Source organism: Dama dama, chromosome 15 (assembly GCF_033118175.1).
Source record: "Dama dama isolate Ldn47 chromosome 15, ASM3311817v1, whole genome shotgun sequence".
In the NCBI taxonomy this organism is placed as follows: domain Eukaryota; kingdom Metazoa; phylum Chordata; class Mammalia; order Artiodactyla; family Cervidae; genus Dama; species Dama dama.
The window spans coordinates 4,839,402-5,070,198 of record NC_083695.1 but is presented as its reverse complement, the minus strand read 5'-3'; the positions used below and the strand labels follow the sequence as shown (position 1 = coordinate 5,070,198).

The 230,797-nt window shown below is 41.4% G+C and overlaps 4 protein-coding genes across 7 annotated transcripts; 3 read left to right on the top strand and 1 right to left on the bottom strand.

Annotated features, from left to right (window-relative positions):
• The first annotated feature begins 484 nt into the window (after nt 1-484).
• LOC133069931 (zinc finger protein 33B-like) lies at nt 485-62,078 on the top strand. The gene is made up of 5 exons (XM_061161368.1): nt 485-622; nt 1,677-1,809; nt 23,549-23,693; nt 24,353-24,448; nt 55,727-62,078. Exons 2-5 carry the CDS (start codon nt 1,795-1,797, stop codon nt 57,811-57,813), a joined length of 2,343 nt encoding a protein of 780 aa, XP_061017351.1. The 5' UTR covers nt 485-622; nt 1,677-1,794; the 3' UTR covers nt 57,814-62,078.
• On the top strand, nt 31,325-34,224 carry LOC133069930 (26S proteasome non-ATPase regulatory subunit 2-like). Its single transcript, XM_061161367.1, has one exon. It carries the CDS (start codon nt 31,334-31,336, stop codon nt 34,052-34,054), a length of 2,721 nt encoding a protein of 906 aa, XP_061017350.1. The 5' UTR covers nt 31,325-31,333; the 3' UTR covers nt 34,055-34,224.
• Nucleotides 62,079-75,175: 13,097 nt separating the features above from the next.
• ZNF37A (zinc finger protein 37A) lies at nt 75,176-121,200 on the top strand. 3 transcript variants are annotated; one of them, XM_061161372.1, is made up of 5 exons: nt 75,176-76,148; nt 77,490-77,548; nt 101,634-101,718; nt 102,210-102,305; nt 106,952-121,200. In XM_061161372.1, the coding sequence occupies exons 2-5, from the start codon at nt 77,534-77,536 to the stop codon at nt 108,391-108,393; spliced, it is 1,638 nt and encodes a 545-aa protein (XP_061017355.1). In that variant the 5' UTR covers nt 75,176-76,148; nt 77,490-77,533; the 3' UTR covers nt 108,394-121,200. The 3 variants fall into 3 exon arrangements, with proteins under 3 accessions (XP_061017355.1, XP_061017356.1, XP_061017354.1); XM_061161373.1 differs by having other exon boundaries at nt 101,567-101,718; XM_061161371.1 differs by having other exon boundaries at nt 75,180-76,148; nt 101,592-101,718.
• Nucleotides 121,201-168,741: 47,541 nt separating this feature from the next.
• Nucleotides 168,742-222,189, bottom strand: LOC133069935 (ral guanine nucleotide dissociation stimulator-like). Of its 2 annotated transcripts, XM_061161381.1 has the most exons (10): nt 222,175-222,189; nt 221,707-221,800; nt 216,935-220,876; nt 205,151-205,441; nt 195,813-196,553; nt 172,328-172,438; nt 171,501-171,694; nt 170,810-170,869; nt 169,676-169,869; nt 168,742-169,400 (listed from the first exon to the last, which is right to left on the bottom strand). In XM_061161381.1, the coding sequence occupies exons 5-10, from the start codon at nt 195,891-195,893 to the stop codon at nt 169,210-169,212; spliced, it is 831 nt and encodes a 276-aa protein (XP_061017364.1). In that variant the 5' UTR covers nt 195,894-196,553; nt 205,151-205,441; nt 216,935-220,876; nt 221,707-221,800; nt 222,175-222,189; the 3' UTR covers nt 168,742-169,209. The 2 variants fall into 2 exon arrangements, with proteins under 2 accessions (XP_061017364.1, XP_061017365.1); XM_061161382.1 differs by lacking the exons at nt 205,151-205,441; nt 216,935-220,876; nt 221,707-221,800; nt 222,175-222,189 and adding an exon at nt 198,588-198,963.
• Between the last annotated feature and the right edge of the window lie 8,608 nt (nt 222,190-230,797).

Genomic DNA, 230,797 nt, shown 5'->3' with positions numbered 1-230,797 from the left:
CTTCAGTTGTGGCATGTGAACTCAGTTAGTGGCGTGTGGGATCCAGCTCCCTGACCAGGGATTGAACCAGGCTCCCTGTGTTGGAAGTGTGTAATCTTAACCACTGAACCAGCAAGTAAGTCCCCATTTCCCAGTATTAAAAAAAAAAAGTGAAACTGACGTACAGTTTTCCTTTACTTGACTGTATGTAAATCTGCATTCTTGGCTGCACAGAGAACTCGGCTGTAATCCATAACTTTGGAAAAAGTCCCTGACCGGCTCTAGCTGCTTAAATGACCTCAGGTCCAAATCTTCCACTGCCAGGTGTGCTGGACTCTCAGCTAATCCCAACCCGCTGGTCGGCGAGACTAAAGGGAAACCTAGTCCTGGTGGTCAGCGTAGACTGTCTGGCCCTGCGTGTGGGCCATCTGCGCATGCCTAGTTCCACCTTTTCCCTCCATGCATTTCCGCCTCTGCTTCTGTTTTCCTCCAGCCCTGCCTGGGAAGCGGTTCCGGGGCTGCTGAGTCTATGCACTCTTCTGGGGCCAGTGCCCCTCGGAGACGAGTGAGAGGCGAGTGAGCTCAGGATGGCTGGCTGAGGACTGAAGGGGTTCTGTGTAGTTTAGGGAGTAGGAGGGAAAAGGTCAGTACCCGTGGTGGGGAGGAGCTCCGTAGGCCGCTGGGACAGCGAGAAGGGGGCGTCTCCATTAAAAAGAGTGGGTCGAAGTCCCTGACAGACTAGCCCGAGCCCTGAGTTGGCGCCGCTGCGCGAGAGGCCGTTTCCGAGGGCTCAGGAGGAGGGGCTTAATATGCATACAAGAGGCGGGGCAGCGGGCGGCCCGGAGCGGGGCGGGGCTGCGCGGCGAGCGCTTGCTGGGGAGGGGCGAGCGGTGCGGGGCGTGGGGCCTTAGAGGAGCCACCAGTCGGGGCTGATCGGTTAGCTTTGTACACACTCTCCGTTCCTTTGGTTCCCCATTTATCCTTTTTGGATTCCAGACTGCTCTCCAGTCATGTCCATTACTTCTTGTTTGTGTATGTTGTTTCTCTCTTCTGCTTCCCTTAGCATTCAGGAAAGATAGTCAAGAATTATCTGGATTTTTGTCTCTTTGGATAAATTTCTTTCTCTTTGTTTCTGAAGATTCGTGCTTTGTTCAGATCAGTTAGTGGCGAAGACTAAAAGATCTGACTCATAAGCCAGTACTGTTTACACTTTTCCATACAACTAAAAGCAAGTGTTTTATAGAAGAGTCTTCTGTGAAATGGCAACAACGATAAAACATGGGTCTTTCCTTAAAGCACTGCTTTTTATAGCTTTCTGTGGAGTCACTAAGCAAAGGTTTAGTAACGTTAGTTGGGAAGTTAAACAGCCTAGTCCTGAGTTTCTTTTTCTTTCTTCTTTAGTCCTAAGTATTCTTTTTTTAACAGTTTTGGTGTAATTAATATTCCTTCATTGTGTGTATTTTTATTTGTTTTAATCAATATTATAATTTAAAAAATTTTGTGAACACCAAGGGAGATTTAAACTGTTATAAAATATCCGTAGGCAGTAAATACTTAACTCTGAAAAAATTTATATCCAAGAGCTACATGGTAATAGTAGAGTTGTATTAGGTAGGTGGTCATCAACAATATATATCCCTGTCTTTGAAGGTCAAAGGGGCGTTAACATTTTTTTCCTTATCTATTGGTGTGTTTAGCTTTATAGGAAAGGAGAATTCAGGAGCTGCCACACAGGCCGGATCTTTCATGACTCCAGTCCTCTTCTAACCCAGTATATCTTCAGAGTTGTCTACATTTTTCCAAGACCAGCTGAAAATGAGTAAATCCCAGGTGAGTTTGTTCATTCATTCCTTTGTTTAACTGTGGACTTTGTGAGATTTTAAGAATCCATACATTAAGATGGGAAATCAGTAATAGATAAAAAATGAACTTCATGGAAAATATAAAGATAGCAAATCAAGAGCAGAATCAAGTTGGCTTATATATACTGATCATTTATATAACACAGTTTCTAAATTAACCTGCAAATAGGTTTCTGATGTTTCTGATAACCATGGCAGAAAGGGAGACACTGTATTTTGGATACAAAAAGATTCCTTTGAAGACGCAACAGAGTCTTACTGGAAGATACCCTTTTTGCTCTTAACCTAGGGACACGTAGTAAGTAATTTCCAGGGACAGCCCTGAAATGAGTGCCTCAAACCATTCCTTACTGAGCGTAAAAGGGTTGAAGAGATGGTTCAAATAATGAATTTTATGATAGTCGTACTTATTTTTAGAGTATGTTTAGAGGAATAAATGGCCTGCATGCCTGTTACAAAGCTATTTTATCTTAGCCAAGCTGTGTGTAGAAGTCCTGAAACAGATGGTTCAAAGTTAAATTCTCTGGTAAATGTTTCTGAGTTCTTCAGTCAGATTTCATCCCATAGCATTCTGTCTTGGTTCTTCTCCACTTTAGAATCTATTCAGGTAAAAGTCACCAGTGACTTAATTGTAGTTGTCTTCCTTGAACAATGCTGCATTACTGACTGCTCTCTCCTGGAAGGTCTCCTTTGTTCACTTCTGAAACCACTCTTCTGATGGCTTTTTCTTGGGGTACTCCTCATTGTGCCCCAGAGTTTAGTTCTGAATTTAGTTCCAGCTTCTGTTAGACTTCTCATTTTACCCCCACATTGGAAAAATACGGAGATAGTTGAACAATACTATATATTGTTTGGGGTGCTTTTTAAAAATACATAAACTATTTTAATGTATCTGTGATACAGTTTTCTGGTTCACTAATAATTTGAAATCTATTGATATGTAGTTTTATTCCTTTTAATGCCATATTTTTCCATTCTCAATATTCTATTGGTAGGTATTTAGGTACCTACCTAAATTTAGGTAGTTTTGATTTTTTAGTAATATAAACTGTGCTACTATGAACATCCTTGTCACTCTCTGCACAAATACAGGTGTGTCTCAGACTCTAGAGCAGTGCTTCTCAAAGTGAGGTTCTTTGGCTGGAAGCAGCAGTATCACCCGGAAACTTGTGTGAAATTGCAGATGCTCATACCCTATCTCAAACCTGCTGGCGAAGAAATGGAGGGGTAGGCTCAGTAGTCTGTTTTAACAGGGTATTCATATGATGCAGATAGTTGCTAAGTTTAAGAATCACTGTTCTAGGGTTCTGTGATTAATAGGTTTGAGTTATAAGACATGAAAATCAAGATTATTTTCCCTCCCGTCTTTCCAGATATAAAAATTTCTTCCTCCGTAATAGGTGAAAAACTTTAATTTTGTGACTGATGATTGTGGTTGTGCAGCTTTCATAAGTGTATGGCTTTTCAGGTTTTGCACTGAGTTTTGTATGCATTCCCTATGTATGTTAAATGGTAATCTTTTGTTATAACTGTTACTAATTATCTTTTCTCAGTATGCTTTTTGTCTTTTCATTTAATAGTATATTTTCTGAAACTTTTATATTGTAATACAATCCTTTTGTGCTTTCTGTTTTTTATTCTTGTCTTCCTTACCCCAGGGGCCTAATGAAATTTTTTATTTTGTCTAAAAATGCCAAGCATGTTTTTTTTAAAAAAGTATTTAGTACCTTAAGCCATCTGGAATTAAAAAAAAAAAAAAAATATATATATATATATATATATATATATATATATAATGTGATTAAAGGACCTAATTTTATGTTACCCATCTGTAAAAAATAAAGAGCACAATAAAAGGATAACATTTCCTGACCAAGCACTAGCAAAACAGATCTGAATAGGAGTACCTGCCACATGTCTTCATTATGAAAGCTGCTGGCTTAGACTGGGTAGATTTTGTCATGTTCACAAAGTATCTATTGAGAGGCATGCAGGTTTTATTTACATTCCCACCAACAGTGCAAGAGGATTTCCTTTTCTCCACCCCCTCTTCCAGCATTTATTGTTTGTAGGTTTTTTGATGATGGCCATTCTGACTGACCGGTGTGAGGTGATACTTCATTGTAGTTTTGATTTGCATTTTTCTATTAATTAGTGATGTTGAGCATCTTTTCATGTGCCTCTTGGCCATCTGTTTTCTTTAGAGAAATGTCCGTTTAGATGTTCTGCCCATTTTTTGATTGGGTTTGTTTTTTGATATTGGAGAATGCTTAAGGTCTACTCTCAGCAAGTTTGTGCTATACAGTACTGTATAGTTAAGAATAGTCAACATACTGTACATTAGATCCTCCTAAATTATTCTTTTTTATCTTTTTTTATTGGAGTATAATTGCACTACAGTTCATTTACCATGAAATGAACCAGTTTTATATATATATATATATATCCCCTCCCTCTTAAACTTCCTTCCCACCCCACCCCCATCCCACCCATCTAGGTCATCACAGAGCACAGAGCTGAGCTTCCTGTGCTTTATAGCAGATTTACACCAGCTGTCTGTTTTACACATGGTAGTGTACATATATGTCAATCCTAATCTCCCAATTCATCCCACCTTCCCCTTCCTCCCATGTCCACATGTCCGTTCCCTACATCTGCTTCTCTATTTTTGCACTGGAAATAGGTTCATCTGTACCATTTTTCAGTGGCAGCCCACTCCAATACTCTTGCCTGGAAAATCCTGTGGACGGAGGAGCCTGGTAGGCTGCAGTCCATGGGGTTGCTAAGAGTCAGATACGCCTGAGCAACTTCACTTTCACTTTTCACTTTCATGCATTGGAGAAGGAAACGGCAACCCACTCCAGTGTTCTTGCCTGGAGAATCCCAGGGACAGGGGAGCTTGGTGGCTGCCATCTATGGGGTCGCACACGACTGAAGCGACTTAGCAGCAGCAGCAGTACCATTTTTCTAGATTCCATACATATGCGTTAATATATGATGTTTATTTTTCTCTTTCTGACTTACTTCACTCTGCATGATAAACTCTAGGTCTGTCCACATTTCTACAAATGACCCAGTTTCATTCCTTTTTGTGGCTGAGCAAAATTATTCTTATAATAACTGAACATTTATACCTTTTGATTTACATCATTCCATTTCCCCTTTTTCCTAGACCTTGGCAACCCCCATTTCATTCTTCCTGTGAAATTGGCTTTTATTGGTGGTGGTGGTGGTGTTTTTAGATTCCACGTGTAAGTGATACCAATAGTATACCTTTCGTTGTCTGACTTATTTCACTTAGCATAATACTCTCAAGGTCCATTTACATTTTTCCCAATGTCAGGATTTCCTTCTTTTTATAGCCAAATAGTATTCCATTGTATACATCCATTACATTTTTTTTATTCATTCTTCTTGAACATTCATTCATTCTTGAATGTTTCTATCCCTTGGCTATTGTAAGTAATGCTACAATGAACATGAGGGTACAGATATCTCTTTAGGATAGTGGTTTTGTTTCTTTGGGGTTTATATCCAAGAGTGGAATTGCTGGATCATAAAATAGTTCTATTTTAAATTTTTTCAGGAGCCTCCATAGTGTTTCCATAATTTCTACACCAGTTTGCATTCCCACTAACAGTGCACAAGGCTTCCCTTTTCTCTGAATCCTTGACAGCGTTTGTTATCATCCTGTCTTTTTGATAATAGCCATTTTAACAAGTGTGAGATGATACCTCATTGTGATTTTGTTTACATTTGATTAGTGATTTTGAGCACCTTTGGCCATTTGTATGTCTTTGGAAAAATGTTTATTAACGTTCTTTGGCCATTTTTAAATTGGATTATTTGCTTTCTTGCTTTTGAGTTATATGAGTTCTTTATGTATTTTGTATATTATCAGAAACATGTCTTGGGAATATTTTCCTATAGGTTACCTTTTCAATTTTCTTGATTGTTTCCTTGGCTGTGCAGAAGCTCTAACGTTTTTGTTTGTTTTGGCCACACCACGTGGCACTGTGGGATCCTAGTTCCCAGACCAGGGGATTGAACCTGCGTCTCCTACAGTGGTAGCTTAGAGTCTTAATCCCTGGACCACCAGGGAAGTCCCCCAAAGCTCTTACATTTGATGTAGCCCTGTTTGTTTATTTTAGCTTTTTTTGCTTGTGCTTTTGGTATCTTATCCAAGAATCATTGCCAGGAATAATGTCAAGGAGCTCCTTCCCTGTGTTTTCTTCTAGGGTCTTTTGTTTAAGTCTTTGATCTATTTCAAGTTAATTGTTCTGAGTGATGTAAGATCAGGGTCCAGTTTTATCCTTTTGCAGGTAGATATCCAGTTTCCTCAACACCAGTTACTAAAGAGATTATCCTTTTCATGTTGTGTGTTATTGGCACCCCCTCAAAAATCAATTAACTGTGTTGTGTTAAGTGTGGTGTGGGTTTATGTTTAGGCTCTCTTCCACTTGACTGCAACTATTTTTATCACACATGAGTCTCCCTTTCACTGTAATTAGTATTCACTTAATGTAACTGAACTGGTTGTTAATTCATCCATTCAGCAACCATTTATGAATATTTATTATGTGTCCTAGAATAAGATATAGTTTTTATAAGTAGCAATTCTTAGAATTATGTCAGACATTTAGTTTTTATATTATTACAAGTCTTATGATAGAGACTTGTATCCCTATCAAGGTGGGCTTCCCAGTAGGTCAAATGGTAATGAATCTGTCTGCAATGCAGGAGACTTCGGTTCAATCCCTGAGTTGGGAATACCCCCTGGAGAAGGGCATGGCAACCCACTCCAGTATTCTTGCCTGGAGAATTCCATGGACAGAGGGGCCTGGCGAGTTACAGTCCATGAAGTCACAAAGAGTCAGACACAACTGAGTGACTAACACTTTCACTGTGATAGAGATATAAACAAAATCCTGTTTTGTTTTCCTTAGGATTTTTTTTTCTAGTCAAAAATTAAGAGGTGGACCTTTTAAGCTTAAGATTACTGTTTTTTATGTTGGGTGATTTAATCTATTTTCATTTATTGTTGTTTGGTTTTAGGCCCTCTGTCCTACAGTGTATTTACTTGCTGTGCTTTCTTGTTGGTTGTTCATACATGTTTTATTGATTTATTTTATTTTGCTTTGTTTTTTTGACACTGAGTCAGCTTACAATGCAATATTCTATTTTAACATAGGATCCCTAAGTGATACTGTGTTTCTCCACCCTACCTTACTTCTCCACCTTACCAACTTACTTTACTTCTCAATCAGTGTACTATCCCTCTTCAGATATTTAAGCAGTCTCAGCCTTAGTACTTATGATACGTAGCTACATCAACAGATACCAAGATTTTTATCAACATATTCTCTATTAGCAACTTAAGAAAATATCACATTTTCAAACCTTTCCTTTCAGAAGCTATAAATTATCTTGTTGTAAAGCCCTGTAGCTACTGGCTGTCAACTTACTGGCAGATATTTATTGCTGATTTTATAAATTCATTCACTGTCTCATATATTCCACTTTCCCCTTTTTTGAAGTCTGATTTTTTAATTCTGTTTTGTGCTATATCATGATACAATAAAGTGTGTAAGATGCATTCAATATAAGTGTATACAGCCTTTTTTTAAAGACACATGTATAAATCATAGTAACTACCAACTAGGTCAACATGCTTAATATTTCCGCCACCCCTTAAGGTTCCTTCATGACTTTTCCAGTCTTAAAGAACAACTTTCCTTCCCCTTTGTGGTGCTTGTCTATCATTATTTATTAATTTTGCCTGTTATTGAAACTTAGATGTATACAATTTGTGTGTACATTTTTATATGAGGCTTTTTTCATCAAATATATGTTAGATTCATCCATGTTGCTGCATGTACCAGTAGTTTATCTCTTGTATTGCTGCATAGTATTCCACTACATGAAAAGACAATTTACTTATCCATTCTCCTTTTTCTTTTTCCTTTTCTTGCCACTTTTATTCAACATATTATTGGAAGTCTTAGTCACAGCAGTTATATAAGACAAAAAGAAAAGAAATCCAAATGGGAAAGGAAGAAAGAAAACTTACATAATTTGCATATGACATTATACCATATATAAAAAAATCATATGGACTTCCCAGGGCGGAGCTCATGGTAAAGAACCTGCCTGTCAATGCAGGAGACGTAAGAGAGGGAGTTCAAACCCTGGGTCGGGAAGATCCCCTGGAGGAAGAAATGGCAACCCACTCCAGTATTCTTGCCTGGAGAATCCCATGGACAGAGGAGCCTGACAGGCTACAGTCCATGGGATAGCAAAAAGACACACACAACTGAAGCGACTTAGCACACAGCACACAAAAAAATCCTATGGATGCCACCAAAAATAGAATAAGTGAATACAGTAAAGCTGCACAATACAAATTAACACATAAAACCTATAGTGTTTCTACACACAAAAAATGATCTATCAGAAACAAATTAAGAAAACAAGCCCATTTATAATTGCATCAAAAAATAAGATATCTAGGAATAAATGAATGTACCCATTTATCAAAACTTATCACATAATACATTAAGATTTGTGTATTTTGATCTTTTACCTAACATGTAAAATAAATTGTAAAAGAAAGTGAAAAACACTGACTAGATAAATTTCAGTTCAGTCTCTTAGTCACATCCGACTCCTTGAAACCCCATGGACTGCAGTACGCCAGGCTTTTCTGTCCATCACCAATTCCCAGAGCTTGCCCAAACTCATGTCCGTCGAGTCAGTAATGCCATCCAACCATCTCATCCTCTGTCATCCCTTTCTCCTCTTGCCTTTAGTCTTTCCCAGCATCAGGGTCTTTTCCAGTGACTCAGTTCTTTGCATTAGGTGGCCAAAGTATTGGAGCTTCAGCTTCAGCATCAGTCCTTCCAATGAATAGTCAGGACTTTAGGATGGACTGATTGGATCTCCTTGCAGTCCAAGAGACTCTCAAGAGTCTTCTCTAACACCTCAGTTCAAAAGCATCAATTCTTTGGTGCTCAGCCTTCTTTATGGTCCAACTGTCACATCCATACATGACTACTGGAAAAACCATAGCTTTGACTAGACAGACCTTTGTCGGCAAACTAATGTCTCTGCTTTCTTGTCTTTTTTTTTTCTTTTTTAATTGAAGGATAATTGCTTTACAGAATTTTGTGGTTTTCTGTCGTACATCAACAAGAATCAGCCATAGGTATACCCATGTTGCCTCCCTCCTGGTCCTCCCTCCCCATCCCACCCTTCAGCCTGTCACAGAGCCCCTGTTTGACTTCCCTGAGTCACATGGCAGATTCCCATTGGCTGTTTATTTTACATATGGTATTGTAAATTTCTATGTAACTCTCTCCAATATCTCCCCTTCTCCCTCCTCTCCTCCCACCGTGTCCATAGGTCTGTTCTCTATGTGTGTTTCTCCATTGCTGCCCTGAAAATAAATTCATCAGTGCCATCTCTTCAGATTCCATATATATGTGTGATTATACGATATTTATACTTCTTTGAGTTACTTCAGTCTATATAATAGGCTCTAGTTTCGTCCACCTCATTAGAACAGATTCCATTGTATTCCTTTTTTATGGCTGAGTGGTATTCCATTATGTATATGTGCCACAGCTTCTTTATCCATTCATCTGTTGATAGACATCTAGGTTGTTTCCATGTTCTAGCTATTGTAAATAGTGCTGCAGTGACCATTGGGGTACATGTGTCTTTTTCAGTTTTGATTTCCTCAGGGTATATGCCTAGGAGTAGGATTGCTGGGTCATATGATGGTTTTATTCCTAGCTTTTTAAGGAGTCTCCATACTGTCTTCCACAGTGGCTGTATCAGTTTACATTCCCACCAGCAATGCAAGAGTGTTCCCTTTTCTCCACACCCTCTCCAGCATTTATTGTTTGTAGGTTTTTTGATGATGGCCATTCTGACTGACCGGTGTGAGGTAATACTTCATTGCAGTTTTGATTTGCATTTCTCTAATAATGAGTGATGTTGAGCATCTTTTCATGTGCTTGTTAGCCATCTGCATGTCTTCTTTGGAGAAATGTCTCTTCAGGTCTGTTTCCTAATTTTATTGGGTTTGCTTTTCTGGTATTAAGTTGTATGAGCTGCTTGTATATTTTGGAGATTAATCTTCATCAGTTGTTTCATTTGCTATTATTTTCTCCCATTCTGAGGGCTGTCTTTTCACCTTGTTTCTGGTTTCCTTTGCTGTGCAAAAGCTTTTACGTTTAATTAGGTCCTACTTGTTTATTTTTGTTTTTATTTCCATTACTCTAGGAGATGGGTCCTAGAAGATCTTGCTTTGATTTATGTCATCGAGTTTTCTGCCTATGTTCTCCTCTAAGAGTTTAACAGTTTCTGGTCTTAAATTTAGATCTATAATCCATTTTCAGTTTATCTTTGTGTATGGTATTAGGTAGTGATCTAATTTCATTCTTTTGAATGAAGTAGCTGTCCAGTTTTCCCCACACCACTTATTGAAGAAGCTGTCTTTGCCCCATTGTATATTTTTGCCTCCTTTGTCAAAAATAAGGTACCATATGTGGATGGGTTTATCTCTGGGTTCTCTTATCTTGTTCCATTGGTCTCTATTTCTGGTTTTGTGCTAGTACCATACTGTCTTGATGACTGTAGCTTTGTAGTATAGTCTGAAGTCAGGAAGGTTAATTCCTCCAGCTCCATTCTTCTTTCTCAAGACTGCTTTGGCTATTCAGGGTCTTTTGTGTCTCTGTATGAATTGTGAAATTTTTTGTTCTAGTTCTGTGAAAAATGCCATTGGTAATTTGACAGGGATTACATTGAATCTGTATTTGCATTTGGTAGTATAGTCATTTTCACAATATTGATTCTTCCTACCCCAGAACATGGAATATCTCTCCATCTATTTATGTCATCTTTGATTTCTTTCATCAGTGTCTTATAGTTTTCCATATACTTTTGACTCCTTAGGTAGGTTTATTCCTAGATATTTAATTCTTTTTGTTGCAGTGGTGAATGGTATTGGTTTCTTAATTGCCCTTTTTGATTTTTCATTGTTAGTATTAGGAGTGCAGGTGATTTCTGTGTATTGACCTTGTATCCTGTGACTTTGCTGAATTCACTGATTAGCCCTAGTAATTTTCTGATAGTTTCTTTTGGGTTTTCTATGTATAGTATCACGTCATCTGCAAGCAGTGAGAGTTTTTATTCCTCTTTTCTGATCTGGATTCCTTTTATTTCTTTTTCTTCTCTAATTGTTGTAGCTAGGACTTCCAAAACTATGTTGAATAATAGTGGTGAGACTGGACATGCTTGTCTTATTCCTGACCTTAGAGGGAATGCTTTTAGTTTTTCACCATTGAGAATAATGTTTGCTATTGGCTTTTCATATATGGACTTTACTATGTTGAGTTAGGTTCCTTCTATTCCCATTTTTTGAAGCGTTTTTATCATAAATGGATGCTGGATTTTGTCAAAGGCTTTTTCTGCATCTATTGAGATGATCATATGGTTTTTATCTTTCAGTTTGTTGATATGGTATATCATGTTGATTGATTTGCATATATTGAAGAATCCTTGCATCTCTGGGCTAAACTGGACTTGATCATGGCCTGTGAGCTTTTTATTGTGTTGTTGGATTCTGTTTGCTAGAATTTTATTGCATCTATCTTCATCAGTGATATTGCTTGTAATTTTCTTTTTTCGTGTTGTCTTGCCTGGTTTTGGTATGAGGGTGATTGTGGACTTATGGAGTGAGTTTGGAAGTGTTCCTTCCTCTGCAGTTTTTTGGAAGAGTTTCAGAAAAATAGGCATTAGCTTTTCTCTAAATGTTTGATAGAATTCCTCTGTGAAGCCATCGGGTCCTGGGCTTTTGTTTTTTGGGAGATTTTTGATCACTGTTTTGATTTCAGTGCTTGTAATTGGGTTGTTCATAATTTCTATTTCTTCCTGGTTCAGTCTTGGGAGGCTGATCTTTTCTAAGTATCTATTCATTTCCTCTAGGCTGTCAGTTTTACTGGCATATAGTTGCTCATAATATTCTCTTATGATCCTTTGTATTTCTGTGTTGTCTATTGTAACCTCTCCTTTTTCAGTTCTAATTCTATTGATTTGATTTTTCTCCCTTTTATTCTTGATGAGTCTGGCTAAGGGTTTGTCAATTTTGTTTATCTTCTCAAAGAACCAGCTTTTAGTTTTACTAATCTTTGCTGTTGTTTGCTTCATTACTTTTTCATTTATTTCTGTTCTGATTTTTACGATCTCCTTACTTCTGATGACTTTGGGGTTTTTTGGTTCTTCTTTTTCCAGCTGCTTTAGATGTCGAGTTAGGCCGTCTATTCGATGCTTTTCTTGTTTCTTGAGGTATGATTGTATTGCTATAAACTTCTCTTTACAAACTGCTTTTGCTGAATCCCATAGGTTTGGGGTCATCGTGTTTTCATTGTCATTTATTTCTAGGAATCTTTTTATTTCCTTTCTTATTTTTTCAGTAACCTCTTTGTTATTTAGTGATGTATTGTTTAATCTCCATGAGTTTGTGTTTTTTGCTGTTTTTTTCCTGTAGTTGCTATTTAGTCTCATAGCATTGTGGTCACGGAAGATACTTGATACAATTTCAATTTTCTTAAATTTACTGAGGCTTGAACTGTGGCCCAGGATGTGGTCTATTATGGAGAATGTTCCTTGTGCACTTGAGAAGAAAGTGTATTCTGCATTTGGATGGAAAGTTCTGAAGATGCCAATTAGATCCATTTGGTCTAATGTTTCATTTAAGCTTTGTGTTTCCTTATGGTTTCTCTGTTTTCGTGATATGTCCATTGGTGAAAGTGGGGTGTTAAAGTCTCCTACTATCATTGTGTTGCTGTCTATTTCTCCTGTTACGCCTATCAGTGTTTGCCTTATGTATCAAGGTGCTCCTTTGTTGGGTGCATAGACATTTACAATTGTTACGTCTTCTTCTTGGATTGATCCCTTGATCATTATGTAGTGTCCTTCTGACAGGTTGTTGTTCAGCTGGGAAAAATGCTGGGATCCTTGGCCTCCGAAGGAGAGGAAATCAATCCAAGGCCAGTGACAAGGCTTGATTGCTCAGAGTTTTTGTGTAATAAAGTTTCATTAAAGTTACAAAAGAGATAGACAAAGCTTCTGACATAGACATCAGAAGAGGGCAGAAAGAGTGCCCCCTTGCTAGTCTTTAGCAAGCTGTTTCATGTCTGTTAGAAAGCTATCAATCAGATAAGAGAGACACCTCAAGGCCAAGGGAGTTTCACCAGGCCCCTCTCCCACAATATGCTTTTTTGAGATAGGATGGAACGAGCTGTGTTATCGAGAAGCCATAAAACAATTCATGTGAATACCAGTTTGTTGAGCTATTATCAGCCCAAGGTTTGAGAAAAGATAAAAAGTTAGTCTGTTAGTCTTAAGTGGAACCATTTTGAAGAAAGGCAAATTACAAAGCAAATACATAGTTTCATTAATATAAACTTAAGATAAATATTTCCATAAGAAAAACTCATTGGTTAGCTCAAGGTTTGAGAAAAGTTAAGTTCAGGTGGAACCGGGTGTCATCTTGGCAACACAGAATTTTAAGAGAAACCTTTAAATTTTGTATAGAGAAGGAAAAAAATTCTGACACTTGTAGTTTGTTTCCTCCTGTCGCTTAAGGGAGAGATAAAAATGTCTGACACTTGTGGCCTGTTTCCTCCATTTGGAGACCTCTGGCCTTCCTGCCTGTTACCCTCTCACTTCTTTGTCTCTTACAAGATTATTTAAAGTCTATTTTGTCTGAAATAAGGATTGCCACTCCAGCTTTCTTTTGTTTTCCATTCACATGGAATATTTTTTTCCATCCTTTTACTTTCAGTCTGTATGTGTTTCTAGGTCTGAAGTGGGTCTCCTGTAGGCAGCATAGGTATGGGTCTTGTTTTTGTATCCATTCAGTCGGTCTGTATCTTTTGGTTGGTGCATTTAATCTGTCTGCATTTCAGTTAATTATTGACACACATGTTCCTGTTGGCATTTTCTTGATTGTACTGGGTTTATTTTTGTGGGTTGTTCCTCTCTCTTATGTCAGTGTGCCTTAGGTCGTCTCTCTCTCTCTCTCTCTCTCTCTCTCTCTCTCTCTCTCTCTCTCTCTCTCTCTCTCTCTCTCTCTCGTGTCAGTCTGCCTCAGGGCGTCCCTCTCTCTCGTGTCAGTCTGCCTCAGGGCGTCCCTCTCTCTCTCTCTCTCTCTCTCTCTCTCTCTCTCTCTCTCTCTCTCGTGTCAGTCTGCCTCAGGGCGTCCCTCTCTCTCGTGTCAGTCTGCCTCAGGGCGTCCCTCTCTCTTGTGTCAGTCTGCCTCAGGGCGTCCCTCTCTCTCGTGTCAGTCTGCCTCAGGGCGTCCCTCTCTCTCGTGTCAGTCTGCCTCAGGGCGTCCCTCTCTCTCGTGTCAGTCTGCCTCAGGGCGTCCCTCTCTCTCTCTCTCTCTCTCTCTCTCTCTCTCTCTCTCTCTCTCTCTCTCTCGTGTCAGTCTGCCTCAGGGCGTCCCTCTCTCTCGTGTCAGTCTGCCTCAGGGCGTCCCTCTCTCTCTCTCTCTCTCTCTCTCTCTCTCTCTCTCTCGTGTCAGTCTGCCTCAGGGCGTCCCTCTCTCTCTCTCTCTCTCTCTCTCTCTCTCTCTCGTGTCAGTCTGCCTCAGGGCGTCCCTCTCTCTCTTCTCTCTCGTGTCAGTCTGCCTCAGGGCGTCCCCCCCCCCCCCCTCTCTCTCTCGTGTCAGTCTGCCTCAGGTCGTCCCTCTCTCTCGTGTCAGTCTGCCTCAGGTCGGCCCTCTCTCTCGTGTCAGTCTGCCTCAGGTCGTCCCTCTCTCTCGTGTCAGTCTGCCTCAGGGCGTCCCTCTCTCTCGTGTCAGTCTGCCTCAGGTCGTCCCTCTCTCTCGTGTCAGTCTGCCTCAGGGCGTCCCTCTCTCTCTTCTCTCTCGTGTCAGTCTGCCTCAGGTCGGCCCTCTCTCTCTCTCTCTCGTGTCAGTCTGCCTCAGGGCGTCCCTCTCTCTCTTCTCTCTCCTGTCAGTCTGCCTCAGGTCGGCCCTCTCTCTCTCTCGTGTCAGTCTGCCTCAGGTCGGCCCTCTCTCTCTCTCGTGTCAGTCTGCCTCAGGTCGTCCCTCTCTCTCGTGTCAGTCTGCCTCAGGTCGGCCCTCTCTCTCGTGTCAGTCTGCCTCAGGTCGTCCCTCTCTCTCGTGTCAGTCTGCCTCAGGTCGTCCCTCTCTCTTGTGTCAGTCTGCCTCAGGGCGTCCCTCTCTCTCGTGTCAGTCTGCCTCAGGGCGTCCCTCTCTCTCGTGTCAGTCTGCCTCAGGGCGTCCCTCTCTCTCGTGTCAGTCTGCCTCAGGTCGGCCCTCTCTCTCTCTCTCTCGTGTCAGTCTGCCTCAGGGCGTCCCTCTCTCTCTTCTCTCTCCTGTCAGTCTGCCTCAGGTCGGCCCTCTCTCCCTCTCGTGTCAGTCTGCCTCAGGTCGTCCCTCTCTCTCGTGTCAGTCTGCCTCAGGTCGTCCCTCTCTCTCGTGTCAGTCTGCCTCAGGGCGTCCCTCTCTCTCGTGTCAGTCTGCCTCAGGTCGTCCCTCTCTCTCGTGTCAGTCTGCCTCAGGTCGTCCCTCTCTCTCGTGTCAGTCTGCCTCAGGGCGTCCCTCTCTCTCGTGTCAGTCTGCTTTAGGGCGTTCCTTTCTCTTATGTCAGTCTGCCTGTGTGAGTCCCTTTAGCGTTTGTTGAGAGGCTGGTTTGGTGGTGCTGAATTCTCTTAACTTCTGCTTCTCCATAAAGATTTTGATTTCTCCATCAGTTTTGAATGAAGCCTTTGCTGGGTATAGTTAGTAATCTTGGTTGTAGGTTTTCCCTTTCAGTACTTTAAATACACCCTGCCGTTCCCTTCTGGCCTGTAGAGTTTCTGCTGAAAGATCTGCTGTTAATCAGATGGGTTTTCCCTTGTATGTTACTTGTTGCTTTTCCCTTGCTGCTTTTAGTATTCTTTCTTTGTGCTTAATCTCTGTTAGCTTGATTAATATGTGTCTCGATGTGTTTCTCCTTGGGTTTAACCTGTAAGAGACTCTGCACTTCTTGGACTTGATTGACTATTTTCTTTCCCATGTTGGGGACATTTTCAACTATAATTTCTTCAAGAATTTTCTCAGTGCCTTTCTTTTTTCCTTCTTTCTCTGGGACCCCTATAAATCGAATGTTGGTGCATTTAATATTGTCCCAAAGGTCTCTGAGGCTATCCTCAATTCTTTTCATTCCTTTGCCTTTATTCTGCTCTTCAGAAGTTATTTCCACCATTTTATCTTCCAGCTCACTTATCTGTTCCTCTGTCTCAGTTATTCTGCTATTGGTTCCTTTAGAGTACTTTTAATTTCAGTAATTGTGCTATTCATCTCTGTTTGCTTATTCTTTATTTCGTCTAGGTCCTTGGTGATTGTATTAACTGTTGAGTGCTTCTTGCATTTTCTCTGTCTGTTTTCAAGTTGTTGGAGCATCTTTACTATCATTATTCTGAATTCTCTTTCAGGGAGATTACTTATTTACTCCTTGTTTATTTGGTCTTGTGAGTTTCTACCTTGCTCTTTCATTTGTGCTGTATTTCTCTATCTTTTCATCTTTTTTTTTTTTTTTCTTCTAACTTGCTCCACTTGAGGTCTCCTTTTCCCAGGCTTTAGGACTGTATTACTTCTTTCTTTTGATTTTTGCCTTCAGAGGGAAATGTTGGTTGGGTGGTTTGTGTTGATTTCTTGTTAGGGATGACTTGTGCCTGTGTTCTAGTAGGAGGAAATCAAGCAGGTAATTACAGAAATACTGGGACATATACACACACACACTTCCACACATACAGTTATAACCAAAGTGTTCTAAAGAAGAGTACAGGAGACTGACTTGGTGAGCAAGGGAAACCGGAGGTGATATCAACCAGTTGAAAGCAGAGTTATCTAATGCTCAATCTGGAGATCTCAGCATAGCAGAGGGCCACCTGGGGAATATAGCATAGAGGGCTCAACAATGTAACTTACTTGGTGAAAGAAGAGAGAGTGAAGGAAAAAAGGGAGAATAAGAAAAAGAGAGAAAAAAGAGAAGGGAGGGAAAAGAGAAAAGGGGGTGGAGATGATTAAAAAAGAGAGAAAAGATAAATAGAAAAGAATGATGAATAGATGTATGTAGAGAAGATTTATATATATTCAGGAATAGTTACAGTTGGTAAAGAACTATGGGAAAAGCAGTGGAATATATAAAAAATAAAATCCAAAAAACTCATCAAGAAAAAAGAAAAAAAAAGTGAAAGAGGAGAAAAAGAAAAAAAAATCTTAAAATGAATCTTTTTCTTTCTTTTTTTTTGACAAACACAAAGAGGAAAACTCCAAACCACCTAACCAACATTTGTCTTTTGGAGGTAGAAATATGTAGGGGGAATAAACCGTGTGTTTTATAAGAAAAAAAGAAAAAAATCTTTAAATGAATTTTTTTCTTTAACAAGGAAAATAAAGAGGGAAAACTCCACAGCACCGCAAAAGGCTAATGTGAAGGTGGAAATACGATGGGGAATAAACACTATGGTTTAGAAAAAGAAAGAATCTTAAAATGAATTTTTTTATTTTTATAACAAGAAAAAGAAAGGAAAACTCCACAGCACTGGTAAAGGCTAGTGTGATGGTGAAGATAGGTTGGGAGAATAAACAGTGTGATTTATAAGAGAAAAAGAAAGAAATTTAAAAAAGGTTCTCAAGGTCGTAGTTCTTGGTTGTGGAGTCTACCCATGTGGATGGCTTTGGGTGAGTGTCCTGCGATGTTCCCCTAGTTGAAGGAGCTTGTGCTTGTGTTACAATTGATGGAGCTGGATCTCGTCTCTCTGAAGGGCAGTGCAGTATCCAGTAGTAGGTTTTGGAGTGTCTATGGGTTCAGCATGCCTTTGGGCAGTTGTTTTAGCTTTCATGGTGTTAGGTGCGTGTATTTCTGCAGCTGCTTCAAAGTGACCCTCTCAGCATATGCAGTGTCACCAGCCCCCTACTTGTCCCTGGGATCATGGAATAATGCTTCTGTTCTCCTGTCCTGCCCTGTGTTGCTGGTTGAAGCTTGCTAGGTGGGTGCTTGTGTGGATCTTTTCCTGTGCCTTCTGCCTCACGGTGACTTGTGTGGGCTTCCCTCCAGCCCCTGAGCTGACCCTTTGTGTCACAGGGCTTGTGTGCACTTGTTTTGGCTCCCGAGGCCTGCCCTTTGCTTCCTTGTGTGCACTTGTCTCAGCTCCCGTGCGTGCACTCTGCATTGCGGGGTTTATGTGCACGTGTTTCATCTCACCCCCTTGCCCTCTCTGTCACAAGTGTTAGGTGTTCTTTTGGCTGTGCCAAGAGGGTTGTGTGCACTTGTCCAGGTTTGTACTCCTCCTGTCTGTTGGTGCCCTGGTCCCACTCTGCGCCTGCTGTGTTTGTCTGCCATGTCACACTAGGCCACCTGGGCCAGCCCTCTGTGCTGCAAGGGCTGTGCCCTGGCTGGGCTTGTATGCCACACCCCCCTTGGTTCCCCAAGCTTGCCTTCTGTTTGGGGCCACAGTCAATGAACTGCCAACAGGCTGAGAAGAGCAGTTTTCTCTGTTTACTGCCTTCTAAGTCCCTGCTTTGCCTAGTTTTCCGAGACTTTGAAGCTCCCCCTTGGGCCCGCCTATGAGGGATATTTCACTGTGCATGGGGACTCCTGATATTTCAGGGCTCCCTCTCTCCCTTGGGGCATAAGTTCTTGCCCAGTTCTCCATCTTTTCCATTTAAAAACAAACAAAAAGACATATTTCCAGATTTGGACTTCCCAGTACAGGAGAAAGATACAATGTGCATATTCCAGCTAAGCATGATAGAATTCTACCATGGAGATGAGTCAAAGCCTAACTAATAATAAATTATTACTTTGCTTCCTTTTTTATTGTTTAGCTCATGAAATATAGAACTGTGAGCCTGGGACACCAAGTAAAGAAGGATGTCAAAGAAAACAGCACTGAAATTATGGCATATGTATGGTGAAGAAAGAAATATATGAATTAAAAGATAAAAAACAAACAAACAAACAAATATTATTTATTTGGCTGCTTGAGGGATATTTTAATTGCAGCATGTGGGATCTAGTTCCTGGACCAGGGATTGAACCCAGGCCTCCTGCATTGGAAGTGCAGTGTCTTAGCCACTGCGCCACCAGGGTGGTCCCCATCTTTTCCCTTTTTATGTCTCCATCCTCTCTCCTACCTCATTTCAGGGAGCTTAGCCTGTCCCCCTGGAGGCCAGAGTCTTCTGTGGTCACCTAGAGGATGCTTTGTAGAAGTTGTTCCATATCTTGATGAGTTTTTGATGTATTTGTGCAGAGGCTGGTTATCTCCCCATCTTACTCCTCTGCCATCTTCCCCATTCTCCTTTTGATAGGCCTTTTCTTTTTGTATCTAGTAGCTTTTAAGTTATATAGTTTCATATTCTTTTAGGTTTTACTCTAGATACTATAATTTGCATTTATGATATTGTTATTATAATAAATTTGTATGTTGATTTTCCTGCAGGGCTTCTTAACTTAGCTCCTAAAACTAATAATATCTTAAGTGATAAAAGCTATAGGGAAATCTGTTGTTATAATATTGAGTTTTTTTTTCCCCTAGTTCCTGAAATAGCTCCAGAACATTTAAGATGGTGTTTTTTGTTTCAGCCATACCTGAGTTTATGTTAATGAGTGACTTTTTGAAATGTCTGTCAAGAATGAGGTACTGAGTACCAGGAGAACCAACCATCTGGTTCAGTTCAAGTTCAGTTGCTCAGTCATGTCCGACTCTTTGCTACCCCATGAATCGCAGCATGCCAGGCCTCCCTGTCCATCACAAACTCCCGGAGTTTACTCAAACTCATGCCCATCGAGTCGGTGACGCCATCCAGCCATCTCATCCTCTGTCATCCCCTTCTCCTCCTGCCCCCAATCCCTCCCAGCATCAGGGTCTTTTCCAATGAGTCAACTCTCTGCATGAGGTGGCCAAAGTATTGGAGTTTCAGCTTCAGCATCAGTCCTTCCAGTGAACACCCAGGACTGATGTCCTTTGGGATGGACTGGTTGGATCTCCTTGCAGTCCAAGGGGCTCTCAAGAGTCTTCTCCAACACCACAGTTCAAAAGCATCAATTCTTCAGCGCTCAGCTTTCTTCACCGTCCAACTCTCACATCCATACATGACCACTGGAAAAACCATAGCCTTGACCAGACAGACCTTTGCTGGCAAAGTAATGTCTCTGGTGTTTAATATGCTATCTAGGTTGGTCATAGCTTTCCTTCCAAGGAGTAAGCATCTTTTAATTTCATGGCTGCAGTATACCATATGATGAGAGGGTTGGAATTCTCAGCCCCACCTCCCAACCTCTGAGGAGGAGTGAGAGTGGCTGGAGGCTGAATTAGCCACCGTTGACCAGTGATTTGATCAGTCTTGCATATGTAATGTAATCTTGATAAAAATCCGTGAGCTTATGGGATTCAGAGAGCTTCCAGGTTGTTGAACATGTGGAGGTATTATTGGAAAGGTAGTGGTTCAGAGAGCATGGAAGTTTTGTACCCTTTTACCCATCCTTAGGGCTTTGTGTATCTCTTGCATCTGGATATTTCTGAGTTCTATCCTTTATGTTAACCCATTAATCTAGTAAGTAAATTATTTTTCTGTGTTTTGTCAGCCACTCTGTCAGATTATTAAACTGAACAAAGAGGGTGTGGGAGCCTTGATTTTTATCCAGTGGTTAGATACACTGGGTTTGCAGTTGGTGTCTGAAGTAGGAATGGTGTCACATGGAACTGAGCCTGGAATCTGATACTGTAGTTTCAGAATTGAGTTAATCACTTGGGATGGGAAAAGATCCCACTAATTTGGTGACCTGAGTAGAGTAAAAGAGAGGAGTTGAACTTTTCCTTTACAGAATTCTTACTTTCATTTACCTTAAGTTAGTGCTTTACCTCTTCACAGACAGTGCCAGAATGTTTAAGCAGTTTAACTTTAATTATCCTATTGCTAGTGTTTTGGTGTATTTTACTTTCAGTGTTTTTCATAGATTCCAAAAGACATTATTTGTTGCTTTAAATTCCATTTTCAGTTTTATTTATTTCTTCCTGAAGTTTTTTTTTTAATTTTTTATTTTATTTAATTTTAATTTTAATTTTTTTTCCATTTATTTTTATTAGTTGGAGGCTAATTACTTTACAATATTGTAGTGGTTTTTGCCATACATTGACATGTTTTCCCATCAGATATCATTTTCCTTACCTGTAGTATTTCTTGACTTGTGTGTATTACTGACAATTTTTTCAGACTTTATGTGGAAAATATATTCATTTTAGAAGAATATTATTTCTGGATTTAGAATTTTCTGGTGATATTTTTCCTAGCTCTTTTAAAATGACATTCCATTTTTATTTTCTTATTTGCAAGTTGCCCATTCAAATTTTTATCCAGTGTCTTCTCACTTTCAAGGTTTCTATTGAGAGATTTGCTGTCAGGTTTGTTACCAAGATGGCCTGCATTTTTGTCCTCACTAATTAAAAAAAAGTCTTTCTATATTAGAGATAGGACTTCTTTGTAAGATATATGTGTTCCAAATGTCTCTTTCCACTTTGTGTTGTACTTTTATTTTCTTTCTGTCTTTTGGTAAGGGTAGGATCTTAATATTGTAGAGTTATTAATGTAATTTGCATCCTATTTAAGAAGTCTTTGCTTATTCTTAGTGTCATGAAGGTATTTCTTATGGTATTTGCTAAAATTTTTATTGTTTTAATTTTTCAAATTTAGATCTGTATACTGTCTAAAATGGATTTCTGTTTACAGTTAAGATAGCCATAAATGCTCACTATAATTAAACACACTGTTTATTGAAATGGTTGTCCTTCTGTTATCCTTGTCAAAAATCAAGTGACATACATACATTTTGGACTCTTCCATTCTATTGATGCATTTGAAAATTCTTGTGCCTATATCACAATATTTAATTATGATACATTGATAATATATTATACTTGATATATGGTACTCCTTATGGCTTAATTTTTCTTTAAGATTGTTTTGTGTATTTTTACCCTTTGCATTTTCACATATTTTAGAATTAGCTTGTCTGGAATTTTTTTGAAATTGGTATGAATTTTTATATCAGCATGGAGAGAATTTATATTTTTATAATACTGAGCCTGTCTATCCAGGAATTTCTTACATCCTTCTATTTATTTGGATCTTCTTATTTTCCTTCATTTTTTGTAAAGACTTTTATAATTTTCACACCTGATGTTTGTTATACCTTTAAAAATTTTAATATTCTGATATTTGTTATATTGAACTTGTATCTAATTTCTAAACCTTTTGTGCTTTCCTGGTGGCTTAGATGGTAAAGAATCTGCCTGCAATTCAGGAGACACAGGAGACCTGGGTTCAGCACCTGGGTGGGAAGATCCCCTGGAGAAGGGAAAGGCTACCCACTCCAGTATTCTGGCCTGGAGAATTCCATGGACTGTATAGTCCATGGGGTTGCAAAGAGTTGGACACAACTGAGAGACTTGCACTTCACTATTTGCATCCAAGTTTCAAGTTTATGTAAGTGGGTTGTTTTGTCCTTTTGCTTTCCATTCCCTTTTTAAAAACAGAGAATTGGTCTGAAATAAAAACTTAGTCATGTATTTTCAGTATACTGTTGAATGTCTCCTTTGGCAGCTCTTTCTCTCCAACAGTGATGCCTGAAGGAGAGGCATGCACTCTGGTGTTGTGTTAGTTGCTCAGTTGTGTCTGACTCTTCATGATCCTATGGACTGTAGCCTACCAGTCTTCTCTGTCCACAGGATTCTTCAGGCAAGAATGCTGGAGTAGGCTGACATGCCCTTTTCTTCTTCTTTTTTTTTCCACTCTGAATGAAATCAAAAACAATTTAGTTGAATATCTGCTCCTGTGTCATCTGCTGCACATCCTAATTATTGTCTCTGAATGGAAGAATTAGAACCTAAGATATGTATTGTAGTGAAATAGCATACTAGATTTTACCTACATTCGTAAGTCTAAATAAGAATAAAGTTTGTAATACATTTCTTGTTAGTTTGTTTCTGTGGTTTGTAGACAAACTTCTGTAGTGTTCAAAAGTATTCTTTAAGGTGGAAAGTGATCACATACTTTGGAGTCTGCTGGTCTAAAGTCACTCTATAGTGCATTTCTTGAGTACTTCTGTGGCCCTTTTTCTTATCTCAACTCCTATGCTGTTTGCCTTGTTACTCATTTCCTGAGGATGTTAGAGGACCCTAGTCTTTGCTTGTGCAGTGGCCCTATATTCATGAAGAACACAGTGTTACTGTTTGTTCAGTAGCTGTTCTTCCTCAGTGAAGCTCAAAACAGAAGTAGTTTTGCTTCTTATTTACATTAATCTATTGAGTGTGTACTTCAGCCACAGTACTTGTAACATATTACTGCATGTTTTCTTACCAGATTATATACTTATTGAATACAGGATGGTTTTTACTAATCTTAATATTTCCAAGAACTAGAATAGTTCCAGATCCATTGTGGAAACTTGAGAATTAATAATTAATGCAAATTGGTTTACTGAATATTTCTACTGTGGTTTGTTCTCCCAGAGTATAAAGCAAAAGGAACATTCTGCAAACCAGTTTGGTAACCTATAAACAATAATCATGGTAGGGATTTGCTTCCATACATCTTTTCCACGTCATCTTAATTCTGAATATTTCAGATTGAACCAAAATTCCAAGGATCAGTATCCTTTAAGGATGTGACTGTGGGCTTCACCCAGGAGGAGTGGCAGCACCTGGATTCAACTCAAAGGTCCTTGTATAGAGATGTGATGCTAGAGAACTACAGGAACCTTGTTTCAGTGGGTAAGGTTGGTTTATGATGTAATTCTAAATGGTATTTAAAAATTCTTTTAAACTCCAATCCTCAAGTAGTGTTAGATTGAATTATTAGATCCTCTTGGTGGGATTAATGCATTTACAAAAACAGGAGAAGAAAAGGGATCTTTTGGTGTTCTCCACCTTGTGAGGACACAGCAAAGAGGTGTGTTCTGTAAACCAGGAAGTGAGGCCGCACCAGATTCTGACCATACTGGCACCTTGATCTCTGAATTCCCAGCCTCCAGAGTGTGAGAAGTAAATTTCTGTTTTTAAAGCCACCTGGTCTATGGTATTCTGTTACAATAGCCCAAACAGACTAAAGCATAAAGTAATAATACATGCATATGAGTATTAAATCAGACCCTCTTTGTAGGGCTCATCTTGGCCACAGAGTTGTAACAAAAAAATTCTTTTAATTAAGAAGCTTATGGACATCATGAGAAGTTTAATGATGTTTAAGATTGGAATTCAAGATTCAATGTTTACAGGTCACTTTAGGGCACCAGGAAGATACTTGTGTTTGCTTCTCCAGTGAAATGTTCAATGACACCTTCATTGAGCAGCTCTAGAAGCTTCCTCCTGTTTCAGAGGCCCTGAAATCTAGGCCACCCAGTCTACATTGTAAATTATTTCACTTTTGACAGGGTATTGTATTACCAAACCAGAGGTGATCTTCAGACTGGAGCAAGGAGAAGAGCCATGGATATTGGAGGAAGAATTCCCAAGCCAAAACTTCTCAGGTGAGTTAATGTGTGTTGAACAAGTGAACATCAGGCAATTTATTATCTTCCTCTGATTAGAGGTTAACTTTGAAATTTTCTTTTTTAAAAATATCACTTTAGAGGTCCTAATACTTAGAAGTGACTTAAAATACTAATTTTTTTTTTCTTCTCTTTTTTTTTCCCCTTTATTTATTTATTTTTTCAGTGGGTTTTGTCATACATTGACATGAATCAGCCATAGATTTACACGTATTCCCCATCCCGATCCCCCCTCCCACCTCCCTCTCCACCCGATTCCTCTGGGTCTTCCCAGTGCACCAGGCCTGAGCACTTGTCTCATGCATCCCACCTGGGCTGGTGATCTGTTTCACCATAGATAATATACATGCTGTTCTTTTGAAACATCCCACCCTCACCTTCTCCCACAGAGTTCAAAAGTCTGTTCTGTACTTCTGTGTCTCTTTTTCTGTTTTGCATATAGGGTTGTCATTACCATCTTTCTAAATTCCATATATATGTGTTAGTATGCTGCAATGTTCTTTATCTTTCTGGCTTACTTCACTCTGTATAATGGGCTCCAGTTTCATCCATCTCATTAGAACTGGTTCAAATGAATTCTTTTTAACGGCTGAGTAATATTCCACGGTGTATATGTACCACAGCTTCCTTATCCATTCATCTGCTGATGGGCATCTAGGTTGCTTCCATGTCCTGGCTATTATAAACAGTGCTGTGATGAACATTGGGTTGCACGTGTCTCAGATCTGGTTTCCTCAGTGTGTATGCCCAGAAGTGGGATTGCTGGGTCATATGGCAGTTCTATTTCCAGTTTTTTAAGAAATCTCTACACTGTTTTCCATAGCGGCTGTACTAGTTTGCATTCCCACCAACAGTGTAAGAGGGTTCCCTTTTCTCCACACCCTCTCCAGCATTTATTGCTTGTAGACTTTTGGATAGCAGCCATCCTGACAGGCGTGTAATGGTACCTCATTGTGGTTTTGATTTGCATTTCTCTGATAATGAGTGATGTTGAGCATCTTTTCATGTGTTTGTTAGCCATCTGTATGTCTTCTTTGGAGAAATGTCTGTTTAGTTCTTTGGCCCATTTTTTGATTGGGTCATTTATTAAAATACTAATTTTTGAATGAAGTCTCCAGATACCACTGTTATTAAAAATGTTCTTTTTTTGATTCACTTTTTGAATATTTATCATTCTTATATTTGCCGGTAATCCAATTTTTGCCCACCTCATTTTATTGTTGTTTTCCTTAGTTACTCTATAATTCTCAAAGCAGCTTCAGTTGCTCAGCTTACAGCCTCCATTGCTCTGTATTCATGCTGTTATTAGCTATTCTTTCATAATTCATTTTTTTGACTCAAATAATTTTTGAGTAGTTACTGTATTCTTAACAGCTGAGAGTATAGTAATGGAAAAATAATGCATCTTAATGAGTTATAGAAATAGTATTTTTAATGCCCACAGGAACCTGAAAAGATAGCATCACTAATCATCAGGGAAATGCAAATCAAAAGCACAGTGAGATACCATGTCACACCAGTTGGAATGGCTGGCATCAAGAAGATAAGAGATAATAACATGTTGGTGAGAATGTTGAGAAAAGGGAACCCTTGTACACCATTGGTTAAGATGCAAATTGGTTCAACCACTATGGAAAACAGTATGGAGGTCCTGCTAAAAAGTTAGAACTAGAACACATTTTCCCCCAGCATACTGAAAATGTCATCCCACCTCCTGGACTCTGTTGTTTCAGATGGGAAGTCAAGTGTTAATCTTACTGGAGTTTCTTGTATGTTAATAGTTGTGTTTCTCTTGTTGATTTTAAAGTTTTGTCTTTGTTTCTTAAATATTTTTGCTATGATGCATCTCTCTGTTTATCCCACTTGGAGTTCATCTTGTTGAATTTGCAGATTAATGTTTTTCTTTACATTTGCCAAATTTTTGCCATCATTTCATTGAATACTTTTTTTGCTCCTTGGTCTTTTTCCTTTCCTTCTGGTACTTCCATTATGAATGTTAATGCAGTTAGTGGTGTCCTTCACTTATTTGAGGCTTTATTCTTTATATTTTCTTTCTCTGTTCCTTAGATTGCATTTTGTTGGTTGAGCTCTCTTCACTTTTCACTAATTCTTCTTCCTGTAAGCACCAATCTACTATTGAATCCTTCCAGTGAATTTCTGTTGCAGTTATTATAATTTTCAAACCTAGAATTTTTATTTGTCTCTTTATTCTTACTCTCTATGTGATGATCTGCCTTCATACTAATATTTGCTTCCTTAAGCTTGGTAGTTTTTGAACATATTTCTAATAGCTGCTGTAAGGCCTGCTAAGTCCCATATCTGGATCCTCTCACAAACAGTTTCTATTGTTTGCTATTTCCCCAGCATAGGTGGAATTTTCCTGTTTCTTTGTATGTCTTATAATTTAAAAACAAATAGATACTTTAGATAATATTTTGTACCTACCAGTAATGAAATTGAATCAGTATTTTTTTTTAAATCATAAAAAGCAAAAGTCCAGGACCAGATGACTTCACAGGTGAATACTACAAAATGTTTAGAGAGGCGTTAACACTTACCCTTCTCAAAGTGTTGCAAAACATTATAGAGATAGATTTATTTCATTTGGTGCAGAATGCTTTTGACAAAATTCTATATCCATTTACAGTAAAACTCTCAGCAGACTGTGTATGGTGAATCATACATGATAATGCAACAGCTAACATCATTATTCAGTGGTAAAAAGCTAAAAGCATTTCCTCTAAGATCAGGAACAAGACAGGGATGCCGACTCTCCCATCGCTTTTATTCAACATAGTATTGGAAGTCCTAGTCATAGCAGACAAAAAAAAGAAATATAAAGAATATAAATTGGAAAGGAAGAAGCAAAACTATCACTGTTTGCAGATGACATAATACTACACATGGAAAATTCTAAAGGTGCTGCCAAAAAGCTGTTAGAGCTTATCAATGAATTTGGTAAAGTTGCAGGATACAAAATTAATATACAGAAATCTGTTTCATTTCTATACACTAACAACAGGCTATCAAAAAGAGAAATTATGGAAGCAATCTCAGTGGCTGCTGATCACTGCTGCCACCACCCCCTCCCACCCTGTTCTCTTTCTGGTCAGGTCAGGACCAACTGGCACCATGCGTGCCCGGCAGAGACTGAGGGAGAGAGAAAGAGGAGGGGAGGAGGAGAAAGAGGATTCACGGAGTAGGAGCTGGGGAGCCCTCCTGTGCCACAGGTGTTTATAGCTATAAATATTCATCTGAGTACTGCCTTGACTGTGTCCTAAAATTTCCAGATACTTGGTGAAGACAGGAAAGATTATCAAAGAGACCATTGGACTATTGTACTGTATTTGCTGTTTATCCTGAAGCTCAGGTGAGGCAGAGCTCAGCTGATCTCTATTTCCTGATTGTTTACTTCCTGTTGGCCAAGCAAGACTTTTATTTGGAGAATTCTGGTGGACAGAGCCTGACATCATCTGTGAGCCATAACAGGAGCATGCATTTTCAAATGTCAGTTAGATTTGTGGATCAATTAAGTTTTCCTGAAAGAGATCAAGCCCTGAGCCTTTGGAGTGGGAGCTGACTCCCAAGACCCTAGACTACCAGAGAACTAACGCTAGGGAGTATCAAATAGTAAGAACTCACAGAAAGGAAACCACTTGAATATAAGACCCAGCATCACCCAACCACATATGCCTCATTTAAACAACAAACAAAAGAAAAATACAAACCCAACCATCAGCAGACAGGATTACCACCTCACTCAGCCTTGCCCATCAGAGGAAAAACAAACAAACAAAAACTCAGCACAAATCTTACCCTAGCTTACACAAACCACTGGACCAACCTTGTGACCTGTGAAGTCGCTCAGTCGTGTCTGACTCTTTGCAACCCTATGGACTATAGCCTACCAGGCTCCTCAGGCCATGGAATTTTCCAGGCAAGAGTACTGGAGTGCGTTGCCATTTCCTTCTCCAGGGGATCTTTCCAACCCAGGGATCGAACCCGGGTCTCCCACACTACAGGCAGACGCTTTACCATCTGAGCCACCAGGGAAGCCCCAACCTTAGGAGGGCAGAAACCAAAAGGAAGAAAGAATTCAGCCTTGAAGCCTGGGAAAAGAAGACCTCAAACACAATAAGTTAAAAAAAGATAATGAAAAGGCAGAGAAACACGACACAAATGAAGGAACAAACTAGAAACACAGAAGTCCAAATAAATGAAGAAGAAATAGGCAAACTACCTGAAAAAGAATTCAGAATAATGATAGTAAAGATGATCAAAAACCTTGAAAACAAAATGGAGAAATTACAAGAATCAATTAACAAAGACCTAGAAGAATTAAAGAATAAACATGCAGAGACAAACAACACAATTACTGAAATTAAAAGTACCCTAGAAGGAATCAGTAGCAGAATATCTGAAGCAGAAGAATGAATCAGTGAGCTGGAAGATAAAATGGTGGAAATATTTTCTGAAGAGCAAAATAAAGTAAAAAAGAATGAAAAGAGCTGAGGACAGTCTCAGAGACCTCTGGGACCATATCAAACACACCAACATTTGAATTATAGGGGTCCCAGAAGAAGAGAAAAAGAAAGGGTATAAGAAATTTTTTGAAGAGATTATAGTTGAAAATTTCCCTAGCATGGAAAAGGAAATAGTCAATCAAGCCCAAGAGGCACAAAGAATACAGGATAAACCCAAGGAGAAACATGCCAAGACACATACTAATCAAACTAACAAAGACTAAACACAAAGAAAGAATATTAAAAGCACCAAGGGAAAAGCAAGAAGTAACATACAAGGGAAATCCCATACACTTAACAGCTGATCTTTCAGCAGAAACTTCAGGCCAGAAGGGAATGGCAGGATATATTTAAAGTACTAAAAGGGAAAAATCTACAACCAAGATTACTATACCCAGCAAAGACCTGATTCACAATTGATGCAGAAATAAAACGTTTTTCAGACAAGCAAAAGAGAATTCAGTACCACCAAACCAGCTTTACAACAAATGTTAAACAGACTTATATAGTCAAGAAATACAACAGCAGAAAAAAGATCTACAAAATCAACCCCAAACAATTAGAAAATGGCAATAGGAACATATATATCAATAATTACTTTAAATGTAAATAGAAAAAAAATAAATGTAAATGGATTAAATGCTCCAACAAAAGACATGCTCTGGCTGGATGTATAAAAAAACAAGACCCATATATATGCTGTCTACAGGAAACCCACTTTAGACCTCGAGACACATACACACTGAAGGTGAGAGGATGGAAAAAATATATTCCATGGAAATGGGAAGCAAAAGAAAGGTGGAGTAGCAATCCTCATATCAGATAAAATAGACCTTAAAATAAAGAAGATTACAAGAGATAAGGAAGAACACTACATAATGATCAAGGGCTCAATTCAAGAGGAAGACATAACAATTGTAAATATCTATGCACCCAACATAGGAGCACCTCAGTATATTAAAAAAACACTAACAGACACAAAAGGAGAAATTGACAGTAACACAATAATAGTAGGAGACTTTAACACCCCACTCAAACCAAAATATAAAATTAATAAACACAAGTCTTAAATGATTCATTAGATGAGATGGATCTCATTGATATCTTCAGGACATTCCATCCAAATGCAGAAGAATGCACCTTCTTCTCAAGTGCACATGGAACATTCTCTAGGATAGACCACATCTCAAACCTCAGTAAATTTAAGAAAAGTGAAATTGTATCAAGCATCTTCTCTGACCACAATGCTATGAGACTAGATATCAATTATAAGAAAAAAACTGTAAGAAACACAAACACGTGGAGATTGAACAACACATTTCTAAAATAAGTGTACTGAAGAAATCAAAAGGGAAATCAAAAGATTTCTAGAAACAAATGACAATGAAAGCACAACAACTCAAAGCCTATGGGATGCAGCAAAAGCAGTTCTAAGAGGGAAGTTTATAGCAATACAATCCTACCTCAGGAAACAAGAAAAACATCAAATAGACAACCTAACATTAACCTAAAGCAACTGGAAAAAAGAAGAAGAATATAACCCCAAAGTTAGTAGAAGGAAAGAAATAATAAAGATTCAAGCAGAAAGAAATGAAAAAAGCAATAGTAAAGATTAATATAACTAAAAACTGGTTCTTTGAGAAGATAAACAAAACTGACAAACCCTTAGCCAGACTCATAAAGAAAAAAACGAGAGAAGAATCAAATCAACAAAATTTGAAATGAAAAAGGAGAGGTTACAACAGACAATGCATAAATACAAAGGATTATAAGAGATTATTATGAACAATTACATGGCAATAAAATGAATAACCTGGAAGAAATGGACAGATTCTTATGAAAGTTCAATCTTCCAAGACTGAACCAGGAAGACATAGAAATTATGAACAACCCAATTACAAGCCCTGAAATTGAAGCTGTCATAAAAAATCTCCCAAAAAACAAAAAGAGCCGGGACCAGATGGCTTCACAGGAGAATTCTATCAAACATTTAGAGAAGAGCTAATGGCTATGCTTCTAAAACTCTCAAACAATTGCAGAGGAAAGAACACTTCCAAACTCATTCTACGATGCCACCATCATCCTGATTCCAAAACAAGACAAACACAACACAAAAAAGAATACTACAGGCCAATATCACTGATGAACATAGATGTAAAAATCCTCAACAAAATTTTAGCAAACAGAATTCAGCAACACATCAAAAATCTCATACACCATGATCAAGTTGGGTTTATTCCAGGGATGCAAGGATTCTTCAATGTACGGAAATCAATCAATGTGATACATCATATGAACAAACCGAAAGATAAAAACCACAAGATCGGCAGTGGCGGCGGAGATGGAGGAGGGTGGCAAGGCACCCGTGCAGCCCCAGCAGCCCCCGGCGACGTCTCCTGGCGGCGGGGACGAGAAGCCGAGCGGCAAGGAGCGGCGGAATGCCAGGGACAAGGACAAAGAGCAGGAGCTGTCTGAGGAGGACAAACAACTTCAGGATGAACTGGAGATGCTCGTGGAACGACTGGGGGAGAAGGACACTTCCCTGTACCGACCAGCCCTGGAGGAACTGCGGAGGCAGATTCGTTCTTCTACAACTTCCATGACTTCAGTACCCAAACCTCTCAAATTTCTGCGTCCACACTATGGCAAACTGAAGGAGATCTATGAGAACATGGCCCCTGGGGAGAATAAGCGTTTTGCTGCTGACATCATCTCTGTTTTGGCCATGACCATGAGCGGGGAGCGTGAGTGCCTCAAATACCGTCTTGTGGGCTCCCAGGAGGAATTGGCATCATGGGGTCATGAGTATGTCAGCCATCTCGCAGGAGAAGTGGCTAAGGAGTGGCAGGAGCTGGATGATGCAGAGAAGACACAGCGGGAGCCACTGCTGACCCTGGTAAAGGAGATTGTCCCCTACAACATGGCCCACAATGCAGAACATGAGGCCTGCGACCTGCTCATGGAAATTGAACAGGTGGATATGCTGGAGAAAGACATTGATGAGAATGCCTATGCAAAGGTTTGCCTCTGTCTTACCAGTTGTGTGAATTATGTGCCCGAGCCTGAGAACTCTGCCCTACTGCGTTGTGCCCTGGGTGTGTTCCGGAAGTTTAGTTGCTTCCCTGAAGCTCTGAGATTGGCACTGATGCTCAATGACATGGAGCTGGTAGAAGATATTTTCACCTCCTGCAAGGACGTGGTTGTACAGAAACAAATGGCATTCATGCTGGGCCGGCATGGGGTGTTCTTAGAGCTGAGTGAAGATGTGGAAGAGTATGAAGACCTGACAGAGATCATGTCCAATGTGCAGCTCAACAGCAACTTCTTGGCTTTAGCTCGAGAGCTGGACATCATGGAGCCCAAGGTGCCTGATGACATCTATAAAACCCACCTAGAGAACAACAGGTTTGGGGGCAGTGGCTCTCAGGTGGACTCTGCCCGTATGAACCTGGCCTCCTCTTTTGTGAACGGCTTTGTGAATGCTGCCTTTGGTCAAGACAAGCTGCTGACGGATGATGGCAACAAATGGCTTTACAAGAACAAGGACCATGGAATGTTGAGTGCAGCTGCATCTCTTGGCATGATTCTGCTGTGGGATATGGATGGTGGCCTTACCCAGATTGACAAGTACCTGTACTCTTCTGAGGACTATATCAAGTCAGGAGCTCTCCTGGCCTGTGGCATTGTGAACTCTGGTGTCCGGAATGAGTGTGACCCTGCCCTGGCACTGCTCTCAGACTATGTCCTCCACAACAGCAACACCATGAGACTTGGTTCCATCTTTGGGCTTGGCTTGGCCTATGCTGGCTCCAATCGTGAAGATGTTCTCACCCTGCTGCTACCTGTGATGGGAGACTCCAAGTCCAGTATGGAGGTGGCAGGTGTTACAGCTCTGGCCTGTGGAATGATAGCAGTGGGATCCTGCAATGGCGATGTCACTTCCACTATCCTTCAGACCATCAAGGAGAAGTCAGAGACTGAGCTCAAGGACACTTACGCCCGTTGGCTTCCTCTTGGACTGGGCCTCAACCACCTGGGCAAGGGAGAGGCCATCGAGGCCATCCTGGCCGCGCTGGAGGTTGTGTCTGAGCCATTCCGCAGTTTTGCAAACACACTTGTGGATGTGTGTGCCTATGCAGGCTCTGGGAATGTACTGAAGGTGCAGCAGCTACTCCACATATGCAGTGAGCACTTTGACTCCAAGGAAAAAGAGGAAGACAAAGACAAGAAGGAAAAGAAGGACAAGGACAAGAAGGAAGCCCCTGCCGACATGGGAGCACATCAGGGAGTGGCTGTATTGGGGATTGCCCTTATTGCTATGGGGGAGGAGATTGGTGCAGAGATGGCACTACGAACCTTTGGCCACCTGCTGAGATACGGGGAGCCTACGCTCCGAAGGGCTGTGCCTTTAGCACTGGCCTTAATCTCTGTTTCAAATCCACGACTCAACATCCTGGATACCCTAAGCAAATTCTCTCATGATGCTGACCCAGAAGTGTCCTATAACTCCATCTTTGCCATGGGCATGGTGGGTAGTGGTACCAATAATGCCCGTCTGGCTGCGATGCTTCGCCAGTTAGCCCAGTATCATGCCAAGGACCCCAACAACCTCTTCATGGTGTGCTTGGCACAGGGTCTGACACATTTAGGGAAAGGCACACTCACCCTCTGCCCCTACCACAGTGACCGGCAGCTTATGAGTCAAGTGGCCGTGGCTGGGCTGCTCACTGTGCTTGTCTCTTTCCTGGATGTCCGCAACATCATCCTAGGCAAGTCGCACTATGTATTATATGGACTGGTGGCTGCCATGCAGCCCCGAATGCTGGTCACATTTGATGAGGAGCTGCGGCCATTGCCAGTGTCTGTCCGTGTGGGCCAGGCAGTGGATGTGGTGGGCCAGGCTGGCAAGCCTAAGACCATCACAGGGTTCCAGACACACACAACCCCAGTGTTGTTGGCTCACGGGGAGCAGGCAGAATTGGCCACTGAGGAGTTTCTTCCCGTCACCCCTATTCTAGAAGGTTTTGTTATCCTTCAGAAGAACCCCAACTATGACCTTTAAGTGGCTACCAGAGGCTCTGAGCTGCAGCTGATATGTCAGCAGGTCATGCTTCCTGCTGCCAGGGGTGGACACTGCTTCAGACCTTTAGGGGAATTATTACCTCCTATTCTTTTGTTACTGAGTGAGATAACTTTGTTGAATAAAGACCTTTATCCCCGAAAAAAAAAAAAACAAAAACCACATGATCATCTCAATAAACGCACAAAAAGCCTTTGACAAAATTTAGCACCTATTTATGATTAAAACTCTTTAAAAAATGGGCATAGAAGGAACCTACCTCAACATAGTAAAGGCCATATATGTGATAGTGAAAGTGAAACTGAAAGTTGTTCAGTCGTGTCTGACTCTTTGCGACCCCATAGTCCATGGAATTCTCCAGGCCAGAATACTGGAGTGGGTAGCCTTTCCCTTCTCCAGGGGATCTAGATCCCAACCCAGGGATCAAACTCAGGTCTGCCACATTGCAGGTGGATTCTTTACCAGCTGAGCCATAAGGGAAGCCCATGTATATGGTAAGCCTACAGCAAACATTATTCTCAATGGTGAAAAACTGAAAGCATTCCCCCTCAGATCAGGAACAAGACAAGGGTGTCCACTTTCACAACTATTATGCAACATAGTTCTGGAAATCCTAGCTAAAGCAATCAGAGAAGAGAAAGAAATAAAAGGAATCCAGATCAGAAAAGAAGAAGTAAAGCTCTCAGTTTGCAGATGACATGGTACTATACATAGAAAACCCTAAAGATAGTATCAGAAAATTACTAGAGCTAATCAGTGAACTTAGCAAAGTTGCAGGATACAAAATCAATACACAGACATCATTTGCATTTCTACATACTAACAGTGAAAAATCAGAAAGAGCAATTAAGGAATCAGTTCCATTCACCATTGCAACAGAAAGACTTAAACATCTAGGAATAAACTTACCTAAGGAGTTGAAAGAAATGTACACAGAAAATTATAAGACACTAATGAAAGAAATCAAAGATGACATAAATAGATGGAGAGATAGTCCATGTTCCTGGGCAGGAAGAATCAATATTGTGAAAATGACTATACTACCAAATGCAATCTACAGATTTAATGCAAACCCTATCAAATTACCAATGGCATTTTTCACAGAACTAGAACAAAACCTTTCACAATTCATATGGAAACACAAAAGACCTCGAATAGCCAAAGCAGTCTTGAGAAAGAAGAATGGAGCTGGAGGAATCAAGCTTCCTGACTTCAGACTATGCTACAAACCTACACTCATCAAGACAGTATGGTACTGACACAAAAACAGAAATATAGACCAATGGAACAAGATAGAAAGCTCAGGAATAAACCCATGTACCCATCGGTACCTTATTTTTGACAAAGGAGGCAAGAATATACAATGGGGCAAAGACTGCTTCTTTAATAAATGGTGCTGGGAAAACTGGATAGTGGCATGTTAAAAGAATGAAATTAGAACACTTTCTAATACATACACAAAGATAAGCTCAAGATGGATTAAAGACCTAAATGTAAGACCAGAAACTATAAGACTCTTAGAGGAAAACATAGGCAGAACACTCGATGACATAAATCAAAGCAAGATCCTCTATGACCTACCTCCTAGAGTAATGGAAATAAAAACAAAAGTAAATAAGTGGGACCTGATTATACTTAAAAGCTTTTGCACAGCAAAGGAAACTATAAGCAAGATGAAAAGACAGCCCTCAAGAATGGGAGAAAATAATAGCAAATGAAGCAACTGACAAAGAATTAATTTCCAAAATATACAAGCAGCTCATACAACTAACTCAATACCAGAAAAACAAATAACCCAGTCAAAAAGTGGGAAAAAGACCTAAACAGACATTTCTCCAAAGAACAGATATAGATGGCTAACAAACACATGAAAAAACGCTCATCAAAACTACAATCACCTCACACCAGTCAGAATGGCCCTCATCAAAAAGTCTTCAAAGAATGTTGGAGAGGGTGTGGAAAAAAAGGAACTCTTTTGCACTGTTGGTGGGAATGTAAATTGATACAGCCACTATGGAAGACAGTATGGAGATTCCTTAAAAAACTAGGAATAAAACCACTATATGACCCAACAATCACAATCCTAGGCATATACCCTGAGGAAACCAAAATTGAAAGAGACACATGTTCACATTGTTCATTGCAGCATTATTTACAATAGCTAGAACATGGAGGCAACCTAGATGTCCATCGACAGATGAATGGATAAAGAAATTGTGGTATATATACACAATGGAATATTACTCAGCCATAAAAAGGAGCGTATTTGAGTCAGTTCTAATGAGGTGGATGAACCTAGAACCTATTATACAGAGTTAAGTGAGTCAGAAAGAGAAAGATATTGTAACACATATATACAGAATCTAGAAAAATGGTAGTGAATAATTTATTTACAGGGCAACAGTGGAGAAACAGACATAGAAAATAGACTTATGGACATGGGGAGAGGGGAGGAGTGGGTGAGATGTATGGACAGAGTAACATGGAAACCTACATTAAAAAAAAATAAAAGAAAAGCTTGTATGATGATCTCAATAGATAAAAGAAAAACATTTGACAAAATTCAGCTTTCATTCCAGATTAAGGCTCTCAATGAAAATAAGACAAAAGGCCTCTTATTGAAAACCAGCTAATGTTGTGCTTAATATTTTAAAACTGAATAATTTCCTAAACAATATCAGGAACAAGACAGGTAGTCCACTCATACTCAGTAAAATAATGTAATCTGGCTAGTATAATCAGGGAAGAAAAAGAAAAGGAGGCAGTAGTGGAAAAAGAAGTAGAACTATCTATTCACAAAAAGATAATTATATAGAATCATAAAAAAATGGCTAGAATTTTTAAGTGCATGTAGGTTGCAAGATAAAAGTCAGCATACAAAAATCAGTTTTATTTGCAATAGCATGAAAAATATTTTTTTGCTGACCTATCTAGCAAAGATGTGAAAGACCTCACTGAACATTATAGACCATTGCAGAGAGCAATTTAATACCTAAATAACTGGAGAGAAATAGCCTCATGTATTGACATATATTCTTTTATACATGGTCATTATCCAAGTGCTCAATATGATGAACATTTTCCTCAGTTAAAAGGTTTGTAGATTCAGAACAACTCCAATCTAAGTCCCAACAGGCTTTCTTAGAGTAATTGACTAGCTGATTCCTAACTTCATATAGAAGTTCAGAGGAGTCAGAGGAGCTAGAGTAACAGCTTCAAAAAATAGAAGCTAAGTTGTAGGGTAACAACTGCCTGATTTCAAGAGTTACTATAAAGTTATGGTAAACAAGACTGTGGTGTTAGCCTCAAGGACACATAGAGGAGTTGATCAAACTACAGAGCCCAGAAATAAATCTGTTGATATATATTATTGTGTCAGAACTTGTCAAACTATATAGTTTGAATGTATTCAGTTGATTCTTCATGTCTACCTCACTAAAACTCTTGGGATTGATGTGAAAGTTTCTAAATGGTTGCCCTCTGTGTATTTATCTTATCACCTACTTGTTACATACCTCATATTGACAGGCATTGATATGCAACTCTCCACTTTTGAGTAGCATTGTTTTAGAGACACTTCCAAGTCGACACCAGCTGTATAGAGGAATGTCTGTATTGTTCATAATAATAGAAAAACTAGATAGTCAACCAGACTATCCATCAAATAGGGGAATCAGTATGTAAATTACAGTATATTTTCACAGTGGTCTTTTCGATATATGTCTATGTGCAACAGTGTGGGTGAATTTAGGAAACAGTGAAAAAACAAGTCAAAGAAACATATGGATAAATTTCAGAATGTATGGAAATTTTTTAAAGAAAAATTTTTTATTAAACCAGTTTCATTAAACACTCTGCCTTTGGAGAATTTTACAGTTAAAGGAAGAGATTTATATAAGTGGAAAGCATGTGATATTTTCAGAGATGCTGCTCTTCATGAATGGCCAGTATAACATATAATATATTATCAGGTATAATTTCCTTGAGTGTGACCACATTTTTATTCTTCGAAGATAGAATGCTGGCGTATTTGGAGTAATGGGTCATGATATTTGAATTTAGAATAGTTAATGGTTAAGAAGGCTTTATATAGAGAAAAATAAAGCATGGTTGCAAAACTTCAACCATCTGTGAATCTAGATTAAAATTTTAGAGGTGCTCATTCTACTGCTTAGGCAAACTTGCTATTTTTTGCTGCTTATGTGGAAATTTTTCTGTTTATATTTTCTGTCTCTACCAGGATATATTTTAATAAGTTGTATTTTCCCAAGAAATTATTTATTCTTCTCTTCCAAATGTATTTGTAGCAAGTTGTGCAAAAAATAGCCTTTTAAGATAATACACCTTGTTTCAATGATTGCTTCTCCCTTATCATTTCTTATTTTGTGTAGTTGCGATTTCTCCCACTTGTTTGTTGATTAGATTAGTCAGTGATTTGCCTTTTTTGTGAATTTTTTCAAAGAACCAGCCTTTTGACTTAATTTGTTCAATTTTTGTCTTTCTGTTTCTTTAACTTCTGATCATCTTAAAACTGCAAAAATTAAAGAAGACCTGTTTCACATATTCAAATAGACTACTAGAAACCTGGGAAAACGTACCTAGAATAGTCCTAAGACATACCTTAATAAAATTTTGTTGTTGTTCAGTTGCTCAATCATGTTCCACAATTTGCAACCCCATGAACTGCAGCACCCCAGGCTTCCTTGTCCTTCACCCTCTCCTGAAGCTTACTCAAACTCATGTCCATTGAGTCAGTGATGCTGTCTAACCGTCTCATCCTTTGTTGTTCCCTTCTCCTGTCTTCCATCTTTTCCAGCATCACGGTCTTTTCCAATGAGTCGGCTCTTCACATCAGGTGGCCAAAGTATTGGAGCTTCAGCTTTAGCATCAGACCTTCCAATGAATATTCAGAGTTGATTTCCTTTAGAATTGACAGGTTTGATCTCCTTGCAGTCTAAGGGACTCTCAAGAGTCTGCTCCAAAATCACAGTTCAGAAGCATCAATTCTTTGATGTTCAGCCTTCTTTATGATCCCAGCTGTCACATCTGTACATGATTACTGGAAAAACCAGAGCTTTGACTATACAGACCTTTGCAGACAAAGTAATGTCTCTCTGCTTTTTAACACACTGTCTAGGTTTGTAGTAGCTTTTCTTCTAAGGATCAAGCATCTTTTAATTCCATGGCTGCAGTCACCATCTGCAGTCATTTTGGAGCCCAAGAAAAGAAAGTCTGTCACTGTTTCCATTGTTTCCCCATCTATTTGCCTTGAAGTTATGGGACCAAATGCTATGATCTTGGTTTTCTGAATGTTGAGTTTTAAGCCAGCTTTTTCACTCTCCTCTTTTACCTTCATCAAGAAGCTCTTTAGGTTTTGTTCACTTTCTGCCATTAGGGTGGTATATCTGAGCATATCTGAGCTTATTGATACTTCTCCCAGCAGTCTTGTTTCCAGCTTGTGCTTCATCCAACCTGGCAGTTTGCATGATGTACTCTGCCTATAAGTTAAATAAGCAGGATGACAAAATACAGTCTTGATGTACTCCTTTCCCAATTTGGAACCAGTCCATTGTTCCATGTCTGTTTCTAACTGTTGCTTCCTGACCTGCATACAGATTTCTCAAGAAGCAGGTGAGATGGTCTGGTATTCCCATCTCCTTAAGAACTTTTTACAGTTGGTTGTGATCCACACAGTCAAAGGCTTTAGCATAGTCAGTGAAGCAGGAGGAGATGTTTTTCTGGAATTCTCTTGCTTTCTCTGTGAGCCAGCAGATGTTGGCAATTTGTTCTCTGCTTCCTCTGTCTCTTCTAAATCCAGCTTCAATATCTGGAAGTTCTCAGTTCATGTACTGTTGAAACCTAGCTTGGAGAATTTTGAGCATTACTTTGCTCCATGTGAAATGAGTGCAATTATGCAGTAGTTTGGAAATTCTTTGGCACTGCCTTTCTTTGAGTTTGGAATGGAAACTGAATTTTTCCAGTCTTGTGGCCATTCCTGAGTTTTCCAAATTTGCTGGCATATTGAGTGCAGCACTTTCACAGCATCATGTTTTAGGATTTGAAATAGCTCATCTGGATTTCCATCACATCCACTATCTTTGTTCATAGTGATGCTTCCTAAGGCCCACTTGACGTTGCACTCTGGGATATCAGGCTCTAGGTCAGTGATCACACCATCATGGTTATCTTTTTTATATATAGTTCTTTGTATTCTTGCCACCTCTTCTTAATATCTTCTGCTTCTGTTAGGTCCATACTGTTTCTGTCCTTTATTCTACCCATCTTTACATGAAATGGTCCTTTGGTATCTCTAATTTTCTTGAAGAGATCTCTAGTCTTTTCCATGTTGTTGCTTTTATTGTTGTTTACCTCTGTTTCTTTGCATTGATCACTGAGGAAGGTTTTCTTATCTCTCTTTGCTATTCTTTGGAACTCTGCATGCAGATGGGTATATCTTTCCTTTTCTCCTTTGCCTTTTACTTATCTTCTTTTCTCAGTTATTTGTAAGGCCTCCTCAGACAACCAGTTTTCCTTTTTGTACTTCTTTTTCTTGGGGATGGTCTTGATCACTGCCTCCTGTACAGTGTTACTGTTGGGGTCCTTTAATGGACTGGAACCTGGTGGTACGGAGTCGACGATAAGAAACTAAAAGAGAGAAAGAGGCTGATAGCCCCTGGTTTACACAGAGCACCAGTTAAGCCCTTGACACAGGACTTGCATCACTCACGAAGTCACCAGGCGCCCTCTCGAGGGGGTGAAGGCACAAAGTGCCTTCTCGAGAGGGTCTTAGAAGCCCGGGCAGGAAAGTGAGCATTATGGGTCTCCACGCTCCAGAGAGTCAGCCAGAAAAAGAGAGAGAGAGAGAGACAAAAAAAAGACCCGGGGACCTAAGCTCTGATGAAGCAAAGGTGCTTTAACGATTTTTCTATGAGTATATATAGGCTGTGGTACAAGAAACTTCTTTCGGGAATGATAGAGATCAGAAAGCCAAACATACAGTAACTGTTACCAAGGGAACAAAGGGTAATCCTAGTCACAAGTTCAGGAGACAATCCATATCTCATGAAGGGGGAGCAAGACTAAGCAATTTTGTCAAAAAGAGAATGTTTACTAAAAGAGACCCAAGCCTGCCTCACACAATGACCTCAGTCTCTGGGAGCACCATACTGTTCCGCTTGAAGAGGGACAAAGGACTCATGAGAGACAGCATGTAGGCATCCTCCCATCAAACACTCCCTGACAATTCCCCCTTATTTTTTTATAATATTTGTAAGAAGAGTTCTGACCATTAAAGTTTGTTTAGTTTTGACAATCTTTGCATGAAGGCAATGGTAGACAACAAATATAATTGTTAAGACAATCACCAAAATTATGGCTCCAGACCCAATGCTATGAGTAAGGCTTTGAAACCATCCATGTGGATCTAGCCCAGATAATTGATCAACTAATTGTTTAGCTAAAGTTTCCATATTAATGGAAGAGGGCAGATTATTAGAAAAGGTTTCAAATATTTCTTTTTGTAATAATTGTACATTCAGAGAGGCATTATCATGTATGTTTTGTAAATGAAACTTGAATTTTTCCCAGTTGTAGGCACTATTATTGAAATGAACAGGAGTAACACAAAATTGAGTAGAATTCCAATCACATTTTAGCATCACCTGTTTTTGTACATCTGTTAATTGATCTCCAACCCATTTGATGGCTGTTCTCAGTTCCTGTATTTCTTCTTGAATTTCCTCATCTGTCTGAGTCTGAGTGGCCCATATAGTATGGGCATCTTTAGTCCAATTTTGAATAAAATCATGTGTCTGAATAGAGGTTTGTAAAGCAACACCAGTGACAGCAGCAGTGGTGCAAATAGCTATTAATCCCAAAATACTACACATCAGCCATCTAATGAATCGCTTAGATTGCCGGAGCAATTTAGTAAGCAACCGGGAAGCAAGTCCAGCCACGGGACCTTCTTCCCAGAGCTGCTGGAGATTTATTGGTAACCATAGACTATGTCACGATTGAAGAATCAAAAGAGAGTCATATCTCAAGGAAATAGAGGAGTTAAGACAAGTATATAATCTGCAATTTATGCAAGTTACAGAACGTAAAGTCTTATTGAATTGTAACTTTCCTATAGCTACAACAAAAGGAAATGGAACACAGGCTTGTATAAAATATGATTGATTATAGCGAAAGAAATAATTGCTATGTCTACGATTGGTCCTTGTGAAATGTCTGGTCCAAGTCCCAAGTTCCTCAGTGCTTGCAGCAAGCTTCCATATATCCCATTGTTCAGGCCCAGTCTGTTTATCGAGGACGATTCTAGGACGAGGAGGGGGCCATTCCACTGTCATGCCATCCAAGAAGTCCTCTGTCATGGTGATGCCCTATTGTAGTATCGGTCACCTTCCGTGCCACTCGAGTAATGTAATCACATACAGTGCTGTTAATATCATCTGAGTAGTTAGATAATCACATACCGTGGGGTCCCCAATCAACAATTGTATGATTGGCTAGAAACATTAATTTTCCTGATTTGGCCTGACATTTGTCCCAATGAACAGGAATATATTTAAAGTTCTTATTAGTAAACCCTTGGCATGTTGTTCTTTGTTCTTTCCCTAATTCTTTCCCTAAAGTTTCAGTAGTCTAAATATGGTTCACCGACAAAGAAAGGGCAGTAAATAATCCAAGCAGTGTCCAAAAATCCTTTCTTGGAGGCAAGACGAAAGCCCAAGTTTGTCGACTAACATTTATACATGATTCTGCTGGGCCCATACATAAAGGAAGGACTTCATAACCTAAAGAGATATTAATTAGTTTCCCTTCTTCTTCAGGGTGTGAGGGCCCTTTAAAGCTCTAGGGAGAAGGCATATGTGTGGAGTCATTAGTTAATACGATTGGTCCTCTCTCCGTCCAATCTAGGATCTGAAGTAAAGGGGGTTGGTATGTGAGCCCAGTAAGTGTGATTTATTGATTTAGCTTGAGCGGGAGAGGTGCAAGCAAGCAAAGCAAGCAGAACAACGAAAACATTTTCAGGATTCCGAGGCATTCCCTGTTGAGAAACCAGATTTTCAGCTTGATTAGTGAGTGTTTTTATTTGTCCCCAAGAGGGGAGATCAAGGTTGATGTCGCCGAGAGTGGAGTTTCTGGAGATTTTTAAAGCTGTCATGGCCCGTATTGGAATTTCTTCTTCCTGGGTTTTTGTTGTCTCTTCTCTATCTTGAAGGCTGGGGCCCCCAGCTGGCTCGGATCTTCCGAAGAGGAAGCCATGTGAGCTCGTTGGATCCATCTGGGGAAATACAAGCATACCCCTTTCCCTGTAAGATTAATTTCCCAGGTTTCCATTGTTTATTTAACCCATCTTGGTACCAAATGGGCAGAGGAAGAGAAGAATCTTTCAATTCTTTGAAATGTTTTTCTGCTGTAGTCAAGATATCTCCTTGTGGTAAGTTTAAAAAATTTAAAACAAATAAAGCCGTATTAACAATAGTTGTAGGTTTAGAAAATATCTTATGTTGGAATTTAGTAAAGTCTGTTTTAGATGAGGAAGATAGCAATGTTCCTATGTATTTTCCTCTTTTTAATTTCTTTATTTGTAATTTTAGTGTGTGATGTGCTCATTCGACTATGCCTTGCGCTTGTGGATTATAAGGAATGCCGGTAATATGTTTAATAGAAAAGAATTGTAAAAATTGTTTGAAATATCCTGAAGTGTAGGCAGGGTCATTGTCTGTTTTAATAGAGCTAGGAGTTCCCATTATAGCAAAGCAGGCTAATAAGTGAGTTATAACGTGATGTGTAGCTTCACTGTGAAGAGGTGTGGCCCATATAAAAGAAGAATTGGTGTTGATGCAGACATGTAGGAAGGAAGATGGAGAAAGTTTAGGACAATGAGTTACATCCATCTGCCATAGTTCATTAGGTTGCAGTCCCCAAGGATTAGCACCTTGTGCAACGGGCCGAAGATGTAGGGGCTTACAAGTACAGCAATTATTAATAATTTCTTTAGCCTGGTGGTATGGGATTTTCCATAGTTGGTGTAGGGAACCAGCATTTTTGTGCAGCAAAGCATGTTGTTCTTCCAGAGTAGCAAAAGAAACAAGTTTATCAGCCTGTTCATTACCATGAGTCATGGGACCAGCAAGGGAGGAATGTGCCCGAATATGGGTAATATAAATGGGAGAAGTGTGGTTTCTAATAATGGATTGTAATTCTGAAAAAAGTTGTTGAATAATAGGTTGATTGTAATTTATAATAGAGGTTTCTATATTTTTTAATACAAAAACTGAATATAAGGAATCAGAGACTATATTAATGGGGTAAGGATGTAGGCAAATAACTTGAATAAGAGCATGTAATTCGTTTTGTTGAGCAGAATGGAACTTAGTGTAAAAGACTTTATATTCTTTGAGAGATCAGAATGAGGCTTTGGCATTTTTAGTTCCATCTATATAAAAAACTTCAGCTTGTGGTATAGGCTGTGAGCTGACAATGTGGGAAATAATAAATTCAGTATTTTTGAAAAAATTCCATAGCTTGCTAGATGGATAATGGAATGAAATTTCTCCAAAATATTCTAGAAAGGCTATTTGAAAATCGGTGGAAGTTTGTAATGCATTCTCAAATTGAAATTTATTGATAGGTATTACAATTTTATGAGGATCAGAGCCAATCAGAGTTTTAGTTCTATTTCTTCCACTGATAATGATAAGAACAATTACATTAAGGTAAGGTGTAAGTGACTTCACTCCTCTAAAATGTGTATAGATCCATTTTATTGGGTGTTCTTGTTGGGCAAGAAGTCCTGTGGGAGAATGAAGAGAGGGCAGTACAAATAATTCTAGAGGTAAATTTAATCTGATGCGAGTAAGAAACTGTTTTTGTAATTTATTTTGCGCTAAATAGAGTTCTTCTCATGCTTCTCGAGAAAGTGAACAAGGGCTGTCTTAATTAGGATCTCCTTTCAAGTATTAAATAGATTAGTTAGCAATGCCTAATGAGGGTCTAATCCAATTTATATTGCCCAAGAGTTTTTGAAAATCATTTAAAGTTGATAATTTATCAGTACGAATCTGAGTTAATTAGGAATAATACGCTGTCTATTAACAATAAATCCTAAGTAATGGTAAGGTGTAGAGGTTTGAATTTTTTCAGGGGCAATGATTAACCCAGAGTTTTTTAAGCATAGTTGAGCTATATCAAACACGTGTTGAGTTTCTAAAACAGATGGAGCCAAAAATAATATATCATACATATAATGAATAACAAGAAAGTCAGGAAACTGTTTTCTCATGGGCTCAAGGGCTTTAGCCACATAGTATTGACACATGGTGGGAGAATTCATCATTCCTTGAGGCAGCACAGTCCATTGATACCGTTTATGAGGGCTTTTGTGGTTAGAAAAAGAGAGAGAAAGCAAATCTCTCTCAGTCTAAAGGGTGTAAAGGTATATTAAAAAAGCAATCTTGTAAATCGATAATAATAATATGCCAGTTTTGAGGAATAGTAGTAGGTGATGAGATTCCTGGTTGTAATGCACCCATAGGTTTCATAGATGCATTAACTTTTCTAAGGTCTGTTAAGAGGCACCATTTGTTAGGCTTCTTTTTTATAACAAAAATAGGAGAGTTCCACAGAGAGCAAGCTTCCTCAATGTGTTTCAATTCTAATTGTGTGTCTATAAGTTCTTTAGCAGCCTGTAATTTTTCTTTTGTAAGGGACCACTGCTCTGTCCAAATAGGCTCATCATTCTTCCAAGTTATTTTAATAATTGCTTTGTTTGTTAAATGAGCAGTGGCCCCTAGGAAAAATGTGGAATGTATATTTGAGTCTGCCATTGCATAAGTAAGTCCCTTCCTATTAGATTAAAGGGTACATTTATCACATAAGGTCTTAATGTTGCAGGTTGGCCTTCTGGTCCCCCACATGGGTATATTTGAACACTTTGATAAACTTCTTGTACTTTAGTTTGAGAAATTCCTGCAGTTTGGCAAGAGACCTTTTGTACAGGCCAGGATTTGGGCCATAAATGTTTGGAAATAATAGTAATATCAGATCCAGTGTCAAGGAGACCAGAAAATCTTTAACCATTAATTTTGATATCTATATTTGGTCGGGCATACTCAGATACTAATGATGTCCATAAAGATTGTTTTTGATCTGTACTGCCGAATCCATCTGTCTGTACATTATTAGAGGAGTTAATAGAAATGTAAGGTAAAAGAAGTAATTGAGCAACTTTGTCCCCCTTTTTGAATTGCCATAGAATCTGAGATGACATCATAATTTGAATCTCTCCTTTATAATCTGAATTGACTATTCCAGGGTGAACAGTAATTCCTTTCGAAGTCAGACTAGATCGGCCAAGCAAAAGACCGAAAGTTTGTGGGGGCAGGGGTCCAAAAAGTCCGGTAGGCACTCTAGTAGGGACTGCTTGAGGGTAAAGGAAAAAATCATTTAGGGCTGGTATATCGATGGCAGCACTGCCGGATGTTGAGGGTTTGAGGGAAAAGATAGAATTTGCCCCTGGTTTTTGTTGTAGGGGACCTGGGGGGTCCCCTGTTTGGAGTTTCCTGGAATAGGTTTTCCATCAATATCAAATTTAAATTTACAATTTTTCCCCAATGCATTCCTCTACAGCAGCGAGGGCAAATTCTTGGTATTTTATTAGCCTTCTTAGGGCAGTCCTTTTCTAAATGATTTTTATCTCCACATATAAAGCATCCTTCATTTCCCTTTCTAAAGGTAGCAGCCATTGCCTCAACTAGCATTTGCATCTTTTGAGTTTCTGATCCTAGATTGCAACAAGCTTTCAAATAATCAATAATAGTTCCAGTCTCAGGAATTGGAGCGATAGCTCTTTGACATTCCTGATTTGCATTCTCATAAGCAAATAATCTCTCTAGCTGTCTTTTAGCTTCTTCTCTGATTACAGTATGGGAAATAGCAGTTTCTAATCTAGCCAAAAAATCAGCATAACTTTCATTAGGTCCGTGTAATATTTTAGTGTAATTACTTGTAGGCTCTCCTTGAGGAGTAATTCGATCCCAAGGTTCAAGGGCCACTGTTTTTAATTGTTCATACAACAAAGCAGGGCATTGCATTTGAGCTTCTATAGTATCAAATTGTCCGGAGCCAGTTAACATTTCGTAAGTAATTTGATTTTGGGGAGTGCCAGCTCGAGCATTCTTGTTAGCATGATCTCTGGCTATATCATGAAACCACATTGTCCATTGAAGATATTCTCTGGGTTTAAGGAGAGCTTTTATTAAAGTTCGCCAATCATAGGGAATAAAGTTTCCAATAGAAGATGTCACAACATTTAGAAGCTCTCTTGTAAAAGGCGAATGGGGGCCATACATAGTTACAACCTTTTTCGTTTGTTGCATGTGAAAAAGATTAATACCGTCATATTGAGGTATTATGTGCCCTTGAGTGTCAGAATTTCTTAAAACTGGAAGGACAGATAAACCATTGGCATCAGAAACTTGTGACTGCAAGGCCAGTAAATCAGAGAGTCTCTGTTGCTGAGGAAAGTGGATAAGTGCTGATTTTTTGTAAGTATGAGTCTGCGTCAAGGACTTATCATAATTGTTCATAAGAGTGTTGCCAGTTTTGGTATCAGGAAATGCCTCAGGAGAGTCGTTATCAGAATCAAGTTTTAACAAAGGAGAGACCTCTGGATATGTGCCTGCTGGCAGAGGAGGAGGAGGAGGAGTTGGAGCAGCCAGGGCAAGGCTAGTAGGAAAGTTTTGAAATATTTTATGTTGTTCTAATTGAGCCTTTTGTAAAGTTTCATCATCTAATTCATATTCATGCAATAAGTGTTCTATCTGTTGTCGAACATCGTGAGGGCTAAAACACCTTGAAATGGTAGCATTACAGCTTTAATGAGAGGCCATAAGGGCCAAAAATCAATTGGAATATTTTCTCCCTGCCCGGTGGCTCTTTCAACATTTTCTTTGACCCGGTGCCAAATTTCTGAATCAAAACTGCCTTCATCAGGGAACCAGGGACTATGTTCAGCTACTGTTTGAAGGCAAGACTCTATTCATTGGTGTGAAACCAAAAGTCCCTGAACTTTAAACAAATGGTGAAGTAAAGTAGAAAAATGATGGGGCTTTCCAGCCGTTTGACCCATGCCTTAGTACTTACCGACCTCAATAGGTCCCTGAGTCACTCCACCCAATATGCCACATATACCAATGTCCCTGTTTCTTGGCGCCACTTGTTGGGGTCCTTTAATGGACCGGAACCTGGTGGTACGGAGTCGACGATAAGAAACTAAAAGGAAGAGGCTGATATCCCCTGGTTTACGCAGAGGACCAGTTAAGCCCTTGACACGGGACTTGCATCGCTCACGAAGTCACCAGGCGCCCTCTCGAGGGGGTGAAGGCACAAAGTGCCTTCTCGAGAGGGTCTTAGAAGCCCGGGCAGGAAAGCAAGCACGATGGGTCTCCACGCTCCAGAGAGTCAGCCAGAAAAAGAGAGAGAGAGACAAAAAAAGACCCGGGGACCTAAGCTCTGATGAAGCAAAGGTGCTTTAATGATTTTTCTATGAGTATATATAGGCTGTGGTACAAGAAACTTCTTTCGGGAATGATAGAGATCAGAAGCCAAACATACAGTAACTGTTAACAAGGGAAGAAGGGGTAATCCTAGTCACAAGTTCAGGAGACAATCCATATCTCATGAAGGGGGAGCAAGACTAAGCAATTTTGTCAAAAAGAGAATGTTTACTAAAAGAGACCCAAGCTTGCCTCACACAATGACTTCAGTCTCTGGGAGCAGCGTACTGTTCCGCTTGAAGAGGGACAAAGGACTCATGAGAGACAGCACGTAGGCATCCTCCCGTCAAACACTCCCTGACAGTTACAAAGCTCTGTCCATAGTTATTCAGGCACTCTGTCTCTCAGATCTAATCCCTTGAATTTATTTGTCACTTCCACTGTATAATCATAAGGGATTTGATTTAGGTCATACCTGATTGGCCTAGTAGTTTTCCCTATTTTCTTCAATTTAAGTCTGAATTTTGCAATGAGGAGTTAATAAAACTAGTAGACCTTAAAAATGAAGTTTTTAAACTTTTATTATTTATCTGTTTTTACCTTTATTTCTTCCTTCATGCTTTCTACTTTTCTTTTACACCATTATTGTCTTTTTCTAATTTTTTAGAATCAAGAATTCACTTGCTTTCATTCTTTCTCTTTTCACTGACAGAAATATCTAATGCTAAGAAATTTCTTTTTGACTAATATGGGTATCCCATACATCCTCATCAGTAATATTTGCATTAGTTTTTTGTTTTAGACCTTTTTTATCTTTGGTTTATGTTTCTCTTCTCACGCAAGAACAGTTTCTTAGAGTTGTTTTTCATGTTCAAATGAAAGGTCATTCTTCCCCATTAATTTCTGTTTTTACTGCATTATTATCTATGCGTGTTATCTATGTCAGTGTTTGTGACTATTTCATGTACCCTTGTGATGCAAGTGTATTTTGTATCATAAAGCTTTGATATTATAAATTTAGATATGGATTAATAATGTGTTATATTTCTGTCTTTTATACCTTTAACTTTTTGTTTTAATCTGACTTTAAATACTTTTCTTATTAGTGTTTTTCTATTTCTCCTTGCTTCTCTGAGTTCTGCTTCATGAAGGTTATTTGTTCTGTAGATGTTCATAACTGTTATTTGTCCACTCAAATTTACAGATTTTAGCAGTGTAAAGTGTTTCTCTTTCCCTCCTGGTAACCAAGATTGGACCTCTGCCTCCCTCTTATTTTCCTTTGTTTGGAATGATACTGTCCATTCCCTGGTTTTTAGCCTTTTTTTAAAAATCATTTTCCCTAAGTGTGTTTTCTCTCTACAGTATAGCTTTAGGTTTTGTTTGTGACTCATGTTAAAGATCATTTTAATTAGTGAGTTAAATTCCTTCTTAATTATTGACATGACTCATATATTTGGTCTCATTTTTGTCTTGTTACATTTATAAGTGTATCACGTTTACTGAATTTTTTATTTGCTCTCTCTCTGTTCTTTTTGGAGGAAGACAATTAGGAAATTCCAACATTTTTGTTCTAAGTAGTCACTTTTATACTGATACAATGCATTAGTTGCCCATTTCCTTACTTAACCCTTTTATTTGATTTTTCAGCTTTTAGTGACATCCTTTATTATTTAGATGGCTGTTTGTGAGTTTATTCTTACTTCCTGCTTTTTTCTCTCCTGTTTCCTGCAGTTATTAAATTACATTATTTCTGCTTCATTAGAACATATAACATTTATGTATTATTCTTCTGTTCTTGTTTCCATCTTTATTTTGGTCTTAAATGTATTCACTGTTCTGTTTTTCTTCCAGTGTTTCCTGTCAGATCTTGGTTGCTCTAAGTTCCTGCTCTTCTAGAAGGTTTTGCGATTACAGTATTACCTACCTTTGTGAATATCTAAACCTTTTTACATAGCCTTGCTGCTTAAGGGAGTATAAATAAATGATAAAACCCATTGACTCCCACTTTCTTTTCTAAAATATGATGCTCCACTGAGCTTTGCTTTGTTTATTGGTGACGAAGTCTGTGGCCGTTTAAACCTACATGATAGTTTTTGTTGAGACATAAGTCTTTTTGTCCAGAGAATTTTTCTTCCTTTTAGAAGTTTTATTAATATATGTCTTAGAGAGGACTCTTCCAGCTCAGTCTTTGCAAGTTCATGGTGGTCCTTTTGAATATGTGGATTAAGTCTTTTATCTTTGGATGGTTTTCTTAGACTGTGCTCTGTGTATGCTTAGTCACTCAGTTGTGTCCAGCTCTTTGCGACCCCATGGACTGCAGTTGCCAGGCTCCTCTGCCCATGGGGATTCTCCAGGCAAGAATACTGGCATGGGTTGCCATGCCTTCCTCTGGGTTATCTTCCCAACCCAAGGTTTGAACCCAGGTCCTCCCACATTGCAGGCAGATTCTTTACTGACTGAGCCACTAGGGAAGCCTTTTCTTAGATGATCTTTTTTAATTTTAGATTCATCCCATTATCTTCTGTTCTTTCTCTTTAAAGACTATAATCATATGTACAATTTTGTTTTAATTTTATTTATTGTATTTTTTGCTGCTACTTCTTTTCTGGGTGATGAAATTACAAGTTTATTTTTTCCATTTACTTTTCTGTATTTTAAAATTTATTTTTGTATTAAGTATAGTTGATTTACAGTGCTGTATTAATTGCTACTATCCAGCAAAGTGATTCAGTTATATGTGTATAAACATTTTTTATTTATTTTTTTTAACTTTTTAAAATTTATATTTATAAATAAACATATTTATTTATGGAAACATCTTTTCCATTATGGTTTATCACAGAATATTGAATATAGTTCCCTGTGCTGTACAGTAGGAACTTATTTTTACCCATTCTATATATGATAGTTTGCACCTGCTAAACACAAACTCCCACTTCATCCCTGCCCACTCTCCCTCACCCTTGGCAACCACAAGTCTGTTCTCTATGTTGTGAGTCCATTTCTGTTTTGTAGTTACATTCATTTGCGTTATATATTAGATTCCACATATAGGTGATATTACATGGTATTTGTCTTTCTGTGTCTGACTTACTTCACTTAGTGTGATAATCTCTAGGTCCATCCATGTTGCTGCAAATGGCACTATTTCATTCTTTTTTATGGTTGAGTAGTATTCCATCATATATATGCACCACATCTTCTCTATCCATTCATCAGTTGATGAACATTAGGTTGTTTCCATGTCTTAGCACTGCTGTGAGCATAGCAGTGCATGTATGTTTTTGAATTACAGTTTTGTCTGGGTATATGCCCAGCAGTGGGATTGCTGAATCATATGGCAACTCTATTTTTAGCTTTTTGAGAAACCTGCTTAACTGTTTTCTGTAGTGTCTGTACCAGCTTATGTTCCCACCAGCAGTCAGACTACCTTTTTAAATCCAGAGTTTACTCGTTCAGTTTTCTTCTTCTTTTTTGTCCTTAGTCTTTGGTTATTATTTTTGGTGCTGTTATGCCTTTCTTGTTGCCATTTATTAAATTTTCAGTCAAATCTGTTTTCTCTTTGGGCTATTAGTATGCTTGCGCTGCTCTAACAGAACACCATAGACTGGGTGGCTTATGAGCAGAAATTCATTTTCTCACAGTACTGGAGGCTAGTTGTTCAAAATGAAAGTACCAGCAGCATTCGTTTCTGATGAGGTCTCTTTCCTCAGCTTGCAGACATCACCTTTTCACTGTCCTCAGATGGCCTTTTCTCTGCGGCACATGAAGAGCAAGTGAGCTCTGGTGTCCTTTCCTCTTCTAATAAGGATACCATTTCCACTGGATTCGTGCTCTACCCTTATGAACTCATTTAACCTTAACCAGTTCTAAAAAGTTTTGTCTCCAAGTACAGCCACATCGGGGATTAAGACTTCAACATTTGAATTTGGGAGGGGGGAAGTAATTCGGTCTTTTATCAGATTCTTTGCAATTTAACTCCTGAAGTCACTTGGTCTTTTTCACAGTTTTGACTAGCTCTTCCTTAGTTGCCCATTACTCCAGGTCCTTTCATATGGATTTCCTAGTAGTCTGACCTTTATCAGAACTGAGATATCATTCCGTATTTTCCCACTTACAATGGAACTTTTTCTTTCTGGGAGTAATTTTAATTTTGGTTCAGTTCAGTCACTAAGTTTTGTCCGACTCTTTGCAACCCCATGGACTGCAAAATGCCAGGCTTCCCTGTCCATCACCAACTCCCGGAGCTTGCTCCAACTCATGTGATTGAGTCAGTGATGCCATCCAACCATCTCATCCTCTGTTGTCCTCTTCTCCTCCTGCCTTCAATCTTTCCCAGCATCAGGGTCTTTTCCAATGAGTCAGTTCTTCACATCAGGTGGCCAAAGCATTGGAGTTTCAGCTTCAGCATCAGTCCTTCCAATGAATATTCAGGACTTATTTCCTTTAGGACTAACTGGTTTGATATCCTTGCAGTCCAAGGGACTCTCAAGAGTCTTCTCCAACATCACAATTCAAAATCATCAATTCTTTGGCACTCAGGTTTCTTTATGATCCAACTCTCACATCCATACATGACTACTGGAAAAACCATAGCTTTTGACTAGACGGACCTTTATTGGTAGAGTATATCTCTGCTTTTTAATATGCTGTCTAGGTTTGTCATAGCTTTTCTTCCAAAGAGCAAGTGTCTTTTAATTTCATGGCTGCAGTCACCATCTGCAGTGATTTTGGAGCCCAAGAAAAGAAAGTCTGTCACTGTTTCCATTGTTTCCCCATCTATTTGCCATGAAGTGATGGGACCAGATGCCATGATCTTAGTTTTCTGAATGTTGAGTTTTAAGCTAGCTTTTTCACTCTCCTTTCACTTTCCTCAAGAGGTTCTTTAGTTCTTTGCTTTCTGCCGTAAGTGTGGTGTAACATCTGCATATCTGAGATTATTGATATTTCTCCCAGTAATTTTGATTCCAACTTGTGCTTCATCCAGCCTGGCATTTTGCATGATGTATTCTGCATATAAGTTAAATAAGCAGGGTGACAATATACAGCCTTGACGTACTCCTTTCCCAATTTGGAACCAGTCTGTTGTTCCATTTCCAGTTCTAACTGTTGCTTCTTGACCTGCATACAGATTTCTCAGGAGGCAGGTAAGGTGGTCTGGTATTCCCTTCTCTTTTAAGAATTTTCCACAGTTTGTTGTGATCCACAGAGTCAAATGCTTTGGCATAGTCAATAAAGCAGAAGTAGATGTTTTTCTGGAACTCTCTTGCTTTTTTGATGATCCAGCAGATGTTGGCAATGTGATCTCTGGCTCCTCTGCCTTTTCTAAACCCAGCTTGAACATCTGGAAGTTCATGGTTCATGTACTGTTGAAGCCTGGCTTGGAGAACTTGGAGCATTACTTTGCTAGCATGTGAGATGAGTGCAATTGTGCGGTAGTTTGAACATTTCTTTGCCATTGCCTTTCTTTGGGATTGGAATGAAAACTGACCTTTTCCAGTCTTGTGGCCACTCCTGAGTTTTCCAAATTTGCTGGCATGTTGAGTGCAGCACTTTCACAGCATCATGTTTTAGGATTTGAAATAGCTCATCTGGAATTCCATCACCTCCACTATCTTTGTTCATAGTGATGCTTCCTAAGGCCCACTTGACTTTGCACTCCAGGATATGAGCCTCTAGGTGAGTGATCACACCATCATTATCTTTTTTTATATATAGTTCTTTGTATTCTTGCCACCTCTTCTTAATATGTTCTGCTTCTTTTAGGCCCATACCATTTCTGTCCTTTATTGTGCTCATCTTTGCATGAAATGTTTCCTTGGTATCTCTGATTTTCTTGAAGAGATCTCTAGTCTTTCCTATTCTATTGTTTTCCTCTATTTCTTTGCATTGATCACTGAGGAAGGCTTTCTTGTCTCTCTATGCTATTCTTTGGAACTCTGTATTCAAATGCATATATCTTTCTTTTTCTCCTTTGCCTTTTACTTCTCTTCTTTTATCAGCTATTTGTAAGGCCTCTTCAGACAAGCATTTTGCCTTTTTGCGTTTCTTTTTCTTTGGGATGGTCTTTATCACTGCCTCCTGTACAATGTCACGAACCTCTGTCCATAGTTCTTCAGGCACTCTGTCTATCAGATCTAATCCTTTTAATATATTTGTCACTTCTGCTGTATAATCATAGGGATTTGATTTAGGTCATACCTGAAGGGCCGAGTGGTTTTCCCTACTTTTTTCAGTTTAAGTCTGAATTTGGCAATAGTGAATTCATGATCTGATCCACAGGCACCTTCCAGTCTTGCTTTTGCTGACTGTATAGAGCTTCTCCATCTTTGGCTGCAAAGAATATAGTCAGTCTGATTTTGGTATTGACCATCTGGTGATGTCCATGTGTAGTCTTCTCTTGTGTTGTTGGAAGAGGGTGTTTGCTGTTACCCGTGCATTCCCTTGGCAAAATTCTGTTATCCTTTGCCCTGCTTCATTTTGTACTCCAAGGCCAAATTTGCCTGTTATTCCAGGAATCTCTTGATTTCCTACTTTTGCATTCCAGTCCCCTGTAATGAACAGGACATCTTTTTTGGGTGTTAGTTCTAGAATGTCTTGTAGGTCTTCATAGAACTGTTCAACTTCAGCTTCTTCAGCATTACTGATTAGAGCATAGACTTGGATTAATGTGATATTTGTGTTTAATCACCTCTTAAGTTCTCTGTCTCATCTTTTACATGTATTTATAACACATGGTAATATGTGATATGCAAAGAGTCAGTCCTCAGCTGACTTTCCGCATACCTATGAAACTCTGTCTCAGTTTGTTTTGTATTTGAATATTTATTTACTTATTTAATGATAATTTGAAGTTAGTAGTATTCTGTAGTTATGCCCAAGTAATGTGTTGTTGGTAATTGTATTTGCTGTCCTTATATTGATCCATAAGTTTTATGGAGAATTCATGGAGAGATTCGGATTTAAAGAGTTGCTCTTATTCCTCAGATATGTCTGAGAAATGTCTTGAAACCAAATGTATGTTTTCTAAAAACAGTTTACTCTTCCTTTTTCAGCTACCAGCAATGTAGGACACTTGTAGGTAGGTCTCATTCCATAAGAAATGTGTTAATTTTCATATGGTGAGATAAATTTTTCTTGTTTCTAGGAGTCTGCAAAACTGATCGCATGAAAGAAAGGAACCAAGAAAACCAGCCTAAACACATATGGAAAGTTGTATTGATCAATAACAAAAGTCTGACTAAAGAACAAGGTAATGTACTAGGAAAGTCACTTGAGTTGGACACAAATTCTTTTCCTCACAGAAAAATACTCTGTCATTGTGGCTCATGTGGAATGAGCTTCAACTATATTTCAGAATTGGTTATTGGTAAAAAAAACTCTTTAGGAAAAAAGACCAATGAATTTAATGCCTGTGGAAAATTGCTACTCAATATTAAACATGAGAAAACTCATACTAGAGAAAAAAATGAATTTTTTAAAAGTGGAAAAATTGTCAGTCATAATGAGGATTCTGTTCAGCTTGAGAAGATTCAAACTTTAGAGCAAAATTTTGCATATAACATACATCAAGAAACCTTCAATGAAAAGGTAGTATTCAATACATACAAGACAGAGATCACTGAAGAGAATGACTGTGCATATGATGAATATGGGAGAAGATTCTGTGATAGCTCATCCTTCTTGTTCCATCAGATAACTCCCTCAAAGGAAAATCACTATGAATTTGGTGATTGTGGGAAATCCTTATGTGTGAAGTCCTCCCTTTTAAAACATCATGAGGCACATTTGAAACACTGTGAATATGGTGAAAGTGGGAATAATTTCAGGAGGAAGTTCTACCTCTCACAGCTTCAGAAAACTCATAAAGGAGAGAAGCACTTTGAATGTGATGAATGTGGGAAAGCTTTTTGGGAGAAGTCACACCTCACTCGACATCAAAGGATTCACACAGGAGAGAAACACTTTCAGTGTAATGAGTGTGGAAAAACTTTCTGGGAGAAATCAAACCTCACTAAACATCAGAGGTCACACACAGGGGAGAAACCGTATAAATGCAGTGAATGTGGGAAAGCCTTCAGCCACAAGTCAGCCCTCACATTACACCAGAGAACACATACGGGGGAGAAACCCTATCAGTGTAATGCATGTGGGAAAACTTTTTATCAGAAGTCAGACCTCACTAAACATCAGAGAACACACACAGGACTAAAACCCTATGAATGTTATGAATGTGGAAAATCTTTCTGTATGAATTCACACCTTACAGTACATCAGAGAACTCATACAGGTGAGAAACCCTTTGAATGTCCTGAGTGTGGGAAATCTTTCTGTCAGAAGTCACATCTTACACAACATCAGAGAACTCACATAGGAGATAAACCCTATGAATGTAATGCATGTGGGAAAACTTTCTACCACAAGTCAGTACTCACCAGACATCAGATAATTCATACAGGTTTGAAACCTTATGAATGTTACGAATGTGGGAAAACCTTCTGCTTGAAGTCTGACCTCACAGTACATCAGAGAACTCACACAGGGGAGAAACCCTTTGCATGCCCTGAGTGTGGAAAATTTTTCAGCCATAAGTCAACCCTATCTCAACACTATAGAATCCATACAGGGGAGAAACCCTATGAATGTCATGAATGTGGAAAAATCTTCTATAATAAATCATACCTAACTAAACATAATAGAACACATACAGGGGAGAAGCCCTATGAGTGCAACGAATGTGGGAAAACCTTCTGCCAGAAGTCACAGCTCACTCAGCACCAGAGAATTCACATAGGGGAGAAACCCTATGAATGCAGTGAGTGTGGAAAGGCTTTCTGCCATAAATCAGCTCTAATTGTACATCAGAGAACACATATAGAAGAAAAGCCCTATAAATGTAACGAATGTGGAAAATCTTTTTGTGTGAAGTCAGGACTTACTCTGCATCAGAGGAAGCACACAGGAGAAAAGCCCTATGAATGTAATGAATGTGGGAAATCCTTCAGTCACAAATCATCACTCACGGTACATCACAGGGCTCACACAGGAGAGAAGTCTTGTCAATGTAATGAATGTGGGAAAATTTTTTACCGTAAATCAGACCTCGCTAAACATCAGAGATCACACACAGGGGAGAAGCCCTATGAATGTAACACATGTCGGAAAACCTTTTCTCAGAAGTCAAACCTTATTGTACATCAGCGAATGCACATAGGAGAAAAACCTTATGATTGAAGTGAATGTTAGAAATGTTGAGCCACAATTCAGCACCTACTCCATTTCAGAGAATTCACACTGTGGAGAAAGCTCTGTTGACATTCTGAATGTTTAGTAACCTTCATCCACACAACTGGCCTTATTTTACTCCAAAGTAATAACATAGGACCAATTTCTAGACTGCAGCAAGTATAGGGCAATTTGTTAACAGATAATATTCCATTGAATGTCACGTACTGGCATAAAACCTCACAGATTTTGATTTTGTGAAAGTGCTAACAAAAATACTAGGTTATGTCAGAATTTATATAGGGGAGGAATCTGTCCATTTGAGACTTGCGGATTCCAGATTTTCTTTAGAGGTAATGTAACATCAAAAGCTAGAGTTTGTGCTTTGGTACGAAACAGCAGATTTTAATTTATAATGCATATTGTGCAATGTAAACCTTTAAAAACTAAAAAGAATAGTAAAATAGGTTCAAAAGAAGTTGCAGTAGTAGTAGTGCATAGAATTCTGATGTGCCCTTTACAAAGCTTCTTCTAATAATAGTTACATAACTATAACATACTCTAATAACAGTGTTATATAACTGTAACATATTTATAGCCATAACAGGATGGTACCCTACTACTAAGTCAGATACAGACTTTATTCAGATTTCACTAGTGTTTACATGTGATCTTTGTGTTTGTGCATTTCTATGAAATTTTGTGGTTTATATGTTTGAGTAACCTTCAACACAGGTTGTAAAATCAAAAAGGAATCTGGAGTCTGTATTACATGAAGATTACAAAGGAATCAGGATTTCACCACAGGAAGTTAATAAATATTATTAATTATTAATAATAACCATAGCCTTTGTGCTACCCTAATCCTGGCAACGATTTAAATATAAATGTTTTTAAAAGCAGAGATAAATTGAATAATTAGGGCAGAAGCATAAACACCAGTGAAGCATCCCTTAAGTTCACAGGACTTAGGTATGTACATTACATAAACTATATGTTTCTTAACAAAATGGAACTTAACATAATTGGGAATAGAAAATAGATACTCCTAGTTTAGCAGTTGTTACAACATTAGGCACATCTCCCCTTGAATATAAGGCCTGGAGCAACAGTTTAAAAGGAAGCCCACGAAGCTCATGTCTAACCTTTTAAAACTTATAAATCAAAATAACTAAATGTTCAATAAAATGTATTCTCTGCATGGGAATATCTAGGCCCTAGTCCCATTGCCCCTTCTCTTTCACCCATAGCTCATTGCAGACCATGATGTGCCTTGAGTAGACATATGTAAATACTCTAGCCTTCAGCCTAAATTTATCCAGGCCCTGGGTAAGCAACTGCTTTCCAAGACAGGGTTCAGGAAGGAAGCCTCAGACTAGACACTCAGGGCTATAAATTAGACTGTAAATTCAAGGGTCTGATGTATCCTGAGATCTGGGCCCTTAATGACTGTTGATTCTGTGGGGAGGAGGACTGAGGCTGGAGCATGACCAGAATGGAACTAGAGTAGTGCTTCTATTGATAGGGTAGAGGTGATATACTAAATTACATGATCAGATTATGTAAACAATTACATTAGGTTAATAACCTAAGATTACACAATCTAGTGATCTTAGATTATACACAGAGTCTAAGCTTCCATTGTGGGAAACTAGAAAAAGAAGAGCAAATTAAGTCCAAGTTATAAAAAAACAAAAGAATAATGAGAACTTAGGCAGATATCAGAGTAATTGAAAACAGGAAGCCAGTAGAGAAAAATCAATAAAACCAAAAGCTGGTTCTTAGAGCAGGTCAATAAAATTGATAAATCTCGAGTCAGGTTAGCTAGAGAAAGAGAAGATACAAATTGCTAACATCAGGAATGAAAGGGAGCCATAAGTACTGATCCCCTCAGCATCAAAAGGGTATAAAGGAATGTTATGGACAACTCTATACCCACAGATTTGATAACCTAAATGAAATGGGCCAATTCCTTGAAAGAAACAATCTGCCAAAACTCACAGAAGGGTAAATCTAAATAGGCATATGTCTCAAGAAATTGAATCAATTTTTAATCTTCCAAAGCAGAAAGTATTAGGCCCAGATGTTTTTACTGATGAATTCTACCAAATTAAGGGAGAAATAGTATCACTTCTCTACAGTATCTTACATAATGTAAAAGAGAGCTTTTACTTATTTTTTGAGGCCAGCATTACCCTAATTGTAAAGCCAGGGAAAGACATTAGAAGAAAGCCAAGGTACAGACCAGGATCTCATGAATAGATACAGAAATCCTCAACAATATGCTTGCAAATTGAATCCAACAGTGTATAAAAAGAACTACATGATATGAACAAGTGGAATTTATCCAGGTATCCAACATTTAATAATTAACCCATCATATCAACAGGCTAAAGAAGAAATATTATATGATCATATGAGTAGATGCAGAAAAACTTTTCAAAAAATCTTAACATCCATTCATGATAAATAAAAAACCCAGTAAGTGAGGAATACAGAAACTTTTTACCAAGTTCCCTCAACTTTTTATAAAAATTTTTATAAAAATCCTACAGCTAACATCGTACTTAATGGTGAGAAACTAGATGCTTTTCCATTAAGATAAAGAACAAGGCAAGGAGGTCCCCTGTAACCATACCTTTTCAGCAACCTTCAGGAAGTCCTAGCTAATGCAGCAGGATAAGGAAGGGAAATAAAAGGTACACAGATTTGGAAGGAAGAGGTAAAACTATTGATGTTCACAGATAACATGATTGTCTATGTAGAAAATTCCAGAGAATCAGCAACAAAAAAAATCTCCTGACACTAGAAAGCAGTTACAGAAAGGTTACCGAATATGATGCTTAGGCAGGTGATAAAAAGAAATGAGCTATCAAGTAACAGAGATACGGAACCTTAGATGCATATGACTAAACGAGACAAGTCAATCTGAAAAGGTTTTATGCTGTATAATTCCAACTGTAATGCATTCTGATAAAGGCAAAACTGTGGAGACACTAAAAAAAATCAGTGGTTTCCAGGTGTTCAGGGTGAGGGTCAGAGTGATGAATAGGTGGATTACAGACAATTTTTAGAACAGTGAAACCATCCTATAGGATACTATAATGGTGGATACATGTCATTCATTTGTCAAAACCTACTAAGTGTAAAACATACCTACAAAGTGTAAAATACAATGGGTCAACCCTAATGTAAACCATGGACTTTAGTTGTAAAAATGTATCAGTATTGGTTCATCAGTTATAACAAATGTACCACACTAATGCACGGTATTAATAAGGGAAAAGTGTGGAGGGAGGTAGAGGTAAAGGGGTATATAGGAACTCTGCTTTCTGCTAATTTTTTCTGTAACCCTGAAACTGCTCAAAAAAATGGAGTGTATTAAATAAAAAACCCTGCTACATATTACTTTCTTATATATTTACAGAATTTGAAACTCACATGATTCAGTACCAGTTTTTCCATGGTGGGGGTGGAGTAGGGTAGGGAATGCATTCTTAGAAATCATATATTGTCAACCACTAAGGCATATTTTCGATTACAGCTTTCTGCTTTACTAAGCCTTATTATCTTCTTTTGAAATTACCTTAAATTACTTACCTCTCATTATAACATCTTATTTCTGCACTGAACATGTTTCTGCCCTGCAGCTATAATAATCACTAATGAACATTTGGGTTGTTTTTATAGTCTTCAGAATACTTTAAATTATAGCAACTGTGGCTTGAAATTAAGGCCCAGTGTAATAGAGTCTCTTCACATCTGAAACTAAGATTTCTGATGGCCTAACTGCAGATTTCCCTCCCTATTCTCCTCCCCCAGGTCACTGTAGTCAGACAGTCCTCCTTCCTTATCTGGGGGACCAGTTCTTGGTTTTCCCTCAGTGGCAAGTTTCACTTCCCTACCAGCCCACAAAATTATTCTGAAAAACCATTCCCATCTTCTCACAGAAACTTCACTGCACCCTCTGCATACTACAGAGCCATTTCCCACAACCCCTGGTTTTCCCTTTGGTCCCAAGCATGATAACCTGTGTGACCCTGGTTGGTGTGTGGTGTCCTCTCGCCTGGCCTATGAATAGACATAACTAGTAAGCTTATGTAGATCTCATCTGTCCAGTTTAAGGTGTCACATGTTTCGCTATTGCATTACCCCAGGGCATGAATCCTGCCACCAACAGAGTGACCAACAGAAGAGGCAGTTAGTACAGCTGGGCGTGAGCAGGATTGTCCATCTAAGATAGGTCACCTGGTCACTTAGCTAATTGCTCTTGTCTAACAGGTTCTGTGATGTGGCAGAGGCTGCTTGGGATGGAACCACCAACTGCTGGCAGGCTTGCACTTTGGCCTGCTCTGCTCTGTGTTCTTTTCTGGATGTTGCTATCTCTTCCTACTCTAAGAAGCTCTTGTCCCTAAGAGAATTATTCATTGGCTGTGCCCCCGGGGTGACTTGCCATGGGGTTCAGTCTGTTTGGCAGTTGGTGTCTGAGCTACCTGTGAGGCCGGCTGCTGGACTGTGGTACTTTCCCTTGTAACTACCCAGAATGTCCACATCATGGGTGATGTACATGGCTAGAAGTCAAGAATAACTGAGGAAATTTGTATGAGAGAAATAAGAGAGAAAGAAACCTGCATGGCAAAAAAAAGACAGCCATAGCAGACAGAGGATGTTAAGTCAGCCAACCTCTCTGGGTTATGGGCCCAGCATGCTTTTGCTGCACCACCTGTTTAAAAGGTTCTGTGCTCATGGTTAGAGTGCAAAACTCCTATCCTGAGGTGCAGCACAGAGGTTAATTCAAATGCAGCTTAGGCCTGGGATCCTTGCACCATGTGAAGCAACCATTGCCATGGAGCAGGCCCCTAACCCTTTCCTGAAGAAAGAAATTTATAAATTTGATGAGAGTAAAGAGAACCCTCCTGAAGTGTAGCAAGTAACCACAGAAAGGAAATAAATGGAACGAAAGAATGAAGGGAGGGAGGCAGAGACTTAGATACAAGGAGAGTAAACAACAACTGAAATATAGTTCCATAGTTTGTTTTTGAAATTGAGATGTAGTTTCTGTACAATATTATATAAATTATATCCACACTTTGACTCAATTATAAATCCAGAATATACTAAAATCATTTGTACAACAAAAGATAAAAGGGTGCTGTGACTGGCTTTTGTACCTTCCAAATTAACTTTAATATTAACTTTAATACTGAAGTGTACCATTGGTAAATTTTCATAGCCTTAATACAGGGCTCAAGTTATAGTTATACCTGGGTACCCCCTTAATCATGTTACCCCCTAAAATCTTAGAGGTGTTATCAAATATAAAATACAGTGCTATACTGAATATGTATATCCCTATGATGGTATTTGGTGGTGGGGCTTTGGGGAGTGATTCAGTTAGGAGAACAGAGCCCTCGTGATTGGGGTTAGTGCTCTTAAAATACAGACTCCAGAAAATTTCCTTACTTCTTCTGCCGTATGGGGACTTAGGAAAAGACAGCCTTCTGTGAACAGGAAGCAGTCCTCACCAAACAAGGAATCTTCTGGTGCCATGATCTTGGACTTCCCAGCCTCTTGAACTGTGAGAAATAAATTTTTGTTGTTTATAAGCCACCTGGTCCATTGTATTTTATTATAGCAACCCAGGGAGACTGAGTCATTTAGGAACAAATAGGATGTTTCGTCTTAACCAACAGAACTATTGTCTTAAGTTTCGCATGGTCATAACACCCACTGACTTAATTTTAGCATAATCCCCTAGAAAGCATGGATGCTCTGATCCAAAGAATAATAAAATTAAATTTTTGGCACTTACAGATTGGATTTACAAAAGGAGACCCTAGTGTACCATATACCTCAATTGAAACCATTGTAAATACCTACCTAGAGAACAAGTGATCATTGCCACTATTTCTCTGTTTAAGGATCCAGTATAGCTTGTTCTTAGCCTGGAAGTAATGATGGTGCCTCACAGTGGGTTATTAAAACCTTAATGCTATGGCCTATCTGCTAAGAACCTAGTACCCAATGTTACTGAAATTACTGTTTCCATTCAAATAGCAAGTAGTAAATGTTTTGTGATTCCAGCTTGGCTAATATGTTCCGTTCAGTGCTCTTTTTAACACCCTTTCAGCCACAGTTTACCTTCACCTCCAAGGGACGCAAGGTACCTTTACCAGGCTACCCATGGGATACCTGAACAACTCTACCATTGCGCAGTCTTTGCAGGCAATGTCTTAACTGCATCCAGTTTCCTCCAGGAGCACAGGTATGACATGACATTGATGATATCCTCCTCTGAGGAAATTCATCTCACAGATTCATTGAGGGCATATAAATACTCACAAAAAAAGCATAACTTATTTCACCACACAGAGATCTGCCCCATCAGTTGAGTTCCTGAAAATCACTTGTAAAACAAGGGCTGTTTCATCCCTGATGCTGTCAAGAAGCAGCTACAGACTTCTTTTCATTTTCTGTTCTTAATACTCACAATGTTAATATAAATACATCTTTTAGTCCTTTTTGGGCTCTGCAGGCAACATATCCCCCACTTAAAGTTTTTAATTTCACTGATGGTGTTACTTTCAAATGCCCAACTTGTATAGGGCCTCCTCCACAAACAGGCTTAAGAATCGATCTGAATTGAAATCAATAGGCACTCCCATTAGTGCCCTCAAAGACACTCTCACTGTGGAGACTTAGCAGCCTCTTGTCTCTCCTGGAGTCCAAGAGTACAAGGAATATCATGCTGGTGGATGAGACATTCTGTAAATCTGTTGGTGTTGGTTTTGACAGATGCATTGCAGGCAGGGAAGGCAAATGCATGTGCAGGGTAAATATCTTTGATGGTAGGTACAAAATACTGTTCATTTGTGATGAGAATGGTCTAATGCAATCAACCTGTAACATGGCTAAACTGATCCATCCAGGGAACGGTGCCAAGTTAATTGTTGGTCTCTGCTGTTAGCAGATTAATCTCTTAACAGTGACGTTAGCCAGATTGGTCTTACTGAGTGAAAGTCGACTTTGCTGAGCACATGCATAATTTCCTTCACTGCTGCTGCAGCCAGTGTTCATGAGCACATTTGGCAATGACAAGTGGCTGGGTGATGGACCTGACTGATAGGAGATTGGCATCACAGAATGTGTCCTTCACTTAATGTTTCAGTCCTCTGACGAGGTCACCCTTTGGTGAGCATTCACATGGTACACAAAGACCTTCACTCTCCTCATCTGGAAAGGTCTAGATGTGCACCTCTTCCCCTGAACTCCCTTTTGCAGGTTTTCCAATGTACCCCTCCTTAGTCCTTGATCATTTAGCCAAACCATTAGGCACTGTGCATAAACAAGTGTTAACTCAACTTCAGCCATTCCTCCTTCCAGGCAAAATAAATCAGGTGATTTCACTACCGACTTTCAGGACCATCTCAGAGTGGGGCTGTGGTGCTGCGTACTATGCAGAATGATCTGATCCAAGCCTGAGTTTTTTTTCTTTCACTGGTCAGCTCGTCACAGGGAATTCCTCATGAAGCCATAGCAGTGGATTGAGGGGGGTGAGGGGTTGCCTGATAGATATATTGAAAGTATTTATAGGTATTGAAGATTCAGCTCCACTGAAATCTGTTATTTCCCCATCCAAGTTTTCAGGATTCTATACTAATCAGTGCCCTAATTTTAATTTTAATGAGACCATATAAAGTTGGAAATTCAATGTACATAGTAATTAAGTCACCCAACAGATTTGTCACTGGATTTCTTTTCATAAATCTCAGCCCTGCAGCTTTAGGGGATGAGGTGCTTTCAGAATTATCATTGAAGCTTTAGGGTCTGTTTGTGGCTCTTGAGCTGGGAATTTAAATTCCTGAGTTTCTCATGTTGTTTCCCAACATTGTCCAACACATTTAGAATAAACAACCAGTTTCATGCTCCTTTTGTTCACTAAAATACCTATGAGAGAAAATCTTGCATTCCCAATAATTTGCTTTCTAAATGCACATGATAATAGATGCTTAGAGATAATCATTTGAGTAACTGTATTGCCACTGCACATCATGGACTATGAGTGCCTTTTTACAACTGAAACAGGATCTTTAATGGTTTTAAATCTGACTCTAATCAGATTGGTGGTGGTTTAGTCACTAAGTCATGTCCGACTCTTGCAACCCCATGGACTGTAGCCTACCAGGCTCCTCTGTCCATGAGATTCTCCAGGCAAGAATACTGGAGTGGGTTGCCATTTCCTTTTCCAGGGGATCTTCCCAACCCAGGAATTGAACCCTGATGAAGCAACACCCAATTTGGTACACATTTGTGATTCAGGAGGATTTAATTAGAAACATAGAACCATGAGAGGAATGTATGTCTAAAGGGATTTATTACAGGGCTTTGTCTTTCTACAACTGTGGGAACTGGTTAAGCGGTGTCTATGAGATTGTCTCCATGCCTGATGAAGACATCTGACTAATGTGCTCAGGGCAGACAATAAGGGAAAGGAGATGGATGTGACATGAAGGAGAGCAAAAACAAATGAGAACTCACAACCATGAGTAGTGCCGACAAGGAGGGGCTAAACCTGGAAACAGTTCTTATTACCTCTCGCCTTGGTATGGAGTCCTTCAGAAGCTGGGTCCCTCAATTAGTGAGGAGATCACACGTATCTGGTGTGAGCATCAGAGATGCCATAGGACCTATGTGGAATGGTCATAGTTCTAGTGGTGCCTCATGCCAGTGAGGTGGTCAGTAGATCAGCAGCAACATGTTACAAAGATACAAAATGGCTATTACATCACTTACACCCTCCAAGTCTTGCACAAGAATATCTTTTATGGCCCACCCTAATGGGAAACATACAGAAAAGGAAACTCAGAAATGTAGTTGAGCCTAGTCTAGGTAACACATTACTAAGCAACCACCTTGGCCTATAAAGGAACTGTGAAATCAGTTCAGTGAATCAGAGCTAATATTTTTAAAGAAATGAAATAAAACATAATGTCAGAATTCATTAGAGATACTGGTAAATAGTATTTTGTGAAAAATACTTATAATCAGTTGTATATTATCATGGACTGAATTGTTTTTCCCCCAAATCTATCCCAATGTGACTGTTTTGGAGATAGGGCCTTTAAAGTGGTAAAGTGAAATGAGGTCATAAGGGTGGGCCCTAATCCAACATGACTGGTATTCTTATAAGAGAAAGAGACACCAGAGACAAGCATGCATAAAGAAAAGGGCATGCAAGAACACAGAAGGCAGCCATCTGCAAGCCAAGGAGAGAGGCCTTGGGAAAACAAACCTACCAACACCTTGACCTTGGACTTCCAGTTTCCAAAACTGAGTCAAATAAAGTTGCATTAAGTCACCTCATCTGTGGTGGTACTTTGTTTTGACAGCTGAATGTTTGTGTCCCCTCCTCCCACCCCTAAATTCATATGTTGGCGTCATCTTCAGTGTGATGGTGTTAGAAGGTGGGGTCGTTGAGAGGTGATTATGTCTGGAGAGTGGAATGCTCATGAATGGGGCCTCACAGAGCTCCCCAGCCTTTCCAGCACATAGAACACAATGAGAAGGTGCCGTCTGTTAACCAGGAAGACTGTTCGCACCAGAATGCAGCCATGCTCCTGCGTTGGCCTTGGACTTCCTGACCTCCAGAACTGTGCAAAATAAAGTTCTGTTGTTTATAAGCTATCCAGTCTGTTAGTAGTTTGTTATAGCAGCCCCAGTGGACTAAGGCAGCAGCCTTGGCAGACTGGTACACATGTGTACTAAAGATTGAATCAGTCTTCTGGCAGCTTTTAAAAAAGAAATTAAGATAATTTTTTTAGAGAAGTTTTAGATTCATAGCAAAATTGAGGGGAAAGTGCAGGGATTTCCCGTTTCCTCCCCCTCACACACATACACCCTCCTGTTATCAGCATCCCCCAGCAGAGTGGCATATATGTTGCAATTGATGAACCTACATTGACACATCATAAAAGTCTATCAATTACATTACATGTCACTCTTGGTATTGTGTATCATATGGGTTTAGACATGTGTTGATGACATTCATCCATCATTATGGTACCGTAGTGAGTATTTTCACTGCTGTAAAAGTCCTCTGTGCTGTCTTTTCATCCTTCCATCTCCACCCCAGCCCCTGATCTTTTTATTGTCTCCATAGTTTTTCCTTTTGTGTTAACTTTATCCCACTTTGATGTTTCAATTTTTTTGTCAAGGTGTCATTTAGCATACAAAGTATTTTAATATGGTCTCATTATTCTGTATTCCTCAATAGAATATAAACTACATTCAGAGCTTGGAATTTTATCTACTTTACGCACTACTATGAATCCAGTGCCTAAAACTGGCATGTTGTTTTTCAACTCAATGAGTGTTGAATGAATGAATGAATGTATTGGATCATGAGTTTAATGTATTTGTTAAGTAAATTAAAGTTGAAGTTACTTGCAAGCTTTGGCAATGTCTTACAAAGAAACATAGTCTTATACAATCTAGCCATTGCTTTCCTAGGTGATTACTCAACTTATTCTAAAGCTTACATTAACACAAAAGCAGGCATAAAAATATAGCAGGTTTAATATTTCCAAAATTAGAATCAACCGAGATACCTTTCAGTAGGTAAATGGATAAGCAGAATGTGGCACATCTACACAATGGAATATTGTTCAGTGATAAATGAGGTGTTAAGTCACTAAAAGTTTTGATGTTAACTTAATAAATGATAGAGGTATAATTGCCTGTAAATTAGAAAATTGTTACCCCATCCCATTTAAAACATGCATACACTCCAGAGATCAAGTGACTGATTTTTAAGAAAGTGGCTCACAAGAAGACTGCCAGAGGCTCCAAGTGAGAAGTGAAAGTGTTAGTCACTCTGTTGTGTCCAGCTCTTTGCGACAGCATCCGTATCTGTCACTGTCACTTCAAGCATATAGAAGGTGGCTATCTTGGCATGCTCCACACCACTGAATGCCTAGAAACTTCAATAAGGTAAAATTCCCCTGAATTTTTTCAGATTTATTTTCCACCGTTTGACATGCAAATACATTTCTGCCCTTTTCTCTTTCTCTTGTCCAGTGACTTCCATAATGCAAAGCACATATTGGTTTTTCATCCACGGATTGTTGTTAAAATTGGTGTTTCTGTAGGGAGAGGTGGCTGGAATTTTATTTTTGCTATCTTGCTAACTTTCCACTTATCTAGATCTTCAAAAATCTTTCAGTGACATTTTCATTGGGCAAGTCTTGTACATATCTTTCACTTTTCATTGTAGAAGTATTACACTTCTTTTGTTATATTCACTCAAGAATTTTTCTTTTGATGCTATTGCAAATGAGTCTGTTGTCTTAACTTTGTATTTGGATTGCTCATTGCTAATGTATACAAGTTCCACTGATATTTATATTATTGATCCTGTATCCTTAACTTTACTTAGCTCATTTATTGGTTCTAATATTTTTCAGTGAGTCCCTGAGCATTTTCTACATACAAGGTCAAGCCATCTGCATATAGCAATAGCATTACCTCTTTATTCCCCATCTTTTGCCACTTACTCCATTTTCTTTCTTAGTTGCCCTAAGACCTGCAGTACAATATTACCTAGAAGTGGTAAGAGTAAGAGCAAATAGAAATGAAAAGAGAATTAATGATAGACGAGATATCCCCACTTATTTTTCTTAGAACATTTTCTTTTGTAAATTTGTAACTGTAAATGCTTTATCCATCCCTTTGGGATGAATATGAACCTTTTAAGAAGCCTTTTGGCAGTTTTACACCCCTACAATATCTTTCTCAGGAAGCCTTGGAGTTATCTCTTTGAAGTGTACCCTTCCAGGGTGTTCGCACTCCCAATTTTTCAGTTTCTGTAGGAGGGTAGAAGCCTAACTTCTTCTATGGGTGCCTTGCTCCAAGTTGCAAAACTACCTCCCTTCATATAGATATGAGAAGCTTCAATTAACACAGATGCTCATCCCAATTACTGGATGAATTTAGGGTAAACTATGATAAATGATGGTGTCAAGTCCTCTTACTTCAGGTTTAGTTATTGTTTATCTTGAGAACATGTATGTAATGAGTTGTATCCAATCAGCTTTATAAAAGGGTGAGGTTTCTTTCTGACTGTAATCTCTTAGCAGACTTCCTATAGTGCACATCACATTCTTCTTTTATGATTATTCACTAATAAAATTCTTTTGTCTTCTACCTTGGTGAATAGATTTTCGTGTTGGGAGAAATTTTTAATTATATTTCTTCAGAAATTTTGATAAGAATGGGATGAGTCTGGTAGTTCCTGATTTGAGCAGATCAGCTGAAAGTCTTGGCCGCACAACAGTCAGGTAAAAGACCCTCAATTATAAATACTCTTCCTCCTAGCCCTCTGTTCTTTTGGAATACTATCTTAAAAAAAACACCCAAATTCAAGATTTTACTTTTGAATAATTATGGGTAATAATAGGCTCCAAAATCTCATCATGATCACTGGATGGTTGGAAAATATGGGAAGCCAGTAATGTTGCCTGGTCTCTTTTTAAAACAGTTAATATCTGTCTGTTGCATTTGGAATTGGCATACATTTGAGATTCCAGTCCTGCAGTAGCCAGAGGACAATGTTTGCAGTTTTGCAGAGGTTCTTAGAAGGGGGTCTATCCCAGTAAATGAGTTGCTGATATTTATGGGATGAATATAATTCTAACCATTCCAAGAGGAAATTTTAAAATTATTTGGATAACCAGAAGAAACTATTGAAAAAATTAAAGAGAAAATGCAAGACAAATACATTTTCTCTCTCATAACCCTGCTTCTCACTCTGCTCCCTGGATGTCTTTACCCCTCCATGCCTCAGACTGAATCAGGGGAAGAGGGAGGTGATAATCTTTCAGATGGGTGGTTCCCATCTAGGCACAGCTTCTTTAACTGGTAAAAAATTACCTGCTCAATTTGAGGACACAGTTAATGTACTTTATGGCCTAGACTGAGTCCACTTCATGTCTTAGACAAGGTGACTCCTTCAGGAGTCCCTTATGCTCCACACACTGCATAGCTATTAATAGAAAGCCAGAAATGATAGAGCATCATGGGAAGATTAAGATTTCTGCATGGAAGGCAACAGAGAGAGTAGCTATACTAGTCAGTTGGAAAAAAGCAAAGAAACAAGGTGTTGAAATAATGTAAACACAGGAAGGGAAACCAAAGTGCCCTGATTACAGTTTTGTTTTGTTTTGGTCTCAATGTGAAGGAAGCCAGCCAGTCTATTTGGGTCACCAGCAGCACCGATGCCATTGAGAAGCTACTCAGGATGTCCATGTAATTCAAATGCCTTTATTACCAGCTGATGTTTCTTATTTAAAGGCTTCTTTCCTCCATGCCCCAGAAATTTGCAAAAGTACACCTCAGTGCGTATTCAGTTTACAGCCCACACATAGGAATATATACTGATTATTAAATGAAATTGAGCAACCAGCAACTGCATGGAATTCTGCAGTTAGGAGATTTTGCTCCTTTGGTAGAGCAATCACATTGGGGTCTGGAAGATCACTACGTCAGGGGAAGCTATCTGGCACCCCACCCCAAGGCAGTTACGAACTCAGAAAAGGATTGCTGGGCTGTACTTGAAGCCTTTCCAAAAATGTTGAGCTGGGCGATGTTGCAGCAGTGCACCTAGAAGACATGGGAGTCCCCCACTGATTTTCATCAGTGCTTTGTTGAGGCCTTCTCAGAACTCCCTGTTTGGAGCTTGGGGTCAGATCAAAACGTGCTCTAGTTTTAGCAACCTTTGTTTTGACTCTCTTGCCAGCTATCCAAATCCAAATTAAGGGAAAGTGGTAGGATGACAAGGACAGTCAGATCTGAGCAGCAGGTACTCAATGTGGGGATAATCTAGAGAAAGACATCCAAGAAAAGAATTGAAGACTTCTGTGTTGGCTGATCAGAACTCTTTACTAAAGGGAGAAATCCCTACTCTGGTCAACCCATGAAGGGATCAGAGGAGGCAGGGTCTGGAGGAGGCAGGGACTGCAGGGACAAGAGAATCAGGAGAATGGAGAAGAACAAAACCTCCAGCTAGGAAATCCTTGGCAAACAGCTCAAAATGGATAGATTGAGAGAATCTCAGAGGTGGGAACTGGTGAACCATATGTGTCAGTAACTTTCCTCAGGCTAATCTCTTTGCCTGTTCTGATAAAAGTTCTGCTTATCCTGCAATTTCCTCAGGAATTTCTCATTTTCCATCTGGTAACAATAGATGGTTACACACTCTTAGTATTTTGCATCAGTCTACTTATTCCTTTTCCTCTACAATTCCCATGCAGTTAGGTCCTTTAACTGAGGGACGTGTGTTCTTGGTTTCTCCCAATCCTTCTATAAACCTGTTGAGGAGAGACCTATTGTGCAACTAAAAGGCTACCATATGCTCTACTCTATTCTACTCTACTCTACTCTACTCTATTCTCTATTCTACTCCATGGAGTATCCATGGAGCTTCTTGAGGAAAAGATACCTTATTTGATCACAGTGTGCCCTTTGAAAGAAAAAAGAGGTATGGCAGAGAGGGGCATTTTCCCACCATGCAGGGCAAGCACATCAATGCATCATGCTGGGTCTGGGAAATGATGTTTTCTTTTCCTTCTTTTGCAATATGAAGAGATTTTCTGCATTCAAAGATTTTATTTTTATTTGTATCTCCCCAATAGTGGACATCTTTGTCTTGTTCCTATTCTTTGGAGGAAAACATTCAATCTTTTATCCTCAAATAGGATATTGCTGTTGCTTAGTCACTAAGTCCAGAGAAGCCAATGGCAACCCACTCCAGTACTCTTGCCTGGAAAATCCCATGGACCAAGGAGCCTGGTAGGCTGCAGTCCATGGGGTTGTGAAGAGTCGGACACGACTGAGCGACTTCACTTTCGCTTTTCACTTTCATGCATTGGAGAAGGAAATGGCAACCCACTCGTGTTCTTGCCTGGAGAATCCCAGGGACGGCAGAGCCTAGTGGGCTGCTATATATGGGGTCACACAGAGTCAGACACGACTGAAGCGACTTAGCAGCAGCAGCAGTCACTAAATCATGTCTGACTCTTTGCAACCCCATGGACTGTAGCCCACCAGGATCCTCTGTCCATGGGATTTCCCAGGCAAGAATACTGGAGTGGGTTGCCATTTCCTTCTCCATGGGAACTAGTACAATAGAAAGAGATAAAATAATTTTTTTGATTAACAGGAATTCAGATTGAGATATAGTAATTGAAGCAGAAGCTGTAAATACCCTCCATACCATCATCATTCTTTCAGCTCAAATGACCTAACGTAGTACTGGCAGAGTATTTTCTGATTCCAAAGTTGCAATCATAATTTCAAGTGCCAAGATAAAGTCCACTGCAACAACAAAAATAATAGCTTCACTTATGATTACAGAGATTATCAGTGTTTTAATAGCCTCATTTTTTTTTCAGCATAGCCATGGATGCAAGCAATTACGATGTAGAAAATACATATTTCCCCTTGCTTCTACACTGCTTTTGATCGATGTAATACAAATACAAATTTTGGTGGATGTTTACATAAAGGTGAAGACATGTTTATTCCGAGGATAAACAAAGCATGAAAGATTATGTGGAAGGTGTTGACTGTCGGGCCACATTCTTCATAATACTTGCTCTTCAAATAGAGGTATTTTTTCTATTGATGTTGAAGTAATTGACATGAAGTTGTTCTCTTACTTCAGCATTTATACTATTAACATTTGAATTGAATGATTAAAGGACTTTTGTAATTTTTGTTGGCAGTCAGTATTCTTCATTTCTCTTGCATTCAGAAATTCATTGACACTCTTTAACAAATACAGCTGGAAGAGTTCTCAGTTTTAATATTTAAAGCACTGAAGTATTTTAATTCTCCAGAAAAGTATTTTAATTCTCCCCAAATTCTTATTTAACTTTTTAAATATTCCATTAAATGAAGCTAATTTGCTTATTTCTTCTTCGTAGTTTTCGGTATCTCTAACAATAGAATTATGGAAATTGAGAGAAGAGCAATTTCTCCTCTTTCAATAATGATTATAAAATTATGTGGATAATCATTATTGTACTTGCTATGACTGTATTTTGAAATGAGTTTCATCTCTTAAAGAATTTGATTTTTTTTACATGGATGTTACTAACTGCTTTTCTAGCATATGGACAAGTGAAAGTATCATAGTGTTAAAAGGGAAAGGAAGAAACTGACAAAAAGTTTTTTTGTTAGTGGACATGTTAAAAAAATTATTAATCAGAGAGATTCAACATGATCCTGAAGAGTGGAAAAGGCAAGTTGTGCCATGAATGATGGTCTTATGTGTTTAACAAATCAAATTTGAAGAGCAGTTCCCAGAGTTGTTAACTTTATGCCATTATATCTGTTCATAAAGCTAAATGTGTTTTCTCATTAATGAATGTCCAAAGGACGAAATAAGTGAGATACAACTATGAAATAAGTAACATATAATGAAAATGGAACCATGTAAATGGACAGTCTCTGGAATAAATTATGTAACTCAATTCTTCAAAACAAGGAATCATTAGGGAGAGCCAATATATCAGAAATTTAATTGATGAGAGATACATAATTTAGATACTTAAAATTTATTTCAGATGAACAACAAATAAAAGAGTGTCTCATGACTTGTACTTTATTTGCTAAAAAATTGGCAATTCTACCCAATGTACCCAAAATTGCAGAGCCTTTTTTAAAAACTGAAGTATAGTTGATTTACAGTGTACTTTCAAGTGTACCACAAGTTGATCCAGTTACATATGTAAGTACATATATACATGGGCTTCCCTGGTGGCTCAGTCGGTAATGAATTCACCTGCAATGTGGGAGACCTGGGTTTGATCCCTGGGTTGCAGAAAGATTCCCTGGAGGAGGGCATAGCAACCCACTCCAGTATTCTTGCCTGAAGAATCCCCATGCACAGAGGAGCCTGGCAGCCTGCAGTCTGTAGGGTTGCAAAGAGTTGGACACGACTGAGTGACTAAGCACATCCACATATATATATATGTATACACACATATGTATACTTTTTCTGATTTTTTCCATTTTAGGTTATTACAAGATACTGAATATATATAGTAATCTCATATTCCTAATTTATCCCTTCCCCCCTTTCCTCTTGAGTAACCATAAGTTTGTTTCTATCGCAGACCCTATCCTAATTGAGATGGGCAAATATCAAAGTAACCATAAGTTTGTTTCTATCGCAGACCCTATCCTAATTGAGATGGGAGAAAGATCAACAACCTCAGATATGCAGAAAGTGAAGAGGAACTACAGAGCCTTTTAATGAGGGTGAAAGAGGAAAGTGACAAAGCTGGTTTGAAGATCAATATTCAAAAAACGAAGATTATGGCATCCAGTCCCATCACTTCATGGCAAATAGAACGAGAAAAAATGGAAGCAGTGACAGATTTTATTTTCTTGGGCTCCAAAATCCCTGGGGACAGTGACTGCAGTTAAAAGACACTTGTTCCTTGGAAGGAAAGCTATGACAAATCTAGACAGCGTATTAAAAAGCAGAGACAACACTTTACCAACAAAGGTCCATACAGTCAAAAACTGGTTTTTCCAGTAGTCAGGTACAGATGTGAGAGTTGGATCATAAAGAAGGCTAAACTCGGAAGAATTGATGCTTTCGAATTGTGCTGGAGAAGACTCTCGCGATTCCTTTGGACTGCAAGGAGATCAAACCAGTCAATCCTAAAGGAAATCAACCTGAATATTCATTGGAAAGACTGTTGCTGAAGCTGAAGATCCAATACTTTGGCCACCTGACTGGAAGAGCCTGCTCTTTGGAAAAGACCCTGGTCCTGGGAAAGACTGAAGGCAAAACGGAGAAGGGGGCGGAAGAGGATGAGATGGTTAGACAGTATCACCGACTCAACGGGACATGCATTTGAGCAAACTATAGGAGATAGTGAAGGACAGCGAGGCCTGGAGTGCTGCAGTTCATGAAGTCGCAAAGAGTCAGACACGACTTAACCGACTGAACAATAACAAGCTTTCAAGAAATGTACTGTGCCTTTTCTGGGACAGGACGCGGCGGCAGCTATGGCCTTCTGCGCATGTGCGCTCCCTCCTCCCGCTCCTCTCCCTGCTAGCCTGCAGGTTCCGGTCTGCAGCTGCAGTCTCGCGAGGAGATGATTCCGGAGCTTCGGGCGTCTGGACCCGACCGTTGAGCAGGACGCTTTGGTGGAGCCCTGCAGAGTTGAGACTGGCGACCGGGGGTCAGGTGAAGGAGGAAACGGCTTTGTCTTCAGACTCGGTCTGACTCTGACTCCTAGTGAGGACCAGCACGTCCCAGCGCTTGTTACCAGGTGAAGCTTGTTTTTTCTCATTTCCAAGGTGTGGGGTGGTCTGAGACCTTGGAAGCCAGCGCAGAAACTGGCTTAGGGCTCCCAGTAGATGTGCACTTTTCTTCTCAGCGGAGAAACTTTTTTTTTTCCCTACTCAGGGCCTCGCTGAGGGCCTCGCCTGGTTGCCTGTAGTCAGCTTTGCCTGTGCCCTCAGTAGCCCTACTTGGCTTTTACAGGAGGTCCCGCTTAAATTCCAGGAGCTTTAGTACTTGGACAAATATTCTGACCCTCTTAGGTCCACCTTTCTTGCAACAAAACAGCTTTTTGTGGAGTAGAAAGGGTGGTTCCGGCAGCAGGAGTCTCTAGCAGGACAGTCAGTTCGCTTGGGACCTCAGAGGAGCAGACTGGTCCTCCTGCTGGACCAGGTGGTAGTGATGGTGGAAACCTCGGGCCAACTTTCCGGACAAAAGGAACAGAAGGTGCTACTGCCTGGGAGGTTGTGAAGGCATTCTGTGGAAGGAAGAGCTGGCCAGCCACAGGAGAGGGTACTTACCTTCTTGCTCCCTTCACTCTTTACTCCACTTGCTGTATTCTGAGCTGCTCCTGCACTCAGCACAACTAGAGACATACCTGAGCTTGCAGAATCAGAGGTGGTGCTGCAAGACAGGTTGTTAAGACTTGGACCTAAGACGGTCTTTTTATGTTTTACTTAAAGCATGGAGTTGGGTTGGTGTGGGCAGGAAGTGGGTAAAAAAGTGGTTAGTTTACAATCCTACATTTTGTTATGGCAGAATCAAGGACAGCCATGGAGTCTCTTGATGGTCCAGGTAGGTCTTTTCTGCCTTAAGAACACAGAAGTCAAAACCAGTTTCTTGTTTTTAATTAAAAAATTACTGTTGAGACCGGAAACCAAGTTAAGAGTAAACTCCCCGCCCGCCCCGCCCCCCCCCCCACCGCCACCCCATGCTTTTTTTCAGAACATTGTTGAGATTTTCTGGTTTGTAATGAACATTATAAATTTTTGTGCTGAATATTTTTGCTCAGCATCAGTTTTAATGTTGTATTCTTTGGCTTTTCTTAATTGACTCAATTAGTTTAATGTGTTGGTCACATTTTCTCTATGTTAGAGCATACACTGTTAACAAATGAGCAGAAAACAAATGCTTTTACATTTGAAAACTAGCTTGTCCAAGTATTACATAATCATACCAGAGTCATGCATGGGCATGGAGTGCTCCCTCCCTTACTGTTATCCTTTCTGCCCCTTCTCAAGGCATCTCCCATTCTAAGATGTTATGCCAGCTACTAGGGTGGAGCTTTTTAGGCAGGTGATATCACTCATGACCTTTCCTTCTTTCTCAGGTGTACTCTCTCAGCTCTCTACATTCCTCCAGCAGCAACAGAAAATGATCACATCGCAGGTGAGTTGTTTAATTTATGCACAGCTTTGCTTAACAGTGATTATTTGAAGTTTATACCATGCCTATACATTCATTTGAAATAGTAGAAATAAATGTTAACATCAGGGAAAATATAGAGCACAAGTCAGCAAATTACAGCCCATGGGCCAAATGAGGCATGCTGCCTGTTTTTTTTATTGCCCATACACTAAGAATTTTTAGATGATTGAGAAACAAATCAAGAGTAATAGTCTGTGATGTGAAAACTGTGTGAAATTCAAATCTCAGTGTCTGTAAAACTTATTACTGAGACACAGCTATGCTGTTTTATTTATGGCTGTGACTGCCTTCAGATTACAAGAGCAGAGTTGAGTGATTGTGACAGAGACAGCTCACAGACCTGTAATACTTACTATGAACATCTACTGAAAATGTTTGCTGACCTCTGATATAGAAGAGCAGATCAGTAGTAGTACAAAGATGCTGTGTAGGTAAATGCAGATCCTGTGATCTTATTGAGCGGTGAAACGGAGCCATAAAAAATTTTTTTTGATAGACTTCATTATGTGATGTTGTGAACCTTCTTTTGACAGTTTTGCAGTTGCATAAAGAAGTGGTTGGAATAAAGGGAATGATTCTTATCTATTCCACAGGAAAAGTTAAGGGATATCAAAAGAAAATTTGTGATAAATAATTCAAGTGAATTAGAGCCAGCATTAGGACTCATGGTTTTTCAAAGAAGAGAACATCTGGATAGACCAAGTGACCTAGGTTGTTTAGTAGGAGTAGGCAGGCTTTGTGACGGTCCTGAGGGCTGGGCAAAAGCTAAATCTTTGTAGAGTCTGGCAAGGGATTCTTCTTTTTTAATTTTGGTAAAATACACATAGCATAAAATTCACATTTCAACCATTTTAAACTGTAGAATTTAGTGACATTTTGTATATTAATGATGTTGTGCAACTATGACCACCACTTACTTCAAGAATATTTTCGTCATACCAGAAGGAGACCCCGTACTGCTTAGTCTCTAAGTCCTGTCTGACTCGTTGCAACCCTATGTACTGCAGCCCACCAGGCTCCTCTGTCTGTGGGATTTTCCAGGCAAGAACACTGGAGTGGGTTGCTGTTTCCTACTCTAAGGGATCTTCCCAACCCAGAGATCGAACCTGAGTCTGCTTTACTGGCAGATGGATTCTTTACCACTGAGCTACCAGCGAATCCTAATAAGCAGTACCATCACTTAATAAACAGCTATTCCCCATTCCTCACAGCCCCTAGCTACTGTTAATCTATTTTCTTCTTATGGGTTTGCCTGTTCTGGATAGCTCATATAAATGGAATCATGTATGTGACTTCTTTCACTTAGTGTGTTTTCAGGACCCTTCCATGTTGTAGTTTGTATTGTTACTTCATCACTTTTATGACCAAATAAATATTCGATTGTCTATACTACCTTTTGTTTATCTATCATTTGATGGGCATTTGGGGGTGACTCCATGTTTGGTTATTGAGAATAGTGCTGTGAGCATTTATGTACAAGTTTTTGTTTGAAGACCTATTTTCAGTTCTTTCCTAGGAGTGAAATTGATGGATCATGTGATAATTCTGTGTTTAGCTTATTTTGAAACTGGCAAACTGTGTTCCACAGCAAGGTCCCTTGCCAAGTCCATATGAATTTTATGTTAGCTTGTCTGTTTCCACACAAAAAGGCTGTTGTGTTTTTGGTAAGGATTGCATTGAATCTATAGACTGCTTTGGGAAATATTGCCACTTTAAGAATATTAAGTCATAGTATCTATGAACGTGAGATGTTTTTCCAGTAAGTTAGATTTTCTGTTTTGTAGTTTTCAGAGTACAGATCTTACATGTTTGCTTAAATTTGCTATTAAGTGGTCTTTTAGATGATTTTGTAAATGGAAGTCTTTTCTTAGTTCCCTTTTTGATTGCTTATTGATGGTGTGTAGAAATACAACTGATTTTTTGAGTGTTGAGCTTATACCCTGTTTTGTCGAATTTGTTCACAAGTTCTAATGGTTGCTTTGTAGATTCTTTAGAATTGTTTATATATGCAGTCATATCATCTGCAAATAGAGATAATTTCATTCTTCTGTCCAGTTTGAATACCTTTTATTTATCTATTTTTTGCCTAGTTGCTCTGGCTAGAATTCCTGGTGCAGAGTTGAATATAAGTGGCCAAAGCAGGCATCCTTGTTTTTGTTTTGTTTTACCATCTTTATGTTCTTAAGTGTATAGTTCAGTAGTGTTAAGTTTATTCACGTTATGGTACAATCAACCTCCAAAATATTTTCATCTTACAAAACGGAAACACTGCACCCATTAAACAAAACCCCCCATTCCTCTGTGCTCCCTGACCAGTGAAAGCCTCCATTCTACTTTCTGTTTCTGTGAGTTTGACTACTCTGATACTTCATGGAAGTGAAATCATACAGGACTTGTCTTTTTGTGACTGGCTTCTTTTACTTAGCATAATGTCCTCAGGGTTCGTCCATGTTGTATGTGTCAGAATTTCCTTCATAATATTCCATTGTGTGTATATATATGACATTTTTGTTTATTCATTCATCTGTTGATGGACATTTGCTTCTGCCTTTTGGCTGCTGTGCATAATGCTTTTATGAACATGGATGTACAAACATGTCCTGAGATTCTGCTTTCAGTTCTTTTGAATAAACACCAAGAAGTGGTATTACTGGGTCACATGGTAATTCAGTTTTTTTTTTTTTTTTTTTTTTGAAGAACACCATACTGTCCCTCACAGAAGCTGTAACCTTTTATATTCCCACCAGCACTTATTCTTTTCAGGTTTTTTAAATAGCATCCCTCATAATAGGTGTAGGTAATATTTGATAGTGGGTTTGATTAGCATTTCCATAATGATTAGTGATTTTGAGCATATTTTCATAAGCTAGCTAGCTACTTGTATATATTCATTGGAGAAATGTCTTTTCAGGTCCATTGTCTATTTAAAAATTTTGTTGTTGTCATTGAGTTGTAGGCATTCTCCTCAAACAGCCCCCAAACAGATCAAAACACAGTTCTTTGAAAATAAGGTACATATAGGCATATCTTATTGTGCTTTGCAGATTTTTTTAAATAAATTGAAGTTTTGTCGCAATTCTGCATTAAGAAATTCTATTGTAATATCTTTGCAAGACCATTTACTTACTTCTTAATAACACTCAACAACATTTCAAACTTTTTCATTATTACTGGGTTGGCCAAAAAGTTCATTCAGGTTTTAACATTACCTCTTATGGAAAAACCCAAATGAACTTATTGGTTAACCCAACAGCAAAATGGCTGTCTGAGGAGGCCTTACAAATAGCTGTGAAAAGAAGGGAAGTGAAAAGCAAAGGAGAAAAGGAAGGATATACCCATTTGAATGCAGAGTTCTAAAGAATAGCAAGGAAAGATAAGAAAGCCTTCCTCAGCAATCAATGCAAAGAAATAGAGGAAAACAATAAAATGGGAAAGACTAGAGATCTCTTCAAGAAAATTAAGAGATACCAAGGGAACATTTCATACAAAGATGGGCTCAATAAAGGACAGAAATGATAGGGACCTAACAGAAGCAGAACATATTAAGAAGAGGTGGCAAGAATACACAGAAGAACTGTACAAAAAAGATCTTCATGACCCAGATAATCACGATGGTGTGATCACTCACCTAGAGCCAGACATCCTGGAATGTGAAGTCAAGTGGGCCTTAGGAAGCATCACTACGAACAAAGCTAGTGGAGGTGTTGGAATTCCAGCTGAGCTGTTTCAAACTGTAAAAGATGATGCTGTGAAAGTGCTGCACTTAATATGTGAGCAAATTTGGAAAACTCAGCAGCGCTCACAGGACAGGAAAAGGTCAGTTTTCATTCCAATCCCAAAGAAAGGCAATGCCAAAGAAATGTTCAAACTACCGCACAGTTGCACTCATCTCACACGCTAGCAAGGTAATGCTCAAAATTCTCCAAACCAGGCTTCAACAGTTAAGTGAACCATGAACTTCCAGATGTTCAAGCTGGATTTAGAAAAGGCAGAGGAGCCAGAGATCACATTGCCAACATCCGCTGGATCATCGAAAAAGCAAGAGAGTTCCAGAAAAGCATCTACTTCTGCTTTATTGACTATGCCAAAGCCTTTGACTGTGTGGATCACAATAAACTGTGGAAAACTCTGATTGAAATGGGAATACCAGACCACCTGACCTGCCTCTTGAGAAACCTGTATGCAGGTCAGGAAGCAGCAGTTAGAACTGGACATGGAACAATAGACTGATTCCAAATAGGAAAAGTAGTACGTCAAGGCTGTATATTGTCACCCTGCTTATTTAACTTATATGAAGAGTGCATCATGAGAAATGCTGGGCTGGAGGAAGCACAAGCTGGAATCAAGATTGCTGGGAGATATACCAATAACCTCAGATATGCAAATGACACCACCCTTATGGCAGAAAGTGAAGAGGAACTAAAAAGCCTCTTGATGAAAGTGAAAGAGGAGAGTGAAAAAGTTGGCTTAAAGCTCAGCATTCAGAAAACTAAGATCATGGCATCCGGTCCTATCACTTCATGGCAAATAGATGGGGAAACAGTGGAAACAGTATCTGACTTTATTTTTCTGGGCTCCAAAATCACTGCAGATGGTGACTGCAGCCAAGAAATTAAAAGACACTTACTCCTTGGAAGGAAAGTTATGACCAACCTAGACAGCATATTAAAAAGCACAAAGGTGCATCTAGTCAAGGCTATGGTTTTTCCTGTAGTCATGTGAGAGTTGGACTATAAAGAAAGCTGAGCACCAAAGAATTGATAGTTTTGAACTGTGGTGTTGGAGAAGACTCTTGAAAGTCCCTTGGACTGCAAGGAGATCCAACCAGTCCATCCTAAAGGAGATCAGTCCTGGGTATTTATTGGTAGGCCTGATGTTGAAGCTGCAACTCCAATACTTTTGCCACCTGATTCAAAGAGTTGACTCATTTGAAAAGACCCTGATGCTGGGGAAGATTGAGGGCAGGAGGAGAAGGGGGAGACAGAGGATGAGATGGTTGGATGGCATCACCGACTTGATGAACATGGGTTTGGGTGGACTTCGGGAGTTGGTGATGGACAGGGAGGCCTGGCGTGCTCTGGCTCATGGGGTCGCAAAGAGTCGGACATGACTAAGCGGCTGAACTGAACTGAATGCTATATTTGTTAAGGTGATCTGTGATCAGTGACCTCTGATGTTATGACTGCACAAAGATCATGACTTGCTGAAAGCTCCGATAATAGTTCAATTCAGTCACTTCATCGTGTCAAACTCTTTGCAACCCCATGGACTGCAGTCTGCCAGACTTCCCTGTCCATCACCAACTCCTGGAGCTTGCTCACACTTATGTCCATTGAGTTGGTGATGCCATCCAACCATTTCACCCTCTGTCATCCCCTTCTCCTCCTGCCTTCAATCTTTCCCAGCATCAGGGTCTTCTCCAATGAGTCAGTTCTTCACATCAGGTGGCTAAAGTATTGGAGCTTCAGCTCAGCATCAGTCCTTCCAATGAATATTCAGGACTGATTTTTCTTAGGATTGACTGGTTGGATCCCCTTGCAGTTCAAGGGACTCTAAAGAGTCTTTTGCAACACCACAATTCAAAAGCATCAATTCCTTGGCTCTCAGCTTTATTGATAGTCCCAACTCACATCTATACATGACTACAGGAAAAACCATAACTTTGACTAGACGGATCTTTGTTGACCATCGCTCTGCTTTTAATATGCTGTATAGGTTGGTCATAGCTTTTCTCCCAAGGAGCAAGCATTCATGGCTGCAGTCACCATCTGCAGTGATTTTGGAACTCAGAAAAATTAAGTCTCTCACTGTTTCCATTGTTTCTCCATCTATTTGCCATGAAGTGATGGGACTGGAAAAGGTCAGTTTTCATTCCAATCCCAAAGAAAGGCAATGCCAAAGAAATGTTCAAACTACCGCACAATTGCACTCATCTCACACGCTAGCAAGGTAACGCTCCAAGTTCTCCAAGCCAGGCTTCAACAGTACATGAACCATGAACTTCCAGATGTTCAAGCTGGGTTTAGAAAAGGCAGAGGAGCCAGAGATCACATTGCCAACATCCGCTGGATCATCAAAAAAGCAAGAGAGTTCCAGAAAAACATCTACTTCTGCTTTATTGACTAAAGCAAACTGGAAAATTCTTCCATAGATGGAAATACCAGATGACCTTACCTGCCTCCTGAGAAATCTGTATGCAGGTCGAGAAACAATAGAACTGGACATGGAACAACAGACTGGTTCCAATCAGGAAGGGAGCAGTTCAACACTGTAGATTGTCACCATGCTTATTTAACTTATATGCAGAGTACGTCATCAAAATGTCAGGCTGGATGAAGCACAGCTGGAATCAAGATTGCCAGGGGAAATATCAGTAACCTCAGATATGCATATGACACCACCTTTGTGGCAGAAAGCGAAGAACTAAAGAACCTCTTGATGAAAGTGAAAGGAGAGTGAAAAAGTTGGCCTAAATTAGGGATGTTGAGCATCTTTTTATGTGGTTTTTGGCCTGCTATATGTCTTTAGAGAAATATCTATTTAGATATTTTGCCAACTTTTTCATTATTTTTTTGTTTGTTTGTTCTATACATAGAGGTGCATGAGCTATTTGTATATTTTGAATATTAATCCCATGTCAGTTGCATCATTTTCAAATACTTTCTCCCGTTGTGTGTGTTTTTGTTTTTGTTTTTTTTCCATTTTGCTGATGATTTCCTTTGCTGTGCGAAACTTTTAAGTTTAATTAGGTCACATTTGTGTATTTTTGTTTTTATTTCCATTATGTTAGGAGGATAATTAAAAAAGATACTGCTGCAATTTATGTGAGAGAGTGTTCTTCCTATGTTTTCCTGAGAGTTTTATAGTATCCATCTGATCTTACATGTAGGTCTTTAAAATCCATTTTGAAAAGATAAAATAAAATCTATTTTGAGTTTATTTTTGTGTCTAGATTAAAGAATGTTCTAAGTTAATTGTTTTACATGTAGCTGTCCAGTTTTCCCAGTACTACTTATTGAAGAGACTTTTTTCTCCATTGATCAGTCTTACTCCTTTATTGTAGATTAATGTCTTTTGTCACTTAAATGTGATTTACAATTTCACTTCTAAAGGTCCTTTTCAGAATATGACCTTTCAGTGAATTTTAACACAAAGTGTACAAAATGTATTAATTTACTAACTCAATTTTTATCATACACTGGCAATCTCTTTAATATCTAGAAACTAGTCCCAACTAAAATTGGGACTCATTTGTCCAGTATACACATAATATATGCAGTGAATATATATGCTCTATATGTAACATATGGACAAGCTGAAATGTTCTAGTACATACTAACAAAACAACTTTTGCAGTCTTCCCTCTCACCTCCCATCAATCCAATGAAAAAGCACAGAGTATACTGTTCAGGGAGGAGGTTTAACAATTCCATTTCTAAAGACAATATTTCCCATCAGTTTTTTTTTTTAATTAATTAATTAAGTTCTTGGCTGTGCTGGGTCTCTGTTGCTGTGCATGGACTTTCTCTGGTTGTGGTGAGCGGGGCTGCCCCTTGTTGCAGTGCTCAGGGTTCTCGTTGCAGTGACTTCTCCTGTTGCAGAGCACAAGCTCTGGAGTGCAGGCTAAGTGGTTGTGGCACATGGGCTTTGTTCTGTGGCATGTGGTGTCTTCCTGCACGAGGGATTGAACCCATTTCCCCTGCTTTCAGCAGGCAAATTCTTAACCACTGGACCACCAGGGAGGCCTTCTCATCAGTTTTTAAAATATATTTACAGGAAGTATTATTCTACTACTTCTCCTTTTAAATACATCAAGCACTTCTAAATATCTAGAAAGACCAGATATTTTATATGAGAACTTACTTATCCACTGTGTACACAGAAGAGTTAATTAAAATAGCACACATGTAACAATGGTTATAACCTGAAGTATCCTCCAAATATGACTGTTTTGACCTGAACTGTTCCCTCCCTCACTTCCTTCTCTCCACCACCAATCCAGTGGGCAAATAATAGGCACATGTAATGTTTAGAGGTAGTTGAACAAATTCATATCCAAACATTATTTACAGAAGACAACTTTCCTATGAATTTCAATAGGAAGTGTACTAAATGTGCTAATTTTATTACTGTATCATACAGTGGCAATGTCTATAACATCTAGAGACTAGACGTTGCAAACATAGGACTCATTTGACCACCATATAGACTATATACACAACAAAATAAAATACAAGTGAACCCCAAAATGGTTCTGTCTGAAAATGTCCAGGTATGAACACACTAGCATGTTACCTTTTCTAATTATTTCCCTCCCACTTCCTCTGAGCCACTTAATAAGTACAGACAATAGTATACTGCTTACAGACGTGGTTTAACATTTAACATCCCCAAAGACATAACTTTCTATGAATTTAAACCAAAAAGATATTTACAAAGTGATTATCTTACTCCCTCTACATTTAAAATACATTCGGCACCTCTAAATATCTAAATGCACTAGATATTTCAAACAAGGACTTAATTTGTCCACTGTATATAGAGCAGTCTTGAGTAAACTGCATACATGTTAACAGTTATAATCTGAAAGTGTCTTCAACATATGAGAACACTGTAGCCTAAGACCAATATGCTTCCCTTCTCTTCCACCTCCACCAACCCAAAGGGCTATAATGCTCAAATTTTCAGAAGACAGTCTTTCCTAGAAATTTTAACACAAAATGTATTATTTACTAATTGTAGTTTTGTCATACACTGGCAAGCTCTATAACATCTGGAAAGACTAAATGTAAATTAGGACTTGTTTGTCCATTCAGTTCAGTTCAGTTCAGTTGCTCAGTCGTGTCTGACTGCTTGCAACCCCTTGAATGGCAGCACGCCAGGCCTCCCTGTCCATCACAAACTCCCGGAGTCTACTCAAACTCATGCCCATCGAGTCGGTGATCCCATCCAGCCATCTCATCCTCTGTCGTCCCCTTCTTCTCCTGCCACCAATCCCTCCCAGCATCAGGGTCTTTTCCAATGAGTCAACTCTTCGCATCAGGTGGCCAAAGTATTGGAGTTTCAGCTTCAGCATCAGTCCTTCCAGTGAACACCCAGGGCTGATCTCCTTTAGGATGGACTGGTTGTCCATTACATACACTAAATACATAGTAGAAGTGAAAAAAATGCACAAGCAAAGACAATGGTTAATCTTGCCTCAGTATTAACACACTGGTGTTGGGGTCCTTTAATGGACCAGAACCTGGTGGTCCGGAGTCGAAGATAAGAAAGTGAGAGAGAGAGAAAAGGCTGATATTCCTTGGTTTACGCAGAGAACCAATAAAGCACTTGACACAGAGCTTGCACTTCTTCATGTAGGCACCAGGCGCCCTCTCGAGGAGGTGAAGACGCAGTGCGCCTTCTCGAGAGGGTCTTAGAAGCCCGGGCAAAAAAATGAGCTCAGTGGCTTCCATGCTCCAAAGAATTAGCTTGAGAGAGAGAGAAGGAAAGACAGACACGGGGACCCAAGCTCTCATGGAGCAAAGGTGTTTTATTCAACACAGTGTGGATATATATACAGTCTTACAAGGTAGCTGTTCTCAGCAAAGATAAAAATCAAAATTGTAGATTTACAAAACATTAGGCGATCCATATCAAAAAGAGAGAGTTGTAAACAATCACTTTTACCTTATGGTTCATAAAAAGGAAGAGGGTCATAAATAGTTACTTATCACTGTATGGAAAAACTAACTAAGGAAATGCATGGATTCCTCAGCCCTGGAAGTGGTTTGCCAACTCCTCTTAATTCCTGAATATTCAGGAATTAATAAGGGATAGAAGATTCATGACAGATCCAAAAGAGCACACAGGAAGCCTCCTGTTAAATGCTTCCTGACACACTGGCACAGAGCTCTTTTCACTTCCGTCTCCATCCCCTCAGTGCACAAACACAATACGTACTGTACAGAGAGGTAGTTTGGCCAGTCCCTCTGAAAGTAACAATATTTCATATGAATTTTAACAAAAAGATATTTGCAAAGTGCCTCTTTACTGCCTCTACTTTTAACATACATCAGGCACTTCAGAACATCTGGAATGACTAGATATTTCCCAAAAAGTACTTACTGTCAACTATATGTATACACACACACACAGAGTTGTTGTTCAGTAGCTAAGTCGTGTCCAGCTCTTTGTGACCCCAGGTACTGCAGCATGCCAGGTTCCTCTGTCCTACACTGTTTCCCAGAGTTTGCTCAAATGCATGTCCACTGAGTCAGTGATGCTACCTAACCATCTCATCCTCTGCCACTCTCTTCTCCTTTTGCCTTCAATCTTTCCCACCATTAAGGTCTTTTCCAGTGAGTCAGCCTTCGCATCAGATGGCCAAAGTATTGGAGTTTCAGCATCAGTCCTTCCAATGAATATTCAGAATTGATTTCCTTTAGGATTGACTGGTTTGATCTCCTTGCTGTACACAGGACTCTCAAGAGTCTTCTCCAGCACCACAGTTCGAAAGTGTCAATTCTTTGGCACTCAGCCTTCTTTATGATCCAACTCTCACATCCATACGTGACTACTGAAAAAACCATAGCTTTGACTTATGGACCTTTGTCAGCAAAGTGATGTCTCTGCTTTTCAATATGCTCTCTAGGTTTCTCATAGCTTTCCTTCCAAGGTGTAGGTGGCTTTTAATGTAAGGGCTGTAGTCACACTCCCCAGTGATTTTGGAGCCCAAGAAAATAAAATCTATCATTGCTTCCACTTTTTCCCCTTCTATTTGCCATGAAGTGATGGGACCTGATGCCATGATCTTAGTTTTTTGAATGTTGAGTTTCAAGTCAGCTTTTTTACTCTGAAGAGACTTTTCATATATAGTATTGACTCTGATGCTGGGAAAGATTGAGGGCACAAGGAGAAGGGAGCAATAGAGGATGAGATGGTTGGATGGCATCGTTGACTCAATAGACGTCAGTTTGAGCAAACTCCAGGAGATAGTGAAGGACAGGGAAGTCTGGCGTGCTGCAGTCCATGGGATCAAGAGAGTCGGACATGACTGAGCAACTGATAAACAACAATAGTGTTAAGGAATAAAATGCACACACAAAACAATGGTTATAGTATGGAAATGTCTTCTAAGTATGACCAGTAGGACATAGAAAACCTTTTCTTCATCTTTACAGTTTTCCATGTCTCCTCTAATCCTCTGAACAAATGTGGATCTTGTGGTTCCTTTCTGTTGTTTTTTCCACTTCTATTTCATTTATTTCTGCTCTGATCTTGATGATTTCATTTCTTCTACTACTGTTGTGTTTTGTTTTTTCTGCTTTCCCTAGTTGCTTTAGGTATAAAGTTGGGATGTTTGAGTTTTTTTGTTTGCTTGCTTCCTGAAGTAAGCTTGTATTGCTATAAACTTTACTCTTAGGATTGCTGTTGTTCCAGCCCATAGATTATGGATTGTCATGTTTTCATTGTCATTTGTCTCTAGGTATTCTTTGAATTCCTCTTTGATTTCCTCAGTGATCCACTGATTTAGTAACATTGTTTAGCCACCATGTGTTTGTATTTTTTATTTATTTTTTTCCTGTAATTGATTTCTAATCTTATAGCATTGTGGTCAAAAAGATGTTTGATTGATTTCAGTTTTCCTGAATTTAGTGAGGCTTGGTTAGTGGCCCAGTTCAGTTCAGTCGATCAGTTGTGTCCGACTCTTTGCAACCCAAGATTAGTGGCCCAAGATGTGATTTATCTTGGAGAATGTTCTGTGTTCACTTGAAAAAAAGTATATACTGCTGCTTTTGGATGGAATGTCCTACAAATATCAATTCTGTGTGGTCTAATATTTCATTTAAGACTTGTGGTTCTGTGTTGATTTTCTCTCTGGATGATGTGTTCATTGATGAAAATGGGATATTAAAGTCCCCCACAATTATTGTGTTACTGTCAATGTCTCCTTTTATGGCTGATAGATTTTGCCTTAAATATTGAGGTGCTTCTTTGTTGGGTGCATATATACTTACAATTGTTTTAGCTTCTTCTTGGATTGATCCCTTGATCGTTATGTAGTGTCTTTCCTTGTCTCTTGGTAACAGTCTTTGTTTTATAGTCTAGTTTTGTCTGATAAGAATATTGCTACACTGGCTTTCTTTTTATTTCCATTTGCTGGAACATCTTTTTCCATCCAGCATCTTTCAGTCTGTATGTGTCCTAGATCTGAAGTGGGTCTCTTGTAGACAGCATGTATATGGGTCTTAGTTTTGTATCCATTAAGCAAATCTGTATCTTGGTTTGGACATGTAATCCATTGACATTTAAGGTATTTGTTGATATGTATGTGCCTGTTGCCATTTTCTGAATATTTTTGGATTTGTTTTTGTAGGTCTTTTTTTCTTTCCTTTCTCTTTGTTCTCTTGTGGTTTGTTGACTATCTTTTGTGTTGTGTTAGGGTTCCTTTTTCTTTTTGTGTGTGCATCTGTTGTTTCTTGTTTGTAGTTCCTGTGTGTGTGTGTGTGTGTGTTTAATGTGGTTTTGATATAGTGGTCTATATAAGATTGTTTTAAGTTGCTGGTCTTTCAGTTTCAATTTGCAGTCCTCATTTCCTGCATTAGTACTCTCCTCATCTAACAGTTGCTAGCTTTGATATCATATTTGTGTGTGGATGATTTCCTACTTTTACTATGTGTTTGCCTTTACTGGTAAGCTTTCCCACTTGTGATTTTCTTGTTTCTAGTTGTGACCTCTTTATTCTACCCTTAGAGAAGTTCCTTTAGCATTTGTTGTAAAGCTGGTTTGGTGGTGCTGAATTCTCTGAGCTTTTGTTCGTCTGTAAAGCTTTTGATTTCTCTGTCAAATCTGAATGAGAGAGCCTTGTTGAGTATTCCTGGCTATAGATTTTTATCTTTCATTGATTTAAATATATTGTGTCACTCCCTTCTGGCCTGTAGAGTTTCTGCTGAAAGATCAGTTGATAACCTTGTGGGGAATCCTTTGTATATTATTTGTTATTTTTCCCTTTTTGCTTTTATAGTTTTTTTTTTTTTTTTGTATTTAATTTTCGTTAGCTTGATTAGCATGTGTCTCAACATTTTAACATAGTGTTCCTCCTTTTGTTTATCCTGTATGGGACTCTGCTTCCTCCAGTTGGGTGACTGTTTCCTTTTCCATGTTAGGGCAAGTTTTCAGCTATAATCAATTCAGTTGTTGCCTTTAATGTTGTCCCAGAGCTCTCTGAGACTGTCCTTATTTCTTTTCATTCTTTTTTCTTTATCCTGTTCTGTGGAAGTATTTCTACCACTGTCTTCCAGCTTATTTATTCATTCTTCTGCCTCAGTTATCCTATTTATTCTTTCTAGTATATTTTTCATTGCAGTTATTATGTTATTCATCTCTATTCTTTAAATCTTCTAGCTCTTTGTTAAACATGTCTTGTATCTTCTTGGTCTGTGCCTCCATTCTTTTTCTGAGATTTTGGATCATCTCTACTATCATTACTATGAATTATTTTTCAGGTAGATTGCCTTTCTTCTCTTCATTTAGTTTTTCTTGTAGGTCTTTAGGTTGTTCTTTGTTTTGCAGCATATTTCTCTGTCATCTCATTTTCTCTAAATTTATATGTTTGTGGTCTCCTTTCCTCAGGTTTTAGGATTATTGTTTCTCTTGCTTCTGGTGTCTGGCCCCTGGTGGGTGAGGTTGGTTTAGGGACTTGTGCAGGCTTCCTTGTCAGAGAGACTGGTATGTGCTCTCTGTGGGGTGGAGCTGGGTGTGGTTCCTCTAGTGCACAAGGCTGTGTCAAAGGGTTTATTTGTGAGGTGGCTGTGAGCACAGTGTGACTTTAGGCAGTCTGTCTGCTGGTGGGTGGGGCTCTGCTCCTATCTTGTTGGTTTATTTAGCCTGAGATTTTACAGCATTGGCGCCTTCAGGCTGTTGGGTAGGATCAGATCTTGGTGCCAAAATGGGGACCTAGATGAGTACTCACACCATAGTTCCCTGGGGCCTTCACTACTAGTATTCTTTCCCCCATGGTGAGCTACAACCAATCCCTACCTTCCCAGGAGACCCTCCAAGACCACTAGGTAGGTCTAGCCCAGGTTCCTTTGGAAGTACTGCTTTGAGCTGGGTCACACTGCACAAGACCTTAAGTGCACCTTCCAAGCATGTAGCCTATGTTTCCCCCAGCCCTGTGGAGCTCCTGCAAGCCCACTTGAAGCCCCACTGGCCTTCAAGGCTACATGCTCTGGAGATCTTTCTCCCAGTGTCAAACCCTCATACTGTCTTGGAGGGCTATTTTTAATGTGGGAGTGTCTCTGTGTAGCCTGTGTAGGGTTTAACATTTTTTGGTCCAAGGGCTGTTTTTAGTTTGAATGTGTGCCACCTTGCTCTTCAGCTTATGCTTACCACCTTAAGAGCTGTGACTGATGTTGTGGTGACCACAGCCTCACCTGGATGTTGAGCGGAGCCTCCCCTTTGCTCTGTGGTGTCACTGCCCTCCCTAGCTGTTGGAGTACATCTGTTTTCCAGCTGTGTTTCTGATCTGCGGTGGTACTGGAGCACTCCCACTGGGAGAGAAGCCTCTGAGTATTCCTCTTGTGAAGCTATTCATCTGCGAGCATGCTCTGTTATGTCACCTTTTACCCACTGTCCATGCTCACAGATTATACTGTTGCTGGCACTGCTCACAGCCTCACCTTAAGGTATTCTAGCAATTGGCCCTGGTCTCTCTCAGGCCAGTTGTTTTCATCAGGCCTCCAGCCTGGATTCACTGAGGTCAGGTCCCAGGATTGCAGTAATCATGCATCTGGACCCACTGTAACTGCTTACGAGGACAGCTCAGCCCAGCCCGTCCCCCACGTGTTAGTGCCCCCAGAGCCCACAGCTGCTACAGCTAGACCCATCTCATTTGCGAGAGCTGTTGTGTATGCTTAGATGTTCTGTGCAGGCCATGTCTGCAAAGTGGGTTCGGGGGTGTAAATCCTTAGTTCATGCAGCCAGCCCAGAGGAGAGGTTTCAGCTCTTCCTCCTTAGCTGCACAGCCCCTGGGGTTCAGTTGTGGTTTTATCTTCCCCTCTGCGTGTGCGCTACCTATAGGCGTCTGCTCCCAGGGCTATCCCAGAGCACATGAAGCCCTCACAGGTGGGAAGGGATCAAGGGTGCGTGGGCCTGCCCAGGCAGGAGGGGGCAGAGGCAGTGACTAACTGTGGCACACTGCCCACCAAGTGGGAGGGGCCAGAGGTGGCAGCCAGGGCCACACCGGCCCACTCCAGCAGGTGCCCCCGCTAGTGCCCATAGTGGAGGCAACTGGCATGTGGGGACAGAGACTACAGTGGTGACTCCTCTCTCTGCATGTCACTGAACAATGCTGCTTCACTTCTGTGGCAGCCCGGGCTTTTTCTGTGCGCATTCCCAGTTATGGAGCTCCTCACGCCCATTCTCAGGCTGCCTCCTCGCAGGCAATACTAGTCCTTTTTCTGGATCTGCTCTCCAAACACCCTGCTCAGCATCCAGCCCCCATTGCACTGGCAGACACATGTCTCTGCCTGGGGCATGCAAAGCTGTGGCACAGACCACCTGTATAGATCTCACTGTGTCCTGCCTGCCACAGAAGGGTGCTACACTCTCCTCCAAACCCCTGAAGCCCCCTATTTTATTCCAACTGATCCCCCTACCCCTGGTGAGGGAGCTTCCTTGGGTGTGGGAACCTCCTCTTCTGCCTAGGGGCATAGGTCCCATCCATTGCCACTTTTCATTTTCTTTCTTTGGTCCTATCTGGTTACCTGAGGATTAATCTTGTCCTTACAGGTGTCTGAGGATCTCTGTTAGTGTTCAGCAGGTGCTCTGGGAGAATTGTTCCACTTGTAGATGTATTCCTGATATATTTGTAGGGAGAGATAAACTCCATGCCCTGCTCCACCATCTTGACTCCTGCCTCTCTTTTAGCTTTTTGAGTAGAGTCTTTGTTTAGGAAGTTCAGTGTCTGGTCTTCCTCAGGAACGTTTCTGTCAGTTTACATTTTTCCTTTGATTGGGCCATATTTTTTGTTTCTTTGTATGCTTTATGATTTTGTTGTTGTTGAAAGATAATGTTGTAATTTTAGAAATTACTTTCTTGCTCTTCTCCATAGTTACCCATATGACTTTCAAACTGCTTTTGTTTTTGCAAGGTATTTCTCATCATCTGTGGTCACTGAATTCTCTGTTCTTTAACTTGTGTTCAGTTAGTGTTTTGACAGACTGTTCCTTGAAAGCTGGGATGAAAAAAAAAAAAAAAAACCAAAACCTCTCAAGCAACCACCTTTCCCAGTCTTTGCAAATTGACACAGTGCTGGAGTTATTCTTTAGGACTTAGCACGCCTATGTTCAGTTGCCCTAGCCTTCGTATCCTGCTTGCACTGCATGTAGAGATCAACTAGATGTACAACCTTAGGTCTTCTGAGGTCTTTCCTAGGAATGCAACCTATCCTGGGTATGTGTATGACTTTCTAAATTCCCTAGTGTACACAAGTATTTTTGGTTAATATCCCAAAAAAGAAACTGTATCCCCAACATTTTTCCCCAGGCTTTAGGTAACCTATTGTATGTCTGTAGTAATCTTTTGCCCAGGTAGCTATGGGCTTTTCTTTGGTCTTAAAATGTTTTTGAACAATGCCTACTGGTTTTCTGCCTGGACTGAATTTTTTGATTTGCAATATTATGTTAATTTCAGACATAACATAATTTGATGTTTGTATATATTTCAAAACTATAAACAAGATGTGATTTTTCCAGCAGTGATTTTCCCCTCTCATATCCCATGTTTTACAGAAATCATTGTAATGGTTTCTTTACATGTTGACTATTAATATTTTTTCTATTCTTAAAAAATGGAATGCTGGTAAGTTAGACTTGCTTGAAGTATTCAGGTTATTTTGTTGTTGCAATATCAAAAATAATTTGTGGGAACAGTAGTTGTTGACATGCAGAAAAGCTGTGATTGAAGAGTGACCACGCGTGAGGCCCTGCAGGTACCACCTCTTTATTAGCTCATATAATTCCAGTGCTCTTTTTATATCATTTTAGAGGTGATGAATGGTAGTCAACAAAGGGTTATATGTGGAAGGTAGATGGAGTGATTCATTCAAAAGAACACTGAAAATGGTTGAGACTTTTTACCTGGGTTTGAGCCCATTGCAATAAATGATAGTGGACTTGTTTTGTCTTTTATTGCAGATTTATCATCTCATTTTAGGTTGCCTATTTCAGCACTTCTCTTTGTATAAATTCTTTGTTCATTGGTGGAACAATGCCACTTCTCTTGTTTCAGGGCAACTCAGCCTGAGTCCTCAGCCTGCAGCACTGTCCATGGTCATTATGGAGGGATGCTTTGGGTACATGTACTTCTCAGGAAGTTGACAGTCTTACGCCACCTGTTCAGTAAACAGAACCACTTCCCTTCCATTTATAACCGTGATAACCATCTTCTCTGGCTTTACTAGAAACTGTTTAATGCTGATCTCTTACATTCTTACTTATTTCTTGTGTCATGTATCTCTCTTTCTTGGATTCTGTTGTTTTGATAGAGTATATTCTGGAATAATTTTGTAAAACAGGCTCAGGGATGTATGGTTTTTAATTTTATCATATACTTGTTTTTTTTGTTGTTGTATGAATGGCTTTTTGGCTGGCTATATAATTCTGGGCAGGAAAAAAAAGTTATTGTTTTCAGAAAATTGTGAGCATCTCTCTCTCTTCCTTTCCTTTGTTACTGATTTTTGCTGCAGATGAATCAGGTATCAGTTTGATTCTCATTTCTTTGCAGTCAGTCATTACTTGTTTATTTTCATAGAAGTTTAAGGATTTTTAATTGGATTTCAGAAATTTCATCAGGTGGAACTACATACACATTTTTATTTTTTTCCCAAAAACCCTTCTTTGTATTCAGTGTGTCTTTTAAATCTGAAGATTCGTCTATCTCTTTGGGCATATGTGCTGTTATTTCTTTTTTTCTTTCCTCCATCCTATGTGGTCTGTCCTAGAATTTCTTTTAGAGTGGTATTTATCTCTGGATTCATTCACATTTTATAAACTCTTCATTATTTTTCTGATTTTTATTTTGAGAGACAATTTTGTATTCTTTGTCAAGTTTGTTTTCTAGTAGCCTTTTGAGAACATTTATCTTATGTTTCCACAATTTAAGCAAATATGAACATTCCCAAGTACTCTCTTTTCTCTCAGATGGATTCTTATAGACAGCTGTTCTCATTTTATGTGGAAGCTATATTCTTTTGAATATCTTTGAGTATCCTTTTTTTTTTTTTTGGCCATGCCGCACAGCTTGTGGGATAGTAGTTCCCTAACCAGGGATTGAACTCAGCCACGGCAGTGAAAGCACTGAGGCCTAATCACTGGATCACCAGACAAGTCCCTCTTTGAGGATTCTGTTTAGAATATTTCACTACTTACCCTTATTTTTGTACTCCCCCCTCCCTTACTCTTCAATCATTCTGTTCATTCTGGTGACTTACTTTTAATGCTTTGGTTCTCCGTACTTGTTTGATAAGTCTTCATTTTCTTTTCATGTTTCTCTATGAAGATCTAGTTTGATTAGCATTGGTAACTATGGCAAAGTAAATGGATAGTTAAGGATGTAGGTGTGGATGTTTCTTACCACAAGATTCTGTAGGTAATGGCTAGGGATAGACACAGAGGACTTTCCTTCAGGCCAGGCAGGCAAGCAGGAGGTCCCCCTTCAGTTCCTGAAATGGAGGGTGATGTGTCCTGAAATGACAGCACTAAAGTCTGTTGGTTTTCTTTTTAATGACTCTGTTTCTGTTTGGTTATATCTGTTCATATATTTGTTTGGAGTCCAGATATAAGTGAAATCACACATTATTTTTCTTTCTCTGTATTGTTTATTTCACTTGGCACCCACTTGGTACATCCATGTCCTTCTCTATCTCACTTGTTTCACTTAGCATGGTACTCTCTAGGTACATCCATGATACCACTCTAATGACAGAAAGTGAAGAAGAACCAAAGAGCCTCTCAGTAAGGGTGGTAGAGGAGAGTTAAAAAGCTGGCTTGAAACTCAACATTCAAAAAACTAAGATCATGGCATCCAGTCCCATCACTTCATGGCAAATAGAAGGGGAAAAAGTGGAAGCAGTAACAGATTTTATTTTCTTGGGCTCCAAAATCATTATGGATAGGGACTATAGCCACAAAATTTAAAAAATGTGTACTTCTTGGAAGGAAAACTATGACAAACCTAGACAGCATATTAAAAAGCAGAGATATCACTTTGCTGACAAAGATCCATATAGTCAAAGCTATGGTTTTTCCAGTGGCCATATATGGATGTGAGATGTGGGCCATAAAGAAGGCTGAGGGATGAAGAATTGATGCTTTTCGAATTGTGGTGCTGGAGAAGACTCTTGAGAGTCCCTTGGACTGCAAGGAGATCAAACCAGTCAATCCTGAAGGAAATCAATTCTGAATATTCATTGGAAGGACTGTTGCTGAAGCTCCAATACTTTGGCCACCTGATGCGAAGGCTGACTCACTGAAAAAGACCCTGATGCTGGGAAAGACTGAAGGCAAGGTGGGGGTGGGAGCACAGGGTGATGTGGTTGAATGGCATCACCGACTCAATGGACATGAATTTGAGCAAACTCCAGGAGACAGTGTAGGACAGGGGAGCCTGGCGTGCTGCAGTCCACAGGCTAAGTCAGACATGACTTAGCAACCGAACCACAACATTATGGAGGACTGAAGTTTGAAGAGTTGTATTTCTTAGTTAACTTAACTTTGGGCAGAGTTGTCCGTGTTGTCCATATACGCTCATCCCTTGGTATCTGCTGGGGGTTGGTTCTAGATTCCTCCCAAAGATATCAAAATCTGCAGATGCACAAGTTTCATACATAAAATGGCGTAATATTTGCATATAACCTACTCACATCATGCCATGTACTTTTAAATTTTTCCCAGTTTTACTGAGATATGATTGACATATAGCATGCATGTTTAAGGTATACAATATAATGATTTGACTTACATCATGAAATGATTACCACAGTAGGCTGAGTGAATATCCATCATCTCATGGGTACAACACTAAAGGAATAGGAAAAATTTTTTTTTTCCTTTTGATAAGAACTCAGGATTGTCTGCTCTCAACTTTCATTTAATAACATGTAACAGTGTAAATTATCTTAATCAGCTGTACTTAATCCATAGTACTTATTTATTTTATAACTAAAAGTTTTTACATTTTACTTACCTTCATCTAATTCCTCCCTCCCCAACCGCTGCCACTTGGTAGCCAGAAATTGTTTTATGTTTCTACTGGCCATCTGTATGTTTTCTTTAGAGAAATGTCTGTTCAAGTCCCTGCCCATTTTTAACTGTGTGTGTGTGTGTGTGTGTGTGTGTGTGTGTGTGTGTGTGTGTGTGTGTGTGTGTTTATGTCAAGCTGTACGAGTTCTTTATACACGTTGGATATTAACCCCTTATTGGATATATTATTTACAAATGTCTTTTCCCATTCATTAGGCTGCCTTTTCATTTTGTTGATAGTTTTCTTCAATGTACAAATGCTTTTTAGACTGATCTAGTCCCTACCTGGTAGTTTTTGCTTTTGTTTCCCTTGTTTGAGTAGAATGTCCAAAACATTGCTAAGACTAATGTTAAAGAGAAAGTACTGCCTATAGGTCTTGGGGGGTCAGGGGTTATTAGCTTTTTTTTTGGACATGGCTTGCGGAATCTTAGTTCCCTGACCAGGGTTTGAACCCGGCCCCCCTGCCGTGGAAGCACAGAGTCCTAACTACTGGACTACCAAGGAAATCCCCTGCCTATGTTTTCTAGAAGTTTTATGGTTTCAGGTCTTACATTTAAGTCTTTAATCCATTTTGAGTTTTAACTTTTTATGGTGTGAGCATGTAGTCCAGTTTTCCCAGCATGATTTATTGAAGCTATCATTCTGCCATTATATATTCTTGCCTCCTTTGTGATAGATCCTCTCATATACTTTAAATTGTCTCTATATTACTTATAATACCAAATATGATGTAAATACTATTTACATAGTATGTAGTTGTAAGTAGTTGCTGCTGTGTGACAAATTCAGTTTTGCCTTTATGGAACTTTCTAGTTTTTTTCCCCCAAATATTCTCAGTTCATGGTTGGTTTAACCTGTGGATGTGGACCCTGTACATATGGAGGGCCAACTATATATAGAGCTTTTTTTTAAGTGTCCCAACTTCATAGAATGGCTGCTCTTCAACTTTGGTCTTCATTAACTGCTGGATCTCCACAGAGTAAGAGAGACTGCCCTAGCAGTCAACTGTCAGTCATTTTGCCATTCATCTTACCACCTATGCTGACCCCTAGCCCTGGTTGGAGGGCTTAGAGCTTGGTGGTCACTGGCTATGGTTGGAAGCTTCCACGTCTGTGCTTACATAAATTCTAGGTATCACACTTGTAGTTGCTCTCTGTCTCATAGTATCTGCTCATATCATCTAGAAGTTGAATAAAATTGTCTTCCAGTATATTCTGTTACTTGCACATTTATTTTTATTGTTTCTTCCACTTACATTGCTGGAGGCATCAGTCTTCAGAAGTAGATGTGTGTTAAGTCTGCCATCTTTAACTGGACGTGTCAGTTATTTGTGAAACTGTGTTACTTGTGAAACTGTTACTTATTATTTCCTACTATTCTGTCATTTGGTTCTGTTCTTACATTTCTTTTTTTCTTTTTTTTTCATTTATTTTTATTAGTTGGAGGCTAATTACTTTACAGTATTGTAGTGGTTTTTGCCATACATTGACATGAATCAGCCATGGATTTACATGTATTCCCCATCCTGAACCCCCCTCCCACCTCCTTCCCCATCCCATCCCTCTGGGTCATCCCAGTGCACCAGCCCCGAGCACTTGTCTCATGCATCCAACCTGGACTGGCGATCTGTTTCACACTTAATATACATGTTTCAATGCTGTTCTCTCAGAACATCCCACCCTCGCCTTCTCCCATAGAGTCCAAAAGTCTGTTCTGTACATCTGTGTCTCTTTTTCTGTCTTGCATATAGGGTTATTGTTACCATCTTTCTAAATTCCATATATATGCGTTAGTATACTGTATTGGTGTTTATCTCTCTGGCTTACTTCACTCTGTATAATGGGCTCCAGTATCATCCATCTCATTAGAACTGATTCAAATGAATTCTTTTTAATGGCTGAGTAATATTCCACAGTGTATATGTACCACAGCTTCCTTATCCATTCGTCTGCTGATGGGCATCTAGGTTGCTTCCATGTCCTGGCAATTATAAACAGTGCTGCGATGAACATTGGGGTACACGTGTCTCTTTCAGTTCTGGTTTCCTCAGTGTGTATGCCCAGGAGTGGGATTGCTGGGTCATATGGCAGTTCTATTTCCAGTTTTTTAAGGAATCTCCACACTGTTCTCCATAGTGGCTGTACTAGTTTCCTGTTCTTACATTTCAAAAAATTTCTTCTTGTCTTTAATAGCCTGTTTTTCTTTTTTCTATCAGCCACTCAAGTATTGGTATTCCTTTATATTCTGTGCTGGCATTTCTTTCTTTGCTTATCTCCTCTGTGACCATCTGATTCACTCTGGTAACACCAGTGACATGGAGTTGCCATTTTCACCCAAGTTTTTTTTTCATACTAGAGCTCTCTCCTCTTTTCTAGAATCATCTATGCAACCTTCCAGTTGTTATTACACTTCCATGTTCTGTTTATTTGGTGTACTGTATGTCTAGTATCTGTTTCATTTAACTGTGAGTCTACCCTGCTCTTCGTTTTGTTTCCCTAGACTTGACAAGGGGCTTCCAGAACCTCTAACACAGATCTTGAAGAACCTCTGAGAGTAAATATTTCTCTCTCCTTTGTTCACCAAGTTGTCTGTTTAGCCTCTCTGCTGCTGCTGCTGCCCCCTTACTATAGGTGATCCAGGTCCAACAGTGCTCTCCAGCACAGTCTCTACCCTACTTTGGGATCACTACTTCCTCAGCAACAATTAGTTTAAGTGAGACTGAATTGTGTATTTCCATTTCACCATTGGCTTCCTGCTATTCACAGCAATGACCTGGGGTGAGTAGAGGTGGGGGGAGAGAGGGAGGCTGTGCCCCAAGGGAGTGTGCAAGATAACTGTGTGTATGTCACATACTGTCTATCCTTTAGGACACAGTAAGAAAATACTAGCTTGTTTATTTAGATTTTTATCTGAAAAGTAAGAATAGAATTAAGTTCTTGTATGTGAATTGATAATATTTAATTTATAGAGAAAACTAATGGTTCCTCAAGAATTGTATGGATTAGGTTGAGTGATGAAATATCTGGAGATCACCAACAGAATTTAAGCCAAATATATTCCCTGGTTTCCTTCCCCTAAACCTTCCCCACCCCTGCCCCCACCTCTACAGCCGTCATCTCATCACAGCTTCAGACTTGCTCTCCCGTCCTGTTGTGCAGTCCATTGGCTTGCTACCCATTTTCTTTTCTAGCAGTTTTGCCATATATTTGCAAAGAAACTACTATTTCTATATAAGCACTGGAAGTTTTATCTGCTCAGTGAAATCCAGGGTGCTGACACTCTCACATGAATTTGCATAGCATCCCTTTATGGTCTCTGTCTGCATTGCATGTATTTGTGATATGAATCCTTTAAGTTATATGGTAGGTATGTCTTGATATGTTTCCTTATGAGAATAAGTTCTTTGAGACCAGGAAGACTAAATTATTCAACTTGGAATTCTCAAAACCTAGGACAGTTTCAGTCATATAAAGCCATGAGGGTATTTTTCCATTAAGTAATAAACCAATTTGCCAATGGTATCTCTACCATGGTTTCTTTTGTTTGATCACAAAGTGTAAAAACACTTTAACACCAAAGTGTAAGCTACATAGTAAAGATCCTTTGTTAACATTTTTACAGGAAAATGGTAAGAATTAGTCTTTAAACTCTTTTTCTTCCCCCACATCAATCACCTGATTCTCACCCTTGGAGATTGAGCCAAAGTGTGGTTTTCTAGGGATCATTGTCATTCAGGGATGTGACTGTGGGCTTCACTCAGGAGGAGTGGCAACACCTAGACCCAGCTCAGAGGATGCTGTACAGGGACGTGATGCTGGAGAACTACAGCCACCTCATCTCAGTGGGTAGGTAGCACTTGTTCCCCATGTAGACTCCCAGTGTACATGTCCTTTCTCACTTATAGAAACTTGTGGAATTTTTGTAGACTAAAATAATACTTAGGTTTGGAATTTAGAGACCAAGGACAGTTTATCCCTTTTGAGTACCAGAAAGAATGTGTTGTCATCTGCCCACGCAGTCGTATCCAATTCTTTGTGACCCCATGGACTGTAGCCCCCCCAGGCTCTGTCCACGGAATTCTCCATGTAAGAACACTGGAATGGGTTGCCATTCCCTTCTCCAGGAGATCATCTCAATCCAGGAATCAAACCTGGGTCTCCCACATTGCAGGTTGATTCTTTACTTTCTGAGCCACCAGGGAAGCCACCTCTGCCCCGTTATAGGATTAAATGAGCTTTCTTTAATTGTATATTCTTTGAAGTACATTGTACTGCTCCTTCAAAGGCCCTGAAACTTAAATCCAATTTGTTTCAAGTCATATAATCCTCATTCACAGGGTACTGTATCCCTAAGCCAGAAGTGATCCTCAAATTGGAGCAAGGAGAGGAGCCATGGATATTAGAGGAAGAGTACTCAAGGCAGAGTGTCCCAGGTGAGTGAGTCAGTGGGAGTATAAGCCACTAGGAGAAAATAAGATCACAAAAGGTTAAGTTCAGAGATTAAGACCGTTGAAAGGGTCTTCAGGAATCATGTTTCTGTGGCTTTGGACCTTTGGAATGCACATTAACATGGCTCAAGTATCCAGTGTCATTGAATCATGCGTATCTTCCCAGTGTCAAAATGCTGGTATCTCTTTTAAGGTATAAATTATATAATGAGTTAAATGCAAATGTTTAAGCATTCAAGTAAATATTCTATACAGAGATGCCTATATATCAATCATGATGAACATATGGAACAGTTTTTTAAGCACCCCAGAAGGTCCCCTGGTGGTGTCCTCCCAGTAAGTAACATTGCTCCCCCTTCTATTAACATAGATCAAGTTTGCCTGTTTTTAACTTCAGATAACTGTAGTCATACAGTATGTACTATATGTAAATATATGTGCACTATGTATATATTATATAATGTGTCTGCCTTCTTTGGATCAGCACTGTGTTTGTCATACATGTCGTGTATCAGTAATTTATTGCTTTGCAGTGTTCCATTGTGACTAACCCAGAACTTATCCCTCCATTCCATTACTGAAACATAATTGGGGTACATATTTGAAACACACTTGTTTTGTTTATTTTGAATTTTGCAATATTTGAAAAATAATGTTATACTTTTTAATTAGTTGATTTACAATATTAGTTTCAAGGTGAACAAAATAGTGATTCAATATTTTTGCAAATTATACTCCATTATAAGTTATTATGCTTATAATTCTCTGTGCTATACAGTATATCCTTGTTGCTTATCTATTTTATACATAACAATTTGTATCTCTTAAATTAGACCCCTAATTTGTCCCTCCACCCTTCAGTCTCCCCTTGAGTAACCGTAAGTTTGTTTTCTGATTTGCATATACACTCATTTTTGTAAGATGAGTCAAGAGAGCATTGTTTCATGATGATTTTTTATATTTCTTTGGTGTTTGGAAAATTTCACCACTGAAGCCATTTGGGTCTGAAGTTATTGTTGTGGAGATTTTCAGAGTGTTAAATTGTAAATATTTATTTTTGTCAATATCATAAATACAGTACATATAGTTTCTGGAACAGAATAGATAATGAATTATATTTACTTAATATGAACTACTAACCATGTGGTCTGACATACCTACTCTCTTGGTGCAATGAGAGAGAAGGCAGGAGTCCTACAGAGAGACACAAAGTTGGTGTTGCAGGTGAAGAATACTACCAGTGAATCTGAGCATGGTTCTGTAGAAGGGAGAGGTAGCTCTCCCTCTCTTTTAAGAGAAGAGAGAGAAGATTTGGGGTTCTTTCTCTTAACTTTTTGGTATGCAGATTTCTTCAGAGGGGAAAAAAAAACAACACTGTCTCCAGCCTATATCAAAGATTGCATCAGGGTCCCAGGGTTCAGCACCCCCACTGAAATGTAAATCTCTCTAGCATTCTATCCATATGTAATAAATTACTCTCCAAAATTTAGGTTCCAAGTTTTGTTAACATTCATTCACAAAGTTCTAACTGTGCAGCAAAGTAAAATGATATTCTGTAGAATCCCACAGTGCCACTCATTTTACTTCTCCATAGGTGACTTCTGGCCAGCTTCTCTATATAATGTGCCATTCCTTGTTTTGTTTTGGCCTTTAACAATGAAGATTTTACCTGGCCGAAGCGGGACACATTAGTATTTTGCCCACACCGTGCCTTGAACTGCAATAAGGAAGTCAGTGGCACGTTTGCTCTCCATACAGCTTTGGCCACTCAGATGAAGCTGGTTTAAATGCCTTCTAGGCTAAGGCAGGCTCATGAATCTCTTCAGCTAAATTCATGTTTCACACCTCTTTCTAATGGAGTAACCACACTATAGGAAAACTGCTTACAGACTACATGTCTGAGGTTTCTTACACTATCAGGGGCTTGCACAATTATTTGAACATTTCTGATAACTATCCTTGTCATCAGAGGGCTCACACTTAAAGGACAAATTAAGGCCAAACTTTCATATACGTAGGATTATGCTTAAGTCTTTTTTTTTCTTTTACAGGTTTTCTGGTGGATTCCAAGTGATCCACCCAAAAGTGCAATAGGCTAGAGAACCATTATCAGCTTCTAATAGATCAGGCAACAGATTTTAATAGGAACTCCTTAGCAAACTCAACATTACTTTTCCAAAACGCATCTCCCAAAGTATCTCCATCTGAAGACTGCCTTGGTCATGTGGTCTCCTTTGTATACTACCTTCCCTGAGAACCTAAAGCCTTTTAATGCCCCCATAGGCAAAAATTGTCCCATTATGGGAATTTGTTCTATCTAGGCATGAACAATAACTTTTCACCCACAAAAACTTCTTTCCCTGATCAGGATGAATTTCTGTAGGGTTTAGGCCAAATTGATTTATACCATACAGTTTGATGTAGTATCCACAAAACAACACAAAGCTCTTTTTAAAAATTACCCTTTTAAGTGATGTCACTATCATAATAGTTGAGATAGTTGTTATTTTCCTTCAACCTGCAAGCAGTAAAACATCTTTGAACCACCAAATCCCTCTGCCTAACACACCAGGACACCAGAGAGTCCATACATCTAAAGGTGGGTGTGCTGGAACACACAGAGAAGGCAGAACTAGGGGAACAGTGAGGAGTGGATGACAGTAGATGAAAAAGCAATTTATGGGGGATAAACAGCTGGGTTTACCTAGAGAAAAATATATTCACTCTACATTTGTAAAATGATGGCTAAAAAACTGTCTCAATGATACTTAAACCCTTCAGAACCAAAAAAAAAAAATATTTTCCACAGTATACAAACATCTCAAACAATTCAACAAAAAATTGGCAGAAGAGCTACATAGATATCTCTCCAAAGAATATATCCAGATGGCCAATGGGCACATGAAAAGATGCTCAACATTGCTAATTATTAGAGAAATACAAATCAAAACTACAATGAGGTATTACCTCACACCAGTAACAATGGCAACCATCAAAAAGTCTACAAACAATAAATGCTGGAGAGGGTGTGGAGAAAAGGGAACCCTCCTACACTGTTGGTGCAACTATAAATTGATACAGCCCCTATGGGGAACAGTATGGAGGTTCCTTAAAAAATAGAACTACCCTATGATCCAGCAATCCCACTCCTGGGCATGTATTCAGAGGAAACTGTAATTCAAAAATGAAACAGGTACCCCAGTGTTGACTGCAGCAATATTTATAATAGTCAAGACATGGAAGTAACCTGAATGTCCATCAACAGAGAAATGGATAAAGATGTGATACATATATACAATGAAATATTACTCAGCCACAAAAAAGAAGGAAAAAACCATTTTTAGGAATATGGATGGACCTAGACCTAGAGATTTTCATACTAAGTAAGTCAGGAAGACAAATACCATATGATATCACTTTTGTGCAGAATCTAAAATACGACACAAATGAGCTTACCTATGAAACAGACACAGAGAACATACTTGTGACGGCCAAAGGAGAGAAGGATGGGGAAGGGATACATTGGAAGTTTTGAATTAGCAGATAGAAACTATTTATATGTAGAATAAATAACAAGGTCCTATATTCAGTATGCTGTAATAAACTACAATGGAAGTGAATATGAAAAAGAATATGTAGAACTGAGTCACTTTCCTGTATACCAGAAACTAACACAGCACTGTAAATCAGCTATATTACCATAAAGTAAAATTTTAGATATATATTGTCACCAAGGACATTAAACTCAAGGATACAGACCATTATTGGAGAAGGAAATGGCAACCCACTTCAGTAATCTTGCCTGGAGAATTCCATGGACAGAGGAACCTGGCAGGCTACATACAGTCCATGGGGTTGCAGAGTCAGTCATGACTGAGCAACTATCATTCACTCATATAGGATTATAGATAGCAGAGGAGTAAAAACAGGTACACATAACCAAAAAAATCATAAGGTTAAAGGTAAATGACATTTTTAGGGCCAGGTTTAGAATTTTATGATTTTCGTGGAATACAGAGATGTTGAAACATGTATGTGAAAGCAGGATTGAGATTTATTTGGGGGGAAAGCCAGAAGGGATTGAAATAGGGTTTGATGGTCAGGAGAGGTCCCCTGATCAGTAAGTCTGATGTACTATAATAAAGAGAACATAAAGATCCCCTGGTAGAGGAAATGGCAACCTGCTCCAGTATTCTTGCAGAAAATTCCATGGACAGAGGAGCCTGGTGGGCTACAGTCCATGGGGTTGCAAAGAGTTGGACATGACTGAGTGTGCACATGAGCATGCACACACACACACAATGTAACTAGAATAGAGCTGTGAGTCTGATCCTGTGGCAAGAATGGCTCACTGACATGTTTTTTTGTTGCATATTTTTATTCATCATGAATCAGAGCTAGACACAGAACTGGAGCTTGGATTTTAGTACTGTTCCTTTATGAATTAGGGCTTTTAGAATATGGGCTTGTTGCTCCTGGGTAGAATTGACAAAGAGATGAGATTGGATGTATATACTTGTCATACTCCAGCCATGAAGAGATTAGGACCTAAACTGATCAACTCCCCCAAACCTAATACTATTTCCTCTAAATATTCTTGTGAACGAATCTTTCTTGTCCCTCTATTTCAGAATTAATTAACAGCAGTAGAAACTATTCAAGAAAGAAGTTTGAGTTTAACAAAAGTAGAAAATGGTTCCATGATGACAAGCATGAAAGAATTCATTATGGAGAGAAGTCTTATGAATATAATAAAAATGAGAATGGCCTCTGTCTTAATGAAGAGTCTGTTCAGCATCAAAAAATTCAAATTTTGGAGCAGCCTTTTGAATACAATGAATGTAGGAAAGCTTTCCATGCGAATTCACTCTTTGTTAAATGTAAGAAACCTTACACAGGACAGAACACCTGTGAATACACTGAAAACAGAAAAACCTGTGATTTGTCACCTTTCATTGCTCAAAGAACACATCCAAAAGAGAATCACTACGAATTTAATGAATGTGGAGAAACTTTCTTTGAGGACTCCATTCTCTTTGAACATAGTGTTCACCCTTTGAGCCAAAAGTCAGACCTGACTCCAATTCAAAGGACCCACTCAGTTGACAGTGTAATTGAATATAATGAATGTGGAAGCTTTTTCAATGAAAACTTAGTCTTTGGTGCACAACAGAGCATGCACACCAGAGAAAAACCCTATGAATGTCATGAATGTGGAAAAACATTTAACCAGAAGTCAGCCCACATAAGACATCAGAGAACCCACACAGGGGAGAAATCCTATGAATGTCATGAATGTGGGAAAAGTTTCTACAAGAATTCAGACCTCATTAAACATCAGAGAATTCATACAGGGGAGAAACCTTATGAATGTCACGAATGTGGGAAATCCTTCAGTGAAAAGTCAACCCTCACCCAACACCATAGAACACACACAGGGGAGAAACCATATGAATGTCATGAATGTGGGAAGGCCTTCTCATTTAAGTCAGTTCTTACTGTACATCAGAAGACACACACAGGGGAGAAGCCCTATGAATGTTATGAATGTGGGAAGGCCTTCCTAAGAAAATCAGACCTCATTAAACATCAAAGAACTCACACAGGAGAAAAACCTTATGAATGTAGTGAATGTGGGAAATCTTTCTCTGAGAAGTCAACTCTCACTAAACATTTGAGAACTCATACAGGTGAGAAGCCCTATGAATGTATTGAATGTGGAAAATTTTTCTGCTATTACTCAGGTTTCACAGAACATCAGAGGAGACACACAGGAGAGAAACCTTTTGGATGTAATGAATGTGGGAAAAATTTCCGTCAGAAGTCAGCTCTAATTGTTCATCAGAGAACTCATGTAAGACAGAAACCCTATGAATGTAATGAATGTGGAAAATCATTCTGTGTGAAGTCAAAACTCATTGCACATCACAGAACACACACAGGGGAGAAACCCTATGAATGTAGTGTTTGCAGAAAATCATTTTATGTGAAGTCAAAACTTACTGTACATCAGAGAATACATTTGGGAAGAAACCCTATAGGTATAATAAATGAGGGAAATCACTCTGGGTGAAGTCAACAGTTTATAGAACAGAGAACACCAAATGGGGAGAAAACTCTGTTAAGATTTCGAGAACACCTTTGGTCTAAAGTCAGTTCTTAAAATACATCAGAGAACTTACAAAGGGGAGAAAATAACGTGAAGATATTAAGGACATAGAAAAATCAGAAGATTTTCTGCTGGAATTAAGCTCAGATAGAGAAGACCTATTGGTGAATGAATACAGGGAACATTCTGCCCAAAACCACACCTCAGTAAATATCAGAGAAATGAAGGTAAACACTCTTATCAGTATTTGTAGAAAAGACTTCATCCACAGGCCAGAGAAAATGCACCAACTATAGGAAATTATAGGAAAGCATTTACTTTGAGGTGATAATTTTATTGGAGTTGCGTGAAATGTTTGAAGTAGCATCTCAGTGGACATCAGACAGTAATTACCAGAAAAATACTTCTGTTTTAAATGGGCAGAAGCTCTAGGTTAAATCTAATCATAATCAGTGAAATTTGAAGAATGCCTGCATTTAGACACAGCATTTATACAGTGTGGCCCAATGCTCAGTGTGCTGTTCCTTCCAATTTAGGGTATTAGATGTGAACTGGAATCAATGATTGTAAGGAATTCAAATGTCTGCTGGTCCTCCTACGGGCCTCGCCACAGGTCTGCCATGGCAGGGGCGGGGTGAGAAAGGTGTTTTGTCCACCTGCATCAAGAGTGCTGAGTGCAGGTGAAAAAGACAGTTAGCATGGCTGATGTGTTGGTAACACTGGGCAGATAAGTAAATGTGTGGAGGATGCTGAAAGTCAAATTTCTCACTGTTGTTGGAAAAGGTATCTGTTAAAATGGAAACAGGAGAAGCTAGAAAATGTCTTAGAGGGTTGAATTGGACTGTAACTCATTTTAAATACACAGAAATCGTTATATTAGTGGTTATGTGTGTGTGTCTTTGTTTTATGGATATGTCAGCTGAGAAGGCCTGAACATAATGACACCTCAGTAGGACTGAGCACACCAAGTACCAAGTTATTAATTACTAAATACTACCCTACCATCCCATGAAATTAAAAGACACTTACTCCTTGAAAGAAAAGTTATGACCAACCTAGATAGCATATTAAAAAGCAGAGACATTACTTTGCCAACAGAGGTCCGTCTAGTCAAGGCTATGGTTTTTCCAGTGGTCATGTATGGATGTGAGAGTTGGGCTGTGAAGAAAGCTTAGCACCGAAAAATTGATGCTTTTGAACTGTGATGTTGGAGAAGACTCTTGAGAGTCCCTTGGACTGCAAAGAGATCCAACCAGTCCATCCTGAAGGAGATCAGTCCTGGGTGTTCATTGGAAAGACTGATGCTGAAGCTGAAACTCCAATACTTTGGCCACCTCATACGAAGAGTTGACTCATTGGAAAAGACCCTGATGCTGGGAGGGATTGGGGGCAGGAGGAGACGGGGACGACAGAGGATGAGATGGCTGGATGGCATTACCGACTTGATGGGCATGAGTTTGAGTAAACTCTGGGAATTTGTGATGGACAGGGAGGCCTGGCGTGCTGCGATTCATGGGGTCGCAAAGAGTCAGACACTACTGGGCAACTGAACTGAACTGAACCCTACTGTCAAAAATGGATCACATCTCTGGAGTAATGCCCTATTCTAAGTCAGTCATGGGAGAAATATAGTATGGTCTTATCTATTAAACAATAAGAAATTGTTCAAATAATTATGCAGATATGTCAAAAGGGCAAAAGAACCACCTTGGACAGGTTTCCTTGGCCAAATCTGAAGACAGTCTGAACATTCATTCATACTGATATAAGTAAATAAATACATAAAGGAAGGGGGAAAAAAGCTTTTCTTTATACAGTGCCAACTAATAAATGTAGTAAGAATAATGGCGATAGATAAAAACACCACTGGCAGCCATCATACAGGTGGTTCATTCATTAAGTCTACTTACACAGTCTACTACTTTGTATGTAGAAGCTTAATGAAGAATACTGGCATAATCTCTTAAGTATTTCCCCACAAAATACTAATCAGGTATACAAACTGGCAGAATGGATGCAAAAATAGACCTGTATAAGAGACCCTCTATAGACCTAGGGACACATACAGATTGAAAATCAGAGGATGGAAAAATACATTCCATTCAAACACGAATCAAAAAGAAAGTTGGCATAGCAATACTCCTATCAGATAAAACTGACTTTAAAGAGTGTTAGATAAGTAAGTACACTACACAATGATCAAGGGAGCACTCCAAGAAAGATACAACAATTAGGAGCATCTCAAAACACAAAGTAAATGCTAACAACCATAAAAGGGGAAATTGGCAGTAACACAATAATAGTGGGAGACTTTAACACCCCACTTTCAGCAATGGACAGATCATCCATACAAGAAATAATACAGTTTTAAATGACACAACAGACCAGGTAGATTTAATTTATATTTACAGGACACTCCACTTGAAAGTGGCAGAGTACACTTTCTTAAGTGCACATGAAACATTCTCCAGAATAAAATCACATCTTCGGTCCCAAATCAAGCCCCAGAAAATTTAAGAAAATTGAAATTTTACCAAGCAACTTTTCCGACCACAATGCTATGAGATTAGAAATCAAGTTACAGGAAAACTGTAAAAAACACAAACAGGGAGGCTGAACACTGCATTGCTAAATAACCAAGAGATTACCAAGAAATCAAAGAGGAAATAAAACATACACAGAAATAACTTACAATAAAAACTCAATGATACAAAACCTAAGTGATGGAGCAAAAAAAGTTCTAAGACAGAAGTTTATAATAATTCCATCTCACTTCAAGAAACAAAAGTCTCAAACAATCTAACTTCATACCGCAACTAGAGAAAGAACAACAAAACCCAAAGTCAGTACAAAGTTCAGAGCAGAAATGAAGAAAACAACAGCAAAGATCAATAAAAGCTGATTCTTTGAAAAGATAAATAAAACTGATAAACCTTTAGCCATACTGATCAAGGAAAAGGAGGAAAGGATTCAAATCAAGAAAATTGGAAATTAAAAAGGATAAATTACTACTGACACTGCAGAAATGCAAAGGATCATAAGAGACTGTTACAAGCAACTATATGCCAATAAAATCAACAATCTGGAAGAAATGGACAAATTCTTGGACAAGCATAAAACTTTATGATTTAAACCTTTTATGACTGAACCAGGTTAGGATTTTCCCAGATTGGGAAACAGACCAATCACAAGTAATGAAATTGAAAGTATAGTTAAAAAGTCTTCCAACACACAAAAGTCAAGTAACAGATGGTTTCACAGGCAAATTCTACCAAACATTTAGAGAAGAGTTAACACTTGTTCTCGAAGTCTTTCCAAAAATTGCAGAGGGAGGCACACACTACCAAATTCATTCTACAAGGCTGACATCACTCTGATACCAAAACCAGACAAAGATATCACAGAAAAAAGTAAATGACATCAATATCACTGATGAACATAGATATAAAAATATCACTGATGAACATGGATAAAAAAAATTCAGCAAAATACTGGCAAACAGAATCCAATAATACATTCAAAGGATCACACACCATGATCAAGTGAGATTTATTTCAGGAATGCAAGGATTCTTCACAATACACACAAATCAATGTGCTACACTATATTAAAAAATTAAATAGATGAAGTAAAAGCTTTTGATAAAATTTAATAGAATTTATGATTTTTAAAAAAGCTCTCCAGAAAATGGCCAAAGAGGGATACTACCTCAGCATAATAAAGGCCATAGACCAAACCAACCTACAGCAAACATCATTCTCAATGGTGAGATATTGAAAATATTTCCTGTAATATCAGGAAGAAGATAAGGATGTCCACTCTCACCACTCTAATTCAACATCGTTTTAGAAGTCCTAGCCAAAGCAATCAAGTAAAAGAAATGAATCCAAATTGGAAAAGAAGTAGAACTCACTTTCGAGATGGCATACTATATGTAGAAAATCCTCAACATGTTACCGGAAAATTACCAGAGCTAATCAATGAGTTTGGAAAAGTTGCAAGGTACAAAATGCAAAGAAATCTCCTGCTTTCCTATACAATGAGAATGAAATGTTGTGAAGTAATTAGCCTCCAACTAATAAAAAAATAAATAAATAAATAAACATCGTTTTAGAAGTCCTAGCCAAAGCAATCAAGTAAAAGAAATGAATCCAAATTGGAAAAGAAGTAGAACTCACTTTCCAGATGGCATACTATATGTAGAAAATCCTCAACATGTTACCAGAAAATTACCAGAGCTAATCAATGAGTTTGGAAAAGTTGCAAGGTACAAAATGCAAAGAAATCTCCTGCTTTCCTATACAATGAGAATGAAATGTTGTGAAGTAATTAGCCTCCAACTAATAAAAAAATAAATTAATTAATTAATTAAAAAAGAATGAAAGATCAGAAAGCAAAACTATGGAAATAATCCCATGTCTCATCCCCAGAAAAGAATAAAATATGTAGGAATACAGCTCTCTAAGGAAGCAAAGGGTTTCCCTGGTGACTCGGATGGTAAAGCGTCTGCCTGCAATGCGGATGACCCAGGTTCAATCCCTGGGTCAGGAAGCTCCCCTGGAGGAGGAAATGGCAACCCACTCCAGTACTCTTGCCTGGAAAATTCCATGGACTCAGGAGCCTGGTAGGCTACAGTCCATGGGGTCACAAAGAATCAGACACAACTGAACTACTTCACTCACTCAAGGAAGCAAAAGACCTGGACTCAGAAAACCATTAAAAAAAAAAAAAAAAAAGTGATGAAAGAAATCGAAGATGACACAAATAGATGGAGAGATTATACCATATTCTTGGATTGGAAAAATCAGTATTGTCAAAATGACTATACTACCCAAAGCAATCTAAAGATTCGACACAATCCCTATCAAATTACCACCTGAAGTTTTCACAGAACAACAAATTTTTAAATTTCTATGGAAATACAAAAGACCTCAAATAAGAAAACGAGCTGGAGAAATGAGGCTCTCAGACTTCAGACTATATTACAAAGCAACAGTAATCAAGTCCATATTGGCATTATCACAGAACAAATGTAAATGAAACAGGATTGAAAGCCCAGAGATACAGCTATGCACTTGTGGTCACCAAATTTAGGACAGAGGAAGTAGAAACATTCAATGGAGAAAAGACGATCTCTTAAATGCTAAAAAAAAAAACAAAAAAAACCCACAAACAAACAAACAAACCGAAAAAAACAACTAGATAGATACATGTAAAAGAATGAACTCCCTAACACCACAAACAAAAGTAAACTCAACATGGTTTAAAGGCCTAAATGTAAGGTTAGGTGTTATAAAATTGGTAGAGAAAAATATAGGTAGAGCAGTTTCTGACATAAACCACATCAAGATATTTTTTGACCAACCTCCTAGAGTAATGAAAGTAAAAACAAAAGACAAGTGTGACCAAATTAAACTTTATGGAAATTATAAACAAGAAAAACGATAACCCTCAGAATGGGAGAAAATATTTGCAAATGAAGGAACTGACAAGGGATTCATCTCCAAAATACATGAACAGCTCATGCAGCTCAATATAAAACAAATAACCTAATCAAAACAAGGGTGGAGGACCTAAATAGACTTTTCTCCAAAGAAGACATGGGCTTCCCCAAAACTGGTGCAATGTTAAGGAATCTGCCTGCCAATGCAAGAGATATGGGTTCAGTCCCTGGGTCGTGAAGATCCCCTAGAGGAAGAAATGGCAACCCACTTCCATATGCTTTCCTGGAAAATTCCATGGATAGAGAAACCTGTGGGCTCTAATCCATGGGGTCGCAAAAAGTTGGACATGACTAAACACATGTGCCAAAGAAGACATACAGATGGCCAAGAGGCACATGAAAAGATGCTCAACATCACTAATTATTAGAGAAAGGCAAATCAAAACTACAGTGGAGTATCACCTCATATGGGTCAGAATGACCATTATCATAAAGTCTACAAATTAGGTGTGGAGAAAACAGAACCCTCTTGTAGTTTTGGTAGGAATGTAAACTGATACAACCACTATGGAGAGCAGTATGGAGGTCCTTTAAAAAAAGTAAAAGTAGAACTATTATTTGACCCAGTAGTCCCACTACAGGGAATAAACCCTTAGAAAACCATAATTCAGAAAGACACAGTGTTCACTGTGGTACTATGTACAATACTCAGAACACAGCAATAATCTAAGTGTCCATCAACAGATGAAAGAATACATGGTACAGTGGAATGTTACTCAGCCATAAAAGGAAACAGAATTAGTCATCTGGAGAGATGTGGGTGGACCTAGAGTCTGTCATACATAGTGATATTAAGTCAGAAAAAACTAATGTCACATATTAATGTTTGTGTGTGGAATCCAGAAAAATTGTACAGATGAACCTAGTTCTAGAGTAAAAATAAAGACATAGACATGGAGAATGGATGTATGGCCACAGGCAGGTGGATAGTGGGATGAATTGGGAAGTTAGGTCTGATATAAATACACTATAAAAATACATAGCTAGTGAGACCTGCACAGTATAGCACAGGGAGCTCAGCTCATAACTCTGTGATGACCAGGATGGGGGAATGGGAGGTCCAAGAGTAAGGGTATATATGTATACATATAGCTGATTCACTTTGTTGTACAACAGAAAATAACATTGTAGAGCAAGTATACTTCAATTTTCTTAAGGTAAAAACAGAATAGTTGGAAAAATTTAAAAATTAGGAGTGTAGACTAGATAGACAGTAGTGTTACTTTCACACTTGGGTCTGTAGGTAAGTGTTTTCTTTGGGGAACATACACACTCAGGTGTATAGGGGAAATGTTCTTTTTTCTTTTTTTGCCTGTAAACCAGGTAATATTTTTTTCCCATTTATTTTTATTAGTTGGAGGCTAATTACTTTACAACACTGTAGTGGTTTTTGCCATACATTGACATGAATCAGCCATGGATTTACATGTGTTCCCTATCCTGAAGCCCCCTCCCAGCTCCCTCTCCACCCCATCCCTTTGGGTCTTCCCAGTGCACCAGCCCTGAGCACTTGTCTCATGCATCCAACCTGGGCTGGCGATCTGCTTCACCCTTGATAGTATACTTGTTTCAGTGTTGTTCTCTCTGAACATCCCACTCTCGCCTTCTCCCACAGAGTCCAAAAGTCTGTTCTATACATCTGTGTCTCTTTTTCTGTCTTGCATATAGGGTTGTCGTTATCATCTTTTTACATTCCATATATATGCGTTAGTATACTGTATTGGTCTTTATCTTTCTGGGTTACTTCACTCTGTATAATGGGCTCCAGTTTCATCCATCTCATTAGAACTGGTTCAAATGAATTCTTTTTAATGGCTGAGTAATATTCCATAGTGTATATGTACCACAGCTTCCTTATCCATTCATCTGCTGATGGGCATCTAGGTTGCTTCCATGTCCTGGCTATTATAAACAGTGCTGAGATGAACATTGAGGTGCACGTGTCTCTTTCAAATCTGGTTTCCTCGGTGTGTATGCCCAGGAGTGGGATTGCTGGGCCATATGGCAGTTCTATTTCCAGTTTTTTAAGGAATCTCCACACTGTTCTCCATAGTGGCTGTTCTAGTTTGCATTCCCACCAACAGTGTAAGTGGGTTCCCTTTTCTCCACACCCTCTCCAGCATTTATTGCTTGTAGACTTTTGGATAGCAGTCATCCTGACTGGCGTGTAATGGTACCTCATTGTGGTTTTGATTTGCATTTCTCTAATAATGAGTGATGTTGGGCATCTTTTCATGTGTTTGTTAGCCATCTGTATGTCTTCTTTGGAGAAATGTCTGTTTAGATCTTTGGCCCATTTTTTGATTGGGTCATTTATTTTTCTGGGATTGAGCTTCAGGAGTTGCTTGTATATTTTTGAGATTAATCCTTTGTCTGTTTCTTCATTTGCTATTATTTTCTCCCATTCTGAAGGCTGTCTTTTCACCTTGCTTATAGTTTCCTTTGTTGTGCAAAAGCGTTTAAGTTTCATTAGGTCCCATTTGTTTATTTTTGCTTTTATTTTCAATATTCTTGGAGGTGGTCATAGAGGATCTTGCTGTGATTTATGTCGGAGAGTGTTTTGCCTATGTTCTCCTCTAGGAGTTTTATAGTTTCTGGTCTTATATTTAGATCTTTAACCCATTTTGAGTTTATGGAAATGAGGTTTCATGTGCAGGTTATTTTCAAATATGTTAGAAAGGAAAAAGTAATTTGTGTATAGATAGAGTTCAAGCAAGTGTAAGAGGTAGATAGAAGAAATGCAATTCAGAGTTGGGAATTGCAAGTTTTTTGTACTATGCTTGTGACTTTTTTGTAAGTTTGAAATCATTTTCAAGCAAATGTTTGACAGTTTTAAGTTAAGTGACATAGAGCCTACCACATTACAGAAAAAGAAGTGAAGCCATATTAATGTCTCAGATACAGAAAAATATGATAAAACTACACACATTCATGATTTCAAAATAGAAATAGGAGACTTCACTAAAAACAAAATGCTAACATACAACAGATATCATACTAAACAGATAAATACTGGAATGTTTCTTCTTTATATTAATAATCAGATATGAATGCTTGTTACTACCACTTCTATTTAACACTGGACTGAAGGCTTTAGCTAGGTCCTTAAGGCCAAATAAAAATAAAGCATCAAAAACTGGAATTAAGCAAACTAAAAAGAAAAAAATGAATTATTTGCAGGTGATACCATTGTATACATTAAACACGTCTCTGGGAAAAGTATTAGTGAATTAGCAAACTGGCTATATAAAAATCATTTTTATATATAGGTAACAAATAGAAAATTTAAGTAATCATAAGGATAATAGCTTATCTTTCAATAAAAGCTCTTCAAGCCAAAAGAGAATGGCAGGACATACTTAAAGTGATGAAAGAGAAAAACCTACAACCCAGACTACTGTACCCAGCAAGGATCTTATTCAAATATGAAGGACAAATCAAAAGCTTTACAGACAAGCAAAAGCTGAGAGAATTCAGCACCACCAAACCAGCTCTCCAACAAATGCTAAAGGATCTTCTCTATACAGGAAACACAAAAAAGGTTTATAAACGTGAACCCAAAACAACAAGGTAAATGGCAATGGGATCACACTTATCAGTAATTACCTTAAATGTAAACAGGCTGAGTGCCCCAACCATAAGACAAAGACTGGCTGAATGGATACAAAAACAAGACCCCTATATATGCTGTCTACAAGAGACCCACCTCAAACCTAGGGACACATGCAGACTGAAAGTCAACGGCTGGAAAAAGACATTTCATGCAAATGGAAACCAAAAGAAAGCAGGAGTAGCAATACTCAGATAAAACAGACTTTGAAATAAAGGCGGTGAAAAGAGACAAAGAAGGACGCTACATAATAATCAAAGGATCCATCCAAGAGGATATAACAATTATATATGCGCCCAACATACAAGCACCATGATATGTAAGGCTGCTGCTGCTGCTGCTAAGTCACTTCAGTCGTGTCTGAATCTGGGTGACCCCATAGATGGCAGCCCACCAGGCTCCCCCATCCTTGGGATTCTCCAGGCAAGAACACTGGAGTGGGTTGCCATTTCCTTCTCCAATGCATGAAAGTGAAGTCACTCAGTTGTGTCCAACTCTTAGCAACCCCATGAACTGCAGCCTACCAGGCTCCTCCGTCCATGGGATTTTCCAGGCAAGAGTACTGGAGTGGGTTGCCATTGCCTTCTCCAATACATAAGGCAAATGCTAACAAATATGAAAGGAGAAATTAACAGTAACACAATATTAGTGGGAGACTTTAATAACCCACTCACACCTATGGATACATCAACTAAACAGAAAATTAACAAGGAAACACAAACTTTAATGATACAATGGACCAGTTAGGCCTAATTGATACCTATATGACATTTCACCATAAAACTATGAATTTCACCTTTTTCTCAAGTGCACACAGAACCTTCTCCAGGATAGATCACATCCTGGGCGTAAATCTAGCCTTGGTAAATTCAAAAAAAATGAAATCATCTCAAGCATCTCCTAGCTGAGAGGTTCTGGAATGTCACTTCACCTCTCTGAGCCTGTTTGCTCCTCTACACACTAGGGTAAAGGGAGGACCAGCCCCATGGGGTGATTGTGGAGCCCAAGTAGGTCCTTCATGGAAAGTGCTTTCTAGGGACCTGGCCCCATTGAAAAGTCTGCTGGAGGGGCTGTGGTTGTGCTAATGGATCACTTATTTATTCCCCTTGAGAAAATCTCTGCCTCATTTGCTACTCCTTGTGGATTTGGGTTGAGCTGTTTTCCCATTTTAAAAGGTGATTTGTGATTCCAAAAAGGGTTCTGTGTCCTGGGTGAATAAGAGCGAGGACCACTGGAGGCAAGCCGTAGAACTGCAGGCCACTCAGATGCATATGATGGGGCTGGTTGATCTCACTCTTCAAATATAGAAGGCTCATTAGAGGCAGGTGCTTTTCTGGGAACACCCAACATTTAATGTATCAGGCAGACAGCAGTCCAGACCTCCAGGGCTTCCATTCTAGTTTGGAGTCAGACAGTCACACTAGACATCATAACCAATGCTGCCCTGGGAGAGCAGTGTGAAAGGAAATGCCTGGCCTCCGACTCTGCTGCCTGCATAACAACCTCCTGGTTCATCTTTCCATCCTGGGCACCTTTACCCTGAGAACTTCCACCAGCCCCATAATTTGCCTCCCTGAAGATGCTGCTGGCTTACATAAAACCCAGCATACCTGGCTCAGACCTGGCACACCAACCCTACCTTCTCTGGGCACAACCTAAGCACCTGGAGCCACTGAGGCAAAGGAGGATAGTGAGGATGACTCAGGGTGGGTGATGGGGGCAAATGGGATGAGAAGGGGGCTGGGCCACACAAGAGTAGAGCCTCCCAAGGCTGGAGCTGGGCCAGGAGCAGTGAGGAGGCTCAGATCACTCTTCCCTTGGACTGTAGTCTGGGAGGACTGCCTGGTGGTGGATGGCATCTTGGACTGAAACTTCAGTTATTAGCAGTGAGAAGTTTCCTGAGACGTGTGGAAAAGCAGTCCTATTGATGACATTTTCTATTCTTGGAGCTACAGCACCAACTCCAGAACAAACTCTGAAAACATCTCAAGATCTAGAGTCTCTACTGCCCACTGTAGCACCAGAGCAAGTTCAAGCCACAGCTCCCACTCAGGTTCAAGAGCCAGAACATGCAACACTGCCAGTTCCTCAGCTAAAACTAAAGAACGGTCATGCCCTAGCTCTCATTTAAGCTACAGCTTATCAACCTGTTTCCAAGATCTATTGCAGTGATTTACAACAGAACAAACAAGCCAGGAAACTAATGAAAACCCAGTATGGCCCATCTGCCCCCAATGGAAATATTAATGATCCAAAGGTCTAAGATCTATATTATATCCATAGATTTTTATAATATACTTTATATAACTATCCAAAGAATACTTTCATCTTTGAATAAGAGAACAGAATTTCAGAAAATACACAATCTGCATCAGTGAAAACAATTTTTTCTTTAGTCTTTCTCTTGGTATCCAAGGTCAAGACCCATAACGGTGGAGACAATGTGTGCTTTCCCACAGTCAGAATGAGTTCGCTAGGACACCTTCTCTCTCTTGATTTCTCTTACCATCAAACCAGCCAGTTGCTGTATCAGACTTTTTGTCTCTATCTCTACTCCCTCTTTCTACCTGTCTCTGTCTGTTTTCCTCTCTTTCAGCTTCAGTCTCCATTTCTCTCTCCTCTTATTCTTACTTGTTCTGGTTTGGTTTTTTGCCTCACTTAGGCCTGAATAATGTTTCTCTGTCTCTCTTCAGTCACCTCAGGCAGTACTGTTTCATAACACACAAGACATTGGGGCAAGTGCCCCTGTCAAAAATTCACTAAACCCAGATAACAATAATTAAAAATCCATGCTGCCTGGGAAATATTCATCTACAGTTAGTTGCATCTTAGTGGATACAGGCCACAGTCCGTTCTAGGTCAGGACACTCTGATGTACCTGATCCCCATCTTTGAAATGTGTGCCACTGACTTCAGTAGTGAAACAATATCCTTGCTTCCTCACTACTGAAGACCAAAGAACAATGTGTGTTCATTTTTCCAGTAATTTCTGAACATTGTGTGTGGATAGTTTGATAAACCAAGAAAAAATTTCTGGGGAAAGACAGTCAATCTTTGTTGATATGCTGTACCATCCCAGGCCTTGTGCTCAAACACTATTTTCTTTAATTACTCCTTTCTTACCTGATCAGAGAGGAAGTCTTCAGCACAGACAGTTCTCTGAAGGCAAGCGATAAAGGACCAAACTCCATGGCACAACCAAGCCTCATGTTTCATTGTTGCATGAGCTTTTCTTTCTCACCATCCTCTGGAATGGGCCTATAGCCACTCAGCTCACTCTGGCCATGTTTTCCCAAGGGATGAACAACCGTTGCCAAGACTGGAGTCACTCTTGTCTCAAGCACCTGAAAAGAAGCACCTCTCTCTAGCATGTCCTCAAAACTGAGGTCCTTGTAGCAGACCACATGTTGGGCATTCAACCTATGAGAAAACTCTCATCTCAGACCCCTTTTCTAGTACGTCACTTTCACGTGTTGGCTGTTTATACTTAATTCTTCACATTGCATGACACCATCAGGCTAACACTTACAAGCAAATTTCCAGACCTAAAAGACTGACTCCAGATTTCTTAGCCCAGACTGCTTCTGGACGTGGACAGAGAATGAATAAAAACATTCTAATTTACCTGAATTCTGCTTTCTAGAATGCCAAGTTCTCAGGCCAGTTGCTCTCTAGTAGTTTTACCAGGGTAGGTGTTCTTTTGATATGGCTTCCACACAAGCATCCTTCTTCACAGTCCTGAGAGTCAGCCTGCTGAACAGAAAAGGGGAAAAGTCTTGGGCGGTGGAGGAGGGGGGGCGGGGGGGTGGGGGGTGGGGGGGGTGTGGATTCCATATAGATGCAAAACAATGGTGTCAGCCTAGCTACTGTCTTTATGTCATGTGGAAAACTTCTAAGTCCAGAGGCTACATTCCATTTTTAACTGAATGGGACACTGGGAGCTTGATATATGTCTATCAAAAAAAAAAAAAAAAAAAAAGAGAGAGAGAGTCAACACTGTTGGGATCTACCAACCATTAACAAACAATCCACAGAATTACATGCAAATGAAATGCAAAGCCACAGAAAAACAGGATATCATTAAATAGATGGAAGAATTTTTCACATACTGATACATGTTAGTTGCTCAGTCATGTCCGATTCTCTGCAGACCCCATGGACTGTAGACCACCAGGCTCCTCTGTCCACAGGATTCTCCAGGCAAGAACACTGGGGTGAGCTGCCATTTCCTTCTCCAACTGACTCATGGGAAAGTCCTTATGCTTGTGCTAATCAGAAAAACTTCTCTTATGGCCTGTCATATGTACATTGCACATCTGCTTGAACTATTAAAAAAACACAGACTCCCTTTATTAGATTGTTTTCAATACCTACTTTCAAGATAAGGACAAACGTCCCCCTTCTGATGATACCCAGGCTGGTACTCCTTGGAGGATGAGTTTCCCTTTGAAGATAGTGAGGTCATGCTGACTACTTGTGTACATGCTAATCTTTCTTATTTCAAACTTTGAAGTGAAACTTTAAACTCCATCATATTTGATGTTTGTTCTTTGTTATGAAAAAGTATAGAACCGTGTTTTTCAGGCATTCCAACTGTAGCCAGATGGCCATGATGGTTGTGGTTCCACACATGTCCCTGCATCATTGAGATCCTGAATTTCCTGAATTCAAACTCCAGGACACCACCAGCCCTTTAAAAAAAAAAAAAAAGATGATGACGATGACTGCTAGCAGCTGCCAGCCGCAAACTTACGGTCTCAAGATCTTCCCCTGTGAGTAGGAAGGGTTTCAGACCTCAACCAATACTTACTTAACACTACCCTTACTTCTTGCTAGCTCCAATAGTAACTCTTTAGAAATAATTCATGGAACTAAGTGCAACACTGCAGATTTCGCCTTTATAAGCCTCCTCCATTTTGTAATCTAGGGGAAGACAATTCCAAGTGAATCTGGAATCTGTGTCTTCTGGGGTCTAGTTTCCAGTTTGGCAAAAATAAACTCTCTTCTGTTCTTACTGTGAATTGTTTCTTGATTATTTCCATCAACACAACAGAAATTAACCACTTATAACTAAAAACAATAAAAACAGACAACAAAAAAGAACCAAACCAACTCAAAATTCCTAACTTGGTCTATTGGAAAACATTATTTTTATCAACTAACTAAAAACATTTGAAAACTTATGTGACATTCTGTACATTTACAGTGCCAACTTTAATTAAGACTTTTGGTAGAGAAGCATTTGATGGGCAACAGGGCTACCAACTTCATTTTCCATCTCAAGAAAATGCCCAAGCCACTCAATCTTTTTACCCAATTTATTCCAGAAACACAGCCCAATAAAACCTGTCATTGCAATCTTAGTGGTCACTTATACTTTGCATCAAGTCATTTGGATGATCCAACAACAAAGCCTAGATGCTGATGTAAACTTATTGCTTGATAAGCTGATGAATCCATGTTGGGGGAACCACGTGGATCACACAAACTGCTGGCCAATTGTTCAGTTTATGGAAGCACAAGATGCTCCACTCCTATCTATCTCAACCGTTTCCTACCATAAGCCCTCATTCAAAATTTATGACCTTGAAGGAATCCCATGTGGCAAGTGGAAATTAAATGAAAAGTACCAGAAGGGCCAGATACTTCTGAAGCTGCCATCATCCTTTCACCTAAATTTTGTTTCAGGGCTCTCTAATTTTCACATACTCAAACAGTTTGCTTTCAGTTGCAATCTGTGATTCTGGGTTCCTCGGGATTAGGTTCAGGTATGTTCTTTCCAAAACGAACAGCCTAACTTCCTTGTGTACACTACACATCTCCCTTGGCATCTTCAGAAACCTACTGCATGCCATTTCTAAATCATTTCATTTGAGGGTGTGATCATGATACTTTGAATACTATGGGTGAATGAGTAAGGCCAGTGTCTACCCGTGGATCATGCTCTTTGATCTCAACTACTCAGCAGCTTCCTGTGTGTAATGTGAAACCCACCCTGTTACTCACATGCCACAGAGACTGAAGAAATGGGCAAACCACACTAGGTAGGTAGGTAGGTGTTTAACAAGCAAAGAAATTTACTTCTGAGGCTCATCTCGGGCAGTCACAAGATGATTTCCCACCTGTATGCCAGAATCTTTAAAAACATTAAATAGAAGCCTTAGCAGTTCAGTCAGCTATACTGTCCAAAGGTGCCAACAACACCATGCTGTCTCAAAGGTGTGTCCTTGTTAAGCTTACCACTTGGGGGAAATCGAGCAGAATGCACATTTCAAGCACAAGGCTGGGGGGTGGGTGAGGTGATTCAATTACCTAGGTTCATCTCCCAGGTCGACCTGGGTCATATTGGCTCCATGAATTCCAACAACACATGCCCAACACAGGACTGAATGTGTGGCTAAGAATAGCCCATCCCATACAAATACAACAGAATCTATAAAACAATGTTCTCTGACAATACCCCCCTAAAGGGAAATAAGATACAACTGTTTAATAGTTGAAGGAAGGAGAAATTCACCATCTGTAGCTGGTTCCTCCCTCCCTGGTCTGGGAGTATCAGAAAACCACAAGTGCAGAAAAGGCGGGCATGACTCAACAACTTGTGAGAAGAAAAAGACAGTTCAAATCAGGGGGGAAGTACAATGATAGCCCCACAGCATCCAAGACAGACCTCATTATACCTATATGAAAACAAAATACAGACCTGAAGTGACAACTGATATTTTTTAAATTATGTGATTAAAAAAAAAAGAGGGATGCAGCAACTCAGATGATCGATGACACAGTTATGTTTGTTTTTTTTCTTTTCTTTTTTTAATTTATCTTTATTAGTTGGAGGCTAATTACTTTACAACATTGTAGTGGTTTTTGCCATACATTGACATGAATCAGCCATGGATTTACATGTGTTCCCTATCCTGAATCCTGGAGCTCCCTCTCCACCCCATCCCTCTGGGTCTTCCCAGTGCACCAGCCCTGAGCACTTGTCTCATGCATCCAACCTGGGCTGGCGATCTGTTTCACCATGGATAATATACATGCTGTTCTTTCGAAACATCCCACCCTCACGTTCTCCCACAGAGTTCAAAAGTCTGTTCTGTACTTCTGTGGCTCTTTTTCTGTTTTGCATATAGGGTTGTCGTTACCATCTTTCTAAATTCCATATATATGTGTTAGTATGCAGTAATGATCTTTATCTTTCTGGGTTACTTCACTCTGTATAATGGGCTCCAGTTTCATCCATCTCATTAGAACTGATTCAAATGAATTCTTTTTAATGGCTGAGTAGTATTCCATTGTGTATATGTACCATAGCTTCCTTATCCATCCGTCTGCTGATGGGCATCTAGGTTGCTTCCACGTCCTGGCTATTATAAACAGTGCTGCGATGAACATTGGGGTGCACGTGTCTCTTTCAAATCTGGTTTCCTCGGTGTGTATGCCCAGGAGTGGGATTGCTGGGCCATATGGCAGTTCTATTTCCAGTTTTTTGAGAAATCTCCACACTGTTTTCCATAGCGGCTGTACTAGTTTGCATTCCCACCAACAGTGTAAGAGGGTTCCCTTTTCTCCACACCCTCTCCAGCATTTATGGCTTGTAGACTTTTGGATAGCAGTCATCCTGACTGGCGTGTAATGGTACCTCATTGTGGTTTTGATTTGCATTTTTCTGATAATGAGTGATGTTGAGCATCTTTTCATGTGTTTGTTAGCCATCTGTATGTCTTCTTTGGAGAAATGTCTGTTTAGTTCTTTGGCCCATTTTTTGATTGGGTCATTTATTTTTCTGGAATTGAGCTTCAAGAGTTGCTTGTATATTTTTGAGATTAATCCTTTGTCTGTTTCTTGATTTGCTATTATTTTCTCCCAATCTGAGGGCTGTCTTTTCACCTTACTTATAGTTTCCTTTGTTGTGCAAAAGCTTTTAAGTTTCATTAGGTCCCATTTGTTTAGTTTTGCTTTTACTTCCAATATTCTGGGAGGTGGGTCATAGAGGATCTTGCTGTGGTTTATGTTGGAGAGTGTTTTGCCTATGTTCTCTTCTAGGAGTTTTATAGTTTCTGGTCTTACATTTAGATCTTTAATCCATTTTGAGTTTATTTTTGTGTATGGTGTTAGAAAGTGTTCTAGTTTCAGTCTTTTACAAGTGGTTGACCAGCTTTCCCAGCACCACTTGTTAAAGAGGTTGTCTTTTTTCCATTGTATATCCTTGCCTCCTTTGTCAAAGATAAGGTGTCCATAAGTTCGTGGATTTATCTCTGGGCTTTCTATTCTGTTCCACTGATCTATATTTCTGTCTTTGTGCCACTACCATACTGTCTTGATGACTGTGGCTCTGTAGTATAGTCTGAAGTCAGGCAGGTTGATTCCTCCAGTTCCATTCCTCTTTCTCAACATTACTTTGGCTATTCGAGGTTTTTTGTATTTCCATACAAATTGTGAAATTATTTGTTCTAGTTCTGTGAAAAATACCGTTGGTAGCTTGATAGAGGTTGCATTGAATCTGTAGACTGCTTTGGGTAGAATAGCCATTTTTGACAATATTGAGTCTTCCAATCCATGAGCATGGTATGTTTCTCCATCTGTTTGTGTCCTCTTTGATTTCTTTCATCAGTGTTTTATAGTTTTCTATGTATAGGTCTTTTGTTTCTTTAGGTAGATATACTCCTAAGTATCTTATTCTTTTTGTTGCAGTGGTGAATGATATTGCTTCCTTAATTTCTCTTTCTGTTTTTTCATTGTTAGTATATAGGAATGCAAGGGATTTTTGTGTGTTAATTTTATATCCTGCAACTTTACTATATTCATTGATTACCTCTAGTAATTTTCTGGAAGAGTCTTTAGGGTTTTCTATGTAAAGGATCATGTCATCTGCAAACAGTGAGAGTTTCACTTCTTCTTTTCCTATCTGGATTCCTTTTACTTCTTTTTCTGCTCTGATTGCTGTGGCCAAAACTTCCAACACTATGTTGAATAGTAGTGGTGAGAGTGGGCACCCTTGTCTTGTTCCTGATTTCAGGGGAAATGCTTTCAATTTTTCACCATTGAGGGTGATACTTGCTGTGGGTTTGTCATATATAGCTTTTATTATGTTGAGGTATGTTCCTTCTATTCCTGCTTTCTGGAGAGTTTTAATCATGAATGGGTATTGAATTTTGTCAAAGGCTTTCTCTGCATCTATTGAGATAATCATATGGTTTTTATCTTTCAATTTGTTGATGTGGTGTATTACATTGATTGATTTGCAGATATTAAAGAATCCTTGCATTCCTGGGATAAAGCCCACTTGGTCGTGGTGTATGATTTTTTTAATATGTTGTTGGATTCTGTTTGCTAGAATTTTGTTAAGGATTTTTGCATCTATGTTCATCAGTGATATTGGCCTGTAGTTTTCTTTTTTTTGTGGCATCTTTGTCTGGTTTTGGAATTAGGGTGATGGTGGCCTCATAGAATGAGTTTGGAAGTTTACCTTCTTCTGCAATTTTCTGGAAGAGTTTGAGTAAGATAGGTGTTAGCTCTTCTCTAAATTTTTGGTAGAATTCAGCGGTGAAGCCATCTGGTCCTGGGCTTTTGTTTACTGGCAGATTTTTTATTACAGTTTCGATTTCCTTGCTTGTGATGGGTCTGTTAAGATCTTCTATTTCTTCCTGGTTCAGTTTTGGAAAGGTATACTTTTCTAAGAATTTGTCCATTTCATCCAGGGTGTCCATTTTATTGGCATAGAGCTGCTGGTAGTAGTCTCTTATGATCCTTTGTATTTCAGTGTTGTCTGTTGTGATCTCTCCATTTTCATTTCTAATTTTGCTAATTTGGTTCTTCTCCCTTGTTTTTTGATGAGTCTGGCTAATGGTTTGTCAATTTTATTTATCTTTTCAAACAACCAGCTTTTAGCTTTGTTGATTTTTGCTATGGTCTCTTATTTCTTTTGCATTTATTCCTGCCCTAATTTTTTAAGATTTCTTTCCTTCTGCTAAGCCTGGGGTTCTTCATTTCTTCCTTCTCTAGTTGCTTTAGGTGTAAAGTTAGGTTATTTATTTGACTTTTTTCTTGTTTCTTGAGGGAAGCCTGTATTGTTATGAACCTTCCCCTTTGCACTGCTTTTACAGTGTCCCATAGGTTTTGGGTTGTTGTGTTTTCATTTTCATTCGTTTCTATGCATATTTTGATTTCTTTTTTTATTTCTTCTATGTTTTGTTCGTTATTCAGGAGGGTGTTATTTAGCCTCCATATGTTGGAATTTTTAATAGTTTTTTCCCTGTAATTGAGATCTAATCTTACTGCATTGCGATCTGAAAAGATGACTGGGATGATTTCAATTTTTTTGAATTTACCAAGGCTACATTTATGGCCCAGGATGTGATCTATTCTGGAGAAGGTTCCAGGTGCACTTGAGAAAAAGGTGAAATTGTTTGTTTTGGGGTGAAATGTCCAAAGATATCAATTAGGTCTAGCGGGTCCAATGTGTCATTTAACATTTGTGTTTCCTTGTGTTTCCATGGCTGCAGTCACCAGCTGCAGTGATTTTGGAGGCCTAAATATCGTGTGTCACTGTTTCCCCATCGATTTGCCATGAAGTGATGGGACCAGATGCCGAGATCTTAGTTTTCTGAATGTTGAGCTTTAAGCCACTTTTTCACTCTCCTCTTTTACTTTCATCAAGAGGCTCTTCAGTTCTTCTCTTTCTGCCATAGGTGTGGTGTCATCGGCATGTCTGAGGTGATTGATATGTCTCCCAGCAATCTTGATTCCAGCTTGTGTTTCATCCAGCCCAAAATTTCTCATGATGTGGCTGGAGCTGTGTAAACAAGATTTAGAAAGGCTAACTGGAAAATTAATCAAGAGAAATAGCCAGAGATAAACCTACACACCTACTTTCACCTTATCTATGACAAAAGAGACAAGAAGAGACAATGGAGAAAAGATAGTCTGTTCAATAAGTGGTGCTGGGAAAACTGGACAGTTTCATGGAAAAGAATACAATCAGAACAATCTCTAACACCACACATAAAAATAAACTCAAAATGGATTAAAGATCTAAATGGAAGACTAAGCACTATAAAAACGTTAAGAGAAAAACATAGGCAGAACACTCTCTGACATACATCACAGAAAGATCTTCTATAAGCCACTTCTTAGAGTGATGAAAAGAAAAACAAAAATTAAAAAATGCAGCCTAATCAAACTTAAAAACTGACCCCTGGGAGACAGTGTTCTCCCAAAATGAAAAGCGCCCACAGGAAGGAAGAAAATATCTGCAAATGAAGTGACCAACAGGGGATTCATCTTCAAAATATGCAACAGCTCATGGAGCTCAACATGAAAAAAAAAAAACACCTAATATCCCCAATCAAACAGTAGGTGGAAGACCGAAATACACATTTCTCCAAAGAAGGCATACAGGTCGCCAAGAGGAACATGAAAAGACACTGAACATCACTAATCATTAGAGAGATGCAAAGCAAAACTCCAATGAGGTATCGGCTCATACCAGTACGAATCGCCATCATCAAAATATCTACAAACAATAAATGCTGCAGAGGGTGTGGAGAAAAGGTAAGCCTCGTACATTGCTGGTGAGAATGTACATGGGTACAGCCACTATGGAAAACAGTATCAGTTCAGTGCAGTTGCTCAGTTCTGTCTGACAGTATGAAGGTTCTTAAAAGACTGAAAATAAGACTTACCATATGATATAGTCATCTTACACTTGGGCATATATCCACAGAAAACCAGAATTTGAAAAGATACATGTTCGTCAATGTCCGTTGCAGCACTATTTACAATAGCCAGAAGAGGATAGCAACTAAATGTTCCTCAATGGAGGAAGAGATAGAGATGTGGCTCATGTTTACAATGGAATATTACCGACTCTTAAAAAGAACAAAATAATGCTATGGGTGCAACATGGATGAACCTGGAGATTGTCATACTGAGTGAAGTCTGATATAGAAAGACAAATATCATATGATGTCACTTACATATGGAATCTGAAAGAATGGTACATATAAACCTCTTTACAGAAATAGAGTCTCAGATGTAGAGAACAGACTGACTGTACCAAAGAAGGGTGAAGGATAAATTAGGATCGATAAATACACCCTACTACACATAAAATAGATAAAACACCTACTGGAGAGCACAGGGAACTCTATTCAGTTCTTTGTAATAACCTACGTGGGAACAGAATCTAAAAACAGAGGGTGTATATATATATATAACTGATTCACTTTGCTGCACAGCAGAAACTAACAGCACAGTAAAGAATGATATGACCATGAAAATTTAAAATAATACCACAAAGAATCAAGACACATAAATCTAAGAACTGAAGACACAGAACCTCATCTCTCTCTCACAATGATTAGAACCACTGTTCATTGTTCTGACCCTGATGCTTCCTCAGGATATACAGGATTTTAGCCAAGAGCCCTCGGGCTGGGGCGGATGGCTGGTGGGGAGGGAAGCAGACTCAGTGTTTTGGGGATAGAAGACAATGTGGGCTGGCCTTGGCTGTGCTGAGCAAACCTCCCCCCTGGACTGACTCCCACTGAGACCTACTGCCCACCTGAACACTGTCTCCCAGGGCTCAGGGACATACCCAGTGTCATAGGAGCAGATGATCTGCTATACAAACACTGACATCACAAAGAAGGATCAACATGATTGAAAAATAGCTCTGATAATGTTCCACAGATTCTCCAAAGGCGTTTCAGAGAGACAGTTATCTATAGATGGATGAGGGGGAGAGAAGAAGAAACAAAGGGGCTGGCACAGAATTGTACCCATCGATATCCAGCTGCTGCAGTGTGAAAGAACCCACCTGCCAATGCAGGAAACACATGAGATACGGGCTCCGTCCCTGGGTCGAGAAGATTCCTCTGGAGTAGGAAGTGGCAACCTACTCCCGCACTCTTGCCAGGAAAACCCCATGGACAGAGGAGCCTGGTCTACAGTCCATGGCATCACAAAGAGCTGGGCTTGACTGAGCGGCTGAGCACACAGGTGTGTCACAAGGGACAACCTTCAAACAGGGGCTCACCTTACATGTGTTACTTGGAATGGCTTTTCACTCCTTTCCAAATGAAACTGGAGATGAAAAGCATGGAAATATATTTTAAAGAAATTCCCTTAAGTTTATAAAATATGTTCTGAGAAAGTTCAACGGGAAAAGGACTCTTTTGAATAGGGCAGTCAGATCAGTGGCTCAGTCATGGCTGACTCTTTGCGACCCCGTGGACTGCAGCACACCAGGCCTTCCTGTTCATCACCAACTCCCGGAGTTTACTCAAACTCACGCCCATTGAGTTGGTGATGCCATCCAACCATCTGATCCTCTGTTGATCCCTTCTCTTCCCATCTTCAAACTTTCCCAGCATCAGGGTCTTTTCAAATGAGTCACCTCTTCACATCAGGTGGCCAAAGTATTGGGGTTTCAGCTTTGGAATCAGTCCTTCCAACCAATGTTCAGAACTGATTGCATTTAGGATGGACTGGTTGGATCTCCTTGCAGTTCAAGGGACTCTCAAAAGTCTTCTCCAACCCCACAGTTCAAAAGCATCAATTCTCCGGTGCTCAGCTTTCTTTAGAGTCCAACTCTCACATCCAAACATGACTACTGGAAAAACCACAGCTTTGACTAGATGGACCTTTCTTGGCAGAGTAATATCTCTGCTTTATAATATGCTGTCTAGGTTGGTCATAACTTTTCTTCAAAGGAGTAAGTATTTTTAGGTTCATGGCTGCAGTCACCATCTGCAGTGATTTTGGAGCCCTAAATATAGTGTTTCACTGTTTCCCCATCTATTTGCCATGAAGTGATGGGACCAGATGCCGTGATCTTAGTCTTCTGAATGTTGAGTTTAAGCCACTTTTTCACTCTCCTCTTTTACTTTCATCAAGAGGCTCTTCAGTTTCTCTCTTTCTGCCATAAGTGTGGTGTCATCTGCATGTCTGAGGTGATTGATATTTCTCCCAGCAATCTTGATTCCAGCTTGTGTTTCATCCAGCCCAGCATTTCTCATGATGTGGCGGGAGCTGTGTAAACAAGATTTAGAAAGGCTAACTGGAAAATGAATCAAGAGACATAGCCTACACACCTATTTTCACCTTATCTATGACAAAAGAGACAAGAAGAGACAATGGAGAAAAGATAGTCTGTTCAATAAGTGGTGCTGGGAAAACTGGACAGTTTCATGGAAAAGAATACAATCAGAACAATCTCTAACACCACACATAAAAATAAACTCAAAATGGATTAAAGATCTAAATGGAAGACTAGGCACTATAAAAACGTTAAGAGAAAAACATAGGCAGAACACTCTCTGACATACATCGCAGAAAGATCTTCTATAAGCCACTTCTTAGAGTGATGAAAATAAAAACAAAAATTAAAAAATGCAGCCTAATCAAACTTAAAAACTGACCCATGGGAGACAGTGTTCTCCCAAATTGAAAAGAGCCCACAGAAAGGAAGAAAATATCTGCAAATGAAGTGACCAACAGGGGATTCATCTTCAAAATATGCAACAGCCAATGCAGCTCAACATTAAAAAAAAAAAAAAACCTAATATCCCCAATCAAACAATAGGTGGGAGTTCTAAATACACATTTCTCCAAAGAAGGCATACAGGTGGCCAAGAGGAACATGAAAAGACACTGAACATCACTAATCATTAGAGAAATACAAATCAAAACTCCAATGAGCTATCGGCTCATACCAGTCAGAATGGCCATCATCAAAAACTCTACAAACAATAAATGCTGCAGAGGGTGTGGAGAAAAGGGAAGCCTCGTACATTGTTGGTGAGAATGTACATTGGTACAGCCACTATGGAAAACAGTATCAGTTCAGTGCAGTTGCTCAGTTCTGTCTGACAGTATGAAGGTTCTTAAAAGACTGAAAATAAGACTTACCATATGATATAGTCATCTTACTCTTGGGCATATATCCAGAGAAAACCAGAATTTGAAAAGATACATGTTCCCCAATGTCCGTTGCAGCACTATTTACAATAGCCAGAAGACGGTAGCAACTAAATGTTCCTCAATGTAGCAATAGATAGAGAAGATGTGGCTCATGTTTACAATGGAATATTACTGACTCTTAAAAAGAACAAAGTAACGCTATGTTTGCAACATGGATGAACCTAGAGATTGTCATACTGAGTGAAGTCTGATATAGAAAGACAAATATCATGTGATGTCACTTACATATGGAATCTGAAAGAATAGTACATATAGGGAGGAGCCAAGATAGCGGAGGAGTAGGACGGGGAGACCACTTTCTCTCCTACAAATTCATCAAAAGAATAACTGAACGCAGAGCAAAGTTTGCAAAACAATTTCTGATCGCTAGCTGAGGTCATCAGGTGCCCAGAAAAGCATCACATTGTCTTCGAAAGGAGGTAGGACAATATATAAAAGATAAAACGTGAGACAAAGGAGCTAAGGACGGAGATCCCTCCCGGGAAGGGAGTCTCGGGTGGCATTGCTTGGGGTAGGGTCCGGGCCTGAGTGCCCTGAGGACAACTGAAGGGACCTTCTGTGAGTTGCCAACTTGAACTGTGGGAGACCAAGAGAGAGAGTAAATTAACCGGCCGGAACACACTGCCGGGCGTTCGCAGAACAAAGAGACTGAGAAAGTCCAGAGAAGGGCTCGCAGGCTGCGGACCGGCCCAGCCCCGCCGGAGGCAGGAGGCACGGGGGAGGGGAAGGTCGCGGCGAGACACAGGGCGCAGGCACCCGACCTGCGCGGGCGGGGACTGGGGCTGGGGACGCGGAGGGCAGAAGGCGCGCGCACCCGACTGGCGCCAGCGGAAACTGAGACTGGGTCCGCGGAGGGGAGGGGTCGCGCCACACCTGGGGAGAGTGCGCCCACCAAGCCCCTGGCTGCCTGGACCGCTCTGACGGGGAAGGCACAGAGAGCAGGCGCAGCTTTTCCTTCCGCGCTTTTGTGGAACACCCGAGGGCTGGAACCTCGCACAGCGCGGGTCGCGCTCCATATAGAACAGCCGGGAGCCTGAGCAGCGCATACGGAGAGAGCAGCGTCAGCCCCTCCCGGCGCCGCAAGCCCGTCCCCGCGGCGCAAGCCCATCCCCGCGGAGCGACAGAAATAGCTCCCTGAATAAGAGTCCACCTCCGCCCGCCTGTGTCAGGGCGGAAATGAGGCTCTGAAGAGACCGGCAAACAGAAGCCAAATAAACAAAGGGAACCGCTTCAGAAGGGCCTGGTGCAACAGATTAAAATCCCTGTAGAAAACACCGACTACACCGGAAGGGGCCTGTAGATATCGAGAAGCGTAAGCTGGAACGAGGAGCTATCTGAAACTGAGCTGAACCCACACTGACCGCAACAGCTCCAGAGAAACTCCTAGATATAATTTTACTTTTTTCTCTCTTTTTTTTTTCTTTTTTTATTTTTTCTCTTTTATTTTCCTTTAAAATTCGCTATTGCTCCCACATTACTCCTTAACTTTCATTTCCATAGATTTTTACGATTTTTTTAATTAGGGGAAAAAATTTTTTTTTCTTTTTTTTTCTTTTTTCTTTCTTTCTTTTTCTCTTCTATTTTCTATTTTTCTTTTTCTCTTATTTCTTTTCAAGTCCTCTAGTACTCCTCTACTACTCCTTAATTTTCACTTTCAATACACTATAAACTTATAAAAAAAAAAAAAGAAGAAGAGAAGCCCCATTTTTAAACCGAAGATTATTCTCTCCCAATCTTGACTCTCTGTTTTCTACCTCAGAACACCTCTATTTCCTCCTTTCCCCTTCTCTTCCCAATCCAATTCTGTGAATCTTTGTAGGTGACTGGGCTATGGAGAACACTCTGGGAACAGACAGCTGCGTAGATCTGTCTCTCTCCTCTTGAGTCCCCCTTTTTCTCCTCCTGCTCATCTCTATCTCCCTCCTCCCTCTCCTCTTCTTCATGTAACTCTGTGAACCTCTCTGGGTGTCCCTAACGGGGGAGAATCTTTTCGCCATTAACCTAGAAGTTTTCTTATCAGTGCTGTATAGTTGGAGAAGTCCTGAGACTACAGGAAGAATAAAACTGAAATCCAGAGGAAGGAGACTTAAGCCCAAAACCGGAGAACACCAGAAAACTCCTGACTACATGGAACTTTAAGTAATAAGTGACCGTCCAAAAGCCTCCATACCTACACTGAAACCAACCACCACCCAAGAGCCAATAACTTTTAGAGCAAGACATACCACACAAATTCTCCAGCAACGCAGGAACATAGCCCTGAACGTCAACATACAGGCTGCCCAAGGTCACACCTAACACATAGACCCATCTCAAAACTCATTACTGGGCACTCCATTGCTCTCCAGAGAGAAGAAATCAAGTTGCATGCACCAGAACACTGACGCAAGCTTCCCTAACCAGGAAACCTTGAGAAGCCAATTGTCTAACCCCACCCACTGGATAAATCCTCCACAATAAAAAGGAACCACAGAGCTCCAGAATACAGAAAGCCTACTCCAGACACAGCAATCTAAACAAGATGAAAAGGCAAAGAAATACCCAACAGGTAAAGGAACATGAAAAATGCCCACCAAGTCAAAGAAAAGAGGAGGATATAGGGAATGTACCTGAAAAAGTATTTAGAATAATGATAATCAAAATGATCCAAAATCTTGAAAACAAAATGGAGTTACAGATAAATAGCCTAGAGACAAAGATTGAAAAGATGCAAGAAATGTTTAATAAAGACCTAGAAGAAATTAAAAAAATCAATTAAAAATGAATAATTCAATGAATGAGATAAAAAACACTCTGGAGGGAACCAAGAGTAGAATAATGGAGGCAGAAGATAGGATAAGTGAGGTAGAAGATAAAATGGTGGAAATAAATGAAGCAGAGAGGAAAAAAGAAAAAAGGATCAAAAGAAATGAGGACAACCTCAGGGACCTCTGGGACAATGTGAAATGCCCCAATATTCGAATCATAGGAGTCCCAGAAGAAGACAAAAAGAAAGGCCATGAGAAAATACTCGAGGAGATAATAGCTGAAAACTTCCCTAAAATGGGGAAGGAAATAGCCACCCAAGTCCAAGAAACCCAGAGAGTCCCAAACAGGATAAACCCAAGGCGAAACACCCCAAGACACATATTAATCAAATTAACAAAGATCAAACACAAAGAACAAATATTAAAAGCAGCAAGGGAGAAACAACAAATAACACACAAAGGGATTCCCATAAGGATAACAGCTGATCTATCAATAGAAACCCTCCAGGCCAGAAGGGAATGGCAGGACATACTGAAAGTAATGAAAGAAAATAACCTACAACCTAGATTACTGTACCCAGCAAGGATCTCATTCAGATATGAAGGAGAATTCAAAAGCTTTACAGACAAGCAAAAGCTGAGAGAATTCAAAACCACCAACCCAGCTCTTCAACAAATGCTAAAGGATCTTCTCTAGACAGGAAATGCAGAAAGGTTGTATAAACGTGAACCCAAAACAACAAAGTAAATGGCAATGGGACCACACCTATCAATAATTACCTTAAATGTAAATGGGTTGGATGCACCAACCAAAAGACAAAGATTGGCTGAATGGATACAACAACAAGACCCCTATATATGCTGTCTACAAGAGACCCACCTCAAAACAAGAGACACATACAGACTAAAAGTGAAGGGCTGGAAAAAAATATTTCACGCAAACGGAGACCAAAAGAAAGCAGGAGTCGCAATACTCATATCAGATAAAATAGACTTTCAAATAAAGGATGTGAAAAGAGACAAAGAAGGACACTACATAATGATCAAAGGATCAATCCAAGAAGAAGATATAACAATTATAAATATATATGCACCCAACATAGGAGCACCGCTATATGTACGGCAAACACTAACAAGTATGAAAGAGGAAATTAATAGAAACACAATAATAGTGGGAGAGTTTCATACCCCACTCACAACTATGGATAGATCAACTAAACAGAAAATTAACAAGGAAACAAAAACCTTAAACGACACAATGGACCAGCTAGACCTAGTTGATATCTATAGGACATTTCACCCCAAAACAATCCACTTCACCTTTTTCTCAAGTGCACACAGAACCTTCTCCAGAATAGATCACATCCTGGGCCATAAATCTGGTCTTGGAAAATTCAAAAAAACTGAAATCATTCCAGTCATCTTTTCTGACCACAGTGCAGTAAGATTAGATCTCAATTACAGGAAAAAAATTGTTAAAAATTCAAACATATGGAGGCTAAATAACACGCTTCTGAATAACCAACAAATCATAGAAGAAATCAAAAAAGAAATCAAAATATGTATAGAAATGAATGAAAATGAAAACACAACAACCCAAAACCTATGGGACACTGTAAAAGCAGTGCTAAGGGGAAGGTTCATAGCATTACAGGCTTACATCAAGAAACAAGAAAAAAGCCAAATAAATAACCTAACTCTACACCTAAAGCAATTAGAGAAGGAAGAAATGAAGAAACCCAGAGTTAGCAGAAGGAAAGAAATCTTAAAAATTAGGGCAGAAATAAATGCAAACGACACTAAAGAGACCATAGCAAAAATCAACAAAGCTAAAAGCTGGTTTTTTGAAAAAATAAACAAAATTGACAAACCATTAGCAAGACTCATTAAGAAACAAAGAGAGAACCAAATTAACAAAATTAGAAATGAAAATGGAGAGATCACAACAGACAACACTGAAATACAAAGGATCATAAGAGACTACTACCAGCAGCTCTATGCCAATAAAATGGACACCCTGGATGAAATGGACAAATTCTTAGAAAAGTATACCTTTCCAAAACTGAACCAGGAAGAAATAGAAGATCTTAACAGACCCATCACAAGCAAGGAAATCGAAACTGTAATAAAAAATCTGCCAGTAAACAAAAGCCCAGGACCAGATGGCTTCACCGCTGAATTCTACCAAAAATTTAGAGAAGAGCTAACACCTATCTTACTCAAACTCTTCCAGAAAATTGCAGAAGAAGGTAAACTTCCAAACTCATTCTATGAGGCCACCATCACCCTAATTCCAAAACCAGACAAAGATGCCACAAAAAAAAGAAAACTACAGGCCAATATCACTGATGAACATAGATGCAAAAATCCTTAACAAAATTCTAGCAAACAGAATCCAACAACATATTAAAAAAATCATACACCACGACCAAGTGGGCTTTATCCCAGGAATGCAAGGATTCTTTAATATCTGCAAATCAATCAATGTAATACACCACATCAACAAATTGAAAGATAAAAACCATATGATTATCTCAATAGATGCAGAGAAAGCCTTTGACAAAATTCAATACCCATTCATGATTAAAACTCTCCAGAAAGCAGGAATAGAAGGAACATACCTCAACATAATAAAAGCTATATATGACAAACCCACAGCAAGTATCACCCTCAATGGTGAAAAATTGAAAGCATTTCCCCTGAAATCAGGAACAAGACAAGGGTGCCCACTCTCACCACTACTATTCAACATAGTGTTGGAAGTTTTGGCCACAGCAATCAGAGCAGAAAAAGAAGTAAAAGGAATCCAGATAGGAAAAGAAGAAGTGAAACTCTCACTGTTTGCAGATGACATGATCCTTTACATAGAAAACCCTAAAGACTCTTCCAGAAAATTACTAGAGGTAATCAATGAATATAGTAAAGTTGCAGGATATAAAATTAACACACAAAAATCCCTTGCATTCCTATATACTAACAATGAAAAAACAGAAAGAGAAATTAAGGAAGCAATATCATTCACCACTGCAACAAAAAGAATAAGATACTTAGGAGTATATCTACCTAAAGAAACAAAAGACCTATACATAGAAAACTATAAAACACTGATGAAAGAAATCAAAGAGGACACAAACAGATGGAGAAACATACCATGCTCATGGATTGGAAGACTCAATATTGTCAAAAATGGCTATTCTACCCAAAGCAGTCTACAGATTCAATGCAACCTCTATCAAGCTACCAACGGTATTTTTCACAGAACTAGAACAAATAATTTCACAATTTGTATGGAAATACAAAAAACCTCGAATAGCCAAAGTAATGTTGAGAAAGAGGAATGGAACTGGAGGAATCAACCTGCCTGACTTCAGACTATACTACAGAGCCACAGTCATCAAGACAGTATGGTAGTGGCACAAAGACAGAAATATAGATCAGTGGAACAGAATAGAAAGCCCAGAGATAAATCCACGAACTTATGGACACCTTATCTTTGACAAAGGAGGCAAGGATATACAATGGAAAAAAGACAACCTCTTTAACAAGTGGTGCTGGGAAAGCTGGTCAACCACTTGTAAAAGACTGAAACTAGAACACTTTCTAACACCATACACAAAAATAAACTCAAAATGGATTAAAGATCTAAATGTAAGACCAGAAACTATAAAACTCCTAGAAGAGAACATAGGCAAAACACTCTCCAACATAAACCACAGCAAGATCCTCTATGACCCACCTCCCAGAATATTGGAAGTAAAAGCAAAACTAAACAAATGGGACCTAATGAAACTTAAAAGCTTTTGCACAACAAAGGAAACTATAAGTAAGGTGAAAAGACAGCCCTCAGATTGGGAGGAAATAATAGCAAATCAAGAAACAGACAAAGGATTAATCTCAAAAATATACAAGCAACTCTTGAAGCTCAATTCCAGAAAAATAAATGACCCAATCAAAAAATGGGCCAAAGAACTAAACAGACATTTCTCCAAAGAAGACATACAGATGGCTAACAAACATATGAAAAGATGCTCAACATCACTCATTATCAGAAAAATGCAAATCAAAACCACAATGAGGTACCATTACACGCCAGTCAGGATGACTGCTATCCAAAAGTCTACAAGCAATAAATGCTGGAGAGGGTGTGGAGAAAAGGGAACCCTCTTACACTGTTGGTGGGAATGCAAACTAGTACAGCCGCTATGGAAAACAGTGTGGAGATTTCTCAAAAAACTGGAAATAGAACTGCCATATGACCCAGCAATCCCACTTCTGGGCATACACACTGAGGAAACCAGATCTGAGACACGTGCACCCCAATGTTCATCGCAGCACTGTTTATAATAGTCAGGACATGGAAGCAACCTAGATGCCCATCAGCAGATGAATGGATAAGGAAGCTGTGGTACATATACACCATGGAATATTACTCAGCCGTTAAAAAGAATTCATTTGAACCAGTTCTAATGAGATGGATGAAACTGGAGCCCATTATACAGAGTGAAGTAAGCCAGAAAGATAAAGAACATTGCAGCATACTAACACATATATATGGAATTTAGAAAGATGGTAATGACAACCCTATATGCAAAACAGAAAAAGAGACACAGAAATACAGAACAGACTTTTGAACTCTGTGGGAGAAGGTGAGGGTGGGATGTTTCAAAAGAACAGCATGTATATTATCTATGGTGAAACAGATCACCAGCCCAGGTGTGATGCATGAGACAAGTGCTCGGGCCTGGTGCACTGGGAAGACCCAGAGGAATCGGGTGGAGAGGGAGGTGGGAGGGGGGATTGGGATGGGGAATACGTGTAAATCTATGGCTGATTCATATCAATGTATGACAAAACCCACTGAAAAAATAAATAAATAAATGAATAAAAAAGTGGGCTTAAAGTTCAACATTCAGAAAACTAAATCATGGCATTTGGTCCCATCATTTCATGGGAAATACATGGGGAAACAGTGGAAACAGTGTCAGCCTTTATTTTTGGGGGCTCCAAAATCACTGCAGATGGTGATTGCAGCCATGAAATTTAAAGACGCTTACTGCTTGGAAGGAAAGTTATGACCAATCTAGGTAGCATATTAACAAGCAGAGACATTAGTATGCCAACAAAGGTACGTCTAATCAAGGCTATGGTTTTTCCAGTGGTCATGTATGGATGTGAGGGCTGGACTGTGAAGAAAGCTGAGTGCTGAAAAGTTGATGCTTTTAAACTGTAGTGTTGGAGAAGACTTTTGAGAGTCCCTTGGACTGCAAGGAGATACAACCAGTCCATCCTAAAGGAGATCAGTCCTGGGTGTTTGTTGCAAGGACTGGTGCTGAAGCTGAAATTCCAATACTTTCGCCACCTCATGCAAAGAGTTGACTCATTGGAAAAGACCCTGATGCTGGGAGGGATTGGGGGCAGGAGGAAAAGGGGACGACAGAGGACAAGATGGCTGGATGGCATCACCACTCGATGGACCTGAGTTTGAGTACACTCCAGGAGTTGGTGATGGACAGGGAGGCCTGGCGTGCTGCGATTCATGAGGTCGCAAAGAGTCGGACACGACTGAGCAACTGAACTGAACTGAACTGAAGTAGGTACCAACAAACAGCACATAAAAACCACAGAACGAAACCCAAACTATTCTCAAACAAAATATGCATTTTCTGGAAAAAATCTGAGAATTCCCCTGGGTTAGATACTCAAAATTGCAAAAGGGTGCACCACAATTTCATGAAATGAACATTTCTCTGGATTCCAAAGTCTTCCCTTCAAGCAAAATTTACCAAACAACAACCGAGCTCTTTGTAGATGCTAGAATTTGAAAATACTTTAGCGTCTATGATTACTGTGCAGAAATAAACATTTTAAATGCTCCTTTAACTTAGAGTAATGCCGTTTCTCAGTGGTCTGTTGCTGGAAAAGATGAACAGAAACAAAAACAAACTGTTCAAAAAGCCCTCCATCGGCAAAAACATTAAAAGGCGGGGACTACTTTACTTGAAACTTTGCTTAGGTGTTAGTATGTCACGAATTACCCTCCTGGAAGCGCTCGGTGAGTCATCACAGTCAGTCAATAAAGCCCGAAAACACTGAGCGTGAAAGTGAACTTTAAGCTTTTGTACCTGATCCTCCAGAAGGCTTTAGGAAAGAGCACGGAGTCCCATCTGAACACCCGCTGCTGCCGGTGGCCAGCAAAGAGGATCCCCGAGCTGTGCGCCCCCATCACCCGCGCGCATCCCGGGAGCAGAGACCCCTTCACACCTGCGGACCCCACCCCGCGCCCGACGCACCCCGGCGGCCCCAATTTCGCGCTCCTCGGCGGCACCTCCCCGTCTCGGATCCGCGCACCCAAAGCGACGGGGCCCAGGCAGCGTCCGCAGGCCCAGAGGCCGCCCCCCCGCTGTAGTGGGGCAGCCCCTCCGAGAGCAGACTCCAGAGGCGCCGGGCAGGGAGGGCTGCGAGCGCGCGGGGCGCCCACCGCTCCACGACCGCCTTGGGGCCCCGGCCCGGTGTCCTCACCCTGCGGCCGCTGGCGGCGACCCCGGAGCCGAGGACCGAGCGAGGCTCGCGCTCCTCTGGGCTGGAGGAGTCGGGGCGCTGGCCGTTGGGCAGGCGGGGGCGCGCGGTGAGGGGCTGCGGGTAGAGCTGCACTTACTCGTGTCTGCGCTGCTCCCCGGTCCGGGTGTCTCGCAGTGGGGACCGACCCAGTCTCCGCCTTCCCTTCCCTCAGCAAGGGTCCTGGGAGCTCAGGCGTCCCCCGCCCCCGCCCCTGCCCCCGCTCAGGCCTGCGCACTCGCTGGAGATGGAGCCGGACCTCGCAGCCACCTTCCACCCTCGGCACCCCTGACCTGGATATTACTGTTTATTTTTAATTTACTGTAACTGTTTTACTTGGGGTCAAAAATTTTTCAAATAAATAGCAAGGTTTCTTATCTAAATCATAATTTATGATTTATAGATGTGCCTTTTTCAGAGCTTCTTCTTTTTGTAAGATTTCTTTATGATCATTATTTGTACTTGGTCAACTGATGGTCAACTGACCATCGATTTTCAGTTAGTAACACATTTATACCATGAGGAGCTTTCATTGGTGTTGATTATTTTTCCTAGAAATCACCATGATGGCCCACGTGTCCCTAAGTCAAACTGTGGGTGTCCAATAGGCCTACTTCTTTGATGACAGATACTCTTTTTTGACGGATACTCAGTTTTGATTCACCTTTTGGAACTGTTTTCCCAAAGAGTCCACCCTCTGGTCTCTCCACTTCATTCGAAAATAGAAAAGGATTTTCTCTCATCTGCTTCCAAGGTCCACGCAGATGAAAGCAACCAAATGGTTCCCAGTCACCTCTTGAGGAACTGAATCTTTTCCTCTCAAATACCCTGGTTAGAAACCACATCTCTCATTTCTCTGGGAACAAAGAAACATCAAGAAAAGAGAGTCCATGGTGGGGAAATAAACAATTCATCTTAAAATTATTCTGTCTTGAACTCTTCATCCTGGTATTTAGTGTAGGAAAAAAGCATTGAATTTGATCAAAGCACGAGAAGACAGGTCAATATTCATATCCAGTAAACAATTACTCTAGCACAAATGGATAACAGTAGCTTTTAGCGTTATACTACTCTATACCACATTATAACATGACACAATTTACTTATGTTTCTCTTGGTGTGTATCAGGTCTTTTAGAGCACCATCAGAGAAAGGCTGACATTCAGCAACCATGCTGACTTCAGAGAAAAGACATTTATTTTTATGCCATCAAGTTTAAAATGAATTGTTCAAGGAAAACAACACCATTAAGATACAGTCATTGGCTTCCCTGGGGGCTCAGTGGTTAAAAATCTCCCTGCCAATGCAGGAGACACAGGTTCGATCCCATATCCCTTGAAGCGACTAAGCCCATGCACCACAACTATCGAGTCTGCACTCTAGAGCCCAGGAACAGCAACTACTGAGCCCATAGGCGGCAACTACTGAAGCGGGAACGAACGCTCTAGACCCCCTGCTCCACAACCAGAGGAGCCACCGCAGTGAGAAGCTCACACACCGCAACTACAGAGCAGCCTCCGTTTACCACAACTAGAGAAAAGCCTGTGCAACGAAGACACAGTACAACCACAAATGAGTAAGTAACATTATTTCTACAAAAGGGAGTCATGTCAAAGTTATCCTTGGCCATGTAATTATTGCATTGTCAATTAGAGCCCATCATTAAGCTTTAGCTCCACAGAATCTACTATTCTGACATGACATCCTGAAGGGAATCAGAGGTGGTCCCTGAGCCCCAGAGTGGACAGTCACACAGCAGGACAATTAAGGAGGCCAAAGCCCGTGAGAGGAGTCAGAGAAGATGGTAAGATTTGATCTGAGAAATACCTAGGACCAAGTCCATCCTGTCTGAGAGGTACTGTGGGAAGGCCAGCAGGTATACAGGGCCTGGCAGGGGAGGAGGCAGCTGATTTATGATGACCTCCTATTGGGGCAGGTCTGGGAGAATCCCAGTTTCAAATACATTCTCAAATCTGTCAGGTCCTGACCCCAAATGTATTTATTCAGCAGTACTGGCACATCTACTTTGCCCAGTACTGGGCTGGAGGGCTGTAACAGTCAAAATCAAGGTGCAGTCTCTGCTCCCAGATGGCTGAGCAGTGGTGATAACAGCATGAAGGTTGTTGGAGGCAGAGTACCAGGTCATTAACATCATAACCTTAGCTCTCTCCCAGAATTACTACAACCATCACTCATTATCTTAACCCTGATGGTCCTTAAAATAATCAACATTTTAGCAAAGTTCCCCCAAGAGTGTAGACTCAGTGCATTAAGGATAGGACAGTGTGGATGGGCCTGACCCTGGCTGTGCTGAGCAGATCTCCCCGTTGGGATGACTCCCACTGAGACCTACTGCTCACCTTCACACTGCTTCCCACTGTCTTATAAGCAGCCCACTTACTACTGAAACATTCACATCACAAAGAAGTAGGAACATGATTGAAAAATATCTGATATGGTATGTAGATTATCAAAAGATGGGTTACACAGATGCTTACAGATGGATATAGAGAGGAAGGGACAGAGGTGGACGAAGAAGGGGATTGGACACATAATTTTACATGTCTACATGTCACAAGGTAAAATTTAGTCGGTGGCTCACTTTATGTTTGTTATTTGCGGTGAATTTCCATTAACTTCCAAATAAGATTAAAGAAGAAAAGCAAATCAATATACCTTAAAGAGGCCCTGTAAGTTTATAAAACGTGTTCTGATGAAGGCTAACTTGGATCAGTTGTGAATGGGACAGTGTTTGTCAGAAGCAGCCACACTGCCCTCTGGTGGCGTTTTTCAGAAATGGCAGGAGTGCTGCATGGCTCCATGATTTTCTCAGCAAAAGAAGTCAACATTTACACTTGCCACATTCACGATCTTACCGTTAGAACAAACCAAACTCTGTAAGGCTCAGTGTTTTGGGGATGCCTGTCTTCACACTGTCTTGAGGACTTGAGCCAGGACCTAGGTCCACAGCACAGAGGAGAGAGGAGGTTGTTGCCACCTCACCAGCAGAGAGATGGTGGGAACCTGCTAGGATCACCTGTCTACACCCAGCTCTGGGTGTGGTGGATAGAAATTAGTCTATCAAATCAAAGCAATTTATGATACTTTTCTGTTTATATTAGTAAGACAGTTTAGAAAATTACAAAACTATCATTCAACATATACGTATGATTTCATCTAATTTACACAGAATTCTAAAAATTGGAATTACCTTACCTTACTGGTCTCTTTTTCACTTAATATGGGTAGTTATTGCATCCATTTGTAATTTTAGAAAATGTGAATTTAATGGCTGCATAATATTTAAGAAAATTGGAGATTTAAGTGAACATTTCATGCAAAAATGGACACAATAAAGCACCATAAAAGACAGAAATGTAAAGACGTAATAGAAACAGAAGAGATTAAGAAGAGGTGGCAGGAATACACAGAAGAACTATAGAAAAAAGTCTTAATGACCATGGCAATGATGGTGTAGGCGCTCACCTAGAGCCAGACATCCTGGAGTGTGAGGTCAAGAGGGCCTTAGGAAAGCTTACTACAAACAAAGCTAGTGGAGGTGACGAAATTTCAGTGGAGCTAATCAAAATCCTAAAAGACGTTGCTGTTAAAGTGCTGCACTCAATGTATCAGCAAATTTGGAAAACTCACCTGTGGCCACAGGACTGGAAAAGGTCAGTGTTCATTTCAATTCAAAAGAAGGGCAATGCCAAAGAATGTTCAGACTACTGTAAAATTGTACTCGCTCCTCTAAGATTATGTTCAAAATCGCTCAAGTCAGGCTTCAACAGTACATGAACTGGGAACTTCCAGATGTACAAGCTGGGTATTGAAGAGGCAGAAGAACCAGAGATCAAATTGCCAACATCATTGGATCATAGAAAAAGCAAGGGAGTTTCAGAAAAACATCTACTACTGCTTCATTGACTATGCTAAAGCCTCTGACTGTGTGGATCACAACCAACTGTGGAAAACTCTTAAACAGATGAGAGTATCAGACCACCTTACCTGACTCCTGAGAAACCTGTATGTGGGTCAAGAAACAACAGCTAGAATCAGACATGCAACAAGGGACTGGTTCCAAATTGGGAAAGGAGTATGACAAGGCTGTATATTGTCACCCTGCTTATTTCACTTCCATGCAGAGTACATCATGTGAAATGCCAGGCTGGATGAATCACAAGCTGTAATCAAGATTGCTGGGAAAATATCAACAACCTCAGAAATACAGGTGATACCACTCTAATGGCAGAAAGTGAAGAGGAAATAAAGAGCCTCTTGACACGGGTAAAAAGGAGAATGAAAAAGCTGGCTTGAAACTCAACATTCAAAAAACTAAGATTATGGCATCTGGTCTCATTACTTCATGGCAAATAGAAGGGGAAAAAGTGGAAGCGGTGACAGATTTTCTTTTCTTGAGCTCCAAAATCACTGCAGATAGTGACAGCAGTCAGGAAGTTAAAAGACACTTACTCCTTGGTAGGAAAGCTTTGACAAACCTAGACAGCCTTTTAAAAGTGGAGACATCAATTTGCCAACACAGGTCCATATAGTCAAAACTATGGTCTTTCAGTAGTCATCTATGGATGTGAGAGTTGCACTGTAAAGAAAGCTGAGTGCCAAAGAACTGATGCTTTTGAACTGTGGTGCTGGAGAAGACTCTTGAGAATCCCTTGGACTGCAAGGAGACCCAACCGTTCAAACCTAAAGGAAAGTAACCCTGAATATTCATTGGAAAGACTGATGCTGATGCTCCAATATTTTGGCCATCTGATACGAAAAGCCACTGGAAAAGACCGTGATCCTGGGAAGGGCTGGAATCAAAAGGAGATGGGGGCAGCAGAGGATGAGATGGTTAGACACCATCACCGACTCAATGGACATATATTTGAGCAAACTCCAGGAGGTAGTGGAATACAGTGGAACCTGATGTGTTGCAGTCCGTGGGGTCACAAAGAGTCCGACACAACTTAGCAACTGAACAATGACGACATAATATTCTTTATGATACCCTGTATCGCAGGACCTATTTCTACAGCTCCTGATGCCAGCTTCTTTCACAATCATATCTGGTTCATCTCTGAAAGTGGAGTCCAAATCCTATCATTTCCAGGCAGCTTTCAAATCTAGAATCATTCCCTGAACTTTCAAAGCAGCTTCTCTTAATCCCTTTCTCCTAGGATGGCAGGCACTTCATACTCTGTCTTCTCTCCTGAGGATTCAGAACTCCTCCAAGATCAAGATGCTGCTCAATCAATTCTCAGGTCACACTCTGCACAGCGCTTGGTGTAAGGCAAACAACCAATAAAGAGTTGAAAACTAATTAAATCGAAATGAATTACTCACAGTTGCTGACAACTTTAATTGTTCTCCCTTCCTGGGGAGAACAGTTGGAAGACTTCCCAGTCTCTTTTGTGGCCACAGAAACGGATTGTGGCCAAAACAGCAGCAGAGAAACTGACCTGTATCCTTCCAGAGCTGGCTCATCATAAACTTCCATATGCATTTCTCCATATTCTTGCCCCCTTCTGCTGATGGATGCAGATGGGGATGAGGTCTAAGGGAATGGAGACAGTATAGGATGGGAGGAGTCTGGGTTCCTGAATGACCATCTGAAGGAGTGCAGTCTCCCCAAAGTGAATACCCACCCAGTGCTGTGATGGGGGAACCATAGTGTTGTGCCGCTGAAATTTGGGGAGTTGTGTGGTAATTTAGCAGGAACCATTATACACACAATTATGCTAATTATACGATCAACTTAAATTGCCCTCAAGCTAGTACATTTAAAATGACACACATCAATTTGTATTACTGACAGTTTTACCCTCCGATTTAACCCTGCTCTTCTGAATCAGTCATTTGACCTCAGAGAATATCAATTCCTCAACAGCTTTTACTCTGAGATTCATACACACTGCAATCAGAATTACAACATTTGAAAAATCATGTTGAGAAAGTTCTTTCCAGAGAAAACTTCAGTAACTTTTAATTCCTTGATCCTGCTTTGAAAACACAGCATAGTAAACTACTTGTAGTTTATCCAAATTTATTTCTAATTGACGAAGTATTTTAGTTGGGATTAATGTTTAACAAATAAATAGCAGGTTTCTTGTCCACATCAAAGCTGAATGACTAAATTCTCTCTCTGGAAGATTTCTTTACTGACCTTTATTTGTACTCAGTCAACTGATCTGGGTCAAATACCAGATATTAAAAATCTTCAGAATGTTCTTTTTCTTTCATTACTTTTCATCCAATAAGCATTTGACCACGTGGATCTTTCTATGGTCTGGATTATTTTTGCTAACAAGCTACATGATGTTGCAAAAGACCTTAAGGTCCAAATGCTGGCATCTAATGAGTCTGTTCCTTTGAAGACAGCGATTCACTTTTGCTCCAACTTTTGGAAAACTTGCCCCAAAAAGCTCCACCACCCTCCTATTCTGCCCACTTCATCCATTAGAGAAGAGGATTTTCTCAGTGTTACTTCCAAGGTACAGGGAGATGAACGCTTATACAATGGATTCAGTTACCTGCCTGGGAACTGAAAGGACCTTTCCCATTCAAATATCCTGGTTAGGAACCACGTTTTTAATTTCTCTGGGAATTAAGAAACAGCAAGGAAAGAGGATACGTGGTTGATAAATGAACGTCAATTCTGAAAATCACTCTGTCTCCTCCCCTTCCTCTTGGTGTTCAGTGTAGGGAAAGAACCCTGGTCATCACCATGTGGTTATTGCTCTTCTTCTCTCCCAAGAGACAAGCCATTTCATTGAGGACACTAATTCACCAAACTCAAAGCTCGAATTCCTTTTATGTACCAGATGCCTATCTTTATAACATATGCCATTATCTTCAACAGGGAAATGATATGCTTTATTCCTCATTACAGAGACCAAACTGCTATTGCAACGGTCACTGCTGAGAGTTTTCCGTGGAAATTTACTAACTCAAGAAAAAATTTCTGGAGAAAAACACAACCCACCTCTGTGTTACAAAGCATTGTTCCTTGCACCAACCACCAGTGTTAACTACAATCTATTATGATTTGAAGCATGCTAAATAAGCAGATTGTACTGGAAAAAAAAAAAACACACATAAAAAACCCACAGAACAAAACCCAAACTATTCTCAATAAAAATACCCATTTGCTGGAGCCAATCTGAGATTTAACCAGGATTATATACTTTAAACTGCAACACTGCATACCAGAATACCATGAAATAAACATTTCTCCTGATTTGGATATCATCTCTCCCTAATGCAAACTTTACCCCGACACCCACACCCCCAAAAAATCCAAAAATCCCAGAACCAGCCAACCAACAACAAAAACCAACCAAAGACCCAAAACCAAACAAAAAACCAAAGAAACCACGCCCATTACTATAACTAGAATTCTCAAATATTTGAGCGTCTATGGTAACTGCTCAAAGAAGTATTTTTTAAATGCTCATTTAACTTAGGAGCTTCCCTAGTAGCTCAGTTGGTAAAGAATCTGCCTACAATGCCAGAGACTCGGGTTCCATTCCTGGGTCGGGAAGATCTCCTGGAGAAGCAAATGGCAACCCACTCAAGTATTCTTGCCTGGAGAATTCCACGGACAGAGGAGCCTGAAGGGCTACAGTCCGTGGGGTCGCAAGAGTTGGGACACGACTTAGCGACAAAACCCTCACCATTTAAGAGCAGTGCAGCTTCGCCAAAAGTCGCACTATTGCTTGAAAAGCCTAACGCAATCAAGAAAAACTGTTCACCATACCCCAAAACATAAAAAGGCGGGAATAGTTTTATTTCAAACTTTGCTTACATGTTAGTATGTCACAAACTGCCCTCCAGGAAGCGCTCTTAGAGTCAGCGACCGTCCAGAAAGCCTGAAAACGCTGAAAGCGAAATTTAACCTTTTGTAGCCGATCCTCCAGAAGGCTTTAGGAAAGAGCACGGAGCTCCATCTGAAAACCCGCTGCCGGCGGCCAGCGAACAGAATCCCCGAGCTGTGCGCCCCCATCACCGGCGCGCATCCCGGGAGCAGAGACCTCCTCACACCTGCGGACCCACCGCGCCCGACGCGCACCCCGCGGCCCCAACTTCGGGCTCCTCGGCGGCACCTCCCCGACCCGAACCCGCGAGCCCGCGGCGACCGGGTCCAGGCGGCGCCCACAGACCCCGAGGCCGCCCCCGCGGTCGAGGGGCGCCGGGCAGGGAGGGCTGCGAGCGCGCGGGGCGCCCAGCGCTCCACGGCCGCCCTGGGGCCCCGGCCCGGCGTCCTCACCCTGCGGCCGCTGGCGGCGACCCCGGAGCCGAGGACCGAGCGGGGCTCGCGCTCCTCGAGGCTGGAGGAGTCGGGGCCGCGGGCCGTCGGGCAGGCGGGGGCGCGCGGTGAGGGGCTGCGGGTAGAGCTGCACTTACTCGTGCCTGCGCTGCTGCCCGCTCCGCGGCGTCTCGCAGTGGGGACCGACCCAGTCTCCGCCTTCCCTTCCCTCAGGACCGGCCCCGGCAGCTCAGGCGTCCCCCGCCCCCGCCCCCGTGGCCGCTCGCGCCTGCGCACTCGCACCCGCAGCCGCTCGCGCCTGCGCCCGCGCTCCGGGCCGGTGGGGGCGGGAGGGGCGTCTGTCAGCCTCAGGCCTCCTGGCCGGGATATCCTCATTTTACATTTCCTTCAAGTGTTTGACTTGATATCAGTCTTTTTAAAAAATGAATGTCACGTTTTCTTATCCTAATCATGGTTTCATGACTATAGTTTCTGTCTTTGTAAGATTTAAGAATAATGATTTGTACTTGGTCAACTGAGTCAGATAATAAGTACCAAAATTATATATTGCTTCTATAAATTTTCAGTCAATACGTTTTAGCCTGTGCAGTTTTATTTTGTGTGTGTGTGTGTGTGTGTGTGTGTGTGTGTGTGTGTTACTACTAATCGGCCTTGGCAGGGGCAGAGTCTTGAGATGAAGGGAGAGTTAGGATCTCCTAGGCTAGGGCTGTCTCCCTGCCACATACTTTGCCGTGGGAATTAGAGGTCCTGAGACCCCAGGATGTTTTGGCAATGTGGAGTAGATTCTCTGGGTGTGCGCACAAGCATACACTGACTCACATCAGAGGAAGGCACCATAGGGAGTGGGGTCAGGGGAGGGGTGGACCTTGGGGGAGCAACGGTGACAGAAACATGCGTCATCTTTCCTTGGACTAAGGCAAGGACCACCTTGTTGGACCTCATATGGAATCAAGGTCAGAACGTCTGCACTGGCTGTGGTGAGGAGTCCTCAGAAGGGAATTAGACACCCCACGGCTGAAGTGGGGGGAGGTTGAGGGTCCTCTTCAAGGTCCCTCTCAAAGCCCCTGGTTCCTGTGGATCCTGTCACATTCCCTCCTGGGGCCCAAGGAATGTTGGTGTCCTGAAGTCTCTCAGAGGTATGGTTTGTGCTGTGGTTTCCCTGCTTGGTGTGTAGCGTGAGTGGTTCCCATCAAAGGGGTGATGTGTCCAGTCCTGGGGCGAGGAGAGTGTCCCTTGCACTCCTACACATTCCCCTGCCCCTGACCTGGCCTATACCTCCTCCTATTAGCATCCGAGCTTCTCAGTGGAGGAATGGAGCCTCTTACCTATTCAATTACCAGCTGTGCCCTGAGCATTCAGTGGGGGCTGTGATGAAAAGAAGCACTAGGGTCACAGTCTGGAGAGGGAAGTGGAGAAACACAGAAGGAAGCAAGTTCTATGTTGAAAAACAGTAGGTGCCACAATGTGGTCATGGAAAGGCTGCACTGAGGTGACATGTCTGTCCCCAGCAGGGTAATGAGAAGGTGCCAGCCATTCACACATCTGGGGATAATTATCCTAGGAGAAGGCTCAAGTGTATGGACACACAGAATGTGTTTGTCCGGAGACGAAGCCAGAGGAAGCTAGTGTGGCTGGTGGGAGATTGGGAGGACAGTAGGGGACAGCGGGGAGGGAGGGGCCAGGGCCTGAATGCTTGATGGCTGTGTGAGTGGTCCATTCTGTGTGACAACATTAGCCAATCTTGAGTGACTTAAGCAACAAACATTTATTGTCTCACACTATCTGTGGACCAGGAATTGACCATGATTCACCCGGAGGCCTCTGCCAGTGTCTCCCTCGGGCCTAGGACTGTGAGCTCACTGAGTCAGGACCCAAGGGCTCCTCTGTCATGGTCTCAATGCTAAACCACAGATGCCTCTTCATACGGCATTGTAATATACAGCCTTGTTCCTTAGAATGAGGGACCAGAAAGAGAGAAGGACGGAGAGAGAGGAAACTGCAATACAAATGAAGTGGAAATTATGCACCTAAACTCTGGGGATTGTCAAATGGTACAGCTGCTGCTGCTGCTAAGTCGCATCAGCCGTGTCTGACTCTGTGCGACCCCATAGATGGGAGCCCGCCAGGCTCCCCAGTCCCTGGGATTCTCCAGGCAAGAACACTGGGGTGGGTTGCCATTTCCTTCTCCAATGCATGAAAGTGAAAAGTGAAAGTGAAGTAGCTCAGTCCTGTCTGACTCTCAGCGACCCCATGGACTGCAGCCCACCAGGCTCCTCCGTCCATGGGATTTTCCAGGCAAGAGTACTGGAGTTGGTCACCAGCGCCTTCTCTGTCAAATGGTTACAACCACTGTATAGAACACTTCAGCAGTTTCTCAAAAGGACAAGCCTACAGTTTTCAGTCAATCCCAAAATTCCCCTCCTACATCAATACCCAAAAGCATGTGAACACACATATTCTCATGCCTGTACACAAGTATTCAGAGCATCACTGCTCAGAAGAGCCCAAAGGTGAAAACTCTAATGTCCATCAGCAGATGAAAGCCAGATGTGCTGGTTCCTGAATGAAATATTCTTTAGCAATGAAAAGAGTGAAAATGTTCTCAAATAGACATTTAATAGGGCTATGTAACATTGTGAATGAACTTCTTGTAATTTACATGTACAATCTAAGATAATCAAACTATTAAATTTTAAGTGAACTTTATGTCATAAACAATTTAGTATACATTAAAAAAAATACCAAAAATGGACTTCCTCTAACTCTGCAGCTCTGGTGGGCAGTAGAGGTGTAGTTGGCTCCAGGTCTGGGGATGTCTCCAGAGCTGGTGCTGTAGTTCCAAGGAGAGAAAACATCAATAGGAATGCTTTTCCAAGTGTCTCCCAAAAACAGAAAAGAAAGCTTCTCACTGCCACTCAATGATCTCTCGGAGATGCCAGCCCCAGAAAGTCTTCCCAGACTGCAGTCCAGGGCAATAGTGATCTGAGCTTCCTCATTGCTCCTGGCCCAGATCCAGCCTCAGAAGGTTCTGCTCTGTGTGGTTCAGCTCCCTCCCATCCTCATTTGCTCCCATCACCTCCCCCTCTGCCTCAGTGGGCTCCAGGGTCTCCAGCTGTGCCAGGAGATGTAGGGTTTGGTGCTCCAGGTCTGAGTCAGGCAAGCTGAGCTCTATTTAAGCCAGTAGCATCCTCGGGCAGGGAAACTCTGGAGGCTGGTGGAAACCCTCAGGGTAATGGTACAGCTAGGTGCCCAGGATGATGGACACGGCCCTGGGGGGAGTCAGGTGGGCAGAAGAGTCTGAGACCTGGCCTTCCTCCCACTCTGAGCTCCAGGGCAGCCCTGTGGGGTCTGGGTCTTTTTGCCTTCTGCTCCTGCCCATTCAGAGGCCAGCTCTCCTCCATGTCACATCTCCCTTGGTGGTTCTTTGGAAAACTGAGTCCCTCCCTCTTGAGTCAAAGTCCCACTCACATTTTCAGCTGGTGTAGGGGTCCACTGCCCTCGTAAGAGTAAGGGAGGATGCATCCATAGCTAGAGGAGGCCAGGAAGGCATCACATGGACAGTACTGGAGACACGCCCAGATGTGATGGCCAGTGTGACAGTGTGAGCCCCGGGAGAACTGAAGCCCTGGAGGGCAGGACTGCTGTCTGCTCAATGGATTACATGATGGTTGTTCCTAGAAAAGTGCCTGCACCTTGTGGGCCTTCCTGTATATTTCAAGAATGAATGAGCCCAACCAGCCCCATCTGAGTGCCTGGGGCACTACTGATCACTCCCAGGGACCCCTGCTCTCACTCACCCAGGACAGGGCACCTCTCACAACTCACCTTGCAAATGGGAATCAGTTTGGCCCAAGGTCAAAGGCCAGAGACAACTGAGACAGAGACTGCCTTGAGGGGAGGAGGAACATGATGCCTAAGTACAATCACAGCCCCTCCAGCAGACTTTTCCATGGGGCCAGGTCCCCAGAAAGCACTTTCCAGCTTTCCAGGAAGGACCCACTGAGTCCCCACATTCACCCTGAGGGCTGGTTCTCCCTCTGCCCTTGTGTGCAGAGGGACCAACTGGGGCTTAGAGAGGTGGAGAGAGATTGCTGTGACTCCAGCTGGAATGGGGCCCACTCCCCAGTGTGCCACAGAGGGAGGGAAGTGCTCACCTTGTGAAGAAGGCCCAGCACCTGCTTTGCTGCTGTTGTTCAGTCACTTAGTCCGACTCTTTGCAACCCTGTGGCTGGCAGTACACTGGCTTTCCTGTGCTTCACCATCTCCTGGAGTTTGCTCAAACTCATGTCCATGGAGTCAGTGAAGCCATCCAACCATCTCGTCCTCTGTTGTCCCCTTCTCCTCTTGCCTTCAATCTTTGCAGCATCAGAGTCTTTCCCAATGAGTTGGCTCTTTGCTTCCATCAGAATATTTTCCAATGAGTCAGCTCTTCCCACCAGGGGGCCAAAGTATTGGAGATTCAGCTTCAGCATCAGTCCTTCCAATGAATATTCAGGACTGATTTCCTTTAGGATGGACTGGTTTGATCTCCTTGCAGTCCAAGGGACTCTCAAGAGTCTTCTCCAACAACACAGTTCAAAAGCATCAATTCTTCGGCACTCAGCCTTCTTTATGGTCCAACTCTCACATCCATCCATAACCACTGGAGAAACCATGGCTTTGACTGTATGGATCTTTGTTGGGAAAGTAATGTCTCAGCTTTTTATATGCTGTATAGGTTTGTCATAGCTTTTTCGCTTTTTATATGCTGTGTAGGTTTGTTATAGCTTTTTTCCCAAGGAGCAAGTGTCTTTTAACTTCATGGCTGCAGTCACCATCTGCAGTGATTTTGGAGCCCAAGAAAATAAAGCCTGTCACTGTTTCCATTGTTTCCTCATTTATTTGCCATGAAGTGATGGGACCAGATGCCATGTTCTTAGTTTTTGAATGTTGAGTTTTAAGCCAGCTTTGTCACTCTCCTCTTTCCCCTTCATTAAGAGGCTCTTTAGTTCCTCTTGGCTTTCTGCCATGAGGGTGGTGTCATCTGCATATCTGAGGTTATTGATATTTCTCCCAGAAACCTTGATTCCAGCTTGTGCTTCATCCAGCCCCACATTTTGCATGATGTACTTGCATACAGGTTAAATAAGCAGGGTGACAATATACAGTCTTGATATTCTCCTTTCCTGATTTGGAACCAGTCCATTGATCCATGTCCAGTTCTAACTGTTGCTTCCTGACCTGCATACAGGGATCTCAGGAGGCAGGTAAGGTGGTCTGGTATTCCCATCTCTTTAAGAATTTCCCACAGTTTGTTATGATCCACACAGTCACAGACTTTAGCGTGCTCAATGAAGTAGATGTTTTTATGGGATTCTCTTGCTTTTTCTGTGATCTCCAATGAATACTGGCAATTTGATCTCTGGTTCCTCTGCCTTTTCTAAATCCAGCTTGAACATCTGGAAGTTCTCAGTTCATGTACTGTTGAAGCCCAGTTTGGTGAATTTTGAGCATTACTTTGCTAACATGTGAAATGAGTGCAATTGTGTGGTAGTGAGAGGGTAACAGTCAGGAAGGCCAGGGGTCTCCAAAGGGAGGAAAGAGGCTGCACGTGCCAGACATTTTTATCTCTCTTAAGCTGCAGGAAGAAACAAACCAGCGATATGTTTTTCCTTCTCTATACAAATTTAAAAGGAGGTTTCTCTTAAAATGCTGTATTGCCATGACACCTGGTCTCACCTAAAGCTAACTACTCTCAAACCTTGAGTTAACCAATACATTTCTTTTTCTTATGGAAATGTTGTTTAAGCTATGTTAATGTACCCCAGACTCTATCTTCAAGTTGGTTCCGCCAAATGGCCTAACTTACTTACTAAGGTATTGTTCCCCTAATCTATGTAAACGAAACTATTTGTTGGTATTCTGCCCTTCTACCAGATTCAAGTCAATCGTTTTATGGCCAGGGTTGAATTATCTGGTGCCATTCTAAATTTTATGACATTCCTGTCTTTTCATTAACAGACTGTGAGTGACTATATAACATACAGCTAAAGACTAGGAGGGGGGTACTCTTTTGCCCCCTTCTGATGCCTATGTCAGAAGCTTTCTCTATCTCCTTTATACTTTAATAAAACTTTATTACACAAAAGCTCTGAGCGATCCAGCCTCGTCTCTGGCCCCGGATAGAATTCCTCTCCTCCGGAGGCCAAGAATCCCGGCGTCTTATCGTTCAGCAACAACCTTTCAGTAGTTTGAACATTCTTTGGCATTGTTGTTCTTTGGGATGGGAATGAAAAAAGACCTTTAGGAACACTGCTGAGTTTTCCTACTTTGCTGGTATATTGAGTGCAACACTTTAACAGCATTCATCTTTTAGGATATGACATTGCTCAGCTGGAATTCCATGATATCCACTAGCTTTGTTCATAGTGATGCTTCCTAAGGCCCACTTGACTTTGCACTCTAAGATATCTGGCTGTAGGTGAGTGATCACACCATCGTGGTTATCTGGGTCACTAAGATCTTTTTTGTATATTTCTTCTGTGTATTCTTGCCACTTCTTCTTAATATCTTCTGCTTCTGTTGGATCCACACAGTTTCTGTCATTTATTGTGCCCAAGTTTATTGTTCCCTTGGTGAAGAAGGAATTCATAGGGCCTGAACTCCATCTCAGGCCTGTCCGTGCTGGCTGTGCTCGACTGCCTCTCCAGTGGACTCTGAACTCTCTGCTTAGCGACTGTGAGGACAACAATGGAAGCATAAGACCCCCTCCAGACACAGGAATCTTGAAGATCACATCCAGGCTACTCATTGCCTGAGAGGAAGCATACCGTAAACACACCTGTCTCCGGACAGGTCATAAACTTTTTTCGTATCTGTCAGGATGTAATCAGAGGCTTATCGATTATTAACTGGTTGGAATGTAACTGCGGGCTTATTGACTATTGACTGTTTAAGACACGTACACATGGGGTAGGTGGTGGGTTTAGACACGTACACATGGGGTAGGTGGTGGGTTTAGACCCATAGACATGGGGTAGGTGGTGGGTCTGGACACGTACGCATGGAGTATAAAAGATTTTCACAAATGCTGGACGGGGTCCTTGGCTAAGAGGAGACTCTGCCTTGGGCCCGCCGGCGTAATAAACTGCACTCCACTATCTGCATTGTCCTTCTGAGTGAGTCTGTTTCCCGGAAAGTGTGGCTATAACATTGGTATCTCCAATATTCTTGAAGAGATCTCTAGTCTTCCCTATTCTATTGTTTTCCTATATTTCTTTGCATTGATCACAGAGGAAGGCTTTCTTATCTCTCCTTGCTATTTTTTGGAACTCTGCATTCAGATGGTTTTATCTTTCCTTTTCTCCTTTGACTTCAGCTTCTCTTCTTTTCTCAGCTATTTTGTAAGGCCTCTTCAGACAACCATTTTGCCTTTTTGCATTTCTTTTTCTTGGGGATTGTTTGAGAATGGCCTCCTGTACAATTTTTAAGAACCACTGTTCATAGTTCTCCAGGCACTCTGTCTTATCAGATCCCATCTCTTGAATATGTCACTTGCACTGTATAATCGTAAGGGATTGGATTAGGTTTTACCTGTTTTGCATAATGGTTTTACCTACTTTCTTCAATTTAAGTCTGAATTTTACAATAAACAGTTCATGATCTGAGCCACAGTCAGCTCCCAGTCTTGTTTTTGCTTGCAGTACAGAGCTTCTGCATCTCTGGCTGCAAAGAATATAATCAATCTGATTTTGGTGTTGACCATCTGGTGATGTCCATGTGTAGAGTCATCTCTTGTGTTGTTGGAAATGGGTGTTTGCTATGACCAGTGTGTTCTCTTGGCAAAAGTCTTGTTAGCCTTTGCCCAGCTTCATTTTGTACTCCAAGGCAAACCTTGCTTGTTACTCCAGGTATCTCCTCACTTCCTACTTTTGCATTCCAGTCCCCTATGATAAAAAGGATATCTTTTTCTTGGTATTACCTCTAGAAGGTCTTGTATCTCTTCATAGAACCATTCGACTTCAGCTTCTCCACCATTAGTGGTTGGGGCATAGACTTGCATTACTGTGATATTGAATGGTTTGCCTTGGAAAGGAACAGAGATCGTTCTGTCATTTTGGAGACTGCATCCAAGTACTGCATTTTGGACTCTTCTGTTGACTAGGAGAGATACTCCATTTCTTCTAAGGGATTCTTACTCACAGTAGATGGCAAAAGCCCTGTAGGTGCCCAGGAATGTGGGGAGGTAGGAGGGGGTTGCTGCCTAGGAAACAGATACCAGGTTCCCACTAGCATCTCCAGCCTATGTCTTTGGAAACTTCACATCATGCAGGTCTCATGCCCCCTGTGGGACACATTTTCCCTCTGGGCTGTAACACAGCAGACACACAAGTCAGAGGCAGCACCACGGACACCAGGAAAGCAGGGGCTGGAGCTCAGACTGAGTCCCCTGGACTCACGGCAGGAGGAGGGGCAGGAGTGCCTTCTGCAGAATAAAGGTCCTGGCATCACAAGTGAACTGGCGCTTGGTGATGGTTTCATGTGTTAGCAACTCGGGGCAGTTTGTATTAGACAGCTCTCCGTGTGGTAACTTCATCATCCCTGTGGTGGTGACCAAAACATCCCATTCTGGGGATGAGAACTGGGGTGAGAGGGGATGATCCTGGCGTGAGAGGCATCAGGATTCTCAGGCCAACATGGATACCTGGGGATGGAGTTAATCCAGGATTAAGTGTAGAAAAATGCAGAAAGGCTCCTTGGGAACATGAAGGGAAATCCTATCACAATCTCTTTCTGAGATTCCCACATGTAGATGAACAGTGATTTTGCATCTGGACAACTTAGGGCCTGGGCCTTGAGGGTAGGTGAGAGAGGAGACAGGCCCCAGGTGTCTTTTGAAGAAGGACTCTAGGAGGGACCCAGGGGAGGGCCAGGGTGCCTCTGGGCCCTGATCCTGTGCCTACCCTGGGCTCTGTTGCTGATGGGGGTCCCTGGTCCTCATGCGGGGAGATGGAGCAGGGGGCTCCGAGGACAGGCTCTTGTCTGCAGTGCCGGCAGGCGGGCAGAAAATCTCAGGCCGCCGGCCAGCCATGGGTGGTCCGTCTCGGACCCCAGACATCTCCCCTCCAGACACACGCCCACCACTCTCTGCACAGACATCCACCGAGGATGCAGACACCCGACCACCCGACAGCCCTGGGTCCACACTGGCACAGAGAGAAGCACCTCAGGGATCCTGTTTCCCCACTGCCAGTCTGACCTCAGGTGTGACCGGGACAGGACCACCAGGACACCACATGCCCACCAACCTATTCCTGCCCAGAGGGAGGACTTCCCCTCAATCCCCACTTCCCCACACATGGAGATGAGGGCAGCTGGCGCTGCCCAGGGAGGGCTCCCAGTGGCGGCCAGGCCTGGTGTGGCCAGCTCTAGGTCGACTGGGGTTACCTTAGGTGACCTCCTGGTAAAAGACCAGAGGCATCCAGGTTGACCGCTGAACCACCTGAAACATCTGAAAAACTTCTCCGTGCAGGGTTTCCTGAAGCAGAAGCCCTGGCCAGTCGAGACACAGCTGGAGAACATCCTTCTGGATGAAGACTCTCCAGCCAAGTGAGCCCCAACTGGCTGTGGCACGGTTGCTAGAAGGTGGGTGCCTGGTTACAGGGTTCCGAGTTCTGTTAGGTCCTGCCATCGAGGAAGTGACTTCACCACCCGGGGGCCCCTTCCTTGCATTGACAGGTGACACCCCTGCACATAGCCCTCGGGATCCTGGCCGCTCATCCCTCATCCACGCAGCCCCGGGTCTCACACAGTTGCACCACACAGCCCTCCACACAGCTCCCGGGCAGGCTGTGTGTGCAGCTCTGAGTTGACAGACCTGGGCCCAGACTCACCTCCTGTTTCACACCTGTTCTCCGTCCTGGATGAGTCCATGTCTCTCAAAGCCTGTCGGTGTCCCCACCTGCACACTGGGGATGATGCCCGCATGGACTCCTAGGGATGTCCTCAGACATAGGTGGGACAAGACTTGGAAAGTATGGGAGTCCGTGTCTCAGGCAGGCAGTGCCTCCAGCCCCTGTATGTTCGTCTTATTACCGTCCTCCTATCTGTCCCTCTTCTGGTGCCAACCCACAGTCCTTTTCGTATTCACTGTGCTTGGGTGTGTGTGTGTGTGTGTCGGTGTATGTGCTCACTCTCTAGAGGCCAGAGGAACACTGCCCCCAAATAGGGAGGGATGGTCAGAGAATTCTAGGATCTAAGGCTATCTAATTTCTAATGTATTAAAAGCTTGAACAGAACTACTGAAACCATTTACCTCCTAGAAAGAAAGGGCTACAGTGTTCCTGTCGATCAGTCTTGGCAGTGAAGTTTGGGTGTGATTCCAAAAGCAAAAGAAGTGAAAGGAAAAGTGAACAAGTGAGAGTGCATCAAACTCGAAAGCCTCGGCATGGGGAACCATCAATAAAATGAGAAATGAAGTATGAAGTGGAGAACATATTGGCAATTGTCATGTCCAATAAGGGTTCGTATCCAAAGTATACAAAAAGGCACACAATTCAAAAGCAAAGAGGCATGCAAGGAATCTGATTGAGAAATGGGGGTAAGTTCTGATTTGTCTGAGAAGGCCTTACAAATACCTCAGAAATGAAGAGAAACAAAACACCCGTGAGACAAGGAAAGATATACCCATCTTAAATCAGAGTTCCAAAAAATATTGAAGACAGATAAGAAACCTTAAGCGAAAAATGCAAAGAAATAGAGGAAAGCAATTGAATGGGAAAGGCCTGAGATTTCTTCATGACAATTAGATATACTAAGGGAATATTTCATGCAAAGATAAGCACAATAAAGCACAGATACGGTATGGAGCTAACAGAAGCAGAAGATATAAAGAAGAGGCAAGAACACACAAAAGCGTTACACAGAAAAAGGTATCAATGACCTGGACAACTACGATGGGGGTGGTCACTCACCTAGAGCCAGACATCCTTGAGTATGAAGTCAAGTGGGCCTAAGGAAGCATTACTACACATAAAGCGTGTAGAGGGGATAGCCCCTCCACTGAGTTCTTAAAGATGTTGCTGTGAAAGTGCTGCACTCAGTATGCCAGCAAATTTGGAAAACTCAGCAGTAGCCGCAGGGCTGGCTTGGATAGGATTTCATTCCAATCCCGCAAAATAATCTTCAAACTACCGCATAACTATTCTCATTTCAAAGGCTAGCAAGTTAATGCTCAAAATTCATCGAGCTAGGTCAACAGCAAATGAACCAAGAGATTCCCGATGACCACTTGGATTTTAAAAAGGCAGAGAAACAAGAGATCAAATTGCCAACATCCACTCGATCATAGAAAAGCAGGTAAATCCAGAGAAACATCTACTTCTGCTTCATTGACGACACAGAACAAAGCCTTTGACTCTGTGGATCATAACAAACGGTGGAAAATTCTTCCAGAGCGGGGAGTAGCAGAAAACCGTACCTGCCTCCTGCAAGAACTGTATACAGGTCAAGAGGCAACACTTAGAAATGGGCATGGAACAACAAACTGGGTCAAATTTGGGAAAGGAGAACATCAAGGCTGTATATTGTCACCCTGCTTATTTAATTCCGAGGCACAGTACATCATGCTAAATGCTGGGCTGGATGAAGCACAAGCTGGAATCCAGACTGCCTGGAGAAATATCGGTAATCTCAGATATGCAAATACCACCGCCCTCATGGCAGATGGTGTGATCACTCACCCAGAGCACATGGTATAATCACTCACCTAGACCAGACATCTTGGGATGCAAAGTCAAGAGGGCCTTAGGAAACATCACTACGAACAAAGCTAGCAAAGGTGACGGATTCCAGTGGAACGATCGCAAGTCCTAGAAGACGAGGCTGTCAAAGTGCTGCACTCAATATGCCTGCAAATTTGGAAAACTTAGCAGTGGCCACAGAACAGAAAAGGTCAGTTTTGATTCCGGTCCCAAAGAAAGGCAATGGCAAAGAATGCTAAAACTACTGCACAATTGCACTCATCTCACACGCTAGCAAAGTAATGCTCAAAATTCTCCAACTCAGGCTTCAACCATACGTGAACCGTGAGCTTCCAGATGTTCAAGTCGGATTCAGAAAAGCCAGAGGAATCAAAGATCAGATTGCCAACATCTGTTGGATCATGGAAAAAGCAAGAGAATGCCAGAAAAACATCTACTTCTGATTTATGGACTACGCCAAAGGCTTTGACTGTGTGGGATCACAACAAACTGTGGAAAATTCTTCAAGAGATGCGGATACCGGCCCACCTGACCTGCCTCCAGAGAACTCTGTATGCAGGTCGAGAATCAAGAGTTAGAACTGGACATGGGCCAACAGACTCGTTCCAAATCGGGAAAGGAGTACGTCAAGGCTGTCTAGCGTCACCCTGCTCCTTTAACTGATATGCAGAGGACATCATGAGAAACGCTGGACTGGATGAAGCACAAGATGGAATCAAGATTGTGGAGAGAAATATCAATCACCTCAGATACACAGACGACACCACTCTTATGGCAGAAAGCAAAGAGGAACTAAAGAGCCTCTTGAAGAAATTGAAGAGCAGAGTGAAAATGTTGGCTTAAAACTCAACATTCAAAAAAGTAAGATCATGGCATCTGGTCCCATCACTTCGTGGCAAATAAATGGGGAAACAGTGGAAAGAGTGACAGACTTTATCCTTTGGAGCTCCAAAATCTCTGCAGGTGGTGACTGCAGCTATGAAATTAGAAGACGCCTGCTCCGTGTGTTAAAGCTGAAACTCCAATACGTTGTCCACCTGATGCCAAGAACTGACCCTGATGCTGGGGAAGGTTGAAGGGGGGTGGAGAAGGGGACATCAGAATACGAGATGGTTGGATGGGATCACTGTCTCGACGGACACGAATTTGAGTAAACTCCGGGATTTGTTGACAGACAGGGAGGCCAGGCGTGCTGCCGTCCATGGGGTCGCAAAGAGCTGGGCACGACTGAGCAACTGAACGGAACTGAATGGCGGAAAGAGAAGAGTAACGCAAGAGCCTCTTTTGTTTTTTTTTTTTATTTTTTTATTATTTTTGTATATTTTTTCAGTGGGTTTTGTCATACATTGACATGAATCAGCAATAGATTTACACGTATTCCCCATCCCGATCCCTCCTCCCACCTCCCTCTCCACCCGATTCCTCTGGGTCTTCCCAGTGCACCAGGCCGGAGCACTTGTCTCATGCATCCCACCTGGGCTGGCGATCTGTTTCACCATGGATAATATACATGCTGTTCTTTCGAAACATCCCACCCTCACCTTCTCCCACAGAGTTCAAAAGTCTGTTCTGTACTTCTGTGTCTCTTTTTCTGTTTTGCATATAGGGTTGTTGTTACCATCTTTCTAAATTCCATATATATGTGTTAGTATGCTGTAATGATCTTTATCTTTCTGGCTTACTTCACTCTGTATAATGGGCTCCAGTTTCATCCATCTCATTAGAACTGGTTCAAATGAATTCTTTTTAACGGCTGAGTAATATTCCATGGTGTATATGTACCACAGCTTCCTTATCCATTCATCTGCTGATGGGCATCTAGGTTGCTTCCATGTCCTGACTATTATAAACAGTGCTGCGATGAACATTGGGGTGCACGTGTCTCTTTCAGATCTGGTTTCCTCAGTGTGTATGCCCAGAAGTGGGATTGCTGGGTCATAAGAGCCTCTTGATGAAGGTGAAAGAGGGCAGTGAAAAAGCTGGCTTGAAACTCAACATTGAAAACACTAAGTTCATGGCATCCAGAGTTCATCACTTCGGTCAAATAGATAGGGAAAGAATGGAAACAGTGACAGACTTAATATTCTTGGGCTCCAAAATCACTGTGGATGGTAACTGCAGCCATGAAATTAAAAGACACTTGCTCCTTGGAAGAAAAGCTATGATAAACCTATACAGCATCTTAAAAGAAGGCATGGGCATCAGTTTGCTGACAAAAGGCCACGTCGTCAAAGCTATAGTTATTCCACTAGTCATGTAAGGATGTGACAGCTGGACCACAAAGAAGGCTGAGCACCAAAAAACTGTTGCTTTTGAACTGTGGTGGTGGCGAAGACTATGATGAGTCCACTGTGCTGCAAGGAGATCAAACCAGTCAGTCCCAAAGGAAATGAACCCTGAATATTCATTGGAAGGACTGATGCTGAACCAGAAGCTCCAATACTTTGGCCACCTGATGCCAAGAACCAACTCACTGGAAAAGACCCTGATTGGGAAATACTGAGGGCAGAAGGAGAAGAGGAGTCACAGATGAGATGGTTGCATGGCATCATCGACTCATCGGACAGAGGTTTGAGCAAACTCTGGGAGACAGTGAAGGACAGGGAAGCCGGGGATGCTGCAGTCCATGGGCTCATAGAGTCAGACACCACTGAGCGAATGAACCATAAGACATTTCTCCAAAGAAGACACGTGCATGTTCAACAAGTACAGGAAGAGATGTTCAACATCGTTAGTCATCACACACATGCAAATAAAAGCCACAATGGGATAGAGATTGGCCATCATCAGGAAGAACACAGTTATGAAATCTTCAACAGGATGGAGAGTACAGGGAATTTTCGTCAACTGCGCTTGGAACGAAAATTGGTGTAGCCGGTATGGAAGGCACTATGGAGTTTCCTCAAAACACTAAAAACAAAACTACTGTGTTATGCAGCAATTCCATGACTGAATACATATATATATATATATTAGAAGAAAACGAATAAACCAGTTAGAAAAGATACGCGCATCCGAATACTTACAGCAGCATTTCTTTCAATAGCCAAGTCATAAAAACAATCTATGTGTGCAGCAGTAGATGAATGGAAATATGGGCGTACAGTACATCCATCTACAATCATCGATTGAATTTGGATGACGTTTGTTTTCCAGGAATTTACTCATATAGCCTAACATGTTAAGCATAGAGGTATGAAAGTTTTCATTCTTTTGTATAATTCTTTTCTGAACAGTATTGATCTTATTCAGAATAAGCTCGTTTTTATCGGCTTGGCAGTGTCCATCTAATTTCCAGATAGAGAGACTATAATTTCATGTTCCAAAACCAAAATTTACTTGACTCCATCAAACATAGTGTTTGTACTCTGATTGTTTTATTAATACTTTGTATTTCTACGTTGAATCCCTCCTCCACTTCCATTGCTTAAAATTTTGTCTTCAATCCCCAGCTACAATAAATGTGCGTTGTAATTACAATTTTGAAACGTAAGGGGGAAAGACCACGTTTTTATTAAAGAAAAAAAAAAATCACATCTGCCGTAAATGGAAGGAAAGGACACCAGAAATATTCAGTTCAGCTCACTTCCGCCGCTCAGTCATGTCCAACTCTGTAACCCCAGGAATCGCAGCATCCCAGGCTTCCGTGTTCATCACCAACTCCCGGAGTCTACCCAAACCCATGTCCATCGAGTCGGTGATGCCATCCAGCCATCTCATCCTCTGTCATCCCCTTCTCCTCCTGCCCCCAATCCCTCCCAGCATCAGGGGTCTTCTCCAACGAGTCAACTCTTCGCATGAGGTGGCCAAAGTATTGGAGTTTCACCTTAAGCATCCGTCCTTCCAATGACCACCCAGGACTGATCTCCTTTAGGATGGACTGGTTGGATCTCCTTGCAGTCCAAGGAACTCTCAGGAGTCTTCTTCAACACCACAGTTCGAAAGCATCAATTCTTTGGCGCTCAGCTTTATTCACCGTCCAACTCTCACATCCATACAAGACGACTGGAAAAACCACAGCCTTGACTAGACAGACCTTTGTTGCCAAAGGAATGTCTCTGCTTTTTCATATGCTATCTAGGTTGGTCATAACTTTCCTTTCAAGGAGTAAGCCTCTTTTAATTTCATGGCTGCAGTCACCATCTGCAGTGATTTTGGAGCCCAAGGAAATGAAGACTGACACTGTTTCCCCATCTATTTCCCATGAAGTGATGGGACCAGATGCCATGATCTTAGTCTTCTGAATGTTGAGATGTAAGCCAACGTTTTCACTCTCCTCTTTCACTTTCATAAAGAGGCTTTTTAGCTCCTCTTCAATTTCTGCCATAAGGGTGGTACCGTCTACATATCTGAGGGTATTGATATTTCTTCCGGCAATCTTGATTCCAGCTTGTGCTTCTTCAGCCCAGCGTTTCTCATGATGAACTCTGCATATATGTTAAATAAGCAGGGTGACCACATCCAGCCTTGATGGACTCCTTTTCCAATTTGGAACCAGTCTGTAGTTCCATGTCCAGTTCTAACTGTTACTTCCCGACCTGAATACAGGTTTCTCAAGAAATGAGGTGGTAATAAATCATGGATAGAATCCTATCTTTTTAAATGTATGAGACGAGGAGTTAAAAGGAACCTCATAGAAAGAATATAAAAATTAAAAAAAAAAAACAGAATAGAAAAACAGAAAAAAGTGTTACAAAAATTCAAATCTGAGGAACTGCCATGCTCAGTCAATCTCAAAACACACCCCTGACCTTACCGAATCAGAAGACAAAGAATATTTGGAATGACTTTCAGCCACTGATATTATGGAAAGGTTTATAAAGGGTCACATGCCGTGCCAGGAATGAAACACTCCTCTTTCCCAATAGGAACCTGCAACCACCTTTAAGTGGAAGTGCTAAGCACAGCTTTTTTTTTCTTTCTTTTCCTTCTTTTTTTAATTTCAACTACATGCTAAGGCATTGAGTGGATAATTGCAGGAACATGGCTTGAATGGAGGAGCCATCTTACCCATGCCATCAGCTTTCTCCCAATTAATCCAATGATCTAAGATGCTGGGGGCTGAGAAGGCTTTTTCACAGAGAGACTCGTGACAAACTCAGGTTATGTAGTTGTTACCCATCATGGACCCGTATGAAGCACTTGAAAATCAAAGACTTCAGCTGATGAGGCTTTGGTCAAGAGGAGGGAAGGCTCCTTCTCAGCTATCACCCATTTCGGACCAAGCTTTCCCACTTCCAAAGCCTGAGAATTTCTGGCGCTTGCTCCATGCCCAGTCTGCAAACACCCACACTGCAGAAGGCTGCCCTCCGAGGCAGAGGCCCCAGGGATCGGACTCTCAAGGCAATTAGGACCGAAGGTGCCTGGGACTCCCCACACAGCCTCCTGTGGGAATTCCACCTGGGGAATCCTGGGTCATGAAAACTGTGGGGGCCAATCAGTCGATTTCATCTTAGACCACAGGGCAACTTTCTCTCTGTGTTTCCTGAAGCCCCTGGCCCACACTCTCCCCGATCCGCTTCCATAATGGGACTGTCTGGATGAGCCAAACATTATACTTTCAGCTGTGCTCTAAACGACAATATCTACTATCAAGGAAAATACTACTTCTGCATAAAAACACAGTGTGAACTTGAACGTGACAATCCCCGTTTCTGAGAGATCTCCTCGGATAGGTACCGTGAGTAAAGATGGCCCGTCTATTCTGCAGATCACAGTCTTGCAGGTGGTCCATGTGCAAGTCATCTTCTTCCCTCACAGTGCCTCAGCCGTTCTTGGGGAAATGTTCCTTATCCTTCAGGGCACAAAGTTAAGTGAGTCTGAACCCTCCTCCTCACCGCAGCAAACAGAGGCCCACAGAGCCACTGAGGGGCGCCTTCCAGCTATGACGAGGCCTGCGATTGCTTGTCACCCAGCCGTAAACCACCCAGGGATGTGGAAGGCTGGGCAGACTCTGTGCAGGCTTTGAAAGCTCCTTGTGTAATCCATCACTATCCGTTTGGAAAACTGAGGCCCAAATAGGAGAGGGAAAAACCAGGGCTCGGGGCAGGGGCGGAGTCTCAGGCCATCCTCGGCTAGGGCTGCACCACACACACCAGCTTGGCTCTGGGAAGTAGAGAGCCAGAACCCCAGAACATCCCCACTCACCTGGACTAGATGTCTCTGGGTGTCCACACAAATAGACACAACACTCACACGAACATCAGAAGAGGTGAGAGCAGGGCATTGGGGTCAAAGGAGGAGTGGACCTGGGGTGGCGACAGATGAAGACGAAGCAAGGCGATGATCACAGACTGGATCTCACGCTGTCTCTGGTGCAGGAACGGGCCAGGACTCAGCCGGAGGCCTCTGCCAGTGGCTCCCAGGGCTTTGAGGCTGTGGACTCACCTGAGACACAAGCTGCTTCATTCAGTGGCAGGCCACAAGGGTCTCCTCAGAGGTTTCTTCCCCAGAATGAGGGACCAGGCGGGGGGGGGGGGGGGGGGGGAGGGGGGAGTGTGGCAGAGAGGACACTGCAACACTAATTAAGAATTGGAAATGGAAACACTAATGGAACACTTCCACCACAGGTCCTCAAAAAGGCAATAGATAGTATTCAGTAGACGCCCACGTTCCGCTCCTACATCACCCCGAAAGAAGTAAACACAGAAAGTCACAAGTCTGCACACAACTGTTCAGAGCAGCGCTATGCACAAGGGCCCACAGGTGAAAATAGTCCGACTGTCCATCAACAGATGAGGGGAGAGTCAAGTGCAGCGCCTTCCCAGACTGCAGGATTATTCGGCGTCAAATAGGACCCAGGTGCTCTGCAACAGACAACAGACATCCCAGTGAATGTTCTCCATGCCACTCACACATACAATTGAAAAACTCATAGAATTCAGTTTCTAAGGTCACTTTATCTCACAGAAAAAATAAGTTTGTACATGGAATCAAAAAATCAAATCACATCTTAAGAGAGGGAAGTATCGGGGTGGAGACACAGGCTCAGGGCTGGTGCTGGCACAGGGGCAGCACAGCATCTGCCTGGGAAGGCGAGGCTGGCGGACGAAGCGGGAGCAGCTCCAGGGATGTTAGGGGAGGACCTGGCTCCAGGGCCCGAGCTGCTAGAAAAGCTGTGTCTGCTGGGGTCTCTAGAAGCACAGCTGGATAACACCGGAGCCGCAGCTGACTGCAAAGCACCAAGGAGCTCCAGAGCCGAGGCAGTGCCCTGGCCGAGGTTGGCTTAAGTCTGGGGACTGAGGCTGTAGAAGCAGTGCTGGCACAGGATTTCTGGGCGATTCAGGCCCTGAAGGAGGAAGAGAGCTGTTTCTTGCACGTTCTCTGGATCTAGAAGTGGAGCCTAGAGGTACTTTTCCTCGCTTCCAAGCCTAAGTGAGAGCCACAGCATGAGCACGCTGCGGCTTTGGGTTTGGAGCCGGCATGTTTATTTGATGCAGTCCTTGAACTTGAATGGGAGCTGGGCTTGGAGCTTGCTCTGACTGTGGAGCTGTGGCAGGTAGTAGGGATGCTGTTGGCTCTAGGTCTGGGGATGTTTCCAGAGCTTCTTCTCCAGCGGGTGCTGTTTCTCCCAGAAGAGAAAACACTGTCAGTAAGACTGCTTGTCCATGGATCCCAGAGACAGGACGCTATTCGCTACTTTGCCCTGAAATCTCAATCCAAGATGCCACCTCCCCCAGGAAGTCCTCCCAGGCTGCAGTCCAGGGGAATAGTGATCTGAGCCTCCTCAATGCCCCTGGTCTAGCTCCAGCCTCAGGAGGCGCTGCTCTGTGTGGCCCAGCCCCCTCCCTTCCTTCTTCGCCCCCCTCCTCCTCACCCACCCCGAGTCCTCCTCACCATGCCGCTCTGCTTCAGTGGGCTCCAGGGTCTCCAGCTGCGCCAGGAGATGGCGGGCTCGCTGCTCCAGGTCCGAGTCGGGCATGCTGAGCTCTGCGTATGCGAGGAGCATCTTCAGGCAGGGACGTTCTGGGGACTGCAGGAAGTCCTCAGGGTAAAGCTGCAGCCAGGTGCCCAGGATGGAGGCCATGGCCCTGGGGGCGTCACGGGGGCAGCAGAGTCAGAGACCTGGCCTTCCCGCCACACTGCACTCCGGGGCCTCCCTGCGGGGACCCGGGCCTCTGCACCTTCTGCCCCTGTCCATCCAGAGGTCAGTTCTCCTCCACGCTCCCTCTCACCTGGCTGAGCAGGCAGAGGAGGCCTGGACACAGGGGAGGGGCCACCAACGAGCCTGCTCAAGTGACAGCCCTTGATCCACGGCGTGACCATCTGTCCGCTTCCTGAGGGCAGCCTGACAGAGTGCACCGACCCTCACCTGACCCGCCCCCTGGTGTCACCACTGCGAGGGCAGGCCGGGCGTCTACTCTGGTCACTGCATCTCGGGAACACGAAGCGGTCCCAGGAGTATCTGGCCCAGGAGGGCACACACAGACTCTGTCATCTGCCCAGGCTTCCTGCCGGCCTCCTAACACCTCAGATTTACCCCTACATCTAAAGGCTGCCTCCTCCCCTAGGGACGTGCCTTCATGTCCTCCAGTCACTAACACTCATCCTTTACCAGCGAGGGCTCAGCTGTCCCCTGAGTGTCAATAGGTCCCCTGAGCACCAGCTGAGCAACCCCAGCTGAGGTTCCACCAGACAGTGAGCAGGATGCTCTCCACGCTTTGCGTTCTGGGTCCCAGGATCAGGGGTCGAGCAGGACTGGGATGGACAGGTGATAGGTGCGGACTCTCATGGGGTGGACTGTGACCTCTGCCCTACCAGATGCTCCTCAGAGCACCCCAGACCCCTCCACAGCTCTCTTGGCCTCCTTTCCCCTTTTCCAGGAGAAGCCCCCCAGACCTTGGCCCCCCAGTAGGATCCACACTATGTGAGATCCAGGATTCTGCTAGCCCTGCCCATCCAGCAACCCCATTACTCCTGGCAGCTCTCTGGGGAAGGGGGTCGCTCCCTCTTGAATCACAATCCACTCACATTTTCAGCTGGTGCAGGGGTCCACCATCCTCATCGCAGTAAGGGAGGATGCATCCGTACCTACAGGAGGCCAGGAAGGTGTAACATGGACAGTACTGGAGACACGCCCCAATGTGACGCCTAGTGCGACAGGGCTCCCCCTCTCCCCCAGCCCCTCGCCCCGAGAGAACTGAAGCCCTGGGGGGCAGGACTGCTCTCTGCCCGACGCGTTACATGATGCTTGTTCCCAGAAAAGTGCCTGTGCCTTGGGCACCTTCCTCTATATTTCAAGAGCGAAAGAGCCCAACCAGCCCCTTCCGAGTGCCTGGGGCACCACTGGTCACTCCCAGGGACCCCTGCTCTCACTCACCCAGGACAGGGCACCTCTCACACCTCACCTTGCCATTGGGAAAATGCTTTGGGCCAAAGTCAAAGGCACAGAGACAACCGAGACAGAGGCTTCATCGAGGTGAGGAGGAACGTGATGACTCAGCACAACCCCAGCCTTTCCAGGGGACCAGGTTCCCGAAAGCACTTTCCGGGACGCACCCACGTAGTGCCCACAGTTACCCTGGGGGCTGCTCCTCCCTTTCCCCTCGTGTGCAGAAGGGGCCAACTGGGGCTCAGAGCGGTGGATGGACATTCCCACGACGCACAGCTGGAAGGTGCCCAGGTCCCCCTGAGTCCCCAGTTCGGGAGGGGAAGTGCTCACCTCGTGAAGAGAAGGCCCAGCACCTGCTGGGGGGTCCCAAAAGCCCTGTAGGTGCCCAGGAATGTGGGGAGGTAGGCAGGGTCATGGCCCAGGAAGGCAGGCACCAGGTTGCCCACCAGCGTCTCCAGTCTGCGTCTCTGGACGCTCCACACCCTGCAGGTCTCATTCCTGTCCCCCGCGGACACACTTTCCCCCTGGGGTGGAGCACAGCAGAGACACGAGTCAGAGGCGGCACCAAAGACTCCAGGAAGGCAGGGGCTGGAGCTCAGACTGAGTCCCCAAGCGTCCAGGACTCAGGGCAGGAGGAGGGGCAGGAGGGCCCTCCGCAGGATAAACATCCTGGCACCATGAGTGAACTGGCGCTGGGCCGCGGTTACGTGTGTCAGCGTCTCGGGGCACTTTGTATTGGACAGCTCCCCCTGTGTTAACTGCATCATCCCTGTGGTGGTGTCCAAAACTTCCATTCTGTGGATGAGAACTGGGGTGAGAGGGGCTGATCCTGGGCTGAGAGACATCAGGATTCTCAGGCCCACGTGGACACCTGGGGATGCAGTTAGTACAGGGTAAACTGTAGAAAAACGCAGACAGGCTCCTTGGGGACCTTAAGTGAAATCCTATCACAATCTCCTTCTGAGATTCCCACATGTAAGTGAACAGTGATTTTGCAACTGGACACGTCAGGGCCTGGGCCGCAAGGGCGCTTCACAGAGCTGACAGTGTCAGGTTCCTCTGGGAGCAGGACTCCAGGAGGGACCCAGGGGCGGGCCAGGGTGGCTCTGGGATCCAGAACTTCCTGGGGGTCAGGCCTCCTCCCACCTGGCACTCACCCTGTGTCCTCCCTGGGCTCTGTGGCTGGTGTGGGGCTCCTGCCCCTCGTGCGGGGATGTGGAGCAGGGGGCTCCGAGGACCGGCTCCTGTCTGCAGTCCCGTGAGGAGCCCTGTGAACAAGTGCCCGGCAGCCGGGCAGAAAGTCTCAGGCCGCCGGCCAGCCGTGTGTGGTGCTTCTCGGACCCCAGACATCTTCCCTCCAGACACACGCCCACCACTCTCTGCACAGACCTCCATGGAGGATGCAGACACCCGACCACCCGACAGCCCTGGGTCCACACTGGCACAGAGAGGAGCACCTCAGGGATCCTGTTTCCCCACTGCCAGCCCGTCCTCAGGTGTGACCGTGACAGGACCACCAGGTCACCACGTGCCCACCAACCTGCTCCTGCCCAGACAGAGAACCTCCCCTCAAGCCCCACTTCCCCGCACATGGAGATGAGGGCAGCTGGCGCTGCCCAGGGAGGGCTCCCAGTGGCGGCCAGGCCTGGTGTGGCCAGCTCTAGGTCGACTGGGGTTACCTTAGGTGACCTCCTGGTAAAAGACCAGAGGCATCCAGGTTGAGCGCTCAACCGCCTGAAACATCTGAACAACCTCTCCCTCCAGGGTTTCCTGAAGCAGAAGCCCTGGCCAGTCGAGACACAGCTGGAGAACATCCTTCTGAATGAAGACTCTCCAGCCGAGTGAGCCCCAACTGGCTGTGGCGCTGTTGCTAGGAGGTGGGTGCCTGGTTACAGGGTTCCGAGTTCTGTTAGGGTCTGCCATCCAGCAAGTGACTTCACCACCCGGGGGCCCCTTCCTTGGATTGACAGTTGACACCCCTGCACATAGCCCTCGGGATCCTGACCGCTCATCCCTCACCCACGCAGCCCCGGGTCTCACACAGTTGCACCACACACCTCTCCACACAGCTCCCGGGCAGGCTGTGTGTGCAGCTCTGAGTTGACAGACCTGGGCCCAGACTCACCTCCCGTTTCCCACCTGTTCTCCGTCCTGGATGAGTCCCTGTCTCTCAAAGCCTGTCTGTATCCCACCTGCACACCAGGGATGATGCTCACATGGACTTCTAGGGATGTCCTCAGACATAGGTGGGACAAGAAATGGAACATGTGGGAGTCGTGTCTCACGCAATCTGTGCCTCCAACCCCTGTATATTATTCTTATTACTTCCTCATATCTGTCCCTCTTCTGATCCCAACCTACAGTGCTTATTAAATGTCAGTGTGAGTGTGCATGCGTGAGTGTATCCCAGTGGTCACTCTGGTAGGCCAGAAGAAAACTGCCCCTGTAAGGAGGAATAGGCAACAGCTTCCTACGATCTCACGGTTTCTAATTTCCAAAGCAAACCCAAAGAGAGGGCTCTCAGCTTTGGCCAAGGAGATCAAGACACTGTGACCCAAGGCATTAAAGATGGCAGGGGCTGGAGCTGGGATGACAGACTCAACATCGTCTGGCCCCACTGTCCACACCCATAACCACAGTACACGATGTGACGACACAGCTGCCTTCACGGGGCTCACAGCCCAGCAGGCTCAGCATCTCAGGCTGGACACACAGAGGCCCAGGGACAAACTGGTGCTCACAGCCTGCCGTCTGCCACACAGACTTGAGCATCCCATCTGTTGGGGCCTTTACCTTCCTGTCCTTAAATCACCCCGTCATTTTTGAGATTGCACCCAAGCACACCATTTCAGACTCTTTTGCTGACTATGATGGCCACTCCATTTCTTCTAAGGGATTCTTGCCCACAGTAGTAGATGTAATGGTCATCTGAATTAAATTCACCCATTCCAGTCCATTTTAGTTCACTGATCCCTAAAATGCCAGTGTCCACTCTTGCCATCTCCTGTTTGACCACTTTCAATTTACCTTGATTCATGGACCTAACATTCCAGGTTCCTATGCAATACTGTTCTTTATAACATCAGACTTTACTCCCATCACCAGCCACATCCAGAACTGGGCACTGTTTCTGCATTGGTGCCATCTCTTCATTCTTTCTGGAGTTATTTCTCCAGTAGCATATATTGAGCACCTACTGACCTTGGGAGTTCATCTTTCAGTATCATATCTTTTTGCTTTTCATACTGCTCATGGGATTCTCAAGGCAAGAATACTGAAGTGGATTGCCATTCCCTTCTCCACCAACAAACAAGCCAAAAATATAAAAGGTAGGTAAGGACAGCCTCTGCAATAAATGATGTTGGGAAAACTGGACACTTACATGCAAAACAACCAAACTGGACCACTATCTTACAATATGCAGAGAACTGAACTCAAAATGCATTAAGCCTTGAGTAGAAGACCTGAAACCACAGAACTAGAAAAAAACAGGTAGAAACCTCTTTAACAGCTGTCTCAGAAATGAGTTTTGGATCTGATTCTAAACACAAAAGAAAAGCAAAAAGGAACACCTGGAATTATAGCAGAGGTCAACAAAATAAAACAGAGAGAAGTGAAATGAAATAGGAGAAAATATTTGCAATTCATATATTTTGTAAGGGGCTAATATCTAAAATATATAAAGAGTTCATACAACTGAATAGCAAACAATAAAAACCAACTTCATTTAAAAACGGGCCAAAGGTCTCAATAGACATTTTTTCCAAAGACATACAGATGGCAAACAGGCACAGGGAAACATGCTTTACATCTGTAATCATCAAAGAAATGCAAATCCACACCAACAGAAGTTACCCCCTCACATCTACCAAAATAGCCATCATCAAGAAGAACACAAATAAATGTTGGCAAGAATGTGGAGAAAAAGAATACTTGAACACTGTTGGTGGGAATGTAAATTGGTGTAGCCAGTATGGAAAACACCATGAAGGCTCTTCAAAAAATGAGACTGCGTCACGATCCAGCAATCCCGCTCCTGGACATATATTGGGAGAAAGCTGTAAACTGAAAAGATAATGCACGACTAGTTACAATGCCTAAGATGTGGAAGCAATCTAAATGTCCACTGCCAAATGGATAAAGAAGATGCAGCGCATATACACAATGGAATACTGCTGAGCCATAAAAAGAATGAAATGATGCCACTTGCAGCAACTTGGATGGACCTGCAGATGGTCATAGAAGTGAAGTCAGGCAACAGAGAAAGACAAATATCTTATGATACTGCTAATATGTAGACTCTAAAAAAGTGATACGTATGAACTGATTCACAAAATAGAAACGGATACACAAATTTTAAAAGCCAACTTATGATTACCAAATGGGACAAGTGAAGGGAAGGATAAATTAGGAGGTGGAGATTAATACACAGATGCTACTATATGTAAAATAATCCACAAGGACCTACTGTATAGCACAGGGAACTCTCCACAATATTCTGTAATAACTTATAAGGGAAAAGAATCTGAAAAAGAATAGGTCTATGAATATATATAACTCAATCACTTTGTTGTATACCTGAAACTAATACCATACTGTAAATCAACTATTCTCCAGTATAAAATAAAAATTAAATTAGAAAAGAACTCATACAACTTAATAGCAAACAAAACCTCGTTTTTAAAAGGGCAGAAATCCAAATAGACATTCTTTCAAAGAAGATATACAAACGATCAACAGGCACATGAAAAGATGCTCAACATTCTAAATCACTAGAAAAATGCAAATCCAAACTGCAATGCAGGATCACTGACCACATGCTATCATCAGAAAGATCAGAAATAACATGCTGGGGAGTATGTGGAGAAAAAGGAACCTTTAGACGCTGTTGGTGGGAAGGTAGAGTGGTACAGCCAGTATGCAAAACAGTATGGAGGGTCTTCAAAAAACAAAAACTAAAATTACCTCATGATCCAGCACTTTCACTCCTAGGTATACATATCTGAAGAAAATAAAAACACTAATTCAAAAATAGACATGGACTCCAATATTTGTACCACATTATTAACAATAGCCAAGATATGGAAGCAATCTAAATGCCCAGCAGCATATGAGTTGATTGAAATAAATTACACACACACACACAATGGAACACCACTCACCTACAGAAAAGAGTCAAAATTTGCCATTTGTAAATCTGGATGGATCTGGAGAATATTATGCTTAGTGAAATAAATCAGAAAAACAGAAATACTTACTGTATGTTATCACTTATTTCTGGACTCTAGAAAATAACACAGTGAAATCCCTGGTGATCTGGTGGTTAGGACCCCACACACACACTGCAGGGGCCTGGGTTTGCTCCCTGCTTGGGGAACTGGAATCCTACCAGCGAGGTGGCAGGGACTAAACGAATAAATAAAAAAATAAAACTGAAACACTAAGCAATAAAACAGAAACATACTCACAGATACAAGGAACAAACACGTAGTTGCTAGTGGTGAGGAGCAGAGAGACGAGGTGGGTTAAAGGATTAAGACACACAGACTTCTATGTATAAAATAAATAAGCTCTGTGTTGTCAGCAGTTTTCACATGTACGTTTTAAACTTAAACAAGTCACAGTTCTAAAAATGGGGATTTTTTTATTGATGCTAAGGCAAGGGTAAAAGTACCTTTATAAAATAAATTGCAGTTTTCCAATGGTTCAAAGGAATCAGTTCCTCAGGCCATCCCTAAATGAATGTGTGAGCAACTGTTAACATAATTTTACGAAAGTGCTCTGTTTGAAGTTTCTGTCTACTCTAGATTGAAATTTGGTAATTTTTGTTGTTCAGAAAATTATTCATGTAGCCTATCATGTCAAATTTATAGGTATGAAATTGTTCAGTATCTTTACATAATTCTGTTTTATACAGGTTTTCTAGTTTTATTCATAATACACTAATTTTTTTATTGTCTTCACAGGGTTCATTTATTTCCGTATAGAAAAATAATACTTTCCTTTTCCAAAACCCAGCATTTAGTTGTACCAATGAAGCACAGTATGTACTTTCCAATTGGTAATTTTAGGTTTTCCATGTTTAATTCATCCTTCATTTCCAATGTGTAAAATTTTTGCTTCAATTCCTAGGTTGAACGATTGCTCTGTGTAACTTCAATCTTGCTAAATAAATAAACAAATTCAAGTTTTTATTGGAAAAATAAAGCGAAGCACAGCTGCCATAAAGGAAAAAGGACACCATGAGGTTATAGTAAGTGACAGATGTGAAAATATATTTTCAACATAGATAAGACAGAAAAAATCAGTGACACATAAAAATTACCTCAAACAGCAGTGGGTCCTCATTCAGCCCCTGCCCCGCGCATGCGTGGAGCCCTCCCGGGAAAGCGGCGGGTGTGGGCTCCTCTGTTCCCGCACTGAACATGCGCAGGGCCCTCAGGAGTCACTCACATGCTGAAATCTTAACCTCTAAGGTGGTGGTATGAGGAGGTGGGGCCGGTGGATGTGACTTCCCTCAGGGAAGAAGAGTGCTCTTGCAAAACAGGCCTGGGGGAGCCCCGCCCCTCTTCTGACAGGCGGGAGTGCACTGAAAACAACCCTCCTGTGAGCCAGAGAGCGGCTCCTCACTACTCACGGAATCTGCACTCACTCGGTCTTGGACTTCTCAGCACCTACAACTGTTAAGGAGTGAATTTCTGCTGTTCATAGGCTGCTTGGTCTACGGTATTTGTTACAGCAGCCCATGTGGAATAAAACAGCCTCTGATTCAGGCAGCCAGTGTCTGATTGTAATTGCTACGGATATAACTAGGCAAAGGATGAGACTGAAGGCAGGGAGTGGGGGATGTTTTATTTTAACTGGAGTGATAAGTGACATCTTTGTGTTGGGAGGAACATGAAGGAAATGATACTTAAGAAGAATTCTAAATGTTCTTCTCCATAGGCCCTGGAATGCATTTGAGAAAATTAAAAATCCTTTCCTGATTGAAAACCAAAATAACACTTAACATAAATGGCAGCAGGTAGAAATTTTTAGCTCCATCACATGAGCAAAAACAACAACAACAAAAACATATTTATATACATATCAAACCCTAAAAACCAGCAAGGATCCACTATCAGCAAAACATGCCTTTATGGCACCATGAACGAGGGTCAGCAGAGACTGCACTGGGAGGACTAGACCTCAAGTGCTTCATGACATAGAATAACTTGACTACCTTATAAAAGAAATTCCTATAAATCTGTTAAGGTCCGAAAAGACACTATTGGAACCATCAATGAATAAGACACTATGAAACACACCCATAATGGAGAACAGTATGGAGGTTCCTCAAACCTCACCCTACAGTAATGGACTGTGGAATACTAAAGACAATTGGAGACTTTATCACAGAGCAGGGAAGGCAGACCAACTGAGACCCAACAGGAGACCAGTCACCAGTCACAATTTAGCAGGGAACACAAGGGAAAAACAGCTTCAGATGCCAAAGGAAACATCACAGAAACGGTCTGTAGATTTTTCATTCTAAACTATCACTCAAGAATAAAAGCAAAATAAGAACATTTTCAGATGAAAACATTTTCAGACTACGAGCATTTGCCTCTCTCAGGCTCTCACTGAGAGTGAGGAAGGATGTAGTTTGAGCGAGTCCCAGAGGGAAGGAGTGCAGTGAGACATGGGGGCAGGAGATGGGCAGATGCAGGTCTAAGTCAGATAGTCACTGACTGTGCGAAACACCACCCATGGATCAGTAGTGATAATCATCATGAGTAATTAGAAGCATTAACTTCTGTGGTCCAGTGCTGTGTCTTGGCCACCTGCCACTCTACCAGGGTTTAGGAAGCCAGAGCTGAAGTTGTGAGCATGTGTGTATATATATATACATGTATATACATATATATGTAATCATTTATATCAATTCATATAATAAGAATTGTACAATATACACAAGTGGGATTTTTTCCTGGAATGCAAGAATGCTTCATCATAGTAAAATGCATTGGTATCATGCACCACGTTGGAGAAGGAAATGGCAACCCACTCCAGTGTTCATGCCTAGAGAATCCTGCGGACAGAGGAGCCTGGTGGGCTGCTGTCCATGGGGGTCGCACAGAGTTGGACACGACTGAAGCGCCTTAGCAAGCAAGCAAGCAAGCAAGCAATGCACCACATTCACATAACGCAGGGAAAAAGGGTGATCCCAATTAATGCAGAGAGAGCAATTTAAAAACTTCAAAACCTTTTCATGACTTAAAAAAAAAAAAACTTGACAAATAACACTTGAAGGAAACCACCACCATAAAGTTAAAGTCCCTGATGGTTCAGCAGTAAAGAATCTGCCTGCAAAGCAGGAGAGGCAAGAGACAGAGGTATGATCCCTGGATCGGGAAGATCCCCTAGAGGACGAAACATCAACCTACTCCACTATTCTTGACTAGAGAGTCCCATGGACAGAGGAGCCTGGAGGCCTACAGTACAAAAGGTCGTGAAGAGTTGGACACAACTGACTACACACAGACAAGTAAAACTCACAGGCAACATCACAGCCAGTGATGAAGACTGAAAATTTTTCCTTTGAGATTAGGAAACACATAAGAATGCTAGGTTTTGCCACTTCTATGCAACACAGCACTGAGAGTCTTAGCCATCACAGTCAGCCAAGACAGACACAGAGACAGATAAATCAGTGACATTTAAATCTGAAAAGAGGTACAATTATTTATGTCCACCCATGACATGATCTCAAATGTAGAAATCCTAAGTATACCACAAAAAATAATGTTATAAATAAAAAATTAATTCAGCAAAGTAACAAGGACATTCACCAAAGGCAATGCTGAAAATCAGTGGCATTTCTCTACACTAATGATCAAAGTGAAAAGGAAATTAAGAAAACAGATTTGTTTACAATTCTTTCAGAAAGAATAAACTACTTAGTGATTAACCTCACAAAAAAAGTGAAGACTTGCACAGTGAAATGTCAAACTCTGTGAAGACGTTAAATGACACAAATCCTGTTTTCATGCATTGGGAGACTTATTGCTAAGATCTCAATACTAACCATTGCAATTGACAATTCCAATGCACTCCTGATCAAAACTCCACCCCACACCCAAATGCCCATCCTAAAACACTTTACAACTAATATACCCCAAAAAAGCCAAACAATCACAAGAAGAAAACGTAATATGGGAGAATACCGTTACTGATTTCAAAACTTACTGCAAAGCTATAGTGATCAAAACAGTTTGGTACTGGCAGGGATCACAGCCTTGCAGTGAGGAAGGGGTTTCCATAACTCAGTGAAGCCATTGCCATGGTGTACAGAGTCACCCCAGATTGATGGATCAGAATGAAGAGTGCTGACAAAAAGTGGTCCACTGGGGGGTGAAATGACAACCAACTTCAGTATTCTCGTCTGGAGAACACCATGAACAGGAAGAAAAGGCAAAAGGGTATGACACTGCAAGATGAGCCCCCCAGGTCAGAAGGCATTCAGTATGCTGAACGGGGGAAGAGTGGAGGGCAGCTACTAACAGCTCCAGAGGGAAAGGAGTGGCTGGGCCAAAGCAGAAATGATGCCCAGTTGTGAATGTGTCTGGTGGTGAAAGTAAAGGCCCATGCAGTAAAGAACAGTATTGCATAGGAACCTGAAATGTTAGGTTCATGAATCAAGGTAAATTGGATGTGGTCAAGCAGGAGATGGCAAGAGTGAACATCGACATCTTAGGAACCAGTGAGCTAAAATGGACTGGAATGGGTGAATTTAATTCAGATGACCATTATATCTACGACTGTGGGCAAGAATCCCTTAGAAGAAATGGAGTAGGCCTTGTAGTAAACAAAAGAGTCCAAAATGCAGCACTTGGGTGCAGTCTCATCAACGGCAGAATGATCTCTGTTCGTTTCCAAGGCAAACCATTCAATACCACAGTAATCCTAGTCTATGCCCCAAACACTACGGCCAAAGATGCTGAAGTTGACCGGTTCTATGAAGACCTACAAGACCTCCTAGAACTTACACCAAAAAAAAAAAAAAAAGGAAAAGATGTCCTTTTCATCATAAAGGATTGGAATGCAAAAGGAGGAAGTCAAGAGAAACCCAGAATAAGAGGCAAGTTTGGCCTTGTAGTACAAAATGAAGCAGGGCCAAGACTAACAGAATGTTGTCAAGAGAACACGCTGGTCATAGAAAACACCCTTTAACAACAACACAAGAGATGACTCTATCCATGGACATCACCAGGTGGTCAATACGAAAATCAGATTGATTATATTCTTTGCAGCCGAAGACGGAGAAGCTCTACACAGTCAGCAAAAACAAGACTGGGAGCTGACTGTGGCTCAGATCATGAGCTCCTATTGCAAAATTCAGGCTTAAATGGAAGAAAGTAGAGAAACCCACTAGACCATCCAGATATGACCTACAATCAAATCCCTTACAATTATACAGTGGAAGTGACAAACAGATTGAAGGGATTAGATCTCATAAACAGAGTGCCACCCAAAGATTCACATCAGAAAGAAGGGGCAACATGATTGAAAAATATCTCTAACACATTACATAGATTGTGAAAAGATATTTTTCACAGGCAGATGTGTATAGATGAATGAAGACAGGAGGGGACAGAGGTGGACAGAGATGGGGGGTTTAGGCACAGACTTTAAATCTTTGTAATGTGTCACAAGGGAAAACTTCCAGTCACTGGCTCACCTTGCATTTTTACTTGTCCTGGATTTTGACTTTTTCCAAAACATGTTCTGTGTGTGTGTGTTAGTTGCTCAGTCATGTCCGACTCTTTGTGACCCCATGGGCTTAGCCCACCAAGCTCCCTTGTCCACGGAATTCTCCAGAAGAATGGAGTGGGTTGCCATTTCCTGATGAAGACTAACTAGGAAAGGGCTCCTTTTAAACGGGGCAGTGTGTTTGTCATTAGCAGAGAAACACAGAGGCAGAGGATGGGTGGATGCAGGTCTAAGTCAGACAGTGCCCTCTGGTGGCCCTATAGTGCTCTGTGGTTCCTTGTGCAGAAACAGTCTGAATGTTTCATTCTGAACGACCTGCCTGCAATGCAGGAGACCCAGCTTTAATCCCTGGGTTGGGAAGATCCCCTGGAGAAGTAAATGGCAACCTCCTGGAGAATTCCATGGACAGAGGAGCCTGCTGAGCTACAGTCCATGAGGTCGCAAAGAATCGGACGTCACTGAGCTACTAACACACAAACTATCACTCAGGAATAAAAACGAATTAAGACTTTTCAGATGAAAAAGACTACAAGTGTTTGCCTCTCTTAGGCTCTCACTGAGAATGAGGAAGGCTGTATTTAAGGAAGAAGTGAGTGAATCTCAGAAGGAAGGAGTAGAGGGTGAGAAACAGAGGCAGGAGATGGGCGGATGCAGGTCTAAGTGAGACAGTCACTGACTGTGTGAAACAACACTCATGGGTCAGTAGTATCAATCATCAGTGACTGAGAAGAAGCATCAATCTCTGTGGTTCAGTGCTATGTCCTGGCCATCACCTGCTGCCCTACCAGGAATCCTGAGCAGAAGTTGGAAGGGCATATATATCCCTTTAGATAATAATCATTTATAGCTATCTATGACAACCCACTCCAGTGTTCTTGCCTGGAGAATCCCAGGGACGGCAGAGCCTGGTGGGCTGCCGTCTACGGGGTCGCACAGACTCGGACACGACTGAAGGGACTTAGCAGCAGCAGCAGCAGCATATAAGAAGAATTATACACCATGAGCAAGTGGGATTTATTTTGGGGATGCAAGAAGGCTTCAACCTAGGAAAATGCATCTGGATACCACACATATTAACAGAATAAAGGGGAAAAAAACATGTTCATCTCAGTTCATAGGAAAAACAGTTGAAAAAATTAAACATCTTTTCATGCTAAAATCATCTGACAAATTACATTTGAGGGAAATTATCATGACAGAATAATGCCATACATGGAAAACCCATAGCCAACATCACAGTCATTGGTGAAACATGGAAAATCTTTCCTTTGACTTCAGGAAGCATGCAAGAATACTGGGTTTTACCACTTCGAAGCAATAGTACTTGTAGTTTTAGACATGGCTGTCAGCAAAGACATAGAACAAAATAAGTTGAATTAACGCATAAATCACCAACATTCAAATATGAAAAATGGAAGTAGAATGATCTATGTTCACATGTGACATGATTTCATAAGTAGAATCCTAAGGATGCCACAAAAATGTTATAAATAATAAATGAATTCAGCAAAGTAACATGGTACAAAAATTAACACTGAAACTCACTTGCATTTCTGTACAGTAATAGGATCAGTTTGGAAAGAAAATTAAGAAAACAACCGCATTTACAAATACATCAGAAATAATAAATTACTGAGTTTCCCTGGGGGCTCTGATGGTTAAGAAGCCGCCTGCAATGCGGGAGACCTGAGTTTGATCCCTGGGCTGGGAAGATCCCCTGGAGGAGGGCATGGCAACCCACTCCAGTATTCTTGCCTGGAGAATCTCATGGACAGAGGAGCCTGGCGGGCTACAGTCCACGGGGTCGCAAAGAGTCAGACATGACCAAGCAATTAAGCACAGCACTGAGGAGTTCACTGAGGAGGTGAAGATTTGCACAGTGAAACCTTCCAAACGCTGCAAATAAAGTGTATGACACACACTCCATTTTCATGGATTAGATTTACCACTGTTAAGATTTCAATATCAGCCCCTGTAATATACAATTGTAATTCAATCCCTATCAAAACCCCACAGAAATAAAAAACCCATCCAAAATAAAAAACCAATCCTAAAATTCACTACTTAACTAATTAAAATTCACTAATTAATACCTAATTAATGCCCAAACTGCCAACCAATTATGAGCAAGAAAATCAATGTGGGCTGACACACATTCCTTGATTTCACATTATCACAAAGTTACAGTTACTTTTTTTTTTTAATAATAATAATTACTTTATTACAATGATAATATTATATAGAATGTATTTAACAATATGTGTTATATAATTTCTACATTATACATATAATAAAGTTTATATCATATATACAATATGAAAATAACATGAAGCAGTAAAACAAGATAATAAAATGTACTACTGTTACACTGATAATAGCTAATACTTATGCAATGCGTTCTATGTGCCAGGTCCTGTTTTAACCATTAGAACAAGTAGGTGCTTGCAAGCTTACACAAGGAAACCAAAACCTAGAAAGGTTGTTATAAAGTTCATAAAGAAAGAAGCTAGAATTTTAATCACGGTGATATGGCTCCATAATCCACATGTTTAACTGTCTTAGTATGTGAGATTCTATAATGGGCATTATTATTGTACTGTATTATTATACAAATGCCAGAGATTAACTCTTCTTGCAAGATATTAGAGTCTCTTTAGGAAGATATATACAAACACAAACAACTCCAATACTAGGCAAAATAGATAAAATACCAACCAGAAGTTCTGGTGGCAAGCAACAGAAATTAACCATCTGATTTAAGCCAAAAAAGGAAGTTCCTGAAAAATGTTAGTGGCATCACAGTCACTGGAAAGACAAATAAATGGGCAGAGACAAAGTGAGACTATCTAAAAGCAAGACATTCATCACTGAATCTTCCTTTAACAAGATAATAACTATGAAGAATAATGAAAGAAAAAAGCTGAAAAGGTAGAAAATGTACTGAAAGTATATCTTAGTTTGTTAAACACAGTATATAGTGTTAACCTCCTTGAATATGATTTTAAAGTTTCTTAACTGTCAAGTTTGACTGATAATAAAAATGAATTGTGAGGATCTGGTTAATTTTCACTTGAGAGTGTTATGAAGTTATATTTGGGATGTCTTATTCTCATGAAACTGTAAGAGTTTCCTGGACTTTGGAAAGAGGCAAAGCATAGGTGAAAGGAATCATCACAGCCCTTCAAAGAACTGAAGTACAGAAGGTCTTTCCGACTTTACTGAACATCTAACAGACACCTTCCAATGTTGATAAGACATAAACAAATCTGTGCTCTCTGTAAGAATATAATTTTTTTTTTTCTTCTCAGAGATGATTTTGGCACTGGGACTGATGCTCATGAAAATTTAAAAGATGATCCAGGAAGAATGATGACACTGTGTAGACGATTCACTCCCCGACTTTGAGTGTCTGCCACTCTGACCATCACACAAATTTTATGGGCCTGCCAAGAGAACCTTCCTCCTTTTTCAAAGAGTATAAAATTCATTTCTCTTTCGTTGAGCACACACAGATGGCTTATCTGCTCCGGGGTTTTGAACTCCATGGACTGTAGGGACTGTGTTTTCAAGTCCCTACTTGCAACCTCTCCGAACTTATTCAAAAATAGTCACCAAAGTTGCAAATCCAGATTTTCAGATCAGGAAATATTCTCTGATTTATGAGCTGCACATGTTGGTTTAACTGACAAAGCCTCATCACTCATCACAGCCTGTTTCCCCAGCTCACCTCTCTCCCTTTCTCTCTGTGTACGGCTCAGAACCCTGTTTGAGATGAGAGTACAACAAGATAGCCTCATTAACACTGGCACCCAGGTAGCCAGAACTGGCTTCGGTCCCTCAGATTGGCCAGTGAGGCCCAATGCCCAGCTGTACTGATCAACATGATGATCTTCTAAATTCTTTCAGTGAAATTCCATTCCAGGCAAACACCTGGGGTTCACTCCACTGATTGGACCTGTGCAGATATTTGCTTATCTTCTGAGAATCATTCTTTAAATTCTGGAAGAGATCCACATCCAAAATAGGAAATGAGATGGGGTTCACATGCTACAAATTGAAAATGCCTTACCTACTTCTCATACTAACCAGAATAATTCAGTTTCTTCCTTCCCTTTCTCTTCTGCTTGACTTCACCATTACACTTCAAAGTTTCCAAGTCAAAAGTACCACAAACTCAATTTAGAACAATCCCTGCTGCTGACAGGAAGCATGAAGCATCCCTTTGCTCCTCTAGTGGTAGGAGGAGATGAACCTCCCAGAGAAAGAAAATCTTCTGCCTCTAATTCTCCAGCTCGAGAAAGAACAAACTAGAACATAGGTCTTCTGACTTTGCATCTATGGCATATGCTCGAATTGTAAATTCAACTGTTTACTGTAGCCAGACGACTAATACAAAAAGTGAAGTTGGCCATATCTGTCTTACAAGGGCACCTGGGGCCAAGATACTTACTGTGTGTGCTGAACATGTGTGAGTGCTAAGTTGCTTCAGTCCGACTGTGCAACTCCATGGACTGTAGCCGGCCAGTCTTCTCCATCCAAGGAATTTTCCAGGCAATAACAGTGGAATGGGTTGCCATTTCCCTCTTCAACTTGCAAATTTTATACACACACACACACACACACACACATACATATATATATATAATTTATATAAATTTACACACACATATACAGGGTAAGAGGAAAATATATGAAAAAAATCTGAAATCATAAAGAACTCATATAACACCATAACAACAACAAATACTTCACATGATCTGATTAAAAAATGGGCAGAGAAATGAAATAGACATGTATCCAAAGACATCCAAAAGGCCAACAGGTACATGAAAAGATACTCAACACTACTAATTATCCCAGACATATAAATTGAAAGTACAATGAGATACTACTTCACACCTGAATGGCTAGCATCAAAAAGATAAGTAATAACAAGTGTTGACAAAGTTGGAGAAAAGGAAACCCTTGTACACTGTGGGGAATGCAAACTGGTTCAGCCATCACAGAAACAGTATGGTGGTTCCTCAAAAAATTAAAACTAGAACTGCCATATGATCCAGCAGATCCACATCTGGGTTTGCAGTCAAGGGAAATGAAAACAGGATATTGAAGAGATATCTGCACTCCCATATTCACTGCAGCATCATTCACAACAGCAAAGACATGGAAACAATGTAAGTGTATCAATTTATGTGGTTAAAAAAAATAGATGTGGTATGTATACACAGTGGAATACCACTCAGTCGCAAAAAGACAGAAATCCTGCCATTTATAAGACATGGATGGACCTTTTTTTTTTGTCTTTTTTTTTTTTAATTTTTTTATTAGTTGGAGGCTAATTACTTCACAACATTTCAGTGGGTTTTGTCATACATTGATATGAATCAGCTATGGATTTACACGTCTTCCCCATCCCAATCCCCGCTCCCACCTCCCTCTCCACCCGATTCCTCTCGAAACATCCCACCCTCGCCTTCTCCCAGAGAGTTCAAAAGTCTGTTCTGTATTTCTGTGTCTCTTTTTCTGTTTTGCATATAGGGTTATTGTTACCATCTTTCTGAATTCCATATATATGTGTTAGTATGCTGTAATGTTCTTTGTCTTTCTGGCTTACTTCACTCTGTATAAGGGGCTCCAGCTTCATCCATCTCATTAGGACTGGTTCAAATGAATTCTTTTTAATGGCTGAGTAATATTCCATGGTGTATATGTACCACAGCTTCCGTATCCATTCATCTGCTGTTGGGGATCTAGGTTGCTTCCATGTCCTGGCTATTATAAACAGTGCTGCAATGAACATTGGGGTGCACGTGTCTCTTTCAGATCTGGTTTCCTCAGTGTGTATGCCCAGGAGTGGGATTACTGGGTCATATGGCAGTTCTATTTCCAGTTCTTTAAGAAATCTCCACACTGTTTTCCATAGCGGCTGCACCAGTCCACATTCCCACCAACAGTGTAAGAGGGTTCCCTCTTCTCCACACCCTCTCCAGCATTTATTGCTTGTAGACTTTTGGATAGCAGCCATCCTGACTGGCGTGTAATGGTACCTCATTGTGGTTTTGATTTGCATTTCTCTAATAATGAGTGATGTTGAGCATCCTTTCATGTGTCCGTTAGCCATCTGTATGTCTTCTTTGGAGAAATGTCTGTTTAGTTCTTTGGCCCATTTTTTGATTGGGTCATTTATTTTTCTGGAATTGAGCTTCAGGAGTTGCTTGTATATTTTTTGAGATTAATCCTTTGTTTCTTCATTTGCTATTATTTTCTCCCAATCTGAGGGCTGTCTTTTCACCTTACTTATAGTTTCCTTTGTAGTGCAAAAGCTTTTAAGTTTCATTAGGTCCCATTTGTTTAGTTTTGCTTTTATTTCCAGTATTCTGGGAGGTGGGTCATAGAGGATCTTGCTGTGATTTATGTCGGAGAGTGTTTTGCCTATGTTCTCCTCTAGGAGTTTTATAGTTTCTGGTCTTACATTTAGATCTGTAATCCATTTTGAGTTTATTTTTGTGTATGGTGTTAGAAAGTGTTCTAGTTTCATTCTTTTACAAGTGGTTGACCAGTTTTCCCAGCACTTGTTAAAGAGGTTGTCTTTTTTCCATTGTATATCCTTGCCTCCTTTGTCGAAGATAAGGTGTCCATAGGTTCGTGGATTTATCTCTGGGCTTTCTATTCTGTTTCCATTGATCTATATTTCTGTCTTTGTGCCAGTACCATACTGTCTTGATGACTGTGGCTTTGTAGTAGAGTCTGAAGTCAGGCAGGTTGATTCCTCCAGTTCCATTCTTCTTTCTCAAGATTACTTTGGCTATTCGAGGTTTTTTGTATTTCCATACAAATTGTGAAATTCTTTGGTCTAGTTCTGTGAAAAATACCATTGGTAGCTTGATAGGGATTGCATTGAATCTATAGACTGCTTTGGGTAGAATAGCCATTTTGACAATATTGATTCTTCCAATCCATGAACATGGTATGTTTCTCCATCTGTTTGTGTCCTCTTTGATTTCTTTCATCAGTGTTTTATAGTTTTCTATGTGTAGGTCTTTTGTTTCTTTAGGTAGATATACTCCTAAGTATTTTATTCTTTTTGTTGCAATGGTGAATGGTATTGTTTCCTTAATTTCTCTTTCTGTTTTTTCATTGTCAGTATATAAGAATGCAAGGGATTTCTGTGTGTTAATTTTATATCCTGCAACTTTACTATATTCATTGATTAGCTCTAGTAATTTTCTGGTAGAGTCTTTAGGGTTTTCTATGTAGAGGATCATGTCATCTGCAAACAGTGAGAGTTTCACTTCTTCTTTTCCTATCTGGATTCCTTTTACTTCTTTTTCTGCTCTGATTGCTGTGGCCAAAACTTCCAACACTATGTTGAATAGTAGTGGTGCGAGTGGGCATCCTTGTCTTGTTCCTGATTTCAGGGGAAATGCTTTCAATTTTTCACCATTGAGGGTGATGCTTGCTGTGGGTTTGTCATATATAGCTTTTATTATGTTGAGGTATGTTCCTTCTATTCCTGCTTTTTGGAGAGTTTTAATCATAAATGAGTGTTGAATTTTGTCAAAGGCTTTCTCTGCATCTATTGAGATAATCATATGGTTTTTATCTTTCAATTTGTTGATGCGGTGTATTACATTGATTGATTTGCGGATATTGAAGAATCCTTGCATTCCTGGGATAAAGCCCACTTGGTCGTGGTGTATGATTTTTTTTTAATATGTTGTTGGATTCTGTTTGCTAGAATTTTGTTAAGGATTTTTGCATCTATGTTCATCAGTGATATTGGCCTGTAGTTTTCTTTCTTTCTTTTTTTTTGTGGCATCTTTGTCTGGTTTTGGAATTAGGGTGATGGTGGCCTCATAGAATGAGTTTGGAAGCTTACCTTCTTCTGCAATTTTCTGGAAGAGTTTGAGTAAGATAGGTGTTAGCTCTTCTCTAAATTTTTGGTAGAATTCAGCTGTGAAGCCATCTGGTCCTGGGCTTTTGTTTGCTGGAAGATTTTTGATTACAGTTTCGATTTCCTTGCTTGTGATGGGTCTGTTAAGATCTTCTATTTCTTCCTGGTTCAGTTTTGGAAAGGTATACTTTTCTAAGAATTTGTCCATTTCATCCAAGGTGTCCATTTTATTGGCATAGAGCTGCTGGTAGTAGTCTCTTATGATCCTTTGTATTTCAGTGTTGTCTGTTGTGATCTCTCCATTTTCATTTTTAATTTTGCTAATTTGGTTCTTCTCTGTTTCTTATTGAGTCTTGCTAATGGTTTGTCAATTTTGTTTATTTTTTCAAAAAACCAGCTTTTAGCTTTGTTGATTTTTGCTATGGTCTCTTTAGTTTCTATTGCATTTATTTCTGCCCTAATTTTTAAGATTTCTTTCCTTCTGCTAACCCTGGGGTTCTTCATTTCTTCCTTCTCTAATTGCTTTAGGTGTAGAGTTAGGTTATTTATTTGGCTTTTTTCTTGTTTCTTGATGTAAGCCTGTAATGCTATGAACCTTCCCCTTAGCACTGCTTTTACAGTGTCCCATAGGTTTTGGGTTGTTGTGTTTTCATTTTCATTCATTTCTATACATATTTTCTTTTTTGATTTCTTCTATGATTTGTTGGTTATTCAGAAGCGTGTTATTTAGCCTCCATGTGTTTGAATTTTTAACAATTTTTTTCCTGTAATTGAGATCTAATCTTACTGCACTGTGGTCAGAAAAGATGACTGGAATGATTTCAATTTTTTTGAATTTTCCAAGACTAGGTTTATGGCCCAGGATGTGATCTATTCTGGAGAAGGTTCCGTGTGCAATTGAGAAAAAGGTGAAGTAGATTGTTTTGGGGTGAAATGTCCTATAGATATCAACTAGGTCTAGCTGGTCCATTGTGTCATTTAAGGTTTCCTTGTTAATTTTCTGTTTAGTTGATCTATCCATAGTTGTGAGTGGGGTATGAAACTCTCCCACTATTATTGTGTTACTATTAATTTCCTCTTTCATACTCGTTAGTGTTTGCCGTATATATTGTGGTGCTCCTATGTTGGGTGCATATATATTTATAATTGTTATATCTTCTTCTTGGATTGATCCTTTGATCATTATGTAGTGTCCTTCTTTGTCTCTTTTCACAGCCTTTATTTGAAAGTCTATTTTATCTGATATGAGTATTGCGACTCCTGCTTTCTTTTGGTCTCCATTTGCATGAAATATTTTTTTCCAGCCCTTCACTTTTAGTCTGTATGTGTCTCTTGTTTTGAGGTGGGTCTCTTGTAGACAGCATATATAGGGGTCTTGTGTTTGTATCCATTCAGCCAATCTTTGTCTTTTGGTTGGGGCATTCAACCCATTTACATTTAAGGTAATTATTGATAGGTATGGTCCCGTTGCCATTTACTTTGTTGTTTTGGGTTCACGTTTATACAACCTTTCTGCATTTCCTGTCTAGAGAAGATCCTTTAGCATTTGTTGAAGAGCTGGTTTGGTGGTGCTGAATTCTCTCAGCTTTTGCTTATCTATAAAGTTTTTGAATTCTCCTTCATATCTGAATGAGATCCTTGCTGGATACAGTAATCTAGGTTGTAGGTTATTCTCTTTCATTACTTTCAGAACGTCCTGCCATTCCCTTCTGGCCTGGAGGGTTTCTATTGATAGATCAGCTGTTATCCTTATGGGAATCCCTTTGTGTGTTATTTGTTGTTTCTCCCTTACTGCTTTTAATATTTGTTCTTTGTGTTTGATCTTTGTTAATTTGATTAATATGTGTCTTGGGGTGTTTCGCCTTGGGTTTATCCTGTTTGGGACTGTCTGGGTTTCTTGGACTTGGGTGGCTATTTCCTTCCCCATTTTAGGGAAGTTTTCAGCTATTATCTCCTCGAGTATTTTCTCATGGCCTTTCTTTTGGTCTTCTTCTTCTGGGACTCCTATGATTCGCATGTTGGGGCGTTCACATTGTCCCTGAGGTCCCTGAGGTTCTCCTCATTTCTTTTGATCCTTTTTTCTTTTTTCCTCTCTGCTTCATTTATTTCCACTATTTTATCTTCTACCTCACTTATCCTATCTTCTGCCTCCGTTATTCTACTCTTGGTTCCCTCCAAAGTGTTTTTGATCTCATTCATTGCATTGTTCATTTTTAATTGACTCTTTTTTATTTCTTCTAGATCTTTATTAAACATTTCTTGTATCTTTTCAATCTTTGTCTCCAGGCTATTTATCTGTAACTCCATTTTGTTTTCAAGATTTTGGATCATTTTTATTATCATTATTCTAAATTCTTTTTCAGGTAGATTCCCTATATCCTCCTCTTTTGTTTGACTTGGTGGGCATTTTTCATGCTCCTTTACCTGTTGGGTATTTCTTTGCCTTTTCATCTTGTTTAGATTGCTGTGTCCGTAGTGGGCTTTCTGTATTCTGGAGGTCTGTGGTTCCTTTTTATTGTGGAGGATTTATCCAGTGGGTGGGGTTAGACGATTGGCTTGTCAAGGTTTCCTGGTTAGGGAAGCTTGCGTCAGTGTTCTGGTGCGTGGAACTTGATTTCTTCTCTTTGGAGAGCAATGCAGTGCCCAGTACTGAGTTTTGAGATGGGTCTATGTGTTAGGTGTGACCTTGGGCAGCCTGTATGTTGACGTTCAGGGCTATGTTCCTGCGTTGCTGGAGGATTTGCGTGGTATGTCTTGCTCTAAAACTTATTGGCTCTGGGTGGTGGTTGGTTTCAGTGAAGGTATGGAGGCTTTTGGACGGTCACTTATTACTTAAAGTTCCATGTAGTCAGGAGTTTTCTGGTGTTCTTAGGTTTTGGGCTTAAGTTTCCTGCCTCTGGATTTCAGTTTTATTCTTCCTGTAGTCTCAGGACTTCTCCAACTATACAGCACGGATAATAAAACTTCTAGATTAATGGCGAAAATATTCTCGCCCTTTAGGGACACCCAGAGAGGTTCACAGAGTTACATGAAGAGGAGAAAAGGGAGGAGGGAGAAGGAGATGAGGAGGAGGAGAAAAAGGGGGACTAAAGAGGAGAGAGACAGATCTACGCAGCTGTCTGTTCCCACAGTGTTTTCCGTATCTCAGACATCTACAAAGATTCAGAGTCAGCGTCTTTTAAGTTCATGGCTGCAGTCACCAGCTGCAGTGATTTTGGAGCCCTAAATATAGTGTGTCACTGTTTCCCCATCGATTTGCCATGAAGTGATGGGACCAGATGCCGGGATCTTAGTCTTCTGAATGTTGAGCTTTAAGCCACTTTTCCACTCTCCTCTTTTACTTTCATCAAGAGGCTCTTCAGTTCTTCTCTTTCTGCCATAGGTGTGGTGTCATCAGCATGTCTGAGGTGATTGATATTTCTCCCAGCAACCTTGATTCCAGCTTGTGTTTCATCCAGACCAGCATTTCTCATGATGTGGCTGGAGCTGTGTAAACAACATTTAGAAAGGCTAACTGGAAAATGAGTCAAGAGACATAGCCACAGATAAACCTACACACCTATTTCAGCTTATCTATGACCAAAGAGACAGAAAGACACAGTGGAGAAAAGATAGTCTATTCAATAAGTGGTGCTGGGAAAACTGGACAGTTTCATGGAAAAGAATCAAATGAGAACAATCTCTAACACCACACATAAAAATAAACTCAAAATGGATTAAAGATCTAAATGGAAGACTAGGCACTATAAAAACGTTAAGAGAAAAACATAGGCAGAACACTGTCTGACATACATCGCAGAAAGATCTTCTATAAGCCACTTCCTAGAGTGATGAAAAGAAAAACAAAAATAAAAAAATGCAGCCTAATCAAACTTAAAACCTGACCCCTGGGAGACAGTGTTCTCCCAAAATGAAAAGAGCCCACAGAAAGGAAGAAAATATCTGCAAATGAAGTGACCAACAGGGCATTCATCTTCAAAATATGCAACAGCTCATGCAGCTCAACATTAAAAAAAAAAAAAAAAAAACTGATGTCGCCAATCAAACAATAGGTAGAAGATCTAAATACACATTTCTCCAAAGAAGGCATACAGGTGGCCAAGAGCAACATGAAAAGACACTGAACATCACTAACCATTAGAGAAATACAAATCAAAAGTTCAATGAGGTATCGGCTCACACCACTCAGAATGGCCATCATCAAAAAATCTACAAACAATAAGTGCTGCAGAGGGTGTGGAGAAAAGGGAAGCCTCGTACATTGTTGGTGAGAATGTACATTGGTACAGCCACTATGGAAAACAGTATCAGTTCAGTGCAGTTGCTCAGTTCTGTCTGACAGTATGAAGGTTCTTAAAAGACTGAAAATAAGACTTACCATATGATATAGTCATCTTACTCTTGGGCATATATCCAGAGAACACCAGAATTTGAAAAGATACATGTTCCCCAATGTCCGTTGCAGCACTATTTATAATAGCCAGAAGACGGTAGCAACTAAATGTTCCTCAATGGAGAAATAGATAGAGAGGATGTGGCTCATGTTTACAATGGAAGATTACCGACTCTTAAAAAGAACAAAATAATCCTATGTGTGCAACATGGATGAACCTGGAGATTGTCATATTGAGTGAAGTCTGATATAGAAAGACAAATATCATATGATGTCACTTACATATGGAATCTGAAAGAATGGTACATATAAAACCTCTTTACAGAAATAGAGTCTCAGATGTAGAGAACAGACTGACGGTACCAACGAAGGGTGAAGGATAAATTAGGATCGACAAATACACTCTACTACACAGAAAATAGAGAGAGACCTACTGGAGAGCACAGGGAACTCTATTCAGTTCTTTGTAATAACCTACGTGGGAAAAGAATCTAAAAACAGAGGGTGTATAGTTATATATAACTGATTCACTTTGCTGCACAGCAGAAACTAGCAGCACTGCAAAGAATGATATGACAATTAAAATTTAAAATAATAACACAATGAATCAAGACACATACATCTAAGAACTGAAAACACAGAACCTCATCTCTCTCTCACAATGATTAGAACCACTGTTCATTGTTCTGACCCTGATGCTTCCTCAGGATATACAGGATTTTAGCCAAGTGCCCTGGGGCTGGGGCGGATGGGTGGCGGGGAGGGAAGCAGACTCAGTGTTTTGGGGATAGAAGACAATGTGGGCTGGCCTTGGCTGTGCTCAGGAGACCTCCCCCCTCGACTGACTCCCACTGAGACCTACTGCCCACCTGAACACTGTCTCCCAGGGCTCAGGGACATACCCAGTGTCATAGGAGCAGATGATCTGCTACACAAACACTGACATCACAAGGAAGGATCAACATGGTTGAAAAATAGCTCTGATAATGTTACACGGATTCTCCAAAGGCGTTTCAGAGAGATAGTTATCTATAGATGGATGAGGGGGAGAGAGAAGAAGAAACAAAGGGGCTGGCACAGAATTTTACACATCGATATCCAGCTGGTGCAGTGGGAAAGAACCCACCTGCCAATGCAGGAAACACATGATACGGGCTCCGTCCCTGGGTCGAGAAGATTCCTCTGGAGTAGGAAGTGGCAACCTCCTCCCGCACTCTTGCCAGGAAAACCCCATGGACAGAGGAGCCTGGTCTACAGTCCATGGCATCACAAAGAGCTGGGCTTGACTGAGCGGCTGAGCACACAGGTGTGTCACAAGGGACAACCTTCAAACAGGGGCTCACCTTACATGTCTTACTTGGAATGGCTTTTCACTCGTTTCCAAATGAAACTGGAGATGAAAAGCACGGAAATATATTTTAAAGAAATTCCCTTAAGTTTATAAAATATGTTCTGAGGAAGTTCAACTGGAAAAGGACTCTTTTGAATGGGGCAGTCAGTCAGTTCAGTGGCTCAGTCATGGCTGACTCTTTGCGACCCCGTGGACTGCAGCACGCCAGGCCTTCCTGTTCATCACCAACTCCCGGAGTTTACTCAAACTCACGCCCATTGAGTTGGTGATGCCATCCAACCATCTCATCCTCTGTTGATCCCTTCTCCTCCCATCTGCATTCTTTCCCAGCATCAGGGTCTTTTCAAATGAGTCAGCTCGTCACATCAGGTGGCCAGAGTATTGGAGTTTCAGCTTTGGCATCAGTCCTTCCAACAAATATTCAGAACTGATTGCCTTTAGGATGGACTGGTTGGATCTCCTTGCAGTTCAAGGGACTCTCAAAAGTCTTCTCCAACACCACAGTTCAAAAGCATCAATTCTCCAGTGCTCAGCTTTCTTTAGACTCCCACTCTCACATCCATACATGACTACTGGAAAAACCACAGCTTTGACTAGATGGACCTCTCTTGGCAAAGTAATGTCTCTGCTTTTTAATATGCTGTCTAGGTTGGTCATGACTTTTCTTCAAAGGAGTCAGCGTCTTTTAAGTTCATGGATGCAGTCACCAGCTGCACTGATTTTGGAGCCCTAAATATAGTGTGTCACTGTTTCCCCATCGATTTGCCATGAAGTGATGGGACCGGATGCCGGGATCTTAGTCTTCTGAATGTTGAGCTTTAAGCCACTTTTCCACTCTCCTCTTTTACTTTCATCAAGAGGCTCTTCAGTTCTTCTCTTTCTGCCATAGGTGTGGTGTCATCTGCATGTCTGAGGTGATTGATATTTCTCCCAGCAACCTTGATTCCAGCTTGTGTTTCATCCAGCCCAGCGTTTCTCATGATGTGGCTGGAGCTGTGTAAACAAGATTGAGAAAGGCTAACTTGAAAATGAGTCAAGAGACATAGCCACAGATAAACCTACACACCTATTTCACCTTATCTATGACCAAAGAGACAAGAAGACACAGTGGAGAAAAGATAGTCTCTTCAATAAGTGGTGCTGGGAAAACTGGACAGTTTCATGGAAAAGAATCAAATCAGAACAATCTCTAACACCACACATAAAAATAAACTCAAAATGGATTAAAGATCTAAATGGAAGACTAGGCACTATAAAAACGTTAAGAGAAAAACATAGGCAGAACACTCTCTGACATACATCGCAGAAAGATCTTCTATAAGCCACTTCCTAGAGTGATGAAAAGAAAAACATAAATTAAAAAATGCACCATATCAAACTTAAAAACTGACCCCTGGGAGACAGTGTTCTCCCAAAATGAAAAGAGCCCACAGAAAGAAAGAAAATATCTGCAAATGAAGTGACCAACAGGGGATTCATCTTGAAAATATGCAACAGCTCATGCAGCTCAACATTAAAAAAAAAAAAAAAAAAACAACTAATGTCGCCAATCAAACAATAGGTAGGAGATCTAAATACACATTTCTCCAAAGAAGGCATACAGGTGGCCAAGAGGACTATGAAAAGACACTGAACATCACTAATCATTAGAGAAATACAAATCAAAAGTCCAATGAGGTATTGGCTCATACCACTCAGAATGGCCATCATCAAAAACTCTACAAACAATAAGTGCTGCAGAGGGTGTGGAGAAAAGGGAAGCCTCGTACATTGTTGGAGAGAATGTACATTGGTATAGCCACTATGGAAAACAGTATCAGTTCAGTGCAGTTGCTCACTTCTGTCTGACAGTATGAAGGTTCTTAAAAGACTGAAAATAAGACTTACCATATGATATAGTCATCTTACTCTTGGGCATATATCCAGAGAAAACCAGAATTTGAAAAGATACATGTTCCCAAATGTCCGTTGCAGCACTATTTACAATAGCCAGAAGACGGTAGCAACTAAATGTTCCTCAGTGGAGAAATAGATAGAGAAGATGTGGCTCATGTTTACAATGGAATATTACCGACTCTTAAAAAGAACAAAATAATCCTATGTGTGCAACATGGATGAACCTGGAGATTGTCATATTGAGTGAAGTCTGATATAGAAAGACAAATATCATATGATGTCACTTACATATGGAATCTGAAAGAATGGTACATATAAACCTCTTTACAGAAATAGAGTCTCAGATGTAGAGAACAGACTGACGGTACCAAAGAAGGGTGAAGGATAAATTAGGATCGACAAATACACTCTACTACACAGAAAATAGAGAAAGACCTACTGGAGAGCACAGGGAACTCTATTCAGTTCTTTGTAATAACCTACGTGGGAAAAGAATCTAAAAACAGAGGGTTTATATATATATATATAACTGATTCACTTTGCTGCACAGCAGAAACTAGCAGCACTGCAAAGAATGATATGACAATTAAAATTTAAAATAATAACACAATGAATCAAGACACATACATCTAAGAACTGAAAACACAGAACCTCATCTCTCTCTCACAATGATTAGAACCACTGTTCATTGTTCTGACCCTGATGCTTCCTCAGGATATACAGGATTTTAGCCAAGAGCCCTGGGGCTGGGGCGGGTGGGTGGCGGGGAGGGAAGCAGACTCAGTGTTTTGGGGATAGAAGACAATGTGGGCTGGCCTTGGCTGTGCTGAGCAGACCTCCCCCCTCGACTGACTCCCACTGAGACCTACTGCCCACCTGAACACTGTCTCCCAGGGCTCAGGGACATACCCAGTGTCATAGGAGCAGATGATCTGCTACACAAACACTGACATCACAAGGAAGGATCAACATGGTTGAAAAATAGCTCTGATAATGTTACACGGATTCTCCAAAGGCGTTTCAGAGAGATAGTTATCTATAGATGGATGAGGGGCAGAGAAGAAGAAACAAAGGGGCTGGCACAGAATTTTACCCATCGATGTCCAGCTGGTGCAGTGGGAAAGAACCCACCTGCCAATGCAGGAAACACATGAGATACGGGCTCCGTCCCTGGGTCGAGAAGATTCCTCTGGAGTAGGAAGTGGCAACCTACTCCAGCACTTTTGCCAGGAAAACCCCATGGGCAGAGGAGCCTGGTCTACAGTCCATGGCATCACAAAGAGCTGGGCTTGACTGAGCGGCTGAGCACACAGGTGTGTCACAAGGGACAACCTTCAAACAGGGGCTCACCTTACATGTCTTACTTGGAATGGCTTTTCACTCGTTTCCAAATGAAACTGGAGATGATAAGCACGGAAACATATTTTAAAGAAATTCCCTTAAGTTTAGAAAATATGTTCTGAGGAAGTTCAACTGGAAAAGGACTCTTTTGAATGGGGCAGTCAGTCAGTTCAGTGGCTCGGTCATGTCTGACTCTTTTCGACCCCGTGGACTGCAGCAGGCCAGGCCTTCCTGTTCATCACCAACTCCCGGAGTTTACTCAAACTCATGTCCGTTGAGTCGGTGATGCCATCCAGCCATGTCATCCTCTCTCGTCCCCTTCTCCTCCCGCCTTCCATCTTCCCTAGCATCAGGCTCTTTTCCAATAAGTTGGTTCTTCGTATCAGGTGGACCAAATACTGGAGTTTCCGCTTCAGCGTCATTCCTTCCAATGGATATTCAGGCTTGATTTCCTTTAGGATTGACTAGTTGGATCTCCTTGCAGTGTTGGCCATAAGCAGCTACACACTGCCCTCTGGTAGCCCTGTGAGAAATAGCAGGAGCACTGCAGGGCTCCATGGGTCTGTCTGCCAAAGAGGCTAACAACCAGTTGCCACCTTCACAGTCTTGCTATGAGCAAACCAAATTCTGCGAGTCTCATTGTTTCGGGAGAGCCGTCTAGTGGAAATCATTGTCTTGACTATGACACAATACATCACTTTCCAAGTGCAGAATTTCAGAGATTGATGGTTGAGCCCCTGAGTTAGGCCCTGGGACCACAACAGAGAAGAGAGAGGAGGTAGCCACCTCTCGGGACCTGCAGGGAAAGGGTGGGAACCTGCTGGGTGGGATCACTTGCCTATACCCCAGCTCTGTGTGTCTAGCGTAGAGATTAGTCTATCTAACCAAACAATTTTCATAGCTTTCTTCTGAGTATGTTAACAAAATGTTTTAGAAATTTGGGAAACTATCATTCAAAATAGTCTGCATAATTTCACCTACAATTACATAGCATTTTAAAAAATGGGATTGCCTGATGTTACCGGTGACCTTTTCACTTCATATGAGTAATTATTCTATATATTTATAAATTTAAAAGATGTGAATTTAATAGCTGTAAATATTCCTTATGATACCTTGTATCACAGGACCTGTTTCTACAGCTCCTGATGCCAGCTTCCTCTGAACATATCTAGTTCATCTCTGAAAGTGAAGTCCAGAACCTATCAGCTCCAGGCAACGTCCAAATCTAGCATCATTCCTTGAATTTTCAAAGCAGGTTCTCTTTTATCCTTTCTGCTAGGACAGCAGGCCCTTCAGACCATGTCTCCTCTCCTTTAAGAGCTCCTCCCAGACCAGGACACTGCTCAACCAATTCTCAGTCTGCTCTGTGCACAGTGCACATTGTATGGTAAATGTCCAATAGAGATTTGAAACACAGTAGGTCTAAATGAGTTACTTGTTATTGCTGATGTCATCCTAAAATTGTAAATAAATTCCAGAAAACAATCAGTGTTACCTGAAGCGAAAGGACAGGGAACTGTCCGCAAGGTTTGCAAACTGGGGACACACAATTCTTGCCTGGAACTGAAAGCACATTCACGGGGCTGAAGGGAGGGAAGAACTTTTAAAAAGCAAAAGCCCCAGAATGCTCAGCTGGGACACTTGTAAGGGGTTAAATGGCCCTGTGGAGCCTGAGCACAAATCCTGGCAGCTGGACCGCAGTCTGCTGTGACTGGCAGTCAACTCAACTTCTCCTTCAGAGTGCTCACAGGCAGGACCCTTAGCAGGATCAGAACTCTTCAGAGCTTTTGTTTGTGGTTTTCCAAGAACTCAGAACATTACTTCATCTCAGGTCTGTTATGACCTCATGACTCTGTTTTATTTGGGGTCTCTGTTAGCTAGAATGGGTCCATTTTCTATGCTCTCTTAAGGAATTTCTCTCAGTTTTACTTTTCCTTGGGGGTTACTATTTTATTTTTACATGGACAAAGTTGATTTTCCATGAAAATTCACTGCCCTTCCTGGGGCAAACTACTGGAAGACTTCCCAGCTTCTTCCGTGGCCACAGGACCACATCATGGCCAATGAAGTAGGAGAGAAACTGATGTTGCATCCTGGCCTATTATAACCTCCCACAGGCATTTCTCCAAGTTCCTGCTCCCTCTGCTGATGGATAGATGGGGATGAGATCCTTGGGATGGAAGAGGCCAAGGAGAGGAGAAGTCTGGGCTCCTGAATGACCACATGAGCAAGTGCCGTCTCCCCAGGGTGAACACCCACTCAGCACTGTCATGTGGGAAACAGAGTGATGTGCTTCTGAAATTTTAAGTTATTTGATAATTCAGCATAAACTATTATATCCATAAAAATGTTCATCATAGGATGAACTTAAATAGCCATCAATCTAATACATTTAAATAACAAAAGTAAATTTTGTACCATTAATAGTTTTAACATCCAGTTTAACCTTGTTAATTCTGACTCGGTCATTTGAACTCAGAGAACTTCAATTCCTCAACATTTTAAATTCTGACCTTAATAAAAACTGCAATAAGAATTATAATAATATTTGAAACACAGTGTAGAGAAAGTATTTTCAGGAGAAATCTTCAATAGGAGATTTTAATTCCTTGATCTTGATTTGAAAGCACAGCACAGCAAACTAGTTGTGGTTTATCCATATTTATTTCTAATTGAAAATATTTTAGTTGGGATTCAGTTTAAAAACATAAATGATAGGTTTCTTAACTGCATCACAGCTGAATGACTATAAATATCCTTTTTGGGAGATTCTTGAGTGATCAGTACTTGTATGTGGTTGACTGACTTGGGTCAAATATCAGCTATCAGAAAATTTCAAAATGTTCTTTTCCTTTCATCAATTTTCAGTCAATAATACATTTGATCTCATGGAGTTTTATATGGGTTGGAACACTTCCACTACTGATGATTTCCCTAATGTTGCAAGAGGCCTTAAGATCAAAATTCTGGCATCCAGTCTATTTCTTTGAAGACAGTGATTAAGTTTGAGTCCAGCTTTTGCAACATTTGCCCCCCCAAGGCTCCACCACCCTCCCTTTCTGCCTAACTCAATAGGGAAGAAGATGTTCTCAGAGCTACTTACAAGGTTCAGGGAGATGAAAGCTACACAATTGATCTCGTCACGTGCCTAGGAATTGAACGGATCTTTCCCATTCAAATATCCTGGTAAGGAACCACACTTCTCATTTCTTGGGGAGTCAAGAAACATCAAGGAAAGGAAGTCTGTGGTTGGGAAATGAACATACGGCCAATCCCTCTGAGAATCACTCCACCTCCTCCCCTTCCTCTGGGTGTTTGGTGTACGGAAAGAGCCCATGGTCATCACCAGGTGGTTTTCCTTCTTTTTCTCTTAGAAGAGAAACGCAGTTTTATTGCCGACACCAATGCACCTAACTTAGTACTCGAATTTCTCTTGTGTACCTGTTGTCCATCTTTGAAATGTCTGCCATTATCTTCAACAGTGAAACAACGTACTTCCTAATTATCAGAGTCAGAACTGCAGCGTTTTAAAAAGTCATTCCTGACTGTTTCAAGGGAAAAATTTGCTAACTCAAGAAACAATTTTGATAGAGAAAGACAACCTATCTCTGTGTTACAAAGCATAGTACTTTGCACCAATCACTAGTTTTAATTAGATTGTTTTGAAGCCTCCTAAGTAGGTACCTCTTTCACTTTCATCAAGAGGCTTTTTAGTTCCTCTTCACTTTCTGCCATAACGGTGATGTCATCTGCATATCTGAGGTTATTGATATTTCTCCTGCCAATCTTGATTCCAGCTTGTGCTTCTTCCAGCCCAGCATTTCTCATGATATACTCTGCATATAAGTTAAATAAGCACAGTGACAATATACAGCCTTGACAAACTCCTTTTCCTATTTGGAACCAGTCTGTTGTTCCATGTCCAGTTCTAACTGTTGCTTCCTGACCTGTATACAGGTTTCTCAAGAGGCAGGTCAGGTGGTCTGGTATTTGATGAAAGTGAAAGAGGAGAGTGAAAAAGTGGGCTTAAAGTTCAACATTCAGAAAACTAAATCATGGCATCTGGTCTCACCATTTCATGGGAAATACATGGGGAAACAGTGGAAACAGTGTCAGCCTTTATTTTTGGGGGCTCCAAAATCACTGCAGATGGTGATTGCAGCCATGAAATTTAAAGACGCTTACTGCTTGGAAGGAAAGTTATGAGCAATCTAGGTAGCATATTAAAAAGCAGAGACATTACTGTGCCAACAAAGGTACGTCTAATCAAGGCTATGGTTTTCCCAGTGGTCATGTATGGATGTGAGAGCTGGACTGTGAAGAAAGCTGAGTGCTGAAAAGTTGATGCTTTTAAACTGTAGTGTTGGAGAAGACTTTTGAGAGTCCCTTGGACTGCAAGGAGATACAACCAGTCCATCCTAAAGGAGATCAGTCCTGGGTGTTTGTAGGAAGGACTGGTGCTGAAGCTGAAACTGCAATACTTTGGCCACCTCATGCAGAGAGTTGACTCATTGGAAAAGACCCTGATGCTGGGAGGGATTGGGGGCAGGAGGAAAAGGGGACGACAGAGGACAAGATGGCTGGATGGCATCACCACTCGATGGACCTGAGTTTGAGTACACTCCAGGAGTTGGTGATGGACAGGGAGGCCTGGCGTGCTGCGATTCATGAGGTCGCAAAGAGTCGGACACGACTGAGCAACTGAACTGAACTGAACTGAAGTAGGTACCAACAAACGGCACATAAAAACCACAGAACGAAACCCAAAGTATTCTCAGACAAAATATGCATTTTCTAGAAAAAATCTGAGAATTCCCCTGGGTTAGATATTCAAAATTGCAAAAGGGTGCACCACAATTTCATGAAATGAACATTTCTCTGGATTCCAAAGTCTTCCCTTCAAGCAAAATTTACCAAACAACCACCGAGCTCTTTGTAGATGCTAGAATTTGAAAATACTTTAGCGTCTATGATTACTGTGCAGAAATAAACATTTTAAATGCTCCTTTAGCTTAGAGTAATGCCGTTTCTCAATGGTCTGTTGCTGGAAAAGATGAACAGAAACAAAAACAAACTGTTCAAAAAGCCCTCCATCGGCAAAAACATTAAAAGGCGGGGACTACTTTACTTGAAACTTTGCTTAGGTGTTAGTATGTCACGAATTACCCTCCTGGAAGCGCTCGGTGAGTCATCACAGTCAGTCAATAAAGCCCGAAAACACTCAGCGTGAAAGTGAACTTTAAGCTTTTGTACCTGATCCTCCAGAAGGCTTTAGGAAAGAGCACGGAGTCCCATCTGAACACCCGCTGCTGCCGGTGGCCAGCAAAGAGGATCCCCGAGCTGTGCGCCCCCATCACCCGCGCGCATCCCGGGAGCAGAGACCCCTTCACACCTGCGGACCCCACCCCGCGCCCGACGCACCCCGGCGGCCCCAATTTCGCGCTCCTCGGCGGCACCTCCCCGTCTCGGATCCGCGCACCCAAAGCGACGGGGCCCAGGCAGCGTCCGCAGGCCCAGAGGCCGCCCCCCGCTGTAGTGGGGCAGCCCCTCCGAGAGCAGACTCCAGAGGCGCCGGGCAGGGAGGGCTGCGAGCGCGCGGGGCGCCCACCGCTCCACGACCGCCTTGGGGCCCCGGCCCGGCGTCCTCACCGTGCGGCCGCTGGCGGCGACCCCGGAGCCGCGGACCGAGCGAGGCTCGCGCTCCTCTGGGCTGGAGGAGTCGGGGCCGCTGGCCGTTGGGCAGGCGGGGGCGCGCGGTGAGGGGCTGCGGGTAGAGCTGCACTTACTCGTGTCTGCGCTGCTCCCCGGTCCGGGTGTCTCGCAGTGGGGACCGACCCAGTCTCCGCCTTCCCTTCCCTCAGCAAGGGTCCTGGGAGCTCAGGCGTCCCCCGCCCCCGCCCCTGCCCCCGCTCAGGCCTGCGCACTCGCTGGAGATGGAGCCGGACCTCGCAGCCACCTTCCACCCTCGGCACCCCTGACCTGGATATTACTGTTTATTTTTAATTTACTGTAACTGTTTTACTTGGGGTCAAAAATTTTTCAAATAAATAGCAAGGTTTCTTATCTAAATCATAATTTATGATTTATAGATGTGCCTTTTTCAGAGCTTCTTCTTTTTGTAAGATTTCTTTATGATCATTATTTGTACTTGGTCAACTGATGGTCAACTGACCATCGATTTTCAGTTAGTAACACATTTATACCATGAGGAGCTTTCATTGGTGTTGATTATTTTTCCTAGAAATCACCATGATGGCCCACGTGTCCCTAAGTCAAACTGTGGGTGTCCAATAGGCCTACTTCTTTGATGACAGATACTCTTTTTTGACAGATACTCAGTTTGGACTCACCTGTTTGAACTGTTTTCCCAAAGAGTCCACCCTCTGGTCTCTCCACTTCATTCAAAAATAAAAAAGGATTTTCTCTCATCTCCTTCCAAGGTCCACGCAGATGAAAGCCACCAAATGGTTCCCAGTCACCTTCTGAGGAACTGAATCTTTTCCTCTCAAATATCCTGGTTAGAAACCACATCTCTCATTTCTCTGGGAACAAAGAAACATCAAGAAAAGAGAGTCCATGGTGGGGAAATGAACAATTCATCTTAAAATTATTCTGTCTTGAACTCTTCATCCTGGTATTTACTGTAGGAAAAAAGCATTGAATTTGATCAAAGCACGAGAAATTTGACAGGTCAATATTCATATCCAGTAAACAATTACTCTAGCACAAATGGATAACAGTAGTTTTTAGCATTATACTGCTCTATACCACATTATAACATGACACAATTTACTTATGTTTCTCTTGGTGTGTATCAGGTCTTTTAGAGCATCATCAGAGAAAGGCTGACATTCAGCAACCATGCTGACTTCAGAGAAAAACCATTTCTTTTTATGCCATCAAGTTTAAAATGAATTGTTCAAGGAAAACAACACCATTAAGATACAGTCATTGGCTTCCCTGGGGGCTCAGTGGTTAAAAATCTCCCTGCCAATGCAGGAGACACAGGTTCGATCCCATATCCCTTGAAGCGACTAAGCCCATGCACCACAACTATTGAGCCTGCACTCTAGAGCCCAGGAACAGCAACTACTGAGCCCATAGGCGGCAACTACTGAAGCGGGAACGAACGCTCTAGACCCCCTGCTCCACAACCAGAGGAGCCACCGCAGTGAGAAGCTCACACACCGCAACTACAGAGCAGCCTCCGTTTACCACAACTAGAGAAGAGCCTGTGCAACGAAGACACAGTACAACCATAAATGAGTAACATTATTTCTACAAAAGGGAGTCATGTCAAAGTTATCCTTGGCCATGTAATTATTGCCTTGTCAATTAAAGCCCATCATTAAGCTTTAGCTCCACAGAATCTACTATTCTGACATTCCATCCTGAAGGGAATCAGAGGTGGTCCCTGAGCCCCAGAGTGGACAGTCACACAGCAGGACAATTAAGGAGGCCAAAGCCCGTGAGAGGAGTCAGAGAAGATGGTAAGATTTGATCTGAGAAATACCTAGGACCAAGTCCATCCTGTCTGAGAGGTACTGTGGGAAGGCCAGCAGGTATACAGGGCCTGGCAGGGGAGGAGGCAGCTGATTTATGATGACCTCCTACTGGGACAGGTCTGGGAGAATCCCAGTTTCAAATACATCCTCAAATCTGTCAGGTCCTGACCCCAAATGTATTTATTCAGCAGTACTGGCACATCTACTTTGCCCAGTACTGGGCTGGAGGGCTGTAACAGTCAAAATCAAGGTGCAGTCTCTGCTCCCAGATGGCTGAGCAGTGGTGATAACAGCATGAAGGTTGTTGGAGGCAGAGTACCAGGTCATTAACATCATAACCTTAGCTCTCTCCCAGAATTACTACAACCATCACTCATTATCTTAACCCTGACGGTCCTTAAAATAATCAACATTTTAGCAAAGTTCCCCCAAGAGGGTAGACTCAGTGCTTTAAGGATAGGAGACAGTGTGGATGGACCTGACCCTGGCTGTGCTGAGCAGATCTCCCGGTTGGGATGACTCCCACTGAGACCTACTGCTCACCTTCACACTGCTTCCCACTGTCTTATAAGCAGCCCACTTACTACTGAAACATTCACGTCACAAAGAAGTAGGAACATGATTGAAAAATATCTGATATGGTATGTAGATTATCAAAAGATGGGTTACACAGAGGCTTACAGATGGATATAGAGAGGAAGGGACAGAGGTGGACGAAGAAGGGGATTGGACACATAATTTTACATGTCTACATGTCCCAAGGTAAAACTTAGTCAGTGACTCACTTTATGTTTGTCATTTGTAGTGAATTTCCATTAACTTCCAAATAAGATTAAAGACGAAAAGCAAATCAATATACCTTAAAGAGGTCCTGTAAGTTTATAAAACGTGTTCTGATGAAGGCTAACTTGGATCAGTTGTGAATGGGACAGTGTTTGTCAGAAGCAGCCACACTGCCCTCTGGTGGCGTTTTTCCGAAATGGCAGGAGTGCTGCATGGCTCCATGATTTTGTCAGTAAAAGAAGTCAACATTTACACTTGCCACATTCACGATCTTACTGTTAGAACAAACCAAACTCTGTAAGGCTCAGTGTTTTGGGGATGTCTGTCTTCACACTGTCTTGAGGACTAGAGCCAGAACCTCGGTCCACAGCACAGAGGAGAGAGGAGGTTGTTGCCACCTCACCAGCAGAGAGATGGTGGGAACCTGCTAGGATCACCTGTCTACACCCAGCTCTGGGTGTGGTGGATAGAAATTAGTCTATCAAATCAAAGCAATTTATGATACTTTTCTGTTTATATTAGTAAGACAGTTTAGAAAATTACAAAACTATCATTCAACATGTACGTATGATTTCATCTAAATTTACACAGAATTCTAAAAATTGGAATTACCTTACCTTACTGGTCTCTTTTTCACTTAATATGGGTAGTTATTACATCCATTTGTAATTTTAGAAAATGTGAATTTAATGGCTGCATAATATTTAAGAAAATTGGAGATTTAAGTTAACATTTCATGCAAAAATGGACACAAGAAAACACCATAAAAGACAGAAATGTAAAGACGTAATAGAAACAGAAGAGATTAAGAAGAGGTGGCAAGAATACACAGAAGAACTATAGAAAAAAGTCTTAATGACCATGGTAACGATGGTGTAGGCGCTCACCTAGAGCCAGACATCCTGGAGTGTGAGGTCAAGAGGGCCTTAGGAAAGCTTACTACAAACAAAGCTAGTGGAGGTGACGAAATTTCAGTTGAGCTAATCAAAATCCTAAAAGACGGTGCTGTTAAAGTGCTGCACTCAATGTATCAGCAAATTTGGAAAACTCACCTGTGGCCACAGGACTGCAAAAGGTCAGTGTTCATTTCAATTCAAAACAAGGGCAATGCCAAAGAATGTTCAGACTACTGTACAATTGTACTCGCTCCTCTAAGATTATGTTCAAAATCCTTCAAGTCAGGCTTCAACAGTACATGAACTGAGAACTTCTAGATGTACAAGCTGGGTATTGAAGAGGCAGAAGAACCAGAGATCAAATTGCCAACATCATTGGATCATAGAAAAAGCAAGGGAGTTTCAGAAAAACATCTACTACTGCTTCATTGACTATGCTAAAGCCTTTGACTGTGTGGATCACAACCAACTGTGGAAAACTCTTAAAGAGATGAGAGTATCAGACCACCTTACCTGACTCCTGAGAAACCTGTATGTGGGTCAAGAAACAACAGCTAGAATCAGACATGCAACAAAGGACTGGTTCCAAATTGGGAAAGGAGTATGACAAGGCTGTATATTGTCACCCTGCTTATTTCACTTCCATGCAGAGTACATCATGTGAAATGCCAGGCTGGATGAATCACAAGCTGTAATCAAGATTGCTGGGTAAATATCAACAACCTCAGAAATACAGGTGATACCACTCTAATGGCAGAAAGTGAAGAGGAAATAAAGAGCCTCTTGACACGGGTAAAAAGGAGAATGAAAAAGCTGGCTTGAAACTCAACATTCAAAAAACTAAGATTATGGCATCTGGTCTCATTACTTCATGGCAAATAGAAGGGGAAAAAGTGGAAGCGGTGACAGATTTTCTTTTCTTGAGCTCCAAAATCACTGCAGATGGTGACAGCAGTCAGGAAGTTAAAAGACACTTACTCCTTGGTAGGAAAGCTCTGACAAACCTAGACAGCCTATTAAAAGCAGAGACATCAATTTGCCAACACAGGTCCATATAGTCAAAACTATGGTTTTTCAGTAGTCATCTATGGATGTGAGAGTTGCACTGTAAAGAAAGCTGAGTGCCAAAGAACTGATGCTTTTGAACTGTGGTGCTGGAGAAGACTCTTGAGAATCTCTTGGACTGCAAGGAGACCCAACCATTCAAACCTAAAGGAAAGTAACCCTGAATATTCATTGGAAAGACTGATGCTGATGCTCCAATATTTTGGCCATCTGATACGAAAAGCCACTGGAAAAGACCGTGATCCTGGGAAGGGCTGGAATCAAAAGGAGATGGGGGCAGCAGAGGATGAGATGGTTAGACACCATCACCGACTCAATGGACATATATTTGAGCAAACTCCAGGAGGTAGTGGAATACAGCGGAACCTGATGTGTTGCAGTCCGTGCGGTCACAAAGAGTCCGACACAACTTAGCAACTGAACAATGAGGACATAATATTCTTTATGATACCCTGTATCGCAGGACCTATTTCTACAGCTCCTGATGCCAGCTTCTTTCACAATCATATCTGGTTCATCTCTGAAAGTGGAGTCCAAATCCTATCATTTCCAGGCAGCTTTCAAATCTAGAATCATTCCCTGAACTTTCAAAGCAGCTTCTCTTAATCCCTTTCTCCTAGGATGGCAGGCACTTCATACTCTGTCTTCTCTCCTGAGGATTCAGAACTCCTCCAAGATCAAGGTGCTGCTCAATCAATTCTCAGGTCACACTCTGCACAGCGCTTGGTGTAAGGCAAACAACCAATAAAGAGTTGAAAACTAATTAAATCGAAATGAATTACTCACAGTTGCTGACAACTTTAATTGTTCTCCCTTCCTGGGGAGAACAGTTGGAAGACTTCCCAGTCTCTTTTGTGGCCACAGAAACGGATTGTGGCCAAAACAGCAGCAGAGAAACTGACCTGTATCCTTCCAGAGCTGGCTCATCATAAACTTCCATATGCATTTCTCCATATTCTTGCCCCCTTCTGCTGATGGATGCAGATGGGGATGAGGTCTAAGGGAATGGAGACAGTATAGGATGGGAGGAGTCTGGGTTCCTGAATGACCATCTGAAGGAGTGCAGTCTCCCCAAAGTGAATACCCACCCAGTGCTGTGATGGGGGAACCATAGTGTTGTGCCGCTGAAATTTGGGGAGTTGTGTGGTAATTTAGCAGGAACCATTATACACACAATTATGCTAATTATACGATCAACTTAAATTGCCCTCAATCTAGTGCATTTAAACTGACATACATCAATTTGTATTACTGACAGTTTTACCCTCCGATTTAACCCTGCTCTTCTGAATCAGTCATTTGACCTCAGAGAATATCAATTCCTCAACATTTTTACTCTGAGATTCATACACACTGCAATCAGAATTACAATATTTGAAAAATAATGTTGAGAAAGTTCTTTCCAGAGAAAACTTCAGTAACTTTTAATTCCTTGATCCTGCTTTGAAAACACAGCATAGTAAACTACTTGTAGTTTATCCATATTTATTTCTAATTAACAAAGTATTTTAGTTGGGATTAATGTTTAACAAATAAATAGCAGGTTTCTTGTCCACATCAAAGCTGAATGACTAAATTCTCTCTCTGGAAGATTTCTTTACTGACCTTTATTTGTACTCAGTCAACTGATCTGGGTCAAATACCAGATATTAAAAATCTTCAGAATGTTCTTTTTCTTTCATTACTTTTCATCCAATAAGCATTTGACCACGTGGATTTTTCTATGGTCTGGATTATTTTTGCTAACAAGCTACATGATGTTGCAAAAGACCTTAAGGTCCAAATGCTGGTATCTAATGAGTCTGTTCCTTTGAAGACAGGGATTCACTTTTGCTCCAACTTTTGGAAAACTTGCCCCAAAAAGCTCCACCACCCTCCTATTCTGCCCACTTCATCCATTAGAGAAGAGAATTTTCTCAGTATTACTTCCAAGGTACAGGCAGATGAATGCTTAGACAATGGATTCAGTTACCTGCCTGGGAACTGAAAGGACCTTTCCCATTCAAATATCCTGGTTAGGAACCACGTTTTTAATTTCTCTGGGAATTAAGAAACAGCAAGGAAAGAGGATACATGGTTGATAAATGAACGTCAATTCTTCTGAAAATCACTCTGTCTCCTCCCCTTCCTCTTGGTGTTCAGTGTAGGGAAAGAACCCTGGTCATCACCATGTGGTTATTGTTCTTCTTCTCTCCCAAGAGACAAGCCATTTCATTGAGGACAGTAATTCACCAAGCTCAAAGCTCGAATTCCTTTTATGTACCAGATGCCTATCTTTATAACATATGCCATTATCTTCAACAGGGAAATGATATGCTTTATTCCTCATTACAGAGACCAAACTGCTATTGCAAAGGTCACTGCTGAGAGTTTTCCGTGGAAATTTACTAACTCAAGAAAAAATTTCTGGAGAAAAACACAACCCACCTCTGTGTTACAAAGCATTGTTCCTTGCACCAACCACCAGTGTTAACTACAATCTATTATGATTTGAAGCATGCTAAATAAGCAGATTGTACTGGGAAAAAAAAAACACACATAAAAAACCCACAGAACAAAACCCAAACTATTCTCAATAAAAATACCCATTTGCTGGAGCCAGTCTAAGATTTAACCAGGATTAGATACTTTAAACTGCAACACTGCATACCAGAATACCATGAAATAAACATTTCTCCTGATTTGGATATCATCTCTCCCTAATGCAAACTTTACCCCGACCCCCACTCCCCCAAAAAATCCAAAAATCCCAAAAGCAGCCAACCAACAACGAAAAACAACCAAAGACCCAAAACCAAACAAAAAACCAAAGAAACCACGCCCATTACTATAACTAGAATTCTCAAATATTTGAGCGTCTATGGTAACTGCTCAAAGAAGTACTTTTTAAATGCTCATTTAACTTAGGAGCTTCCCTAGTAGCTCAGTTGGTAAAGAATCTGCCTACAATGCCAGAGACTCGGGTTCCATTCCTGGGTCGGGAAGATCTCCTGGAGAAGCAAATGGCAACCCACTCAAGTATTCTTGTCTGGAGAATTCCACGGACAGAGGAGCCTGAAGGGCTACAGTCCGTGGGGTCGCAAGAGTTGGGACACGACTTAGCGACAAAACCCTCACCATTTAAGAGCAGTGCAGCTTCGCCAAAAGTCGCCCTATTGCTTGAAAAGCCTAACGCAATCAAGAAAAACTGTTCACCATACCCCAAAACATAAAAAGGCGGGAATAGTTTTATTTCAAACTTTGCTTAGATGTTAGTATGTCACAAACTGCCCTCCAGGAAGCGCTCTTAGAGTCAGCGACCGTCCAGAAAGCCTGAAAACGCTGAAAGTGAAATTTAACCTTTTGTAGCCGATCCTCCAGAAGGCTTTAGGAAAGAGCACGGAGCTCCATCTGAAAACCCGCTGCCGGCGGCCAGCGAACAGGATCCCCGAGCTGTGCGCCCCCATCACCGGCGCGCATCCCGGGAGCAGAGACCTCCTCACACCTGCGGACCCACCGCGCCCGACGCGCACCCCGCGGCCCCAACTTCGGGCTCCTCGGCGGCACCTCCCCGACCCGAACCCGCGAGCCCGCGGCGACCGGGTCCAGGCGGCGCCCACAGACCCCGAGGCCGCCCCCGCGGTCGAGGGCCGCCGGGCAGGGAGGGCTGCGAGCGCGCGGGGCGCCCAGCGCTCCACGGCCGCCCTGGGGCCCCGGCCCGGCGTCCTCACCCTGCGGCCGCTGGCGGCGACCCCGGAGCCGAGGACCGAGCGGGGCTCGCGCTCCTCGAGGCTGGCGGAGTCGGGGCCGCGGGCCGTCGGGCAGGCGGGGGCGCGCGGTGAGGGGCTGCGGGTAGAGCTGCACTTACTCGTGCCTGCGCTGCTGCCCGCTCCGGGGCGTCTCGCAGTGGGGACCGACCCAGTCTCCGCCTTCCCTTCCCTCAGGACCGGCCCCGGCAGCTCAGGCGTCCCCCGCCCCCGCCCCCGTGGCCGCTCGCGCCTGCGCACTCGCACCCGCAGCCGCTCGCGCCTGCGCCCGCGCTCCGGGCCGGTGGGGGCGGGAGGGGCGTCTGTCAGCCTCAGGCCTCCTGGCTGGGATATCCTCATTTTACATTTCCTTCAAGTGTTTGACTTGATATCAGTCTTTTTAAAAAATGAATGTCACGTTTTCTTATCCTAATCATGGTTTCATGACTATAGTTTCTGTCTTTGTAAGATTTCTTTAAGAATAATAATTTGTACTTGGTCAACTGAGTCAGATAATAGGTACCAAAATTATATATTGCTTCTATAAATTTTCAGTCAATACGTTTTAGCCTGTGCAGTTTTATTTAGTGTGTGTGTGTGTGTGTGTGTGTGTGTGTGTGTGTGTGTTACTACTAATCGGCCTTGGCAGGGGCAGAGTCTTGAGATGAAGGGAGAGTTAGGATCTCCTAGGCTAGGGCTGTCTCCCTGCCACATAGTTTGCCGTGGGAATTAGAGGTCCTGAGACCCCAGGATGTTTTGGCAATGTGGAGTAGATTCTCTGGGTGTGCGCACAAGCATACACTGACTCACATCAGAGGAAGGCACCATAGGGAGTGGGGTCAGGGGAGGGGTGGACCTTGGGGGAGCAACGGTGACAGAAACATGCGTCATCTTTCCTTGGACTAAGGCAAGGACCACCTTGTTGGACCTCATATGGAATCAAGGTCAGAACGTCTGCACTGGCTGTGGTGAGGAGTCCTCAGAAGGGAATTAGACACCCCACGGCTGAAGTGGGGGGAGGTTGAGGGTCCTCTTCAAGGTCCCTCTCAAAGCCCCTGGTTCCTGTGGATCCTGTCACATTCCCTCCTGGGGCCCAAGGAATGTTGGTGTCCTGAAGTCTCTCAGAGGTATGGTTTGTGCTGTGGTTTCCCTGCTTGGTGTGTAGCATGAGTGGTTCCCATCAAAGGGGTGATGTGTCCAGTCTTGGGGCGAGGAGAGTGTCCCTTGCACTCCTACACATTCCCCTGCCCCTGACCTGGCCTATACCTCCTCCTATTAGCATCCGAGCTTCTCAGTGGAGGAATGGAGCCTCTTATCTATTCGATTACCAGATGTGCCCTGAGCATTCAGTGGGGCCTGTGATGAAAAGAAGCACCAGGGTGACAGTCTGGAGGGGGAAGTGGAGAAACACAGAAGGAAGCAAGTTCTATGTTGAAAATCAGTAGGTGCCACAATGTGTTCATGGAAAGGCTGCACTGAGGGGACACGTCTGTCCCCAGCAGGGTAATGAGAAGGTGCCAGCCATTCACACATCTGGGGATAATTATCTTAGGAGAAGGCTCAAGTGTATGGACACACAGAATGTGTTTGTCCAGAGATGAAGCCAGAGGAAGCTAGTGTGGCTGGTGGGAGCTTGGGAGGACAGTAGGGGACAGCGGGGAGGAGGGGCCAGGGCCTGAATGCTTGATGGCTGTGTGAGTGGTCCATTCTGTGTGACAACATTAGCCAATCTTGAGTGACTTAAGCAACAAACATTTATTGTTTCACACTATCTGTGGACCAGGAATTGACCATGATTCACCCGGAGGCCTCTGCCAGTGTCTCCCTGGGGCCTAGGACTGTGAGCTCACTGAGTCAGGACCCAAGGGCTCCTCTGTCATGGTCTCAATGCTAAACCACAGATGCCTCTTCATATAGCAACTTGTAATATACAGGCTTGTTCCTTAGAGTGAGGGACCAGAAAGAGAGAAGGACGGAGAGAGAGGAAACTGCAATACAAATGAAGTGGAAATTATGCACCTAAACTCTGGGGATTGTCAAATGGTACTGCTGCTGCTGCTGCTAAGTCGCATCAGCCGTGTCTGACTCTGTGCGACCCCATAGATGGGAGCCCGCCAGGCTCCCCCGTCCCTGGGATTCTCCAGGCAAGAACACTGGGGTGGGTTGCCATTTCCTTCTCCAATGCATGAAAGTGAAAAGTGAAAGTGAAGTCGCTCAGTCGTGTCTGACTCTCAGCGACCCCATGGACTGCAGCCCACCAGGCTCCTCCGTCCATGGGATTTTCCAGGCAAGAGTACTGGAGTGGGTCACCAGTGCCTTCTCTGTCAAATGGTTACAACCACTGTATAGAACACTTCAGCAGTTTCTCGAAAGGACAAGCCTACAGTTTTCAGTCAATCCCAAAATTCCCCTCCTACATCAATACCCAAAAGCATGTGAACACACATATTCTCATGCCTGTACGCAAGTATTCAGAGCACCACTGCTCAGAAGAGCCCAAAGGTGAAAACTCTAATGTCCATCAGCAGATGAAAGCCAGATGTGCTGGTTCCTGAATGGAATATTCTTTAGCAATGCAAAGAGTGAAAATGTTCTCAAATAGACATTTAACAGGGCTATGTAACATTGTGAATGAACTTCTTGTAATTTACATGTACAATCTAAGATAATCAAACTATTAAATTTTAAGTGAACTTTATATCATAAACAATTTAGTATACATTAAAAAAAAAATACCAAAAATGGGCTTGCTCTAACTCTGGAGCTCTGGTGGGCAGTAGAGGTGTAGTTGGCTCCAGGTCTGGAGATGTCTCCAGAGCTTGTTCTGGAGCTGGTGCTGTAGTTCCAAGGAGAGAAAACATCAATAGGACTACTTTTCCAAGTGTCTCCCAAAAACAGAAAAGAAAGCTTCTCACTGCCACTCAATGATCTCTCAGAGATGCCAGCCCCAGAAAGTCTTCCCAGACTGCAGTCCAGGGCAATAGTGATCTGAGCTTCCTCATTGCTCCTGGCCCAGATCCAGCCTCAGAAGGTTCTGCTCTGTGTGGTTCAGCTCCCTCCCATCCTCATTTGCTCCCATCACCTCCCCCTCTGCCTCAGTGGGCTCCAGGGTCTCCAGCTGTGCCAGGAGATGTAGGGTTTGGTGCTCCAGGTCTGAGTCAGGCATGCTGAGCTCTATTTAAGCCAGTAGCATCCTCGGGCAGGGAAACTCTGGGGGCTGGTGGAAACCCGCAGGTTAATGGTACAGCTAGGTGCCCAGGATGGTGGACATGGCCCTGGGGGGAGTCAGGTGGGCAGAAGAGTCAGAGACCTGGCCTTCCTCCCACTCTGAGCTCCCGGGCAGCCCCGTGGGGTCTGGGTCTTTTTGCCTTCTGCTCCTGCCCATTCAGAGGCCAGTTCTCCTCCATGTCACATCTCACTTGGTGGTTCTTTGGAAAACTGAGTCCCTCCCTCTTGAATCAAAGTCCCACTCACATTTTCAGCTGGTGTAGGGGTCCACTGTCCTCGTCAGAGTAAGGGAGGATGCATCCATAGCTAGAGGAGGCCAGGAAGGCATCACATGGACAGTACTGGAGACACGCCCAGATGTGATGGCCAGTGTGACAGTGTGAGCCCCGGGAGAACTGAAGCCCTGGAGGGAAGGACTGCTGTCTGCTCAATGGATTACATGATGGTTGTTCCTAGAAAAGTTCCTGCACCTTGTGGGCCTTCCTGTATATTTCAAGAATGAATGAGCCGAACCAGCCCCATCTGAGTGCCTGGGGCACTACTGATCACTCCCAGGGACCCCTGCTCTCACTCACCCAGGACAGGGCACCTCTCACAACTCACCTTGCAAATGGGAATCAGTTTGGCCCAAGGTCAAAGGCCAGAGACAACTGAGACAGAGACTGCCTTGAGGGGAGGAGGAACATGATGCCTAAGTACAATCACAGCCCCTCCAGCAGACTTCTCCATGGGACCAGGTCCCTGGAAAGCACTTTCCAGCTTTCCAGGAAGGACCCACTGAGTCCCCACATTCACCCTGAGGGCTGGTTCTCCCTTTGCCCTTGTGTGCAGAGGGACCAACTGGGGCTTAGAGAGGTGGAGAGAGATTGCTGTGACTCCAGCTGGAATGGGGCCCACTCCCCAGTGTGCCACAGAGGGAGGGAAGTGCTCACCTTGTGAAGAAGGCCCAGCACCTGCCTTGCTGTTGTTGTTCAGTCACTTAGTCCAACTCTTTGCAACCCTGTGGCTGGCAGTACACTGGCTTTCCTGTGCTTCACCATCTCCTGGAGTTTGCTCAAACTCATGTCCATGGAGTCAGTGAAGCCATCCAACCATCTCGTCCTCTGTTGTCCCCTTCTCCTCTTGCCTTCAATCTTTGCAGCATCAGAGTCTTTCCCAATGAGTTGGCTCTTTGCTTCCATCAGAATATTTTCCAATGAGTCAGCTCTTCCCACCAGGGGGCCAAAGTATTGGAGATTCAGCTTCAGCATCAGTCCTTCCAATGGATATTCAGGACTGATTTCCTTTAGGATGGACTGGTTTGATCTCCTTGCAGTCCAAGGGACTCTCAAGAGTCTTCTCCAACAACACAGTTCAAAAGCATCAATTCTTCGGCACTCAGACTTCTTTATGGTCCAACTCTCACATCCATCCATAACCACTGGAAAAACCATACCTTTGACTCTATGGATCTTTGTTGGGAAAGTAATGTCTCAGCTTTTTATATGCTGTATAGGTTTGTCATAGCTTTTTCGCTTTTTATATGCTGTGTAGGTTTGTTACAACTTTTTTCCCAAGGAGCAAGTGTCTTTTAACTTCATGGCTGCAGTCACCACCGGCAGTGATTCTGGAGCCCAAGAAAATAAAGCCTGTCACTGTTTCCATTGTTTCCTCATTTATTTGCCATGAAGTGATGGGACCAGATGCCATGATCTTAGTTTTTGAATGTTGAGTTTTAAGCCAGCTTTTTCACTCTCCTCTTTCCTCTTCATCAAGAGGTTCTTTAGTTCCACTTGGCTTTCTGCCATGAGGGTGGTGTCATCTGCATATCTGAGGTTATTGATATTTCTCCCAGAAACCTTGATTCCAGCTTGTGCTTCATCCAGCCCCACATTTTGCATGATGTACTTGCATATAGGTGAAATAAGCAGGGTGACAACATACAGTCTTGATATTCTCCTTTCCTGATTTGGAACCAGTCCATTGATCCATGTCCAGTTCTAACTGTTGCTTCCTGACCTGCATACAGGGATCTCAGGAGGCAGGTAAGGTGGTCTGGTATTCCCATCTCTTTAAGAATTTCCCACAGTTTGTTATGATCCACACAGTCACAGACTTTAGCGTGCTCAATGAAGTAGATGTTTTTATGGGATTCTCTTGCTTTTTCTGTGATCTCCAATGAATACTGGCAATTTGATCTCTGGTTCCTCTGCCTTTTCTAAATCCAGCTTGAACATCTGGAAGTTCTCAGTTCATGTACTGTTGAAGCCTAGTTTGGCGAATTTTGAGCATTACTTTGCTAACATGTGAAATGAGTGCAATTGTGTGGTAGTGAGAGGATATCAGGCAGGAAAGCCAGGGGTCTCCAAAGGGAGGAAAGAGGCTGCACGTGCCAGACATTTTTATCTCTCTTAAGCTGCAGGCAGAAACAAACCAGCGATATGTTTTTCCTTCTCTATACATATTTAAAAGGAGGTTTCTCTTAAAATGCTGTGTTGCCATGACACCTGGTCTCACCTAAAGCTAACTACTCTCAAACCTTGAGTTAACCAATACATTTCTTTTTCTTATGGAAATGTTGTTTAAGCTATGTTAATGTACCCCAGACTCTATCTTCCAGTTGGTTCCGCCAAATGGCCTAACTTACTTACTCAGGTATTGTTCCCCTAATCTATGTAAACGAAACTATTTGTTGGTATTCTGCCCTTCTACCAGATTCAAGTCAATCGTTTTATGGCCAGGGTTGAATTATCTGGTGCCATTCTAAATTTTATGACATTCCTTTCTTTTCATTAACAGACTGTGAGTGACTATATAACATACAGCTAAAGACTAGGAGGGGGGTACTCTTTTGCCCCCTTCTGATGCCTATGTCAGAAGCTTTCTCTATCTCCTTTATACTTTAATAAAACTTTATTACACAAAAGCTCTGAGCGATTCAGCCTCGTCTCTGGCCCCGGATAGAATTCGTCTCCTCCGGAGGCCAAGAATCCCGGCGTCTTATCGTTCAGCAACAACATTTCAGTAGTTTGAACATTCTTTGGCACTGTTGTTCTTTCAGATGGGAATGAAAAAAGACCTTCATGAACACTGCTGAGTTTTCCTACTTTGCTGGTATATTGAGTGCAACACTTTAACAGCATTCATCTTTTAAGATATGACATTGCTCAGCTGGAATTCCATGATATCCACTAGCTTTGTTCATAGTGATGCTTCCTAAGGCCCACTTGACTTTGCACTCTAAGATATCTGGCTGTAGGTGAGTGATCACACCATCGTGGTTATCTGGGTCACTAAGATATTTTTTGTATATTTCTTCTGTGTATTCTTGCCACTTCTTCTTAATATCTTCTGCTTCTGTTAGATCCACAGTTTCTGTCATTTATTGTGCCCAAGTTTATTGTTCCCTTGGTATCTCTAATTTTCTTGAAGAGATCTCTAGTCTTTCCTATTCTATTGTTTTCCTCTATTTCTTTGCATTGATCACTGAGGAAGGCTTTCTTATCTCTCCTTGCTATTCTTTGGAACTCTGCATTCAGATGGTTTTATCTTTCCTTTTCTCCTTTGACTTCAGCTTCTCTTCTTTTCTCAGCTATTTTGTAAGGCCTCTTCAGACAACCATTTTGCCTTTTTGCATTTCTTTTTCTTGGGGATGGTTTGATAATGGCCTCCTGTACAATTTTTAGGAACCACTGTTCATAGTTCTCCAGGCACTCTGTCTATCAGATTCCATCTCTTGAATATGTCACTTGCACTGTATAATCGTAAGGGATTGGATTAGGTTTTACCTGTATTGCATAATGGTTTTACCTACTTTCTTCAATTTAAGTCTGAATTTTACAATAAACAGTTCATGATCTGAGCCACAGTCAGCTCCCAGTCTTGTTTTTGCTTACAGTACAGAGCTTCTGCATCTCTGGCTGCAAAGAATATAATCAATCTGATTTTGGTGTTGACCATCTGGTGATGTCCATGTGTAGAGTCTTCTCTTGTGTTGTTGGAAATGGGTGTTTGCTATGACCCATTCTCTTGGCAAAACTCTTGTTAGCCTTTGCCCAGCTTCATTTTGTATTCCAAAGCCAAACTTGCCTGTTACTCCAGGTATCTCCTGACTTCCTACTTTTGCATTCCAGTCCCCTATGATAAAAAGGATATCTTTTTCTTGGTATTACCTCTAGAAGGTCTTGTATCTCTTCACAGAACCATTCAACTTCAGCTTCTCCACGATTAGTGGTTGGGGCATAGACTTGGATTACTGTGATATTGAATGGTTTGCCTTGGAAAGGAACAGAGATCATTCTGTCATTTTGGAGACTGCATCCAAGTACTGCATTTTGGACTCTTCTGTTGACTATGAGAGATGCTCCATTTCTTCTAAGGGATTCTTACTCACAGTAGATGGCAAAAGCCCTGTAGGTGCCCAGGAATGTGGGAAGGTAGGAGGCGGTTGCTGCCTAGGAAACAGGTACCAGGTTCCCACTAGCATCTCCAGCCTATGTCTTTGGAAACTTCACATCATGCAGGTCTCATGCCCCCTGTGGGACACATTTTCCCTCTGGGGTGTAACACAGCAGACACACAAGTCAGAGGCAGCACCACAGACACCAGGAAAGCAGGGGCTGGAGCTCAGACTGAGTCCCCTGGACTCACGGCAGGAGGAGGGGCAGGAGTGCCTTCTGCAGAATAAAGGTCCTGGCATCACAAGTGAACTGGCGCTTGGTGATGGTTTCATGTGTTAGCAACTCGGGGCAGTTTGTGTTGGACAGCTCTCCGTGTGTTAACTGCATCATCCCTGTGGTGGTGTCCAAAACTTCCCATTCTGTGGATGAGAACTGGGGTGATAGGGGCTGATCCTGGGGTGAGAGGCATCAGGATTCTCAGGCCAACATGGATACCTGGGGATGGAGTTAATACAGGATTAACTGTAGAAAAATGCAGAAAGACTCCTTGGCAACATGAAGGGAAATGCTATCACAACCTCTTTCTGAGATCCCCACATGTAGATGAACAGTGATTTTGCATCTGGACACCAATCTGTAGTTCCATGTCCAGTTCTAACTGTTGCTTCCTGACCTGCATACAGGTTTCTCAAGAAATGAGGTGGTAATAAATGATGGATAGAATCCTATCTTTTAAAATAGGACTCGTGACAAACTCATGTTATGTAGTAGTTACCCATCATGGATCCGTATGAAGCACGGACTTCACCTGATGATGCTTTGGTCAAGAGGAGGGAAGGCTCCTTCTCAGCTATCACCCATTTCATACCAAGCTTTCCCACTTCCAGAGCCTGAGAATTCCTGGCGCTGGTTCCACGCCCAGTCTGCAAACACCCACACTGCAGAAGGCTGCCCTCCGAGGCATAGGCCCCAGGGATCAGACTCTCAAGGCAATCAGGACTGAAGGTGCCTGGGGCTCCCCACACAGCCTCCTGTGGGAATTCCACCTGAGGAATCCTGGGTCATGACAACTGCGGGGGCCAATCCGTCGATTTCATCTTAGACCATAGGGCAACTTTCTCTCTGTCTTTCTTGAAGCCCCTGCCCCACTCCCTCCCCGATCCTCTTCCATAATGGGACTGTCTGGATGAGCCAAACATTATACTTTCAGCTGTGCTCTAAACGACAATATCTACTATCAAGGAAAATACTACTTCTGCGTTAAAACACAGTGTGAACTTGAACGTGACAATCCCCGTTTCTGAGAGATCTCCTCGGATAGGTACCGTGAGTAAAGATGGCCCGTCTATTCTGCAGATCACAGTCTTGCATGTGGTCCATGTGCAAGTCATCTTCTTCACTCACAGTGCCTTAGCCGTTCTGGGGGAAATGTTCCTTATCCTTCAGGGCATGAAGTTAAGTGAGTCTGGACCCTCTTCCTCACCGCAGCCAAGAAAGGCCCACAGAGCCACTGAGGGGCGCCTTCCAGCTATGACGCGGCCTGGGGTTGCTTGTCACCCAGCCGTAAGCCGCCCAGGGATGTGGAAGGCTGGGCAGACTCTGTGCAGGCTTTGAAAGCTGCTTGTGTAATCCGTCACTATCTGTTTGGAAAACTGAGGCCCAAACAGGAGTGGGAAAAACCAGGGCTCGGGGCAGGGGCAGAGTCTCAGGCCATCCTCAGCTAGGGCTGCACCACACACACCAGCTTGGCTTTGGGAAGTAGAGAGCCAGAACCCCAGAACATCCCCACTCACCTAGACTAGATGTCTCTGGGTGTCCACACAAATAGACACAACACTCACACGAACATCAGAAGAGGTGACAGGAGGGCATTGGGGTCAAAGGAGGAGTGGACCTGGGGTGGCGACAGATGAAGACGAAGCAAGGCGATGATCACAGACTGGATCTCACGCTGTCTCTGGTGCAGGAACGGGCCAGGACTCAGCCGGAGGCCTCTGCCAGTGGCTCCCAGGGCTTTGAGGCTGTGGACTCACCTGAGACACAAGCTGCTTCATTCAGTGGCAGGCCACAAGGGTCTCCTCAGAGGCTTCTTCCCCAGAATGAGGGACCAGGCGGGGGCGAAGTGTGGCAGAGAGGACACTGCAACACTAATGAAGAATTGGAAATGGAAACACTAATGGAACACTTCCACCACAGGTCCTCAAACAGGCAACTAGATAGTATTCAATTGTTGACAGAAATATCAATCACCTCAGATAGGCAGATGACACCACCCTTATGGCAGAATGTGAAGAAGAACTAAAGAGCCTCTTGAAGAAAGTGAAAGAGGAGGCTGATTCATATCAATGTATGACAAAACCCACTGAAATGTTGTGAAGTAATTAGCCTCCAACTAATAAAAAAAAAAAAAAGTGAAAGAGGAGAGTGAAAATGTCGGCTTAAAGCTGACCATTCAGAAAACTATGATCATGGCATTCAGTCTGATCACTTCATGGCAAATAGATAGGGAAACAGTGGAAACAATGGCTGACTTTATTTTTCTGGGCTCCAAAATCACTGCAGATGTTGACTGCAGCCATGAAATTAAAAGACGATTACTCCTTGGAAGGAATGTTATGACCCACCTAGATAGCATATTAAAAAGCCTAGTCAAAGCTATGGTTTTTCCAGTAGTCAGGTATGGATGTGAGATTTGGAGTGTAAGAAAACCTGATTGCTGAAGTATTGATGGTTTTGAACTGTGGTGTTGGAGAATACTCTTGAGAGTCCCTTGGACTGCGAGGAGATCCAACCAGTCCATCCTAAAGGCAATCAGTTCTGGGTGTTCATTGGAAGGATTGATGTTGCAGCTGTTTCTCCAATATTTTGGCCACCTGATGCGAAGAGCTGATTCATTTGAAAAGACCCTGGTGCTGGGAAAGATTGAAGGTGGGAGAAGAAGGGGACGACAAAGGATGAGATGGTTAGATGGCATCACCGACTCAATGGACATGAATTTGGGTGAACTCCGGGAGTTGTTGATGGACAGGGAGGCCTGGCGTGCTGCATTTCATGGGGTTGCAAAAAGTCAGACACAACTGAGTGACTGAACTGAACTGAACTGAAATTGCCCCATCTTTCACCACCTGAAATCTCTTCAAGTACTTTTGATGTGACCCTTGTACTCTTAATGCTTCCTGTTACCTGGTTTGGCAAGATTCTTCAAGTTACTCTTGTGAATCTCTTGCTCAGGACTAGAATCAGTCATTTCTCCAATAAGCTTTGGTTTCTTTTATTGGAAAATCGCATTGAATATTAAATATGGAACATTAGGATGTTGGGAATTCTTAATTCTGGTTTGATCATTGTTCCTAGGTCTTCTCAGTGGAAAATTAGCATATTACATGTATGCTAAAATATTCTGGTAGTTGTCTACAGATACATCCAATCAAACAGAGAACTTTGACATTCCTACTTAACTTCTCTGTGACATCTTTTCTCCTTTCTTCCACAATTAGAAACATAAATTTCAAGGACACAGATCCTTGTCACACCCAAAGATCCAAATCGCAAAAAGGCAATGTGATTGAAAAATATACATAATAAGCTATATAGATTGTGAAATATGATATACATATAAATAGCTGTGCATAGACATAGAGAGGAAGGGACAAAGGTGGACAGAGATAAGGGGTGGACACATAAAATTAAATGCTTGTATCTATCACAAGAAACAAGTTTCAGTCAGTTGTTCAACTTATCACTAGATGCAATTTTAATTAGCTTCCAAACGAGATTGAAGACAAAATCAAGCAGAAATACCTTAAAAAAAATCCCCTGTTTATAATACATGTTTTGATGAAAACTAACTTGGAAAAGTTTTCACCTGGAATACAAGACTGACAGGAGAAATGTCAATAACCTCAGATATGCAGATAACACCACCCTTATGGCAGAAAGCAAAGAGGAACTGAAGAGCCTCTTGATGAAAGTAAAAGAGGAGAGTGAAAAAGTTGGCTTAAAGCTCAACATTCAGAAAACTAAGATCATGACATCTAGTCCCATCATGTCATGGCAAATAGATGAGGAAACAATGGAAACAGTGACAGACTTTATTTTCTTGAGCTCCAAAATCCCTGCAGATGGTGACTGCAGCCATGAAATTAAAAGACACTTGCTCCTTGGAAGAAAAGCTATGACCAACCTAGACAGCATATTAAAAAGCAGAGACATTACCTTGCTGACAAAGGTCCATCTAGTCAGAGCTATGGCTTTCCCAGTAGTAATGTATGGATGTGAGACTTAGACTATAGAGAAAGCTGAGTGCAGAGGAATTGATGCTTTTGAACTGTGGTTTTGGAGGAGACTCTTGAGAGTCCCGTGGACTTAAAGGAGATCCAACCAGTCCATCCTAGAGGAAATCAGCCCTGGATATTCTTTCGAAGTACTGATGCTGAAGCTGAAACTCCAATACTTTGGCCACCTGATGCAAAGAACTGACTCATTGGAAAAGACCCTGCTGCTGGGAAAGATTGAAGGCAGAAGGGGATGACAGAGGATGAGATGGTTGTATGGTATCACCCACTCTATGGACATGAGTTTGAGGAGTCTCTGGGAGTCGGTGATGGACAGGGAGGCCTGGGGTGCTGCAGTCCACGGTGTCGCAAAGGGTCAGACATGACTGAGCGACTGAACTGACTGAACTTGGGACAGTGTGCTTGTCAGAAGCAGCTACACACCGCCCTCTGGTGGTCTTCTGAGAAATGGCAGGAACCGCTGCAGGACTCTATGGCATCGTGGACAAAAGCAGTCAACCTTCACACTTGCCACCTTCACAGTCTTACAGTTACAACAAACCAAATTCTGTATGATTCACTGTTAGGTTTTACAAAGTTATGGTAATTGAGAGAAGTCATTCAAGAACACCACATATTGTATAATTTCATTTATGGAGTAGACAAGAGCTCTACTATGGAACAGGCAAACCTACAGTGACAGAAAGTAGATTCATTGTGTCCACGATTAGGAGAGAGAGTTTGGACAGTAGTGGGAATTGACTGCTATGAGTAAAAGGTGTGTTTTGTGGATGATGACAAGGCTCTAAAATGGATTATGATGATGGCTCTACAACTCTGAATATCCTGAAAGCTGCTGAAGTTTACAATAAAAATTGGTGAATTGCACAGCCATGAACTATGCCTCAATAAAGTAGTTAAAAATTAGGCCTCCAGCCTTTTGAATTAAAAAAATATAATGTTTGGAGATACTGTATATATGTTAAGTAGTCAAATTCTTCAGGTAGAATAATTAGGTCTGATTTTGCATTAGTGTTCACTCAATGATTTGTATTAAGCCTCCAAATATTATTTCTTTGTCTCTCTGGTTTCTGCCCGCCAAGGCTTGGTTTTTCTTAAGTGAAGAGTTTCAAAATGTACCTGCGGCAATGTTCAAACCCAGGGGGATGGTTGATGTCAAAAATGAATCCAGGGTCAATTATTCAGAACTAGAACTCCCTTTCTAGGGTTTCTTAACTGCTCACTAAGAGGATTTTTCAGTAGTCATGTATGGATGTAAGAGCTGGACCATAAAGAAAGCTGAGCGCCGAAGAATTGATGCTTCTGAACTGTGGTGTTGGAGAAGACTCTTGAGAGTCCCATGGACTGCAAGGAGATCAAACCAGTCCATCCTAAAGGAAATCAGTCCTGAATATTCATTGGAAGGACTGATGCTGAATCTGAAGCTCCAATACTTTGGCCACCTGATGCGAAGAACTGACTCATTGGAAAAGACCCTGATGCTGGGAAAGATTGAAGACAGGAGGAGAAGGGGATGACGGAGGATGAGATGGTTGGATGGCATCACCAACTCAATGAACGTGAGTCTGAACAAGCTCCAGGAGTAGGTGATGGACAGGGAGGCCTGTCCATGGGGTTGATGGGGTCGCAGAGAGTCGGACGTAACTGAGCGACTGAACTGACGGACTCAAGAGGAGTATAAACATCTTGTTAACCAGAAAGAAGACATAAAGGCAAACTGAACATGACTTGAGCTACCCACTACTTCCCTTCCCTATCAAAGGTCCTACAGAGAAGAATCCTAAAATTGTTACCAGGAAAGCTTAGATGCTTCCCCCTCACTCATGAAATATAGTCTTAACATTTCTATTTAAACTAAGTTAGTTTTATCCCAGACTTTATGACACAAAGTACCATCAACTATCAGTGTTTCTCCATGGGCTCAAGGAGGGAATTAGGCCCTGTTGATTGAAGGCCTCTATGGTCTAGATGATTCTACTTAAGTACTACTCTTGAAGACAAAGACTTCAATAATTTTTCTGTGTTTTGACTTCAGATGAAGATCTTTGTTGAGAAAAATAACTATTTACTAGCTTTTTGAGGTATGACCATACAACTTTTGATTTTCCTAAAAGAGGATTGTTTTGTAACAGGTAATACAATATAACAATTCTTGTTCAAGGGACTTTTTAAGATTAGAACACCATCTGCTGAATTTCATCTAAGCATAAGAAATTTGAAAAGCCAACATTCACACTAAGTTTCTTCAAATTACTCTACAATAGTATAATAGCATTTTTCAAAATTATCACACAATTCTATACAGAATTATAACATGACTTAATCTACTTCTGTTTCTCTTGCTGTGTCTTTCAGAGTACCATCAGAGAAAGGGTAACATTCAGCAAGCATGCTCACTTCAAAGAAAAATATATTTGCTTTTTGCCTTGAGTGTAACATTAACTGTTCAAGGAAAACAATCCATTAAGATAGTCATGTTGTGCTTTATTTGCCCATGTAATTATTGCCTTGTCAACTAAGTCCCTGATGGACAGAATGCCTAAAGAACTATGGGTGGAGGTTCATAACATTGTACCGGAGGCAGTGACCAAAATCATCCCAAAGAAAAAGAAATGCAAGAAGGCAAAATGCTTATCTGAGGAGGCCTTACAAATAGCTGAGGAAAGAAGAGAAGTGAAAGGCAAGGGAAAGATATACTCAACTGAATGCAGAGTTTGAGAGAATAGCTAGAAGAGATAAGAAGCCCTTCTTAAATGAACAATGTAAAGGAATTGAGGAAAACAATAGAATTGGGAAAGGCTAGAGATCTCTTCAAGAAAACTGGAGATCAGGGCTGGTGCACTGGGATGACCCTGACTGATGGGATGGGGAGGGAGGTGGAACGGGAGTTCAGTACGGGGAACACATGTACACCCATGACTGATTCATGTCAATGTATGTCAAAAAACACTACAAAATTGTAAAGTAATTTGCCTCAAATTAAAATAAATTAATTAATTTTAAAAAGAAAACTGGAGATATCCAGGGAACATTTCATGCAAAGATGGGCACAATAAAGAATAGAGGCAGTAAGGACCTAATAGGAGCAGAAAATATTAAGAAGAGGTGGCAAGAATAAACAGAACTATACAAGAAAGGTCTTGATGACCCAGATAACCATGACAGTGTGGTCGTGCACTTAGGGTCAGACATCTTGGAGTGTAAAGTCAAGTGGGCCTTAGGAAGCATTACTATGAACAAAAGTAGTGGAAGTGATGGAAATCTAGCTGAGTTATTTAAAATCCTAAAAGATTTTATTTTAAAATTTACTTTAAAATTTTATTTTAAAATTTATTTTAAAATCCTTAATACGTCAGCAAGTTTGGAAAACTCAGCTGTGGCCACAGGACTGAAAAAGTTCAGTTCCATTCCAACCCCAAAGAAAGGCAATGCCAAAGAATGTTGTTCATACTACCATACAATTGTGCTCATTTCACATGCTAGTAAGGTTATGCTCAAAATCCCTCAAGCTAGGCTTCAGCAGTACATGAACAGAGAACTTCCAGATATACAAACTGGGTTTAGATCAAATTGCCAACATTTGTTGGATCATAGCGAAAGCAACAGGATTCCAGAAAAACATTTGCTTCAGTAACTACGCTAAAACCTTTGACTGTATGGATCACAAAAAAAACTGGAGAAAATTCTTAAAGAGATGGGAATACCAGACCACCTTACCTGTCCCCTGAGAAACCTGTATGCGGGTCAAGAAGCCACAGTTAGAACCAGACATGGAACAAGCTGTTCCAGATTGGGAAAAGAGTACATCAAGGCTGTATATTGTCACCCTGTTTATTTAACATCTATGCAGAGTACATATTGTGAAATGCCAGGCTGGATGAATCACACCTGGAATCAAGATTGCCTCATATTGTTGATATAAGGTTGTATATAAACAACCTCAAATATGCAGATAAGACCACTCTCATGGCAGAAAGTGAAGAGGAACTAAAGAGCCTCTTGATGAAGATGAAAAAAGAGAGTGAAAAAACTGGCTTAAAACTCAACATTCAAAAACAAAGATCATGGCATCTAATCCCATCAATTCATGGCAAACAGGTGGGGGAAAAGTGCAAACAGTGGCAGATTTTATTTTCTTGGGCTCCAGTGACTGCAGCCACGAAGTTAAAAGATGCTTGATCCTTAGAAGAAAAGCCATCACATACTTAGACAGCATATTAAAAAACAGAGCCATCACTTTGCCAACAAAGGTCCATATAGTCAAAGCTATGGTTCCAGTAGTCATGTACGGCTGTGAGAGTTGGACCATAAAGACGGCTGAGTGCCAAAGAATTGAGGCCTTCAAATTGTGGTGATGCAGAAGACTCTTAAGAGTCTCTTGGATTGCAAAGAGATCAAACCAGTCAATCCTAAAGGAAATCAGTCCTGAATATTCATTGGAAGGATGGATGTTGAAGCTGTAGCTCCAATACTTTGGCCACCTCATGGAAAGAGCTGACTAATTGGAAAAGACCCTTATGCTTGGAGACTGAAGGCAAAAGAAGGGGGAAACAGAGGATGAGATGGTAGGATGGCATCACTGCCTCAATGGACACGAGTGTGAGCAAACTCCGGGAGATAGTGAAGAACAGGGAAGCCTGGTGCACTGGGGTCCATGGGGTCACATAGCATCCTACTATTGCGACTGAACAACAACAAAATATGATCCAGCAATTCCACTTCTGTGCATATATCTGGATAAAAACTAGCAAAACTGTAGTTCCAAGGGAACTATGTTGGTTTTTATGACAAATCAAAAAAAGAAGTCAGGATGAGGCTACTTTTGAGGACGGGAGTGGTAATAGAGAGAGGTCCCTTAGGAGGGACTTTAGGTGTTGACAATATTTTGTTTGAATTCTTGGTGTTTATGTGGTTATCTTCACCTTTTTTTTTTTTTTTTTCCTGGTAATTCATCTGTTACTACAATTATACCATGCACACTTTCATAGTGTTTGGTGAAAGGTGTCAGATCAGGGTGGTGTCTCCTAGGTGGTCTTCCTCCTTGTTTCAAGAGTAGTTTCAGTCCTGTGGTGTGCAGTTGGTACCTGAGCCCAAAGCAAAAGTTCACTTTATCTAAAGTCTTCACCAATGACTTCAAACTGCCACTTATCTTGGAATTTATTGACTTCTAAAATATGAAGCTGGGGTTTTCAGTAAACTTGGGCCAAATTCACTGACTAGGCACAGAACATAGTTTAAGAAGATCTAGATACTGGAGAAATGCAGAGAAACTCAAGTGCTCTGAAGAGACACCCAAATAGCTGACCATAAAATGGCCACATAAATAGCATCATTCTACAAATTTACTCTACCATCATTTCCTGGGACCTGTCAAGGAGAAATCACTGGGGTAAATAGTATGAAGAAAATAAACTTGGGGAAATTTCTATGTGGGTTTTTACTTAAGGTGGTAATTTCTAAAAGGAATGAAACTTGAAACCTGTAGACAAAATAGTGTTTCATGTTCATTTTAAGATTTCCTTGATGTCCGGTAATATAACAAAGTTTTCATATACATAGTAACTAATTGTACTTTCTTACGATTACATTTCAGTGTTTCTAAGACATGCTTTTTGTCATATTTTAACAGCTTTGAAATTGGATTTGTAATGCATCTTAAAGTAAATGGCCTGTCATAATTTAACTGTCTATATATATATATATATAAAACTCTCTCTCTCTATATATATATATATATTTGCAATCGTAAATAGAATAGTGAAGCATCTGGCAGTCTGCTGCATTGTAGATTGTATGAAAATCTGCAACAGGATATTCTTTTCCTATTTTTATTGCATATTGGATGTTCATCTTTCAATTAATTTGTGAGTAGTTTATCCACAAGTGTTAAATCTGTGTCTCATAATCATTCAATGTATTTTCTCAGTCTGTGATTTCACCTTGTTATATTCTTTGCTGTTTCTGCTTTTTGTTTCATGCTATATCAAATTATGTCCTTTAAAACTTTTTATTTATATTCTAAGTAATTGATGGTTTGCTTTTTAACTTTACATGCTGAAATTCATGTACCATATTAACCTTATTTTCTCAAATCATTAACTGAATATTCCAAACTATTTCC

Excerpts from the sequence above, each read along its gene's own strand:
- LOC133069935 (XM_061161381.1), bottom strand. The coding sequence starts at position 195,893 with ATGCTGGGAAAGAATGCAGATGGGAGGAGAAGGGATCAACAGAGGATG. Across the intron at positions 171,695-172,327 it reads GAGCCCAGGGAGGACACAGG|GGGGAAAGTGTGTCCGCGGG; the intron begins GTGAGTGCCAGG and ends GCTCCACCCCAG. Across the intron at positions 169,401-169,675 it reads CACTGAAGCAGAGCGGCATG|CACCCGCTGGAGAAGAAGCT; the intron begins GTGAGGAGGACT and ends TGGGAGAAACAG.
- ZNF37A (XM_061161371.1), top strand. Across the intron at positions 101,719-102,209 it reads CAGCCACCTCATCTCAGTGG|GGTACTGTATCCCTAAGCCA; the intron begins GTAGGTAGCACT and ends CCTCATTCACAG. Across the intron at positions 102,306-106,951 it reads CTCAAGGCAGAGTGTCCCAG|AATTAATTAACAGCAGTAGA; the intron begins GTGAGTGAGTCA and ends CCTCTATTTCAG.
- LOC133069930 (XM_061161367.1), top strand. The coding sequence starts at position 31,334 with ATGGAGGAGGGTGGCAAGGCACCCGTGCAGCCCCAGCAGCCCCCGGCG.
- LOC133069931 (XM_061161368.1), top strand. Across the intron at positions 23,694-24,352 it reads CAGGAACCTTGTTTCAGTGG|GGTATTGTATTACCAAACCA; the intron begins GTAAGGTTGGTT and ends CACTTTTGACAG. Across the intron at positions 24,449-55,726 it reads CCCAAGCCAAAACTTCTCAG|GAGTCTGCAAAACTGATCGC; the intron begins GTGAGTTAATGT and ends TCTTGTTTCTAG.